This window comes from Sturnus vulgaris, chromosome 19 (assembly GCF_052056855.1).
Source record: "Sturnus vulgaris isolate bStuVul1 chromosome 19, bStuVul1.hap1, whole genome shotgun sequence".
NCBI lineage: Eukaryota > Metazoa > Chordata > Aves > Passeriformes > Sturnidae > Sturnus > Sturnus vulgaris.
In genome coordinates, this window is record NC_142261.1 from 700,047 (window position 1) to 957,910 (window position 257,864).

At 44.9% G+C, this 257,864-nt stretch overlaps 1 protein-coding gene across 1 annotated transcript; it reads left to right on the forward strand.

Annotated features, from left to right (window-relative positions):
- Window positions 1–45,340: 45,340 nt before the first annotated feature.
- Window positions 45,341–241,359, forward strand: TMEM132D (transmembrane protein 132D). The gene is made up of 9 exons (XM_014887575.2): window positions 45,341–45,722; window positions 92,161–93,055; window positions 124,071–124,214; window positions 166,925–167,108; window positions 207,624–207,767; window positions 232,499–232,704; window positions 234,053–234,326; window positions 235,694–235,885; window positions 238,673–241,359. The coding sequence occupies exons 1-9, from the start codon at window positions 45,617–45,619 to the stop codon at window positions 239,846–239,848; spliced, it is 3,321 nt and encodes a 1,106-aa protein (XP_014743061.2). The 5' UTR covers window positions 45,341–45,616; the 3' UTR covers window positions 239,849–241,359.
- The last annotated feature ends 16,505 nt before the right edge of the window (window positions 241,360–257,864 follow it).

The following is a 257,864-nucleotide window of genomic DNA, read 5'->3' on the forward strand; positions in this document are numbered from 1 at the left end:
AATCCCTGTTCCTCCTCAGTTCATGTATCAGGGAAGGAACGCCACCAAATTATCTTTTTTGGAGCTTTTTGGTCCTTTCTTGCAGTTTTATGAAGGAGCTGATGGCCATGGTGCAGCAGCAAACCTCTCACCTCTCAAAGTAGGTTAGCAGCCTGGAGAGGAGTGATTCCTCTCCAGCAATGCTACCTCCTCCCCCAGCACACACCCATTTAATTGCACATTTTCTAAAATAGTCTGAGATCAAGATCAGCAAAAGGTCTTTTTGGTGCCAGCACAGAAACAGGAATATGTCAAAATGCCCTGCACAAACTCGCATATCTCTGTGTATCACACACGGGCTGTTTCTGTGCCTGCTTTTAAACAAACCTTGTTTCCAAGCACTCTTTCATAGCATAACAAGCTGCTGAAGTTTTTACCACACTCTATTTTTTTTCTTTCTTTACTTTTTTTTGGGGGGTGAGGTTTTTTTGGGTTTTCTTTTTTTTTTGGTGTGTGTGTGTGCTTTTGCTTTTGGATTGGAGCTGCTTGGGTTTTTTTTCACTCATTAACAAAGCAAATCCTGTTTTACTTGTTTACCCTCAAGGAATTTTGCTATTACAGTGATTTTCATAATTTTAATTGTAGTGCAAATGTATGAAAAATGTCTTTCTAAAACAGAATTGTCTTACAATAGCACAGTGGTCCATGTTTGGGACCTGTTGCATTTGTTGCACTTGTGGAGCACTTGGATTGCTCCATACATAATAAACACTGCCAGATCATACAGTAAGTTTCAATTCAGAGGAGTCATCCGGCTAAATAAAACGTTAAAAAATTAAAATGAAAAAAAGCTGTCGTTGTTCTGAGTGGTTGTGGTACTGCAGGCACTGGAATGTCCTCCCAGCCTGTGATTCCCTGCTGCACAGTGGGGCTGCACTGGAGAGCTGAAGGCAGGGAACGTGGGTGAACAGCACATGAGGCTACACAGGAAAAGTTCAGCAGTTTGCCAGGCTTTCCACAGCTTGCTTGTGGAAATTTCTGACACTTTTTCAGATCACAATCGAGATACTTAAGCTTATTTTTAAAAATTATATATATATAACATATCAGTCTTACATTTTTGCTTCTGGCTATGCTGAAAATTTAAGTTGTGGAGTCATTAACTAAAGAAAGGCATATCAGTTACATCAACATACATTGTATTTTTCTTACTAGAGGGAAAAGCTTTCCCATAAAAATATAAATCTTGAAGTTTCACATGTGAAACAGAAGGCAAATTAAACTAATAATACATAGAAGATTTGCTACATGTATGAACTGAGAGGCATTAAATTAACAGTCTCTTTTGGCCCAAATCTTGTTTCAGTTAGTCAGAATGTCAACACAAACCTTTGTACTACCTCTAAAGTGACCCCCTGTAGACAGGAAGAGAAATCTAATTTGCATCGGGATAGTAAACATTAAACTAATCTTGATTTCCAGAGATCACATTTATATTTTTATTTTGATTTACTGGATATCAAGTGTCAGTGCAAAGTGAATGTCAAAGAACATTAGTTTTCCAGCTCCTGAAAAGATGAAGAAAGCCCCTAGAGCAGTGAGCAGAGCAGATCATGTTTCCTGTTCCAAGAGATTCTCGTTATAGAACTTTGATGGTAAAATAAAACTCTTTAATCTGGGGCATAATCCTGAAGATAGCATGCTAAAACTTGAAGGACACCAGCATGCAGATGTTCTGATGTTTTTAACCCTGGGCTACCTTGCTTGCCAAGAAAATTTAATCTCCTGACATGTACCTTCATGAAGAGTCTGCTGCTGATGGTGTCTGGGGGACAGCGAGGTTTCCTGCTGGCAGTCTGATCCCAGGGGTGGTGCACAACAGAGCACGGTGAATTCTCAGGGGTTTTGCAAAGATTGCAACCTGGCCTGTGGAAGTTTTCTTAAAAACCTTCACTGAAAAAGCTCCAGTCTCTTGTACGTTGAATAAACAAGGTAAGGAAATGTTTCAGGTTTGTGCACCTGACATGCAGTGAGCAGCTCTGATGGGAGTAATCGCCCTGAAACCAAGAAATGCCATTTGCCAGCTGAATGAAGCACATGGAGAAGGCTTTACAGAGCTGAAGCCTATGAACAAACCCCTCACTTTTACAAAAACCTCTTGGGCTGTGTACAATCATTCCTTTAAAACAAATAAAAAATGTGAAAATTGGCTGTTAAGTAAAAAAAGCAAGTTAGCATTGAATTAAGCAAACATGCTTTTTAGAGAGATCAGAACAAACATTTTTGTGTGTAACCTCTTGAGCTACTACAGCAGTGAAGCACACCTGGAAACCCCACAGCAGGGGTGAACTGGGGAAGGGTTCGTGCTGGCCACTGTGCTGAAGTCAGAAATAAACTGTTTGTGGTTTAAATGGGTTAAAACCCCCGAGCCCTGCTTTTGGTGAGGTGTGCTGGATCCTGCCCCGGTGGGAAGGATGGGCACTGAGGTGCCCAGCTCCATTCCTGTGAGCTCTGAACGAGGAAAGTGAAGGCAGCAGTCCCAACCACTGCACTTGTAGCAGCTCCTTTGGTTTAGATCTCGGTTAAGCAAATGCAGTTTCCAGCATAATCCATAAATCCATCTATGGAGTTGTCAAAACCCCAAGCTAGCCGAGAGAATGGAAACAAAGCCAGTAAAAAGCTCTTATTCCATTCTAAACCTCTGGGAGGTGGCCATGGGACTCGGTTTGGATCTCACCACTAGATCTGTACAGCATGTCAAACTCACCAAAGTATTTCATGTAAAAGCCCAGCTTTCAGGATTTCAGATTTTCTGGTGAGGAGGTTTCCACTGTCCGTTGGTAATTTCTTTTAAAAGGCCATATTTCAGGTTATTCCAGATGGACTTGCTATGGATTTTGGGAGGTAAATCTAACAATGATTACAGATCTCAGCTACAACAATGAAATCGGTCAGCAAGCCGACTGCCGGAGATGCTCGAATTCCTCTGTAATTAGCACATCGGTAACATCCAAATGCCAAACCCTAGCAACCTCGAGGAGCGTGCAAAGAAGCTGAGGAACACAGCAAAGATGTGACATCAACGTGACCCTGGCTTTTTACACAATACCGGGCAGCTGGAAGGCTGGTGCTCCTGGAGGGGGAGGAATGGGGCAAAGGGAGCCAGAACAGCTCAAGTTATTGCTTGGAAATTTTAGTATTTTTATAACTGGGACTTTCTCAGGATATTCGCACTTTTCATTTATTCTACACTCCAGCAAAAAAATGGGCTTAAAATGCAGCCCATCAAGCAATGTTACTCTCTTGGCTGATTTTCTGCTTATGTGTTTTTGTTCTAGGAAATTTAAAAGCAAGAACTATGTACACTGCATAAATCCCTATGGAATGCCAAATTAGAGAGGATAAGGAATACAGGAAGGATGCTGGACTTAAAGAAAAGTAACAAATCAAGTAAAGTTGGGGCAGGAATTCAGTTGGCCCGGTTCTCTCCACAGGTATTTTGGTGTGTGTGTGTGTCCCTTGCCCTTCCACAATGGCGCTGCAATAATTTAGGGTTTTATTTGGCTCTGCAGAGCACCGAGGGATGCTCAGTAAATCAAACAAGTGTGAAAGTGGGTGCAATCAGCCTAACCCTTGCTTTCCACACACAGAGGTTTTGTACAAAGAAACTGTGGCTGAAAAGAAATGTAGGTGTTTAAAATTAGATTTATTTTAGATACTGAAAGCAAAAAACCCTCAAAGGATGTGAAGTGTTTTCTACTAAGTCTAGATGTCACTGTCAGATTTCTCTGAATTAGAGGATTTCTTGAGGGATGTAGATAGTGCTGTAAGAGTGCAGAAAAGCCAAACATGTATCTGCACCATTCACAAGGCAGCTTCTGATTCCAATCAAAGCAAGCCAGGACGAACATAAATGGAAGATATATAACAAATGGAGAAATCAAAAGGTTGCAAAGCTTCTTGCTCCCTTCCCTGGCTCTGTGCAGCTAGCCACAGGCATTGTGACACCTTAATGCCATTCAGCAGCTAGAGGTAAGTGATCTTCCTTTCCTGCAGCCTTGCTGTGCACTCTGGTTCTGTAGTTTCTTCTCCATCTTTCACATATTATTGCAGTGTGGTTTTTTTTTTTCCCAAAAAAAAGCATTTGATTTCTCTTTTGGTTGATCTTGTCTTAAATGAGATTCTGACACTGTATTTTAGAAGCCCATCTATCCCAAGGTGTGTGATCAGCGCTGTGTCCTGATCCCAGCGAGGAGCTGCTGGTGTTAATACAGCAGCTGTGTCCATTGGCAGCAAGCTCTGAGCCTGTGCCAGGGAGGCTGAATTAATCCAGGACCATTTCTGGACCACGGCCTCATCAGTGCTAACTAGACACAGCTCAGTGACTTCAGTCCAGCTCTGCAAACCAGAACCAGGATGCACGTTCTGATTCATTGTACGCCTAAGTCTGCAATGATTTCCTGGTTTCAATTGTTCCGAGGTTTCTAAAAGATTTATCATTTAAATGGGAAATGTTCTTACTACAGATAAGCAGGGTGATTGTTCCCTGTGTGATATAATAGGATCTAATTCCTAAATACAGGGAAGATGGAGCTGTGTTTTATAAGGAGAGAACACTTGTTTGTGCTTGGCTGAAACTGTTATTACACATCATTAGGACTTAGTGAGGCACAGATGCTGAATGGATGTGGGAGGATATTCTTATTAAAAACACTTTCACATGCCCCAACCACAATAGCTGCAGCTCTTCCCCTGCTCTGAATTGCTGGCCCTTCTTTCAGTGGTAACACCAGCCCAGGATCCATTTCCCTGCATTCCCTGGCTGCTTTCCCTGCAGGGTTAGGGGCAGAGTGACTCTGCTTGCTCCCAAGCCGTGGGTCATCCTGCTCCACAGCAGGACAAACCAGTGAGGTTGTTTATAATATTATTATTATCTATAAATAGAATTTATAATATCAATTATAAATTACATTTATATTATCAATTATACGTATAAACATACATTACATACATTAAATGCACACACATGAAACATAAGCATACATTAAATATAAAATACCAAAAGAGAGATAACAGCAATGGACACTTCAGAGCAGGCAGTGGTGTATCTCTGCTTTCTCACAGGAGCCAGCACTGAGCACAGGCTGTGCAGGGAGCACTATCTGTGATTGCATCTGCTGACTGGAAAATACTACGGGCCCTGCTCCTTTCATCACTTCTGACAACAAAGCTGCTAAAACAGGTTTAACCTAATTATGATAATCAACCAGACAATTTAAAAGAAAAAAAGTAAGTCAGTGTGGAACAGAGAAAATGCCGGCATAGAAAGAGGTAAAAGTTCCTGGAAGAAACTTAAAAAATCTGTCTAAAAAAATCAAACCATACCAAGCTTCTGGGCTCTGCCAACATTTTCATTAATTAATTAATTTTGCCATGTCACATCTTCATGAAAGAATAAAAAACCAACTTCAACTAAAAATCACCAATAAACCTCTGTTTTCTATTTGTCTCTCTGCCTTTGTCTTTAGACTCATTAATAAGTGCAGCTGAACAAAAATAAAGTGCTATAATTTGTGGAGCCCCCTCTTCCTGCTGCTTTGCACCTACTTCTGTGGTGGAACCAAGAAAAAAATTACTCTCTCAGTATCTTTTCTTAACCAGGCAAATGGAAAATAACCTTTGATCTAAAATAATCATCACTGGAGGAACATTTGGCATATGGTCTGTATGACAACAAAACGAGCTCCATCAAAGGAAGGACAGGAAAAGGAACGTGGGAGAAGGGCAGGGAGCGTCATTATAAATACAATGACATTAAACTCCACAGTTTAGGGCAGAAGGGCTGATACAGCCATGAGAAAACTGAACATGATAAGAATTTACCTTTTTAAAAGGATCGTGCTATTAGTTTCTAAAAAAAGAATCTGTGAATTGGTTATCAACACAAAATATGGATTAAGGGCAGGTTTGGCTGGATTATTAAATATCTCATTTACACCAGCTTTATCTGAAATCGTGTCCCTGACACCCCACAGGAGAGAAGAGAATTTGCAAATTCACTGATAGGAGATGGAGCTTTCACTTTTTAACTTATGCTGTACATTTTCACTCCCTGGAGTCAGCTTGGCATTTCTATCCTTAAGTGCAGTGGCTTTGGATGCTCAGGTGCTCTCAGATGGAATTCTCTAAGGTATATTCAGCTCCTATAGACAGCAAGAAATGTTAGGGAAGGAAATATTTTATATAATTTTTTTTTTAAATCTTGTTTTTTAAATCAAGCTCGTAAAAAGCATCCGTGTGCCAGGATGCAGCACGGGAGCAATGTTGCAGCATTTGGGAATGTCGGGATGCTCACACTGCCCCTCTGAGGCCACGCTGAGGGAGGGAAATGTTTGTACCAGCCCCGGCTTCCTTCATTCCGTGCAAACCCAGCCCAGGTGATTTACAGGTGCTCAGGGCAGCTGTGAGCAGTGTAAACACTTCTTAAATGCATTCTTAAATACATGTATTTTCAAAGACATCTCAGGCCTTTTAAAAAACACTGAAACGCTGAATAGACCAAATACAGTCTCCACACAAATTACTGAAAGTAAATCCTTAATTTGGTAGCATTCATATGTACAGACAGTTGGAAGACTAAGAATATAGAGAAAATTAAGACAGAACTCCTGGGTGCAAAGATAAAGAACTTTTGGGTACCTGTGCTCACACATGTCAATCCCATCTCTTTTGCAGATAAACTGCAAGTTTGCTGATAATTCAGTATTTTTACTGGCAGTGTAGAAGCTTGTCAAACACCTCAAATTCACAAATGGCCACTGGAAGAAGTATCTGGATGATGCAGAATTGATCTGCAAATATGCAGCAAATTTCATAATATCAAGAATATTTAAAGACCTGAAAAGAATATGCACTTTTCCAGAGGGTCTCTGCTACAAGAATCTAAGGGGTTTTTTGGCAGTTTTGGAAATGCAAAGCTTTGAATGTGTAACTCCTTTTCAGCTGATTGCACAGTTTGCAGAGTGATTTTATTTACTCCCATTTCCCCAGTCGTTTCGAGGATTAATGCTTTCCAGAGAAAGATAGCCACAAGCAGATAGAAGGCTTTATTCTTCCACAGAGTTCAGTGAGCTGGGCATTTAACTTGTCTCAAAATTTACCCTTCTTAGTTGCAACTTCAAAAAAAAATAAAAAAATCTTAATCTGCAGAAGAGGAATAATAGAACTGTTCCACTTGAAAGAGACACTGGGAAGATCTCTCCTCTGGGGACACGCTCGTGCTGCCTGACAAGAGCAAAGGAATAAAAATGAACAGAGCAAAGGAGTGGAAATCCCCTGTGTTTGTGACATCCCTGACACGAGGCAGGGCCAGCAGAACATTTCCCAGGTGTTTGTTAGGGCAGCACACACAAGGTGTGCACACAGCCTGGGCTGGAGCTCGTGGCAATCACGGGGTAGGTGAGGTCAAAGGCCAGAGCTGTTCTTAGGGGAAATATTTATTCCCTTTGCAGGGTAGTTCTAGGATCTCAAAAATCTGGAGGTTTTGAGCTTTCTGTGCTTTCAGGCACAGACCCTCCCTGGAAAACACTGCTCTGGAGCTGGAACCTTGGAAAAGGCTTGGAAATGTGAATAATGAGTGAGAAATCACAAATGTGTAGTAGGTTAAAGATGAGTATTTCCACTGGGTGATGGGTTTTAAATTTGAGGTTTTTATAGCATAGTGGTGAATATGGGATTAAATAGAGAATTTTGGGTGGTGTCTTTTTCTTTGTTCATCTTCTTCTTCTTCACAGAACTTAGGTTGTGGCCTCTGCTTAGTCATCCAAATATCACTCTAAGGGTGGTGGGAATCTATTATTGGGTCAAAAGGATAAATAATGTAGGTGTTAAACTTTTATTGGTGTGTTCAGCTTTAAAAGGCCTTGAAGCAGCCTCACTGGGGCCATTTTTCCCACTTCTAGCAAGGAGCTGGAGGTGCTGTTGTACTTTCTGTAATTTTTAAATAAGATACAATAAACATCCAAACACGAGAATCACCTCAATCGTGTTTCCATGAATCCTGGTCTGAGGGAAACCAGAGAGAACTGAAGACAAAGGCCAGCACAGGTAGTGAACACCAAAAGAGCCAAAGCTGCAGGCAGGAGCTCTTCACCCTGCGCCGAGGGGAAGGGGCAGAGGAGCAGAGGGACGAGCACAGGGATGTGACCCGCCCGGAACAAATGAACGGCACAATGGGCTTCATGTGCTGCAGCTCATTTCCATTTCAATATCCCACACATATCCCCTCTGCCGATTGTGCCCAAAGGATGTGCTTTCAACTTAGGAACAATCTCTTCTATTCTGTCACAGATTCCGTTTCTATTAGTTTTTATATCTGCAGACTTCTGTGTAACTTTCAGAATCGGGGAGGATTACCACGCTGCCGGGGGGTGCTCAGCTGAAATGGAGCATATGGCTATTAATATAATTATGGATCTGTTGCTTCAGGCTACATTAGATTGCCTTTGGGGTTCTGGTTCTTAAGAAGAAAGGATTGAACTATAGTCACCCTCCTTTGGTGAGAAAGATGTGGAATAAATAATCACTTTTTCACTTTTTTTTTTAAATTATTATTTACATGCTTCATTGAGGTAACCTTCAACATAGCAAGAATTTAGACAGAATTCTGACTCATCACATTATCTGTGGCACGTTCAGCTTTAAGCAATTGTTTTTGTTTGCCTTCTTTCCGTTAAAAAAAGTTCATAATACCTCTCTAAGGCTTTGTACTTTTAATTCATTGTAATAAAATTCATATTTATCTTTAGAATTGCCTAGTTTTCTTCAGTTCAGTGTCTGGATGCATTAATGCCCTTTTGTTCCCTGTTACAGCAAAGGTGAGTTACTTTCCTGAAATAACGTATTTCAAACTATTGTGTCTTGGGTAAGAATAAACTGAAAAGCATTGCTCTGCAAAGAGAAGCTAAATTAACATTTTATAAGCTGAGTAACTTGTATTGCTGAGAGCCAATTACATCAAGCATCAGTTGAAATCAAAGCTTCAGCTTCTCTCTCCAACACACTGACTAGCTTGAATTTAAAGCATCAGATAAACGGGGCTGGAGATTTGCATGTGTGAATAAGAGCTGAATTAGAAACAAATCTGAAGGGTTCCAAAGTACTGAAGATAAGCCCCAGATTTTCACCTGACACCTCACCGAGCTGGGGAGCAGGACACAGAGTAACAAAATTGTGTCAGGGTCTGGAAAGTGTCAAAGGGTTTTTAGGGCGAATGGAAAAGTGGTATTTGGAGGGATAGATTTACACAGAATTACAGAACTGGGTTTTCTAACTTTTGTCTCCGCTGACAATCCCCCTTTCTCCTCTCAGTAACATGAGAATAAAGGAATTTTCAGGGAAAGGGGGAGAAATGAGATTGCTTAGTACTTTAAGTCCCACAGCATGGAAAAACAAACCCTCCTTTACAAGTGTGAGAGAAAAAGAGTATGAATGAAAAGATAGATTTACTAGAATAAGAGAATGTAAGCAGATACTGAAGTTCTGGAGTGGCTCTGATTTACAAGGAATTAAAAAGATCCCAAAAGAAGACGCTGTGGAGCCATTTTTAATTTAAGACTTCACGTTATGATGATTACTCGATATCTTTCCTCAAACAAGAATAACAGCCTAACGTGACTGAGCTTAATTGAGAGGCAGGAAGGGAAGGTGAGTGATGGTGGTGGAGTACGTAGTCACCTGAAAATGAACTGTCAGCAGATCCAGCTGACAAGAGAGAGATGAAAATCAAGCCTTATCTCGTACCTGGCCCTGTCCTCAGGGAGATGAGCTCCCATTTGTGGGGCTGATCTTGTTTTACCGTTTGGCAGTGCTCAGCACGGACTGAAACAACTGTGATATTATATAAACAACCCATTGAGCTCACACAGGGCTGAACATCCCAGGCAATAATACCCACTGCAAATACAGAAGTCATCAGCTAATTGCAAACTGCAGAGCTGCGTGTCTGAGCAGGCCCTGCACAGGGCTAATATTAATCTGCAAGTACAGGTAATCATTCTGCACAATGAGCTGTGCTGTCTCCTAAGGCAAGGTGTACATTTTGCAGGTACCAGTTTGCAAACTGAGAATGCAGGCACTACTGTTTATAAATATCTCAGGTGTAACCTCGTTGCAGGAGACCTGCAGAGCACCTTGAGTAGTTTATGGCACGTCTTGCACGATATTTCACAAAGATCACGCACATTTCTGAGTTCTCCTTCAAACTGCCACAGCCTGAGCGCCTTGCCCCACATACAGCAGATTTTCAAAGAAATTCAAACCCATGATTTCCCTCCCTCTCCCTCCCGAAACCAGAGAGGCACATTTTCATTTTCCCTGGAAGCGACACTTTCTCATAAGATTTTATTTTGATATGTCTTTTTGTCCTGCGATGTTTCACCACCCAGCAGCACTCTGCTCATCTGCACTTCAATGGCAGAATTCACCAGAGGTACAGGTTTAAATAGCACATCTCGAGATGGGAACAATGAAGGGGGGGAATGGCTCTGCAATAAATAAAGAAATAAATAAAATCCTATCACACACTTAAAGCCAAATGCCTGCCGGGACTTAGGTTCAAAAGCACATTTGGAAACTGATCCCTTGAGAAGATATGTTTGTTACGGTGTTTGGCCTCAGGATTTAAAAGGATTTGCTTTTAAGCTGTTACTTTACTGCAAGTATGTGACTGGAGGCCTCAGGTGTGAAAGTCCTTTGATAAAGGGGACCCGTGTGTGCCAGAGAGAGCGAGTGAAAAGCATTAACGGGAAGGGGAAAGCAGGGCGAGGATGGGACAAACTACATCAAGTTTAAGGCAAGCAAATGCTTGGAATGCAAGCGGGATGAGAAACCACAAAAGGCCTTGAACTTCTTGCTTTGCATACGAAAGCGATTATGGAACAAACTCTCAAGGAATTGAACACCAAAGTAGCAAGAACGGTCATTTCCAGTTAATGGGGTGAAGCCCATCTGGAACCTGAGCACAAAATCCTCCGTAAAATATTCTGGCTGCAAGGAACCCCAGGGTTCCTTTGCTCCAGTGCGAGATCAGCTCTGCTTAGGTCACTGAGACAGACAAATGTTTATCTACCTGCACTTACAGACCTTTAGACATTGCAGCTGCCCCGCAGGAAATGTATTCCAGTGCTTATTCTATTTCCATCAGAAAGTGTTTCTAAACGTCTGACTTGGCTGCTTTGTGCTGCTGCTGCTCCTGCTGTCTGTAGGGGATAAAGAGAAGAGCCGAATCCCTTTCTCTTTGCCAATCTTTCAGGTATTTGATGATCCTTTGGTGTCTGTCGGTCCCATCACGCTGCACTCCTCACACTGCTCTGGTTCCACGAGCAAAACTGCATCTGCTCTTATCAGAGAATCTCTGCAGCATTTGCATTTTAGAAATCAGGTGCACCATTTTCCCCTAACCTCAAGATAATTCTACATCGTTTCCTCAACCACTCCCATATGACAGAAACCTTTCTTGCATCCCAAAATCTGCTCTGAGAAAAGCTACAGTAAGCACAGAAATGTGCAGAACTCCCACAGCCAGCTTGGCAGTGGAATTGAGCACTGTTTATTCAGTGCATTTGCAGTGCTCTAAAATGGTTACAGCTGCCAAACCTGTGGGCTGCACTTCCAGTCTGCCAGACACTGGACAGATTCACGGTGATTCAGTATCAAAAGTTTATGCTGGATAGTACAGTAAATATATTCATTGGTTTGTTTCCACTTGAAAATCCTAAAGAACATCTGAAGCTAGAAGCAGGCACATGAAGAAAAAAAAAAAAGACAATTCCTGTAACATCTAAATTTGACCTAATCTGGAGTAAGTACATGCAGTCCTAGAACAGAACTCTTGTTAACCTTCATTCCTCTACTGAAATAGCAAAAATTAACAGCACTGCAACTTCGGAACTACTTCAGGTCATTCAACCACATATCTTTTGTCAGGACCCATCAATTTCAAAGTAACAAAGAATTCTCAGTTATCACGACTACTATTGTCTGTGGGTGCAACCACAAATAAGTTACAGCTCTCCCAAGCTGTCAGTGTTCCGGGTCTGGGATGAATTTGGGATCTCTCTGTTCCAGGTGAATTTGGGATCTCTCAGTTCCAGGTTCCAGGTAAATTTAGGATCTCTCCGCTCTAGGTGAATTTGGGATCTCTCCGTTCCAGGTGAATTTAGGATCTCTGTGTTCCAGGTTCCAGGTAAATTTGGGATCTCTCCGTTCCAGGTGAATTTGGGATCTCTCAGTTCCAGGTTCCAGGTGAATTTAGGATCTCTCCGTTCCAGGTGAATTTGGGATCTCTCAGTTCCAGGTTCCAGGTGAATTTGGCATCTCTCCGTTCCAGGTGAATTTGGGATCTCTCAGTTCCAGGTTCCAGGTGAATTTGGCATCTCTCCGTTCCAGGTGAATTTGGGATCTCTCAGTTCCAGGTTCCAGGTGAATTTGGGATCTCTCCGTTCCAGGTGAATTTGGGATCTCTCCGTTCCAGGTTCCAGGTGAATTTGGGATCTCTCAGCTCCAGACCGCTCCAATCGTTGTGTGCAGCGCCGCCCCGTGGCCGCAGTCGCGCACTGCAGCGCGTTGGAAAAATCCCCAAATCCGCGCAATCGCTCGGGGGCTGCTCTGACCATTGAGAGGAGACAGCTGCGCTTAGTTCTCAATTACTCCAAAAATACGGGCCTGCTTTTTAGCTCTACCTCACTGCCTCATCTCACAGTCACTGCCAAACCCCAATTCCTTATTTCAGTATCAAGTTATTCCATTTAGGACAGGGAATAGGAGCACATACACACGAGCTCACTGCTCAGAAACTTTCTCTCTGTTACATTGCCATTAGGGTCTCAGACGATTTACTGGTGTCTGTGGTGTCTGGATATGGACTGTGCTGCACTTCACAGGAGAATATAACAGGAACTTTCTTTTCAGTTCGAGAGAAAGCTCTCACATCTGACCATGGTCTGGGTCTGACTGTAATTGTGTAAAGCAGCTGCAGATCTTAATTGTTAGACAATTTAAATTCAGTGTTTGAGAACTGAAATAACATTGAGCAACAGAGAATATAGAGCTCATTTAGAAAACTTTTATGTATGCTGAAAATCCTGAACAACAAATTTTTCAGACCATCCTATTCCAACAATACAACATCACAGAGTATTTTGCAATTTCCATACCCAGATTATTCACTATAACCAGTTTCAGATAAAAACGCAGTTCAGTTGCAGCTGGGATCCAAGCTAGAAAAACTGAAGTGATCCATGTAACAATACCAACAGAAACCATGACTCATTTTGCTTGAAGACAAGAGAGCAAACACTGCTCGAAGCTGGCAAACACAGGACTGCTGTAAGAGATGTGTCCCTGCTCTGAAATAGGGCATGGCAGAGCAGATTAAGTTCTTTAAACATCAAGCAGTACAGGTGGCTGACATCCCTTCTGATAGAGCAGCAACAGATCTAAAACCAACTAAAATCATATGATGAAAACAGAGGTAGAGGTGAGGTGCCTGATTTTTGGCACCTTTTGAACCTAAAACATTGCAGTATTTAATATTGAGAAAAGCAAGTGGTGTTTTCAGTTTTAGCTAGCTGAGATCCTGCACACAACAACATTAAATGCTAAAGGGGGCATCTTGACATTCTCTGTATTTCATTTTCTCATTGATCTCTTTCCAAAGAAAGAAATTAAACAGACATAATACAAGTGATAGAATACAGATGAAGAAAATGCTTAATCACATCAGACACAATTTTGAAATCAGCAGCCCATGCATGCCAGGAAACATGGATTTATGTGGCATTTCAAATGCAATACAATCTTTAGCCTTTCTCTATATTGAGACACTTTTAAAATTTGTATTCATTAGATGGAAATGCAAAGTACATCTCTAAAATGTGATTCAAATCAGCTCACTAATAGCAACAAAATGGGCAAAGATAGTTGTGATATTTAGTTAAGGGTGTTACAACATAGAAAAACTAAACGTTATTCCCTTAACCCTAAAGAATGATTAACTAGGTCACACCAGAGGTGAGTAGCCCTGTGTGGTCACAGCCCCACAAAAACACGAGGACAAGGCACAGAGATGGTGATGCTCCTCAGTCATCGCCAGCTTCCAAACATTTCTGATTCGGGATCTTTGAAACCACCAAACACACTTGAACTGAACAGTTCCTGGCAGTTGTTTCCTGCCTGATTTTGTCCAGTCACTTTTAAAGTATTAGCAGTATTGACTGATAAAATACCAAATTCGTACAGTGCCAGGATTGCTTTTGGAAAGACGAGAGACATTCTTAGCATCCTTCTCTGAACTGGATTTCAAGTTTTTGCTTCAGTATCTGGAAACAATGATCCAGCAATCGGTCAGGGCTGAAAGCTTTTAACGTGGTCTCTACAGCAGCATTCAGACTCTGCATGAAACGATTTAATGACCGTTGAAAGGCTTTTCTACTGCACTCAGTTTAGATGGACAGCACATTAACGCGCCGAGCTGACACGAAGGTGAAAGTATTTCCTTTTGCTGAGTGTTTAGACTAAGATACAAAGAGAGTTGAGTTACAAAGAGAAATATGAGAATTATTGCACACTACAGAGCTGCTGCAAGAGAGGAGTGGGGACGGAAGGAGCTGCAGTTTTTAAAGCCAGGCTTATTCTGCAGCTGCGGCGCTGAAATCCTGGTTCTCCCCGGCCAGCACTGCTGGAGGAGAGCGCAGTGCCCAGTGCCGGTAGATGTCAGCAGCCGGCTATCCCATCCCTGTCCCGGCTATCCCATCCCTGTCCCGGCTCTCCCATCCCTGTCCCTGCTATCCCATCCCTGTCCCGGCTATCCCATCCCTGTCCCGGCTATCCCATCCTTGTCCCAGCTATCCCATCCCTGTCCCGGCTATCCCATCCCTGTCCCAGCTATCCCATCCCTGTCCCGGCTATCCCATCCCTGTCCCTGCTATCCCATCCCTGTCCCGGCTATCCCATCCTTGTCCCTGCTATCCCATCCCTGTCCCGGCTATCCCATCCCTGTCCCGGCTATCCCATCCCTGTCCCGGCTATCCCATCCCTGTCCCGGCTATCCCATCCTTGTCCCTGCTATCCCATCCCTGTCCCGGCTATCCCATCCTTGTCCCTGCTATCCCATCCCTGTCCCTGCTATCCCATCCCTGTCCCGGCTATCCCATCCTTGTCCCGGCTATCCCATCCCTGTCCCGGCTATCCCATCCCTGTCCTGGCTATCCCATCCCTGTCCCTGCTCTCCCATCCCTGTCCCGGCTATCCCATCCCTGTCCCTGCTATCCCATCCCTGTCCCTGCTATCCCATCCCTGTCCCGGCTATCCCATCCCTGTCCCTGCTATCCCATCCCTGTCCCGGCTATCCCATCCTTGTCCCGGCTATCCCATCCCTGTCCCGGCTATCCCATCCCTGTCCTGGCTATCCCATCCCTGTCCCTGCTCTCCCATCCCTGTCCCGGCTATCCCATCCCTGTCCTGGCTATCCCATCCCTGTCCCTGCTATCCCATCCTTGTCCCGGCTATCCCATCCTTGTCCCGGCTATCACATCCCTGTCCCTGCTCTCCCATCCCTGTCCCGGCTATCCCATCCTTGTCCCGGCTATCCCATCCCTGTCCCGGCTATCCCATCCCTGTCCCGGCTATCCCATGCCCTCTCCTGGCTCCAATTTTTTAGGAGCAAGACTGTATTCTTCCACAAAGTCACTTGGGAGCCCTCCAACCCCTCATTGCTCTCCAGGACTCATGGCAGCTTCAGGCTTCAGACAAACTCAGCTCAGCCAATGCCAAAGGTGAAATTATCTCTGCAATTTGCATGAAACGTGCTCCAGCCAGATATACCCCTTCCTGTTATGTTGTTCTGTGTGGTATTTCAGAAATCATATTCATAGATCAATGAATTTACTTTAATTCTCTGAATTCTACACTGAGGCTGAACCCAACATAAAATAGATTGGCAGATCGAGGCAAAAAGAATTCCTATCTTCTACAAGCTGTGAACATTATATCACATCACTTCAGCATCAAGGGGCTGATTAATGATCCTGGCATTTCTGAACTTAGCAATTCTTCCTTGTTCAGATATGAGGCATTGCAGAAGCTGTGACAAGTGTCCAAAGTTCTGTCCATTTAATCTCACTAAATTATGGCCCACTCATTTCTCTTTCAGCTGTGTTATTTAAGAAAGGCTGCATTTTCAGGCAGGCACCTGAGCAATGACATCTTGGCAGCCTGGTGGGACATGCCTGAGTTATGAGCTCTTCCTCCCACGGTGAATGCAAGGTAACCTTGCAGAAGGTACCATCGCTTTTCTTGGTGCCACAGCTCTGCCAGGGTTGGTTCTCGTTGTCCCCAAGGTCACAAAAGGGGTCTGGGAGGAATTGCAGGCCTTGTTCACACGGGATTTCCTGTTCCCATCCTGCTCTCCATGAGCAGAGCACTCCTGCAGCTCAGCCAGAGGCACTCCTGGATTACACAGACCACTGGCACTTCACAGAAAGTTTTTGAATTTGGGCCATCTGCCATGTCCCATTAACTTCCACAAAGCCTAACTCCACCACGAGGCTTTGAAAACCCAAATCCTAACACTTGTTTCTTCTTGACCTCTTTTGATCTTTTCTCTCCTGCCATTAGCTGTGAGTTCAGAACCACAGCCAGAACAATCATAGTTAAAATGACTGCAGTACTTCCTGAAAATGTAACAAAAAAGGGGTAACCATGGAAAGTTCATTTGGCTGGCTTGAGTACAGTGCAAACCTTCTGATACCCGGGCATTTGAGCATTAGGATCTGCACCTACATCCAGAATAAACAAATCTTATCAGAAATCCTGGGACAAAAAATTAAACTGGAAATTAAGCAATTCTTCTGCTGAACAAGTACAATTTGCTCAGACAGGAAAGAAAAGCAGGATATAAAATTCTGTCTGGTCTTTTGCACTCTATAAAATAAAAAAAAATATTTTGTGTATATTGCTTTACAGGAAGATATTTAGAAAAATTTATTCTTTACATGCATTGCCCCATCGTAGCTTTTTGCTTCCATTTTGCTCATCCTTGTGACTTTTTTTCCATAGGAAAACCCTCACTGATTTTTATCAGTGCAATACAGGTTTCCTCATGGCCAAGGCTGCAGTGATTCAAAAGGAATTACTCAGACACCAGAACAGCATGGTCTATAACACTGCCACCAGCCTGTAACATTTCAATATATTCTGGCCACAGAAACAATGATCTACAGCTCCTTTTTACTTTGTTTTCTCCCCAGTTCACTGGTTTATTTGTTTCTACATCCCATAATCTTTTCACTCTTCTTTGGCATGTCCAATTTAGAGAAACCATCACTCTTCCTCTTCTCATTAAATATGCTCAGAACACTTTGTATAAAATAAATAAAAATACTGACTGGAGGTTTAAAGCCAAGGCACTAATTAGGCAGCACAGATGCAGGAAGTTAGATTTTGATGATGTGATCAGATGTAAAAGAAGATAATACACAGTCAAAGAGGGGAAAATGATGCATTATACCCTCAAGAAAAGGATTTGATTTGTTTGGCTTTTAAAGTCAAGTGCTGAAGCCGAATGAGCTGAAACCCAATTTTGATGCGTGGAGAGAGACATCTGCGATGGGGATGGTCCAGAATATGAACATATGGAAGGATCAGACAAAAGCCCATCTCAGCTTCAGCGGGAAAAGCTCCCGAGCGAGCGCAGCTCCTCCAGAAGGTGCCGTGCAAAGGGAGGGTCAGCGGAGCTTTCGCATGGCAGCAGCACACCTGGGCAACATCTGGAATGCCGGCCGGGCGCTGGGCTGGAGCTGCTCCTTTCCCTCGCAGCAGCAAAAGGGAAAAGCGGCCTCGTTTCCTCCGAGGAGCCGGGAAGAGAAAGACAAAAGTCTCCCGGACACAGCGAGTGACCCCGAACAATGCAGGCGTTTGCTGCCCAGGCTGTGTCCGCCGCCCCACAAAGCTCCTCGGAGCCCCCAAAGGCAGGAGCCGGCCCTGGGGGTCACACCCTGCTCTGCACACCCACAGGCACCTCTCACTCCTCTCACCTGCCCTTTGCACCTTTCTTCCAGCAATCGATCTACTGAACGCTACTCAGCGCCCTTCCACAGTCACTTGGTTTTCAGCAAATATTCACCACAATCGTTCTGTCATTCCAGATTCTGTTAGGACTGAGAGGCAGGCAAAAAGCAAATATCTACTTCAGCCTTTTTTTTCCTTTGCCTCCTGTGCTGCTGGACTTTGAAATCGTGAATTTCAGTGACAGCAGAAGTTTGCTAGACTCCATTGCTATATAAACTGATAAAATGAAAAGCAAATTCATTTTTAACAATGATTTAGGGCGCTGCCAAAGCTTTGTGCTTCCCAGCAAAATGAGTGACAAATGTTGCATGTATAGTTCTTTCCTGATAATACAGTGTTCAAGCTTTTATCATGAATAGAAAAGAAAGCAGATATTTATTAGAAATCAAGAAGACTTTGAAGATAATTAAATTTGTTTACTCAACCACCCAGCTGGTTTGGTAGAAAAAAATAAATATTTCTTGGAATTTCCAAAATATTGTTTACCATTAAGAAGTTACTTCTGAAAACACCATTAAGAGGATTTTTACAAGGAGAAATATTGATAGGCAACATGACAGAGCCCAGATTTTTTCTTCTCTTTCCCAGAAGACCTTCTTAGGCTGAAGGTCAGAAATGTCAGAGGTTCTGCATTGGTTTTAGGCAAAGAGTTGGCAATCCAAATTCTGCTTTCTTGCATGTGGTATTTTAGCATGTGAAAAACATAAGATCATCTCTAAAAACTGTTCAATAAATATGTAAAGAGCCTCTTGGTAAAAGCAACTCTTACCTTTTCACAGAAGTTTGAAAACATTTTTCCTTCACTTTCTTTGTACTTCTACAAGTGGTTCTATAAGAGAAAGAAGTTAAATATTAATACCTTCTTATGTTTCTAAGGTGATATTCAAGTACATTTAATTGTCAGATCAGAGAAAGTAAATCTCCCATCATTCTTTTTTTTTTCCATGATTTTTGAGGGACAGTTCTTTGGTTTCAGAAGAAAAGCCAGGGAAGTATCCCAACTGCATATCTAGGTGATATTAAAAAAAAATCTTTCAAAACCTTGAATAAAACCCTTGCAAGGCAGGCCAGTATCATTACATCGGTTTTCCAGGTGTGGACTGACCAACCCAAACTCCTGCTATTTTTACCAAGTGTATCTGTATATTTAGAATATTTAATCATTGCCCCTCACGTGTCCTGCTCAAGGCTGCCCAGAGTCAGACACAAATTGAGCCTGGTTATTCTGATTTCCCAATTTGTGATTAGGATTTCCCCTTGGCAATAACACACTAATATTGCTATTTACTCCCTTATGCTGTTTGGATACCGAAGTGACAGACATTTCATTTAGTGAATAGCTCCCATTGGTTAATAATTGGTTAATAAAAACTCTTGGGATTAGGTGGCAGAGGCATCTTAGCCAGGCTAGAGGAGCAGAGGGGAGGCTGACACTCAGTATTTACAGCTGCCATTTGCCACCACCAAGTGTGGAATGTGCTTTGGAGCTCCCCTGCATTCCTGCCTTTCCTCAGCCTCCTTTGATGCCGTCTGGTTCATGAACACACGACTGTAAATGTGTGTGGATCACACGGGGCTCTGCAAGGAGCAGCACCAATGCAGGCAGCTCTCCTCCCTCCCAATGGCACAGCACCACTTAAGGCAGCTCTCACACGAAATATGCTTTTAAAACTCTCAGTATAGAGCCAGGCAAAGCTGGAGTGGATAATCAGATCCCTGCACGTTAAAAAACCTAAATAATTGCACCAGAAATAAAAGCAGACTCAGAAGGGCTATTAAGGAAAACAGAAAAGAAGCTTTCTTTTAATTACTGGAGTGAGATATCCAAATTAATACAAGACTACATCTGTATAATTGAAAACTCTACCACATAATATAACGTGTGCTAAAATAAAAGGCAATAAAGCATTAAAGTTCATGTGACACTTTAATCAGAAAGCCAAATAAATGCATTAGTAAACAGCATTGACTTAGGCAATTATTTTAGGTTTTAAAAATTAATTTGTTTACCATTACTTCATCCTTGAACTTGTACCATTAGTATCAAACACTGTTTTCCAGCATGTCCATGAGAATATTCTCAGGGTATTTGAAAGCAGCTGAGAGGTAAGTGCTTACGAGATGCATGTTTATGAGAAATAGCAATTGAAATGTGCACACCCAGTAAACGGGAGGAGCATCCCAAGGTCTGTTCCTCTGAATTGCAGCTGGTGGAGCCCCAAAGAACCATCCCAGCCCTGACCTCTCGGGGGGACGGGGGGACAGGGGGACAGGGGACAGGGGGACAGGGGGACAGGGGGACAGGGGGAGGCTCCAGCTCCTGCTCTTTGTGCCCTGATGTTTGGGCTTGGGAAGCAGGAGGGACAGGGAACAGAAATGTCTGACTGACCCCTGTGCTGAGCTGTCACTTGCTGGGCACAGCTGTTTTACCCCCCAGACCTTCACTTTTGGGTGACATTAGCTTAAAAGAGCAGTTGGTATTTGGTTCTGACATCTCAAACATTGGAGCCTGGCAGGAATTGGACAGAGCTTCTCCAAAGGGAAATCCAGGGTGTAACTTCCTCTAAGTCCCCTAAGCCCTCAGCTTTCCATACTCAGGAAATCAACTTAAGCTTTTAATTTACCAGAGCTTTGCACTTTGGTGTGACTACTTATACCCACATAAATCCAATATAATGGGAGCTTTTGCCCCCAGATTGTACAGTTCTGATTTCTACAAAGCTTTACTGCTACTGTGAGAAGACTCGAGTCTTTACCTGAGAGGGGTTTATTAAAAATGAAAACATACATGTACACAAAAAGCAGAAGGATGGATCACAAGTTTTATAGATCCTTCTCTGCAGGATGCAGCCAATAGTGAAAAATGTCATTATTTCCTGGTAATGAAAAGTTGCATGTAGGTATTTATCATTTTTGTGCCAACTATTTGTTTTCATCTGCCTATTTGCAAGTTGGGACATACAAAAATCTGGTTCCTGACAAACTGAGACTTAATTGAAAAAAGTTGCTTAAATTTTACTAACTACAAAAAAGTCATGGTCCCTCTTGTGTGCTATGCAGGAGGCTATTACTGCTCATATTTTATAGCTCAGCTGATAACCTCATATCTGAATTCAGCTTCCTTCTGTGCCTTGCACTGGTCAGTGACCACAGGGCAGCCCCAGCACTGTTTCCATTCATGTCCAAACAAAGCAAACTAAGATTGTATTTATTACTTTCTGTGTCCCTCTTCCACTGGTCACTACTAATAGCTAATCAAGCAGTGTGCATCAAATTGCTTACTGAAAAAAATGAGAAAACCTGCTGGAAACATCTCTTCCCACACCAAATCCATGAACTGCTCATACATAATTTATTCATTCAATTTGAAATACACTGTTAAGATAGTCGAGACTTAACTAACTTGGAGCAAGTACCTAAAAGAAAGAGCAAAGCTATTTTAGGGCTTATTTTAGAACCAAACATTTACTGTTCCTGTATTTTTTCCCCCTGAGTCTCTTGTATGTCAAAATATATTTCTTCAGACAAAATAAAGCATTATTCTTAGAAGACATCCCTAGGAAAAGAAAAACTCGTGTTCTCAGACTTGGAGCTGAACTCCAAAAAGCCAGAATAAGATTGAAATATCTGGTTTCATTATTTATTTAGGGGAAATTAGATCTCTAAATACACCTACAGCCTGTCTTAGAAGTGCAGAGTAGGCAAGGTAAGAATAGTTCATTTTCCCCTTTAGGATGATGTTAATCCTACTCCATGCTCATCTAACAGGACTAAGCATAAGGGAAGAACAAGAGGAGATAAATGCTTCATGTGTCCTACCCTAGAACAGCAAAATACTTCAGAACAGAGAGGTCAGGGAAGGAACAGACCCATTCAGTCTTGAAACGGCTTTAAACCCAAGATTTACCATGACAATCAGCTTTCAAAACCTCATTGACAAAAAATGAAATCTCTGAAGCCAGGTCTATTTCTCAAAACCTTTGGTCAATAAGAAAAAAATCACCTTTTGCTTTGATCCAACAGAACCTGTGCTACAGCTGTTGTTTATCAGCTCAAGCACACTTTTATGACCCGAAATGCAATATCAAAGTGTTTCACGTGCTTTAGAGAACAAGGCATTATTGACATTTCCATGTATTAGAAGCTGAGGGAAAATTGCATATTGATGATAGCAGAGTTGTTCTAGAAAAGAAGGACTAAGAAACCATTTAAGATTTTATTAGATATGTTCTGGATGTTGGATTAGCCAGCTTCAACACGGGCATAAGGAAAGCATTTCCTAGCTTTGGTATTTTCTGCCTTCCATTTACTGCAGATGCACATTTTACCAGGCAAGGTGGTTTGGCTGCTTTTACAGATGGTCAGCCACTTCCAAAAACTCTCCTGATGAAAGCTTAAGCCCAAACAGATGAACAGCAAGTCATATCTCAATTCCAATACAGATAGATCTAATTTTTGTTAACATACTAGTCCTTTACTACCAAGCAGATATATAAAAATCCATGAAGTAAACAAATCATCCTAGAATTATAGAGCTGTTTGTGTTGGAAGGGTTAAAGCCCATCCAGTGCCACCCCTGCCATGGCAGGGACCCCTCCCACTGTCCCAGGTGCTCCAACCCCAATGTCCAACCTGGCCTTGGGCACTGCCAGGGATCCAGGGGCAGCCACAGCTGCTCTGGGCACCCTGTGCCAGCCCTGCCCACCCTCATGGTAAAAGAATTTCTTCATAATATCTAATCTAAACCTACTCTCTTTCATGTTCTGTGTGATTTATTTCTCCAAAAGATAACTTTGCATTAACAAAATTAAAGCTGCTTTCCAATCGCTACTGCTTCTTTTAAAAATCAGGATTAAATGGCAATTACTTAGGAAGAAGCACTATGCTTAATTTGCTCATTTGCAGTGCTGCCAAGCAGCACACTAACTAGATAGTTATCAGCTGTAAAAACTTTATTGAGCAGAAGTAGGAATTAATTAAGGTTACAACTCTAGAATCAGAGGGTCAGCATCCTGAGGCTGCCTGAGGATTTCTGTTTGTCCTGGAGGTGATTGCACTCTGGATGCTCTCAGGAAGTTCTCTCAGTGGGGAAGGTTTTATTTATCACTTACAGACACCATATGACTCAACAGCATGATTGGGAATCAGGTTAAAATTGCTTATTTATTAGAAGACCTTAAGTTTTGAGTCCAGACTTTCCTGTTGTGTATTGCATAAAACCAGTCTGTGATGCCATTGGCCTAAAAACAAACACTAGGGCTGCTGGAGCTTTTTATTTCTGTTGTAATTGCACCAAGCCATATTGGTAAGGGCTGTCTGTTAAAAGATCTCCTAGAGTAGTAGCTACACATTTGAAGAGAAAAGCTTTGAAGTTTAACACCATTTTGACATCATCCACTCAAGCACAGCCCTCTCTTCTGGGATGCTTATACTGTATCTTATTAAAAATATATCTCAGAACTAATCACCCAACTACTCAAGAAGAAAGCCTTGGCACGCCAGTAAGAAATGGTTGTATCAGTAAGAACTGCTCTCTCAATAGAAGGAAAACCACAGAAATCATTATTTAATTCCCATTTCAATGGAAATCTACTTTAGCAAAGAAGAAGCAGAACCAGTACCATCAAATGTGACCTTACCAACAGGCTAAAAGGACGTTTTAAAGACAAATGAAGCCCATTTGAATGAACCCATGAGGGAAGCAGGAGCTGATTGCAATGTTTGCAGGGCACAGCCACTCCATTGCCCACCAACGGGCGCCATGCCGGCCTCGCCACAGCGGCTTCCCCACACGAGGGGCACACGGCCAGCCCCGTCACTGCTGCTCACCTGGCACCTGGGAACATGGCAGAACACACTCCCTCCTGCTGCCCACCCAGCCCAGCAGAGTTAGCATTACCTGGTGAAGGAAAACTGGAGGGGTCGTCCCTCTGTCCGGGGGTGCCTCGGCTCTGAGCCCTCACGCCCGTCAGCGCCTGGCTGGGCGCGGCCTCTGGGCCTGCCCCTCATGGCCCGTCATGGCCCCTCATGGCCCGTCATGGCCCCTCATGGCCCCTCATGGCCCCTCATGGCCCGTCATGGCCCCTCATGGCCCCTCATGGCCCCTCATGGCCCCTCATGGCTCCTCATGGCCCCTCATGGCCCCTCGTGGCTCCTCATGGCCCGTCATGGCCCGTCATGGCTCCTCATGGCCCCTCATGGCCCCTCATGGCCCCTCATGGCTCCTCATGGCTCCTCATGGCTCCTCATGGCCCCTCATGGCCCGTCATGGCCCCTCATGGCCCGTCATGGCCCCTCATGGCTCCTCATGGCTCCTCATGGCCCCTCATGGCCCCTCATGGCCCGTCATGGCCCGTCATGGCTCCTCATGGCCCCTCATGGCCCCTCATGGCCCCTCATGGCCCCTCATGGCTCCTCATGGCCCGTCATGGCCCCTCATGGCCCGTCATGGCCCCTCATGGCTCCTCATGGCTCCTCATGGCCCCTCATGGCCCCTCATGGCCCCTCATGGCTCCTCATGGCCCCTCATGGCTCCTCATGGCCCCTCATGGCCCGTCATGGCCCCTCATGGCCCCTCATGGCTCCTCATGGCTCCTCATGGCTCCTCATGGCCCCTCATGGCCCCTCATGGCCCCTCATGGCCCGTCATGGCCCGTCATGGCCCCTCATGGCTCCTCATGGCTCCTCATGGCTCCTCATGGCCCCTCATGGCTCCTCATGGCCCCTCATGGCTCCTCATGGCTCCTCATGGCCCCTCATGGCCCCTCATGGCCCCTCATGGCTCCTCATGGCCCCTCATTGCCCCTCATGGCCCCTCATGGCCCCTCATGGCTCCTCATGGCCCCTCATGGCCGGCGGGCAACCATGGGCAGTGCCAGGGCTTGAGGAAACAGGGACACAAGGACACAGGACTCAGGACACAGTGCCAGGCAGTGAGTTGAGCTCCATGGTGCTCACCTGGATCACCTGGACTGCGCCACAGATCCACGAGGGACATGGCGGGCTGGGCACAGACCTGGGCACAGGCGTGAGGTGAGCTGGGATCTCCATTGGGACTGGGCTGGAGCTGTGAACACCCCATTGCCTTGGGAGAGGGGACAGGTGGGGGCTGCCCTCACACCTGTAACCACCCCATTGCCTTGGGAAAGGGGACAGGTGGGGCTGCCCTCACACCTGTAACCATCCCACTGCCTTGGGAAAGGGAGCAGGTGGGGCTGCCCTCACACCTGTAACCACCCCATTGCCTTGGGAAAGGGGACAGGTGTGGCTGCCCTCACACCTGTAACCACCCCATTGCCTTGGGAAAGGGGACAGGTGGGGCTGCCCTCACACCTGTAACCATCCCATTGCCTTGGGAAAGGGAGCAGGTGGGGCTGCCCTCACACCTGTAACCGTCCCACTGCCTTGGGAAAGGGAGCAGGTGGGACTGCCCTCATATCTGTGTGGGAGGAGGGAGGAGGTCCTGGGGGTGCCCGTGGGGTACCTGTGAGTACCTGCCCACCTTGGCATTGGCATTTCCACGTATTAGAAACTGGGTGAAAATTGCATATGGATGATAGCAGAGTTGTTCCAGAAAAGAAGGAGTAAGAAACCATTTAAGATTTTACTGGATATGTTCTGGATGCTGAACTACCCAATTTTAACAATGGCATAAGGAAAGCATTTCCCAGCTCTGGTGTTTTCTGCCTGGCAGAAGGTGCTGGCAAGAAGAGGCTGCCAAGGTGAGTGACCTGTGGGGCTGGGCAAGGAGCAGAGTTCAGAACAGGCTTTGTAGAGAAAACTACACCAGGCTGCCAGAAATAGCTGCTCTTAATGCTGAGAAAATGCCTGCACTCCTGCACAGGTATGGCTGTGCTTGCACTGGGGTTTGCACCAACAGTGGATTTTGTTTGAGGCATATCCCTCAAAACAACCAGCATTATACTGAATATCAGATTTATCCCAATTCTGATTTCGTAGAGCTGTTTCTATTTGCTGTTGGATTGTGTGCTGAAGAGTAGCCATAGCACAACCTAAATGTACATTTCACTTACCTGTTTAACAGACCATGAAATAAGACAGGCCACACCACATAAGAATTTTGTTCATATTAGGCTAGACATTCTGTTTTCTCGTTGTATACAGAGATAGATATATCTATGGTGTAATGAAAATTGTAATTTATTGTACGTTTGTGAGGAGGATTACAACAAATCTGACAAACAGATGGAGCTGATGCCTTGGCTGAGGCTGGAAGGTACGAGTGCACAGCAGCACTGCTGCTTTGTACACAGAGATCAGGAATGTCACACCTGTGTCACATCTGTGGCACTGCTGGCCTCCCAAAGAAACCCTGCAAAGGTTAAAGGAAGGGGAGACAGCTGGCCACAAGCATTTGTTTCTTTTTGGCCTTCTCTTCTGTTAATTTGCTTTTTAACAGAGTACTGTGTCCCATGCCTGGATTTTTTTGTCTGCCTTCCTCCTTTTCATTTTAGTGGTTTTACTGGAGTTAGCATTCACTTCAAATATCACACATGTAGCTGACATTGGTTTCTAACCAGCAGTTCAGTAACTTCTAAATGAAGGTGAAAGAGCCTTGACTGGGAAGAGAAACCACATTTATCATAAATGCATAGAATGGTTTGGGTGGGAAGGGACCTCAAATCCCACCCTGCCATGGCAGGCACACCTTCCCCTGTGCCAGGCTGCTCCAAACCCATCCAGCCTGGCCTTGGACATTCCAGGGATCCAGGGGCAGCCACAGCTGCTCTGGGCACCCTGTGCCAGCCCTGCCCACCCTCCCAGGGAGGAATTTCTTCTTAATATCTGATCTAAATCTACTCTCTTCTAGTTTAAAACCATTATGCCTCACTCTGTCACTACCCTCATTTTCTGAAAGACAGATTGCCTCCTCTTCTCAGCCACAGTGGTGCTGATCCCTAGAAATCCATGATGTATTCTGCTGACAGAAGGAATTAGATTTATCTGATCTCTGCTACAAAAACATATGGGAAATCGGTTTTCTTTCAGCAAGGTATTTTAGCACTGTAGCTGTTGACTGAGGCAGATCTTGCATCATAAAGAAAAAGATAAGAATTTAACTTCTTGCAAAGTAACAGACTTTTTTCTCAAACTAAACTATTTTACTATTAAAATGAACTGTTTTGCTAATAATTTTTCTTCCAAAAATTCCAAGCACACACATTCAAAAAGGAGCAAATCCTCCACAGTACATCAACTGTTGATCCTGCCTTTGTATTGGGGGATAGATTTGGAATATTTTTTCTCCAGAAATTCATTGTGCTGGAATAGACTTCTGAGACATAATTAAAGGTAATAAGTTCAAAAGCACTGAAACTCCTGAGCGTTTGCTGCACCCTCTCAGTTATCCATAATTGAATACTCAGTTAAGATTTTAGTCAATTTGTATGGAAGTATTTCAGTTCGTTGGCTTTACAAAATCTCCTGGGCTCATCAGGAACTGCTGCACACCTCCCCTCATCCCTTTCATTTTCTGCTTAATGCTCCAGACTATTTCCATGCAAAGGGCTGCTGCTTGAGACAGGAACAAAGTGCTCTTGGTTTACTTGCATACATTTACATCCCAATGAAAACTATCACGTTGAAAACATCTGAGTTAATTTTAGGCACTAAATTCAGCAGGAATATTCATATGAGTAAATATTTTCACAATTGCTTCTGTCCCAGAGGATAGACACGAAATAAAATTTGAAGCCTAATATACTACTTTTTTCTGTGAATATAAATTTCATAGGAGAACATTGGTATTTTCACTCTTTGCTTTTAAAAGAATAGGTCCAATTATCAGATTTATTAAAGAGACTATCAAGGCTTAATTTAGGGATTGATGAGGTAACAATATAAAAAAATCAAATCCTTGCTTCTTTTGTGTTGTTAATCTGTGGTTTTCTGAAAGACTAAAGTTGACCCCGTGTAAAATAGAGTTTTGCATTTGGAAATTTTTTTTTCTTCTAATGAGCTAGAAAATGTAGCCATGTGGTTTTTATTGCTATTCTTTCTTACATGCCTCTGTTTTTTTTCCTCTAGCTCATAAGAGGTTTCTTGCATGTTTTAGGCTGAATGAATGTGTAGGTTCTTCAAGTGAAAAAATATTGCATATTGGAGTATGCATGTGGAGCAATAAAGGTATTTGTGATGATGCCCACTGTCTGTATTTTTAAAAAATGAAAATAATATTAAAAGAGGGAAAGACTAATTGTTCATATACTGCTTACACAAATCCATTCCTTCAGTTCACTTTTATTTCCATATGGATTGGAACTGAGATTGTTATTCTCAGTGTCCACGCAGAGATGTAGGTTTGTGACTCAGTTAAAGGCTGTGGAACTCAAAACTTTTTTTCTTTTTTTAAGTCCACATGATTGATGTAGATTATACTGTAATTTGTACAGGAGGTGCAGATGCAAAATCACATGGAATTTATTAGATGACAGTTAAATCAGCCTCAGTGTGCCCTTCTGCCTTGCAGCCCAGCCTCCTTCCCAGGCTTTTGTTACCTTGCCATCATGAAGGGGAGTCATCTGCTTTCTGCAGCTTTTTGGTTGAAGCAATCTTTTCATGTTAAATCAAATGAAAAGTATTCAACACTTAACTGTTGTTGCTGTTTTGTTACCTGAAGCATTTACCTGACAAAAAAATTATCACTGCAATATCCCATAAGGCTTCCTCCATTATTAGATTGACAGCAGTGTGCTGTTTTGATTTAGATTAGTGGCTCATGATGGCTGCTGTTAAAACTTTTGCTTTCCCTAAAATCTCTACTTCAATTAACTTTTTTTTTGTGAGAAGGTGAAGGAGCTGGTCCTTCAGAGAAGTTATTTAATAATTTTGCAGTGAAGAACTCCTGTGTTTCAAAGACAGAATAATCCAAGTGAGCTGAATAAACCTCGCAAAATTAGGATGTATTTATTGACCAAAGAGGTTTCCTTCACTTGGCACCAAGCAACCCAAGTGAAAATCTGGTTGTGAGCCCCTGTGCCCTTCTGTGGCTGCAGGGAGCTGCCCAAGGCCTGCAGCAGTGTCCCCCAGAGCCAGCACTGCTCCTGCCTGCCCTCCCTTCAGCCTTCCCTGCACACATCCCACCTGCTGCTCCTCTCCTGGCAGCACCACACCTTCCTGGGCTTCACTGGGGTGGGCAGGAACAGCAGCCCAAGCAACCGGGCAGGGCAGAGCTAAGCAGAAATGGGAATTATAATCTGCTTTTAGAGCTGAAAGGAACAGATATGTTCCCTGTTTCTGCTGTGCTACTTGGAATTGTTTCATGCAATTAACAAAGCTGTTCAGGAATTCACTGCGTGCTGATATCCGGGCTGGAGTTTTGGTAAATGAGGGCCCAGAGGGTGATTGACAACAAAGGAAATGCTTGGGGAAGGATGCTCAGGTGTTAAATGGCAGCAGGAGGACAAGGAATTCCATCCAGTTACCTTGACAGATCCTGGGATATGAGAACCTCAACCAGGCTCTAAAGATTACTTAATATGAATAAAATATTTAGTTTTTCCTTGTATAATGGATGAGCTACCTTAAAATAGTGCCATGTGAATAAAGCCCTCTAGCTCAACAGCAAAATGCTCAAGTTGTCATCACGTGTCTGCCTATGAGACATGACTGAATCAGTTCTGCTTCATTCAACCATAAAAACAAATTCATGAGAGCTGGGCACTTCAGTTACCCCCAGGAAGGGCACCCCAGCTTTGTGCAGAGCTGTTCTCTGTGCAGGACACTCCACCTTAGGCCTGGGTTATCACAGAGGGGCATTTGGGCTGCTGCCCTCAAAGACAATCCTGAAATACTTTTCTGCAGGATGTCTGCATTATGTGAATAAATGAGCAGGACATTGAGCTGTATATTAACACCTGGCAGTGGAACTGAGGAGCACCAAGTCTAGACCCAGTATTAATGCAAATAGTAATCAAAAACATGGCCTGAGCAATATTTCTAGTTACTCTTTTCACTGAATATGTTGACACCAAGATTAGAGAGGAAATTACTTCTTTTTAACTGTTCTGCAAGCACAGACTGAACAACTGAACCAAGAAGCAATAAATTGTTATCAGCAACTCCAGCTTAAAAAGATTTAGGCTTGAGATCTGATTTGGTAATTCTGAGGCCAAGGCCATCTCCTAATTCTTTCTTTCAATAAGCATTTCTAGTCAGGTTTTAGTCATCAAGAGCTCAGTTCAGTTTAAGTTTATACCTCTCTTGCTTCCACAGTTTCCTTGACTTCTACTCAACTTGTAGGAATTTTGATTTAGAGACCAGCCCAAGAACTAAATATCAACAGTTGATGGGAAAATGCTTCTCTGTGCACTGCATAAAGGCATCATAACTTACACCCCCTCATTCTTCATTAATATGCACTTATACAATTTATATACCACTTTAGTCATTAGCATATAAATTGCCACCAATATACTGCATTCCCAGAGCAAAAATAAACCAATGTGAGGAAAGGAAAAGCTACCCCAGAATGCCTGGTATTTTTATATCTATAGCTGCTTCAGTGAGTAATAACCCCAGAGAGTCAAACTGCTACACTTGGCTTCATTATGTAGAAATGTTGCTGTGATCACTTCCTCACCACTCTCAATGCCTTACCATTTAAAATATCAAAATATTTTCCTGTCTGGAAAGCAAGCAAGTATTTTTTAGAATATTCTAAATAAAAATCGAAAATCAGGTTGGTATTGTTTTACAATGTCACTCAAGCTCTAGACTGGAGAGCATTTTTTCCCCACTGTTTCTGTGATGTGGATTCACAGTGGAAGATGATATTGGCAATTCATGAAACTCAGATGGAGAAGAGAAAGCCATCACAAAAAAAAAAAAAAAACAACCCCAAAACAAACTGTAAAAAATCCACTTAGTGAATGTGCCTAACTTTATAAATGACACTTGATTTGAATTGCAATTAAAAACACCAGCTTGCTTCCTTTTCTGGTTTGGAGATGCATTATTAGCTTCTCAAGATCACAGGTTCAGGTAGTGCAATTGTTCCTCATGAACACTTTTTGTTTTACAAGAACAAAGCTTTTTGGCTGTCTTGTTCAAGAAATAATTAGAACAATTAAGTCATTTTAGGTTAACTTCAGCAGCAAAGAACCCCATAGACTTTAATAGGAGGAGGACTGGCTTTGAACTAAGCTTAGGCATGATTTTTTCTTATGCCTTTGAAGACACAAATAAAATAATCTCTCTCACATGGCTGGATTTGCTGGTTAATTATCCACAGCATCTGCAGCACAGAATCCAGTCTTGGGCCATTTAAGGTTTGGCAAGACAAACACATGGCTCTGCAGTCAGAAAACTGCATCCTTGCTAAAAGCACTGACAGCTGGAATTTAAAAAGCCAGGGCCTGGTGGAGCTGGTGGCTTTCCATGTAGGTAAAATGTATTGCAAGGTGACAATGTGACTGCACATCCATCACCAGTCGTGGCTGGGCTTCCCATTGAATTATGCTTTTGAAAATATCCAAAGTCTTTTATTTCTTGCTAGAGGTGGCATCCAATATCGTGAGAAAATGTGGAGGTTTTCCTGCAATAAAATAACAAAAGTTCTTGTGCTTTTTATGGAGTGTGAATGGCAAAGTTCTCATTTGGAACTGTAACTCACCACAGTTCTAGGAGTGCTCAGAAATCAGATCAGTCTGTCCTGCAAGAGAGGCTGTCACAACACAGACAGTGCCAAATGCAAATGTTTGTAACTGTGCTGTTATTTCCCTCTCTATGGACAGATATTTTTCACAATTCCCTATGAATATACAGAAAAGTGACAGGAACTTCTCCCTTCTGGTCATCTCTGAGAGCTGGAAGAACCTTCTGAACATCCCAAAGAATGTCCCAGCCATGGTTTCCTTATGAAAGGGCTGCAACGAGCAATGCTTCTCTCTGATAACATTTCTGTGCCATTTCTAGTATAAATATTGTTAATGATGATTTGCCAGTCTCTAAATACTCTGTGTAATTTTTCCCCTGAAACTTGACTTTGTGATTCCTTGATATCATTCCACACTGGTGCAGTGCTGCTGTGGCTGGGAATGCTGGAAGTGCAACAGGTCCCACTTTGTCAGAGTTCTCTCTACACTCCTGCTATTGGGATGGAGGATACTTGGAAAAGGAGAATATTTCTCACCATTTTGGGAAGTGTTACTGATCCCTGAGGAAATGCAAACATCCCACACTCAGTTACTTTATTCAAGTGTAATTTAAAACTGGCTCTCCAGCATAATGGGATGTTACAGCCAATATTTATTTTTCTTTCATTAGATAAATAGTATTAAATTGCAATCCTTGAGAAAATTGTACAGACTGTATCACATTTGAATGTGTTTGAGCTTGAGTCTCACTCGGGCAAATTCTCATCATATTCAAATAACCATCATTATGCAAATAAGAACATCCTCATTGCCAAGCAAGTTTAGGATGGATGGTTGTTTTTTATCATGATGGATTATCTTATCTTCCTCCTGGTAGAGCTACAGGCAGCTCAGAAGAGCTCTGGTTATTCTGCAGATTTCTATTGCCAGTTGCAAGCTGTGTTTTTTGCCAGCAAGGATGGACTTTGATTGCTCCTCTTCCCATGTATGCTGCTTGAAAAACAGCAGAACCAAGCTTTTCTTATCACCAGGGGCTTTGGCTTCTTGATTGTACTGAATCTTCATGTAACAAATAAGGTTTTTCTGTGGGAGCCATTTTATTATATCAGTACTGCCTCAAGCTAAAAATTAATTATAATTCTGAAAAAACCTGTAAATATAAGTCATCTTCATGTTTTCTCTCTGATGCACATGTTGTGCAAAGGGAACAGTAGATGCAATAAATTAGAGCATTTAGCACAAACGTAGGATCTCTACTATCAAAATCATTTAAATGCTTAAACAGAAATGGATTGTTATGGAGATGACAGTGTCACAACGATCTCTTACTCGATTTCTTAGACTGTTACAGATTCTTCTACAACCTGTGCAGAAAATGGCTCATTTTCAGTCCAATTACAGATCCTGCAGATGAAATGCACTGCATCAGTTATTTATGACAGGGGAGCACAGTGAAACAGCACTCTACAACTAACATCTGTTGCAGGACAGTTTCTGCAGATGATGCTCCATTTAACTCAAGAAACACGAGTTCTATGAAATCAAAGAAATAAATTCATTAGAGCCCCAACTTTGTCACATGATACAGGATTCACTACAAATTTACCAGTGCCATCTATAACTAAACCTATAAACTTTAAATTCTTCACTCAAAGAAAATGTCTACAATCTACCACGTTAAATAATTTTTCATTTTTGCTTCTATAATATTTAGAAGACAAAAGGTGTGGAGCAGAAATAATTCTTTCTGTCTCAACTTTACAAAGTTTGATTAATGCAATGAACAATAAATAAGAAAACCAATCCCCCTCATATTTGGATTAACTGCAACCTTCCAGGCCCTTTCTGTTCTGTTCTCTTGGGGTTTTTTTGCCAAGCATACTGAGGATTAAGAATTCAAAATAAATAGCTGGAGAAGAAATGCTTCATTCTCTGCAGAGCCACGAGAGAATGTGCAAGTGAGTTACAGGCCAGGCAAGCTTGTTATGATAACAACATTGCTCTTATTTCTATTTACAGTTAATATTATAGCTTCTGTAAATTAAAAATGCCACTAAACTACTTGAAAAGGAATTAGAATCTATAAATAGCTGTTTCCTCTTCTGTTAAGCAAATACTTTTTCATCCTCTAGACCAGCAGCTCACCCTAAGCAGTTATGTCTGCATGCAAGTATGTGCTACAGGCCAAAATCTGCTTCCATTTATACTTTTCTTTTTAAGATCACTATCTTAAAGAAGTGCAACAGGATATTTTCTATGACCAGATTCTATCCCTGGCCATTTGTGTGTAATCCTGAAATAACAATCAGTTCCTAAGCATGGTTGATCAGAAGCAGTTGTCAGTGTGGGTTATTTAATAAAAGACTGATTTTTGTGCATTCTCTCATGTACATTTCAATTTCTTTGAAGAACTTCAGTAAAGTTAAATGTCCCTCAGATTTCTAAATGAATGGAAGGTTTGTTTTAGAGTAGGTCTTCCCAGACACATGAAATCATGAGATTTAAACTACTTTGTGAAGTGCTAGGGGATAAGGGGTGCTGTTGACATTTTAGGCTTTTTATCTTTAATAAAATGGAACAAAACATCTGTGATAGGAGGATTCTTGTAGATACCCAATGCCAGAGGGGAAGGCCTTGGCAAGGAATATCCCATTTGTTGTAGCCTTTCCCAACAGCATTGACTCTGAGCTCTTGCTCCCATCAGCCATGGAGCAGATAATCAAATTTGTACTTTTAATCTTAACTCACAGCTAAATCCTGGAGTGCTGAAAGTTGCTCTGTTGGGGAAGGATCAAAGACGTGCCCAAGCCTCGTGTGCCCTTTGATTCGATGGGGAAAGAGGTGATCAGCTTTTACAGCCCTCCAGGGGTCACTGGATGGAGTTAATGAAGAAACAAAAGGTGCAATAAGGCAGAGCTCTGAGCCCAGAGGGGACAACTCTGCGAGGAGCAGCTGAAGGGGGAGGAGAACACCCCCAGCCTGCCCCAACCCTCTCTGGACGTGCAAACCACACTGAAAAGCAGTCCAGTTTGCTTCCCACAGCTGATTCTATCGGGGTATTGGTGGTGTTGAGGGAAAAGAAACAATTATTTTAGAAAATGTGTCATTGTAGAGTTGAATTCAGCTTGGAAAATTCTGTGTATTTTCCTTCTTTTAGTAGTGTGTTGTATTTCACCACATAACTCTTTACAAAACAGGAATTGAGACTCCTCTCACGCCATTATCTTTACCTCTAAAACAACTTTCTTGCACGGCCTGGGATTAAAATTATTTTTCCTTTAGCTAATATGAAGGCTGTCGATTCCTATAATGCAAGTGTTTATCTAACACAGGCAAATAATTTACTTATTAACAGCACATTTAATTGAATAGCTTTGCTGTTTAATGTGTGCAGAGTGTGTTGTTTGTGTCCTTCATAAGTGGCAATAATTTCTTCACTGTCCTCGTTTTCCCTGGCTGGAATGGATGTGTTTATTAACTGTTCCTGCTGTTTGCTTTGCTTCATTTTTGGATTGGCCAATAACCCTCTTTGCTGAGAAGTGCATGGTTTTCTTTTGTCTCATTAACTATAAGGACATAAGAGAGAAATCACGTTTTTTTCCCCCTGATCAGACCATTTGCAAAGTTTAGCATAATCTGAGCTACTGTGCTGTGCTCTGAAATGGAATCCAGTGATGTTTCCCCCAGGGCTGGTCTCCCAGGCTGCAATTTTGGCTGAGCACAGTGACTCTTCCTGTCCTGCAGCAGCAGAGTTACTGCAGCACCACAGCAAATTCTTCAGCTCCAATGTTGTGCCAAGCTCACAGAGAGAGAGAGAGAGAGAGAGCACAACAAATAAATGAAAATGAAATCAGCTGCTCTTAAATAAAACAAGAATTGCAGAAGGATGCAGCTTACCTTGTGAGCTCCATTTCATAATGACAGCTGGTTTATTACACCTTTTACAGACCATGTGTTTAATCAATATAAAACTCTAATAATGTAACAAGATCCCCCAATGTTTTCTGACAAGTACTTGTAAATTTTTCTGGAATACTTCTTGTTAAACAAAGATTAAATGTGGCTATTAAAAGCGGGCAATAATGTTCCAGGAAGAGAGCTTTATTTCTCCACATGAAATGGGTAGTGGGAAAGGATTGTTAGGCTCTGTAAACTTAAAAAAATGAGGTAGTGACAGAATTGCTATTACTTTATATAAATAGTCCAATAAGCAAAGCTGCTCTTGCCTTGGACTACACAACTGTGAGATTCTGAGCAGTGTAGAAAGCAAACAAAAATTGTGTTCATTCCTGTATATCAGCACTGCAGGTAATAATTCACTCAGGTGAATGTCTTAACCACTAGGTCCAAATGTGACTATGGTGTCATACTCCTGACAGAGACACCTGACAGAAAAATGAGATTTTACATTGCCATTGAAGATCATTCCAGACCTGCTCAGGCGAGATCTTGATGTTTACTGCACGTTGCCAGTTATGTAATTCAGTGTTAAATCTAGATTTATGTGATTTTGGGATAAAGATTGCATTTGTTCTAATCCTGGGATAATCCTTGCTGATTTTTGGAGATCCTTGAAAGCAAACTCTGTGACAAGATCTAGCCATAGGTATTCTGAAAAACTTAAGATGATCAATTAACAGCAACTCTCTTTTCTGGCAATTCTCCTGGCCAAATAAAGCCTTTTGATGCTCATCCAAAGATGTAAAACATTTCATTTTCTCCTTGTGCAAATCACAAGCCAGACTTTTGAAGTTAATCATGGCTTAATGATATCCACCAATATGAGTTAGATGAGAATTAGGTGAAGTGTTTAAAACCAAGTAATGAAAGAATTCTGTCATAAAAACCGACCAAGTAATTAATTCCTTGTTCTCCCTGTGCATTCTCTCTAAGGCCTCTCCTTACAAACACCAAAGTGTTTCCAGTCAGATATCCATGGATTGATGTTTAATTGATTACTTGGAAACTTCTTAGTGCTTATCTAGGAAAAATTGTCTCTGGGAAAGACCTTGGTCCTGTGTGGTTTGTTGTCCTGGGGAGAGATGCAAGCAGAGTCTTCTGGAGCACAGAGGGGAAGCTCCTTCACTGGTGCAAGGTGTGACATTAATGTATGTTCTGGTGGCTGCAAAGGTGTGACATTAGTGTGAGTTCTGGTGGCTGCAAAGGTGCAAGGTGTGACTGTGCTGAGGGGTGACATTAGGGTGACATTAGGGTGACATTAGGGTGACATTAGGGTGACATTAGGGTGACATTAGGGTGAGTTCTGGTGGCTGCAGAGGTGAGCTGTGACTGCTCTGTCCCCGTGCACAGCTGTGACTCTGCAGGACTCACTCCTGTGCCACACTGCTGCACTCAGAGCTCTGCATTTAAACATTTACATTTCCATTTTCCCGGGAGAAACCCAAAGAGAAATCCAAACTTTCATTTCCTCCGTGTGTTTTAGCGGGCTCTTGGGTTTGCTGGGTAGTTTTAGTCACAAAAAGAATGTAAGAGCCAACAAACTTGTGCCTCTTCTGTGGCTTGGGGACAGATAATCAATCACAACAGCAGCGCTGTGGGACCAAACAACAGCTCCCCTCAGTGCAGTGTTAAGCATCATAGGTAGCTCCTGGCAAACCTGGTTTAAAATTAATCCATAAAAAGAAAAAAAAAAACAACAATCTTCTTCTTAAACTCCCAAACCATCTTATTCTCTCCCTTTATTTTTTCTTCCAGTTTTGCTACTGTACATTCATTGCAGGTTCTAATCCCTCAGCTTTCCAATTTTACATGCAAATTTGTTTCTTTTTCGCAGGACTTTGTTCTCAGAGTTTGGGGGGGGGGGGGTTCTGTCACACATTCAAGGAGCTAGTGGAATTTTCCCCCTCCCCAATTTCTTCTCCAGCAGCTCCAACTGCAAGGACAGCCAATGTTTATAGTGAGAAGGTTAAAATATTCTGGATATCTTCCGTTGCTTCCTCCCGTTTACTGACGCTGCAGTTTCAATATGAAATCTACTATAGTGTGGAAGCTGTTTGCAATGTAGTGTAAGGGCTTCCTACCATATGCTCTCCCATCTGTGATAAGAATGAGGGCTTTGGAAAAAAAAAGGCAACAATTTCACTGTGACTGGAGAGACTGCCTGCAATTTCTGCCTGCTTTGAGGAAATCTTGAAAAGTAAATATATGCATTATACATGTCTTGAATTCTTCTGCCTCCTGTTCATTCCCCATTGCTGATCAAGCATTTTCTGTGTAAAAAACAGTGACAAAGACCCCTGGAGAATGAGTGGGACTGAATCCAGCTCAGGAGCTTTGTTCAGTAATCAGTTTGCAGACCCTTCAGTTGCTTTCAGTGGCTTTTAGCCCTTCAGTGCTGAGTGACACCTTGGAGAGGGCAGGTATAGCTTTGCTGTACAGATGTTAAAATTACACACAAGTGTTCCTGTAACTCCTTTAAGACCTTCCTGCCTGCCCTGGTTACCTCTGGTATTTCCAGTGTAAGTGAGGCCAGGAGGGAAGAGGTCTATGGGCTATTCTAGACACGTTAAACACCCCCAAACAACAAAAAAAAAACCCACAGAAGAAGGCACAAAGATGAGCTGTTTAATTTAAAATGTCTTTATGGAAATTACTTTTAAATCTTACAAGTTTTTGTATTGCAAAGATCTTTCCTCCTGATGTGTCTGATAGCTCATCACTCTGCAGTGGAGTTAGAAACCTGGATTTGGAGGTAAAAGGTTCCCTGTCTTCTACAGCAGGTTTGAATTTGGCTCTGTGTAACTACTCATTTTGCTACACTGGATCTTCCATTCATAAATACTTTATAAGGAGTCAACAAATTATTAACCTCTAATAGCATTACAACATGGATATTATAGTAAAAAAATGTAATAATCATGTTACTGTTGGGTATTACCTACAAGCAAATAACAGACATCATTAGACATAACAATCATTTATCCTCCCTTAAAAATCTGCTAGACTTACACTTTATAGACCTACCCTAAATACATGGTGTGATCTAATACACACAGAATTTGGTATGAGACAAAATATTGCAGAAAAACAAAGCCAATATTTTGGGCAACAACAATTCTTCAGTAGCTAACAGAGATCCAAGCAGGGAACCAGACAAATATTTTCTGTATGATTCACTAATTGAAGTAATGCTATTCTTTCTGAAACCGTATTAAGCAAGACAATCAGTCAGTGTGCTTTAAGGGACTCAGCTATTCTTTGATTTCCAGAAATGCAAAACTTTACAAACTAGAAGTTTTGCTTTTTCTTTTAATGCCCTTGGTTTACTGTTCCCTCATGTCGTTTATTTCACTATATTTTATACATTTATGATACACATTTAGCTCAGATGCCCATTCTTGTGTCATTTTGAGGGGAAATGCGTGGTGCTTTGGTGTGAGGGTGATGTGTGGAGCCTCAGTGAGTAAGCACAGCACTAGGGGTCACTGGCACTCCATCACTCGCAGCACTTTGGTGACAAATTCACTTCTGCCTGTGAATTTCAGCAATTTTGCTGCTGCCAAGGTCCTGCTTTAAGGTCTAACGTGTGCACACAAGCCGGCCCCGTATGTGTTTGTTCCCTGCGTCTTTGGGTTTCTCGTTCCTCCCAAATCCTTGGGCTGTTTCTTTGTGTGAGCTGTAACCTGCTCCAGGCGCCTTCCACGGGGCTGGGAAACACCAAACCACCCAGCAATCAGCCTGGGGCACTGAACTGCACTGAAATGTTCTCCCTGCGAGGTCTCTGCACCACTGGGCTCCTTCTTTCCAACAGATGTTGAGCACAGAACATCAACTGGTCCTCAGAAAAAAAAAAAAATTCTAATCCCCAAAGATCGGACCTCTACTCACAATATTGTGTTACAAATGATAATTAGTGTATTTAATGACCCTTCTACCAAAAAAAGTCAGTTGATTAAGCATAAAAGTTGCATTTTTAATCCCGTTAATAACATTGCTCTATTTTCAGTATTTTTTCATATTGAAATTGGAGGTCTAAATGAGGAATTAAGGAATTTCTGTCTTGGTTTTCTAGAAAAGGAAGCTGGCAGTACATGCTGGCAAACGTTTTTATATCTCCAGAGTAATTTTAATTGGCTTTGCCTTGCTTGCTTGCATCACATCAACTTGTGTTCAGTTACATCTCAGGTCAGGCAAGGTAACATCTTCTGTTCTGCCGTTCCACATCATCTGCTCCTACAAACCAGGCAGTTCCCAGCTGCCCCACTGGGAATGTTATCAGATTTCCAGTTACATTCCAGCCACTTGGATCACTCTGCCCGTGGTAACTTGGCAGCTATTGGTGCTTTTGTACCTGCTCATTTTCTCACAATATATAGATATTTCTTCTCATACTGACTTTTCCCTGAGGTGCACACATATTGGTTTGTTTATTTATTGAGTTTTCTCTGAGCTGGCCTCTGCATCTGGTGTGATTTGGTCCTTATAAATCACTGCACTTTCTTGTGATGTGAGTACAGTAACTTGCAGCCACAGCAGCTTTTAAAATCCTACTGTCAGATGGAGCAGGTTAATATATTAGTTCATTAATTCAAATCTTAGATACACCTTTGCCTATTAGAGTGCTGCTGATTTGGCTGATAAGAGCCTAGCTGTGTTGTGATAAGGTCCTTTGTCACTTCTAGAATGACAAAGGCAATCACTTGGAAATGAGATATTTCTGAGTTTTCATTGGAAACAGGTAAAGGAGAGTGGAAATTCTGCCATCATCTCCTTTTCCAGCGGTTGGGAACTGACAGCAAGGCCAGCAGCACGAAGCAGAGCTGCAGGAATGCTGGTCCCCACCGAGGCTGGAGTTTGATCAATAAGGAGCTGGCACCCAAGGGGCACTGCCACAGCACAAAAAACACAAAGCACAAACAGATCTTGCTTTCAGCCTCCCCAAGACTTTTCAGTGACTTCACTTTTCTCATAAAACAGAAGCATTATAAGGAAATCAAGTGATTTCTTATTTTATTTTCCTATGTGGTTTGATGAAAATTAGTTTTAAACAAACTAACAAAGATTTAATGTTTCATCCCGCTGTCACTGAAACAAAAATCTAAGTGCTGGTTAATGTCCAAAAACATAAAATGCAGAAATTAAGAGGAAACTGAAGCGTGTGACTCAGTGTGGTCTTTGTGGCGTCTCCCATTGAGCTGTTGTGATTCTCGGTGTTTCTGTGGGAGCATCACAAAGAGGCTCAGCCGTGACTGTGGCACAGCTGGCCAAGGTGTGGGGTACACGAGTACCCCAAGGAAATCCCTGCCCCAAAGACTCTGCACTACACAAACAGAGAAAAGACCACAGACAGATGTGATGAGGAAATCAGAGACAGAAACACAAAATAACAATGGAACAACTGTGCATTCTAAATGGCAGTCACAGCACACCTGCTGCCTCATGGCTGCTGAATGTTTTGAAGACAACACATGAAATTGTATAAAATTGCTGGGAGGTCAAGCTGATCATGCTGATACCTTTTCATCTTCTGAATCTCTGACTCTAATTGCTCCTCTCTTTCAATGTTGTGCAGTTGCAAACCCAGATAATCCATTTCAATGCCCTCTGTGCAATCCCAAGCAAAGGAGAAAAAAAATGGGAGTAAAAATCTGTCTCTGTAAAAATCAATGGCAAGGCATGCACTGGCTTCAGCAGCACCAGGATTTTTCCCTCAGAGTTTAATTGAAAGTGAAAAATATTTTTTGAGAAAAATGTATAACTGCTCAGGTTAAAAGACCCAATAACATGCTAGCTCTTCCAGGTCTGTGGGCACTGAGACACGATTTTTAAATGGCTTTTGGAATGAATTGTTTGCTTTCAGATCACTAGGCATATTCTGTATTTCCATGTCTTTTTATCAATCTCTAAAGATTTACTTATTGAGATATCTGTATCTATATCTATCTCTCTATCTATCTAGATGTGAAATACTGGGCAGAGGAACATTTTTGCTCGTGTACCTGGCTCCAGTTTTCCCTTGTCTGCAGTTCTTTGCCTTATCAGTGGGGTTTCCCCCAGCCCTGTGCTTTTAGCCTGTCACAGAGGAGACATTACTGCTTAAAAAACCCCAACCTCAAACAAAAATGGGAGGTGATCAATTGATCAGAACAATTAACAATTTTAATGACATAAAGCTGATGTATCACACTGCAGATGAACCAAGCAGTCTCAGGGTGAGGATGGGTCTTTTCATTACCTTGTTGGGTATGGATTAATCAGTTTTCTACCTTTTCCATTAGGTTGTGGGTATTCAGGTCTCCCCAGTCCTGTTTTCCTAATGCCAGCTCTTCCTTCACAATTAGTTGTGTTAATCAGCCAGAAAAGACGAGGCATTCTTGCCAAAATAACATATTGCAAATGAAACAGGAAGATGTTTTCTCATGATGAGTTGTATGAATTGCTGGGATTTCCACGAGCAGTGCACAGGAAAGGTTTCCATCCCAGCACCATTGGCCAGGACAGACTTTGCACAGTTGATGTGCTGTCACTGCACTCGTGGGCACAGACTGGAAGTGGGACACCCACTCTGCAGGGGGACATTTGAGTGGCCTGACCTTCAGCTGGTACTTCAGTAAAATGCCCACCTAACCAAAAGTAACATTATTTCTGGGCAGGGCAAGAAATGGGTGCACTTGCTCATCTCTGAAGGGACTGAAGACAACAGTCTAATCACTTGGATTTGAGAGAGACTCGAGACCCAAATCTGGTTTGTGGGAACAGCAGGATAGTGGAAGATGAGGAGGAAGATGTTGACAAAATATTAAGTGTCCATTACTACCTACTAAAAGTAAAAGGTCTGCAGAGTGCTCTGGAGGGAAAGGGTATTGATGCATAAAATCTATTAATTAGTTAGTGACCTTTCAGAATCACTTTAAAAAACAGTAAGGAAAATATACATCTTAGATTTTTTTTTTTCTTCTCACAAGATCAAATGAAAAAATTAATCTGTTCAGTGAGTAGCAGCATCCTAGATGAAGGATCCTAGGTTCCACAGTTTCCATATTTGGGCTGAAAAATCAAATAAGTGCTTCCAAGTCTCTTGTTTCAACAACGATGTTGAAAAATATGAAGAGAAGGGAAAGAAGCTAATTTTGCAAACATAATTTGGCTGGCATTAAAACTCTCTGTCACTCTGCATTTCTGTAACAACTTCTGCCCTTCTTTCATTCCAGTTACCCTGACTGACTGCAAGGCCTTAAAAGCCTATGCACAAAATATCTCTAAATAGTGCACAAAATAACTGCATGCAAAAGCATAGAGGCAGAAACTGTAGAAGTAAAAGGAGAAGAGAATCTTGGTTTGGCTTTCTTATTATTCTGGTATCTTTTTTCCTTGAATTACTTTGGTGACTAAAGTGCCCATACCTCCATGTGGAGAGAAAGCTCTTCCTTTGCACTTTTCATACTTTGCAGAGACTTCTTTTTGAAGCTCCTTCACCAGAACACAGATTACCTGGAATGTTATCCTGGCACATTTCACCCTGCCACTGACTGAAGTTGGACACTGACTTCCTCCTCCAGACTGCTGTGTCTGGGATGGAGTGCTGTTTAATAATAAATCTGCTGTGTTGTACAACACTTGTACAACAAGCAAGGCCTGGCCACGACATCTGTCAGTAACAGGGATTTATCCTCTCTCAGGTAGGGGATATTCTGAGCTGGTGCATTCCTGTTTGTGCAATGCCAGTTCCAGAGATGCTTCATTTCAGCTCTGGGGAGACTCTCAGGAACTGGGAATCCTTCCAAAGCTGACATGAACTTCTAAAATGAATTCATGCCACCACACAAAACGCAGCCTTTTCTCACTGCATGGGTAATCATGTACTTCTCAGTGTTGGCAAACAGAAAGTGTGCAAAGTTTATTTTGATAGACTATTTACAGCTTCAGTGTTGTGGATGTTGATATACAGACGAATGTTTTTATTGCTCCCAAACATGTACTCCATGAAGGAAGAAAATGACTATATATTCTTCTAGCTACTTCTTGTTTTGTTTTGTTTTGTTTTGGCTGTGGTAAATTGCATTTTGCTGCAATTCTATCTGCCAAGGATAATATAAATCTCATTATTAAGCTTAACCAAATGTTTGGGTTAGTATTGATACCTCTGTAATGGAAAACCTGAGGTCAGTTATTTTCCCCCAGCACTTTTGGACACTATTTTAGACCTAATGTCGGCATTTTTGCTGCTGTTTTTGCAACATGTACGAAGTATTCCATTACACACGCCTTACATTATTCCCCTATTCCGCCTGCACCGCACTTGATTTGGCTCACGACGGTTGCAGAGGCTTGGGGAGAGTTGAAAACAGGACAAACTGGGATGAGGGAAGGAGCCAAAGCCCCGCCACGTGCAGCAGCACGCTCATGCCAGCGCGTCCCTCCGGGCAGCTGCAGGGACGCGGTGTAAGGATGTGTGTCCGTCCGGGCGGGGATGGAGCTGGAGCGGCCCGGGGATGGAGCTGGAGCGGCTCGGGGATGGGGCTGGACCGGCTCGGGGATGGGGCTGGAGCGATTCGGGGATGGGGCTGGACCCGTTCGGGGATGGAGCTGGAGCGGCTCGGGGATGGAGCTGGAGCGGCTCGGGGATGGAGCTGGAGCGGTTCGGGGATGGAGCTGGAGCGGTTCGGGGATGGAGCTGGAGCGGCTCGGGGATGGAGCTGGAGCGGCTCGGGGATGGAGCTGGAGCGGTTCGGGGATGGAGCTGGAGCGGCTCGGGGATGGAGCTGGAGCGGCTCGGGGATGCTCTGCCTGCCCGTGCTCCCAGAGCCGCCTCTGCCCAGCCCTGTGCCGTGCCCTGTGCCCAGCTCTGTGCCCTGCCCTGCCCGCCGAGGATCAGCCGGGTTCCATCCCGGGGATCAGCGCCGCTGCCGCCTCTCGCCGCACCCGGGGGACCGGGCAGGAGCTGGGCAGCGGGGCCGGGCAGGGGCCGGGAAAGAGCTGGGCAAGGGCTGGGAAGGAACTGGGCAGGAGATGGACAGGGTCTGGGCAGGGTCTGGGCAGGAGGTGGGCAGGAATTGGGCAGGAATTGGGCAGGATCTGATCAGGAGCTGGGCAGCGGGGCCGCTCCGCGCATCCCGCTCCTCCCCGCTCCGCCCCGCTCCGCGCCCCGCTGCCCGGGGATTGGGGCTGCCGGGCGGCCGGGGCTGAGGCGGGGCTTGGCTCGGCGTTCTGTATTTATTTGTTTGGCGGTGCCGTGTTGCTGCTGCTGTCGGCGGCGGCGGCGGCTCGGGCCGGTTCCGGAGCGGGATGCGGCGGGGCCGGCGCGGGCGGGCGGGCCGGGCCGCGGGGGCGGGAGGTGCGCGCCGGCCGCCGCCGCCGGCCCCGGCAGCGCTGAGCGCCTCGCCCGCCGCCACCTTCGCCCTGTGAGCTCCCTCCCGTGCAGAAAGTCACACTGGTCAATGAGGAAATCGAGAACTTGAAAGAAAAAAAAAAAAAAGGGAAAGGAGAAAAAAAAAAAAAAAAAAAAAAAAGAGCGCGCAACAGCGAGCCGTGCGTGTGCGGATGATTTCGGGGCTGATCAGCATCACCGACGGGAAAACTTTGGTGCCGCCCGGGCAGCGGCCGCGCCGTTCCGCCGGGATGCGGGCGCCGGCCCCGTGAAGCGCATCCCGGCGGCGGCGGGAGGGCAGCGCTGCCCCGAGCCCGGCACGGACACCGCGCCGAGCTCCAGGCTAAACTGACTCCGCTCCTTGGCATTTACTGCGGACACAGAGCGCTGCTTTTTCACGGCATCGCCTGTTTTGAAGAAAGGAGGGAGGAAGGAGGAGGGTTAACACTAAAGGACTAAGTCTTGTCTGCGAAGGAAATCCCTTGTGCGCTTTCCAGATGACCTTTTCTGAAAATGTAGCCTCTCCAGCTGACCGGCTTTGATTTTGACTACCAAGTGAGTGAAACTGATGCCTAAGTGCTGCACAAACCGTAGGATGTGTGCTTCCGGGATTAGCAATATGGGGCATCTGTTGTCGCCTCTCCTCTTGAGCCTGGCAGCAGTTTTTTCCAAAGGTAAGTCTCAATCTCTTCTGTTTCGCCGCATCTTGTGTGTTATTTTGCACAGCCAGCCTCTGTCCCCTGTCCCTCTAATGCCTTCAGTGGCGATAACCCACGATTCAAAAGGGAAAGACTCGCGAGGAGCCGTGTGCTGGCCAAAAACCACAGAGGATGTGATGGCAAAGCGTGTGTGGAAGGATCTTCCCTTGGCTGACCACGACAGTCTGGCAGTTTCCCGAGGCATTTGTCACCTCCTCGCTGTCCTTTTGATCGGGTAGAAGATGCTGCTGCTGAGTTTAGCTGGAAGCTAAGGGTTTGTGATATGGAAATCTGAAATCCCCAGAGGTACAAGCTGTTGGAGTTGCCTGCCCCACCGTCACCTTCTATGCCGTTTTTCAGGTTAAAAATCGCGTGTGTCAGACTGACTGGCAGTGCTTTACTGGACCAGAGAAACAGGCACTTAGTGGAACATGCAAACGCTTTGATGAGATGCTGTAGCAGTATCTGATACCCTGCACGTTGAACAGAGTTGGGGTGTCCTGGTGGCATCACTTCAGACAACTCCGTGATTCCTTTAGGAGCCCTCCAGCTTGTTTACAGTTCCAGTCAGAAAAGCAGCACACAGACAGTGCTTGTATTTCTGTGTGCATTTAAAGCTTCCTCGGAACTTAAAAGTTTTCATCGGTGGCCTCAGCCAAAAAGTGAATGCACTTTTAATGCACTTAATTTAGATGATTCTGAGCATTCCTGTGAAATATAAATTAGAAGAAGTATACATTTCTACCGAGCAGATACTGTGCGTCAGCAGTTATATTTTGGCAGGAAAACAAAGTTTTCACGTGGTTTAGTCTTCAGAGGGGAATAAGAGCAAATGCATTTAACTGTGATTTTGCAAAAATACTGATAAAGAGTCCTGCTTATAAATAGCCCTGTTAAAAAAAGGTATTAGTTATTCCCAATACCCTTTTACACTTCCAGAGATCAGCACTTTTCTTTTTCATTAAGTGAGTTATTTTTACTAATTAGTTTGTAGCCAGAACTGAACTTAATGGCAGAAGGTAGAATATATAGGTATGTATTTCTGGGGTGGTTCCCTGTATCAAATTCCATTCTCCTCCTTTTTTCCTTAGAACAGGTAAAGAAAGAAAGGAACAAAATTGTAAGTCTTCTCAAATGCTCCCTAAATGCAGTGCCTACATAAATTCGTTCTAAAGTTGCAATTGGAAATGCATTAGCAGCAGGGATTAGAAGTCAGAGTCTTTTCAAGAGATTGCTTCATTCACATTGCACACCAGTAGCTTGTGATTGCCCAGCTAGGCTGTAAATGATGTATTTTATTATAAGCAATATCATCAGTGCTTTGGATGGGCTCACAGTGCAGTAAGAGTATGAACTTCTTCATTCCCTGGCTTTCACCATGTTTCAGTTTGCTGCCCTAACACTGCATTCCCATAGTGTTGGACTGAGATTGCAGTTTATTCCAGGACTGGAAGAAATGGCATTTCATTTTTAAAGAACATGAACATTAGCAGCATTTCTTTTATTGCCAACTCAGCAATTACAGCGTTCATATGTGATTTCATTCTGAAATGTTACTTAGATCTCTTCTGAAAGATGTACCAGGAGAAATTGCTTCACCAAAGGGGTTGTGAAGCCGTGGCACAGCTGCCCAGGGCAGTGGAGTCCCCATCCCTGGAGGGATGGAAGAGGCTCTAGGTGTGGTGCTGTAGGTGTGATGCTGTAGGTGTGGTGCTGTAGGTGTGGTGCTGTAGGGGTGGTGCTCTAGGTGTGATGCTGTAGGGGTGGTGCTGTAGGGGTGCTGTAGGTGTGCTGTAGGGGTGGTGCTCTAGATGTGGTGCTCTAGGTGTGATGCTGTAGGGGTGGTGCTGTAGGTGTGATGCTCTAGGTGTGATGCTCTAGGTGTGGTGCTGTAGGTGTGGTGCTCTAGGTAGGTGGTGCTGTAGGTGCCCAGGGATGTGTCAGGGGTGAACGGGCAGTGCTGGGTTAGCAGTGCCATTCAGTGGTCTCAGGGTCTTTCCAGCCTAAGGAATTCTGTGATTCCACGACATCAGACACACGAGATCCCAGCAGCATCACTGGTATTAGCTGTGCTATTGATCTTGCACTCATCCAAGACACTGCTGCTGTGTGAGTGCCAGGCCTTTGCTCTTCAGTAATACAGGTATTTATGTTTAATGCAATTGTTTATTTTTTCTTTGGTAACAGACCCCATCTGCAGTGCTATGCCTTGCACTGGAAAGAGCAGAGTGTTCCAGAGATTTATAGTACAAACTTCACAGTGTAAAAGCTTGATTCCCACTCCCCTCCACATAGTAAGATGAACAGACAGAAAATAAATCAGGCATGATTACTACTACAGGGCATGTTTCTTTCATGCTTTTCTGTTGCTAATAGAAAAACTCTCTCATTTATGACACGATGACAAAGTTTTCCTAAAGAGATACAAAAGCTTTTAACATGCAACAGCAATCAGCTGTCTATTGTGCATAGGGCTGCTGCTTATTACTCACAACCATGGCAACACACCTTGTACTGCACGGTTTCCAAATCTTTCAGGTAATAATGTTGAAGACTTGAGAATACTATTGCGATTTGTATCTTGTAAAATGCAGAGCTCCAGCCTGAGAAATGAAATGCTGTTTTCAAGAATGAGCTGAAGATCCTAGCAGGCCAGCTTGCCAGTGATGGTATAATGCCTGTGTGTTAATGCACTGTCAGTGTAATAACACGTGGATGTGGCAGGGCAGAGGTGCTGTGCTCTGTAACTCTTCTTCTGGGGCAGCTCCATTTCACAGCTGAGTTTTCTTCAGTCAGTGCTAGGAGGCCAATGCTTGCCCTCTGTCAGTTCAGCATTTTGCTGTTCCTTATCAAAGGTGAGAAGTTCTTGGGAAATTTTCAGTCGAAAAAGAGCCAGGTCCAGCTGAGGTTAATGAAAACAGACTATATACAACAGGGACAATAATGTAGGCATTTTGTTCTCTTATTTAAATGGAAAGTCGTCAGCTCCACTGGAGTACAATAAAAACTTCAAGACTTTATTTGAACTCCAGGTTCCATGCCTGGCTCAAGTCTAGAATGAAAACAGCATCTCCCATAAGATGCCAAACACTTTTGAGATGTATATTGTGAGATTAAAGATTGAGGGGCCTTTTTCATTATGAATGTCTCCAAATAAAAGCAGATTTCATTGATTTCAAATTTCAAGTTTGACAGTAAAACCCCAAGTGAATATTTTAGTGACTTGTTCTGCTTGTGTTCTGCTGAGCATTTTGTGTCATCCTGGGCAGAAATCTTCCTGCAAGTTGCTCACTAATGATATCTCAGGCCATAGAGCTGCTGGTTTGATTTTCTTTTTCTCTCAATTTTTTTGAAATGGAGGCTTGGCAAGTTATTAGGCAGGATTTCCTTGTATCCCCTCAGGGTGTTCCCCATTGCTAGAGATGTGCAGAGCACATGTGCAGTGATGCAAATCTCTTCTTACAGCAAAGTGAGCGTGGGGAAAGGAGGAAACCACTCCCCCAAATGTCTAGTTTGGGTTCATTTCTCTAGTATATTAGTAATGGGATATAATTTTGTACATGGGAATAAAATCAAAGATTGTTTGATTTGATTTGTGAGATGCATTTTTTCCCACTCCTTCTTTGTGGTGGCTAGACAGGAGTTCAGGGTTGAATTACAGTTCATGTTGACAGACTGTGATTGTGATGGTGAGGGACACATTCTTTTTTCTCAAAGTAACAGTGCTGGTGTTGTTGTGGACAGAGCACCCCCAGCATCTGTAGCTCCAGCTGTGCAGTTGGTGTGGATGGGAAAATGGAGCTTGCAGAAAGTACAGGTGTGGTCAGCAGGAGCTTCTCCTGTGAGCTCTGCCTACAGGCAAAAACCCCCAAAATAAAGTCAATCTTTCCAGCTTTAAGTTCAAGCAGTTTCCTTAAACCCCACGTTGTTGTGCTTTGTCCCAGCTGCATTGAACTTGAAGTTGTTTGAGACATTATAAAAGGGAAGGGGAACATAATTTTCACTTTTTCACTCTTGCTGTGCTTCTTGCCACAGAGTACTTGTGGGAAAAGCCCCATTCTGATTCCTTTTCTTTCAATAAAAATAATAAATTCAGGCTAAACAAAAAAATTGCACAGCTAGACCCATGTTTTATTTGTCAGCTGGAATACTGGCTTAATGTGATTTGGTTTCTAATATTTCCCTGTAATGTTCTCATTTTTTACTTCTGTCTTTTCTTTTATTAGTTCCTTAGGACTGGCAGGCTCTGTGACACCAACCAATGTTTTAGATATTAATAAAAGCAGCTTTATTCAATAAAGATCAGTTTTATTTAATAAAGGAGAGAATCGAAAGATAATCTGATTTTTCATGCTGCATTCACATTAAATCAAGCTCTGAGGTGGTTGTGGATGCCAAGTCTAGTGGCAGTCTGTCACGGGTCCTGGGATACATAAACATGACTGCAGACAGATTGATTGCAGGGAAGCTGAGATTCATCACAAGTTTGGTTTATAAAGTGGTACATTAAATTACTTGATTCTCACCAGTCTTTGTAGTATTGCCTGCTGCATTATTAATGGCGGCTCCAAATGAAGTGGATTTTAAGTAGTTCTGAGACATGTAGATAACACTAATTATCATGAGCACTTTAAAGTACATATTTGAGGATGTTAGGCTACTTCAGCCTGGGGTTGAAATGTGGGCACAGTTAACTGGAGGATGAGGATTGGCCTCTTCATGTCCCTGATTTCTTCTTTTTTTGAACAGACTCAATTCGGTGTAAGGTGTTGGTCTGATGGCCCCACAAAGCCAAGGCTTTGAAACTCTTCATCTTCCAAAGCACACTGATTGATTTGTGTGGTATCAGTGCAAACTTTAACTTTAGTGGACCCAGAGGAGGGTGTAACCCCCAGCCCTGCCATGGGAGTTACACCCAGCTCTTGATCCTGAGCCCACTGCAGCCACGACAGGGGATTTCAGTGCCTTCAGCAGCCTGGAATTCAGAGCAGACAGAGTTTTCTGGAGTGGTGTTTTTCAGCCTGTAGCCCACACACCAGTGGTGATTCATAGAACATCTGAGCAGTGTTGTGAAACCAGAGCCAGAAACCTTCTGTGAGCAAGCGAGAAAAAACCGAGGGGAGGAAGTGGAAGTAACAAGGCTGCATTCAGCCTGCATCCCAGTTTGTGTCTGCTTGTAAACAAAGCCCTTTGTGACAATACCAGGGCACTGTGGAAGATGCTCTGCATTTCTTTCAGGAGGTTAGGTGGCTCTTTTCCTTACAGGGCTGAGAAAATCCCATGTAGTGAGACGAAGTGTGGTAGTTGGAGGTGTTGCTGTGAGCTGTTGGGTGTCACCTCGGTGCTCCAGCCACAGGCACTGCTGCTGTGAGTGTTTGTGATCCTCTGCAGCAGAGGTTGGCTTCAATGTGCCCTGAGCAGTGGCTCAGTGGAGCAGAGGAGAACCCTGCCACTCACTTCTGGCATCTGCACTCTGGGGTCAATGAACTGCCTCAGAGCTTCTGCTCTGCACACAGAGGATGCTGCTTTGTTCTCACACCCTCACTGCTGGGATTTTTTAATCAAGGTTTCCAGAAAAGTTCCTTGGGGGAGTTTTCTGTGCTGCAGACAATTGTCTCCCTGGAAGTGGCTCAGCAAAATGCACTTTGGCTTCTTGTACAAGCAGTGGATAAAAGGTTGGTAGAGGACTCATTGATGTTGCCACATTTCCCCGGATTTACAAAACAGAAGGCTTCTTTCCTCCTCCTGTAGTCACTTCACCTTCTCACAGGCCCATCTGGCTCTGTTTTTAAAGTTACTTTGAATTGATTTGGTCTGTTTAGTTTTTTGGGGTTTTATTTGCAAATAAAGACTTTTGGCTAAAGCATTTCAGAAATTTACTGTGGTAATGGTTTGTAAGCAAAAAGACCCACATCTGAAAAGGACCATGTAGATTCTGAACTGTCAGAAGGGGAAGGATATTGAATAATGTAGCTCTTACAAAAACAAGAGAAGAAATCAGTTAGCTGGGCATGTATAAAAAATACAGCAGGGCTAATAATAACAAGTGCCACAAGCAGAGGTATAGGAAGATGTCAACACACTCTTTACCCTTGGGGACACAGCTTGGGGATGGAGTGAGGAACACCAGGAGCTGCTCTCCAGCTGAACCACGATGCTCCACATCTTGTCTTTTGATGTGTTTGCTTTCAAGAGAGGCAGACTGTGGAGCAGACAGTCTGCAGATCTCTTGCTGAGGAGCGAGGCAGATGTCCAGATAATCACACAGATGAGTCTGCATGTCCTGCATGCTAAAAAAAATCCTCCAAGTCACAGAGTGTAGTCTCATCTAATGCTGAATGGTCTCAAAATCTTGAATTCTGTGGGCCCTCAACATCACTTGCATTTCATTTATATTTTTAAAAGTGTAGTTTTATGTCTTCAGTTTACATTATGCAAATTCATTGTGCAAGAGGAGGAACCCAAAGCTGGCAGAGGTAACTAGTCAGTGGTGTCTCTAAATATTGATCTAATCCACAGTACAGAGAAGGAAAAATCCCAATTAATCTTCAATCCACTCACCAAAGATTCTGGATTAGCACATAATTGTATCCTCCATTTTCTGCTGAGCCATGGTGACTCACTCTACTTCATGAAAGCAATGGTGATTTGCATCTACTTACATTTGAAATATCTGTATTTATCCTTTAGTGTTGCATCTCTGTCCTAATGCAATCAGCCTTGCTTGGTTAATTTTGATTTGCTGGTACACATGGGGTTGTTATCTTTCTTGTCTGTGTGTGTCAGATTCCTCCTTTTAACTTGCTGCTTTGCTGCTAGCAGTGGGGCATTGTCAGGTTTTCCTGCTCTGAAGGAGGGCTTGATGTTCTTTCTGTAGATTGTGTTTTGAGCTACTGTTGAAAGAACTACTCAGACCTGCAAAACTTTGCAGTGTGATAAACCTGTAAATACACCATGTACCTGCAGTCACACTCCTGTCATCCTTATCTTGTTCTCAGAAGCGAAGATAGGCTGTGTTTTGCCCGGGGTCACACGTTTGTGGCTGTAGAGATGAAGAAGGATCTCTTCATGTGTCCACAGGACTTGGGGCAGGGCTGAGCTCTGACTGTGCCCAGCAGAGGAGAAGCTGAGCACACGCTGCAAGTTCATTTCCACACGTGGTGCAGAGTCCAGGGAATAGCTGGACACTCATTTTCCCTGCGTTGGTTGTGTTTAGGATGTGTCTAACCCAGAGGCAGGGGCTCTGTGAGGTGCTGTGCTCACGCACGGGATCAGAAGATGTTCTGGGGTGTCACAGCAAGGCCATTCCCAGATGGCACTGATGAGTTCCTCTGTCCCCACTCGCAGAATTCTGCTGAAATGCCAACTGCCCAGCAGCCCTGCGAGTCAGGGTGTGAAAGATGGGGGTTTAAAATGTAGTGGACGCTTCTCAAAATCTTACTTGAGTTGTGCTGTCCCTCTGCATGACCGGGATGGTTCCCCCTCAGTGAATAAAAGCAGTGTGCTGTTTGTAAAGCCCACTGTGCTGTGCACATCTCACTGGGGTTCCCCACTTCGTGCTCCCTTTGTGTTCCACGTCCTTTTCCATATTTTGGGCTTGGGAGCTAGCCTGGCTTTGCTGTGCTCGGCTGTGTCCCCTGCAGCACTGTCTGACAGGAGATGATTTCTTGCATACTGAACACTTGTGCACAGTGGGATCCTGTTCTGTGCTCCTGACTCTTTGACACCATCTGCCCAGCAAAGTGCTTTTAATGGGTTTCCACTGAGCCAGGCTGTACTACAGCCCTGGCAGCATGCTCGGCATTTTTTAAAAATAAACAAAATCTCTTCAGACAAGCCACACGTGAACATTGGCATCTCCAACAAAATTGAGGATTTCATACTGTTTGATATTTTGTGGAGCAGAAATGTCTCTGTTTGATAGGCTCTAAAGTGGGAAAATGATAGCTTGGAATGGCCCTCTAATAGCACTGGTTTATTTTTTAAAACGACCTTATAAAGCATTATTTTCCATCCCATTTTTTAAAGTCAGGTATTATTATCCTTTTACAAAAATGCAATCGTTTTACCTTGTTAGAGTTCTGTTCTTTATGAGAGCAGGGGAATGTAGTGGTTCATGATGGTGATTTAGGAGTGAGGGTACCCGTTGGCTTTCTGTAACCTTTGAAAAATCACTCCAGGTCCCTGCTTTCCCTTTTTTTAAACTGTCTTGTCTGCTCAGAATACAAGGTGTTCAGAGCAGGATCTGGTTTAATTGCAGCTGTACAGCATCTGCTGTACATTTTACCACATGAAAATGAATTTCTAGCATCTGTTTTAAAAATTAGAATGTGACATTCTGATTGCTGGACAACATGAACTGCTCAGAGGCCTGTAAGAATAGAAGAGTGGGGTAAGGAAAAAAATAAAAATATCATGAAAGCATCTGTGTGGTTAAAATATTCTAAGAGATTGAGTAGATGCCATTCCCTGATGTTACAATTAATATGCTACCTAAGCCTTTGCAAACAGCAGCATGAGAAAGGGAACATAAAAAGCTTTTTATAAGAAGATGTCATAAAGATGTTTTTGTATTTATTTCTGTTGTAATCCATGTTAATAAACTACTAAGGAAAATATTTTCAATGTCTGTATTAACAATGCAACAAACCCCTTATGAAAAAATAGGTCTTTTGACAGATGGTGCAGATCTTAGAAATACTTCATTCCTTCTTTGCCCCTTCCAGTCTTTGGGGTTTATTTTAAGCTCCTTCAGTTGGGTAAGTTGTGAACATAGTGGGCAGTGGTGGTAATGAGATGGTGAAAGAAACTGTTGGCTGGTCCCTGTGTTCCTGATGGGACATGGAAATTGAAAGAGTCAAAATAAATGGATTCTTCTGAGCTGCCTTGTATGAGCACACAGAGAATCAGACACAATCCTGTTCGTTAGCATTTAGGGTTTTTTTCTAAATTACGTGAAGTCTGACCTGGATCCAATTTCAGGTTAGAAAGAATATAAAGAAAATATCACTGAATTCCCTTGACAAAGAGGTGGCATTTCCCCATTGCTGTCCAACAGGATGATGTTTTGAGTGCTATCTCAGTGCTGCTTTGTTGTTGTTAATTATTCATTTGTGTAAAGCTAACTAAGGTGAATACTTAAGAGCTGTGATGTTCCACAGGAGTTTGCTGCTGCTGTTACCTTTTTTTCCCCATTTGTCCTGTCATAACTTTGGATATTGCTGAAGATGTTCCCTGCTGTTTCAGCTGCAGCAGTTTCCAATACAAATATCAGCACAACTGGGTCTTTGCTTGCCTTTTTATTTAGCCTCTTTATCTGAGCAGCAGTGGATCAGAGTAATGGTACAATAATCACTGGTGAAGCATGTATTTGTTTGTTTTCATTCTATTTCTATGCAGTCATGTGCTCCTTCCATCCTTTCATCTGTTCCTATCAGAATTAGGAGTTTGGTTTGGATCAGACACTGAAGAAAGACAAATGCTTGTGAGTGGAGAATACTAAATATAGCAGGCCTTTGTTCCTGTATTTATAGTTTGGTGCTTAGAATGTCTGCGTGTGCATTATAGGTTCTCATCAAATAATCAAATTGCATCAATAATAAAAAATGAGGGTTCATGAAGAGATTCTCTTCAGCTGCTCTCCTTTCAGCAGCTCCAGAAAAGAAGGATGACTTTGGCAGCATATCTGCAGTGCTGCCAGCTCTGGCCTTTGGCAGCCCAAGTGAGGAGCAGTGAATTCACATTTAGGTGCAGAGGGGAGCATTCCCAGACCTGCCAGGATTTGAGCTGTTGCAGAAGGTCAGATGATAATTCCTCAGATAGTTAACTCTCCTAACCCTCAGTTCTTTATGGTCTACAAGTTGTTGGGAGACAGTGAAGATCCAGGGGTGAAGAAGAGTCCCTCCCAAATGCTGAAATAACCCTGCATGGTGCTGTTTGGTGTAAGAGGGCTTTCCCAGTGTCTCAGTTCATCCTGTGAGTGCTGAAATCATCCTTTTTTTCATTACAAGTACATTCTCATTTGTTTTCTGCCTGAGAAGAGCAGCCCTGTAACCCTCCCATCTGTGGTGACTCTGCACTGTTCCCTCAGCCCCTTTTGGGCTCTCTTTGACTCGTTGCAGATCAGTTTGTCACAAGAACTACACATTCTCCCACTTGTTCTGTCTTCTCCCTACAAACAGGCACTATCAAAGTCTCCCCTGCAGCCTGTGGAATTGCTGTGGCATTTTTCTTCTGACATCTGTCTTGGGAAGAGCTGATCTTTGTATTCCTTCGAGTCTAAATCTGACCAAGCCTCAGCAATTGGTACTTCAGTGCCTCGTCATTTTCTTCTCCAATTTCTGAATAAATGTTTCTCTCAGACACTCAGCAACTGAATCCCTCCATAACTCCTGCACTTTCTCTTGCCCCCTTATTTATAGGTCAGTGCTGCCACTGTTCTCCTTCCAATACCAAGTCTTGTTTTCAGCAGTGGGATAAAAGAAGGAATCACAGAGGAAAACAGACCATATATAATCTTAGATTTAGGATGACATTGAACTTTAGTACTGACCTATACGAGTTATCAGAAAATAATTGAAACTCTAGGCTGGGAGCCCAGAAAATTAAGATTGAGGGCAAACAAGAAGAGATTTATGGAAGTTGGAAGACAAGAAGAAGAAATAAAGATGGAACTCTGTGTTGTGCTACTACTCTGCAGAGTAAGAGCTGATAGTGAAGGTGGGATGGTGAAAGGTGCACCATAAAGAACTTCAGAGTAGCTGTGCTCTGTGGGCTTCTCAAAAAAAAACCAATTTAAATTAAGAAGACACAATCCCTTCTTTACACTTCAGTGTCAGGCTAAGACAATATTAAACTACCATAAATTTTCATGGAATAAATAAATCTTAATTCTGCTTATGCTGAATGCAAGCTGCAGCAGCCAAGACAGAGTTTTGCTTATTTTCTCAATAATCTCATGTGAAATGGTTTATTTCACCCACCTGAAAAGAAAATCTGAACAACTGATGCTCAATTACTCCTTTGCATTGTAGTTGGAAATAACCCCTTTTGTTTTTGCAGTAAAATATTCTCCCATGCATGCAAGCTTCATCATTCTCACATCTTTTACAGTAGTGAAAAGTCTCTCTGCACATTCCAGCCTTTGCATAATGGAAGCTCTCACACTTTGCAAATACTCTCAGTGTCTTCCCTTGACCTGCTGGCCAGGGGTGATGCTGGCAAGGTTTTTGTTTGGTTCTCAGCTCTCCAGCAGAACTTGCCTTTTGCCCTGCACGAGGAGGCATCAGCTGGGAGCAGGGAAATGCTGCATTGTGTGCTCCTGGAGATGCCACACAGCTCCAGAGAAGGAAATAATGAAAGCTCACAGCATTGCTGCGAGAACTGGGCTAAGTGCTGTGAAAACACAGCTGGGAACAGTGAGCCTTCACGAGTCAAGGTCTAACTTCACGGGAACAACGCTGATGATTTTTGTAATTTGGCTGTAGAAAATGCATCTGACAGACCTTTCCTGGAAATTAAAAAACTCTACAGGGAGAGTGCAGGTGCAGTAGTTGACCATTGGTGCTTTGCTGGATTTTGTGTGCTGGATTTTGTTCACTTTAATCTAGACTGTAAGCTGTAAACAGAAAAAAAAAAAAAATCAGAATGATTCTTTCCTGGGCTGATTTTGATGTGCAAAGGAGCAGGGATGGCAGAGCTGCTCAGTGGCAGAGGCAGCCTCAGCTGGGGCTGCTGCAGTCTCTTTCCTTGTGCCATTGGCATTTCTGCAGTTGAGTAATGAGCCATGCAGAGAGCTCACAGAGACAGCTGAAAACTAATATTTTTTCCTCATTTATAGAGGTTGGGGTTTTTGTTTGCAGGCACCAGCTCCAGTAATGCTGCAGTTGCCTACTGAGGTGGTCGAGCTCCTTGATCTGATGGAAAACTAACGGACCAAAAAGAAAAGCTTTCCAACAGAGATGGGACTGTGAATAATCTCACCCCGAGGCCTCACACTCACCAGATCTCACATGAAAAAGGGCTGAGTGCCTTCATAGGCTGCAATTAATGCTTGCTTTTTGTAGCATCAGACTGTACATCCAGTGATCTGTTCCCATTCTCATTTCCTTGCAGAAAATATCATGATTATAGAACCAGGTCATGTTCAACCTGAGCTGTTGTTCAAGCACAGAAACCAGGCAAAATGGAAAGGAGCTTGACAGTGATCACTTGGTATATTTATAATTATATTTATAATTGCCATTTGCAGCTGCTAGGCCTCAGCAAACTAAAATCTCACTGCAGCTATGAAACAGAGACACTTCTAAACAATAGAATGGTAAGAATTTTAATTATAAGATAAGCCATGAAAGTTAGGTAATTCTATATAACAAACAGGATCAGTGCCTTCTTCCTCATTAATTGCTTTTCATGGTATAGTTGAAATTTTTGATGGGGAGGGAAAGCCTCTCTCTGTTGTTGATAGTGTGGTGGTCACTGCACTTTATAGTTCTTGGATGCAGCTTCAGGATTCCAACCCTAAGTGGGACCTACTTAGGGTAAGCTGAGCATTTTGATGGGTGAGTTGAAAGATCTTGGACATGATCTTTGTATTCTTAATCCAGGCAAACTAATTCAGAGGAGCTGAATTGTGTAGCACTGGTGACACAGGATGTTAATAAAGATGGGAAGCACAGGAGTTTCCTCCAGGTTCTGTGTCCTTGCCCCAGTCACAGAGCTGTGGTCACTTCCTGCCATCACCCAGGGCTGATGTTGTAACCATTTCCACAAAGCTGAGCATCCCTGTTAATGGGGTTTATGATTGCCTAGCCATGGATTCCACTCTGCCCTCTTTAGGATTCCATGATGGTGGATGTGGGCTGGGCTGGGGTGCTCCCCTTGGCTCCCAGAGCTGTGTTAGCATGGCAGCCTGCAGGTGGATGGATGGGATGTCTCACACCTGCCTGTCACACACACACACACACACGTCCCAGCCCCTCATCACCTCGTTCTTTCCTTCCCCACGAGCTGTGACTGAACTGGTGAAGTCCTAATGCTCATCACACCTGGTGTGAGCTTCCTGCTTCTGTCCCACCTCCAGCATCCCTGAGGAGCAGAGAAATTCCATGAGTAATCTGTCACGGGTGCCACTGCTATCCCGTGTGTGTGCAGCAAGGTGCGAGGACTCCTCCAAACGCTCTCTGATCCGCAGCAGAGTTACCTTTTCTGTCCATCTGGATTCCTGAGGCATTCAGCCTGCAGGTCAAACTGTGAGCTCACAGGAGGCTTTTATTCCATTACAGCAGAATGGTGAGACCAGCATGAGGGCAAGAGGCTGTTTGAGTCATGGCCCAATTCCTAATTACACCTGTGTGCTTCCTTAATGGAATTCAAACAAACGATGTTGTTGTGTGAAAGCAGTGATACTGTATTTATTTCTGAATTCATTCGAAGATGTCAGCGTGTAGCCCCGAGGATGTGAAAGAAGGGCAGAGCTTGTCAGCCTCCCTGGCTGCTCTGAATTACTCTGAACCTATTGGAAATGAAAGGTTCAGAGAGCACAGATGGAATAGATTGAAGCTTTGAGTGAATTGAAAGGGCAAGTTTGCTGGCTAATCATGATCTCTGTGGAGAGAGGGATAGCTAATAGATTGGAATTGTCAGACATTGTGAAGTCCTCCAAAGAACTGCTTAAGGCATTTCACTTTCCTGGTCTAGCTTGTGTAGCTGCCTTCTCTTTAATTAGAATAGCTTTTGTTTCCACAAAAATAAAAACGTGGAAACACGTAATATTGTGATATGTGATGTAGGAATGTCCTTATCTTGGCTGATTATTTTTCTGCTTTTAAGATAACATTGCATTGATGTATCTGTTCAGCAGCACGTTTCTTCCCTCTGTAGATGAAGGCTAGACTTTTAGAAGCGTCTGGTTTTACATTAAAGAGCCAAAATGCTCCCAGCTCAGGGGATAGAATCTTGTCTGGAGTTCAGGGGTGCTGATGTGGTGTTGAGAACTGTTACTATTACAACAGAAATGGATGAAATGGATGAATTCAGAATTTCTGTTCCCCTGTATATATTCAATTTCCCTGTGTTATCTTCTGATGGCGGAACTTCTTGGTCTTGAAATTCAAAGTCACTTTCAGATCAGTCACGAATATCTGAAAGTTCATCATTCACCCCAAACCCATGTCCACGATGTAGAATTTAAGATTGCTTTACAAGTACCTTGAAACAGTTTTACAGATATCAGGTTCATTCACCTCTTTGTGTGTTAGAGCCAAGCCTGAATTTGCTGAAAGAGCAAAGAAACCCCATAAAATCCTGGGAATTACGGTGGCAGTCCTGTGTGCAGCAGAAGTTGGAAGATTCGAACTAGTTAACTAGTTAGTCTTTGCCTTTGTCAGAAGGCAAAAATCGGATTAGAGCCTCAGGAATTTCGGGGGTTTGTGGAGGAGCAGCCAAATCAGCCCAGCCTGAGGCAAATGAACATCAGCACGTCCTGATGTCCTTCCCAAAGAGATTCACATTTTTGGAGTGGTGATAAGAGTTTCACTGATCACAGCACTGAGCTGCATTCTCCCTTTTCAGGACTGCACAAAGGAGGGCTGCCTTGCAAGTCAGGTTCTTATCATTCCCAAATAAAGCTTTCGTGCTTCCTGTATACATGGAACAATCCATATCTGCCTTCTGAAATTAAATTCCTCTTACATTGTTTCAGAGCTGGATCAGGATATTCACTCTCCACAGCTGGTGGCCCCAGAAGATGATACTCAGGGCATTCTGTTAAATCAGACATATTCCAAGCAGAACAAAATTCCAATTTTTAGAAAACAAGCCCTTTTCACACGTTAAGAATTTTATATACAGCTGATTTTTTCATGTGCTCTTACAGGCTTCAGGCAGGTGAGCTGATTGTGTATAGTGTTAGAGACACTGGCTACTGAGATTTGAGTTAAATCACTGGAATAATTCAATATTTATTTATTTATGGAGCTGGGTGTGGCTTTGCTGGTTCCTGCCTTTATTTCCCTGTCCTGGACACACACAGGGAGGTGACACTGTTGTCCAGAGTTCAGGTCTTAAAGCCACTAACCCAATTTACTGTTTTTACAGCCTCTAAGGCCCTCTAGTCTCTCCATTTATAACATCAAACCTGCAATTAGACCTTTATTCATTGTCTCACCTTTGTACTGACTCTGGTACTGCACATTTAAAGAGGAGCATTCTCCTTATTTTGATCACCTTTAAAAGGGCAAAGCTTGCTCCTGTTGATTGTCACCTCGGTAATTAAAAGCTGTTGCTTTCCAGTTGGAATTTTCTGGAACTGAAATTCCTGTTTTACCTTGATAAGGGTCCCTCCGTGTTTTTAGACTAAGGGCATTTTTAGTGCTCAGCATTGGGGCCTGTTTAATGCACCAAAAGCAGCTCCTGGCAGCCCTTCTGTGACACTGCAAAAAGAACTTTTTAACTTTCTGCAGCCCAGTGCCTCTTGTGGCCAGAGGCAGCTCTAATGGAAACTGCTGTAACATTGGTAGCATTCCAATCAAAGATAAAAATCAGATTTCAAGCCCTGTCTTTGGGGTTATGCAGCCACAACCAAAGCCATAACTCGGCCCTGAATTTGAGGGAGCAGTGAATGTGTGTTTTTGTGTGGTTCCTGGGATCCTTTGGGATGGCATCACACCCATCCCGAGGGCACAGCATCCTCCTGCTGCTCTGAACGTCTGGCAGGGACAGATCAGAGAGGTCTTGGCATCAAGGAGAACATCCCAAGGATCAGAAATTAAGTGCTCTAATAAAAGACACTGGGATACTATTAGATTTTTGTTATTATTAATTCAAGGAGGGTAAAAATACTGTAAAAATTACCACAACCTCAGCTGAAGTTTATGGCTTTTGCCTCAGAGGAATAGTAGGACTCAGGCTTGATTAAACTGGGATTTCAGAAATTCTCTGCACTGAGCAAAATAAAAAGGCATTCAATCTAATTAGATAGAATTGTGGAGGGAGAGGAGGAAGAGAGGTATTCCTGACCTGTTGGCTTTTTAAATAACCTTTCATCCATGGGATGTGTTGGTAGCTATTTTGGTAGATTTGTTTTTCTTCTCAAGGGAATTTGGCCTCGATTACCTTTTGATAACTTTGCTTAGGAAAATCTGAGGACAAAACCTTCTCATGGTCCTGTTAATATTTACAGACTTTCAGGAGGCCTGGTGTGTATTTTTTCCTGATGAAGGTTCATATTTTGGCCAGATCCTGTGCCTCTGTTCCATTTCTGTTGGGTTAAATGGCTTTTCTGCAATTTTGATTTCTGGAATATGCATCTGGTTTAAGGACTGGTCATCTTTATCTACTTTTGAGGAGCTAATTGGTACTCATTTTGCAGTTGCCTATTAAGGCATGAGTATAAAAAGATGTAGAGATATGTTTAGAGATAGCTAACATAATGCTTTTTAAAATACATTATAGGCACAGTTTTAGAAATGCCAGATAATATTTTTGGAAAATCTCTACAACATTGTGAATGTCCTCAAGAAACAGAAGAGGGTTGTAATTATGTGCTTTGAAATGAAATTAATCCATGACCCTTTGGAGAAGCAAAGTGCTGTTTGTGCTTAGAGACTGACACAGATTAATTTTGATCATTTACCAGTCATCCCAGTCTTTCCATCTTCTCATTTATTTCAAGTTATCAGGCTTCACAATTGCCCCTGAACTCTGTGATAAACAGTCCTGGGCCAGGGAAATACAGTTCCCAGGGAGAGGGTTTAGGAGTGACCCAGTGACATTGCAGAAGTTCCCAGTGCTGGTGTTCTTTGCATTTTGCTGTAAATCTGTGTTCATGTGATCCCTGAAAGGCTGAGAAACTAAAGATGTGCTTTCACTACCAAATTTCAGTTTGTGTGGACAGCTTGGCCATCAGGGACAATACCAGCTAAGGTGCTGTGCACATTTGAGCTAAAGCCTGCAGGGAAAGAATTCTATAAAACATTCTTAGCAAGGAATTCCTGGTGCCATGGTGTGTCACGATGTTAAACAAGTGTGAGTTATGTTTCCTCTTCACAGCATTTTATTGCTAATATTCTTGAATTAGGATGATTTGAGATGTGCAGCCTGTGAGGAAGGTTCAGAACAGAGTTTGATTTATGATGAGTGCAGCTTGTGTTGAAGCTCATTTGTTGGTCTCATGTTTGTTGTTGTTCCATTAATGTTGTTCCATTAATGTTATTGTTCCATTAATGTTGTTCCATTAATGTTGTTGTTCCATTAATGCTGTTGTTCCATTAATGTTGTTGTTCCATTAATGCTGTTGTTCCATTAATGCTGTGGTTCCATTAATGCTGTTGTTCCATTAATGCTGTGGTTCCATTAATGCTGTTGTTCCATTAATGTGTTCCATTAATGCTGTGGTTCCATTAATGCTGTTCCATTAATGTTGTTGTTTCATTAATGCTGTTGTTCCATTAATGTTGTTGTTCCATTAATGCTGTTCCATTAATGTTGTTGTTCCATTAATGCTGTTGTTCCATTAATGCTGTTCCATTAATGTTGTTCCATTAATGCTGTTGTTCCATTAATGCTGTTGTTCCATTAATGTTGTTGTTCCATTAATGCTGGTGTTCCATTGCTGCTCATGCTGAGCTGTTGGAGAGCACAGCATCTCTTTGTCCTTCATGAGTTTGGTGTCTGGGGGAATTTGGAAGGAGGAGAAGGGAGCTCATGCAGAGACTCGTGCTCCAGGTGATGTTCTGGATTTTCACTGCAGCACTGGGGGCAGGATTTGCCTCTCTCCGAGGAATTTCACCATTTTTTCTGCTCCTGAGGAGCCTGACTAAACCCATCCAGTATGGATTGTTTATTTCCAAAGTGGTGAAGGTTTACTTGAAAATAAAAGGTCATGGTTGGGACTGCTTCCTGCTTTATTTGTGATGGTTTGTATGTACTAAGGATGGATAACAATTAAAACAGTGAAATAATTGTTATAGTGTTCAAAAGCCTTGTGATTAATATGGAAACGTGATTTGATGTTTTCCAGTATGTAAAGCTGCCAGTTGTGTGTTTGTTTTACAATATTTGATTCTGTTATGTCTAAATATTGATTTATATCTATGTAACCAGTGACAGAAACCACAGCAGAACGTTTTAAAATCACTATATTGTATTAGTAAAAGAAGCTTCTGTATCCCTGCATTAAGAACAGCCCACACAGAATATCTTCACAATTCAGTCCCTGCAGTGGCTTAGGTTGAGGGTTTGGCTGTAGCAGTGTGTGTAATGGAGACAACACCTGCTACTGAGTAGTGCTGAATGGCTGGAATTTATTGGTTCATAACGAAACTTGGAGGTTAATATCTGTGTTTTGTGAAACAGATGTTTAATTCTGAGCCTGGGCAATTGGCTCTTCTGTGGATGAAGAGGGAGAACCATGGATGTGCTGGATTACTGCAGACTCTGTAATCGAGTGTGACAGATGTATTAAATTATCCTTTCCCAAAGCTTTTGGTGTTTGCCTCTCTGAACTGTAAATTTTACTTGACTTTCTCCCTGCAGGTGGCCTGGGAACATTCAGAGCATGTTTCATGTTTCTCTGTTAGAACAAAATATTCCAGGTTTGCTGTAAAATCACAGCTCCTTCTATGTGGGCAAAAGACAAATTCTCTGGGATTTCTGTAACCTGAGAGGATGGAAGGGAAGAGCCCTTAAAAACAAATCCTGCACATGCTTTTGGTTTTCCCAAATGCAGAAACAGAAGAGTGTCCAGTTTAATGTCCCAGTGTGTGGCACAGCCCCTGGGAGCAGTAAGGCACTCTGGGGGTGTTTAATGAACCTGACACTTGGAAAGGTTCATTAACAATCCCCTGCCTTCATCTCAGCCCATCACCATCCTCTGCTGATTCAAGCATGAACCTGTTCTACAAATGGGTGTAGGTACCACTTGCAGGGCTTAATTTAATCTGATTCTCAAGAACCCTGACTAAATTCAGCTCCTTGTTACCTTGATACAATGGTGGAGCAGGTTCTGGGGGGATTACTCTGGATTTACTTTGCTTTGACAGGAAACAGAATTTATCTCTTTAGATTTCAGCAGGAGGAGAAACTTTCTAATTAGAGTCATTTCTGCTTTCCCAGCTCATATATTTGATACATGTGCTTTCCCTGATCTTATTCCCTAGCATGGCAAGCCTTTATGGGATCTTTACAAATTGACATCTGTTTTGTTTTAAAAATTACCTTAAGGAAAATTTGCATTTGAGCTCCATGTTTTATGGTTTACCTTTCTGGTGTATCAAAAAAGAGAAAGAATTTGAAATTCATATTTGAGGGGAAATAGCTTTGTAGAGATAATGTGATGACTCATTAAAAAAAGCAAATACTTGAAAAATTGATTTTCAGCATATATATATATATATGAAGTAAATAAGTGTGCCAGGTAACAAGCAGGTTAACTTGTACAGCTAGCTTGTAACAAGAAAATTCATTTTCTGCTGTTCACTCAGCTGCCCTGCAAGCTGGCACAATGTTCAAAGCAGAATTTTCTTTGGTATGATCTTACTCTTTAGAAAAGTTGAAATCAATTTGTATGCGTTTATTAATGGTTCCTTTAATTAGTTAGTTAATGGCTCTATTGACAAGACTGGCTGCTTAAGTCCTATTACCTGCTGATTAGAGTATAATACTTATTGATCTCTCTGCACTGTACTGGGAAAATACATTCAGGTTGCCTGCTAACAACACGAGATAACTGATGGTGCTTTTGGAAGGTGTTTATTCCTGATGAGTTATTGGTGCTAATGGCGTGGCAGGTACAGCAGGAGGCAGGATGAGGTGTCAGCCTGCACAGCAGGGGCTGGGCTGGGAAATCCTCCCTGGCTGTGCCATGGGGAGTGAGGTCCTTCACTGGGACAGGCTGGCTGTGGGTAAAATCATCCTCGTGTCCTTCAGGGACTGAGAGAGACACAGCAGGGACTCAGTGGGGATGGAAATTCTGCCCTTGCCTTCCTGTGAGCTGGGCCAGGGCTGGAGGCTCTCCGTGCGAGGTGACAGCAAGGACTGGGTGTGTAAGGGCACGAAATCCCTGCTGAGAGTGTCTGACTCCCTCTTACTGAGTTTTCTGTGGTCTGTGGGGCTCAGTGACCCAGCAGAGCTGTGTGTGACCTGGGATAGTTTCCAGAGAGCTTCAGTGTGAGTGTGTGAGCTGCTCTGATGATGCAGGTTGTATTCCAGTGACAGCCTCACACAGGGAAATGGTCACTTCCACAACACCTTCCATTGGTTTCTTACATTGTGAATTACCTAGAACATGATTTTAGAATAAAGTCTTTTTTTTTCCATATAGACTGGAGCCAGCAGCTGCAAATTACTCCTGGCAAGTATTTCGAACTCAGTTCCAGCAGAAGTTTCAGTGTTCCTTTTTTTTTTTTTTGTCCCCCATGTATTGAAATGAGCTTTACAGGTGGCTGGGATGTCTCCCTAAGTTTTATGAATTCTCTGTGTCTCAGCACACGCACAGCCCTGAGACCATTACTGAGTCCCAGCTGGCTGTGGGATGCTGGCTGTCCTTTGATGAGGTGTTTTAAATCAGTGTGCCTGGCATTGCTGGCAGCAGCCTGTGGCACCTGAGCACAGGGCAGCGCCCTCGGGGGCAGAAACAGCGTTCACAGACCATGGGGGAGGAGAGGCTCTGGGCTGTGTGTTCCTGTCAGGCAGCACGGAAATAACTCTGGAATTCTGAAAACACAGGTTGTGGTAGACAGGATAAAGGGAATATCTATCTTTGTTTATAGGAATGACATCCAACTGCTCTTCGGGAGATGAAGAAAAAACCTTCCCCAAAGACATTTGATTAATCCCTTGTGGTTTTATGAGTCCGTGATACTCTGGAGAGAGTGGAGGTGGCAGTTTGTGTGCTCTGAGCCTTCTGACAAAGCAGCATTTCCTAAATCCTGGTGAATAATGCTCCTTTTAACTTTCTGATATGAGGAACCTTCCTTAGCTGCATTTCCTTCACAGGGACAAGATAAATGTGAATTCCTCCTAGAGCCCCTCTGTACTTGTAGCAAGTGAGTGTTGCTGTATTGATCACTTAGTCCAAGAACAATGAGAAATTGAGCTCATGACTTTGATTAATACACAACACGTCTTTTCTCTTCTCTAGATTAGCATAATCATTACAGGCTGGGAGTGTATTTGCACTCAAAGTATCCTTGGGTAGCGGTCAAGGAATTAATTACACAGAGAATTCTTTGCTAAGAATTTCCTAAGTTTGATGTTAAAGGAGCTCTCTCCTGCTGAGTCTTCACTAAAGCCTGGTCAAGTGGCAGGAGTGAATTTACGGATCAGTGATCTAAGCCCTGAAGAATGGTAGATTAGGATCTTTCCCATTGAGATGTGGATTTCAGCTGTTTGAGGTGAAGGGATACAAGAAGTGCAGCAGGGAACAGCCAGGCTCAGTCCTGGGTTCTGAACGTCTGTGCCTGTGCAGATCTGCTTCTCCTTCCAAAGCACGTTACAGCAACATCAGGACATGAGGGAACAGCCTCGTGTTGTGCCAGGGGAGGTTTAGGTTGGATATTAGGGAAATTTTCATCACCAAAATGTTGTCAAGCTCAGAACAGGCTGCCCAGGGAGAGGCAAGAGCTCTGCTTGCACGGTGACATCCGTGTCTCAGCAGTGACAAATATTCCCTGAACACAGAACACAGTATCAGCATTAGAGGGGGGAAGCCAGGGATGTACAAGATGCTCTCATGTTTGAGTTCCTGGCTCTGGGAGGTGAGAACACACTGCTCATGGTCACTCACCCTCCTGTGGACACCTCATCACCAGCTGCCAGCCCACAGGATTGACCTGCACTGTGCAAAGCCTTGGGGTACAAAGCTCTCAGAAATCATGCCATGTTTGCTAAGAAAGGGAGGAATAACTGTCTGGTTTGCATTTCTAGGCTTCAGCCACTGGGAAGTGTCAGATTTTAGGGCTTGAGCAGCACTGAGGTCCCCTGTGATCCTCTGTGTCCCTGCTGCAGTCAGTGCCCACCATCACCCACTGCCTGCTCCCAGCCTGCCTGGCACCAGGCTTTGCTCTGCATCCTGCTGACAGCAGGCTGGCACACATTTATCAGCACTTCCCACTTACTGACATTTCCATCAACAAATACTTCACTTCTCCACGAGGATTGCCTTTGAGGCACGCAGGGATGTGGCAAACACTTTGCACACGTTTGTCTTTGTGTTCTGTTTCCGTGTGTGTGTGTTTGTGAGTGGGGAGAAAATTCACCTGCCATTCTCCTCTGGTAACTCCAGATCAGCTGCGAGGAGGATTATCAGGCAAAACCCACAGCATTTCTTCCCCTTCTACCAAAGGCTGTCATGAATGCCCCCCTCCCAAAGCCTGGAAGTTTCTGTGCATCAGTAGCAGCAGGTGAGGCTCCATGGATGGTTCTGCTCTGTGTTGGAAAGGTTGCTGTGGGACATTAATCACTCCCATGGCATTTGGTGCTTTTGAGAAGTTGTGAGGATTTTGCTGTAAACCTCTCATTTATTACAAAAACTTCACATTTCTGTGGTTTTGGAGGAAATCTTGAACATATTTGAGTCTTTAAGGTTTATGTCTAAAGACAAATAAAAAGAAATCCATAAAATGTCTCTGCAAGTTACTGCAATTACTTCTTTCAGAGACACCAGAAAAACAGACTGAGACTACAGTTATGAGAAGTATTAACTCTTAATCCTGTAAGTGCAGGCTGAAAGATTAGACCTGCAATTGGTTTGTATGTTGTTTTTTTCTTTGGTGATTTGAGTGGAAGGAGAAATTCAAGCAGGGCAATGAAAATCTGTGTTGTTTGTTTAAATCCTTCTTATTTATATTTTTGCAAAGTTCATTGGAATGATAATATTTATTATAATGCCTTCAGCATCCTTAAATAAGGGTGTTACAAGAATGCAAAGCCAGGTTATATTGGTTAGTTACTGACCATTTCTAGTCTGTGTGGACAAGAAAACAGGTGAAATATAACTGCAAAGTTGAAATTACAGACATGTATGCATTTCCATCTCAGGCTCAACTAATAAAGCTTCCCAGTATTTTTAGAATGCTCTGCTGCTGGTAAAGTCAACAAAATCTCTGGAGTCATGCTGGGGACTTGACCCTAATATCTTCCCTTCTGCTGCTTCCCTGAATTGGGGCTTTAGCTGCTTTTGGATCATTCTTCCATCTCAGCTGCAGATCAGAATAAAGCTGTGTGACTCCAAGTGAGCTGGGGAGAATCCAGACCCGTAGATGATGTATTTCATATAGGCCTTGCATAAATATGGATCTCTCCTTCCTCCACAAAGGCTTCTGTCTCTGAAAAGCAGGCAATGGAATACTCGAATCCCATTGTATAAATGGATTTTCCACACAGTGGAAGTGCAGTGGGTTGCAGTTGGTTCAGTTACACTCCCTGAAGTTTTCACTTCAGGCTCATTTCTTAATTCCAGTGGTATTTGTTAGCCTTTCTAACAACGCAAAAGCATTTTATGGCAGAATGGAGAAAATTTATTCTCTTGCTGCAGTTTCTTCCAAGGTTGTGAAAAAATGATAAAACTGTTGTTTTCTTCTAACTCCAGCTCCAATTTTTCCCTCCTAAGAAAAGAACTCGTGCACCAGGGCTGATGGATGGATGGCTGGATGAGCTGTAGAGCATTTTTGCAATGACCATATTTTGCTTTTGAGTAACTTTGTCTGGGAAATGTTTATCCACAGCAAGGCCTGGCTGGAGGAGTGATCTGTGAGTGATTGTGTGCAGAGCTGGGAGCAGCAGCAGAAAGTCAGGGGAGAAAATTTGGAGAAAAATGAGGAAATTTCAGGGGTGCAGAAGAGCAATGGTGCTGCTGAGTGTCAAACAGAAACAGGGGATGTGCTCTCCTTGAGCTGATTGCTCAGTGTTTAATTTCAGCCTGTGCTAATGGTCCACTGGGGTTTGGGAAGAACACTTCAGAGATTTGGGTTTTGCTGTTCCAGCCTGTGTGAGTACATGTGAAACTTCAGTGTCATTTTGCAGCTTCCTGGAGGCTGTACCTTGGCTTTCCAGAATTTTTTCATTCAATTGATTACTAAGCCAGTTGTGACTTCAGCTCTTTAAGTGCTTTATAAATAAATGCAAAAATATCATCCCTTGTGGAGGGAGAGAATAAAAGGTTCTTTTCATTTACATGCTTATTTTTCATTCATTTTTTGATATGTCTCTGTTCTCTGGGTTTCTGGAGCACAGTGATTACGTATGTCTGTACTGAGGCTGAAATTACTGATTTCTTTTACAGCTTCTCTGCAGTAGGTCCTGCAGACAGTTGAAGCTGATTTGATTGTGTCTTGCTGAGGACCCTGTCCAACAGCAGACTGAAATGTAAAAGGCATGAATGTCATCTGTATTAGGGGTGTAAAACATCCAGCTGGGAATGGGGAATGGGAAAGCTGTTCTGGAACAGATACACTGAAGATTTTCAAAATGTAATCTCTGGCCAGGAAGTGACAGCTGACACAGAATCCCTCCTCCAGACACCTCCGTGGAAAACTTCTCCATGGTCCAGGCTTTCCTCCAGGGCAGATGGATTGATGGGCACAGAAAACCCTCCTTGGAAAAGCCTCACATCATGGAAGTCAAGTAAGGTTTGACCTTTGCATTAGGCAGAGATCTGCTCTGAGCCCCAGGAATTACCACACTCTATACCTGGTTTATAGCACAGGTGCCTCCTTTGCCTCCTGGTCTTAGAACTGGGTCTAACACTTGGTGGTTTCAGAGGAAACTGCTCCTGCCACAGCTTTGCAAATGCTTGATGTAATTCTGCAGAGTAACACTGGTGTACCAGGTCATTTCTATGTTCTGTACTCCATCTGCTTCCTGAAGGCACGGAGTTTTCTTGTTAATAATCCTGGTCAGGTGAAATATGGAAGAAATGCTGGATGTGACCCTTAATACTCAGTTCTCCAACGTTTTTATTGGCAAACTGAATTTCTAAAGGCTTGGAGCTACAATATTTTTGATACTTGAAGCAGCAATTTCCCTTCTATTGTATATTAACAGCCACATAGTAACATTTTTATTCTGTGCTAGGGGATAAAATGACTTGGACATTTTAATAACATCTGGCAAATAATTTTCATTTTCCCTCATATGATTAATAATGTTCTAGATAGATATGTAGATATTCTCTTTACTTACTGTGTGGGTTCATGCATATATAATGTAATATGGAGATGGGATGGATATAGAAAATAAGCAACAGTGTAATGGGTTATAGTCAGAAACTCTAATGTGGGCAGTTAAAAAACTTTGAATGAAATATTCTGGGATTGGAATGTGAGCTAATTCTGAATGTTACAGTTTCAGTTCATCACACCACCAGCACCTCATGAGCTCCCAGTGCTGTGTCCAGGGCTGTCCTGAGCACCCCAGGAATGGGAACTCCAGTCCTTGACAGCTCTTCCACTGGGAATTCCTCCTGACATCCACCCTGAAGGAGTGTGAGCCTTCAGAGACACAGGCTGGGGCTCACACTGGGTCACTGAATACTTGATTGTCCACAGGGAGCTGATGTTTGTGCTCAGTCAGGTCTCTCGTGGAAATTTATATCCATCATATAAATCCCCATCAGCAGAGCTGTAAAGCTGTGGTTATTCAAGTTTGTGTAGCATTCAATATTTCTGTACAGAATGCAGCCTGGTTTATGATGCTGCTGATTTGTCTTGAAAATCTCCTCCAACAGAATTGCCTTACAGCATGGGATGGTTTTCAGTGGTAATAACAGAATTATTGCAGATTTGTACATCTGCATTTGGACCTTTTGATTCATTCCTGCTCCCACCCTTGCTCCTGTTTCTCCTAATGGCAGCAGAACCTGTTTCACTTAATAGGATTTTTCTTAGTGCCTGATTGCATGTCTTGAACCTGCTTGTGCAGTAGTGGCTGCTGGTTTGTCCCTGGACTGGAGCAGTTCAGTCACAGGTTTTCAGATGCTCTCTGTCCCACTGTCCCCTGATGTTTGCATCTCATTTTCCTCTCTTTCTTCGTGCTAGCTTTTTTCATAGTTCTTTGTCAAACAGCACCATTGTGATGAAATGGGGATCTCTGCTTCCATATGGGCAGCAAGAGCAGCTCCCAAAATGCTCCCCCCTCGCCTGTGAAGGATTGTTTTCAGTGCCAGTCTGCAGGCACAGCATTACAAATGTACCCTGAGTCTCTGTTCATCACAGCTCTGCCAAATCCAAGATTTCAAATCAACTTGGTAAATATCAGTGCTTTGTTTTTGTTCCTGACTGTGTTCCAAAGGCCAGCTGAGGAGTTCAAGCTGCCTGCCTTCACAGCCAGCCCTTCTCCAGTATTTATTTAGTGAGAGCTGCAGCCTGTACAGAGTAATCCCAGTGCAATATCAACTCGCAAACAATTTTCTAAAGCATCTTTAATGTACAGTGTTACTGTACCCAGAGGTGCAGGGGAGCAGTATTAATGCAGGCATGATAGTTCTGAGTGTTCATATGAGTCCTCCAGGAATAATAAACAGCTTGAAATAACAACCAACAAATTCTCCAGATGCTTTTTATCCATGTGTTGGCAACTGTGTTGATTCCAGATCAATGCAGGGTATTAAGACATTTATATGATTGAGCTAAAAAGCTGCCAGGTTGTACAAGCATCGGGCTCATAAAAACCAGGAGAGCTGAGTAAAGGCAGGGGTGTTGTGTTCATAAAGTGCAGGAATGGAACTTGCTGGTAACAGAACAGATAGGGGCACTGAGAAGTTTGGGGTTTCATTTAGCAGCTGTGCTGGGAAACTCGGGGTGTGTGTAAATCACTGGATTACCTGATCCCAATAGTTGAATATTTTGCCTTTATAAAATGAGGCTCCTGGTAGTAAGGCCCAAGTCATTCCTTAGACAGAGCCACACAAAGCTTTTATTTCAGATGGAATCCCAGCAGAGCTCAGAGCTGGGTTTGCCTCTCTGGTTCCTGGACCAGCAGAGCTTTGGAATTTGGATGGATCCCACAGCTGGCCACCATGGAACATCTGTGGAAAGCAGAGAATACCCAGAGAATGCCTAGAGAATATCCAGAGAATATCCAGAGAACACCCAGAGAACACCCAGAGAATATCCAGAGAATATTCAGAGAATACCCAGAGAATACCCAGAGAATACCCAGAGAATATCCAGAGAATATTCAGAGAATACCCAGAGAATACCCAGAGAATATTGAGAGAATATTCAGAGAATATCCAGAGAATATTGAGAGAATATTCAGAGAATATCCAGAGCCCTCCTGGGGCAGTCAGGTGGTGCCTGGGCTGGGGTCATGGCCCAAAATCTGGACAAATAATCTGATCTGAAGATGATGAAGGCCTTTGGAGCCCTGTGTAATTGGCTGTGTGGAGATTTGGATCAGACTGTATTTTTTTTTGATTGCCTGTGTCAAAACAACATATGGTTGGATAAAATGAAGTTACACCCAGTTTTTCTTTGAAATCATTTGATAATATGAAATTCCCAGGGCAGTGTAAACCCAGATAAGATATTAATGCAAATGCCTGTGAAGTGAAATGGGTTCTGTTCAGGTCTTGTACCAACCTTTTAATGCAAGAAACATTAGACAGAAAGCTCAAAGCTTTTGAATGTTTTTGAAATGTTTCAGATATTCCTGCAGATGTGTCTGTAGCTATGGCGGTTTAGAAGCTGAAAATCTTGGCTTCAGACCATTTGTTTTGGAAAATGGCTTTATGTACTTCTTGGGCAAAACATCATGAAAAACGGGAGGGTTTTTGTTTCTTTCTATTTGTATTCAATCTTGCATGTATTTCAGAATATTCTGGAAACTCACATAAGTGCTCTCAGCTGTTTGAATTTCCTGTGTTTTGCTTCAAGGACTGTTCTGTGTGAAAGCATGTTATTTGTTAGTTGTCATCTATTCCACTTTTTAAAAAGTTTGTCAGCAATTTAAGAGATCTGAAAGTATTTCTTTGATTTTATTGACCTAATTTCATTTTTAATTGCTTTTTCAGTTGATATCCAAACGAGGTAATATTCATCAAATAAAGAGACAAAACAAGCAAAAGAATAGAGACTTTACTTCGTGGCTTTTATGTTCGAATAGTGATCAATATAAAATATTTTTTAAAGTGGATATTAACTTCTTCAGAACTCCCAGGCTTTCATGTCACGTCAAACCATTTCTTCACAGGAATGCATTGCACAGTTTTAGCTGGATGCTGCACAAAGAAAAGCTTTCTAAACATCATCACCTTTATGTCCCAGGGCTCATTTCTGCAGCCTTATTCCTGTGACAGATTTACTCACATGAGTAATCTCATTGGCTTAAATGGAGTCCTGTCGGGAGTAACAACTGTGTGAGTAAACTTGTGGTTATTTTTGTCCCTTCTTTTGAAAACTGTATTAGAATTCTCCCCTCTTAAATATCTTCCCAGTGTCTCTTGCATCATTCAAGTTACACAGCAGTACATAAAATTCATTACAACTCAATTATAAGGCTCATTAGGTAGGTAGTGGCATTTTGGCTATCTTACCAAGTTGTGAAACATATTCATTTATTATCCATGGTATTGTTAGAATCAGAATGGAACAATGAAACCAAACATAACATAGGAAAGATGGTTCAGAACATAAAACTGTGGATCTTTGCCAGGAGAGGGTTTTATGTAACCTGCTTTGAATATCCCCCTGTGCTCCGTTCATGGCTGGAGCAGGGAGAGGTGTCCTTTGGAGGTGATAATGAACTCAGAGCACCTTTGACAGAGTGCCACTGCATGCTGCCTTCTGCTGGGTTTTCTCCTTTTCATCTCCTCAATGTATCCAGCAGCTAGAAAGTATATTTATCTACCTATACATCTTTAAATATGATCCAGCTCTTGCTTTCTGTGTTAATTAGGCCTGGTTTCCACGGCAGAGTGCTAGCAACAGCACAATCCGTGACAGGGACTCAAACTTCCTAAGCTCTGCACACAGCCACCAGAGTCATTTGTTCTGTTCCAAGCAGGCAGGGACAGTGTCCCCAGCCAGGCTGGCATTTCCCAGCATCCAGGAGCTGCTCTTCTTAGTGGCTCGTTAGCATCAGTGATTTTCAGCACTGAATCCACTGCTGCAAGGATGCTTCCAGGGGTGAGCTGTAACAGGCAGCCTAGCTCTGGATTTGTGTTCCTGTCTAGAGCCTGCATTTCTCTTGGGGCAGTGGCTGCACTGGGAAATGTTCTGTGTGCTACCACTGTGAGCAGATTTGTGCAGCTGGCAGGGACCATGGCTGACCCTGAGGTGCCCATGGCATTGTGGTGTCACAGAATCATGTAATGGTTTGGGTTGGAAGGGAACTTAGAGATCATCCAGTTCCCAGCAGGGAACCTTCCACTAGCCCAGGTAGCTCAGAGCCCCATCCAGCCTGGCCTTGGTATCCCTTTGTTAGCAGAAGAAACCTCGGTTAAAGCTTTTTCCTTATCCTGTTGTTTCTTGAGTCAGCTTGGCCTGAATCCCACCTTTTAATCCAATAAAATTCAGTGATCTTATACCTTGCTGTTATTTACTGAGTCCCAACATCATGAAGTTGGAACTTCTTTAGGCTGTACCTAAATTTCACCAAATTGTGATACATTTGCCTCCTTTAGCTGTTCTCATTTCAGTGTCACTGGCAGACAGAAAGGTGTGCCAGTGCCTCACTGTGCCAGGTGAGCACTGTGGGGTTTGTGTGGGCTGTGTGTGACCTCTGCACTGGCTCAGCCCTCACACAGGACACAGCTTTACTTAAACCTGACCTCACCATGGAACCATGAGCTCCTTGAGCTGCTCTGTAAAGACTGGAAATCGTTGGTACTCGAGGCAATGACGTGAACTGAGCTGTATTTTGGTCAACAGACTCTATCCATGAGACAAAGTCCTTATGGTTTATACTTGGATTTGGTTCTTGGTCTTCAGATATTGTTTTCTTTTGTTTCACTGGCTTCGTATGAATTCAAAGTACTAATGCCAAAAGTAGGATTGGCTTTTCCTGAGCTGGGATCACACACCATTGAGTGGAAACGTGGCACAGTGGGAACAGTGGGCACTGTGGAGGGGCCTGGGCACACCAAGGGCTACAAGTGCCCAAGGCCAGGGGCTGCTCCATGCAAAATGTGGCCCTTGGTGACACTTGGTGATGTGGAACACCGTGGTGTCCCGAGACCTTTGTGACATCAGAGAGCCCCACTGTGGCTGAGGGGTGTGTAAGGGGTGCAGAGCCCTGGGGTGCCCAGTCCCATGAGAGCCACTCTCACACAAAGGAGCAGCTCCCGGGACCTGTCCAGGCTAGAAGCTCCTCAGAGATGGGGTTGGGCTTCTCCTCCTCCAAATCCTCCTGGGCACCCAGGCCCCTGCCCAGCTGTGTGCAAGACCAGGCCCTCAGTGGGCCCTTGGTGGGGGCAGCGGGTGCCTCAGTCTGGCCACAGCCAGACACTGAGGAGAAGGAGGGGCCCTTTGTCATCGTGGCAGAGGACAAGAAAGCTGATGAGGATGTGCAGCCTTCCTCATGGAGAGAAGTTCAGGCCCCAGAGCTTCTCCTGTGGGAAAGGGCGGCACACCGTGAATTCCACGTATTGGCACAGGTAACACCGGTGTCCCCATGCAGAGTGGGGCATTTGTACCAACATCCATCCAAAAAACCATACCAACAAACTTCTGCTGTCCTACCAGTGGCGACAGAAGGGAAAAGTGCACGAGCTGTCCCAACACAAGAAGGTGACGAGTGCCCCAGAGCTGTCCCAGAAGAAGCAGGCACATTCTCCTGTGTCCAGTGAGGAGGTGCCATCAGCAGGGACACAGAGCCCAGGCCCTGCCCTCCGCAGCCACAGCTGCCCCCCCAGGATCTCCGTCAGCCCACTGAGAATCCCAACAGATCCCAGCAGTTACGACACCTACGTGTGGTCCAGTGAAGACTGGGAATGCCACATCCAGGCAGAGCTGCCCCAAGGAGAGGCCAGCAGCAGTGACAGCCTCTCTGACACCCTGTCTGACCTCACTGACTGGGACGACAGCTTCGAGCCAGAGCTGTGCTGGAAAGAAGTCTTGAGCTGCGACTCCACCAGCCAAGATCTGCAGGTTTCCTCGGAGGAAGAGAGCAGCCAAGACTTCACAGACGTCACCTGTGACTCAGAGATGAGCACCTCCAGCTTGGGGCCCTCTCCATTGCCACAGGAGGAGGGTGACTGGGACCAGCTCAGCATCCTGCAGCAGGATGAAGAAGGCAGCAGGGCCCAAAGCACGGCAGCAGTTGTGGCAGACAGGGTGAAAGTTCCTGTCCCTTGGGGGGCCTGGATGGAGGCACAGGAGGCCAATGGAGTCAATCCATGCCTCGCTTCCCTCCCTGCAGGACCAAAGCTCCATGGGCCAGCAGGGGACCAAGGCAGGGCCGGCTGTCCCCAGCAAACGGGCAGCATGGGCACGGCGGGCACTGTGGCACTGCGGGGACTGTGCTGCTGTCCCTGCCTGACACCACAGACACAGGAGTAGTGTCTGTGCCAGCGCCAGCCTGGCCTGCAGATGGTGCCAGCCCAGGGCAGCCATGGCCTGGACGTGGCAGCTGCATCTCCCCAACACCCAAAGTCGCCGCTGTGGCCAGCCCCAAACAGCAGCCGTGGGGCACCCTTGGTGCCAAGGGGCTCAGCAGTGAATCCCATGCAATGGGATTCATGTGGAAGTTGAGTTTAAGAAGTAGTAGTAGTAGTAAGATTAATTAGAAGACCAGAAGAAGACAACCAGAAGAAGACGACTAGACAAGAAGCAGATGACTAGACTAGAAGGAGACTAGAAGAATTAGAAGAGTAGAAGAATTAGAAGAGTCGAAAAATTAGAAGAGTAGAAGAATATGATAAAGAAGAAGAAATAATAGTAATAAATAAGAAAAAAAATTCAATAGGAATAAGAAGAATAAGAGTAAGAGAAAGAAGAATAGTAGTAGCAATTAAGAAGAAGTGAGGAGGAGGAGAAGAAGAAAGGAAAGAAGACTTAGATGAAGAAGTAGTAAATATTTCTATGTCCCTAGCTCCCATTTCTTGTTTAATAAAATCCATGTCCAATAAAAGCTGTTTGTTGTCCTCCTGTGGTCTCAGTGCACCTTCACTGAGGCAGACACGCCTCTCCCTCCTGGCATCCTAACCCTGCATGGAAGCACGGGCAGGCTTCCAGCCACAAGCACTCCAGGATTCTGTCAGGAACTCCCTTCCCTACTTCCCTGTGCTTCCAGCTGGAGAATATGCAGTAAAGCCACCTTTGCTGGATGCTCTGGGAGCCCACCCAGCTCCTGGAGTTTGACCCTGCCCCTGCACAGCTCCCTTGGCAGGCACAGCAGGAGCAGCACCCTGGCAGCCTCCAGAATTGCCCTCTGAGATCCATGGCACACACTGCAATGGGCTGCAATTCCAGCTTCCAGCAAGGAAAAGATGCTCCTGCTGTTCAAGGCAAAGCTCTGAAGGGGCCAAGACCTGAGTGCAGAAAGATCTGACAGTGACTTTTCACTGCCAGCCTCCATAACTTCATCCAGGGATGTGTTTTAACTCTGGAATTGTGAAAAAAAATCAGAGGAGGGTCTTTGGCTGGGAGCTGACCTGAGTAAAGAGAGACATTGGTAGGGAAAAAGAGCAGACAAAGGAAGGCAGGAGAGAAAGCAGGACACAAATGGCATCCAGCTGAGAAGGTGACACTCTAAAACCAAACCAGAACTTATGGAAAAGGAATGGGACAGAAATTAAGAATTCTGAAATTTTATTTACTGTGCTTCTCTGGGCAACCTGTGCTAGGACCTCACCAACCTCACAGGGAAGAAGTATTTTTGCTATCAAACCTGAATTTACTCCCTTTCAGTCTGAGCCCAATGAACTCATTTGTGATAATTCTCATCAACTGCTCAGCTCTTTGTTCCAGTGCACCCAGCAATCAGGACAGTTCCAGCAGCATGGGAACCCAGCTCACAGCTGAGGGACTCAGAAAATCTAAACACCAGCAGAACACCAATAACACACATTTATCGTTTCTGCTGCAATAGACAGCACTGAAAATCATAGGTAATGACAGGCTCCTAATCACCCCAATCCCTTCTCAATTTTAAACTTTCTCTGAAATAACCAAAATAGCTCTTAAAGTTCCTTTCCTTTCCATGCTAATTGGCAACACATTTGAAACACTCCCTAATTACAGCTGCAGAAATTTTCAGAGATCAACCTTTCTGCAATTTTTCCTTCAATCAAAATAATAGAAAGCAATAAACCCCCTGCAGCTCTTAACTCTTCCCTGATAGTACTTCCAGAAAAACTTGATCAGGTGTGTCCTGGACTCTGTGGCTGCTCGGGGCTGCTGCAGGTGTGTGAGGAGCTGGATGTTCCCAGGGAATTTCCTCACAGGTGATTTCCATGTGTGACTCTGGGCACTGCAGGGCTCCCGAGCTGGAGGAGGCTCTCCCAAATGGATTTAACTCAGAGCAGCTGTGGGGTTTTGCTGAGTCCTGCAATCAGCCAAACCATCCCCAGGTGTAGCTCTCATTAAATACAGAATTCATCCCTCCCTTCCCTCATTTACAGAGCAGCTCCTGCTCGCTGCTCACCTCCCTGTGTTGGCACAGCTCTGAAAGGACAGCGTGTTACACAAAACCTGCAGCTCCTGTTTTTAAACGAAGTAAGTGGTTTGAGGTTTTGGGTTTTTTTGGTGTTTTAGTGGAGGAGAATTCCGTCTGTCCAAATTGAGACATTATTAAAAGCTAATGATGTATCACTTGCCTTTACAGAAAAAGGCTGAGCTGCTTTGGTCTATAAACGAGGTTGAATTCATTTTTAGTTTGAATTTTTGACCTAAGTTGGGGAAAAAGGTGTATGTTCTCTTTTAGTTCGGTGTTTCCTGTGGGTTGTTGGTTTTATGCATCACCCCTTTGTATCCTGTGTTATGTCTACTGAGCTGCTGTACCTTTTTCTCAGTCCTGAGCAGCTCCCAGACCCAGTCTGCTCACAGAGGAGCAATTTGTACCTTGAGCCTGTGGCTGAAGGGAGCACAGGGCTGGATAGAGGAGCAGACAATGACTTTAACACTGAAATGTCAGCTGTGAGCTGCACACAGCCTGAAGGAGCCCTGGCACAAACCCTGCAGGGCTTGTGGTGCCCGAGCAGAGGGGGTTTGGGTCTGTGAGAGTGGGGCTGGCTCCATCACTGCCTTTGGATGGATCTCCAGTTCCTCAGCACAGAGCCACGGTGCTCCACCGAGCAAATGCTGCATCCTGTAATGGAGTGGGACCACAGCAGCCCTGTGTTAGCACAAAATCTGTGCAGGTGAACGGCTCTGAGATCCCTCTCTCCCCTGCAACAGCCCAGAGATGCCCACAGGAGCAGGAGGAGGCAGTGCTGGAAGGCACAGGGCAGCTCTGCTCCAGGATGGAGCCGTGGTCCCAGTGTGCTAGGCACCAGGTGGGAGCCTGTTGGGAAAGATGGAAAGCTTTACACAAGGTTCCATAGGAATGCAAGCAAGTTTTGATATAGAAGAATTACTGAGCTAGTCTTAGTGGATAACTAAAAGGCAAAGGGCGAGTGAGTTGGAAGGGGCTTTTATGGCTTAGAGCAAAGGATAAATCCACCTCAAACAGAAGATGTTTTTACCAAACAAAAGGATTTTCACAGGCAAAGGAGGAAGCCAGTATTGCAAGTAGAGGAAAAATCTCAAAATTTTCCACTGTAAGAAAACTGAAAAACAACTTCTAGCTTAAACTGTAACACACTAACCTTCTGTGATTGGAAAACAGTAACATGAGTATGGTAATGTTAATAGTTAGGTTATCTGTAAATGGTGTTGTGTATGATGTTGATTGGTAATTGTGTATTAAGATGCTCTGTAATGAACAGTATAGAATGCATTGTAACATGAATAGAACTGGGCTTCAGGACACACAGCTTGTCAAAGCCAGCAGTTCTGGGCTCACCCACGACCCTCAACTGCTGTGACCTCGTCTGTGCAATAAACAGAATTTTAAGAGCTGGCTGAAGCCTCCATCTCTCCATCAGGCTCTTCCAGGAGCCGATGCTCAGGGGAGCAGGAAAATGCTGATAAAAGCACAGCAACACTGCAGGTATCAAACACTGACTCTCCTGTGTTGGGTTGAGGAGACAGAGTGGAGTCAGTGCTGGCAAGGGGCTGTGCAGCACTGAGCCCTCATCCTCTGCATGTGAGCCAGCAACAAGGCCAATTCTCTGGGCCCTGTGTGCACTTCATCTGCTCGACCTTCTCATGGAATTGCTCCAATTTCTGCATATTACCATGAGGCTTCACCCACTGCAGTGTTTCCTCCCCAGCTGCTGCCAGTGAATCTGCTCTGTCTTCCTTCTTCAAAATTCCTCCTGTGAGTGGAGTTCCTCCCTTTCAGTGACTGTGGGATCAGTGATGCTCCTTGCTATTTGTACAATTTAAAGCGCTCAAGTCTTAAATTTTATATGTGGCACCTCTGTGAACCATGTGTAATTTGGCAGAACACTTTTAATATGTCATTTTAATGCTTTTGCTTTCCTTCACTTTCAGTGGTTTGTCTTGGTTGATTTATTCCTGGATATTTCCTAAAGTGCCAGGCAGTTAATGTCTGTACATTCTGTGATTTGTTCCATCGAGTCAAACCATTTTTCAGGGGAAAGGGGTCTGAAGTACTTGCAGGCTGCGTGCATGGATATGTAAAGAAGCTTATCTGAATTTGTAAAACAAGTGATAATAATGTAAATTAGATTAAGTAATCAGTATTTTTGTGTTTGGTCTTAATTATATATTTGTTGTCTTCCAAGTACAGGTTTAATCCTTCTGTTTGTTATGTAATAAAACAGCAGTTGGTAGTGATTTGTGGATTATGATAACTAGGCATAGAAATATTTGCTCAACTGTTTATTCCATTTATCCAGTGATTTGGTTTTTATCCAGCTAGGACAATGAGAGGTGTATGTTCATAAACAGCCATTCACAGAGAAGCAATGTCAGGCTTTAAAGGAACTGCCTTTATTATGAATGTAGTAAATTTAAAAAGTAAAAATTTCCAGTAGTTTGTACACATGCCAGTGCAGTAGAAAGACTGTGGATTAAAATGGAGATGCAGAATAGCTTTCTTGAGAAAGTAAGATGGAACTTGAGAAGAAAGGTTGGAGGCTTCACATGTTTTCTTTGAATTTTTATAAGAGCACCATTATCTTTTCCTATGGTTGTATTAGAGATTTTTCCTTCCCTTTTACAGTGCTGGGGTGCTGAAAGGTACTTCAGGATTGACCTGAGAGAATTGTTTTTAGGTTTTGATTGGTTTAGCTTGGCAGCTGAACATACAGACTTAGAATAGAATAGATGAGAGTGCAGCTGCAGGTCTGCAAACGAACCCTGCAGAACAAAATGCAGTGGCCAGTGCAGGTTCCAAGCAGGGCTGGAGTGGGGTGATGCCTTTTCTGCTGGGCTGCTCTTGCACACAAATCCCACCATCTGTCCTGCTCCACCTGGCACACACTGCTCTTTATTCTGGAGACATTCAATTAGGCAACTTCAGCTTTTAATCTGTTATTTACAAGCAGTGATGTGAAGCATCACTCAATTACACAACAGTGGAATCAATTTGGTGCAGATTTAATGTGTACAACTTAATATGTTTGCTTGCAGCAGGATTTGCACTCAGCTGCACACAAACAGTGACAGGAAATGTGAATTGAACTATTTCAGATGTGCACATGGGCTCACAAATGCAAACACGGAGACAGTGGTGAGGAATAATTGGTTGGCATGTGCAGAGAACTGGCTGTGGCAGAGACTCCTGTAAGTGTGACAACCTGCTTGGCACAAAGTGTGTCTGTAATTTGTTTTAAATGTACCCTAATTGTTTCTGAGCTTTCCACTGTGTGTTTTTCACCACTGCTTCTGCAATCTCCTGTTCAAGGCTGCTCAGTGGGATTAGAATGCCAAACTATTCATGTCCGAGGAGCAGGGATTTTTAAGCATCCGAGTTAATTGCAGGATAGGGGAAAAATAACCATGGGCTCCCGCAGCTCCCCTGCAGTCCCTGAATATCAAACATCCTCCACACTCCCCAGGAGGAGCTGTCCTGCAGTGAAATCACCAGAGCAGGCAGCTCCATGCAGTGGCATCCTCCTGGGGGGGTTCTGGCACACCCAGCTGAACACTGCAGTTTCTGGTCAGCCTTCACAAAAATAAGGTGTTTAGCTGAGGTGTTTTCATGTGAGCTTTAGGATCTGGGAGGAGATGAGAAACTGGCTCAAAAATGACAGAACCAACTCCCAGAGAAGAGATGAGGAAAATTTTGGAGCCTTTTTCAGGCAGAATTTCTTTTTTTTTGGTGTTTATGGGGTGTTGAATGTTGCAGTAAATCAGTCAGTACCAGCTCATCTCATCTAGAGAGCATTTTTAAATAGCTCAGAGAGAGAATGAAGGTGATTTGAAAAGGTACAATAATTTTCTGAATGAGGTTTTGCAGACTTGCACGAGCAAAGAACTTTCCCTGGATTGGGTTAAGTGAATACTGGATAAGTTTGGGGGTTCGTGGCCTTTGGAGTTTGCTGGGACAGTAAAACAAAATGTTATGGGACTATAAAATGACAATGTCAGTCCTCTTGAGTCTCCTTTCTATTACACTTCTGAGACCTTTGAGAGAACAACAAGCTGGTTTATTCCAGAGCAAGAAGAGATTTTAAAGGTAGAGGAACATGGCAGAATAAGACAGAGAAACTGCCTGATTAATTATTCTAGTGTTTGGGTGCCTTTTTTTTTCCAGACAAGTTCCATTTCTGAGAGACCTGAGCTCCCCCCTTTGCTGACAAGAAGATGAAAAGGCTGAGGAATGTGTCAGGGTACAGCAAAGGAAAAGTGCTGGGAAATGGGAAGGATGGAGAGAGAGCAGTGATTGAGGAGCTCCTAAGAAGGCTCTTGCTCATCTCCATTAATGGGTGTAGCCTTTGTGCCTGGGGAGGCTGCTGACACATTTGGAACTGCACGTGTTATTTCAGGGCAGGAATTAAAGCTTTGTTTCCTGAATCCTTGGAGCAGGAGGACCCCGGGGATTGAAGCTCCCACGTGTGCAGAGTGTCTGTCCCAGAAAAAGACAAATACCCAGATGTTCATGGGCTCTGCCTCTGTCCCCTGCTGCCCAAATCAGATTTACCTTGTACCTGTTTGGGTGTGTGTATTTATCTTCTCTGGGGCCCTCCAGTTTCCAGAAAGGTCCCTGAACAGGTACACATTTCTATCTTCAGTTCTTTCTGAGAACACACTCAAGTATTTTTAAGCTGCACTTTCTTTATTGAATGTAAAATAGGTTCTAATAATGCATTTAGTGAAATATTGCTGGGTTTATTGAAGTCCTTGGAAATTTACTGCATATACCAGCACTATGGTGTTATTTAAATAAAATTTAAAAAGATTTTCTTAATTTTTTTTAACTTGTTAGTGAATGTAGCCATTGAAGATCAATATTGTAATTGTTGGTTGTACAAATTCAGTGTTAGGCACAGTGCCTGCAGCAAGATGTCGAGTCATGATATGGATTAATAAAATTGAAATGAATTTTTAAAAGCCCCATCCTCTGGAGGGGAAGGATGCTCAGCCAGCAGCCACAAACACTCAGTGCTGCAGTTCCCAGAGCAGTGGGGTTTGGTTAGGGTGCACAGACGTGGGTGTCTCAGCAAAGGTCAGCTCAGGAGCTGCTCCCTTCCCTTTGCTGGCTCAGGTGTTCAGTTAATGCTTACAATTCTTTTTCCCCCCTCTCATCAATAATGGCCTGGTGGCAGAACTGCAGCCTCTGCACAGCCCTGGAAAATGAAGAGGGAATTTTGCAGACACGTGAGGCAGAATCTGAGCAGGCAGTGACTGTGTGAAGGGGCTGGTAGCAGTGGGGGGCTGTCCCTGCCAGTCCTGCATTGCTGTCTCTGTCACGAGCAGCTGCACGGTGATGTTGGACTCGTGTCACTCTCCATTCCCCTGTTGTTACTCCTCAGCCTTTTGTGTCTGTTCTCAAACATGAGCACGTGAAGAAACTGTGTTCCAGTCAACATATTCCTGGCAAGTACTGCAACTTCCTAATTCTGTGGGCTTTTATTTGTTTGTGTATTTGACTTTGTTTTGTTCTTTACATCTTTGAGATCTTCATTTATTGCTTTCTCTGCAAGCAGAGCTGTGAGGCAGGGCAGAAATGGGGACACACAGAGTGTTTCTGTTGAAAGCCTCAGGTATTTCAGTCTGTTGGACACTCAGTCCTTGTGCTGTTAGAGTTCTTGAGGCTGAATGCATCTCCTGTCGTGGCTCAGTAAATGACTGTGCCACGAGGGTGAGCAGAGCTCTGTGCTGGCTGCACAGGGACACACAGGAGTGCTGATCTCACCTGGTACCTTCACCCCAAAAATCACCTGTACCTGATGGACTGGGGCAGCCCCCTGTGCCTGCACCCTCAGAATCGTCTCCCCTGTCCCCCAGTAGTTAGTGTGGCTCTGAGTTTGGTTTATTTTTTGTTTGTTTGTTCTTTTCTTTTTCTGATTTTTCTCACTGTAAACTTTGAGGTGCCATCACTGCTTTGCCCTTTCATGTTCATTTTGTGAAACAGTGTCATATCCTTTTATCTAAATACTTTTCTCTGTAATTATTACTTTGCTGCCTTTTCAGGTGGGAGCCTGCCTTTGTTATATGATCTTTCTCTGATCATTTTTATATCACTTGATGATATAAAGGTGTGTGTGTGTTCCTCTGAGGCCCTTTTATTTAAACGATTTCTATCTGTCAATGTGAATAATAAAACAACTTCAGGATTGTTCCTCTCTCTCCTAATGAAGGATCAGGTGTCATCTGTTCTAATATCAATGGTTAATTTACATGAGTTTCTTCGAACTTTAGTAAAATGGGATATGCAAAGAAAATATTGTGTCATCAGAGCTCAGTGCTGCTGTCAAAAGGACTTTGATCTTTTATCTATTGCTCAGGCACAGGGAGGCAGCAGCTCCTGGGCTGGTGCTGGAGCTCAGCCTGTACCTGTGCCAGGTGAGCCCTGCACATCCCAGCCCAGCAGTGGGAGGTGCAGGAGGAGTGGGTGACCCTCAGGATCAGCTGCCTGCTCTCACTGCAGGCACAGAAATCCTTTGGTGCTGAGATTAAACCTCCAGAATTAGAGTCAGGGCGGCCCACAAGGAGCTCCTGATGGCCAGGCTTGGGAAAATGATAAATTTGTGTTGGTTTTGGTTTCTTGCCCTGCTTTGGAAGCATCAGGGAGTGGCTCATGCTGAGACAGGGTTGTTTCTGTGCTGCTGGCTCCTCTCAGGTGGAGCAAAGTTCCCTTTGCAGAAAGCTCCTGAATGTTTGTGGCACTGGCTCAGGTGTGCTTTGCAGGCTGTGATGTTTCCCCTTGCAAAGGCCTCTGTTTAAACACATCAATAACTGACTTGTCTTTCTCATCAGGCACATCCTCATGAAGTTTAAGCATCTTGGCTCAGAGCATTTCCTTCTTTGTCTGCCTCAACACTTACAAATTCTTGGTTTCTCACTGCAGTAGAGATGCTTGATAGTTTTCACAAAAAAGAATGGTTTGTAAATATGCAGGTTTTAGACATGATGGTACAGGTGATTTGTCTGCACCTTTTTGAAGTTTAATTTGCTTTATTCAGTATCTGCTACTGTTAACTGTATGTTGCACTTTTCAAATACTCCAGCTTGTTGAAAATTCTCTTACAAGAAGTGAGGAGTCCCCTTTTCACCAAGCAGCTTTTCAGTGTGGTCTGCAGCCCTGATGTCCAAATCATCTTTCCCTGACTTTCTGACCATGTCTGCAGAGATGCAGAGCTGGGATGAGCTGCAGTAACTGGGGGAAGAGGAGGAGTTGGCAGGATGGGAACAGCATTGCTCTTGGAGAGGAATGACAATTTCCCAAGGATGAAACATTCACAGGGAATGTTATAAAGGGAGGCAGGCAGAGCAGTCTGAAATGCTAATAAGGAGAGGACTTAAAAAGAAATTGGTGATTTTGGGCCTCGAAGCCATTTTTCTTCTTAATTTGTTACAGATAAATGCATGACTCTTGGGTTGCAGGGTTCTATTTTTGCTTTCCTCTTTGTGACACATCGATTTGGCCTTATCACTGCTCTCTGGGTGCTTGCCCTTTACAATGCTGTTGGCTTCCAAAAGCAGGAGGCTTTTCTGGAAACTGTTCTTTCATGGTGTGACAGCACAGGGAGGGAACATTTGGGTTCTTGCTGCAGATAGCCTGGGTTCCTTAACTTCTGATTCAACTGATTTTCCTCTTCCAAGCAAGCAGGTGAAGAATAATGGGAAATCAGTGCTCCAGTGTGAATAGTGATAATTAATTGATAGTGATCAATTGCTGTTTCAGCCTTGTGTAGGGAATGCTGTGATCACTGGAGACTTTCAAATACAATGATGCATTCATAAGGGAATGCTCTTTTGGGAGAAGTTCACCTGCAGGGTACAAACACCCTTGGACTGTTCCTGTGAGCTGGGCTCACCATCACCCACGGTCTGTGCTGGCCGTGGGGTGGCTCAGCTCCCTCTCATCTCTTTGCTCAACAGGAGGGTGTGGTGCTTTGGGGTTGGTTGGATTTTATTTCTTGTAGGTTTGGGTTATTTTTTTTAATTTTATATGGCTAAGTAGTGGAAGTCTACAAGAAAATCTGACTGGTTTAGTCCTCACCCTCCCTTTACATCCTGCCACAGTGTCATAGAGCTGCTGGCAATAAAGCAAGCCTTAATCCCGAGTTGAAAAGTGCAGTGCCCGTGGTTCTGAGGGCACAAGGCTGGCAGGAGGAGAACACAGGGAACATCCTTGGCGAGCTCCAGTTTGCTTTATTCATGTTTGAGGGCTGTGGAGGATGCTGGAAGCTGAGGAAGGAACAGGACAAGCAGCCTACAAACCCTTCAGGGTGGGAATGATCCTGCTCAGGTCTTCATGCAGCACAGTCTGAGTCCTCTGTGTCTCCTGTAGGTGACTCAAAGTGGCAGAGCAGATCCTCCCTGTGTTTAAAAACTGCCTGAGCTGCACCTGGGGAAGGGACTCGCTGTTCACAGCTTGGCTTTGAAATGCCTCCCTTTTGAGCATTAGCAGATTCAGCCACTTAACTAGGTTAAAGCTGAAATATCTTAATTTTTCAGAAGTGAACGTGAAATTTCATTGGAACAGACATCTCCCGTGATGTTACTTTCCAGAGCTGAAAATGTATCACACTAGCAGATTTTTTTTTTGGTAGATATTTTTGCTGAAATGATTTCAATTCATAGCAAACCTAGAAGAGCAGAAGTGTTCAGAAGATTCAAGGAGAGCAGCTGAAATGAACTAAAAAGGTAAAATTTCTGGCCTTACTGAAAAGAACCACTTATCTCAATCCCCAAGATACAGCAACAAATTCCATCTATTGCATTTCAGCCTGAGCCTGCAGCTGGGAAGGCAATTTCCCTAAGAAGTTGTTCTCTTCAATCTACAAGAAAAAGACAATTTACTTTTTTTTTTTTAATAGTAGCATTATATAATTGATTGGAAGAGTTTTATATTTCATGAATGCTGGATGATTGTGGATTGAAGTGTTTCAAAAATAAAGCAACTGTGAGGGCTGAAATCCCAAGGACTGGCAGTACAGAATGGAGTTAGTGGTCTGGCAGATTGCTCTCATTTTCTGAAGCCATGGTCAATGGCTCTGCAGTGAAACTGAGCCACGAGCAGTGGTTTTGTCACTGACTGAAAGCTGCTGTTCCATGATGCTCCAGAAATCAAGCTGGGCCGTGTTTATCCAGGGTGCAGAACAAAGTGAGTGTTAGTGAGGAGGGCACAGTGACCCCAGGGTGAGCACAGCTCCTCCTGAGGGGTTCATGCACAGATTTGGGCTGTGCAGGACAAACTGAGTGTGCTGCTTTTGTCTCACGTCTTTAAATTCACTGACCTACAAATGCTGTGCTTTTCCCATCCATGGCAAGTATTTCTTAAACAGCATCAGCCAGAGGAAGGTTTCTGAGGAGAGAGGAAAGAAAACCATCCTGAGACATCTCAGGTGGGCAGGGATTGAAATCCTCACCAGAATTCACAGCACAAAGGCTCAGCTCAGGAATTGTGCACTGAGAAATAACAGCTCCTGGCACGAGCATGGCATCAGAACCAGCTTTTGTGGTTTCCTTGATGATGAATGGGGATCATCATCATCATCATCAGGAGGTGCTGGGGATCCTCTCCTGAAAGCAGAGTGCTGGTGCTTCTGCTGCCAAGGTCTCATTAGAGAAGTTTTCAGACTCTGTGGCACAGTAAATTGCAGTTCTTGAATTTATTTTTTTGTCTTGATGCTGTTTCCTTAAGAGAACTTCAGTTCCTCATCCTTTGTTTTGTTTGACATAAAGTGAGAGAGTCACACTGTGTCATTCTTGTCTTAATCTTTCAGGTGGGTTATTCCAGTGGAGCTTTGATTATGATGGTATAGGTAGAATGTAATATTTAGGATCGATTATATAATTGAAATCTTTAAAACACCACTTTTCTGCTGAGTCTCACTCAATAACACACAAAATGGTAATCTTCTGCAATTCTGCCCTTGTAAAAACATGCATAATTTGTGCAAAAATAGTCATGGTTGTAATTAAGGACGCTGATAGTTGTTTTTGTTTTTAATTTCCTATCCTTCAAAATCCTTAATAAACTTTCACGGTCAAAATCCAGATGGTACAGCAGAGCTCAGTGGGTTTTTTGAGACTTTTTTTGTTGTTGTTGTTTGTGCTGATTATAACTCTCCCCAGATAAAAGTTGAAAATTGTTTGGATTTTTGGCCTTTGGCTGTTTGGAAAGCTGCTGCCAGCTTCCAGCACAAACCAGTTCAGATTGAGTGCACGTTCACAGGGGCTGCTGGGGGAGGACACCAGTGAGGGACCAGTTTGCCACTGCCCAGAAATGTAAAACCAGTGAACTTGATTCCATTCTGAGGTTGTTTCCTATTTTCATAGGCACTTCACCTTCTCTTCTTTTATTTTTTTCCTCGTTTGTGTTTTTCTCCTGTTCTGAAGAGTCATTGATTTACAAAATCTGAGGAATATTGTCCTGTGGAGATGAGGAATGCAGAGAGAAGGTTTTTAGTCCCTCAGATAATTAAGCACTAAAATAAATGATTAAAAAATTGAGTGAAACACTGTTAATTTTAATATAAAAATAATGTACTTTTCCCTGTGGAACACAAGAGAGAGAGCTGCAATCAAAATAAGGGGAATAAAAAATTGAATACTCAAGAGTTTTCTTCTTCTCTCCAGGTTGCTGCTTTGATGCCTTGCTGTGCTTTGCCCAAAGTGTTGAAGGAGAATGAAATGAGTGTGGAATTGATAAATGGGGCAGGAAATGGGGAAAGGATGCTGTGGGCAGAGCAGGGCTCCAGCCCTGCAGTCACCACCTGCAAAGCCTGGCAGGAATCTTTGCTGCAGCATTATCCAGATAAAGGTCTTGAAAAACTTCATTTGCTCTCAGTTTCTAGAGGAAGGTGGGTTTTTGTGTAAGAAAGCTCTGCAGTTTATTTTTTTTATTTAAAATTATCTTTAAAGGAGATCTCAGATGAATTTGTCACCTCTGGGGGATCACAGGATTTCAGGCTTGAGTGCTCTTGCTTTTTGTATTCTCAGATGTTGATGTGTGCTGGGGCCATTTTCCTGATCCTTCAGACTTTATTTCCAATTCTTTGGGGTTTGAGTGGATGCTAATTAAACTTTGTAATGTAGGGTTTTATTGCAGTTGTTGATTGGAAGAGGAATTCCTCTTTTTCAAGATGTAGGGAAGGATTTTGTGAGACTCTGGAACTCTTGTGTGATCTTTTCTTCCTGGTCCCTTTCATTCTGAGGTTGGTTCCTTCTGAATGATGCCCACCCTTATCTAGGGTTAGTTTGTTTGGGTTTGTTGCTGGTTTTTAGGTGATTTTGTGGATTATCTTCTTTGAAGAAGCCAGATAGTTTTGCTTTTACGTCTAGGAAGTATTTACTCCTTTTTTTTAAAATTTCACTTTATTGTTTTGCATTGTATTAGGGCCTGGAGACCCTAACCCAGATCCCAGCTTTGGGATTTCAGGTGCTGCTCCTACATAAATAGTAAGATAAGTCTTATGTTTGTAGCCTACAGACAAAGGGTAAGGGGAAAGAAACATTAATACCCTTTATTTTTTTGGACATAGACCAGCAGCACAGGAAAAGTGGCTTGTCTGAGGTTGGACAGAGTGGATTGCAGCACCTGAATGGAAGATTCGTGGATAGGAGTAACTGGCATCAGTTTAGGCCACCACAGTACTCTGGAGCAAATAAATATTTAGGTCAGATGCTAAACAGAAACATAAAGACTACTAAAGCATTTGTGAATTGGAGCTTGAGAAACTGGGTTGTCTTTGAATGCCATCTGTGGTAAGCCTTTGTCCCCTTTCTGAATGAGGGGAAGGATTTGAATTTACTGTGGGGGAAAAAAGAGGCAATTTGTTTCATAATTAGGGTAGAAGATGTGAGCACAAAGGTCAGCTGTTCAAACAGGAAAGGTGATGCTGTATTTGCACGTGTATTTTTCAAGTTTCTGTATTTGTTGTGTGCCAGTTCCTAGAAGGGATGCAGAGCTGGTTCTTTGGCACCATAGCCTGCCTCAGGTCAGTGCTGGCTGGCACAGTTCAAGCAGGTGCCCTGCAGGGGGAGGAGAGGCTCAGTGCCATTGGAAATGTTCTTTGTGTGCAGTGATCTACAGCCTCCAGATAGTGCAGCTGGGTCAGGGGACACTGCAGAGCTGGGCAGCACCAAATCCTGATGTGATTTACAGAAACAGCCCTCAATCCATGGATAAAGTGAAATAGAAGGGGCTGTAAAGTGGATGCAAATGCAGCTCCTTTTGAAATCCTCACAGAGTGATGTAAAGGAGCTCTTGTGTAAATGGCTGTTGTGCTAAATGTTCTTAAAATTAAATTCAGCCTTGTGCAGGAAACAGTTTAGAGACCATGTATTGCTTGAGAGTGCTGAGAAGGTGGCAGTGAACTCTGGGCAGTCCATTTGGTGTAAAATCATTGCATTGGATTCCTGCAAGGTGGAGCTTGCTGGAATGATCACATTTTTCACATGTGCCTGTGCAGTGATCTGGGCTTGCAGGTGCTGACTGGGTCATTTTGTCTCCGGTGATAAATGTTTATTGGGAGTGGAGATGTGACCTTTGGTGGGTGGAAACCTGCACAAGCTACTTCTTTTCATCTGGCTGTCATGCAGAATGTGTCATAAACCATTGTTTTCCAGGCTGATGAGATAAATCATCATCTGCCTAGGCCACCTCTGCACAGACTGATGAGGTTTATTACCATTAATCCCAGCTGCAGCACTGTCCAGCCCCTCAGTAAAGGTTATCTCGGTGTGGGTGAAGGTCTGATCTTTTGTAATCTTTCCTTTCCTTCCAACAGTGGCTGAGAGTCGCGGGATCCTGGAGAGCATTCAGAGATTTTCTTTGCTGCCCACGTACCTGCCTGTGACCTATCGAATCCACAACGCAGACGTTTCCTTCTTCCTCAAGGAAGCCAACCAGGACATCATGAGGAACTCCAGCCTGCAGTCCCGGGTGGAATCCTTCCTCATCTACAAATCCAAGAGACCTCCCGTGCTAAACGCCAGCTACGGCCCCTTCTCGGTGGAGCAGGCGGTGCCCCAGGACTTGATGCTGCCATCCAACCCCTTCGGATCCGCCAACAAATTCCCCTACAACTGGAAGCTGCGGGCCTACATCCTGAGCAGCAAGATCTACCTGAGCAAGCCCCGTGTGCAGGTGCTGTTCCACGTGGTGGGCAGGGACTGGGACGAGCAGAGCCCTGCGGAGCGGCTGCCCTGCCTGCGCGTGTTCGCCTTCCGCGAGACGCGCGAGGTGCGCGGCAGCTGCCGCCTGCGCGGCCACCTGGGGCTCTGCGTGGCACAGCTGGAGCTGCTGCCCGCCTGGTTCAGCCCCCCCAGCGTGCTCAGCGGCCGCAAGAAACAGCTGGAGCAGCTGGAAGGGAGCCCCGTGGAGCTTTACTACTCCATCCAGGCAGGGCGTGATGATGGTGATGATGGGAGAGGGGAGTGCGCCAAGGAGGGCGGAAGGAAAAGTAACGGGGGGCGCAACGATGTCGATGAGTCGGGACCTCCCCTGCAGAGGATTGGGAGCGTTTTCCTTTACCAGACACACGCTGCCCCTTCGTTAACTGAAATGAGGCTGGATAGTAATATTGTCATCCGGTATGCACCGAAGGCTGTCAAGCAAGGAGACATTCTGACTTTCCTTGTGTCCGTTGCTAAAAACTCGACAGAAGATCAGTTCACACTGAGGTAAGGCTGCTTTGTTTCTTTGCTACCTTACTTTTTGTTGCTCTGCTCTTGGAAGTCGCTTTCTCTGGGTAAATTGCCTAACAGTCCATCAGTTGCTGCTCTCCAAAAATTCTATTGCTTGGTTGACTCTCTCCATTTCTGGCGTTGTTCAGTCTGATGTTGTATGAATTGTCTGAGATGTCATCTCTTGGAGTCAGACAGGTCTTTACCTGAAGTTATCCTTTGAGGAACGCTTACAAAAATTGAAATGGTAGAGCCGGGATATATCTGTGTACTAAGAGGAGATAACATCTGAATTCTTGAGAGCTGGAGTTTGCAGTTCTCCTAATCTCTCACTGGACTCATGTTGAGATTAATGAAGCTGAAATCCACAGAGTTATTTACAGGAAGTGAGCAAGAATTGGACATTTAAGTGGGATTCACGTTTCAGCATCTCTTCCCCAGCTGTTTGTGAGCCTGGTTCTGCATTACAGCATGTCTGTGGTTCCTAAGTGTTATTGATCTTCCAAAACCATTTCTGAGTGTGAGCAGCTGCCCAAGGGGGTGGTGGTTGGTGTTCGAATGTGGCATCAGGTGCCACGTGGATCCACCTCAGTGTGTGAGCACTGAGGAGTTCCAGGGCAGCTTCCCATGACCTCCAGTCCAGTCTAAGCCATGACTTCCAGTCCAGACCAGTAAGGGCTGGGCACAGAGCAGGTGTGCTGCCTGTCCAGCTGTCCTTCCTTTCCCAGCTTGTCCCTGTTTCCAGCACTGGTTGTGTGGCTGAGCTGTGGGAAATCCTTATCTGCACAGATTATTCCATTTTTTTTTTTTTTTTTTAATCCCTTGCCAGTGACTCGTGCCACCTTTCCTGAGCTAAATGTCACCCCCTGGCTTCTGGGGGTGACACTGATTGGTCTCAGGTGCTTGTCCTAGAAATGGTTGGTGTTGCCCAAGCTCCCAAAAGTTCCCCTAAAAGAGCAGGGGCATTGTAGGGGGCAGCACAGGCTGGAGCTGTACCTGAGAAATCCCTCCCTGGAGATGAAATTCCCTTCTCTGGGGGCTCCACATCTCCCATTCCAGGCCTGAACACGGGGCCAGGGTGTAAATTCATGACCTCACATGTCTGCCTTGCCTGGAGTAAGGAGTAACTCACATCTGGCACCGCTGGCCTCAGGAGGGAGAGCTCAACCCTCTACGTTTGTTTTGTTTTTTGTTTGTTTTTTTTTCCCCCTCCCCTTCCTCCAGGGAGATTTGTGGGGGAAATGATTTGCTCTAAAATCAGGAGATTTTTCCCTTTGCAGGTGTAGGATGTATAAACTGAAGAACCACAGCACTTGGTTGCTGACTCAAGGGCAATGATTTTTTTTTTTTTTTTCATCCTCTCCTCACCATATCAGTTTTTCATCTTGTGAGTCAATCTAAGATTTAAATTGTTTCCTGAGTGCTGATTTCAAGCCAGACAATCATAGCAAGTGTTCAGGGATGTCTTTATCTTTATTCTCTGTACTATGCCTTAAAAGGGATCACATCAGCAGACATGGGAACTTCTGCTATGTTTCAAGATAGGTTTAAATAGAAACATTAAAAATAATTAAGGTAAAAGAAATATTTATTGTTTGTACTCTGTAAATGCAGAGTCTTGGAAATCTCACTTCAAAGCATCTCTGTTTCCATGAGCTGTAATCCATTAAAAGTGGAGTTGGTTACAACCATGGTAATTGTTACATATAGGTTTACAAAATTTTCAAAAACCTTGCTTTGTTTAAATTAGGATGAAAACTCAGCACCTGAGCTTGTAAAGGAATGCTTCTAAAATGAATTTTCTGGAACAAAAAAGGAAAAGATGTGTTTGAATTGTAGCTTTTTATTCTGAGATCTAAGGTATCATAAAACAAAACATAAGCTAAAAATAGGGAGCGAATATCAGTTCAAAATGAAAAGTGTGGCATTCTTGTCTTACAAACAGCACTTTGGTGTTACCTTTTAAAAATCAAACTTTTTGTAACAACTTGCTGATGCTTTCTTGAGTTTTGATTTCTCTTGACCTGCTTTTCTGAGAGCACCTGGCTTGCAGACTGTGCCCTGCTGCAGTGCCAGGGTAATAATTATAATAATAGTTATAATAATAATTATAATAATAATAGTTATAATATTGAACTGTGCTCCTAGGGAGCCATTCCTCAGGTTGCTTACAGCATCTCTGAGGGGTTCTGGGTGGGATTTTTTTGGTCAGAGGTGTGGTTTCTGTGTTCATCCCTCCATGACATGTTCTCCATCTCATTCTGATCTCTCTGACAGAACAGAAGGGTCTCTTTCTCCCCCTCTCCCCATGTAACTCTTTCATGAGGAACATTGTATTAATTTTTATTTTGAGCCAGTCCATTATTTTTCAAAGTTCTGCCGTGAGTGGCAGCAAGATTTGGAGCTGTATTCATGAAGTGAGGCCAAGGGCTGCTGGCAAAATGCTTTTACCCTTGCTTTTGCTCCAGTGGACTGGAAACTATGGCTTGAACAGATGGAAAATATAGGATATACAGGTCAAAAATGAAGAAACAGACATGCAAAACAGCCAAAAGTAAAAAAAAAAAAAAAACACTCATCCCTACTGGGTATTTTCTGTTTCAGAACTATTGTGCTTAGAGTGAACCCTGTCCCCTTTCTATGGGAAATTGTCTTCGAGGGGAGCCTTCTAGAAACTTCTGAATACTAAAAGATGTAGGGAAAGGTACCTTTGGTTTTTTGTCTTGTGCTGTTGTGCACAAGGGAGGATTTAGAGGTGTGAATGTGGAACTGATGGACTGTTTTTAATTTTGGGGAAGGGTTGAACCATAAGAGCCAAAGCCTAAGTTTTGTTTTTTAATGAGCTAGGGAAATTAAAAATATTTGTCTTGACTCTGTATGAGTGTGAGAGATGGAGGAAAGGCAGGAGATAAAATATAGATGGTGGGTAAATATGGAATATTTAAAATAAATATGGAATATTGCTGGAGCTTGAGAGCTTCAACTGGGCCTTAGGAAACTGAGGGATTCATTCAGCACTTGCATCCCTTTTTTTCACCTTTTTATGTGCTGAGGGCTCTTCTTCCTTCCCATCATCCCTGCTGAAAGTTTCCTGATGTTCACAGAAAATATTCCAGCCTGTCTTGTGCTGTTACAGACATTGCCATCAATGTGTGCAGGGATGCCAGAGTTTCCCCAAAGTCAGGAACACGACTTTGCTGAGTCCACACTGTACATACAGTTCTTTCTTTATTAGCTTTATTTTTGTTTTGCTGGGCCTAATGAACGTAACCTTTGTTTTGTTTTAAAGTCAACAGGATGGAGGCTTTCTGCTTGCAACCTTTTTAAATTTGTTTTCCTATTTCTGGAGATGAATCAGCAAAGAAATTAGAGAGCTAGAATTGCCTTAAGCTACTGAGTGTCAGGCCTGCATACATTCATGAGTGGAAAAAAAAGCAGCAGCTTTTCTTTTAACAGTTATTCAATTTCTAATTATGCTTAGTGAATCCTGTGGAAGGGTTGTAATAGAAACTTGTAAACCTTCAATATTGGGAGAAAAATAAGGTTTTTTTATTAACTATCAATGTTATTTCTGCATTTGTAAACCCAAGCTGGAGGTAGGACATGTGCAGGTACCAGTTTTATAAACTATTGAAAGGCTTTGTGGTTTCCCTCTGATATTTTTAATGATGATAATTGTGGGAATGCAGGGGCTGGTGTGAAATTGTGGTGTGGTGAATAAGCAGTGCTTATTGATAATTGGGAAGATTTTTGCCCAAAAGGCCAGAAGAGTTTGTTACATGAGCTTCTGCTAGTCTCTGTTTTATCTAACAATCAATCAATAATAATAATCCAGCAAACATGAAAAGGGCTGCAAAAATACATGAGGGGAGCAGAGTCGAGATCATTAGCACTCAATTTATACAGCAAGAAAATTGGAACAAGACTGGCATTTTATCAAATTGCTTGTGTGTTCTTCTAGTGCTGGGCTAAATCAAATCTTATTCTTTGTGCTGAACTGAATCATATTTAAATAGCAGAAACAAGTGGTGATCAGAAGGTTACCAGGCACATAAAACTCTGATATCAGAGATGGGCTTTTCCCTGGGCCTTGGATTATGTGGTTATTTCATGGTACCTCAGCCCTGAATTTGTACCTCCTCTGCCAGACTGAAAAGAATCTTATTGAATATTTTTTTTACTCCTCCTTCCATAGCTCTGTTTGTCAGTTAAAACATCCCCTTCCACATTCTGGTTTAAATAACTTCTAAAATTTTCTCATAACTGAATTTTCCCCTCTCTTCTAACTATGAGAAAAAAGGAATTGAAAAAAAAAAACAAACCAAAAAACAACCCAAAACCTTAAATTCTCTTCTTTGAAATGCAGAGGTTGTATTTCAAGCTTTTCCAGTGCTCAGTCCTGATGTAAAGATGAGGTTGAGGTTGGCAGGGGTCAGACACTGTGACTGAGGAAATGGAGAGTCCTGTGTTTGTCATTCCAGGGCAATCCCAGTTCTTTCCCAAAAGCAGCTGGGTGGGATCTCCCCTTGCTGGGGACAGGTTTCCTTTCCCCCGCAGGCTCCTGGGCTTTTCTGCTGTGTTCAGCACGCTGTGCAAATAGGAATTAACTTTTCATAGCCTGTTTATGAGCTAGTCAAGCAAATATAATTTTCTCCATCTTCCGGATGGCAAAATAGCTCTCCTGCCCTGCTAAGTGACTTGCTAATGGCCCAGAATTGTCAGTGGCACTGTGGAGACAAGTGCTTAGGAACTGTTGACTTCCAGGGCACTCTGTTACCTCCTGTTGCACTCGCAGATTGTATTAAGAAGAAAATAGTTCCTTCTGTTAAAATTATTCCAGTTAACATCCTCTGCCTCGAGAATCAACTCCCATTGCCTGAGCAGGTGTCAGAAAACGGAGAGACAGATCCAGCAAACCATTTCCCACATGAGTGGCCTTTGCAGGCGTCTGTTATTTCAGGTTTATTGCACTCCAAGGGCAGCTCTCCTGCTCTCAAACCCATCCCAGAGCCTGGCTCCAGCCTGAGGCTGTGGGAGCAGGGTGTGGGTGCTCTGCCAGCACACCCTGGGCTGGCTGGGGTCCCTGTCCCAGGCACACTGCACAGCTTTGTTTTGTCCTGCTGAAGGAATCTGTTTGTGCCACTGGAGCTGCACTCTTTGGGATTGCACTCCTGAATTCTGCTGTGTTCTGGAGACACTGGGAGATCTGGCTAGGGAAAAGTAGTTTTCCAATAGAACTCATTAATTTAGGGAGCTGAAGAAGATTAGCAGAAACCAAGCTAACTTGATTATAGCTGGGAAATAGAGGTTTGGGTTGTTTCTGTTGGTGGTTTGTTTAGAAGAGGGGGGTTTGGGGGCCCTACAAATGCCCCAGTTTGTGGAATGGATGTCAGGAGTGTTGCTTGCTTCCCCCAGAGCTGTTTAGCTGTCAGTGAGAACACGAGCAGCTCCTTTGCAGCCAGCAATGAGGCAGTGTGAAGGTGCTGTCAGGGCTGTGCTGCTAAGGCAAGACAGATGGGGAGGGAGCTGGGCACTGACAGGTGAGAGCTGCTGCTGGGCAGGTGCTGCTCCTGCCATCCATCACACTTTGGGAGGTGTCACAGCATGTGCTCAAACCCTGCCTAGGAGAGGGACACGGGGGCTCAATCAAGGGCAGTGCTGGGGGTGTGAGAGCACAGGTAGCAGGCTCCAAACCCTGGCATAACACCCAGGGCTCTGCTGGGCACACACTGCCCTGCTGCTGCCTGAGCCATGCACGGATTCCTCCTTGTTCCCAGGGCATCAGGAACGTGTCCATTCCAGCTCCTTGCACTTCCCTACTTACTGCTGGCAAGTGTAAGAGCTCTCTTTTTATCGATATTCTGGTGCCTGAATATGTAGAACATTCCTGTTAAACTCTGGGTCAAAGAACTCTTCCTCTAATATTCTAGTAAAACATGAAATCTCATCCAGGTCAAGATTTTTTCATCTTTTCAATTATGTAAAAATAAAGGCTAAGTACATTGAGGAATAAGATATTTCATGGGAGGGAAGGCAGTCTTTGATTGGAAATTATTGGAATAGTTTGACTTTTCAGTGTTGCTTTTGCATTTTTTAAGGGTAACATTTATCCAGGTTGAGCACACTCATATGAAATGCATCAGGCAATCTCAAAGTGCATTTTTGATCACAAAAAAAAAAAATGGGAACATTAGTTTCCTACTTCTAATGGCAAATCTCAGCCCTTTTAGATTTGTAAGGTTATTGCTGAAGCAGATGTGACAGATCCTTGTAGCATCAGTGTAAAGCCATGGTGATGGATTGTGTTGTCACTTTATCAGATGTCAGTGCACAGCATCAGTCACTCTGCAGGAGTTTGCTCTCTGTCCTGCCTGCTGCAGCCCTGAGCTGTGTCCCCAGGCCTGCCACCAGCCCTGATCACCTGTGTCCCCTGGCCCTGCTCTGTGGAGGGAGCAGAAAACACAGAAGAAAGTTTCCCTGCATGCTCAGAACAAGCTCCTTGGAAAATCATAGCTCAGAGATAAGAAATGGATTGTGAAATGAAAAAAAGGAATTTAGCTTCCCCCCCTTATCTATCTTCAATATTAGTGGTTCATTCTCTTTTAGTATCCATGGGCCAGCTTTGAATGTAAAATCCCTCAGGGATTGGTTAGAAAGTAGAATTCCTTTGGTAATTGGTGCAAACTGTAAAACCCTCAAAGATAAAACCCCTGTAAAACAACAGCCGTGGGTATATGCAGACAGGATGCCTGCATAGAATAAACCCTGGATTTGTGCCTCTCTGCATGTGCTGCTCTGAGAGCTCCCCATGAGCCACAATTCCATCTGGGCAAGGCTGGGGAATTTGCTCAGTCACTGAGGGCTGCAGGAACAGCCTCAGGGATCCCAAAGGGACCCCAAAAACCCCACCAGTGCCACTGCTCCCTCTGTCCTGGCTGTGTTTCACTGGCACTCCCAGCTCACTGCTCTGCAGTGTCTTTTTCAGGCTGGAATTCCAGTGGGAAGGGAGGGAAGGGAGCTGCTGTTACAGAATCAATGCTTTGTGCTGGTTCATCTCTTCAACCCCATCACAAAATACCAGTAGGAATAGCCTGGGGCAGATAGTTCATGGCACAAAATAATTGATCTCTAGTATAGCAGATAAAATCTGATCTAAATCCATAACAACCTAAAATGGTGACACTAAACCCTGGCTGTCAGTACAGAAGTTTTGCCTTTGGGATATTAGAGCTGCATTAGAGCCTGGGATGTTGAGATTGGCCAAACTGAGGGGGACCCTTGGACAATTTAATACAGCTGGGGATGTCCTCAGGAGCTCCATTTCTGCAGCACAGGATTTGTGACACATTGGTGTGTGATATTTTTATTAATAGCACTGAGTGCAGGGTAGAGCTTGTGTCCAGGGTTTGGTAGGAGGTGACACATGTGGAGCCTGTGTCCAAACCTGAGCACTCTTTTGTTTGCATTAATTATGTCTGAGTGGTCTTTGGGTGAAGATGTTTCCACTCTCCTGTTCTCCAGGAAGAAAAGGACAATTCTGAGGAGGCAGAGCTGTGGGTTTGGTGCTGTGGAATCAAATCCAGCTCTCAAAAGCTGCTGTGGCTCTCTGAGCATTTGGCTGATGTAAGATGTAACAAACATCTGCTCTGAAATAATGCAGGGACACTTCATTTTCCATTTTTAATTTTAAATTTTTAATTGTGGTGTACTCGTTCCTTCCTCAGCTGTGCCTCTGACCTCAGGTACACTGTGCTTTGTAAAGATTTATCAACAAAAAAAACAAATAAATGTTCATGAATGTTGAGATCTAGTGCCTAAAAGCTCTGAAGGGTTTGGGTTTAAGGATTGCCATCTTTCTGAGGAATTGCCTGTTGTATTCATTACTCAAGTTAACAGACTGAAAATGACTTTAAATCACCTGCTGGGTCTTCCTTGCTTGTTTGCTTAGTTTATTATTTTATTTCAGGGATAGCATTTCTTGCATATAGGTCCTGAACTTTTAGACTTCATCCATGACGGCTTTTTTCTCCCTGCAGCTAGAAATGCTAATTGACTTTAATTTATTTTTATTTGATAAATCAATTCTGTGTTGAGAGGCCCTTTCTAAACCATGTCTGTGCCCCAGATTTAGCAGAGGCAGGAATTGCTTTGCCAGTCTGCCCATTGGAGCAATGTATGAACTGTGAAAGAAAAATGTTCATCACCAGCTGAAGCCATTGTTTGTGGACAGATTTTGGCAATTTTGGATGTTCCCACTGGAGTTCAGAGAGGTTTAAATAGGGAGGGTCTGAAGGGGCTGAGCTGCAGCACAAGGCTGAACCTGTGTGAGTTCTGGCATTTATTTTTGATTAATTTTCAAAATGTTCAAAAAGTTTTCAAAAACCAACTTCTTTGTGATCTACAGATGTTCAGCCCTCAGTGAAGCTTGGTAAAGAAACCAAGTTCTAGGACTTGACATTTCTGCAGTGACTGAGACCTTGCTTTGGGATGTGCAGGGTCCTGCCCAGGTTGGCAAGTTCCAGGAATTTACTGCAAGTTTCCCAATATCCCTAAAGAATGAAGGAACAGTGGGAATTTGCTTTGTTGTATTATTTTAGCTTCTTGACCCTTTTGTTAGAGGGGAATATATTATTAGTTAAAAATTCCCAAAGTGAGATACCTGCAGCTCTATGCATGGCTTTGAGACCTTGTGATAATTAGGTGGATAAAACAATTTGGAATGCCTGAAAAATCTCATGATTTAGCTAAGAGATGTTCAGGCTTCCTTCACCACCCAGAGCTGCTGATGCTTTTCAGCTGTGAGGGAAGATAGGAAGTGCTTGGCTGTGCACTTTTTGGAAAATAGACTTCAAATCTCAGTTTGGAAAAGTTTTAAAATAGTAAGCTGCTCACCACGGGCTGGCAAATGACTGAACTAGAACCTAACTGAATAAATAAGGTGGCTGCAAGAGAAGAACTGAAAGAGAAAAAGGAGGAGGGAAGAAAGAAGGGCATTCCCCAAGATAAATTAACATCTGTGAAATAAGACACTTTAAATGTATGCTAATGGGCTGAATGTTTCCATATCCAATTAAGTAATAAGTCCCGAGTTGGCAGTATCATCCCAAAACATTCATTTACCAGGAGAAGGCTCCTCTGGGACAGCAGAGGCCCCAGAATGAACTGGTGTGGGCAGTAAGACATGATAATGCCTGCTCCGGGGGGAATTGCCACTTTCATAATGTAATTTACAGCAAGAATTTACTTGTTAGAAGAGTTTTTCCCCCTCTTCTTTATGACAGTGTAATTGTGACTGCAGTGGCTCAGAATAATTCTGAGAGCAGTGAGTTATCAAAGCTTTGTACTGAGTGTTCTCAGGCATTGGAATACAGGACCAAGAGCTGGTCTCTGATAAATAATAATCACATTGATTATTAATTAATATTAATGGAGGACAGCAGCCTGCTTGCAGCCCATCTCCTCCTCCTTCACTGTTCCCCCTACAACGGACTTACCGTGGTTTTCTTTCTTGCTGTGTATTATTATTTATCAGTTGGATTTTTAAAAATCGGCCCAGTTCAACACTAGCAAGCTCTGATAGAACCCTGACAGATGTGGATTGACAGATGTTGGTGCCCCTGCAGGGAGCAGCCGGTGTCACCTGGGTACCTGGCCCAGGTGTGCAGCCCTGTGTGTGCCTGGAGCTGCTGCTCTGGGTGCAGGGGTACTGGCCACTGGCAGCAGGCTGGATTTTTCTACAGCCACTTCTTCAGAACAAGGGGCTCAAGCCCTCTGGAATTTCTTTCAGAGCTACATGGAGATGTAGTGAAGGATTCTTCCAGTGCCTCCTCAAAGGCACAAGCAATTTATTAAGTCATTGTCTAGCTGACAGTCTTTCACTTCAGCCTCTGAACTTGGACGAGTGCATTTGAGCATGGAAATAATCCTTGGTGTTCTGTGCCCCCTCTGGTTGCGTTCAGGTTTTTTTTTGTCTGTGCTTTCAGACCGTCGGAATAACTGCTGTGAATAGACTCAATGTTTGTTTGCTTTTCCTGCTGCATTGTCTTAGGGAAGGCTGGGGAGGATGGCACTTGGCAGAGATTGCTCTGGCCTTGTCAGACCAAGTGATGGCTGTCATGTGCTCCCCTCATTTTTCTGAGAGGCACCGGGAGATTGACTGACTGCACGTTTGTTACTTTAGACAGTATTGGCAAAATCTTTTTCAATTATGGCAGGCTTCTCATCTTCACAGTGTGGCAGATGTGGAATTTTTCCAGGAGCTGAGCTGGGTGTGCTGGAGGCTGGAAAGGTGAAGCAAAGCTCTGTGCTCTGCTCAGGTATTTAGTCCCAGGCTGCAATAGCCCCAGTGGCAGGTGAATCCTTCCCTCTGTGCATCACTGGCACAGCCTGGGGGTGCCTGGCACCTCCCTGGACAGGATTCAGGAAACCTTTCAGATCACAGCTGCTCGCTGTGGCTGTTTGCTTCCATGGGTGGCTGCAGTTCCACACCAAAATCAGGGACCAGTAACTCTGAAAATCTGCCAGGGCCATCTCCCCATGGCTCTGCCTGTCACTTGGAAAAAAAAACCCAAACCAAACAAACTGCACGTATGGAGAAGTGTAGACTTCATTCATAGAGGTGCTGACAAGAAATTTCAGTAGTCAAAAACGTTCTTCGGAGGACTGTGTGAATAAGCTGCCAAATGTGCCAGAAAGCTTGGGAAAAACTAGAAATTACTAGTATGTGGTTATCTGATATTTGTACTCCTTAAAACTGAGTAAGTGCTAAGGCAGAAAAAATAGATAAAAAGGACTTTTGCACTAATAAGATTGATTTTTATCTTTAGGTTTTCTTAGTCTTTGACAAGAAATCTCTGGCTGCATTTTGCAGTCAAGTGAGGCAGAATTCCCAGTGTCCAGGAGAGTTGATCATTTCCCTTCAGTGGTAGCAGGATGCCTCACAGCCTTGTTTGCTGTATCAAACAACTGCCAGCTTGTGAAGATGGGTCACACAATACAGGGGAACAGCAAGGAATTTTTTCTCCCGTTGTGGTTTAATAGACTCTTCTGCTCTGTTTGCCCTCTAAGGGAGCTGATAGATTTAATATCCAATTTCTCTCATCTGCTATCAGAATGCAAATGTGATGGCAGATGAATATACTTTCAAGAATACTTAACCTAATGGGCATGTAAAGCCTGGTAATTAGCAGTTGTTTGTCTCCTCGTTTATAATGGGTTTCAGTAATAGGCACGTACCACACACTGAGATCTTGGTGTGGGCCAGGGACAGATTCCAGTGCAGCTTCTGCTCTTACAGTGAAAACAAACAAAAAAGCAACACACCCATTGCACCGGCTCCATTTTCAGTGCCCTGTGAGTACCAGCTGGAATAGCAGGTTACTAATCAAAATTCAGCATTTAATCCACCTTTGATCCACCATGTATAGCAACAGAGTCAGACTTCTTACATTGCATGTGCCACACAGGCAGGGCTTTGTGGCTGACAAAGAAAGGGTTAAACCTGCAGCCTCTTAACCCCCCCCCAAAACCCCATCTTGTATGGAAAAGAAGCAAACAAGAAAAATAACTCAAGGTTCATTACTCTCAAATTTGACAACAACGATGAAAGATAAAACAAGATAATGGAAGAGCAGCAAATAAAGCAGAAGTTGAGCCCTTTGCTCCTGAACTGCAGCAGGTTAAAGCCATTGGGGACAATAAACTGCAGTGGCCTGAGCTGGACTGGCAATAAACACAGCAGTTTGTGTTCTAGCTCATAATGCATGTTTCCATTAGGGCTGCCACTATTGTGCCAGCATTTTCTGAGATTTTGTTTCTCTTATGTAGCCTGAAATATTTCAGCAGGGCTCGGATGTGGATTGATAAGCTGCTCTTATCACTCTGTGTGTTCTTCCAAAGGGAGTGTGAATAATGAACTGCTTTCCCCTGGGCTGAGGTCCCAAGAGCAGGGATGGGGTGAGGATGGGCAGAGAGGGAATCAGAGATGCCGGGACAGGGACAGGATGGGCAGAGAGGGACTCTCAGATGCTGGGGCAGGGCAGGCTCCTTCCAGGGGCTGCAGGACACCTTTGGGGCTCACTCCGGGCAGGGCTGGCTCACGGGGATGTCACCTGTGGTCACTCCTGCTCAGGTACACTCCTGGGGCTCACCTCCAGTCTGAGTGGCAGCTCTGCCTGCCCAGGCTCCCCGGGACAGCTCAAACAGCAAAGCTGAGCCTTTCCAGTCAGGGTTCCTCCCCTTTGAAGCTCCAGCCATGAGAAGAGGCTGCGTTTTGTTTTTATAGACATTTCTGGGGACTGCAGCGTTCTACCTGGGGCTGAGTGACAGCCTGAGAGCTGTGAAATTCCTCCCCTGGCTTTGAAAATACAAAAGGGAAGTCAGAGCCATCAGTTCAACTGAAGCCTTGGCACTGAAGGGATGTCCCACAGAGCCTGTAAAAAAAACAAACCAAAAAAAACAAACCAGCCCGGTTCAGCTCTAACAAGCTCCGATAGAGGCTTACAGATGTTGATTTACAGATGTTGCAGGGGTGTCAGCCGGGGCAGGGAATGGCTCTGGCTGTGCAGAGAAACCTGCGAGCTGCCTGGGGCTGCTTGGCAATGCACCAGGGACTCATTCTGCCTAAAAGGAGCTACAAAGTCTAATTGAGCCCATAAATGTAACTCCCCCGTCACTCTCTTAAAAGTTAGGTGCAGTAATCATGGATTTTTCAACTGAGCAATGTAAAGTTGAAAATGAGCTGCAAAATGTGTTTTAAAAGCTCTATTTTCTAAGTGATTAGCTCTCACTAAATCTGTGTGGCAGCATGTGATCCGAAACAAGCCCAGCTCTATTAGAATACTCTTATTTATGACTGACCAATATAGACTCAGCTGTCATCATTTCACTCTTACAATCTGTTTTCTAAATAAAATCACAACTTAACCATATGCTTGACAGAATTATGTAGCAGCTTTAGTGTGTTTATTTTTCACTCTGCTGTATAGATCAGTCCACACTCTGTTCTTTATTGCTGTTGTAAACTCAGCTGGGCCATTCAAGCCCGGTGGGGATTCAGAGAACAGGCATTCAGAGGCAAATTTGTCCAAAGATGCTGCAGAGGAGGCAGCATTCAAAATCCTTGAGAGGTGCATTGCCCTTCCTTCACAACAATTATAGTTTAAAGGGTTGAGATTTAGAGAAAATTGTTTGATGTACCAGTCTCTTTTTTTTCCCCCTCTTATTGGCAATCAATATTTCTTAGAGGATGAAACCAGGAGCAAGTTGTTCAGATGTTGGGCTTCTCTTTGGTTTGGCCAGCACAAAAACAGAGGCTGGGTCCCTGTGCCACAATCATTTAATCTATGGAGAATATTATCAGCTGATTGGGGGAATTAAAACCTGGCCAGCTGCCCTACAGTGCTCAGCAAGCAGCCACTAAATCTTCGTGGTTCCTGGGGAAAAGCTGGCTTGAAGCCAAAAGCAGGCACAGACAGAGAGAGAAGACAAATGTATGTATTTCAATGCCAATAAATTGGACTCAGTACATGTCAGAACTGCTCTGTATTCCTTTGGAGCTGAAAACTGACGCTGTTAAGCCAAAAGAAGAAATCCTAATCTAGCCTGGGGACAGAGAGGAGGATGGTGCTGCAGGCAGGTAGGAAATGAGAGCTGGATGTGTGCCAGGCACCCACACACACCTTGATGGGGGCTGGCAGCTCGGTGCTGTCTGCTGGGGATTGTTTTTTTTTTTTTTTCCTTTCTAATTCGTGGCTGGTGCAGTCAGGGTGTTCTCCAGCACCTGCTGCCTCTGCAGCCACAGCCTGCTGTTCATGGAGCTGCATCCTCCAGGTGTTGGGGAATCCTGACACTGTCTTCAGTTCTCTCTGGTTTCCCTCAGACCAGGATTCATGGAAACACGACTGAGGTGATTCTCGTGTTTGGGCTTGGATGTTTATTGTATCTTATTAAAAAATTACAGAAAGTACAACAGCACCTCCAGCTCCTTGCTAGAAGTGGGGAAAATGGCCCCAGTGAGGCTGCTTCAAGGCCTTTTAAAGCCAAACACACCAATAAAAGTTTAACACTTACATTATTTATCCTTTTGACCCAATAATAGATTCTCATGACTCTTAGAGTGACATTGACTGACCAACCAGAGGTTACTACTTGAGTTCTGTAAAGAAGAAGGAAGAGAAGAAGATGAACAAAGAAAAAGACACCACCCAAAATTCTTTATCTTGTCCCATATCCACCACTGTACTGTAAAAACCTCAAATTTAAACCCCATCACCCAGTGCAAACACACACATCTGACCCACTGCACCTTGGTGATTTCTAACTCATTATTCAGATTTCCTAACTCATTATTTTATATTTCCAAGCCTTCTCCAAGGTTCCAGCTCCAGAGCAGTGTTTTCCAGGGGAGTCTGTGCCTGGGAGCACAGAAAGCTCCAAAACTCCAGATTTCTGAGATCCAGCAGGAAAGGAGCACGAGCTGATTGCTCTGCCTGGCAGAGCCAGTGCTTGTAGGAAGTGAGGAGCTGGATCCCAGGCTTTGCTTTTCAGTATGTCAGTGCAGCTTTTTAAAATGAGGAGTCTTTTCAAATATTTCAGAATAGTTTAGAAAAATGTATGGATGTGCACCCTACTGTTTGACAGAAACAACTTGGAAAACGTTATCAGCTATAGCACTCATCAAAATTACAAATATAAATATCTGCAATATGAACCTCAACAACAAATCAGGGCCTGAATTGATCAAATACATCACAGTGTTATATCAGTACAATTAACTACCATACCAGAGATCCTTGGAACCCCCAAAAGCTTCTACTTGCATGTCAGGATTAAATTAGCCACTGTTGTTTGTGTTCTGATATTAATAAATGGTGTCTCTGAAGCACAACTCAAGTCTAGAGTTCTTCTACTTCGTGATAGGGAATTTATAAATAGGTTTTTTTTTATAAAGGGAAAGATGAATTTGGTGAAGTGACAAATTCAGAATCACAGAATGCTTATCCCTGAGTCTGTGTTGCTGTGTGCACACCCTGCTCTTTATCTGCTGTAAATGACACCTTGCACTGTCAGAAATTGTACTTATCTTTACCGAGTGCTAATTAGTGACTACACGGCCCAGTCGTGTTTTTAATGATCTGCTAACGATGCAGGCAGGGTTGGACAGGTCCTGTTCTCTGCTGTGCCAGCTGCAGGCAGCCCAGGGAACCTTGATTTTCTTCAGAGAATTTTAGGGAGCTCAAGAAAACTCACAGATGTGGTGCCTCTCAGGGTTTAAAAATAAAGAGTGCCTCCTGTTTCCATGGGAAATTTGTAAGATCAATTCTATTGATCAATTCTATAATATTACAATTATTATATAATTGTATATATAGAAGTTATGTATTATATATCAATTATATATACATTATATATTCTATATATCAATTATATATATCAATTCTGTATCTATATCAATTCTATACCTCTGGTTTCGAGAAGGTTTATTAAATTGTTCAGAGGTTTTATGAAAACAAAGCATGTTCTGAAATGATATGACTTATTTTGAGCTCTTTTATGGATACTAAAAGTGTTCCCGACCTTGAATAAATAATTTCACATGTTTTTTAACTACCTGGCTAGGAATCCTGAACTGAGAAAGAGACATAATAAATAATTTATTGTGCAGACCAGGAGCAAATATGTATATTACACCCCTTGATTTCCAAACACACCTCGCTGAGCAAAGCCACGTGGTTTAAAATGGTTTTACAATATTCCCCAGTGCCTCAAAATCCATTTCTGTGTGAGGAACCTGAGCTGTCCTGAGTTGAATGCAGGGCCAGCTTTGCAGTCCGGGGCTCTCCCGTTCTGTTCTTCCACTCCTGGAGCTGATTTTGGGAGGTGCTGCTTTCACATTTGTGTCAATGGCAACTGCCAACATTGCTGCTAGGAATTCTGTGTAAGCCAGGAGGAAATTAATGGACTGAGAAGCTCCTCGATTATAAATAAAAATGAATGCTAAGAGGAAACGACCAGGAAGGAGAGAAATGATGGACAAGGACTGGAGACAGAACTGGGAGCTCTTCAGGGATAGAAATGAAAATGAGAAATGCAAACTCCTGGGCAGGGAAGAACATGCCAAAGTGGGAGTTTTCTGTGTTTAGGGAAATGAGATTTGGATAGTCCCTGGAAAACTGGGGAGGAATTCCTTACAGAGCTCAGGGATTGGTATAAAACTGAATAAAGCCCGTGGGAGCAGGGATTCCATCTGACCATGGCTGCTGTGTGCCAGGACAGGAGCCCTGGGGGTTAATCTCGGTTTTTGGGCATGGCCTCACCCAGACCTTTTTGGCATTGCTTTTCCAGGATGGTACAGATCATTTCTTCTTTCTGTAAAGATTTATTTTCAGGAAGCAGCACAGAAGTGCCCTTTTCCTCAGAGCCTTGCTGGCACCCTGCTTTACACCCCTGTCACTTGCCTGTTTTGACATGGGACAATGTTTTGCCTCCCAAAAGTGAGTGATGGTGTTGTGACAGGAACGTGGAATATTTGGGATAGCAGAGCTCATTTTCCTGCTCCTTCTGCTCCAGCTGAGGGGAAGGGGATCGTTCTCTGCTCTGATGGCATAAAAAAAACAAACCCAACAGCATCAGGAGAGCAGGGTGAGGGTTCCAGGCAGAGGCAGGGTGTGAGTGCAGGAATTCCAGCAGCTCCCAAATCCCCTCCCCAGGCTCTCCCTGGGACTGTCACTGACACCTCATCTGTGACCTTGGCAAGTCCGGGATCCTGATGGGACTTGCAGCCCCTTTGCTTTCAAAGTGACTTCACAGAACATGAAACTTGTGAGAAGAACATTGAAATTATCTTGCTGGAATTAATTCTGAGCTGACTTATACCCAATTTCATTCAAATCAGACAGTGCAGATGAGAGCTGGCAATTTGCATAGACACAGTAATTTGGAGAGGGCGTGCAGAAGAGCTTTTTAAAATCCACATGGAGTTCGTGTCCTCGGTCTCTGAGCATGGGTAAAATCCAGGAAATTCTGAATTCTAACTCCTTTTCTTTTTTCCCCCCCTCTGACTCTCTTGTTTGCTCAAGTCCAATTATTCAGAACCAAAATATCCTATTATATCATGGGCTAAATAGGCACACTTTGCAGCTGTGTTGGAGATGAATGAACATTTGAAAATGTGACTCCCATATTGCTGTATTATCATTAGTTTGGGTATGTGCTGCAAATAACGTTTTGAAGACCAGGTTTCCTTTTGACTTTGAGTGAGACACAGGAATTATTGAAACACAAAGAGCTAAAGTCTTTTTTTGAATTGCATTCTGTTTCTTTAAATGATATTCTGCTATAAATTTCATTTTTGTCTAATGTTGCATTTAGCCATCTTTGCTTTTCAGCAGGCAATATTCTTTTCCTTCATCACCACTATCAGCAGCAGCTTCAGTTTTAATTAATTCCCTGTTCTGAGGCCAGCACATCTCAAGGCAGTGCCGTGGCACTGATCAGTCAGTGCTAACCAAATATGATCATAAAACTCTGATCAGAGTGTCACACCCAGTGCCCCACTTTGCACATCTCAGTCTGACTTTGCTCTGCTTCAAGGACAAACTTAATGAACATTTGACATCAGGTAATTCATTCCAGCTGCACCAGGTAGGATTTCCTGACAGCCCCTGCCCAGTGCTGGATTCTCCAGTGCTGTCCTGGCTTCTCCTCCCTTCAGAGTGGATTTCCCAGGCAGGTGGAATGAAAATTAATTAGTGCAGGCCCTGTGCTGTGCAGAACATACCCATGTACAGGGATGGCTCTGTCAGAAACTCAGCTTCCTACAGGGAAGGGCTTCAAATTAGCCTTCAGGAGGGCCTGTCACATTTATTTTTTTCTACTTTTCTCTTTCAGTGTGCACCATTTTAGTAAATCTCCTCTAGCACTCACTCCCAGACTACCAGGCGGATATTTTTGGAAGAGGAAGAATTTCTTTATTTAGCAGAAAACCTTGGGGCTGATTTATTGCCCTTTGTGCTGTTGCAGACAACCCTCCATGGCTCTGCCCTGTGCAGGGGATGGTGCTGGTGTGGCTCAGGTGTGTGCCTGGCTCTGGCACAGGTGTGTGCCCATTACTCTGGCACAGGTGTGCCCATTTCTCTGGCACAGGTGTGTCCATTTCTCTGGCACAGGTGTGCCCATTTCTCTGGCACAGGTGTGCCCCTGGCTCTGGCACAGGTGTGCCCATTTCTCTGGCACAGGTGTGTCCATTTCTCTGGCACAGGTGTGTCCATTTCTCTGGCACAGGTGTGCCCATTACTCTGGCACAGGTGTGCCCATTACTCTGGCACAGGTGTGTCCATTTCTCTGGCACAGGTGTGTCCATTTCTCTGGCACAGGTGTGTCCATTTCTCTGGCACAGGTGTGCCCATTTCTCTGGCACAGGTGTGTCCATTTCTCTGGCACAGGTGTGTCCCTGGCTCTGGCACAGGTGTGCCCCTGGCAGCTGTTGTTCCAGCCAGCACCAGCTCTGCTGCCAAGCCCAGAGCTCCCCAATGCAGGAGGTGTCAGGGGAAGCCTGGCTAGAGGAAGCTGCTCCCACACTCCCCATGCACAGAACCGAGGAGGAGGAGGAGGAGGCTTCAGTGCCTGCTGGGTTTAAGGTGGTTTTCCCCAAATTAGCCCTGTTAGAACAAGTAGCTTTCAAAAACGTTTTCAATATTGGCAAATAGGAATTCCTAAAACACATTAGGAGGTTTTTGTCACTGAGATACGGCTGAATTACAAGCTTTGCTGTGGATTTTATAAAATCCTAATGGACTGTAATCCTTGTAATACGACAGGTTTGTGCCTGAGATGACTAAAACATTTATCCCTGGCATCTTTCCTTTTCAATACATTTGTTTTCTCTCTCTTAAGTGAAAGCAATACATTGACAGCAAACCAGAGCTATTTCATCAGTCTCTTATCAGCAGCCAGCACTGAAGCCAACAAGAAGGGTTGAGGGTTTTGAATAACATTTATTACACCGTGTTTTCTGTATTTCCTGACAAAGAGAACCTTTGCAGCCACACAGAGGAGAATGAAGCTTCTTTTTCCAATTTAGAACAGCCTGTGTTTAAACACCTTTGTTCCCCCAGCCCCACAATGACCTTCTGCAACTCTGCATTGTCACCTCGGGGTCCCCATGCTCGGGGCTCTTTGTGCCCACCCCAGCAGCTGATGAAGAACAGATTTAAATCCAGATTTAAGCACTCCAGTGAGCGTTCAGTCCCTCCCAGGGCTGCTTGTTTTTTGTGGCTGGTTTTGCTCTTTGCTGGAGCACGTGTGTCGTGTCACCAGCAGTTTTTTGGGGCTGATGGCAGGGGCTGCTGATTAATTAGTGTCTCTCTAATGAGCCTGGAGCTGGGGCTGCTGTTCAAAGGGCTCGTGATGCTCACAGAGCCCCCTTTGGTGTGGGCTTGGAACGGGGCTTCAAAGGGATCTCCCGTGGAAAGAACCAGTGTGGAAACCACTCCACAGTGCTCAATTCACTGGGAACTCTGGGCTGACTCCCTCGCTGCCCTGCTTGTTGGTTGATCCCTTGCCTCTGTGCAATTTGGGAATAAAACAGTGATTTTCAGCGAGACAGCACCGAGTGCACGTGTTTTGTGCAGGAGAAATCCCAGCTACAGCTGGGAAAATGTTCTGTGTGAAGCAGACATCTGCCTTCCCCCTGTCTAAAACTCATTAAAAACTCCAGGCCCACTCACACACTCTAAAGGTGGGAGTGCTGGTGGTAGCCACATCAGGGTGGTGTTAGACAGCTCAGCTCAGTTCTGTGGGTTTTGCAGTGTTCCTGTGAGTTTTAGGGCGGGGATCAGAATCCCCCGGGTTCGTGGGGTGGCACAGGGCTGGGGGGCTGCAGTGGCTGATGAGAGCAGGACACTCTGAGTGTCCCAGAGCTGTGCAGACAAACCAGAGCAGGGCTCAGAGAAAGGAGGGTCCAGATGCTCACAGGGGCCACTGGCGTCTCCCTGGGAAAATTGGGGTTTAAGGGGTCCTGCCTGAAACTGTGGCTCACGTTCCTTGGAGTTTAAAGAACCGGGGGGAAAGTCAGTGTTTGATAAACTCACGATTGAAATGATTTTCTGGGCTCCTTTTCTGCAGTTTTTCTCTCCCCATTGTGGTTTCTTCAGCCTCGTGTTTCATCACTCTCATCACTTCATCGTCCAGCTGTTGTGGTGATGTTTCAATTGCCTGCTAAAACAGCTTTTATTCTCTAGTGGATTTTGTCCTACCAGCTGGCAGCCAGTGATACAACCTTTTTCCTTCCAAAACCAACTGTCTGGTGGTCACTTCTTCCTAGACAATTTTAAAATGTAGCAAATGATTTAGAGTGTTAATGTTTTTGGCTGATTGCTACTGGGCTTTTGCTGCAGAAGCAGAAAATGTCAGTCCTTGCCACAAGTCACATTCCTGCATGTCTGCTCATTAAAACTTTTAAACCTCTCTATTTTCAGTGGAGCAAACTGATGCCTAAAATTTTGATGCATTAAATCTGGTGTCCAAGGCTACAAGGTTTTAATACAGAAGAGAAGAAAAATTCATGTGCACTTGAATTCTTCAGTTTTGAGTTGCCATGTTCTGTTTGATGGTGTTTAACTTTGAGCACTGATAAAGGACATTGGGGGTTCTCACCCATTTGAATCCCACAGGAGAGTCCTTAGAACAATTGTGTGCTGGGACAAGCAGCCTCTCACTCCTTCTCATCTTTCTTACATTGCAATGCACGAATAGAATAAAGCAGTCCAAGGATATGCAGGACGTTTGAGGCAGAGAGGAGTTGTAGTCATTGTTTTTTCAGGATTTATGTGTGGAGAGGATTAGCAGCTGCCTTTGTGCTCCTGCACAGTAGCTCTGTCTTGGAGAGCAATCAACAGAGGGAGGGTTTTGTGTTGTGTGTGAAATGATCTCCTGTGCTTGTTTGGATCAGCCAAGCCTTCTGCTGTGGCTCTTCCAAGATGAAATCATGACCAGAAGTGCTCTGGCATGCACTGCAGTCACTGCTGCAGCTGCATGCTGACAGCACTGCCCGTACCCTACATTAAGGGCACAGGATCCTTCTGAGCAGTGTCATTTTTATATTAATTGAACTCCCTTCTGCCTCAGTGGCTTCACTGAGCTGTTAGGCTTTGCCTGCAGCAGAACTCCTTGCTGCTATTTAACAAATGTTGCTTTGGTGGCCACTCGTGCAGATGACAGAAAGGTGGTTAAATGTGGCACTACAGAGCTACAGTGTTCAGCCTGGGTTTTCTGTATAGACAAAAATTCCTATTTGAATTGCTCAGTGAAAATCTATTTTATGCCAACAGCAACTCTTTGGAGCAATGCAGGCTTTTGTGTCCATTGAGGAATCTGCACCCTTTATTTATACACTTCTTTCCATTCTCTTTTCTGCAGCCCTGGTGCTGTAAACCTTAAGTAATGTCATCAGGAATCAGTGGAGCTGCTCCCAGGAGGGAGCAAGTGCCTTTGCAGAAAAGGCTGTGCAGGCTCAGGGTGTTTGTTTGTTCCGTGGATTTGTGTGTCTCAGACGCTGCTGTTTGAACATCTGCCGTGCATGTCATTGGGTGAAGGGCAGGCACAGCCCACACAGATCCAGGGGTTTCACATCTGGCCAAGGCTGATGCAAATGTCCAAGTGCTGTCACTGCTGTGTCACCTCCTGCAAGGAGTGCACCCAGCAGTGCATGAGAGAATTCCTGTGAAAGAGAACTAAGTGTTCACAATTTCTGTGATGTCCAGAAGATGATTTTATCTGCAGCTGTGGGAAGTTGCTAGGGAACAGAGCTAACTGGTTTTTGCTGATGGCTCCTCGTTAGTGCTGTGGAGCAATGTTGCCTCTGCTCTCGGTGTGCCTCATTCTGCATGAGGATGTGACTTGGAAATACCTCAGAGCTGTCCTGCTGCTGGAGTCTGAGATGAACTTTTTAGGAAAGAACATTTTTCAGGTCATCTCCAGCAGCAGCAGCCAATTCCCCAGGAGTTCTGGGAGTTCCCAGGTGGGAATGTTTGGAAGGGCAGGTTCAGGATGGGGTCCTGGGGGAACCATTGGGCTCACACAGCATTTGTTGGGTTCAGCCCCTCCAGCAGAGGACAGGAACACCTTTGGAGGTTCTGGATGTTGTCTGTGCTTGCTGATACATTTTAGGCTTAGCACTGAAGATTCACACTCCTTGTCACTGAGCATCAGGCAGCTGGGGGAGTTGGGCTGGTGGCTCCTTGAGGAGTCAAAATTCCTGTAGTTTTGATTGCTAGCAACATCCCTCCATTCAAGTCTTGTGAAAAGGTCATTGCTGAGGGAGTACCTGCATCTCTCAAAAAATGGCCTTGTTGTGTTGTCCTCAAAACAAGAGGATCTGTACCAGGCACTGCTTTTCAGATAAAACCAAAGAATTGGTTTGACCAACCCCATTGCTTCTTGGTCTGTATAGAGCATATCAAGGTCTACTCCTATTTCTGCAACTTTTTGGAAGACTCATGGTGCACAGTTCACCAGGTTTTTTTTCCTTTTTCTGTGCTCAATGTTCTCATCCACTTCAAGTGAACCATAAGAATTCCCCTACTTTGCTCTCCCACTGAGCAGAGATGTAGATATGCTCACACAAACACAGAGAAGTGTCCTACAGCTCTTTGGAACTGCTCTGTTATTCTGTTCTCTTTCCCTGTCCGTCTGCAGCAGAGTGATGGGATAAATCCATCAGTGCCCTCATCCCTGGCTGCAGGGCTCTCTGCTCCATCCCTTGCTGCTTGTGCTGTGCTGGCTGCTTCAGGATGTGTTTGTCACCTGTGAAATGGGGCAGATGGCACTTTGTTTTCACTGCACACAGTGCCCAGTACTGTGCTTTGTTTTTCCTGTCTTTCCTTAAATCTAAGTCTAATTTTAAAAAATTGCTGGTTGCACAAGCTGTGCTGTTAGCAGCTTTGCTGCTGTTTGGCCAGGAATAAAAGGGATGTGCTGCATTGTTTGCTTTCTTACAAGCAATTTAGAAAGATTTCAGACCCTACATAATATTTTTTGCATTTATTTTGGAAACAGTGCTTTGAAGCAGTCCACGGGGCTCCCAACCACTTTAAATCAGCAGGCAGCACTATTTATCTTTGCCTTTCATTTTTGTAAGCAAACACCTTCCTGCACAGCCCTGAATACAGAAATGATTTGCTGTGCTCTGGCTGCTCAGTGGTGCCCAGAGCTCTGTCCTGCAGGGGAAGGTGCTGGGGAGGGGATCTCCTTCCTCCTCCTCCTCCTCCTCCTCCTGCCTGCAGCATCCTGAGCAGCCCAGGGATGCAGGAGCCAGGTTTGTGAAAATCCCGTTCTGACCTTTCTGTCACGTTGGGAGTCCCAGGGTGACTCGTGCAGGGACACACAGGGCTATTCTTAGCTTTAATGTCTCTGCAGGTCAGCTTCCTCAGCTTCATATAATTCAGGGTCTTTCTGAAAAAAAAGATCTAATTCTGCTTCCCAGTGAGGATGTGGCCCTTGCTGCCTTGTTTGGTGAGTAAATAGAGGTCAGAGCTGCAGACTCTCTATTTGTTTCTGCTTTAAATCGATTTGTATGCATCCTTCCTTTTGGCTCTCCAGAGACTTGTGTGTTTTACATCTTGCAAAACATGTTTTTAACAAGGACTTTGTTTGAAAGGCACGGGAATAAAATCTGAACGTGTGTCATGTGTGCATGTGTGCAGATACCTGCACCTTGGTGCATGCACACAAACTTCAACCACAACAGGCAGTTTTTGGCAGCCCATGAGATACACATTACAGACAAATTATTTTGTTTAACTCCTGGTATGCACAGTTCAATTTCTGAAGCCTAAATAGGCCTTGTGCCCTTTCACTAATTAGATTTCATTATAAGTCCACCTGGGCTATGTTTCTGTAATATCTCCATTGAATGACAGTGGCTTGGTGTCTGTGTGGAATGGGTTTTCCTCCTGAAATGTTAATTAGGTGGAGAATGTGTTATGCTTTGGAAAAGCTGCATTGCAAACCCATAGATAAACAGATTGATTTAATTTTAATCTGCTTTCATGGTGATGCATAATGATAACTGGTTTCTGTCTCACAGGGCTGAAAACCACAGACCTTAATAAGAGTTTGTGGGTATATCATACAGCTTTAAATAGCTTCTGTTGTGCTAGACCGCTCTCCATAAATTATTCTAACTCCATCAGCATCTCAGGGACTCCCCATTCTCTTCTGCTGTGGATTTTCAATCAGTGGAACTATTAGTGTAATCTGAAGAAACTTCGAGGTATCTTCTCTGCAAACAACTGACAACACTGGTTTGTACATCAGGTATTCAGTGGGGAGAGCAGAACCAAAAAAAGCCTTGCAGCAGCCAGCTCTGCAGATTAAATCCTGGCATCCAAATCCTACCTGTTATAAGCCATGCCAAAATTAATTATGGAATTAAAGCCAGGCATTCAGATGGTTGGTATGGGGGTGTCTTACCACATGAGCTATTTTTTGTGACCTGCCTTTCCTGCTGGAGTGAGAAAAGTGCAACTCACTCCAGCCAGTTCTGGAACAGTTGGTTTAAATGGGCCCTTCTCAAATACAGTTTCTTCCACTGCAAGAGTTTCAACTTTAAAGGTTTCTTCCTGATGGGGAAATAATTTTTTGGGTTTAATGGTCTAAATTTCCTCAGGGGTTCATGGTAGATACAGATCCAGAAAGCTTTTGTACACTTGGTTTTCATGTGCTCAAATATGAGCACATGAATATATGCCTAAAGTCTGACAGAAAGGGGCTGAGTTGTGCCTGTTTTCTCAATGACAGACACGTTTTATTTTTCACTGATGTTCAAAGAGCCTCTTTCAGGCTCAAATTCTGCCCTATATTAGCTTCAGCCATAAAAAGCAATGAAACTGCAGAGGGAGGCAAAAGAAGAGTATGACCTTAAAGTGCATAAATTTAGCATCACCCTGATGCTGTACATAAAACTGGAAATGGAAATGCTGGGAACACAAATTCCAGCCAGCCCTCCTTGTGCTGTGCAATGGTTGTTTTGGTCTAATCTACTGAGGGACTCTCAAATAGGAATGGATTTTGGCCCAAGGATGGTTTTTCAGGATGGAAAGACAAAGGGCTGGCTGTGCCCTGGATTACCTCCGGGTTTTGTTTTCTCCGGGAATCTTGGCTTCACCCTCTCGCTGCTGTTAAGTGTGATGAGCTCTCTGGCATCCCTCATTCCCATTCCAGTGCTGTTCATCAGCTTCCCTGGCATCCTCAAACCTGCTATCCCACATTGCCTTCACTTCTGGTACTCCAGAATTTAAAAGAAACTCTGTCCTGAAGTAAAGCCAGGACATTTGTTGCTGCTTTCCATTGTTTTGTGGCGTTTTCGTGCATTTGAATGCGATTCTTTGAGCCCAGAGGCCTCAGGGAGGGGAGGAGGTTGTGTGCAGGCAGTGAAACATCAGATGTAAATGTCACAGCGAAGTGTTCTGCTATCAAAACGACCTCATTTAAGCAACACAGAGCTCCAGAATGACCTGAGATCCTGCGGAGATGTCTGCATTTAATGTACTCGCAGCGTTAACAGGGATCATTCTGCACTTACATGCCAGCAAGAGACAGCTCCCAGGGAATTCTGTGAGCACATCCACAGCTTAGTCATGCCACAGTTGCTGTCTGCATTTGAGATCCCACGGTAGCATCTGGCCCCACACCACCTGATTTTCAAGCATGACATTTAATTCTGGTCTTCAGAAGGACCCTGAGGGGCTCTGCCAGCTCCTGCTTGGTGTCTGGAGGGTGCCTGGCTCTGTCCTTCAGCCCCTTCCAGGCTCGGGGAGTACAGACAAGATGTTTGCAGCTCCAAGAGCTGCAGTTTGTTCTTGCATCGGGAGGGGATGTCACTGGAAGGAGCCTGTGTGAGGAACAACCCATGGCATTGTCCTCAGCCAAAATGGGCTCAGAGCAATGAGGGATGAGCAAAAGTGGGCTCAGGGAAAGGAGAGATGAACAAAAATGGGCTCAGGGCAATGAGATGAGCAAAAATGGGCTCAGGGAAAGGAGAGATGAGCAAAAATGGGCTCAGGGAAATGAGATGAGCAAAAATGGGCTCAGGGCAATGAGAGGTGTTGGGCATTTCCAGGCTGGGGCTGGGAACACCTGCAGGGTTTGTGCAGGGAGTGCTCTGCTGCTGCCTTACACCAGTGTGACTTGGCAGTGAGCAAAACTCGAGCTGATTTCTTTGTTTCACGCCATGAGAAGCCGTGCTCAGGTCCATTCACGCTCAGGTGTTGCTCGTCCTTGCTCTGAGCTGGGGTTCTGGGGGGGAAGGCTCTCCCCAAGGTGGGCACTGGCAGTGGAGGGCTCTGCCATCCTGCCCTGCCCTGCTCTGCTCTCTCCACAGTGCTGGGTTAAGGTCAGGCTCTGGGCAGCAAGAAACACTGAAGATGAACAGAAATAGAAGCCCCTTCCAGCTATTTCTGAAACGCTTTGGGGAGATGCAGTGACAAGGCAAGCTCAGAGGCCACTGTGATGTCTGGTGGGTGCCCAGGAGCTCTCAGAAATGCCCCCTCTGCACACGATTTATCTGCCACCTTCTCCTGCCACCGGTGACAGGATGACAGGCAGCAGGAGCAGGGTGTTAACAGCCTCCCTTTTCTTTCTCTCCTTTGATGTTGAAAGCAGCTCTGTTTCTCACAAGGACCATGAAAGGTTCCCACAGATCTTTGCCCCGAGCACTTACAGTAATGAAAAACGAGCTGCAGTGTCACGGGTCTGAAGCATCTTTATTTAGAGCTGTTCAGGGTCGGATTGCTGTTTATTTGTGCTCGGGGTTGGAAAGGGGGGGGCTGTGATACTGGGGTGACATTTGTGTGATATTTGTGTGATACTGGGGTGATACCTGTGTGATATTGGTGTGATATTCGTGTGACACTGGTGTGACACTGGTGTGATATTTGTGTGATATTCGTGTGACACTGGTGTGATATTGGTGTGATATTGGTGTGACACTGGTGTGACACTGGTGTGACACTGGTGTGATATTTGTGTGATATTCGTGTGACACTGGTGTGATATTGGTGTGACACTGGTGTGACACTGGTGTGACACTGGTGTGCTGCATGCAGGGCACTGGCAGAGGGAAATGTGGAGGGAGCCCAACCTGGGCAGGGTGTCCAGCCTGGGGCAGGGTGTCTGTGTCCTGTGTGTGACCTGTCCCCAGGGCTGTGTGTGTGACCTGTGTCTGTCCCCAGGGCTGTGTGTGTGACCTCTGTCTGTCCCCAGGGCTGTGTGTGACTTGTCCCTGTCCCCGGGGCTGTGTGTGACCTGTGTCTGTCCCTGTCCCCTGGGTCCCCAGAGCACACCCTCGGTGTCACTGTGCCCTGGCTCTCAGCAGCTCTCTGTGGAGCCAGGGTTTCTCCCCACTGTCCCCCTTTGCCCAGTTTCGGTGGCGATTTCTCAGCCATTCCCAGCCCCAGCAGGGACCAGCCGAGTGCCCACTGGTTCTAAACTGCAGGGACTGGGACAGGCTCAACCAGACACTCTGATAAATGACACAGGACGTGTCCTGCATTTTAATTGGAGTTGCAGCCTCTTCCATCACTGGAGTAAACACAGCATTTAGTGGGTCATGGGCTAGAATTGGGAATCACTATCTTTATGCACTTAGGTAATGCATTTCCTTGATTTCAGTTGTGATGTATTGATTCTGGGAGTTCCTTCTGTGGTTTTGCTTTGCTTCTCCCTTGCCTCGATTTGTAGGCTGTCAGCAGTGACGAGTTTTCAGGGATGTGGGCTCCCAAGGGCTCTGTTTGCTGTGATTGATTTGGGGCGAGGGCTGAGCTGCTCAGGAGCCTCCCTCAGTGCTGTGTGAGCTGAGATCCGCAGGTAAACAACAGCCAGGAAAGTGTTTGCCTGGATGTTTGAAAAGAAACAACCCCAGAGCAGCCACGAGCCAAACGTTGATGGCTTTCCCTTCCTCCTCTGCACAAAACAGAGCCTGCCCAAAGGGGAGTGATGGGCACAAAACTCTGCAGGGACTCCACCTGCTGCAGCCCAGCCTCGGTGTTCTGAGCAGACTTACAACGGGTTGTAGTCAGATTGTAAACTGAGAGCAAACCGATGGGAAAGGTGAGGAATCTCAGGCTGGACAGAGCAGCAGAGGGGACAAAGCCTGGAGTGCCCTGGGACAGCCAGGACATTGCAGGCAGCTCAGAAAGTCCCTGAGCTCCAGCTCAGGTGTGCTCAGCTGTACCTGCTGACAGAAAACACACCTTCAGTTCTTGCTCACCCTGCTCGTCCTTCGGGCATTGCAAAGCGCTGCTGCCACTGGAAATGCAGTGAATAAAATTCTGCAATTGCCCAGCCGTGGAGAACGCAGCACCGGAGGAAAAGAACATTTCCTGGGATTGAGGAATTGACGTTTCTGTGCTGATTTTAGAAACATTTTAATTTGACTCCTCGAAATGAGTTCCTAACCTCTAATTCTGTAGAAAACAGCAAACTCGTGTTACTGTTTTCAGTAAAATCAGGGGATTGGAGCAGTTCACAGACGATTCAATGAGACTTTACCTCTTCTGAGAAACCCTGATCCATAGGCTGCATTTACCCCAAGGATCTGCATTTGTTCTGAGGCATTAGAAATCAGTACAGGGTGGCAGTTTGTCGTTGGATAAAGTGAATGTCAAGGATAAACAAACTCAGCTTGTCCTGCTGGTTTTGTGCCCATTTTTCTGGCTTACCTGGCATTTAAAGGAACCCAGATAGAAAATAAGAGGATGGTGTCAGCTGTGTGTCTGTGCTTGTACACTTATTTTTTCTATAGTTTTTAAAGCTTTTTACAACACAAGTGATAATTTTCTTCAATTTTCGGTGTGTATCTGCTTGCTGAGCAGTCCTGAGACCCTGCACAGCTTTTCAATTACAGCACAGCTACTGCAGGTATGCCAGCTGAGCAAGGCAGCCCCTGCTCTGCTCTGAGGCTCTTTGTCTTGATTCCATGGCAGTTCTGTTAATCAAAGGTGTAAAAGCATAGCTGAACACAATCCACTGGCACAGAGCTGAGGGGCCAGGCTGGCAGCAGGAGCTCCAGGCTGTGTGAAATGACAGCAGCCCCTCACTCTGAGCTGGCAGTGCTGGAGATCAGCTCAGTTTTAGCCAGGCTGGGACTTTTCAAGCTCAGCTCAGTCACACAAAGCCCGCAGTGGCTGTGTCAGGGAGCTCCAGGGTGGGCATGAGTGCCTTAATCCCAAATTAACTGCCAGGACCTGAGCCCCCCACCCTCCCTGCAGAGCATGGATCATTTCTGTGTCCTGCTCTGAGTTTTTGGGGTTTTTTTTTCAGCAGTTTTCCTGCCCTGAGCTGGAGCAGGAAGGCAGGAGCAGGTGCCAGTCCCTAGGAATGGCTCCAGACACTGCTGAGAAATGTCTCACCCAGATTGTGTGGCCTCTCTGTACCTCCCTCTCTGAGACATCAGGAATGGAGCTCCATTTCAATTTCCACTCTCCTTTGACCACTGATCTCTTGTCCTGAGGGATGTCTGCTCTGGCAGCAGTCACTGCTCCTGCTTAAAATTAATTTTGGGAAATTAGCATAGCAGAACTTGCACAAGATTGGCAGCCTCCACATATTTATTCTCCAGGTGTGCTGAGGAAATTGCAGCCACTGCTATTGAGTTAGTGCTGGAAGAAAGGAGACATAATCCTTTTTGTTTGAGACAGTTGAAAGAAGCCTTTGGGTTTGATTCTGAAAACATCTGTGTGGATCTTGTCCTTCAAAGATTTCCTGAGCAATTTCATGCGGGGGCAGAGCTGACAGGGCTGTTTCAGTGCAGTTTGCATCTCTGCATGGCAGCAGCTGCTCAGACAAAAAAAAAAACCTCACGTTCCTTTTGGGGTTTCTGCCCAGACCTGAGCACTTGCCATGGCACCGAATGGATTTTGTGCATGAGGTTTTAAGGAAATATAATTAAACTGTCGTTCCCTGACACCTCACAGGTGGGGATTGACCACAGTGGATTTCTTGTAAACACATTCAGGAACCAGAAGTTAACACCACCAGGGACTCCTAATTCAACAATTTGGCCAACATTATATTTAAAGCTGTGGGGCAATTCAGTAGAGCCCTGAGGTTTATTTATTTACTAAAGAGAGAGACAGAATTAAAAAATGCCACACCTCATGAGAGGAATTGAAACAGATATTTCAAAATGCATCTCTCTCCACATAAAGTTCCTCTTCTCCACCTGTGGTTAATAAATTCTAGTTTTTATTCTGATTATTTTTTGAACATGCAACTCCAGAAGTATTATTCTAGCATGTGAGAATAGAAAGTGCCTCTCAGTAGGAGCCAGTCCAGTTTGCCATTTTGGCTTTTCTGTTGTTTAACCTCTCATAGATGGAAACGGAGCTCCAGAGAAATTTGTTGCTTTAGGAAAAATAAGAATTTTTAAAAATAACTATTTTTAAGTTCAGAGCTGACAGGACAATTAAACCCAACATTATTAAAAGAAAATGTTGTGCACTGAAAAAGATGAAGAAGATAAGGGCAAAGACAAGGATTGTTTTCTTTGAGTAATCCAGGGAGGGAGCAGAGAAGGGGCAGATTTTCCTTGTAACGAGGTCTAGCAATGGCTCTTCACTCCAGCACCCAACTCCTTTCTTTTTACACCAAAAATGAGACTTTCTGCTCCAATCCAACAGCTTGTAGCCAGGAGAGAGCCTTGACATGGGCAGTGGTGGCCACAGAGTGGGCAGAGCAGGGGTGAGGAGCCTGCCCCAGAGCACCCCTGCCCTTCAGGCTGGCCATGACTGAACCTGTCATTGATTACTTCAGTCAGATTTCTGTCCTGACATAACTTCTTCCAAATATGAAATTAATTTTAATTCTCTCATCCCTTTTCCTTGTCCTGCTGTTGAACTCCTGCTGAGTGGTGGCATTTTCTGTGGGGCAGTGATGGGAGCACTGGGGTGGAACAGGGGCTGTGTGGAGCTGCCCTTTGCTGTGCCATTGGTGAAATCTCTTCTTGCTCTCCTAGGGCCAAGGTGAAGAGAGGGGTGAACGTTTTCAGCGTGAGAGCCAGCAGCCCCTACGTGTGGGACATCAGGGAGAGTGTGGGTTCCCCTGGGAAATACACACCAGCTGTGGTGCTGTGCCAGAGGAAATCTGCTGCTGACAGCAGGTAGGTCATGCCCAGCAGCCTGCCCTTCATGGCTGTTTGTCCTTTCAAAACGTTTTAAATGAGTTTAATTTCGTGATTTTAACCCATTTTCCTATGGGGCACTGTAGCTGTGGAATGGGGTTTTAACCCTTTAAGGGCAGCAGAAATAAGGTGCACAGCTCCATGGGCGTCTGTCATGACAGGAAGGAAGAGCCAAGTTTATTCACAAACACACTTGGTTTTATAGCAGGACTGCAACTCCCAGAGCAGAGAAAAGGAGATTGGTTCAGAGAGAAGACACCCCATGGCCAGGGCCTGGGCACACACCACAACAGGGCTTCTATCTTGGGATTAATTCCTTTTTATTGTGACCAAATGATCACCCTGGGAGAAATTCTCCCTGGCCTTGAGCTGGAGCAGCTCATGGGCTGGGAACAGAGCTGAGAAGCTCCAGCCTGGAATATTTTTCAGGCTGTGATTTTCTTCCTTTCTCAATCTGTGTCCCACAGTGCACAAGGAAATGCTTCTTTGTTTTGTACTGCATTGCTCAATCCACCACACAAATGTTGCTCAGTCCCAGTGCTAGCACTAGGAAAGGAAATTGTGCTGTCACAAATTATTTAGAAGAGCTTGTTTCGTATCTTTGAATTTGATTGTGGCTACCTTAATTTTTTTCAAATTATTTGATGCCAGATACTATAGAAGGGGGTCTTTATATGGCTGTTTGTGGTGGATTTTTTTGGTTTGGTTTATTAATTTTACTTGGGGTTTTCTTGGTGGGTTGGGTCCTTTTCCTTTGTTTGTTGGGTTTTTTCTTTGGTTTTGTTTTGGTCATTTGAGACTTGATGATGTTGATGGTGAGATTGATATGAATTTTTCATCTGCAGAAGGAAATAGATTTTCTGTTTTCCATTCCCATTCTGCAACATTGACCTGTCTTAAAATGCCTTCATCTGGCAGGTGGATGTTCCTTTTTAATCACAATTCTTTGCTTTAATGAATACATTTTTATATAAGGTGCTGCTTCTTGCTCATTGCTTCTGGAAATGCAAGTCAGGAGCACATTTATAAGGACCTGAGTACATTTGCTTTGTGGTTGGCATTGCTGTTAGAAAACTTCCCACAGTTATTCACGTGTGATTCATGTGTGAAATGGTGCAAAATCTAAAGGGTTTGGGCATTTATTACATGGTCTATGATATTTATGTAAATACCTTCTGAACCTAATAATTAGGAAGCTTCATCTCCTTGCAATCTGCATGTGAGGAAAAGAAAGAAGAAAGGAAGAACTTTCCTTTTGGAATCATGGCAGGAATCACTTTCTCCTTATAATAACTCAGATTCTACACAATTCCTTTGCTATTGTACACTGTGTTTTCCTCATCTAAAGCATATATTGTCATTGGAAAAAGCAGAAATGTGTGTGTGTGCCAAGGGGGAAGCTTCCTGTGCTGAGCACAATCTGACAGATTCCTTAAAATCCCCATTCAGAGCGACTGGAGGAAAGTATGAATATTTTCATTGAGTGAAATGGGCATTGGATCAAAATCAGAGATTGCTGCAGCAGTGGATTTTCCATCACACTTTATCTCGTTGGGACCATAGAGTGCATTTGCCTGATTCCTCTTCCTCAGCAGGAAAATACAAAGCAGCCTCATGGGGGAATTGAATCTTGGCAACTTAACTTCACTATTCATCATCCAGTGGCAATCCTTTAAAATGACCCCTGGTACACAAAAAGGAAATGATTATGTCACCTTTAATGCAGTGGTTGTGGGTTCTGTGTGCTTGCACATGCTGGGTATAAACATTGCTGGGTGTTTATTCAAAGAAACCTGAGCTCATACACAGATTTTACTGGCTAGAAAATCCAGGGAGGACCAGGTATGTGTGTGCCTGTCCTGTAACTCCTGGTTTCATTTGTTCCCTCGAGTTCCCAGCTGAGATTTTCTGGTTTTCTCACTTTTGAGAACTTCTTCCTCCCTCTTTGTAAACAAGTGCTAAATATTTGCAATGCATTACCAGTGTATTGTTTTCCTCATTAAATTTAGTCGGATCTGTTCAGCTCTGTGTTTTCAGAAGCAAGATCAAGCATTACACGGGGAAAGACAGTGGAGTGTGCTCTGCAGTTTTTGGGAAATCATTTTATCTGTATCTTGCCATGGTTGATGTCACCAAATAGGCACGAAGGGCAACAGTTCAATATTGATGTGCCTTAGCAAATTTTGTGCCCCATAGTTCATTTAGAAATGACACAAGCTCCGTTTGCATATTGTTGAATTTCTCCTAAAAAGCAGAGGTCTGATCGCACGGGTGCAAAGGTGGCAATGCTAATTAACTGCAGATTCAGTACCTTTGTGTGCCTGATAGTTTTACATGGATCAGAAAATAGTGCTAATAAAGCTAACTCAGTGTGACAAGTGTAATTTCACGGCTTAAGGAGGAGGCACTTGTGCAAGTGACAAACCAGAGCAGAATGCCAGAGCGTCTCCTTCTCGGGGTTGAAATATATCCGTCATTTGTTTGGAGAGGTTCTGGCACCAGCAGCTTCTCCTAACAGGATTAACATATAAATATTATCACAGCCAGCAGGGTGTTTTCAGATGAATATTAACAGCAAATATTATGATTCTGTCGGAGAATAACTAATTAAGCCCATCTGTCAAATCTGATTTGAAGTTCTCGTGCCTGGCTTATTACGGGCTGGCGACAGTGTTCCAGATTAATGGGGAAGCAATTAGAAAGTTCTCCCCCGTTCTTCTGGTCTCATTCTCTGGCAGGAATAATTTCCTAACGCTCCAAATCCTGGCCCAGGAGATCACTAGATGGGTTTAGTGCTTGCAGCACCTGCACAGCACTGATGTTGTTCCCCTTGAAGCATCGATCTTCCCTCTGCTGTGGAGCAGGTGACCAAAGCAGCACAGAGAACGTGGGAATGGAACAGAGGGAAAGTGGGAATGAAACAGAGGCCAGAAATGGGACTGGGGAAACCTTTCAAACCCTGCCTGAGTCAGGGAGGTGCATGCTACCCTGTGCCATCCTTCACTTCTGTGCTTTGGAAGCTGGCTGATTTTATTTTTAATTCCTCGTGTAGAGAGGTGGGTGGAGCAGGGAGGTGAGATTAAGGAGTGCTGCATTTCCTGGGTATTTTCTTGGGTTCTTCTGTTTCTCATACACCTGAGCTGGGGCATCTCTGCAGTGCCAGGGATGACTGAGAGGAGGAACAGCCAGAATTAAAGATCTGGATTGCTGGCTGCTCTCCCCCTGCTGCCAGTGGATGGGCATGGGGAATCCTTGGGGTGGCTGCAGATGAAGATTTGTTGGGTTTTCCTCATCTGCAGAACACGACTGACAGCACTTCCCTCCATCCACAGCTGCTGTGGAGACACCAGGCCAGATGTTCTGATGTGATACTAATGGGTGTCACGATCCTCTCACAGCATTCTAGCCAGGTTTATGGTTTTGGGTATAAATGTTTGTTATTCCCATTACTGTCCTCTGTGCCTGTGGCAGGAATGAAGCCACTGATTCAATCAAATACAAAATAATTTTAGACAAAGCTTGGCCATCTCTGAGTAGAGCCTTAATGACCATTTCCTGCCTTATCACCAACAGTATTTCAATTATTTAATGGATCAGCTTTGCTCAGCAATTTCCTTTCCCCTTTTCTGGAAATGTAGCAAGGACAGAATTTGTTTTGATGCTTTTCCTCCTCAGTTCTGTAGCACTGAAGGAGTTGCTGGTTTGTGCTGCCTGAAACCAGATGCTGCTGTCAGAGAAACTGATTTTCAGTTTGAACTGAAGTGACTAAATCAGTTTGTGAGGACGTGGACACAGTGAGAGACAGGAACAGGATTTTCTGGGCTGTATCCTCATTTATTGCTGCAGGTCTCATTTGTTCGTGGCGCTGTATTTCAGTGCTTAATTTTCTTAACACTTTTATAACTGAAGAAATTAACTTGCTATTAAATAATAACAGGGGACAGGAAAATTGCCTTTGATTTTCCTACAGAATATTTTCTTTCTATTGCATTTATGCCATCGTCCTCAGTGCCCTGTTTCTCTCATTTTCACGTGCAGTTATTAAACATTTCCATGTTGTAAATGCACTGAGCTATTGCCTCTCTCTCTTACTTGTTGCACATGCCAGTATTTGATGGACTCCCAAGAGTGCTGTAGTCCTAAAGCACTTCTGAAGCCAACAAGAGCAACAAATTTAACATAAATAACAGCCTAATGGCCACAATAATTACACTCTGTCTCTTGCTGGTGTTCATCAAAATGCTTCATAAAAGTAGTTTAATGTTTTAGATCACCATTAATTTTTTTCCTTGCTCCCATGTGCTCACATGACTTTGTCACCTATAAATGAGTTATTGCTTGGAAAGAGAAATTTCTACTCTAAAATGAGAGAAAAGGACGTGTGATGTAGTAAAAAAATCCCCTTGTATTTTGTCACATCACATCCTGTGGGAATCACGTGAACTTCACTTTGTCACAATGAAATCAAAGCAAGAAGGGGGTTGCAGAAATCTGACTTTCAGGATGGAATATACTCCAGAGATGCTTTCAGAGCTGGGCAGGCCCTGTGGGTGATGGGCTGGGCTAGGCTGGATTTTTGGGGATTTTGGTGGCAACCTAATGAATTATTTGTTGACGTGCATTCCAAGCAAAAAAAAAAAAGATTTCTCCTATTCATTGTTTAATCCTGGTTTTATTATTGAGGGAAACAGGAGGGGAGGGAGAAAGGTGACACTTTTATGTGGTTCTAAAATTGCTTTCTGAGAATAATTATTCAGCCCTAAAACATGGTCTGTTCACTCAGCATTGCTGGTGCTGGTGTATCCATGAGATATCCCTTGTGGGGCAGGCAGAATATGTTCATTTAATTCAGGCACAGCACAGTTCAACTCCATTTCTGCTTCTGACACACGTGGGTAATGATCAGCTGTAAGCATATTTACCCTGAGTATTTTAGAGTTTCATGCTGTGTACACTTTGGGTTCTTCTGTTCCCTTCCTGTGTTATTAGAAACCTCCAGGCTTCCAAGAGTTTGTCTCTTGTGATAATGTGAAAGTCCTGAGCATCTCAGAAGTCGTGTTTGCATTCCTCTGTTTGAAGGCAATTAGTCACAAACCTCTATTTCTCATTTTAAAATGTGCCCTCAGAGAGAGAACCCCTTGAGATGTTGAGGCAAAATAAATTTGTCTGAACCAAGCCTCAGTGCATTATTATTTTACATTCTGACCCACTTTCTCCATTTTTTTAAAAAAAGAAAACTATTTTATTTAGCAAGAAATGCAGGATCTTTCTTGAAATCACTCCACTCAGTGGTAATACACTAGAAAAATGTTTATGGTTATCATCTTAAATCCAATCAAAAGGAAAGAGATGAAACAACAAGGAATTATTAAATAATTGTTAGCCAACTTTGTCACCTGTTGGTTTGAGACTCAGTTAAGAACAAAAGTTGCAGAAAGCACTGCAAAGGCTTTTGGGGATGGACTTTGGCATCCTCTAACTTTAGGGCCTTAATCCCCTTTCATTGAGACTTCTTGGCATGAAGAATTGGGGATCACATAAATTGAGGGGAGCAGTCTGAGGTGAGGTAATTTGCTGCCAGAGGTCAGTGAGAGAAAAGGCAGGGAATTCATGGCTGTGCTGGGAATTCTGCCCTCTCCTCCTGGGGATGTCCTGGGGTGTTTCTGTCACCTCCTCACAGAGCAGAGACCCTCCTTTCTGTCTGCTGCTGAAACAGCCAAAGGATATTTCCAATACTCTGCATAACCTCATTCATATTTAGTGTCTGTATTTTTACCCTGGTGTTACCCAGTGTAATAAATATAATTTTAAACTCGAGAAAGAATTATTTCCCTTAAGAACCTTCAGGATTCATCATCATTATGCTTGCTCTGTGTTTGTGGTGCTTAGCACTGTAGTTCTTAAACCTTTGGTAGCCCAGAGGCTGAAAATAACAATTCCAGTGGGACAAAACCAGTTTGCTTTCTATTGCAAGAGACACCAAGTGAGTAATCTCCTGTCTGTTAAAAATCTAATAGTAAATGCAAAAGTGTGTCTTATGAAAATATCTCTAATGGTGCTGTTGATTTTTTTTTATCCCTTGGAGGAAATCCTGTAAGAAGCAATACTAATTACTGAGAGAGTTGGAAAGTTGAGTGGATGACTTAAAATATGAGCTGAGGCTAGAGGTGGCTGTTGTTCTTGAGACATGGGAATTCCCTTGTTTTGGATGAAGAAAATCAATCTGTCACATCCAAATCAGCACACGACAAAGTGGGAGCCAGAAGGTTAAAGGAATTATATAACACACTCTGGTATCCTTCTAAATCTCAAAACCAATCCTAAATAAATTCCAACTGCTAGTACAAGGCTGAGTTCCCTGGACATTGGCATAATTTTGTGGCTCCAGCTCTCATTGTGCAGCTCCATCCCTGGCTCAGTTCTCTGAATTTTCCTGGTGGGTCTTAGATCTCTTTTTGGAGTTTCTGGTGGCTTCCATGCCAGTGAAAGAGTTTGGGTGTTGAGGATGCCTTGTGTTTGTGGGTGTCCCTGTCTGACAGAGATGTGTCTGTGTGAGAACTGGGAACAGGACAGGAGTCTGAGCTGTGGGATTCCATGCAGAGCTGTCTGTGTGTTCCTGGATATTCTGGGTTCCATAGGAGTGTGTGATGTGATTCATTCCTCCCCCAGTGGGAATCTGCACCTCTCCCAGCACTCCCCAGCTCTGCAAACTGAGCCCAGGGCACAGTGCAATGGTGGAGTGCAATTGTGGAGTACAATTGTGGAGTTTCCCAGAGCTGCTGGCATGTGCAGCACACCTGGCATTTGCTCATTGTGGAAATTGTGAATCGTGCTGTGTGTAGTGAGTGTGACACCAGCTCTGAGCACAGGAAGGCACAGAACAAACCTTACATAAGAACTTGGACAAAAGTACATTTTAGGGTGTGTGGGAGTGGGGATTCAGCTGCAGCATCTATGGCAAACAAGTGAGCCAGGCAGGGAGGAGTGGCTTGTTGCATGATTCCCTGGAAAAGTGCAGGAGTTACTACAGCTTGTGTTCCCTTTGAAACTCAGCAACCCTCGGAGTTCTTCGTGTCAGGAGTGGAAATGTGGGTTTGTGTTGGGTGTAACTGGAAATGGGAATGTTTGCTAGCTCTGCTGCTCTGCCTGTGATGGGGGTTAGGTTAGACACAGAAAAGAATTCTTCACTGGAAGAGTGACTGGGCAATGGAACCTGCACAGGGAGGTGGTGGAGTCTCCATCCCTGCAGGGTTTGACAAAGCCTGGATGTGGCACTCAGGTTTAGTTGATAGGCTGCTCTTAGGTCATGGGTTGGACTGGAAGATCTCCAAGGTCTTTTCTGACCTGGTTAATTCTGTGATTCCCAGTCCGTGGGCATGGGGTGCCTGCCCTGCTGTCCCCATTCCCAGGAGGATCCAAAGCAGATCCTGGCTGTGCCTGGCATTCCCTGTCAGGGTGGCAGTGAGGGATCACCTGCACTTCTGCAAACGTGCTCGTGTTATTCTTACTTCCAGGCTTACCTGGAGCTGATATTCAAATGTGCAATTAGCTGAATGGATGGCTGCTATCCATTCTATCAGTGACTCCTGAGATAAATCTTCCCTGCAGGAATGCCTGCCTGCCTTTTTGTCAGCTTTAGCTGAAATACTTGAAAATACCTTCAATGTTGACAAGGTCCTCTCTTTTCTAGAAGACCCAGAGCCACACACTCCTTCAGCAAGTCCTTGCTCACAGGATGAGCAGAATCCTTGAGATTAGGACTGGAGCAGAACCTTCCACTGTGAGCTCGTGAAGTGCTGAGTGGAACTTCTTCATTTTTGGTTTATTGGACTCTTCCATTTAATCTCATACTAGAGGGAAAATAATTAGCTTGAGTAATTTTCAATCCAATTAATCTATTCCTGAGTGGCAAATATTGTACCTGGAAACAGATCGATTATGAAGTGTTTCCTCTGAGATGCATTTTCCTGTTAATTGTTGAAGCAATTAATTTTCTTACAGACACATGCAGGTCTTTGTGTGAAGTAGTGAAGGCAAGGAAAACAACAGGCCTGGAAGAGAACAAAAAGATGCCTCTAAAAAATGAGCCCAGAATGAATAAATGTAATGTACATGGAGTGCATTATGTGTGTTGTCCATCCACGATGCACTTGTCAGCATCCATAGCAGAGGAGCTTTCAGAAGCTTTTTTTTTTTCAGAAACCAGGACGTGCTGAGAGAATCTTTGCTGCATATTCATGAGGAGCAGTCTCACATGAACACATGGTGCTTGTTCCACAGGAGCAGAGCAGCTTGGCAGACAAGCTCTGACAAGTCTGGATGTGACACATGGTTCACAGGAACCTCTCCCTCCTGTCCTGAGATCCAGTTTGGGAAAATTGGGGTGGGTTTCTACAGGGAAAACAAAGTTCAAAATCCAAAATTTATCCAAATTGTGTCCCTTGCCAGTCTTGGAGTCCTTTCTTGGAAGCATAAGAAACTTCATAATGTTCTTCTATTTTTGAGTGTTGATTTGCAATTCTAAACATATTCTAATATAAACAGACAATGCTGTTCTCCTAAATTCTACTGCACATGGCAAAATGGCCACAGTTTAACTTGGCTTTCCCCAAAGCCACATACACCTCTGACATGGAAATTCATATCTTCATTTTATAGCTTCATTTCTTTGCCAAGTTGTCAACTCCTGAACGGAGGATAGTGCAACAAATAATTTTGAATTGTCTTAATTATTTTTGTAGCTTTCAAACCCACGTGTTAAATTCCCATGATCTCACCAATATCTTTGTTTTATGTTAGAAATGCATTTACACATTCAGTGCATACCTGTTGTCTATACTGCAATTCTTTTTAGGTTCTGAGAGATTCAATCAGGTTTGATTTTATGCACATCCAAGACCAAGAATGCTGAGGAACAGAGGGGGGTTGTGGGTTTATTGTACATTTATTTTCTATATTTGAGTAAGATAAACCTCTGACTTAGTCCTTAAGAGTCTCAAAGAGAATTACAGTGTCTTGATGAAAAATTACTATTTGTTCAAAAATCAAGACTTTGTTCTCATAAAGGACATGAAAATAAATCTTGTTTGCAGAGGCTCTGAGCAGCAGAGGATCAGGAATTCAGCTGTCTCCAGAGTTTGGGGATAAATGACAGTTTTAGAAATGCAGCCTTCCGATGAAATCTCTGAGATGCTGGGAATCAGCAGTTGTTTTCTAAAAGCTGTGTTTTCACTCTTTATGTTTGTGGTTTTGGCATTCTCATCATTCTTATGTAATTCTCTAGGAAAATATCTCTTGTTCAGTGGTTTAAGGGATTAATCTTGTTTATGAAAAGAAATGCTTCTCCTGCTTCTTGGATAAACCACAAATAAAGATTTTACTCTTCAGTTGTAATCAGGACTTGTAAACACACCCAAAAGTCCTAATGAACTGCTAATGATCACCCAGGTGCTTCCTTTAGAAACGGGAAACTGCAGAGTTTAATTGGATGGAAATGCACAATTTCTCACCAGGTGAGAAGAACTCTAAGGCACAGCCCTGTGACCACAGACCTGCTGGCCAGGTGGGGTGGAGATGATGCTCTCATCCCCCTTTCACTTCAGACAATGAATATTTCATTCTCCATTACAAAAAAAAAAAAAAGATGCAATAAATGGAACTTTCTATCGAGAAAAAGGAAGAGTCGTGCCGGGGCAGAGCAGAGAAAGCAAATATTTCCATGTAGTCTCCAGGGAAAAGCAGCATGTGTATTTATAGAGGTCCTAACAATGCAAACACGGGAAGGAGTCAATTCCAGCACTTCATTTGTACCCCTAACCTTGTTTTAATGCTGTAATGTGGGGTAAGCAGAGCTGTTCTGAACTGGCAATATGAGCATTGCTGTGTAAACATCTGGCTCTGGGGCAGCATTCCTAAATTCCATTTTTCATGGCAAGCTCGAAGGGCCCTCAGGTGCTGTGGTTTTCAGAGCAGAAATCTGTATTTAGGTCCATCAGAAGAAAAAAAAAAAAAAAAAAAAGGAGCATTCTTGGTCTGTGGCTGTGCAGAAATGTTCTAAAATTAGAAAGTCAATTTGTGTGTTAAGGCAGGGGAAGCAGCAGCTCTACATGGCCTCTGAAATTAGCACTGAAACAAGCAGCTCTGAACTCATCTGCAGCCCTGCACCTCCAGGCCAGTGGCTGCACCCAAAACACAAAATATTTCTGCAGGCTGCCACAGCTATTTGACAAGGAAAGGAGGAGGGGGAGCAGGGAACTGCTCCAGTCTGATCTCTGAGTGAAGCAAGCAGCTGAACTTTTAAAATCATCCAGAAGATTAAAGGACACTTCAAACAGTCTGGTGTGTCAATTTATTCTGCTGAATATCTCCTCCTTAATTGTCACAAAACGAAGACATTAAAGTTAACAGAGTCATGTGCTCTGTTAAAAGGGGCTGCTGCTTTACAGAAAGGTGTTAGTGGAGAAGAGAAATGCAGAGAAAGGTCTTTCATGTCGTGCAGACCTAGGGGAAAAAAGGAAATAAGGCAACAATTTGAATACATTTGATTTCTATGGATAGCACTGGAGAGGATTGAACATTATTGTGTTTATACAAGAATCTGTATTTTGTGCTCCAGTGCAGTGAGAATCCCAGCACAGGCTGCCCTGACAGGGGTTCAGCAGATGTGAGGGCACTGACCATGAACATCTTCCATCCCCACAGTCCCCTACAAAACCTGAGCCTGGAGAGGCTCAGGGGTCTGGAAAATTCCAGAAGCTTTCAAGGGAAGGACGTGATGTGGTGCAGAGAAGCTTTTCTGCTTTGCCCCCTCAAAGGCCTGGGTGGAAATAGGAAAGAAATTCATGCAGCAGCATATCAGGCCTCGAGAATGATTTCCACCACTAATAATTCCAATTAAATTACATAAATGTATGAGATATTAGGCGATTGCAATTTCAATATATTGCAGATTAAATTCACCTGGTATTTGTGCTGTGCAAGCCACATCTCAGAGGACGTGCAGAAAGATGTCAAGTCAATTTCTCAGGCTTTTTTCTCCTACAATATGAGATTTTTTTTATTTTTTTTTCTGTAGCTACATTAGCTCTTAATTTACATATTGTTTCTGCACTCTGGATATTGCTTTCTTTTTTGTTTATACGTCAACAATATTCATGCTTTCTATTTTTACCATTATAATATTCCTCCTATTTCAGAGAGGTGTCAAAGGCAAGTGGGTACATTCAAGTGCTGTAGTGTGTTGTGCAGGTCTCTCTAATAAGAGGTGTAGGATGTTTTATGCTTATTTCTGTCATAAATACAGCCAGCAGTTCTACTCATGTGCTAATTCCAGAATGCATTTGTCATTTTTAATGAAGGAAATAAAGCAACTAACTACAGCTAGGTCAATTTTTCATTAATTTCATTGAGGTTTTTTTTTTTTTCTTTGGAGAAAAAAAGGGGATTTTAGCCAGGTTTTGTGAGCAGATGAGTCTCATGCTGCCTGTGCATGTGTGCCTTAGATTTGACAGCAGCAAAGCTGACTCAGAGATGGTTATTTCTTGTCTGTGTCATGAAAATACACAGAGTAGAGGAAAAACATAATAGAGACTCTCCAGGCAGCTGAATTCTTATCAATAGGCAATTATGGAAAAATCTTAAATAAGAGCTTGTAGTTTCTTGGACACAAGAGCCAATCAAGCATGAGACAGAGCTCTGTAGGAAAGTGGCTTTTCCTTGCTCCATCCTCATGGAGCCCCTTCTTTGCCATGCTGGGGTAATTGCCAGAAAATCCTGGCTCTGGTGCTGAGTTACCAACACGTGGAGCTGGGGAAAAGCTGAAGTGCTGCTCTGGAAGGCAGGTGTGAGAGTTCCTGGGATGCAGGGAGGGCATTCCCAGTGCTCTCCCCCCTGCTCAGTGCCAGGCAGGTGAGCTTGGTCCCCCCTGGGACCCCCCATGCCAGTCCCAGGCTCCATCTACCTGTGCTGAGCACACCTGAGCAGCCACACCTGTCCATCCTGGTACCTGCCCTGTGCCCTGTGTGTGCTCTCTCCTCTTCTCCAGCAGCTGCTCTGTCACTGCAGGGCTCCTGTGGCACTCCCAGCTCTGGGAGCTGGCAGGACTCACCCCAGTTTGATGGAAAAGCCACAGCCCAGCCCAGCCCCTTCCTTCTGCACACCCTGGGCTGGGTGGGAATGGGCAGAGAGCCCTGGGTGCAGAGGGGCTTTGCAGGGTTAGGACAAGCCCACAGTCACACACAATTAATGACACAGTTACAGGTGGTAATTGCCAGTTCCCATCCTCCAGCAGGGAATCTTTGCTCTTGCCTCCATCCCCCAGGATGCAGCTGCTGAGCCCTGGGCTGGGTCTGAGCCCTGGGCTGGGTCTGAGGGCTGGGCTGGGCTGGGCTCTGCCTCCCAGACACAGCAAGGGCTTGGTGAGGCAGCAGGAGCCCCAAGAGGGGAATTTTGTGTGAACCCTGCAGTTGCAGCTGAGCTGGGATGAGCCAGCAGTGCTCACCTCGAGCAGCACACAAACATCAGCCCAGCAGGGAGGCACACCTTGCTCCCTCTGCTCGATCCCAAATCTAAAATACAAACTCTCTCCAGAGAGAATTGGCTTAGCAGGGAAAATGGAAGTCAGAATCTTCAAGGTTATAAAGTTCTGTCTAACCTTTCATGTTGTTGCTCAGAAGAATTATTTTTTGGAGTTAATAAACCACGTGCATTCACCTCATATGGCTATTTCCCTCCCCAAACAAATTGCTTTTATTGTCAAAACTACAAATTTGGGCATTGTGATCGATACCATCGTTTTATGAGCTGTCAGGAAAGGGACTTGAAGATGCAGCTTTGCTTGATTGTGTAGGAATAAAGATTGATCAGGCCTGTTGCTGCTCCTGTATAGATCCTGGGCTGATTCACAGACAGTGTACAAAGCAAAGCACTGGCCCCTCATCCCTCTTCACAATCACATAGTCAATAGCTTTTCCTCTGTGCTTCTCTGCAAGCTCCTGAAAGTACAACCCCAATTAATATCTTCAGAAGGGCACAGAGGAGGAGCATGTTTTGGTGCTGGGGGGGGTCTCTCCCTCATAGGAAAATGTTCTTTTAATTCCCAACTTTCCTCGGTTCATTTTGCAAAAGGTCCTGAGCCACGGCTGTTGGCTTTCACTCTTCCATGTTTCCTGGTTTGTAAGTGGAGGCAGGGAAGAAAGGAGTGCAAGATGAGGACAAGGGGCTGCTGGCCTGAGTCTGGGGGGCACTCAGGGACTGCAGTGTCCACTGGGAAACGTGGTCTTTGGGGTCAGAGTTTGCTGAATATCATCATTTCCAGGGGAAAAAGAGGGGGTGTTGGCTGAGGTATTTTCATTGTATTCACTTCCCATAGTAAGAGTTGCTGTATTCATAGCACAAGTGACTTCACAGGCTTGTGCATGGTGCAGGTTGTGCAGTGCCCACAACCTGAACCTTCCTTGGACCCCAGGTACCTCAGGAATCACATTCTCAGCTGCAGGTTTGCTCAGGAACAGCTGCAGGTTTGGTCAGGAATAATCTCACTCCTCAGCTGCAGGTTTGTAAGCAGCTCTGAGGTTTTTCCTATTCCCTGTGTGCCCTGAGCTGAGTGAAGGGCTGTGCCTGCTGAGAGGGGAGCACCTTCCCTTCCCTTCCCTTCCCTTCCCTTCCCTTCCCTTCCCTTCCCTTCCCTTCCCTTCCCTTCCCTTCCCTTCCCTTCCCTTCCCTTCCCTTCCCTTCCCTTCCCTTCCCTTCCCTTCCCTCCCCTTCCCGAGTCTGGCAGGGAGCTGCTGTGGACACTGAAGTGCCAGAACACGGCACTCCAGATGTTGTGTTGGCACTGAAGTGCCAGAACATGTCACTCCAGATGTTGTGTTGATATTGAAGTGCCAGAACACGGCACTCCAGATGTTGTGTGGGGTCCCCAGATGCTCCTGGACCATCCCAGGTGAGTGCCAGGGCAGGGACCAGCTGTTCAGGAGCTGCAGGAGGAGCAGAGGGCACAGCAGCCCTGGGAATCCGTGGCTCCAGCAGCAGCTTTGGGGGGAGGGATGCCACGAACCCATTCATGGTTTGGGTTTTCACATCAAGAGTGGGGGCAGAATCGTGCCTGGGTCCTCACACTGAGGGCTGATATTAAGCTTTACATGCTTGGTGTGAAAATTTGGGATAGAAGGTTTATAAAATGAAATCTAGAGATAGGGGCCATCATTCTGTGGCAAGTCCTGCACTTAGTTAATGCTGGGTTCCCCTGGATCTTCTCCTGAGATTTGTGACTTGGCTTTTAGAGTCTGGCAGGAGGGCTGGGATGGAGCTCTCCCTGCTCAAGGTTCCCTGCCCTGTAATCCCACTGAAATGGAGTGGAAAGCCCATGAAAATTTCACTGAATTTGCACTCAAGTGACATATGGCCATGGTGTTAATTTAAAAGAAAAAAAAAAAAAAAAAAGTGATGGTCCTGTAGTCTCCATGGAGACTGAGCATGCTGGAAGAGGTGGGAGTATAAAATATTTTCAATTTTAGGTTGAAAGGCAGAGATCAAAAGTTGTTCTGGTTAAAATCCTGGTGGCTGTCAACATGCCCAGTTGAATTCTAAGGAATTTTGCACAAATGCTTTGGAAAATGTTATGAAAATGAGATTTTAAAGCAGGTTTCCTGTAGTATTTTTACTGGGTTTCTGGAATAGATCTGGATGTGTACTGTCTGTGCCTTTGTCAAATTGCTACCAGAGTGCATGAGCCAGGAAGTAAAACACCCATCCTGGCAACAAAGAATCCTTGTTTTACAATCCAGCACTCAAACCCTTCTGGAGGATCATAAAAAGTAAATGAAAGAGGACCCAGCAGAAATGGAGACATTCTATGTGATTAAGATGTCTGGCTGTCAAAAAAGCCAATTAAAAAAAAAGCTTTCCCAAGGAAAGAGCAAGAAAACTGTGTAAAAGTACTCAGCAAAATGAACCAGTCAGCCTGAGCTTGTTGGTGACTGCTAAATTTGGTTCAGTTTTTGTTGATATCTGCTAAATTTGGTTCAGTGTTTGTTGGTAACTGATAAATTTGGTTCAGTGCTATTTTTCAGTCACTTGGAGAACAGGAAAATGTTGCTGGGGGGAAAATCACCTTCTTGGTTAAATGCAAAATGGCCAGCAGGGAAGGATGCATTTTGCAACTTTTTGTTCCTGGGTGATCAGAAAAATTAGCATTGCTGCCTCCCAAAGCCCAGGGTTTGTGAGCTGTGATTGAAAAATCACTAATTGGATGGTTGGCATCTTAAATAATCGTGTTCAGGGTGGGACTGACAGGTAAAGGGACAATTTACCTCTGCAAGGTGATTTCTGTGGGGAAGACACTTTAAATAAAAAGCAGAAGGGGCAATTGTGGCTATTTGCACAGAGTGCAAATGTGGCTGTTCTTGGTGCTTTTGCTGAGGAAAGTTTATTGATCCTCAGTGGCTGATAGTGGATGATGCTGGTTTATTTTAATTTTTTACATGTATGGATCTGTTGCTAAAAGCCAAGGATGTCTATAGATTTAGCAGAATAAGGAGGGGGAAAGGAGCAGCAGAATTGAGAGGGGAAGGTGGCTCAGGGTTTGAGCTTTTTGGGGCTCAGTGTGAATTTGAGGATTATGAGCTTATTATTTTATTATTTTGGGATGGAGTTTTGCCAATGATATAACCATAACAAGATTTCTTTATTAAAGTACCCTCTGAGTATTATGAAAAGAAAAAATTAAAAGAAAGAGGCCCTGCCCTCTTTGTCCCTTTAGATCAGAGCTGAACAAATACATAATTTGGGGAAGACACAAAGGAAAAAAAACCCACAAATGAAATGCAAAAATATATTCAGTGCTGTACCACTGTCTGCCTTGGAATTGGTTTCCTCTGTCAGTGAACAGCTGAAGAGATGGAAAAGGTCTGAAACAAAGGGTAAACATTTCCTAACAAAAACAAAAACGTTTGCTGCTTCTTACCTGGAGATGTGTGTGAGTGAAAGCAATCTCAGCTCAGGTGGGTGAGAGCTTGGCTTGCAGCATGAGGAAAAAAAGAGTTTTAATAATTCTGGCTGTTGAGTCCTGGTTTTGGAAATGTGATCTTGAAATGAGAGGGCATTTGATGCTAGAGGTGCTGGCACCACCAAAACCACAAAAAGTTTTCTGGGTGGGAAACTCAACCATGCCCTGCTTTGCCCTGCCTGGTACCTCTGTTCCCTGGAGTCAAACCAAGTAATTCCCTGAGTTTCTCCATTTGCAGGAACAACTTAGTAACAAGAATTTTTATCTGTCATGGATCCCATTCTGAATTTTTTTCACCCTGTAATAGACTTGACATCAAATTATGGCTTAAATTTAGGCACCAGGTTTTGCAAGCAGCACTTTGGACAGTAATTCTTAATTTCTTGGTGGCTGGAGAATTACACCTATTTTTATATAGCTTTGATTTGTTAGTATATTTATATTGAATATATTTATTCTTCCCAAACTCCCTCTAATAGAAATTAGACATGCAATTAATTTAATGATAGCACCTGGGTCAAAGGAATTACTTTATGCTACCTCTCACTTCATAGGAATGATATTTTATTCTGAAGACTATAGTGTATGCAGAAACTTTCCATTTCAAAAAGAATAATTAGCAGTATTGTTAAGTGGGTTTATCTTTGCTCAGCTTTCCATTCCAGAATGGCTGAAGGAACAAAGCAGTTGGAATGTTTTCTTTGCTCTGCAGTTCTGGCATGGCACATGTGCTGTCCTTGGCTCAGTGCTTGTGCAGTGCCTTGGATTTTTGTGCTTAGCCTAACTTGGGAATGGAAACTGCTTCTGGTGTGCACCTGGAGAAATGTGTGTGCCCAGCTCCTGGGGTGGCTTTCCTCACACAGCCAACTTTCACTGACTTCATTTCAATGTTTAGTGTTGGTGCATGTGGGGCAGATTCAAATGAAATGTACTCTTCCAGCTGAAAACCTCTGCTAGTTCAATTCTTTTTTTTTTTTTTTTTTTTTTAATTCTGATTTCAGAATAGGAAAATGTTGTCCCTCTCCCCCCAAACCCCCTTTTGTCTCTGTAGTTCAAACACAAAGCTCTTTAAAAACTCTTCACTCTGTTCTCTTGTAACATTTATCTGTTTGCCAAGGCTCTGAGTGGGTGTTTAATTTTATTTAAAGGACAGTGTGAATAGCCTCTGGGGCTTAATTTAGAATTTGTACAATTTCCCACTTCCCTTAGATAAATCCTAGTGAAGGAAACATCTTTCATATGTAAAGAAAGTTGTGATTTCCACCCCATTTAGAGTCATGTTTTATTTAGACCATTCTATTTCCCCTTCTCTTGGGGCAGTATCTGAATTCCTTGTCAGGTCATTAACTATATTAGATGCATTAGATGAAAACATTTGAACAATTTTTTTGGTCAGAGAAACAACATTAAATGAATTAATGCTGTGTACATATTCTCAGTGGGAGCTTCGTGCTCTTTGCCTGCCTGGCCAAAATTGCAGGAGCATTTGCAAAGCCTTAATGGAGCTGTGCTGCTGGAGTGGGCACTTGAGAGGGCACATCCCTGTGTGTGCAGAAACTCTTCAGGGCTTCTGAGGGCAAATTCTTCCCATTTTCCTCCTCACTGGTGGGGTTAGAGGGCTCAGCAGAGAGTGAGCTGCAGTCAAATGGCATTTTGTAGGAGGATGTGGAAGCTGGGTGTGCTGGGTGTGCTCCCATCCCAGCCCTGTTGTGCTGGTGTGCTGCTCCTATCCCAATCATCCCATCCCAATCATTCCATCCCATCCCATCCCAATCATTCCATCCCATCCCAGTCATCCCATCCCAATCATTCCATCCCATCCCAATCATTCCATCCCATCCCAGTCATCCCATCCCAGTCATCCCATCCCAATCATTCCATCCCAATCATTCCATCCCATCCCAATCATCCCATCCCAATCATTCCATCACAATCATTCCGTCCCATCCCAGTCATTCCATCCCATCCCATCCCAATCATTCCATCCCAATCATTCCATCCCATCCCATCCCAGTTTTTCCATCCTATCCCAGTTATTCCATCCCATCCCAGTCATGCTATCCCATCTCAATCATTCCATCCCATCCCAGTTATTCCATCCCATCCCATCCCATCCCAGTCATGCCATCCCATCCCCATCATCCCATCCCATCCCATCCCCATCATCCCATCCCATCCCATCCCATTATCCCATCCCATCCCATTATCCCATCCCATTATCCCATCCCATTATCCCATTATCCCATCCATTATCCCATCCCATCCCATTATCCCATTATCCCATCCCATTATCCCATCCCTTCCCTGCAGGCAGCAGCTCCCTGCCCAGGGCCTGGCAGAGCCATGGGGGGTCCAGGCTGTGCTGAGCTGTGCCCATGGGCCAGGACACCTCTTGGGCAGCACAGTGCCCTGCAGCTGGAGGGGATGAGCACACCCATCCAGCTGCTGTGACATCTGGGGCTCTCTGGGGACAGTGCAGGTGTCACTGTGGTGGTTGTTTGGAACACAGTAGGATTTTACAGGAGTTGAGATGCTGCTCTTTCAGTCCTTCTCTGTGCCCTGCAGCAGGGGCTGGTTGTGTGTAAAACCTGAGCACAAACACACACCCAGCTCTGCCCCACCTGGGCTGCAGGAATCCCCACCTGGGGGCTGCAGGAATCCCCACCTGGGGGCTCTGGGGTGCTTTAGTGGCAGCAGGGACACAAATGGAGCAGCCACAATGGTACTGGCAGCCTGGAAAATGGCAGCAGGGACCTCTTCTTGGAAATGGGCTCTCCTTCATTGCTCACTCCTGAAGGGAAATGTGAAACTTGCTTTGACTGGTTTCTTATATTCCTATTGATTTTACAGTTTTCCTTACAATTAACAGATAAGGTGCTTTTCTGCCTCCACTCAGCATGTTATTTATCCTTCCCAGACAAGGGTTATTACATGCTGTCTCTTTTTCAGGCAAAATCCAATAAATTTCCTGATCTCTGCTGTAAAACTGGGGTAAATGGATAGTGCAGAGGAGTCATCTGTCATGATTCCTCCTCAGTGTCCTGCAGGAAATGAGCAGCCAGGAAGGATCCACCGAGGCTGGGAGATGGCATTTCCTTCTGTTAGCTCAGCCTCCAGGAGCCCAGCCTCAGACAATGGAGTTTATATGAAATTCTCAACTTATTTCTCTCTACCCCTGGTTTTTTGTTTGTTTGTTTGTTTGTTTTTTTAAGAAACTGAAAGCCTCACAAGCTGTTGAAGTTGCTGTTCTTTTTTTTTGAAATGTTTATTGGATCTTTGGCTGGAAAAACGTTTCCCTTCAGTGAGCACTGGCACCATTTGTTCAGTTTTTGTTCAGTTGCACTCCATTAATATGCACATATTTATTCTGCTCTCCATTGCTCATGCTGCCCCACCAGAGCAGGGGGATCAGCCACTGCAACCAATATCCAGCTTTTGGCAGTAGATAAAACTGTGGGAAAGCTGAAAAAAAGGAGTGATTGCTCTTCACAGAGCATCCCAGACTGGTGAGGTTAGCCAAGGGGAGAGGCCCTTGGGAGGCAGCTCCTACCTGAGCTTCAGAAGTGTGGGGTTTGCATCATGCTGCAATGTTCACTTCTTGGCAGCCCAGCCCTGTAAGGTGTCCTGGAGCACGAGTTCTGTCCCTTCCCTTGCTCTTGAGTCCATGAAGTATTCCAGTTTCACCTGAAATCTTACTGGCCTCAGAGGATTTGGACATTTGAATTCCAGTAACTATATTTTCTTGAACCATTTATTGGAAATGAATTCATTGGATGGGCAGCCTTGGAGCACGGGAGTAATGTGGGCTCTTACAGTAAACATGAGAAAGATATTCTAGGGTGAGAAGAGGATTTTGGATGGATCAAATTTGAATTTTTCAAATTAAAAACCGAGCTGAGATCTGATTTTCAGAAATGCTTGAGGACTGTCGGGGTGGTGGTGAGGGGAGGAGTGTCCCCATTCAGGTGGGAACATTATTAGTTCCATTAACAATCCTGACCAAGTGGAATTGAAATTTTTTTCCCTTTTTCCACGCTTGCTTCAGTTTCTCCTTTTCCCTGCTGCTCATCAGCAGTGACACAGAGCAAAGAGAAGAACATTGTCACTGTTTCTCACCTGGTTCCAGAGTGACCCACAGCACATAAACCTGCCAAGTTTTAGGCCAGGCTTTTGTGGCAGACTTTGTCTGAGGAATTAATACTCTGGGATCAGAGTAACAAAGAGGATCAGTGCACTTCAAAGTCCTGAAGTGACAGAGGTGGCAGCTTGGCAGGGCACCCACAGCTGGGCTGGGATTAGGGACACAGCAGCTTTAAATGTGGCAGCACAGAAGGGCAGAAGAGAAAACCCTGCCCAAATCACTTCAAACTGGAGCAAAAGGAGAGTTTGAATGGGGCAGGTCACCAGCACTGGCTGAAGTCTTTGGCAGCAGTGTCTCTCCATCCCTGGGGATTAACAAAATTTCCATTCAAACTGATAGCTAGATAATGCTGTATTCACTGTTCTGGAGGTATTTGCAGTATTTTAATAGTAAGCTCAATAGAGTAGGCATTTCTTTCATAAAGAAAGTTTATGCCAGTCTGGTCTAACAGCAGAGTGAGCTGATTAAAGTTTGGCAGACCCTATTGACATTTCTAATAAAGAAATCACTAGCACAGCATTTTTCTCTACTTAAAGCAACAAGAGCAAGAACGGTGAAGAAATAAAACCTTTAGAGAGAACGAGGCTGTTGACAGCACCTTTTAACTTCCTCCATTTAATCACAAGTGCTCAGCTTCTGCCACCACTAGGACACATAAAACAGTAATACTGCAATATATTTATTACTCCTCATCCTCTGGAGTGCCTGGGAATTAGGAGTGGGCAGGGGCTGATTCTCAGTGGGGAGACAAGAACATGGAGAGGCTGTGGAGAGGCCATGCCACAACAAAATGAATAAAATAAAGTCACAATAAAATAATCCTGTGGCACATTTATTTTAGAGCTGCTCCCGAGCTCCTTGACTTGGGTCTGCCACTTCTGTTCACGTTGCAGATTTCCCAGGGAGAGCTCCATAGTTTGGGCCCTTGGTGTGTTAGTCCCTCTATAAACCTGAGCTCAACCTAATCTAGGCTGGCTCCCAAAATCAGTCCCTGCCTGAGCTGGGAACAGCCAGAGTCCATCAAGGGGAAATGGAAAGGCAAGCTGTGAGATCTGCAGCTGATTCTCAGAGCCCACAAACTAAAGGATATTTTATGTCCATACCTTCAGGCAAATTATACCCTGGGGACTCTTTAGTTAATCCTTATCATATTACAGTGCAAACGAGATTATTAATTACACAACAACAGTAATGGGGTAATAATGGTGAGAGCTAACTGAGAGTTTGAGAAGCCATTCCTGTGTCTGCCCCTGTGTGCTGTGGGATAGCATTGCTGTGTTTATTTGGTAATGAGGACATCTCACTCTGACCACTTGCATATTTGGGAGCTGCTTATTTGGGTTTTCTCTTAGATTATTCTTCAGATTTTGAACAAATCACACAAAGTCATGCCTTCAAGCCTCATTTTAAACTCTCCAGGCTCCCCAGTAGCTGCTGTGACTCGTGTGTGTGCCCAGAGCTGTTTCCCTGCCCTTATCCCCCTGAACATCTGGGTGAAGATGTGAAACCCCCCCTGCCCAGGGGTTTTGCAGCCACACTGGGACTCTGGGCTCAGGAGCCACCTCTTGGGCTGTGTTTGCCACCAGCCCCTGCTGCTCTCAGGTGCCTGAGCCCTGTTCTGCTTGAGCTGTGCTGCAAACAGCAATAATGAATGGCTGATGTGCAGCAGGGCAGTGAGGGAACTCTGGCACCTGGGCATTTCCTGGGAGCCTGTGCTGGTGAGAAAATGCTCTGAGCACTGTTCAGCACCTGCCACTGCTTCTCACTGGCAGTGTTTGCTTTAAATTTAGCTCTGGTTTTAGCATCTCTATCTCTCACTCCATCATATTTATCCATCACTTGCCAGGCCACTGCTCACCCTAAAATAAATAACGTGGAAAAAAGGACAAAGGAGGGTAGGAAATGAGAGCAGTATTTTCCATCCATTGTGTCCATCTTCCCTTTTCCTCTGAAGGAGCCAAGGAAATGTGGAAAATAGCTGTGAATTCTCCAAAAATCTCACTTTCATTTTCCAGGCAAGCCCTTGGCTGCCACTGCTGCTGCATATTTTTGATCAAAGAGTGCTTCAATCATTTCTAGATAACTTGAGAACGCTCTTGTCTTGTCCAAATACTCTGTCCTGCACACAGATTGATTTGCCTCACGAGTGTGCTGCAGACAGAGGAAACCTTCAAAACCTCACCATTCAAATACGAACCTTTTGGCAAATACCTGTATGAGTAAACCTCAAAGAACTGACAAATCTTTTCTTGAAGTTATCTTTGCAGCCCCAAGGAGATGTTTTCTGTGCTGTTGTCATGTTCCTTCACAGGAATTTCTGCACGTGCTGTGACAGTTGACATGGGCAGGGCATCCTCGATGTGCGTGGTTTAACAGCCTCCAACACGTTCCTGACATGGAAATTCAGTGTGTACAAAAGATGCAAAAATCACATCTAAAAATACATCCGAGTGTCAGACTAAATTAAAATTGATGCTTCATTAAGTGGGTAGAGTACAACTGAAAGAAGTCTTGGTAGAACAAAACTGTTCAGCTTTTTAGCCAGCTGGGGCTAAATCTCCTCAGAAATGTCCATGGTGTTGAGTTAATGTATTCCTACTTTGCCAGAACACCTGATTCTGCTTTTCCAGCAGTTGTTATGGCACATCTTCAAACTGAATTTAGGCTTTGCACATTGCCTTTGTGTTTGATCAGCCATCTTCTTGCTGTGAATTAAAACACAAGGCAGATGCTGCAGCACACCTGTGATTTACAAACTGTTCCTGCTATGTGAAATAGAAAATATCCCTTTGGTCACCCAGAGTGGGTGCTGTGTGAGCAAACACAGCCTGTGGAGCTGCTGTGGCTGCAAGGATGCTGTGGAAATACAGAGCCTTGAAAAAAAAAATTAAAAATTAAAAAAAAAAAGTTAAAAAATGTATATATATATATATATATATATATATGGGCTGATTTTTTCCTAGCCTTTCATGTTCAGCATTCAGCCTTGCTTTAAAGGGGGATTTCAGGAGCAGCTTTTCTGTGTGAAATGCTGAGAGCTCTGCAGGCTGGGACTCTTTGCCATGGTCCCAACAGGTTCCTGAGCCCTGGAGCAGAAGTGCTGCAGTGAACGTTCCATGTTGTGCATTTTGTGCTGTTTCAGCAGTGCAGGTAGCAGGAGATCTGAGCACATATCTGAGACAGAGCCGTGGCTCCTTTCAAGGTATGAAATCCAGCAGAGTGCTCTTTGAAATAGGCGAGTTGACTTTTGACACACAAGCATCGATTTCCTCCCTCTCCTTTGAGTTCACGTTTTTTACATTCCTTTGACTTTCGACAACTTTGCAGATTTTTGCAAATGAACGTGATGATAGACAGGAATAAAAGTTAATTGTGAGAGTCGCAGATGACCCAGAGAGGAATGCAGAGCAGGTCAGCAGAGGGGAAGGTGAGTTGTCAGTGACATTGGGGACATTGCTCCAGAAGAATTGCTGTGAAATGTGAAAAAGGCAGGGTGTCCTGAGTGTGCCAGAAAACCTTCCCCAGGGCACAGGAGGAGGTCTGTGGGGAGCACAAGGCTGAGGGCTGGGGAGCTTTGCTGTGTAAGAACAGCTCTGACTCTTTATTTTTTTATTTTATTGCCTTGCTGAATCCCAGTCTGCATTGCCACCGTGCTCTCTGAAATATTGCAGCTCTCCGAGGCCAGGGCAAGTTTTCCATGGGAAATGATAATGTTCTCCTTCCTTTATTTTAATTAGCATTTCAGTGGAAGTGAGGAATTTGCTGATTTATGTAATGCTTTAAAAGAGGGCAGGGCAGCAAACTTCAGAGTCATTTATTTTTTGACATATATATTGCAGTGGTCTCGAAGACTTTTTGCAGCAGTTTGCAATCCTTTTCTGCAGAGCAAAATATTCACCTCAGACAGTGGAATTTCACTAAGTCATCACTGATTCGTGCAGTTCATGGTTATTTGCTATTTTTGCAGCCTCATCTGTGTATTTTTACTCTGTGGCATCCTGCAGGCATGTTCATTTCTATCTGCTGTGCTGAAGTATTTATGCAGATTGTTTTAAGAATATGTTTTCAATCAGGTCAAAAAAACCAAACTCTTTTCTTTTAAATAATTGCAGTTACCAATTAATTTTTTTTTTTCTGTATGTGCAAATACTTAATGAACAAAAAAAAGATACAACTTGGCTTTTGGCAACCAAATATGAATCTCATTTGGCTGATGAGATAACCATTTCTAGAAGTTATTGGTATTTTCCCTCTCTCCAGTGTTTATTCCCAGCCTGCAGTTGTGGTCCTCTCGTTTTTCCTCTGAAGAGTCACAGGAGTTCTGAGAAAAGAGCTGCTGTAATATTCAGTGTTTCCAGGACATTCAGGTTTAACTCTCAGCTGTTGCAGCAGCTCAAAGGAGATGAAAAAGCCTCCAAGAGTTTTGCAGCATCTCATGAGAAGCTGAGAGCACACAAAACTCAACCAAAACAAAATAACATTTCTTATACCTGAATGGGTTGAGAATTGGTGTCATTTCCAAGGAATAAATAGAACAGCAAAGGCAGGAATGTTAATAAATGCCACAGAACTCCTTAGCATTGAATGATATCAACAAGTGAAGTCAAGGATGTGTGTGTTCACATGGGAATGTTTGTTAAGCCACAATTTATTTAAACTTCAGTGTGCCACTGCTGCTTTCAGGAGCTGGGTAATGAGATGCTCACATTTCACCTTAAGGTCATAATTTGCAATAAATTCCAGATATTATGACTTATTTCTTGAGGTACCTGTAATATCTCAGGTAATTTAAAAACATTCCATAAGAATGTCCCAGATTGAGATTCAGACAACTTGAAGAGTGGGAAAGGACAGGCTTGCTCCAGAGTTTTTGTACAAAAAACTGGGATGAGCTTGCCCTGTGGTTTGGCTGCACCAGCCCCTGCAGCAGAAATGGCTTGGAGATGGTTTTAGTTCTGTCAAGATGAATATGAGAGGTGGGCAGGGGACAAGGAGATTTAATAAAGCTGCATCCCAGCTTTGTCCACATCTCCTTGCTCTCAGTGCCACTGGAAATCTGTGCTGTCCCTGAGCAGCTTTGCCATCACAGTCACCCTGTGCTGCTGCACTCAGAGCCTGGCCAGGGAACCTGAACTGGGGCCAGGGAACCTGAACTGGGGCAAGAAACCTGAACTGGGGGCAGGGAAACTGAACTGGGGCCAGGGAACCTGAACTGGGGCCAGGGAGACTGAACTGGGGGCAGGGAAACTGAACTGGGGCCAGGGAATCACCTGAGTGCTGTCCTGGGGCTAAAGAATCACCTGAGTGCTGTCCTGGGGCCACCTGAGTGCTGTCCTGGGGCCACCTGAGTGCTGTCCTGGCCACTTCTGGAACGGGAAATGTGTCCTGGGTCCTCCATCAGACTGCACTGCTCGGGTCAGCTCCACTCCTCACACATGAGGACCGTCACAGTTCTGATGTATAATTTATCCTTCTTTTTACATCCATTTCTTTTCCATCCACACCTCTGAATGTGCTTTTCCTTTTGACATCTCAGGCTAGGGCCAACCTCTTACCCTTGCAGAAGGATCCAGGGTGTTTTTAGGCTTCTGAGCAATGGTTTGCTAGTTTATGTAAGATGAGCAAAGACAGAAAACTCAGCAATGCTGCTCTAGGTTAGCTCTGAGGAAGGGTCACCAGGAGGGCTTGGGACAGGAGAGCCCCTGGTGAACAGGGGCTGAAAACATGGCCAGGGCTCATCTTCAAAAAAAAAAAAAAATCAAAACACAGATTGCAGGTTGAAAATACTGTGAAAAGAATGCTGAGCCTTACAATATTTCACCCAAACATTTAGGAACAGTCTCGTGCTCTAAACGTTTGGATCGCTGACACTGTTTTATTTTCTCTTTTCACACACAGATAAGTGATCGTTACCTGACACTTGTTTAACGCTTTCTCGCTGTACTAGACTCAAATTGAAGCGAGTTGCTCTTTAGAATTGGAAGTGTGAAAGGTGGTGAATTGCCCTCAGGAGGTCAGGCAGCTCAGGTTGTGGATCTTAACCTCCTTTTCCTGTGCTGAGCCCTGCTGGAGCTGCTGGATGATGGGCTTTTTCTTCATCCCCGTGTTCCTTTTTTCCTTCTTTTAATCATCCACTCTGTCAACATACCAAAGCAATGTTTATTGACCTGGTAATTTATTTACGTTCATTTAAAATCAACATTATCCAGTGCTGACTGGATTTACCAGAGGTTGGGAGCTCCAAGGAGGTTTCAGGTTATCCATTCTTGGAGAAGAACTTGCTGCATAATCTTAGAAATCTTTCTGATAGAAAAAACACCTGGAAAGGATAATATTAGGCATAAGTCACCTCAGTTTTATTCAACTTTCTGCTGAATCTCTCTGCTCATCTCTGTGGGCCCCTCCTGATTTCAGACACACAGGCAAACTGCACAAATGCATTTGCCCGAAGTGCAGTGTGCTTTTTGCAAATTCATATATATATATATATATATATATATATATATATATATATATATATATATATATATATATATATATATATATAGTTAAGAGGATAAGGGGACGGGACAAAGAGGGGAATAATTGAAATGGTGGTGCTGTGTTTTGTGTCTGGGAATGGCCCAGGAGCCTTGGGTTGGAATGAGAAGAGCTGGGGTGGCCCCAGTGCTCTCTGAACTCAGCCCTGCCCGTGGGTGCTCCCACTTTGGAATGGTGAAATTCCTGCCACTGCACCTCCAGAAAGGCTCTGGGGTCTCTGCAGGGAGGAGAGACCTCAGTGTCAGGGTTGTTATTACAACTATCCAAATGTGTTCTCAGAGAAATAATTCTGATTATTTCCATGCTGTGCCAAGGTCTCCAGACGTGTGGGCAGAATCTCAATTGTCTGCTTCATGGCTAGCTTGGCTTTTCCCTCTTTCTCTCTCCTCCTTTCAGTGTTTGCAATCAGAGCTGCCTCTGCAGCATGCAGGGATGAGGCTGCAGCTGGCATGTGTGAAGATCTGCTCTGCTCCCACACTGGGCTGGATAATTGACAGTAATGGCTGTAAAATCCAGAGCTCAGGGGCTGTTGTTCTTATTTTTTTCCTCCCAAGCCATCCCTCTGGAAAAGAGTTTGATCAATGGCTGAGCACTTCACACTGGTATTAATAAATGCAGAATGTTAAAGAGCCACTTTAGGAATAAATAATCTAATTCCGTTTATAATCCTAACCGTTGTTTAAAAAGAAATAAGAGTAATAATGAAAACAAATTACCCTTTATTTAAATATTAATCTTCGATGGTAATTGTGCCTGAATAAATATTTCAGTTGCAGAGAGTGGGTTGTATTGTCAGCCACTGGAAGCTGTGCTGAACGCAGTGTCCCGTGTTGGTGCCTGCTGGAGAAGCTGTGCTGCTCTGAGAGCTTTCTGCTGCTCTGGCTGTCACTGTGCATCACCAGCATCCCTGAGTGATGGAGCCTTGCTGAACGGGGGCAAGGACAGCAAATTGGCACAGCCTCCTCGCTGGGCTTGCTGCAGTCACAGCAAAATGATGGATAGGTATATAGATATATAGAAATATAGATATATATTCATAGAAACCAGCAGCATTCACAGCACTGGGCTTTGTGTTGTCCAGGAGTGCAGAGCACAGCTCAGAATTGCCTCTGTTGTAGTTTTCAGGGGCAGCTGGTGCTGCTGATGCTCTCAGCTCCTGCTTCTCACCTCATCTGGTTGCAGCAGATGCACCCTGAGCTCTTCTTATTTAAGCAGGACTTGGATCTCTGCTCCTATAAAAAAACTGCATTAGCAGCTGCTGCTTTAATTTTTCTTCATTTCTCTTTCCCTGTGAACCTTGTGGAATGCCAGTGCTCTGGTGCAGCCCAGAATTACCAGCCAGAGCTGAAGGGCTTCAAAACAAACTAATGGAGGATTTAGTACCTGTATTTTAAAGACTGTCAAGAAGGCAAACGTTGCAGTGGCCTAGTGCAGATTTAAATGCAGTGGGGTGGAATAATCTAGCTAGAAAAAACCTCAGCTCCTGAAATCTGACTTTGGTCATGGACTGGCATGGGCATTGCAGCTGATGGGGATCAGGAAGGTGTGACACAGGTACCTGACCTGACCTGACCACTCCTCCTCCATCCCATGATGGATGTGCTGCAGACCAGTCTGATCCTTCCCTGTGACAGGAGGAGCTTCTGCTCCTGCAGGATCCCAAGGATCAGGATCTGTTCCTTTGAAAACCCGAATTTAGCCCTGAACTCTTTATTCGGGCTTTCAGTGACAAACGTGTGAGCCCTGGGGCACAGGCAGGGCGTGAGGAATGAGCAGTGCTGGGGGGGAAGGGGCTGGCACAGGGTCACCCAGCAGGACAGGGACAGGGACAGGGACAGGGACAGGGACAGGGACAGGGACAGGGACAGGGACAGGGACAATCTCCTGTGCTCCCAGCTCAGCTTTTCATGTCCACAGCAATCTCCCACGGCTCTGGGGCTGCTCCTGTTGTATTCCTGCCTGGAAATGCACCCAGTGCCATGGAACCCCTGAGCTGAGCCCAGTTCTGACCCTGGGTTCACCTGCACTGGTGCAGAATTGGTGGAAGTTCTCTTTGTGTGGTTGTATTTTCTGAGATGGATGAGAAGAGCAAAAGATCATCATGTTTGCAACACGGGACCTTCTGCAAGTGGGAGCACACTGTAATTAATGATTTACACTCATCAATACTGATGGAGATGTCCCTTTATTGAAATGTCTGCTCTGGAGCCACTCCCTGCTTCAGTGCTCCTCATTTCTCTCTCTTACACAAACAGCTTCCAAGTTGTTTCTTGTTACTTCATCTTTTCTCCACATAATTCATCTGCCCACTTCTCACATTCGTGTAAAAACTTTGGCACCAATCTTTGGCTGCTTCATGTTTTAGATTATTTTGCTCCTAAGCATTGGAAAAGTCTGCACCAGTAATTCAGATCCGATTTTGTTGCTTCTTGTTTTACATCTCCACGAATTCTGCAGAACACAATGTTTCTTTTATGAACAAAGAGTGAGAGTTCTAAATTATTAAACAGAGAAATAAGAGAGAGAGACATATTTTGTAGCAATTGTCAAAGAAAAGTTTGATTCATTCATGTTATTGCATGTTTCTACCATGAAAAAAGAATTATTTCTTTATCTTCCTTCAGTTTTGGAGTTACTGCTGTTCATTGTGTGTGCTGGGATGCTCGGATGTAGAAAATAATCATATTGCATTTTAAATTTGTGCTGAGATGTTTTACAGTGAGAGGATTGTTCCTGATCCCACTGTGAGCTTGGCTTTGCTGCTTCCCTCGAGCAGCCAGGATGTCTGGGACTCATTGCTCTGCATTTTGGGGGGGGGACCTGGTTCAGGTGCTGGGGTCACTTCCCTGAACGAGGGGCAGGAGTCATTCTCTGCACAGGTAAATGTGAATTTACTGAGCTGAGCTGCAGATTTTACTGATAAATGAGAGCCCAGCTCAGGCTGTTGAGCTTTATTCCCGTTTAGCAGGAATAGAAATAAATAGGAATAGGAATAAATAGGAATAGGAATAAATAGGAATAGAAATAAATAGGAATAGGAATAAATTCCACCTGTGCTCAGGTGAGGACCTGAGCTGCAGTGGCTCTGAGAGGGGTCAGCCCTGGGACTGGCACTGAGGGAAGGTCAGGGAGCCCTGGAATGTTGTGAGGATGTTCAGCCTGGATCCCCTGGAATGGGGGCACGCAGGGATTCTCAGGGAGTGCTCTGTTCCCACACAGGCATCACTCCTTCCCTTCTGCTTCCAAAAATTTAATAATTCTTAGCCTCCAGCCTTCTCTCTAATTTCTCTTGAAATTGGTCTAATATACTGGAGAGAATGACAGACACTCAGATGGACTGATTGCAGAATTCTCTCTTTATTAAGGAGCTTGGAAAAAGAAAAACAACACTGAAATCAGCTTGTTACAGCCATCTATGCCACTGCAAAAATGATTTCTTTCCATTTACTTTAGGTCTTTTAGACCTTCCCAGATATTGTGTTCTCCATTTCTTTCTGAGACTCTTCCACTGTCCTTTTGCTTTGAATTTGCTCTATATTTCCTGTTGTTTCTAATTATACTCTCCTGCCTACCTGCTCTAGCAATTTTCTCTCCTTGACACTTAAATCCTTGAAATATTTGTGGGAAGTTAGCACTTTCTGGTTCTTCTGCCTTTTAAGCTTCACCTACTGATTTTTTTTTTTTTTTTTTCCCATAAAATCACCAACCTACCTTCTGCTCCACTTGATGCTCCTTCAAGTGCTGCACATTCAGGCCCTCTGGAAATCTGGCAGATTGTTTCTTCCACCGTTTTTCTAAAAAAACCCCTGCCCATTTCCTGCAGTCCTTGTGGCTGTTGTCTGTACCTTATCCTGCTGTGCAGTGACAGCAGAACTAAAAGTCAAGCAGCTCGAGCAGAGCAAATGGAGAACCGTGCCTAAAAACCCGTTTATTTTCACAGACTGTAGTGGTAATTCTGGCAGTGCTGTGTTTTAATTCTTCACGTCGTTTGGTTGCTTTTAATACCCACAGCAGCTGCCCGTTGGATTTCTCCACACATATTCCAAGAACTGTGCTAGTTATGAGGTTTGGAGTAAGTTCCCCATCTAAATTTTCCGTTTTGCTTGCTGAGAGCAGATATTTTAAGCCCACATTTTCGGTGATTTCGTGTCCCAGCTCGTACCCCCTGGAGGATTTTCATTGCAGTGAAAGAAGAGCAGTGTCTATATTTGCAAAGCTTCCATGTTAGCCTTGCAAAGAAAGGGAGTTTACATTCAATTAAGTCATTAAAGACTCATAATTGGACTAAGACACTCTGGGGCAGTAGCAGTGAGAGTGTAAACCAGATAAGAGTGAGTAGCTCAAGCAGTCCAGTGTTCAGGTGTGAGCTGTGAAATGTCACTGGAGCAGAAATTGATCTCCCCTGGCTGCTTCTCCCCCTTCCCTCAATGATTTATGAACCATTAGTGATTGCTCACATTACTGAATTCATAATTATAACAGTTAGGGTGTCTCTTGCCCTGCCTCCAGCTCAATAAAATCCAAGTGTGTTTTGCAAGGGCTGGGTGTGCATCTTTCCCCTGTCAGGGCAGAGATTGCTGAGCTGAGCCCAGCACTGATGCTCGTTCCTCACTCAATGTGCACTCGAGGTCCAAAATCAGGACCTGAAACTGAGCTCTGGAAGTGCCTTTAAAGCCCGGATCCCATCAGCTGGGAGTCTGGCACACAGGGAAGGTTTGTGCTGTGCTCTGTGCCTCCCCCAGCTCCTTGCTCTGTGATATTTCCCTTTCCCAGGGGAACATTTCCTGAGCAGTTCATGCAGCATTTCATGCCCTGTCTGTTTTTCTGTCTCCTCCACTCTTCCAGTTATTAGTCTGATCATGTTACTATTTTTACTGAAAGAGTAATTTCCTTTTGGAAATGGCAAACAACTGCAGCCCCGTTCTGACAGAGTGTGTTGAGATAAGGTGCTGAGCAGCCCCCATTCCTCGGGCTGCCTCCTTAGATCACTGAATATTCCAAGTCCATTTCAATTTATCTGCAGTAATGGTTTTGTTTACAGCTGTTCTGGGGTAGGGAAGCTGTTTGGCTGGAGGTGCTTTGAGGACACAGAAACTTGGCAGGAAGAATTGTGGATGAGGGAGCTGTTAGAGCCATTCCGTGGTGCCAGAAGCTCTGCAGAGTTAGTTCTGTTTTCCTGAGAGCCCTGGCAGGAGGAGGGGCTGCATTTGGCCACCGGGCTGGGCTGGGCTGGGCTGGGCTGGGCTCTGAGCAGAGGCTCAGCCACGGGGCCACCTCTGCCTGCTTTGGCCATCACCAGCATCAGCTGCTGGAAAACTCCTCAGGAACAGCCTTTGAAATCCCTAAGTGCTTGTAGAGTGGAGCTTGGAGAGTTTATGATGTGGTGGCCCTGGCAGGGACCCAGCTGTGCCCCAGCTGTGCCCCAGCTGTGCTCCTGTGCAGCCCAGCACGGTGTCACTGTTATCAGTGAGACTGGGCTGGCACCAAGGGGGCCGAGAGCAGCCAGGGGCACAGAGCAGAGCACGTTGTGCTCATTCCTGCTCTGCTCCCTGCCCTGGGGGCTTCCCTGGCTCTGGGCACCTCCCACGGGGTAATTCCCTGCAGGGTAACTGCAGACACAACCTGCCATTATTATTATTATTATTATTATTATTATTATTATTATTATTATTATTATTATTGCAGGGTAACTGCAGTCATAACCTGCCTATTACTATTCTTCTTCTTCTTCTTCTTCTTCTTCTTCTTATTATTATTATTATTATTATTATTATTATTATTATTATTATTATTATTATTATTTTTGCAGGGTAACTGCAGTCATAACCTGCTTATTATTACTTTTATTTTTATTTTTATTTTTATTTTTATTTTTATTTTTATTATTATAGGGTAACTGCAGTCATAACCTGCCTATTATTATTATTATTATTATTATTATTATTATTATTATTATTATTATTGTTATTACTATTATTGCAGGGTAACTACAGTCATAAACTACCACTTATTATTATTTTTAGTAGTAGTAGTTGTAGTAGTAATATTGCAGGGTAGCTACAGTCATGACCTGCCACTATTATTATTATTATTATTATTATCATCATTATCATCATCATTTATTACATATATATATATAATTATATAATTTCTATTATTGCTATTGTTACTATTTTTGTTATTTCTATCATTTTTGTCACTCCTGAGAGAGCACCCCAGGATTGCCAGGCTCAGGTGTCCCCCTTGTCCCTGCCCAGCCCTGAGCTCAGGTGCAAACCCCAAAAGATGGATTTTGCACAGAAAAACCCCAAAAGATGGATTTTACACAGAAAAACCCCAAAAGATGGATTTTACACAGAAAAACCCCAAAGATGGATTTTGCACAGCAAACCCCAAAAGATGGATTTTGCACAGAAAAACCCAAAAATGGATTTACCACGCTGGGCAAGGCAGGAGTTCTGTGAGTTTTTCAGCTCCCACAATTGGAATGCCATGAGTGCATCCAAAGCTGTGATTTGAGCTGGCAGGAGCTGGCCCTGTCCCCTCCCCTGCCCGAGGGATTTGTGTGGTCACGCCAAGGTGGGAAACATCTGCTCCAGTGGCAGCAGCACTGCTGGAGCAGGGACAGGCAACACACAGAACCATTTCCTGAGAAATGATTTACCCTGACAAAGATTTCTCTCCTAGCCACGACTGCCCTGTCATTCTGTGGTTTCAAATATAATTCAGCCCAAAGCTCTTTCAAAAAGCTGGGTTTGGAGGGAGGCAAGGTGTGTCTTCTTCTTCTTCTTCTTTATTTTTCATATTATTCCTTAAAAATAAGAAACAAGCGGGATTCTGGAAGCTTCTGTTTTAATATTAAGAAAGTTGGAAAGTATTTCGTTTTTTAATTCTGGACTTGGCAAACGCTGAACAATTGTGTGAGGAAAACTCTCTTAAAAATTTTTATTTTAATTGAAAAGAACTTTGCAGTTCTGGCAGATGCACGAGTTCAGCAGAAATAGTTGCTGAATAGTTCACAGCAGAGGAAATTCCTGCAGCTGAGGGTACAAATCTCATATATTGGATGTGCCTTGGCAGGTATCTCCAAATAAGTGACTAATTTTGAAATATATTGAGAGCTTTGAGTCTTGTGGAATGTAATGCTGCTTTTATATATAATTGCATTTGTTGAACCAGTGTGGACACTGATAAGCAAGGCATTAAAAAAAAAAAGTGTTATAGATCTCACTGTGGAGATGTGGCTGGAACTAAAGGCTGAGGTACCAGATCTTCCACTCTGGATTTAATGCCACAATTAAATTTAAAAAAAATAAAAAAAAAAAAAAAAATATATATATATATATATATATATATATATATATATATATCAGGGGGCATCATTTGAAAATCATTGTGAATTCCAGAGTCTAAGGCCACATCTGTTTATGGCCAGGTGTAAATTTGCTGGTCGTGCATGAGAGGGGATTTAGGTGGATAAATATTTGCAGGATGAGGAGTGAATTTTGCTGCAGGGTTGTGTGCTGAGCACAGCTCTTGATCTCATGGCTCGGTGTGCTGGGATCACTCAGCTGTCAATGTTTTCACTGCTGGCTCTGGAGTTGCTCAGCATGGACATCCTGCCTCTCCTTCCCTCACATCTGGGATGTTCGTGCAGCTCCTGCCATTCACAAAAATCCTTTCATTCCCAGGAGGCCGTGGTGGTGGTAACAGATTGTAATGGCAGTGAAACATCTAAAGGGTTTTTTTTTTTTTATTTTTTTTAGGAGTTCTCAGGGGTGTTAGTGATCCAAGGCTCAGGTCTGGGGGTTCTGGTGTAGATTATAGAAATTGTGTGAATTCCCAGAGCCCTGCCTGTGCTGTGACACCTTTTCACATGTGCTGAGCTGTGCTTGGACTGAAGCCTCTGCACCAGAATTTGTGATTTCTTTTCCCTTTTCCCCCCTTGTTTTTTCCCCTCCAGCACGTGTCCTGCTCCTTCTGTGCAGTGTGCTCTGAGCCCTGGCTCAGGGTGAGCTCTGCGTGCCTGCTTTCCCCCCCTGCACTTTTATCACACTTCCAGGAGACTTTTCCTGCACTTGTGGTCATTTTTGTGCCGGGGACAATAAAGCAGCAGGTGGACAAAGCTGCCCTGAGTGTATTTCAGGGTTTTATTAGGCTGTGCTCTGTCAGTAAAACCCTTTTTGTGGCCCTTCAGCTCCTGCCCAGGCTCTGCTCTGCCCCTGCCTCGTGCTGCAGCAGCACCTGGTGTTCCCTGGCTGCTGGGGATAATTGATGGAATGGTCATTAGATGGGATGTAATAAAATCAGCCGTGATTTACCCTTCCCTTGGCATAATGTGGTAAATGATCCCTGCCTTTACCACGTCAGGAGGTGCTCAGAACTCTGGTTCTGAACTGGAATTCTGGCTCTGTGGGTAATTATGTTTTAAATGTATATGGTATTAAGAGGTTTGCTAATTTTTGCTCACTTTTTAGTTGAGTTATTTGGGAAAAGTGCTATCAACAGCTGGAAAATCATATAGTGAATAATTTATTTGACAATACAAAAAAAAAAAAAATTCAAATAAATAATTCAGCAAATATTTCTGAACCAACACTACTGATGTCAAGGTCCAGAGAGATGGATCAATTTTTTAAAATAACTCTATTACATGATTAGCAGACTCATTTCTTGGTGATTTTTTCTTGCTGGTTGGTTCAGTTCATTCAGTGATTCCCATAGAAAAATGGCTTTTCAGCCTACCTAGCCTAAATTTTTAATAGTAAGATGACAATGAATAAAATTAAACTTTAATGTGCTGCTGTATGTATCACCTTCTTTTGATATCTCAATGGTGAATAATGATCTTTGCTGTAGCACAGTGCTCCAGGTTCTACAGATATTGGGTTTTAGAATGCCCTCTGTGACCTTAGGATGGGCTGAGCCCCAAATCTCACTTTCTTGTCTAAAATATTTTCGTTTTTATTGTTTGTGTGGATTTGGGTGATGTGCAGGAGATGAGCTGTCAGTGTGCTGGCAGCACTGGGGGGCAGGTGATGCACCCTGCTCCTGGGTTTGGGTTAAAAAAATTCCAGATTTGGGATAAACTCAGACATGTTCTGGTTAAAAATAATCCAGGGAGGGCTGGGGACCCTGCTGGCCTTGCCAGGGAGATCCAACATCTGGATGTGGGAGAGCAGACCTGTCCTGTGAGCTCACATCTGGATCTGGGAGATCAGACCTGTCCTAGTGAGCAAACATCTGGATCGGGGAGATCAGGGCTGCCCTGTGAGCTCACATCTGGATCGGGGAGATCAGGGCTGCCCTGTGAGCTCACATCTGGATCTGGGAGATCAGGGCTGCCCTGTGAGCTCACATCTGGATCTGGGAGATCAGGGCTCACATCTGGATCGGGGAGATCAGAGCTGTCCTGTGAGCTCACATCTGGATCTGTGAGATCAGGGCTGCCCTGTGAGCTCACATCTGGATCTGGGAGATCAGGGCTGCCCTGTGAGCTCACATCTGGATCTCTGAGATCAGGGCTGTCCTGTGAGCTCACATCTGGAGCTGAGCCAGCCCCTCAGCTGCTGCCAGGCACTGTCCTGCATGTCTGAGCTCCTGTTGAATGGCAATTCCTGCAGTATTGGATTTTTTTTTTTTTTTTTTTACCTTAAGTACCAGTCGTAGGAATAAAACAGTCCACGGAAAATCTGCAGCTGTCAGCCAGCATAAAAGCTTTCTCCAAAAAAACAAGCTGAAAAATATTCCTGGGTTGCACGCCAGCTTTGGAAAGCAGAGGGAGAAGTGAATTGGATTAATGAAAAAGAAGAAATGTCCCTGCCCGTGAGAGGGCTGGCAGGGTTTTTAGCGGTGCTGCACGGCAGGGCAGGGAGGTGATGGCTCAGAGAAGCTTCCACAGCCCCAGCGTGGCTCCTGAGCCCCGTCCCCACTCGCCCATGGCACGCACGCCCCCGGCACGGGAGGGCGGTGGCTGCATTGCCAGGAGCTGCTTGTTCAGCTGGGATGTGATCTCTGTATCCCCGGCCATGTGGGCAGGAATGAAATGTCCCTCCTGCCACGGCACTTGGACTCGCATGTGAAGGCTTCTTAAAACAACAAAAAGGCCTCAGCAGTGAAGGGATTCTCTCTGCTGAGACCAGGCTTGTGGATATTCTTTAAGAATTCAGCAAAGGCTAGACGGACAATCTTTTCTTGGTGAAGATAAACTGAAAGATTATCAGGATTCTCTCCTGACTACTTCAAATATAGGTGGATATATATATATATATAAATATATTCCTTCTGGTGCAGGAGATTTTCCAGTGATTTCTCTTAATATCTTCTAGTTTCCTCCTCCTTTTTTCCCCACCCAAAATCTGTTTAGGTGTGAAGACAGTTTGTTACTGGGCTGCATGTTCCCAGGAGCACTGCAAAAATATGGATAAAATCTACTTTAAATAAAGACTTTGGTTCTGCTGGGGATGTGCTGCTCCAGGGGAGTGTAAATGCAACGTCCATGTGCTCTGGGGGAGCTCTGGGGCTGGGGAGAGAAGGGAAGGAGGTACCAAAAAGCAAATATTCGGAAGGAAAGGCTGATTCTCTGGTGATCCTTGGATTTCCTTTCCACCTCCTCATCCTTGGTTAGGAAACAAACACTGTTCAGTGATGGTGGCAGGGAGTGATGGCTTAAAATTGCAGGAGAGAGGAGCAGAGAAGGTTTGTAAAATCCTTCTAGTGGAATTGTTTACATTCCAGAGAAGGTACCATGGGAAAAGATTTCGTTTTTCGTTTGAAACAGAATCTGGAGCAGAAATGAAATGTTTTTTTTTTTAAATACAGAGCTTTGCTACAACATGGCAACGCTTGTGCTTTTTAGGCATTTATCCTACACTGCTCTGGGTTGATGATTCCTCCCACTCAGGGAAGGAAACTTGGTGGTTTCGTCTGTGTGACAACACAGCACGTGACCTCACTTTTACCCCCAAAATTCCCTTCTTTCTGAAATGCCACCTGTCCCCACTTCGTGGTGCATGAATCATCTCATCCCCTCTTTTTATGGGAAAGTAATTTTCAGTTTCATTTTCTCTCCTGTGACACGGGACTAATGGTTTTCACAAACCCCTCCTGGGCTCAGCTGTGCTGCTGCCACCCTTCCCTCGTGCTGGAAAGGTTTCCCAGTTCTCCTGGAAACATTTCTTCCTTTCCTGAGCTCTGCTCTTCCACCTCTTGCCCCGGTCCTTGCAGCATTTCAGACCAGACTCTTGTGGTGCCTGCAGGAGATGTGCTGGGCACGTTTGTGGAGGTGGAAGAGAATGAAATTTCCTCTCCTCTCCCTTAGGCTCTTTCATTAACTTTCCTCTGACACATCCCATTTGCATATTCAAGGCTTTAGGCTGCTCCAGCCGTGGTGGAGTTTTGTACATTTTGTTAGGAGAACATTCCAGGGGTGCTCTGGGGAGCTGCAGAAGGAGTTTGGTGTTGGGAGCATCACGCAGAGGTCACAGCTGGTGGCACAGCCAGGGTGGGATCCTGAGCATCCCTGCACCACTGTCACATCCAGGGGCTGTCCCTGCACCACTGCCACATCCAGGGCTGTCCCTGCACCACTGCCACATCCAGGGGCTGTCCCTGCATCCCTGCCACATCCAGAGCTGTCCCTGCATCACTGCCACATCCAGAGCTGTCCCTGCATCACTGCCACATCCAGGGCTGTCCCTGCATCACTGCCACATCCAGGGCTGTCCCTGCATCACTGCCACATCCAGGGCTGTCCCTGCATCACTGCCCCATCCAGGGCTGTCCCTGCATCCCTGCCACATCCAGAGCTGTCCCTGCATCCCTGCCACATCCAGGGCTGTCCCTGCATCCCTGCCACATCCAGGGCTGTCCCTGCATCCCTGCCACATCCAGGGCTGTCCCTTCCCTGCATCCCTGCCACATCCAGGGGCTGTCCCTGCATCCCTGCCACATCCAGGGACTGTCCCTGTACCACTGCCACATCCAGGGCTGTCCCTCCTCCACTGCCACATCCAGGGCTGTCCCTGCACCACTGCCACATCCAGAGCTGTCCCTGCATCCCTGCCCCATCCAGGGGCTGTCCCTGCATCCCTGCCACATCCAGAGCTGTCCCTGCATCCCTGCCACATCCAGGGGCTGTCCCTGCATCACTGCCACATCCAGGGCTGTCCCTGCACCACTGCCACATCCAGAGCTGTCCCTGCATCCCTGCCACATCCAGGGGCTGTCCCTGCATCACTGCCACATCCAGGGCTGTCCCTCCTCCACTGCCACATCCAGAGCTGTCCCTCCTCCACTGCCACATCCAGGGCTGTCCCTCCTCCACTGCCACATCCAGGGCTGTCCCTGCACCACTGCCACATCCAGAGCTGTCCCTGCATCCCTGCCACATCCAGGGGCTGTCCCTGCATCCCTGCCACATCCAGGGGCTGTCCCTGCATCACTGCCACATCCAGGGGCTGTCCCTGCATCACTGCCACATCCAGGGGCTGTCCCTGCATCACTGCCACATCCAGGGCTGTCCCTGCATCCCTGCCACATCCAGGGACTGCTCCTGCATCCCTGCCCCATCCAGGGGCTGTCCCTGCATCACCAGGTCTCTCCTTCCAAGCTGTGCCTTGCAGGTTGTGACATCAGTGGCTGTGTCTCTGAAGAAATGGGATGTCACAGCAGAGGTGTCAGCACTGGCCAAGGCACAGCCCCTGTCGGAGTCAGCCAGTCCCGGGCTGAAATGGCAGGAGAGGGTTTTGGTATGAAATATTTTGTCTGTGTCAGAGCAGCAGGTGCAGGATGGCCCTGTGGAGGCAGGAAATGCTCCCCTGGAGACAGCACACAGCTCCCCATTGTTGTTCATTTTGTAAGGGCTGCATGATCTCTTGTTAGGGAATAGAAGGCAGATGAAGAAATACAGAACAAAGCTGTCTGTGCTGTCCTGGCTGGCAGAAGGAAAGACCTGACTGCTCCATTTCAGTGAATTTTGGGGTTTTTTTTTAATCATCCTTGCCTTCAGTTCAGGCTGAGATGCTGTGTGTGCCTGGCACAGAGCTCAGCAGGGCTCTGCTCATGAGGAGTTTATTGGCACCACAGTGAGCTCACAGAGCTCTCACCTGCAAACAGCAACCCCCAGGTGAGGGATCTGACTTTAAATCAGCACCAAGACCTGTTTTACTTCAGCCACTCTTCACCTCAGCCTGAATTGCTGTAGTGACCCTCTGGGTTTGTCCATCCTCCACTTCCTGCCCATGTCACCTCCCATTCTGCTCTGTCAGGGCTGCTGCAGCCTGGCCAGTGATGGGTTAATGTTAGCAGGGACAAGCTGCTGCTCTGTGTGAGCACAGAGTGGACTGGGCACTGCAGCATTCCAGGGAGCAGGGCCTGAATGAATACCCAGGAGAAATATCCTCATTTTAACATCAGGCCTGACTTGAACAGAAAAGCCATAAATATTTTAATGTGACTGAACTCCACGGGTGAATATCACTTGTGCAAATTTCTCCATTTATGTTTTTCAGCTGTATTTTCTGAAAGGTAACTTTTTGCCTTATTTCTCTTTTGAAAAACCTCAGTTGCTGCATTCAGCTTAGGGAGAGTGCAGATTTGGGATCCATGGGATGTGGGAGGACTGACATGGTTAGTGATGAGTAAAGTGATTGAACAAAGTGACCTGGTGCTGACAGCCTGGGTCTGATCATAGGTCGTGCAATACTTTCACATTTTTAAATACATCTGTAGCAGCAGGGATGAGATTCTTACTGATTTTTGTGGTGTGTTGTTATCTTCTCTCTTGGAGGAGTTGAGCATTTTTAAGAGGAACTAGTTCAAATGATTTCTGTCTATTGGTAGCTGGGAGCAAGGTGTGGGTTTTTGCTACAAGAAATTCTTCATTCCAATACCTGCTTTGAAGGAGAACCTAAAATAAATATTTCTGTGCCTTTGGGGTTCCTGTAGCTGTGCCAGTGGGAGCTGGAGTTCATCAATGTGCTCCACTTCTCTCTCCTCATCTTTTCCCTGCCTTCCACTCCTTTGTTTTACTCTGTCCCAGTCGCTGCTTTTCTCCTCATCTCCAACATACCTGGAAAAGACGCGGGGGTTTGCCTTTTTTTGAGAGTGTTTTGGTGTTTCCAAGGGCTGGCACTGTGCCCTCAGTGCCCCCTGCCCCTGTGACCCAGGCACTAATGCAGAGAGAAAAACAGAATCCCAGCCCCAGGTTGATTGTGTGAAGATTCAATGAGCTCTTCAAACACGGGAGCTGGGGTAGAACACACTGCACAAAGCAGGCTCTGTGCCAGGGGTTTACAGGCAGTGCACTGCCCGTTCCTGCTCACACAATTAAGGGAACTGAGATTATTCAATAGTCACAGCTGCATAAAGCAGCTCCTGATCCCACCTAGGTCAGCGTGAAACGAGACTGCATTCAGGGCTGGTTTAGAAACCATGCGCTTTTTTTTTTTTTTTTTTTTTTTTTTTTTTTTTTTTTTTTTTTTTTTTATGGCATGAAGAAATGAGAAATTGAACACAATGTGTTCCGTTTTGGAAACAGAAAGCTCGCTTTAAATTCTGTCCAGGAGAGAAAGAGCACAGTGCATCCACTGAAATACAAACTTTAAAGATCAGATCAGATCAGCCTCTTCAAGAAGCAGCATTGGGTCAGGTCTGAATTTAGTCAGCCCAGTGGAGATCTCTGAGGATCTTGGGAAGAGTCTCAAACTGGGGCTTTTGTCATAACTGGTCTGCATAAAAGTGTCTCCTTGGTTTTAGCACTTTTCCACATCAGCTGGAACGGGGTTTGGGTGCATTTTGGGATTCTCTAATCAGTTGCTGAAATGTTCCCTTTTTTCCTAGTTGCACTCTGCAGCAGAAATGCCTTGTGACATCCAGGGCTGTGCCAGTCTTCCTCTCCTTGAGGATTACCCCACTGAAAGCAATTCTGCTCTTTGCCTTCCCCTCCCCACAAACTCTGGGGCTGGTTCAGCATTCAGTGCCTCAGCATTCTCAGTGTCCCCTGGATTTGTGCACTGCTAAGAAATTCCACATTCCTCTGCAGCTTCACAGGACATGGAGTCATTTCTTGTCTCTCTCAATGGCCCTGGCCTGGGGAGCTCACCTTGCCAGGACACACAATGGGATTTTCATCACTTTTCCAGCAGCTGATTTAATAACAAACTTCACAGGGATTGCATCCCTTCCCTCTCCATCTTCCCTCTCTGCATTCTGCTGTTTGGAATGCTGTGACACAAATGTGGGACCCAAGGAAGGAGAGCTCCTAAAGGCTCTGGGCAGCTGCCCCAGTGCCCCCAGTGCTGCCACAATATCCCACCAGTAAAGCTTTGCCCAAGGATCCTGGCAGGGCTGGCTGATATTAAACATCCCAGTTTTGTAACTCTCTCACAAAACAAGCTCGATTATCTGTAATTCCTGGTTTGGCAAAGGACAGAAGGAGCTTCCCACTGATGCTCACAGCAAGGTAGCAGCACAGCCAAAAATTAATTCTGAGTTTTCCCATCCTCTGCTCCCTGCTGCCCTTGTTCATGGGCCCCATCCTGAGCTCTGACCTTTCTTCCATGCCTGTCTTTAATAAACAGAAAATACTTTTGAAGCAGTGGTTTCTCCTTTCAAGGAGGGATTCCCTTTACATTTGTTCATGTGCTTCCTTACCAGGCAGGGAATACAAAATGTGCTGGTTAAAGGGAGGGCCTGGGAGTCAGTTTAGGCTGTGGTTTCAGCCTCTGTTCTGCCTTTGATCTGGTTGTGTTTCTCCCCCCATGAAGTGGAGCAGTGCACAGTGATCCATGTCACAAAGTGCTGCTGAGCCACTGAAATTGGTGGGGAATACCCTGAAATCTTAAGACAAGTGCAAATGATGAATTCATTATTGAATCCATCATCCCACCAAATCCCTTCTTTGAAGGAGCCTTAATCCAAGGTTTTATTAATATAAAAGCAATTCTATTGCTGGCTTATCACTCATGTGAATGAACATTTCTCTCCCTTTCTTTGCTGCAGTGCAGAGGGTCCTTCCTCTGAAATCATGCAGATTGATTTCGAAATTGAAGACCTGGCTGACCTACCCGAGACCCAGCTCATCACCTGGCAGGTGGAATATCCTGGAGACACCACATCTGACCTGGGAATCTCCAAGATCTACGTGAGCCAGAAGGACCTGGTAGGAGTTCTCCCTTTGCCTATGGTAAGGAATTGTTTGACATTCTGCAGGTTTTTAGTGTTGCAGAACTTGACAGCTCCAGTGTGTGGCAGCTGCCAAGGATGAGCTGAGAGGGGAGGGAGGGACAGAAGGAAACCTGGAGGGGCAGATGTGACTGGTGAAAGGAGAGCAGAGCTTCCCTTGGGAGGCACACCCTGCTCTCTGCCTGCTGCACTGATTTTTGGGGGGCAGAGGCTGAGTTCTGGATTTCCCTGGCTCAGAGCTCCCTGTGGATGCAGCACGAGCTGTGCTGGCTCACTCAGGGCATCGTGTGCAGCTCTGACCTGAACCAAGAGTGCTCCCACACTGCCCTGCGTTTGAATTTGGACTCCATCTCCACCTGAGAGTGAGAAAGGAAAGGAAAGGAATGGCACGAACTCCGAGTAACTTTTAATTAGCTGGGCAGCACAAAATGCAGAATGTACCCAACCGTGTGTGCTACAGAAACTATTCAAACAGGTTGCCCCGTGGTCACAGTGAAAAAATTGGACTTGAAAATTGCCTGATCCTTTAGCCTTGTTCTTAACCTAAAAAAACCTGATACCCATATTTCAAGTACAGTCAGAAATCTGTGCATTGAAGCACACTTGTGTGAGGCCTGGCTGTGCCTCATTTCTGTTCTTAGGCAATCTATTAGACAATATTGACACATTATTATTTAGTGCTGAAAGAAAACCAAAAATCAATCTCAGAGCATTTAAAAAAAATGTAACCTGGATGTTTGCCTGGTGATAGCAAGTTAATTATGCCATTACTGGAGACTGAAGGTGTTTTCTGCACTTTCAGACTCACAGAACTGGCTGTTCTTATTTATATTTACCAACTTTTGAACTTCTTAGGTATTGTGATTCTTTATTTTACCAAAAGCACGTTTTTCTCCTGTGGTGGCTCGTGCCTTCAGTGCCAAGGTGTGTCTCAGAGCTGAAATTGGGGCAGTCTCACAAACGGGAGCTGTGTCACCCCTGTGCATGGCTGCTCCTCCTGCTGAGCACTGCAGGTCTGTGCTGCCAGGGGGAGAGGCTTTCCCACATTCCAGAATGTTCTGGGTTGGGGCTGCAGCCACAGCAGCTCTGGGCTGCTCAGGGTTAAGGCTGAAGGATCACATTTATGCAATCTGAGATGTTGGGGTTTCTGTTCTCTCCATGCATTAATTGGAAAGATAAAAGCTTTTCCTCCCCAGTGGTGGCACAAAACCACAGTTGTGCTCACGGGTGCCCAGGACTGTGATTGCTTTATTATCAAGTGATATAGTGGCAAAATATAACTCCTGAGAACAAAAATAGATTCTGCTGGCAATGGCCACAAACCAGCTCACTCTCTTAATTTCCATTAAAGATGAAGGAAAGGCCGTTCTGCAGCAGCACAGAGCTGTGTGCTCCAGGGGCACGTGCAGGCTGGCAATTCTCAGGAAATGGCATTTGCAGCTTGGGGACAATGGGACAGGGCAGGCAGAGATAAATGGCAGCAGTCCCTGCACCACTGGCACATGCAGGGAAGCAGCTCCAGGGTGTTACAAACCCCCAGATGTTTGTCATGCTTCACTTCGTGCTGAGGAAATGATCATTCAGGTGCAGCCCTTTGGAGGAGTCTAACTTTGATTAGTTTGATACTTCAGTTTTCCCTGGAGTCCATGAAAAGCTGCTGGTAATTTGCAAATTTAAAATAAAATTAAAAAATAGTTCTCCTCTTCCATTTAGGAAGAAGCACAGTGAAAATAATGTGTGATGTTATTTCTCTGGTTTTGGAGACACAGGGGTAATTTGGGATCGTTTTTTACTGGGCTTCTTAGCAGAACATGTAATTTCGTGTACAGAAGCACCAAACAGAAATGCTGTTGAGTATTTTTCCATTACAGGTTAATCTTTAAAAAGAACAATTTTAATGCTTTCACATCAGGAAGAGCTTTGTTTTTTTTTTTTTTTTAAAGACTGGCACATGCCACCTCTGCATCCCCTCGTCCTTTCTGCTCACCCTCATGGATTTGTAAATTGTAAAGCAGAAGATTGGCCAAGTCAGATGTTCCTGATTTCTTGAGTTACAAAATGCAGCAATGAAAATATTTCAATGTATACATTGGCATCAGGGGCCAGGGACAGTGCTGCTCCTGCTTCTGCTGCTGCTGCAGTTTTTGGGACACTTGCTGCACCCACCTTGCTTTTCTCCAAGGTTTTTTTCTCATTCCTGGCAGCACAGGATGAGATGCTGTGCCAGGGTTGATAAATTTATTATTAGATTAGTGAGTTAACTTCACTTTCTCCTATAATATAGGAAAAAGTGTCTGCAGAATGCTCAGCGTCCCTTCAGAAATTTCTTGAAAAGGTTGAAGGTTCACAACCTCCAGTTTTTGATAAATTGTTGTCCACCCACATCTTTTAGATTTCCAAATCAGCAAGTTAATACCAGAGTATGTGATTTATTATATTATGTGTACTAGATGGGATTTGAGACTTAATGAAAGGCCCAGTGGTGAGGTTGCAGTGTGCTTGGCAGAGACAGGAACCCCAGACAAGCTGCCATCCCTGTATTTCAGCAGGCACAGGAGGATGGAGAGCAGTGAATTACAGCTTGTTCCAGCTCCCACTGTCTCTGCTTGGGCCCGTGATTTATCCTCCAGCACTGCAGCATCAGCCTGTGAGGCACTGAGGGAGCACTGAGGATTAAATCAAAGCCTGGGAGCAGAGCCCTGCTTAGTGAGAGCCTTGGGCAGGGTCAGTGCCCAGCCCAGCCCGCCCCTGGCAGCACCCAGGCTCCAGTGGGGACACAGAATTGTCCCCCAGCCTGGGTGGCTGTCCCTGCTGGGCTCTGAAAAGCTGCTGGCACCCGGGGCAGGCTGAGCTGGCTGTCCTGCCAGGGCAAGGGGCTGCACAAAGCTGGGGAGCTGCAGGGAGGAGGGAGGGTCCCCTGGTCCTGCAGCTCCTGGGGGTCAGCAGCCTGCAGGGGAGGATGGAGGAAGGAACAGAGCCTTCCCCACCACTGTGAGCATTCCTGCACTGCCAGCACTGCAATTCCTGCAATGCCACCACTGCAATTCCTGCAACACCACCACTGCAGTTCCTGCAGTGCCACCATTGCAATTCCTGCAGTGCCACCACTGCAATTCCTGCAGTGCCACCACTGCAATTCCTGCAATGCCACCACTGCAATTCCTGCCCTGCCACCACTGCAATTCCTGCAACACCACCACTGCAATTCCTGCAACACCACCACTGCAATTCCTGCACTGCCACCACTGCAGTTCCTGCAGTGCCACCATTGCAATTCCTGCGGTGCCACCACTGCAGTTCCTGCACTGCCACCATTGCAATTCCTGCAGTGCCACCATTGCAGTGCCAGCCCAGCTGGGACTGTGTGAAGCAGGGGGAAGGTTTGTTCTGTGAGGCCAGGTTCATCAGCAGCTGTAAAGGGTGAAGGTGTTCATTTGTTGAACAGGAATCTGTTATAATGCACAGCATGTAACAAAGCTCGTGTTTTAAATGGTGTTTGGTTCAAAGCTCTGTTTTGGTACATCCCAGTCATTATCACAGCAAGGCTGACCCTGAACCCCTTCTCCTCTTGCCAAGGAACGTGCTCTGTCCTCACACCCATTAGACACATTTTGGCTTCTGAGAAATCCTGTTTCTGGCAGTCATATTAAATAAATTGTATCCAAAACCTCCAGACCAATTTAACATTATTCCTTTTAGATAATTCATTGTTTCATCCTGCTCCTGATGTTCTTTTTAAAACTTTAACGAATATGTTGGCAGGAAGTAAACTGTTCATAGCATCAGCATGAGGAGCTGGATAAGCAGAGCAGGTAAATAAATAAAATCAACTGTGGCAGTAAAGAGGCTATTTATTATAAAGGAAACTTTTTTGTATTACAATTATTTCTAATAATTACAGGGATCAGCTGTCATGGCAGTGGCTGTCCCTGGTGGGTTTTATAAATACCCCTAGAAATGCCCTTAGAAATACACGTGGCTGGCACATTTCATGGTTAAAATGTGCTGCTCATGTTCTGCTACAGGCTGGGAGTGCAGCTCAGGCTTAGCCAGGATTCCCAGTGGGCTGCTGGAATGGGATCCTGGGGCCTTGGCAGCCTCCTCTCCCCATCCACCCTCTGACCTGACCCTCAGGGTGCTTTTGGGGTGAAATCTGTGCTTTTCTGACAGGTGGCTCTCCCCCCTTGTGAGGATGTAGAGATTGATTTCAGGGGGATGTGCTTTTGGCTGGGAGCTGCCTGAGTTCTGCCTGGCAGCTGAGAAGTGCAGGATCACATCAGCCAGAACCCTCTGTCCTATTCACATTCAATGAGGGAATATTCCTAAAGACTTCCACTGACAGCTTTATGAAAAAAGAAAAAGATGTCTAGAGAGTAGATAAAAGCTTTTACCTTCCTAATTCATAGCTTTTAAATTGCAATTACAGTATTCGGCAAGTTTTCAAATATTTAATTAAAACGTTACCCAGTGCTGAAAAGGAGCCTTTTTAAATCAAAATGATTAGTGAATCACAGATGAAATCTACTCCTAAGAAAGGAGTAGAAACCTTTGGATCATTGTGATATTGCCAGCAACCATTTTCATTTCAGAAATAGATCCTGCTGCTTCCTGAAATCAGACAGGTCAAGGACTTAACATTCCACACCATAAAACAGAGTTGCCATTCTCCCAGTAATGTCTCAGCACCCACCAGTTCTGATTTTGAGGCACCTTTCATGAAAAGAGACATCCCAGATGATGTCAGCACAGCAGATAATGGCCCTTGCCATTGTTGTCCCAGTGTTTATGTCCTGGAAATGTTTTGTTCTGTGTCTCAGGGGATGAATTCCAGGGTTTGATTCTGTTTTTGGGGTTTTGTTGAGCTGGTCAGGGCTGGTTCTCTGCAGGGCTTGTCCTGGGACTCAGCTGCATCCAGACCTTTCTGCTGCTCTGCTCTTTCAGACTGGAGATCTCTTCCCTGATGGCTGAAATTCTGTCAGCCCCCAGCATTAAACGTCTCACTGTGGCTGCATTTCATTTCTTTTCTTTTTTCTGAATCCTTGGGTTTACCTGTTGCTTCTATTTAATAGTTCAAACTTCTGTATTGGCAATGCCTTCCCAGCTGATACTGGCAGCAAACTTGGGTCATTACTGAGAGCAGTAAAAACCCAGATTTTTCCTGGGTTATTTCTGGGATATTGTGTCAGCCTGATCCTGGAATATTGCTGTGGCAGCCCAGAGGAGCAGATTGCCTCACTGGCTGTGGCTCCCCCAGCTTTGCCTGGGTCCAGAACCCTCCCTGATGGAATGGTTCTCGTGCTCAGACACCTTCCACTGGAAGGATTTGTATTGCAGAGCTTGTTAATTAATCTGTGCAGTGTGGGAGTGACATTATTTTTAGATATGTTTCCTAATTTGAGGTACTCTTTGGGGGCTGGGGGCTTCAATTTTTTTTCTTTCTTTCCTTTTATTCTCTTTCTTTACTTTTTTTTTTTTTTTTTCTTTCTGGGGATTTAAGATTTTGAAATTATTTATTTACAAGCCATGAAAATCTCCCCAAAATGGATTTTAACAAGTGTGTAATTGGATAATTTGACAAGTGGTAAGCTGAAGCCCCAGAGATCAGGAATTACACTTCACCACAGAATAGTGGTTCTTCATGTAGAATTAATTAGATTTCCTCTAGATTACAAGTAGTAAGAGGAGTAGTCAATTAAGAGAATTATTCCCTGACTTTGCCATCTTTCTTCCAGCCACTTTTAAGAATTCCTTTCCCTGTGTGAAGTGTGGCAGAGGCAGGGTGGCAGTCAGAGGAGCAGGGACAGTGGGGGAGCAGTGACCAGGACTCAGAAAAGTGGCAGCCCTAGAGTGTCACCTTTGGGGGGCTGAATATCCATGGAGCTTGAGAGCTGCTGTGGCTGTGTCACCTCTGGGTGCTCAGTGTCCCCAGAGCTGCTGTGACTGTGTCACCTCTGGGTGCTCAGTGTCCCCAGAGCTGCTGTGACTGTGTCACCTGTGGGTGCTCAGTGTCCCCAGGGCTGCTGTGGCTGTGTCACCTTTGGGTGCTCAGTGTCCCCAGAGCTGCTGTGGCTGTGTCACCTTTGGGTGCCCAGTGTCCCCAGAGCTGCTGTGGCTGTGTCACCTCTGGGTGCTCAGTGTCCCCAGAGTTGCTGTGTCACCTTTGGGGTTACCTGTGCCTGTGGAGCTGCTGCAGAGCTGGGTGACAACAACAACAACAACAACAACAGCAATAATTCCTTTTTTTGGGGCCATTGTGCACCCAGCTCCCTTCCCTGGTTCCCTTCATCACCTGCCCGTGGAAAAGGAGCAGTGGCACGGTCCCAGAAAGGGTTAAAAAGGAGGAGGCAGAGCCACCTGAGGCTGAGTGGCTGTGGCAGGGACAGCCCTGGGGGCAAACACCGGCAGGATTTTTATATTTTTATTTATAAATATATAAATATATAATAAAATAGATTTTTTATATATATATATTGTCTCAAAGCTATGCAGGACAGGGCTCGGCAGGGCTGGGCTCATCTAGGCTGGGCTCAGCAGGGCTGGGCTCATCTAGGCTGGGCTCAGCTGGGCTGGGCTCAGCAAGGCACAAGCACAGCCCCTGTGGAGCAGGGTCCTGCTCACCTGGCAGAAGAGGAGCAGGGATTTGCTAAAGGGAAATGTCAGGGACCCAAACTGCCAGAGTGAACATCTCACCATTCAATGTTTCCTGAAAACAGATTTTGGAGCAGCACATCTGTCTCATTTTATTGTGACCTTCCAAGAAGGGATGAGGAAAAAGTAAAAGAGGAAATGTGTACAGCTGAGGTTTTGGAATAAACCTAATGTTGTTTTAGAACTGCTGATCTCATTTCTAATTGTGAGGAGAATACAAAAAAAAAAAAAACAACAACGTCAACATGTGGAAAGTGCTCATTTTTAAAAAGCTTGACATTTAAAGAGACTAAATTATAGGCGTACAAGAAATGTAAATGTTAAATAAAAAAAAAGTCTGGTTCTTTTTCACACCATTTACTGGTAGTTCTGTCCTAAAATAACAGAATCGCTGCCCTGGAGTGGGATTCTGCAGAATTACTCCCCTGGAGACACAGGAGTTACAGTTCAAAGTGACTTTTTCCTGCAATTCTAAACTTCTATTTCCTTAAACCCATCAGCTCCAAACAGAGGGAGGAGTATCAATATTTAAACCATTCCATACCTGGCCTGAAAATCAGTCCTGGCAATTTGAAAATAACTTGGTGGACTTTCAAATGTTCCAACTGGCTGTAAAACCAAATAATTGTTATCTAGAAATATGAAAGCTCCATATTTTCATAAAGAAAGACAATACACTACAGTGATGAGACTTTTCATTGTAATTCCGGGTAAAAATTCCAAATTCTGGTTGTAATATTTGTGAGGTAAACCAGCTTTGAATTTAAAAACAATTCTCCCTGTTTCAGTGGAGTGAAGGTGTGTTGTCTTCACATGTGTATTTTCTCTTTGATCTTAAAAAGATGCCAGAAAATGGAGTTAAGTTTCCTTGTCAGAACTGGGTACAATCTAATATATGGATATTCCTCTTTGCTGATAAGGAGATAACAGGAACCACCAAAAAAAAAAAAAAAAATGAAAAGCTTAGACATGAGGGAGAAAACAAAGCATTTCAACACTTAAAACAGAGAGGAAAAAAGCTGAACATATGTAAAAATATGTAAAAGTATACATCTAATTTTGTCCTGAACAGGAGCAGGAAGAACAGATCTGTACTGCAGCTGCACCCAGGAAAGCACAGCTCTCCTCTGGGCACTGGGCTGAGCAGATGCACTAAAATCCAGAGTTAAATTTCATAGTTTGTGGATGTGGTTTTTTTGTTCTGTGGTCTGTCAAATGAGTTATTGTAGAAAACTTGCATTTTTTAGACTTGGCTTTCTGAATTGATTCTGAGCTTTGTCTCACTCAGCTCCTAGAGTGGGAAGTCTTCAGGAGGAAGCAAAAGTCCAGTTCCAGTTTTCTTCATTTCTAATTTCCCTTGTCCCCATTAAAGTGGGAAGAATGGAAAGAATGAGGAAGTGTGGTGTTGGTGTTCAGCCAGAACAGGAGTGGATTATTCTGAGAGTTTGAAGATGATTCCTTCCCTTGCTCCAGTTTTACTTTCCTTTCCATCTGTCTCCACAGCCTTATTAAATCATCCTCATTCTGAGGAGAGGCTGCTTTAAATTTATAATTAATGTGCAGTGTCCACAGCAGCAGGGCTCTGGTTTCAGCTGCGTGGGCTGGGCTCAATACAATGCTAATATATTTTATATATATATATATATATATGTAATTATACCTGAGCAGGCTCCAGGAGTGCAGAGTGCCTGCTCAGGTGTGCAGGGAGCTTGAAGAAACAATTCAGGACACTGTGATTATGAGACCTGCTGAGGAGGATTCTGAGCAATAAACTCACACGTGGGGGGGGCAAAAAAGCCAAAACCTTCATTATTTCACAATAGTTCAGCTGTTTCTCACTGTCTGACACGGAAATGTGGGGATGTCCAGCCTGGCAGCTTTTTTGTGTTTTGTTTTTAAGAAATCCCTGTGCTCAGAGCATGCTGCTGTCCCTGCTGGGATCTCACCTCTTCCATCCCAGGAGGATCTGCCACGTTAGCTTCTTCTGGTGACATTCCTATTTCAGAGTAAGATGTGGAAAGGGAAAGGTGGAAGAAGTGATTCTTCTCCCAGGATAAACTCAGCCCAATTAATTACCTGAGGCAGTGGTTCTGCAGTGCACATCAAAATTCCCATTTCAGGCATCCCAGCAGCTGAGAATGAGGTTCAGTCTCAGGAAAAAAAAGGAAGTTTTGTTCATATTTGGGGCTGGAAATCATAAAGAACTGGGCTAATGGCTGGAAAAGATTGGGAAATTCCTGCACAAAATATTTTCCTTTCATTTCCATACATCCCAATAATCCAGATTAACACTGTAGGAGGAAGCATTGTCAGGGATCTCTTAGGGCAGATCAAGGAGGTTTTACTGCCTTGTCTTTAATGCTTTCTCATAATCCTGCCCTCTGCTGGGAAGCTCCCCCAGCCTTCCTGGATGGAGCTGAATTTGATCCCACTTCAGTCTTTGTGAGCATCACCTGTGAACCTGCTCGTGGTCACCTTTACCTGGTTTGCAGCACCCCTGAGAGAGGAAAGGATGCTCAGCCATGACCTTTCAAAAGTCACCTCTTCCAGTAGAAAAATGTGTATTTGTGAAATTCCTTTAGCGATGGCAGTTGGTGCACAGAAGGGACGTGGGGTGGTAGGGAGGGACAGGGAGGGCTGCAGTATGCTCTGTTAGCAGTGACATTTAGAAATACCTGCCCCTGAACTCTTATCTCCTCTCATTCTTTCTTTTTTTTATCTTAAATGGATTCAATCAAGACTTGGTTCACGGACAGATAGCTGGAAGAAAGCATTTAACTTATTTCCTGGTTTTAAAAGTCCTAATGCAAAGAAGAACAGTTGTGTAAGTGTTTGAGGTGCTTAGCCTTGGGTAGAGCAGGCTGGTGACACCAACGCCATGGAAGGGCTGGAGCAGCAGCTCTGCTTTGAGCTGCACTTTGATGTTCCACTGCAGGCATTTGACAAATAAATTCAAATTCAACCTATGAAAAACCCCTGTGGAAAACAAATTGTTAGTCCTGTACGTGAAGTGAGCATTTTACCTGTCACTGTGGCCCTGAAGGCAGTGACAGAAAACTCTGTAAATGGGCTCTGATTGGTTTTATTTAAGGAAAGGCTGATCTCTCCGTGGCCAAAGAGCAGCTTTTGTTTTGTTGTTTCTTTTCATGTCTGTCTGGTTCTCTTTCCACATCCGTTCTCTGCCTTCTGGAGGGAAAGGCAAATGAACCTTTCACACCTTGCCTGCAGAAATCGTGTTTGTTGGAGAAGTCCTCACCATTGGGCAAATGGAATTATTTATGGCACAAGAGGAGCACAGGATTGGGTGACCACAATTCTTTAAGGCTGCAGAAATTATTTGCAGCTGCCCTCATGCAAGCTGTTCACAAGGCATTTGACAAAAGGATTGATTTTCAGAATTCACTGGAAAGAAATGAAAATAAGCTCATTAATAAAGGTATCAGCAGAAGAGCTGTGAGTCCCAGGCCTGTTGAACTGATTTTCCTGAGCAGACTCAACATCAGCTCGTTTTTGGAGCCACCTGAGACAGAACCATTCCCATTCCACAAGTGTTCATGTGAGGAGATTGATGTCCTGCTTCTGCCCTGGCTATCCGTGGAGAAGTGGATGAAAAGATCACCAGGTGATCTTCAAAATGATTTTAAAGGATTGAAGTTGGTTGTTTTCCTTCATGTGGGAGTTTCATTTCTATTGTTTCTTGCTAGAGGCCTTCTATAGGAAAACATGAACTGAGCTTCAAAGCTGTCTCTGTATTTGCTGGTTTTTTAATTTGTTTCTGGGACTAAACCAGGAGGATTTAATATTTTTCTGAATTTTGTCTGCAAAGCACAAAACCTTTAATGCAACCTTGGCTTGTGGGAGATTTCCTTCTGAGTCACATCTAAAGGGGAAAGGGAGTGTGAGGAGGGGAAAGGGAGGGCCAAGGAAAGAAAGGCATTTGTCATCTATTAGTTTAATCCAGGTGTATTTAGAGAAAAGGGAATAAAAAGAAACTCATCCATCTCTCTGCACAGGAGTTCTGTCTTGGTGGCTCTGTGTGTAATTGCTCAGAGAGGCAGGGCTGGTGCATTGTTGGTAAAATCAGAAATTCTGTTCACCAGGGCAGGTTTGATGCACTCACAGGAGACTGAATTTTACTGCTCATGCCTCAGCAAAGAGGCAAGCTCAGTGTCTCAGCCTGTGGATATTACTATTGATTTGTAAATTATTTCTTCTCGTTTTTAAAAAAGTGTGGATTGCCATGTGTGTATTCAGTCACAAAGCAGATCCTAGTGCCTGTGTAATTGCTGTGGTCACTGATGCTGTCAGGTACTGGCAGTCTGCACTGGCAATGGATTATCTGGGATCAGAATTTTGGGGATGGGGCTCCCCCAGCACCCCCTGTGGGCTGGCATTCAAGGCTTACATTTGGCTGCAGAGATTTGGGGAGCAGGGCAGGGCTGTTGGCACTCACAGAACTGAGTGACCACAGGCTGAAGGATCCAGAGGGCATGACCTGTGACCTGGAAACATCCTGATTATATAAATATAAATATAAATATAAATATAAATATAAATATAAATATAAATATAAATATAAATATAAATATAAATATAAATATAAATATAAACCTCTCTGCATCTTATAAAGCAGAGGTGAAGGTGGGCAGTGTTTCTCTTCAGCATCACTGGGGAATAGATTGGGGCACTCAGGACATGTGAAATCCATTTTCTGGGGGATCAGGAAATGCCCTGCCCTGTCCCAGAGCCTCCATTCCTGCAGCAGAATAGGAACTGTCCCTGTGCAGTGCCTGGCTCAGGGACCCCCTGCACAAAGCTGGGTGCAAGGGGAAAGCAGAGTCCTTTGAAAATTCATCCCTTTGGACCAAATTCTGTCCTTGAACTGGATTTCCATTGTGGTTGGCAGGCTGTGCATGAATACTTTGCATAGAAGAATTTCAGCCTTAGATTTTCCTTTCTTTTCTGCAGTTTCCTGCAGGTTTTTGTTTTGCCTTGGTTTAACGAATCAAAGCGTTCCTGCATTGCTGAATTAAAAGGAGTTTTCTTGAGACCATTTACTGCTTAGTTTAAAATGATTATTCTTGAAAATCAATTAAATGAGGTGTCTACCATAATAAAATAACTTTTTTTACTCTATTCACCATGTATTTGGCAGGTGGCTGATACAATATCTTCAGAAACTGTGTAGTTCCAAGTGAATGGAACTTTCACAGAGCACAGACAAGGAGCACAGATCATCTGCCTAAAATCTTTAACAATAAGTAGGAGTTCCATATGTTAATCTGAGCATCGACCTTTTATCTTTGTTGAGCAGAGGATCTGCAAATTAAATACCAATCAGTAATGAGAAATAGTCTGGTATTAGCAAAGCCAGTCAGCTGGAGCCTGGGGAGACTAAAACAGATTGAAATTTATTTTTTTTGAAGCCACTGACTCTCAGTGGTGTGAGCAGAGCCTTCCCCAGGACGGCTGGGTGTGAAGGAGGGGCTCTGCATTAATGCTGGAATTGCTGGTGTGAGCCACCCTCACTGACATGATCATTTCTGACCCCCAGTGTCTGAGGTGCAGCATTTAAACTCAGAATTAGGACCTGCAATGCAAGGAACATTCTATCAGCAGTCCTGGCTCTCATTTCAGCGTGAGGAGAGAAGAAAGGAGATGTTTTCCATCCTGGTTTTGGCTTTATTTTAATACTTCTGTTGAAATCCCACCTTTGTCCATCCAGGCTGACTCATAGGAACAGCCTTGGCTTTGCTTTCCTCTTCTCTGCCCACTGGTAAATTTTCTTTTTGCCTCAGCTTGCCCTGCTTCTCTCCAGGTTTGTTCTTGCCAGAGCTGAGCTGAGCTCTGCTCTCAGCCTGGCAGGGCTGGAAATTCAGGGGGCACTGCCCAGGTCTGGCCTTCCCCAGTACCTGGCACTGGGTAACACAAATCTCACCTGGCACACCTGGGCTCTGCTCCTGGCATTGGCTAACACAGATCTCACCTGGCACACCTGGGCTCTGCTCCTGGCACTGGGTAACACAGATCTCACCTGGCACACCTGGGCTCTGCTCCTGGCACTGGGTAACACAGATCTCACCTGGCACACCTGGGCTCTGCTCCTGGCATTGGGTAACACAGATCTCACCTGGCACACCTGGGCTCTGCTCCTGGCACTGGGTAACACAGATCTCACCTGGCACACCTGGGCTCTGCTCTTCCCCCACACCTGAAGCCAGCTCAGAATCCTGATGTCCCTTGGTGTGGGAATTCCCATTCCATGGACTCTTCCTTCCCATTTAGGACAATGGAATTTCCTACAGGTGTCAGTGGTGCAGTGTTGGGTGTTGTGCCTGTTTTCCTTGATAATATTTTCAAAATGAATATTGATGTGTCCAGCTGCTTTCCAGTGTTCACGTTGGAATAAGCTAGCTAAATTTCAGTGGTACAATCCTGTTCCTATCAGAGCATTAAGAAAGAAGATTGTTTAAGTGTGTCAATTATGATATGTCAATTAAAAAAAAAAAAAAAAAATCCATGCTGTACAGCAAGTATGGAAATACCTCATTTGTTTGCTGAAGTCAGGTATTCAGGGGATACCAGCACTGCATTGTTGCCATCATTACAGAGCCTCAACTGGGAATAATCAGTGTCTCACTCTCCATGACAGTTTTTTGGAAAGCAGCTTGTGACAGATTATTTAATGAAGCAGAAAGTGGAGTTGGGTTTGCATTATAGAATACTGAAATGAAATCTCATTCTAAAGGAAAAAAAAAAAAAGAAAAAACCCTAACTTTCTAGCTCCTCTTCTTCAGATGTCTTCATTTAAATGCAAATAGCAGCTTCATCCACAATGAAATAAAAAAAAGCCTCTTTTTTCCCTGGGAAACAATAATGAGGGTAAATTTAAGTAATTTCATTTTTGTAATAAGATAATCCTTTTCAATGCTCATGGTAATATTATGATAAAGGCTGATTTTAAAATTATTATTTTTGAATAAGGGAAAATGCATTTTTGGCTTTTGTAGAAGCAGGAATTCTGAATTCACTGTAACTCTGCCCAGATGCTGCTCCTGGGGCCAGGAAGTTCAAGGGTCTGATCTGGATTCCATTGAGCCCAGAGGGCAGATAATCCATAATATTATCTGCAGCTAAATCTTGTTCCACCTACACTTGATTTGGCTGATGGAAATGATGGTTTGGTACTTGTGGGATTTCCTTGTGGGATTTGTGCACAAGCAGCTTTCAGGTCTGGGTGCACTTCTGGCATTTACTGAGGACAGGGGGATGACAAGCTGATTCTGAGTTTCTTGAACCACTGGTGTTTCCCATATTTCCCCTCAGATCCTGCCCACACTGTGCCAAGGACGTGCAGCTGCTGCTGGGGTGGATCAGAGAATATTGAAATATTGGCAGCTCTGCTGTGTTTGCCTGACACCAAAATCCTGTCTCTTGGGAGTGATTTGATGCCCTGATAGGCAGTGATTGGAGCCTGACAAACTGCAGGCTTGTGATAACTTCAGCCTCGTTCCTTTCATCTCACTGCACCTTGCCAAACTCTCAGCAGCTTCAAAGTTCTTCTTGTAGAAAATCCCAGGCAGAAATGTTTCATCTCAGTGCAGTGAGGTGCAGGGTGGATAACGTGCATGCAGAAAAAGGAGTTCGAGCCTGTAGGTAAGAGGAATAAGAATTTTCTATAACAGCTTAATATCCAGAACTTGGAGAAAATCTTGCTCTTTATCCATGGAAGGACCAAAGGCAATAGGATGTCATGGAATCTCCATAAACAGCAGCCCAGAGAACAAAATACACTTTTATTAACGTTATCCTGTGTTTCTCAAAACTCAAATGGTGAGTGCAGCTGCTGACAGATGTCACTTGTTGATAGAGGTGCTGGCAAAGAACGTGCTCCCTGATTTCCAGGGATTGCTCACATCTGCCCAGATGTCTGCAGTGGTCTGGGGGGATTTTCTGTCTGAGAATAAGCAAGTGTCATTTTTTTTTCAGCCATGCACAGATCTAATAGAAACGAGTGGGAAGACTTTAAAATCAGCAAGGACCATTTTGTGCAACTGTTATTTATGAGCAGTATTAGTTCTAATAGCACTATCACAATATGTACAGTGTTTTCTTGGTTAAATCAAGTCTTTCAGGCTATTTCCCGTTCATGTCAGTAATTCCTGGCTGATTCTTCAGATAATTGGGTTCTGTCACACATTTTGAAGTCTCTCCCAGCTCAGCAAGAGGGCAATAACACAGATTATGTCCAAGATGGTCATTGCAATATAATATAGATATGCATTACCTGCATTTTGGTTTTCTTTCTATTGCGAATTTTTCCATTGTTAGACTTTAATTTGCACATTAAACACATAGTTTCCCTTTATGAAGCCAGAAGGGTTTTCTTTGCAGTGAAAATGAGTGGCTCAATTACCCTCCTACTAATGGATAAAATGTAATTAACATTGTCTTGAGGCTAATTTTCATTTATGCTGCCATTCTGCGTAAGCTGAACATCATTCTCCAGAAAAAGTCAATGTGTCACTTTTATTAGCCCAGTTTGCACTTTAACACCAAGAAAATTAATTCCAGCTACATTACCACACTGAAGTTGCAATGCAGTGAAATGATGTGAGCACAGGAGGTAACTCTGACGTGTCCTTTGTGAAGTCATGCACTGGGGGTGATCGATAAATGGGCTCCTGTTTCCATGGGTGCACTTTGGAGAAAAGGGCAGAGGGCACAGAGCAGCTCCCAGCCAGGCTGCTCCTGACCTCACACATCCTTCCACACGTGAACAGCCTGAAAAGCTTTTTTTTTTTTTTTTTTATTTTTTTATTTTTTTTTTTGGGTGGGTTTTCTTCCCACCAGCTTGTCTTCAAGGGCTAAAGCTGTGCAGTTGTGGTTGAGTTTTCAGGCCTGAGAAATACTGACAGCATCCCTGCAGCACATTTTGGGGCATGTTTTAAGGAAGGAAAACCACCTCAGAAATACAGGCAGTGGGTCAGAGCCTTCAGTGATTTTTTTTTTCTGTTCTGTATGTTTTTTAATATCTGGTCCATGCTGATATGAGTGACACAGCTGGGAGCTTTGTGCTCTCCCTGGGGTTTTACAGTCAGGTTTGTTAGGAGACATTTCTCCACGTTCAGTTTGTGTTTTCCTTTGCTCACTTTAACCCTTAAAAAAAATTTTAAAAAATTAAAAAAAAGCTCCTGCTCCCCTCTGGGCTCCTCTTTTCCTGCTCTTGTTTGGGTAGGGCTGATTGCCAGCTCTGTGCTGTAAGTGCAGAGTCCATTTCTCCTCAGTCACTGTCACAGGTCCTTCCTGGCAGTGACTGTGCCATGGGCTCAGCTCACCCAGCTCTTGGACCTGCTCACACCAGAGGTGCCACAGGGAGATGCTGAGCCCCTCTCTACCCTCCCTGAGCCCTCTCCCAAACCCAGCAGATCTCTGGAATCTCCCTCTTTTCCCAAGTGGCTCCTTGGTACCTGATTTTTTTTTTTTTTTTTTTTGTTCTGGTTGCAAAAGCAGCAACCTGGCTCTTAAATGTGCGTGGAAGTCAAGTGTTCTGCTCTTGTTTTTCGGTTCTTATGCATCCCCCGTGGACAGGCATTCAGCACCTGCAAAATTGAAACAATAATAACCCCTGTGAAGAAGAGAGGCTGTGTTGTGATTATAGTTTTGCTTTGCTCTCTATTGGGAGCACCTTTTTACAGCAGTAACCTCTGTGTGGAACGCTGTAAAAATAAGTGGGATGTGATGAAGGCGTGCCAGGTGTGCAGAGGGAGATAAAACCCAAATAGTTCTGTGTGATGACAGCAGAATAGACTGTTCTTCTGGCAAAACACTCCTTTAAAAGAGGCTGGACGTTTCCAGGGTGAAAAGCTGAGCAGTTTTCTCTCAGAGGAATGCAAGGCAGTGCCCTGAGCACTCCCTGGGTCTGCACTGAGCATTCCCACCAAAGGAATCACTCCTGCCCCATGGAATAAAGGCACTGTGGGGCTTTTTAGGTACCCAAGAGCAGAGTTTGCAGCTCGATTCTGCAGAATATGGGTGGTAGCAGCATTCAGAGTGAACTTCCAGCATGTCTTTGAATTTAGGAGTAGTTCTCCATCCATCACCTGTTTCCAGGGAGAGAAAACCAATAACAATCACAAATATATCCTGACTGCAGAAAATAGCTATAGTTATTGATAAACCTCTCTTTCTCTGCCTATTTTCCAGTTTGTTTTCTAGATGCAAGACAGGGACCAGCCCCTGTGCTCTGCAAGAGCAGTGCAGTGGAGGAGATAAAACCTCCCTGGCTGCTTTCACTGCATGGAAAAAAAACTTCCTGTAGGTTCAGGAGCAGGGAAATTTCCCAGGCACTGCTGTGTCTCCATCTGCTTCCCAGGCCAGCCTTTCCAAGTGGCACCTGCACGTCCTGGTGGCTTTTTGGGGAGTTTTGAGGGGTAACCCACAGCCCTGCTGCCATCCCAGTCAGTGAGCCAGGAACTGGAACTCCTTAATTGCATTTTGGCAAGAGGCAGGGTAGCCACCAGGCCCGTGGCACAGAGTGAAGATTTAACACAGCTGCCCGATTTCAGCACATTTTTTCAGCGTTTCCAGCTCTTTAGGCTGAGCATGTGTTCTGATGGTTTAGGTCCAAGTGCATCAAATATAAGAAGAAAAAGAGCAAAAGCACTAAATCCAGAGATGAGGCATGGTTTGCACCAAAGCAACAGATTTCTTCCTCTTTTCCGGGATTTGAATGTAGTTAGAAAAAGAAATGTGTTCCCAAAGGAAATCCAGTTGCTGTGGCATGAAATATAAATATATATATATATATGTCAGTGTGTGTGTTAGTGACAGGGCTGTAAAGGCCTGGCTGACAAAGGGAACATGAAAAGACATTTTTAGTCAGTAATTCCCAGCCTGGCCCTGTGTACAGCTGATGTCGAGGAGCAGCTTCAAAGGGCAGGTTCTGCTGATGTCGGCAGGAGTGCTCAGCCCACCTGCCCATTATTGTGCTCATTAAATCGCTGTGCCCAATGCCAGGCTCTGGCAGCTTTTCCATTTCATCCCCATCTCATGGAATGCATTGCCCCCATCCTTTGTGCTGCACACGGGTTATCAGTATGCTGTGGACACTATTGTGTTTTACAATAGAGTTAAGAAGCAACAGGATTTAAAATTTGCTGGAACAGTTTTGTCTGAGGTGGTGGATTAGCATTTCAAATACTTTTTTTTTTTGGTGCTAACCTCTTGGGTAAAGCCTAATTATTTAAAAGTAAAAAGCTTTCAGAAATAGATGGCATTGCTAATTGAAACAGTCACAAATGAAAAACTAATGTAAATGCTGTAAGTTAACCCAAACAATTTGTCTGTCTATAGGGAACATTACAGCAATCAGAGGAAGATTAACTGTGGGGAGGAGCAGAGGGAAACAGGCAGTCTGCAGCAACATTTACTAACTAGGAGCCAAAACTCATTTGTTCCAAAAGCTTCATAGCCTCAGTCTTTGTTATCTGATGGTGTGAATTATTAGTGTACGTTATGGGTATCTTGCATCATTTCAGAATAGTATTTGTAGAAGATAGCATTTTATTTTCCTATTAGGAAAAAAAAAGCAACCCCCCCCCCAAAAAAAAACCTCAGGAGACAATAAGAATCAAAAGAAATGTATTACCTTTGGACACCAAAATTCTGCCTAGTACTTCCAAGAGGATTAATTATTTTGAAGCAGTCCTTCAAGCTGAAGTTTTAAATTTTTTTTTCCAGTAAACACCGAGGGTCACAGTGATTTTAGACAGCTCATTTAATCTGCAGCTTGAATACAAAACACAATTCCTGCATTACCTGGCAGCCAGGGCCGGGAGGGATCCATCTCAGCACAGTTTGAGCTGGGAGCCCAAGCTCCAATTTATTCTTTTCTTTCCCACCTTCTTCTGCTCTGCAGCCACTTGCTAACCCTGGCTGTGCCCTGGCTCTGGGAGTGTTCCAAAGGCCACAGGAGTGGAAGCAGAGCCAGTTTTTATTTACAGATTGCCTCAATTCCAAACCCCTTCCCAGCGAGCAGCAGGCCAGCACTGACACCTCTGTGTTTCAAAACTCAGGTTTACAGGGTTGGGGTTATTAAGAATTGTTCAGAGATGTGAGGAAAAAACTGTCCTGGGCTGTTCTATGAGTTCTATCCATCCATCCATCCTAATACAGTTTCAGAGCAAATCCCTCCATGTCATGTAAGCAGAGCATTAAAGGAAGCAGCACTCAAGATGATGCTGTAAAATGTGCTTTAATACCACAATCATTTATTATGCTCCTGTTGTAGCTTTCATAATAATAATAAATCTGAAAGCAAGTGTTTATGCAACATAAACCTAGCTTAAGGCAGACTTCAGAGTTCAGAAAGCTCCAAAAGCTGTTCAAAATCTCTCACAGGCTCTTAGAAAACTTAAATTCTCAGTGTGGGATTTTTTCAGTGAAAGCTCTTCCTCCTGGGGGGACAGTCTTTCCCTGAGGTGGATAAGAGAGGGATATTTTTATGTCTTGAAGCTCTGCTCTTTGATCTGTCTGAGAGCCTCAGGTTCCACCCAGAACTGGCTGTGTGTGGCCACAGCCTTCAGTGAACATCTGGGCGCTGTGGCCACAGCCTTCAGGGAACATCTGGGCGCTGTGAGTGCAGCTCTGCTGGCTCTCTCTGCAGGCTGTGTGTGCTGAAGGCTTTCACTGTGCTCTGTGCCTGCCTGGCCCCACATGGGCACAGCCAGGGAAAGGATGGTGGCAGCCTCTTCTCATCCACATTGCATCTGGCCAGGAGGAGGAAAAACAGCCCAGGAGCCTCTTGCTGTCCCTGTCACTGTCCCTGTCCTTCTCCTCCTGGTTCCTCCTTGGCCATTTGTGTTCCTGGGCTTCAGACACTGCCTTGTTGACTGCCCAAAACCATCACCTGTCCCCATCCCCTGTGACATTGGGGTGGCTTTGCTGTCGAATTCCAAGGGCAGATCCTGGGGGAGCAGCTGGATGTGTGTTTTAACCCTTTAAGTGCAGGGGAAATAAGGTGCACAGCTCCATGGGCGTCTGTCATGACAGGAAGGAAGAGCCAAGTTTATTCACAAACACACTTGGTTTTATAGCAGGACTGCAACTCCCAGAGCAGAGAAAAGGAGATTGGTTCAGAGAGAAGACACCCCATGGCCAGGGCCTGGGCACACACCACAACAGGGCTTCTATCTTGGTATTAATTCCTTTTTATTGTGACCAAATGATCACCCTGGCAGAAATTCTCCCTGGCCTTGAGCTGGAGCAGCTCATGGGCTGGGAACAGAGCTGAGAAGATCCAGCCTGGAATATTTTCCAGGCTGTGATTTTCTTCCTTTCTCAATCTGTGTCCCACAGATGTGCACTGGGCAGGAGGGGAGCTAAAGACAGAGAGAAAGGACAGCAGCACACACGGAGCTCTTTGTTTAAAAAGGCCAATTTATTGTACAGCCAGCCCGGATTTAAAGTGTGTCAGTGCAGCCAGGACAGGACAGGAGCTCATGGGACAATTGTGAAAAAAACCCTAGGTCAGCACCTCAGGATGTGTCCCACGGGAAAGACACCAGGGGTTAATGTTGGTGATGAATTCCACTCTGTTTGTCACCGTGTTGTCACCCTGGGAGACTCCTCCCTAACTGAAGCTGCAGTCAGCTTGTCAGCCTGGGAATGGAGCTGAGAGTCAGGAGAAATCCAGGCCTGGAGAGAATTCCCAAGCTGCAATTCCCCAGCTCTCTGGATGTGTGTGTCCACAGCTGAGATGCTGCTGGGGATTGGGCTGGGCTGGAATTCCAGCTCCTGCAGAATTTAAAGAGCTTCCATCCCCTTGCAGACCTGTGAGGTTTTGGACTTCTGGGTGCTTTGAGGCACCCATACTGTCGGGTTATGGTTTTGAAAAAGTTAAGGAAGTTAATAGTTACTATAAAGTTATTTATTACAGAAGTACATCAGTCTTAAAGGCAAAAACAAAGCAATGGCATAAAGTAATAGTAAAAGCAGTGGTAAAATGCAGGTGGCAAAATGTGCATGGCATAAAGCCATGGCATAGAGCCCCAGCTTTTTTAAATTCATGTTTTTATATAGAAACTTTCCAACTAGCTGAGACACAAACTCGGACCACTACTCTTTAACTTATTAGAATTCTGGTTTCTTTGCACACCAGGCTTCGTATAAATGACATTCATGGCCTATCTTGTTCTAACTGAAAAATGTCAGCAATATTCTTGCTATAACTCTATTGTATCTGAAGCTGGGTTCTTGGAGCCTCTAAGGAAACACTCCTGTGATTTTCAGCCTTCACTAGAACATGTAGTACATGTACTACTTCTCAGGCATCCAAGACCTTTTACTCACTAAAAGCACTTAAAACTTATTCCACTTACTCACTCCATCTATTCACTTACTCATTCCATCTAGTTAGTCACTCATACTAAAACCTAAACTTTCACCTCTGCCTTGTGTGTGAGAGGCTTAACATATTCAATCCATCCAAGGGCTTTAATTCAATCCCTGCACTCTGATGTCTCTCTGAAGGATTCAGAGAGTCCCCTGACCCTTGCTGACTCAACAGACCTGCTTGTGCCTTGCCACCATGCCAGGGGAGACAAGTGTCCCTGGCTGGGCTGTGTGTGATGTGGGTCTGTGTTACAGGACAGTTTTGGGATGGAGCTTTTGCTGTAGCAGCTCCTGTAGGGTGCCAGCAGCTCTTTGTCACTGCACTGACCCTCCCACACATCTAGGAAATAACTGGGAGCAAAGTTTATCCCAGGATTCATCCTCCCACTTGGAGAGGATGGGAAAATGCAGTGTACAGCCAAGCCTTTGTTGTATTCATAATGCCCTGGTCCTTGTCCTGGCCCCTGGAAACGTGCCCTGGGATCAGCACTGCAGCCTGTGGAGCTGTGAACATTAAAAAATGTTAAAGGTGCTGCTTGCAGCTCCCACCTGCCTTGCTGGTGCTTCAGCAGCGTTCCTCTGGTGCTGCAGAGAAGTGAAGGCACAGCAATTTCCTGTCACAGCCTGCTGCTGGAGGTACCTGGCTGTCCCCACAGGTGTTGGCACCCAGCAAAGCCCTGCCTCTCCCAGGGCCAGTCCTGTTCGGCTGACTGGCAATGGATTGTATTTTGTATAACGAGGCAATGATCTAGCCCCAGTATTTAGCATAATGGAAGAACAATAAATCCTTCTGGAGCTGTCAGCATAAGATTTGGATGCTTTACATGACGTCAGTAAACTCATTACAGGCAGGAGTTGGTGTGAAATCAGGAGGCAGGAATTGTATTACTTTGTTTCCAACGGGTGATAATTATTTTTAAACCACTGGAGTGAATAGGTTGTAATTCATTTGTACCTCCCTTTTGTCTGCTGCTGAAGAAGACTTGAGAAATTGCCGTGCTTGTAAGCAGTGCCGTGTGTCTGGCACTGATAAATGTATCAAACTCCAGCATGACTTTATCTGGGAAACAGATTTTGATAGCTTGCTAGGATTTAGGTCATTGGATAATTCAGTGCAAACTGCAAATCTTAATGCTATTGACAGAAGACAGAGCACAAATAGGCAGCACTTTCTATAAATCCCAGACCTGTAAGTAGCTCTCCTTTCACAGATTTATGGTAAATGTCCTTGAAAGCTGTTGAGGAAAATGAGCACGCTGGCTCTGGATTGACAGGTTGGCTTTTCAGATTCATGGCACCCAGGTTTGCCTCACAAGATTTGTTGTAAAAGATCTGCTTCACCGTGGAGCGTGGATCTGTGCAGAATACAGACTTTGGAGGAGACACAAACTTTCCAGGACACTGATCTGTTCCTCCAGTGCCCTGGAATTACTGGGGCCACGGGGCTGCCAGCCTGATTTATTTGGGGCTGGAGCAAGTTCCTGCTCCTCAGCTTTTTGAGTGTTAAAATTCTAAACTGAGAGACTGAGATACACTCAGACACTCCCAGGAGCGTGGTCAAAGAAATTTTGAACATCCAAAGGAATGGTAACATTAGGTGAAAAGATTAATGGTTCGCTGATACATTATTTGGTTTTATTTAGCTTTAATCCAAACAAACCCCCAAAACAACAACAAACTATCCTTGAAGCACAGAATAAGCCAGGTGTGCCCATCTCCTGAACAAAGACTTCTTGAGTCTTTCTCTCAGAGGCTGGTCATCTTCCCCATGCCAGGAACAAATCTGACATGATGTGTATGATTGCAAAGTTTCTTTCTTTTTTTTTTTTTTTTTTTTCAAAAATTCACATCTAGCCTAGCATGAAAGTCTCAGTGACAACAGTGAAGTGACATATGTCACACCTCCAGGAGAGTGGGGACTGTGTGACAGACACAGGCTGGGCTCAGGCTGATCTGAGTCCTGGTTCCTGACGTGCTCCACTTGACTCTGCTTTAATTCAGCTGAGCAACACAGAGGGGAAAAAAAGGAAAAAAAAAAAAGCCTTTGCCAGCCTCAGCACCTTCTCCAGCAGCTGTAAAAATCCCCAACACAGATGTGGTGAGTTTTGTCACTAAAACACATCCCTGGGGCTTTAGTGTCATTTCAGTGAATACCAGGGAAATGAATAGCACTGTTTGTTACCTCTGAGGCTCGTGGGTGTGCAAAGCTGCACTCATCAGTCCCTTACCTCAGCACAGGAGGAAGTTTGGACACATGGATTAAAACATAAAACACCCTTGGTGTGCATTAGCACAGCCCTGCTCTCTGAAGTGCTCAGGCCCAGCAGTTACACATCTGTAACCGCTGGAATTGCTGTAATATTTTGACAGATGGAGAAATCTGGGGGTGTAAGTGTTGGCATTAATCATTTTGTCAGATTTAAAATCGATTAATGCCTGTTTTCTGCTTATTCTGTGATGGTGGAAGTTTCCTGATTTGAGATGCATGTTTCAGAACTGCTCATTTCCCAGGAAAAATCAGAATAAGATTAGTAGGCGTGCAGTGTGTACATGATCTGTAATAGCTGTGCTCCCTGTGATCAAAGGCAGAACTTTTCAATATGCAGTTGCACAGTATCATGATCAAGAGCTGGCAAGAATAATCTCATCAGATCTGTGTAGGCAGGGTGATAACAAGTTGTTTATAGAAATTAATAGTGGGAGCTTAAATTTTTAAGATTTTCCCATGAGTGTGCTTGACCTTTTCTCCTTCAAACATTGTGGTTGCATTTTCTGAGATTCTTTAGTTCCTCATCACTTACTCAGAGCCTGAAGGCAGAGTTCAGGTGTCACCTCTTGGTCAGGTGTAACTATGGTAACAAGGCAAGAATCAAGGTTTGTGGTCTTCCAGTGCACATTTTGCCTGGGGTTAATAATGACCCCAATATTGGCAGCACTTAATATCCCCAAGCAATTACAGAAGGAATTGAAAGCAAATGAATGAGGATATTGATATTGCTAATTCTGGACATTAGAGACCAGCTGGGGAGGAAATGAAATTCTGTGATACATGGGGAAAGCAAAAGTGCAAATCCCACTCTGCTTTTCTGAGGATCAGAGGTGGACAGGACATGGCCTGGCCCCTTTTCCCTCCTCCAGCCCCTTAAAGCCTCCAGCTGGAGCTGCTGGGGGACAAGGACACGTGCTGGGCTGGTGGTGAGCCTTGGGAGAACACCTCAGTTCTCTGGTGACTTGTCCAGTTCTTCATTAAAAGTTTAGTGCCCCCCAGTCAGGAATCTCCATCCCAGCCTGGCTGATGGCCCAGCACTCACAGAGCCACAGCTGAGCCATTTCAGCAGAAAACGGAGCCCATCAGTGACCTTCACTCTGTGCTGGCCAGGGCTCTGCTTCCTCAGGCAGCTTCTGTTCCTCTGCCACAGCCCTGACACAAAGCTCTGATGCTGGCACAGCTTCTGCAGGAGAAAGGGACAGAGGGCTCCCCTCCATTCCCTGCCTCTCCCCTCCATCTCTCCTTTTCACTCCCCTCCATCCCTCCTTTTCTCTCCCCTCCATTCCCTGGCTCTCATTTCCATCCCTTCTTTTCTCTCCCCTCCATCCTTCCTTGGCTCTCCCCTCCATTCCTTGTCTCTCCCCTCCATTCCTTGTCTCTCCTCTCCATCCCTCCTTTTCTCTCCCCTCCATCCCTCCCGGGCTGTCATTTCTCCTTTTCCCAGCAGGGATCTCAGCTCCTGGTGTGTCACAGGTGAGGTTTAATCCCGTCCATGCTGGGGGCTGCTTTGAGCAGCTCTCCCTGAGAGGAGCTCAGGTGTGCTGCCCCCGGAGCTGATCCAGCAGGGTGTCAGCAGAGCTGGGACACTCCCAGTGTTTAATTTGGGGTAGATGGTATCAGCTGATTGCAGGTGAGCTCTGACCCTGCTGTGTTTGCTGGGGTCAGGCTGAGCACAGCCCTGCTCTGAGGCTCTGCTGTCCCCACCTGCACAAATCTCTGCTCCAGGGCTCTGCACACCTCCCACGTGTGGCCTGCTGATGAATATGGATTAAATTGTGTTTTAAGTATTACTTCTCTGATTGCAATTTCTGGTTCCTCCTCGTGAAATGGTTCCTCTGTTTTGTTTGTGTTATCAATGGGAATGCTTTGAAAATTGCTTTGGTGCTAAGGAGAGCAGGAGGAAAACATTGCTTCACAGTGAGCATTTTGAAAGAGTGTTTATACCCAGAGCATCAAATTAATTTCCCCAAAGAACAGGTTGAGCTGATCAAAACCAAAAATGATCATTGGTTTTGCACATATTTGAATACAAATAATTTAATTTCAAAAAGTCTGTTAAATGCAGCAGCTCATGGTCATTTCCATATTTCCTCAAGCACGATATAATTATTTTCTTACACTCCCATTTTCTTGGTTTTAACCATGGAATAAGCTTTTCTCTGGGATGCAGGCAGGTGTAACTCAGTGGCTGGGCAGAGTCAGGGCACAGCCTGAGCCCTGATGTTCCTGATCTCAGATCCTTGGGGTGCCAGCCAGGGGAGGTGGAGCAGCAGCACATCATTCCTGTCTTTGCATTTTTCTTGCTTCTCTGCAAAGCTTTTGATTCTCTGTTGAACTCCTCTGAGAATCCTAATAGGAAATAGCTGAAAGCTGTAAAATATCTAGAAATTCTGGCAGATCTTTGTAGGTTCTCAGAAATCTTTAGCATTTATGAGAATTGACAATCAGCAGCACTCACATTACTTGGGTTTTAATACATATATCTATATATTTATATTTTTAAATATGTGCCCCATCACAGTAGTGATTGAATTGCATTACAGTTGCCCAAAACCCTTCAGGCTGGAGGATTATGATGTTTTGTTAAGCACAGAGAAGCTTAGTCAGAGTTCAGAGCTGTTCTCAGCCCTTTCAGGGTGTGTGGCTGGAGCAGGAGTCAGTGCCAGCTCTCCCTCCTCTCTGGGTCCTTGGTTCCACATTTGGGAATTGCTGCTCTATTCCTTAAACTTCTTCTGAGCCTCATCTCTGAGAGGCCAGGGGTCACAAACAGCAAAATAGACTGAAAAATGCCAGGACGTGACTTGGATTACCAAAGTCTGAATTTGTCCTCCCCAAAACCAAAGGTATTTAATGCAAGAAGGGCAAAAAGCCCCTTCAGTGTGAGGCTGCTCCTCTGAAGGGCTTGGAATTAGGATGGAAAAGCTCCCAAATGAGGGAGAGCTGAGCCAACAAACACCAGAGATGAGGCTGCAGTTGGGTGATTTGCCTTGCACAGTTTAATTCAGCTAACAGTCAAAAACAGGAGAATGCCCAATATTCTAAAAATAACCTTTGTAAAAATGTTAGATAGTGAAAAAACAAAGCTAATTAAGCTAAGTTGATTTGATTATAAGGAGCTTTAGCAATCATTTCCATTAGGCCATAGACTACCAGGAGCTTGTGTCTCTGTCTGAGTCCAGACAGGTACCTGGAGCTGCCAGAACCTTTCAAAGACTGACACAAACCTCTCTCCAAATGTGAATCTCATTACAAGGAAGTGAAAGCAGAAACCCTGACATTTTCAAAGCAAGGACCAGGTTCTGATGTGCATGGTTCAGGAGTGACACCCAAACTCATACCCAGACTCTGAATTTCAAGGATCACTGGAATTGCTCAGCAGGCAATTCCCTGGCAGCTCACTTTTATTGAATTTTAATGGAGTAAATTCACTTAATTACATCTGTAATGAAGAATTTAGGTGAGTAAAGGCACACGAGTTTGAAAATGTGGTGCTTTGACTTTTTGTGCAAGCTGGGATAGTGGGGGGTGTCCCTGCCCATGGCAGGGGGGGTTTGAGGTCCCTTCCCACCCAAACCAGTCTGGGACTCTGTGTGAACTGGGAGGAGAGAGCAGTGCCATTGTCAGAAAGGAGTTACTTGGCAGACAGCAGTGCTCAGAGTACCAGAAACAATATTTTCTGAGATAATTATGTAGAATAAATAAGCCTCGTACAGAATCTGTTCACACAGTTGTGGAAAAGCAGATTTTAATTTCTCAGCATACAGTTTCATGTGAGCAGAATCTCTAAACAGAGAGTTGACATTGTTAACAAAGGTAATATTAGATTTGAATGAGAAACTTTGTATGGTTAATTAAAAATCAAAGGCACAGTTATAACAGAAGTAATTATCCAGGAGTATTAAATCAGTTGCAAGTCCGAGCCCATAAAAGAATTAATCAGGAATAATTTAATATTTGATATTGAGGGCTTATATTTTCCACTAATGCCAAAATCCATTCCATTAACCAGTACAACTCTTCAAGTCTGTCTGCAGGCTGGGTCCCTGAGAGCAGGACAGTAGAGGAACATTTCAGTTTAATTCTCCTTTTCCAGCAGAGTTCCAGGGAACAGAGGGGTGTTTCTGTGGAGAATCCCCGTGGCTGGGGATTGTTCTCATGCATTTCCCCAGCAGTGGAGGTGCCACAGGAATGGTGGGAGAGCAAAGGCAGCTGCATTCCAGCTGTGCAGCTCAGCATCCTTGTGATCTAGGGGTGGCATCCAGTTCTTTCTTCCATTAATTAGGTTGATTTCCCTTTAATTGCAGTGGAGGTCAATCCACAGAAACATTCCTGTTTCCTGCAGCCATGGATTTCCTGATGCAGTTGCATTATTTGGAAAATCACAGTCTGCTCTTTGTTTTGAGCTCAGCCTGCTGATCATTTTCCCTTTCCACTTGTGGTGGAAGAATCTCTGAATGAATCTCATGAATCTCTGCCCTTGGTTCACCAGACCACTGATCCTCTTGGGAATTCCTTGGGAATTCCTGTTGTAGCCTCTCTCACTCATCATTTTCTTGCCTCACCTTTTTGGCCCCCGTGGGACCTTCCCAGTTTTCCTGGACGTGCACAGGGAATAATTCAAGCAGGTTAGAAAAGGAAATCAGAAGGGATGATTTGCTTTTGGTGACGAGGGAGTTGAAACGCTGGGGGCAGTGGGGGGAATTGCTGGAGTAGAAAGCAAAAAATCCTAAAACCAGCTCTGAGTGCTGGGGAGATTGAGATCTGAGTGCTCTGAGTTCCCAGCTCAGCTCAAACTGGGTCTCACTGCAGTCAGAGCAAGCCACCACAGGTTACACATGATTTTGGAAAAGAGGTTTTTGTTGAGCAAAGCTGTCCTTTGCCAAGGTAGGTCAGGAGTTTTGGACGGATTTTGGCTGCAGGGCCTCGAGCTTGCAGTGAATTCTGAACCAACAGGAAAACCTGACCAAATAAAAGCAAAAGTCAGATTATGTAGGTCCGATGTGTCTGGCAGTGCCTTGCAGAAGGAGCATTTATTATTGTCATCTGAAGGCTTTAGGCTGCCTTTTTAACCCAATAACCAGCTTGTCACAGCACTCCCGAGCCCCTGCAGCCATTTATCCTGTATATTTATTTAGCTGGGTGAAAATCCTGTGTTTATCAGCTGGGCTGTGTCTGGGCAGGCTGGGAGCAGGGAGATAAATGGGCACACCAGCCCCATCGAGGCATTTATTGATCACATCAGGTGCTTTATCAACTCTCAGTAAAAGGCTCCTCACCTTCCCCTTCCTTCCTGGCTGGAAACTTAGCCCTGCATAACTTACCTGGGAAAAAACATTCCTCAAGCAGGTATTTCTTAACTTTCAGAATTCCCAAAAAAATCCCCCAAAAGATTTTGAAGTTCCAGCTGGGTTTGTTTCAGCTGTGGACTCCCACAGGACAGGAGGGCAGGGGAGCTCTTGGCCACCAGGTTTGCTGTCAGTGAGAGGTTGAGATCAGCAAAGCCAGGACTAGCCCTGGTCCTTGCTGGGTCTGACCTTGGGAACCTCCCCTGCAGTCCTGCAACTCCCCAAATGATTTATTTATCAGCTGAGTGGTGCAGCCTGCAACTGTCCAGGCTCACAAGTTCATCATGGAGTGAATAGTTCTGAACACAGGGCTGTACTTGTAGGGGATTTTTCCTCATATTTCAAGTGAGAAGAAGCTGGAGGAAGCAAATGAAACTTTTACTCTTGACATCAAAATAATTATTGGGTGCAGATCTCTGTGTACACCAGATTAGGAAAACACTTGGAATGTTCTGGGTACAAAAATTTGTAATTTGATGTCAAGCCCGGGTTTATTTCCTTGAGGACGTTGGGCTGATACCAGCACAAGTTCTCTACCAATCGTTTACAGGAGGATTAGACATTAAACAACACTCACAGAACACACAATAAGGTCTTAAAGGCATTGAATCTGAAGCAAGCATGTTCCCCAGGATATTATTACAAGAGTCTTCATGTCTTTTTTCTAATGGCTTTTTGGATTCCCTGCTTTCAGCCTGCCACAACCAGCTTTACAAGTGTCCAACCTCTCTTTTTCTCCGTTATTAATTTTTTTTTTCATATTGTAAAGCATTCTTCTGTCTGTCTAACTGCTTCTTAAGTTTATTGCTTTTCTGTGGTGCTGTTAGGGATTTTATTTCCCAATTGGTATTACTTTTTAACTACTCATGTAAATCTGTATCAGTTCAGATTCATGCAGAAAAAACAATTTGTCACAAATCTGTAAAGGCTAAATGATCAAAGCAGAGCTTGCAGGCTCACTGCTTTCTTTCTCAGCCTACTTCTAGACCTAAAAATGTTTTCTCTTCATTCAGATTCTGCTCCTGCCCTTTACCATAGCCTTGATCTGTGGCAGGGGAGTCAAATGCACGGGTCACTTCCTTGGCATATCTGCAAAATCAGCCGAGTTTGCACCATTTATACCCTGGCAGTTGTCACAGGCTAATAATCACAGAGAAAAAAGTTCTGTCAGCAGTGCCACCGAAATCCAGGCACAAAAACACCTCTGTGGACGTGGAATCTGTAACTAGGGAGATTGTTAGAAATAAAATTTGGTTGCTGTGTTTTATTAAAAAATTCATAATTTTCTTCCCACGACGAAATGCAAAGAGCTGAAGGTTTTTGGCTGCTCACCTGCAGGGATGGCAGTGTCAGAACCAAAGCACAGGGGTGTGGGGGTGTGTGCTGGCCTTTGCACCACTAATCAGTGGTTTGTCATCAGTTTTGTCTGTTTGTTTGGAGCCAGGATTATTAGAAAGGCAGTCGAGATGGTTTCTCGTGTTTGGGCTTAGATGTTTATTGTATCTTATCAAAATTTACAGAAAGCACAGCAGCACCTCCAGCTCCTTGCTAGAAGTGGGGAAAATGGCCCCAGTGAGGCTGCTTCAAGGACTTTTAAAGCCAAACAAACCAATACAAGTTTAACACTTACATTATTTATACTTTTGACCTAATAATAGATTCTCATGACTCTTAGAGTGACTTTTGACTGACCAATCTAAAAGTAACTACCTAAGTTTCATGAAGAAGAAGGAAGAGAAGAAGATGAACAGGAAGAAAAGACATTACCTAAAATTCTTTATCTTGTTTCCTAACTACTACTATACTGTAAAAACTTTAGATTTAAAACCCACCACTCAGTGAAAACACACACATTTAACTCACTGTACTATACTATATAACTCAGTGATTTTTAACTCATTATTGATATTTAAAGTTTTCTCCAAGGTTTCAGCTCCAGAGCAGTGTTTTCTAGGGCGTCTGTGCCTGGAAGCAGAAAAAGCTCAAAAACTCCAGATTTTTGAGATCCAGCACAGGGGGATAAATGGCTTTTGTGCCCAGAAATAGGGTGTGCATGGCCCTCTCAGCTCCAGGGAGGGTGAGTTTATCCAGGCAGGAGGGTGCAGCCAATGCAGGCAGGACCATCCTTGTCCAGCCACTGCCAGGGATTTTTTTTTTCTAAGGCTGTGCTGTGCCCCAGATTCTGTTCTGGCCACCCTGCTGTCCTCAGGAAGGTCATGGCCACATGGCTCAGAGCAGACTTTGGCCCCATTTGCCATATGGGAGCTGGAACATCATCCTTTTCCTGAATGTCCCCTTGGATTTTTTGTGTGTTTGCTCGGCTGAGGAGCTCATGACAAAGGCAGCAGAGCCCTGGCTGCAGGCTGCCCCCTGCTCTGCCCTGGGTCTGCTCATGAATGGATTGTTGGTTTGCAGGCAGCTTTCCAGGGCCCTGTGATGGTCCCAATTTAGCTCAGGCTGCTTCTTGCCTGACATTCCTAAATAAGAATGTGCTACACCAAGTGCCAGGCCAGTCTGGAAGGGAATTTTGGAACAGGCAGTTCAGTCACTTCTCCTCTGCACAGTGACCTGCAGAGCACGAGTTCTCCTTTCCTTACAACCCTTTTTCCTCTCTTTAGGAAAGTGAAAAACTGGTTTGGTCCTTGCTCTGTGGCTCTGCCAAGGGAGTTTACAGTAATTGCCACATTTGGGCAGATCTGCTGTTTTCTCGTGGTCACTGCACCGTTTTCTCCTTGTCCTGCCACCACATTGTCGATGTTGCTCTCAGCATTCTCCACGTGCAGCAGGGAATTGGGAGGGCAGAGCTGCAGGGATGGCTGCTGCCTTGGCCAGGAGAGGCTTGGGCAGCTCATAACCTCACTGCTCTTCAGCTTTCCCCTCTGGAAAGCTGCAGCAGCAACAGCAGAACTTCAGAAACGATGGGGAAAATCAAGTCAGAGTTGATAAATGTGTTGATAAATCGATTTCTTGATCTCAGAGGGCTCTTTCAACCTCGATGGTTGTGTGGGCACCTTGGTTTGCCTGCTTCACTCACGGGTCCTGCTTAACCCCTCCGAGTTAAAGCAAAGCTGTGGGAGATGGGAGGAGAGAACAAACGAGTCTGCTGGAGATCTGCAGCATCCTGTAATCACTGTGGCAGAGCTGAATTTTAAAGAGGGCTGTAAAGTACCCAGCTCTGCAGGTGTCACGGGAACAGCAAGGATGAGGTGTCTGTGAGACATCAAAAGCTGGGAAAATTGCAGGAGATAATGGAGCAGCTTGGGAGGAGCACACAGAAGGAGGGGACAGGGAGGCAGTGGCACTGTGTGCCCGGCTGGGGACACTCCCAGGGCACTGCTGTGTGAGTCTGGGGGTTCTGGGAACAGGGAACAGCCCCTGCAGTGCCCCTGCCACGGCACTGGGATCCCAGGGTCACTGCAGGGTGGGCAAACTGGGCAGGCTCTGTGAGAAACTGGGATGGAAACGAAATTAATGGCATGTTTCACAGCAGGGCTTCCAGGTACAGAGAAAGCTGTGCACAGCACTGGCAGGCAGAGCTCAGCAGATGTGTGCTCACATGTCAGAGATTCCACCAAAATTGTTTTCAGGAGAGAGTGTGTCTGATGGTAAAACAACAGGAAAATCTAAACTTACTCAGAAAATAAATCTCCTTTTGTTCCAGCTCTTCTGCTTTTCTCAGAGGGCTCTGACAGGGCCTGATTCCCACAAGTCAGAGTCTGGGGGAGCTTTTTCCAGGAAGCCTGTCCCCAGTGACACACAGCCATCACTTACACCTCTGCTGTTCTGTGATATGCAGAACGCAGCAATGCTTCTGCAAGGAAGTTCGTGCAGCTCTGTGATCACTGCCCCATTCCTGTGCTCCTGATCTACAGCATCCACAGCTCTGCTCTGTGCACACCCAGGCTCCATCCCACACGGGATTTCCTGGGAGGTGAGGATGGATATGGGTGGATATGGATGGATATGGATGGATAATGGAGTGTGGGAGCAGCAGCCTCTGTTCCCAGCACCCAGAGCAGCATTGGCTGCAGGTCCTGCATTGCTCAAACATCCCCCTGTCGAATTCCTCTGCTGGGAATTTCTGTGTGCCAAGGGCTGCTCTGAGGTGCTCCTTGTTGGATGGCCCGTGGGGAAAGGGTTCCCAGCCATGTCTGTGGGAATTATTCCCTTTATCCACAGATCCCACGGGGCCAGCACAGGGTGGGAGAGGAGAAGGATTCGTGTGCAGCTCAGGATACAGCCTGGGAATGTCAGCACCAAGCTGTGAAAGAAACAGAATTTTTAAAAACCGTATTGAGCAAGGCTACTGCTTTGTTTGGGGATTTTTAATGCTCCCCTCTGTGACAGCAGAGCTGTTTCAGGCAGTTTGACCCCCGTGATGCTGGCTCTGCTGCACATCCCACCCAATATTTACTCTGCTGAGCTGCATTGCCAGAGTCTCGTTGGCATCCTTGCTTTGAAATGATATCCCAGAGCTTTCCTTTTGTCCCTGGAAATCCTGACATCATATCCCATAGTCTGCCCCTGCAGAGCTCCAAAACCCCCTGCAGGCACCCAACCTCTGCATGAGGCTTGCCAGTGAGGGCTGAGAAGCCAGAGAGCCTTCCTGCTGACCCCGTGTGTGAAATCCTGACTGGCTTTGGCTCATTTGGCCTCCCCAGCCTGTGCACTGAGTGATCAGAGCCGGGATCTGCTGCTCCTCGGGGCAGATTCCAGCTCTGCTCCCTGCCAGGTCTCCTGTGAGGATCTGCCTGTCCCTCCTGTGATGGTGCCTGGCAGCCTGCTGGGGGAAAGCCAAGGAGAAATCCTCCCCAAATATGTTTATTTGTTTGTTTGTTTGCTTTTAAGAGCAAACTGAGTTGATTATCAGCTCAAGCAGCCTGTCTAGAGCCCGAAATCAAGGATGCATACCCAGCTTGGTGGAGTTACAGTTTGGGGGCTGTAAATTAATTAGCAATTTCTCTGAAGAACCACAGCCTGACAACTCTGAGGCTTCCTGGGTGTGACTTTGATGAGCAGGGAAGGTACATGACAGCTCCCTGGGATGCTGGGAGCCTCCTTAGCACTGCAAACCACCCAGACACCAAAGGACGGCTCCCCAGAAGGATGCTGACACAATTCCTAAATGTTACACATCAAAGGGACTTTGTCATCTTAAACCTGAGACAAATTAAATTTACATTGCCTCTACAGGGAGGGAAAAAGAGAACTGCCATGGGAGGGCTTTGCCTCCCCAGCTGTCAGGGTGTGAGCAGAGCCAGTGCAGCCTGCTGCCTGTGCTGGTCCCATCCCAGTGCTGAGCTCTGCACTGTGCCTGAGTGCTGTTTGCTACAGAAACCAGGCTAAAAATCAACTTCTGCTGGGTGAAATCATTGTTGGAGCCCTGAAATCCTGGGGTAGAAATCGAGCAGCAGAGCTGACATAAATAACATAATAACATAAATAACAGTGAGCCCCAAAAAGGAGGCAGCAGCCCTCCCCAGGACCTTGCTCCTGCATTTGTTGTGTTTGCCATGTTTTACCTGTCAGAGCTGTTACCTGTTGTTGTGTTTGCCATGTTTTACCTGTTTAACAGGGAGCTGTTATTGTATTTGCCATGTTCTACCTGCCAGGAGCTGTTGCTGTATTTGCCATGTTTTACCTGTTTCACAGGGAGCTGTTACCTGTTGTGTTTGCCATGTTTTACCTGTCAGAGCTGTTACCTGTTGTTGTATTTGCCATGTTTTACCTGTAGGGAACTGTTACCTGTTGTATTTGCCATGTTTTGCCTGTTTCACAGGGAGCTGTTACCTGTTGTGTTTGCCATGTTTTACCTGTTTCACAGGGAGCTGTTGTTGTGTTTGCCATGTTTTACCTGTAGGGAGCTGTTACCTGTTGTATTTGCCATGTTTTGCCTGTTTCACAGGGAGCTGTTACCTGTTGTTAGCTGGCTCAGCAGCCTGACCTCAGCTCTGAGCTGGGGCTGGACACTGCACACACACAAACAAATCCAAGATTTCAGTTTGGAGCCATTCCAGGTGAGCCACACGTGACAGACAAAGGCAAGGAGAAGGGACACAAGAGGCAAATGTGGTTTTCTCTCCCTGGGAGTGAGATGATTTATTTCCTGGCTCTTTTCATCACTTAAAGATGTGGAATTGCAATCACAGGCAGTGCCCACAGTTGGGATTGTCTGTGTGTCCTGCACACACCTGAGAAACAGGGAATTACCAGCCTGGGCAGCAGAGCCATGGGCAGGCACAGTGTCCCTCCTGCATTTCCCTGCTGGGATTCATTTCTTTCCTCCTTGAGCTTTTTGCTGCACATCACAGGCTGTGTAATGGGAAACCTCTCACTGCTGGTCATCCTCTAACGATCCCCCTTTTCCTTTGTACCACCTGCCTCTCCTTTTGCTCCTTCTCTCCCTATTTACTGTGCTCAGCACTGTCTTACATCTTCAGCTGCTCCTCCCCTCCTCCAGCCTCAGTGATAGATTCTGTCTACACCGAGATGAAAGTTCGTTAGGAAGAATATAAAACAGCTTAAAGCTTTGCAAAAGTTGTCTGAGATTAAATATAATTAGATATTTTTTCCTGGCTGCCTTGTGTGTGACAGTAGGAGTGGCAGACAGTCTCTGATTATCCCATGTGGTTTTTTTTTTTTTTCCCTACAGCACAATGCAGCCATTGGCTGTTCTCTGTTTTTTTTAACTGGAAAATTGTGATTGCTGGGCTCTGTGTGTACTTGGGGTTTTGTTTCACTGCTTGTCCTTGCCACGTCTGCTCCCTCCATTGATTGTGTCCCAGTGAGGAGGAGGGAGAGCGTGGCTGGAGGTGTCACCCCCATCACATGGAGGCAAAATTATTCAAGGAATCACAGGCTGAGGAAGGAAGGGTGAGAAATATATTCAAGCATTGATTCTGCCACCCACTCCTTTCTAAACAGTGGTTTGCAATCACATTTTACCATAAAAAAAAAAAAAATTCCATTTTCCCGTCTCCAGCAGCTGTGTGGAAGAATGGGAGTCAGCAGGTGGATCTGTCCAGAGAAATGTGAATTTGGGTTTCTGTGGATGCTCCTGTGTCAGCACATCTGACCCTGCAGCTCTCATGCCTGTACTGAGCAAAAAGGGAAGCTGATTAAGCAGCAAGTGCTTTAATGAAATGTGATTCATTTGCTTATATCCCCCCTCCTCTCTCCCATTCCCAAAGACTTCAGATTTCATTCTGCATGATGAAAGGTGCCCACATTAAACCAAATACTTAACCTTGAAGTTCATGTCAGTCTTTTCGCATTTGCTCAGTCAGGTTTCACCATCATTTCTCATACTTGCAGTATTTCAACCCGTACTTTCAACTCTTCTGTTTATATTAAAGGTCTCACAAATTAATTTGGGTTATTTCTGGCCACTGCTGCTTTATTCCTTTGGACACAGAAGAATTGCAGCTGATTTTTCAATAATTTTTTCCAGTGCACACTAAAGAATGTGGAAACAACAGGGGAAATAAGGAAATCAGAATGATATTTTATATATTTCAAGCTGTTTGCAAGCTGAGAACTGACAATAACGTAGTGCAGGTGAGGAAATCTGCTTTGGAGCAATTCTGGTTTCTCTCTGCAGCACCTTGTATCTTGCCCCAGCAGCTGCTCCTAAAACTTGTACTTCAGCTGCCATAATCTTATCATTAAAGGTGGATTTAGGTTTTGAGAGCTGATGAACAAACCCTTTTTTCCTTGCAGCCAGGGGCTGCAGATGACTCTGCACTTCAGGTGCAAGCTCAGCTTTACTCCAGCTCAGAATTAATCCCCAAAAATCGAGGGCTGGTGCCCCGGACCTGCAGCAGCTCCTGGGGGAGATGCAGCTCTTGGTTCTTTTGTTCAGCTGCTGCCTCCTGACTCCTCAAATCCCTTCTCTGCCACTGGTTTTGTTTCCTGCCCTTGCAGTGGTAACAGGAGGGGAAAAAAGCTGAGCTTGACCACATCCATGAGAATGTCAAGCATTTAGACTTTATTGGTTTAGAAGCTTACTAAATTTAAACAGAAGCATTAACATGGCCTTAGGCTCTCTTGACAGTTATAAACTCTTCCTTGGGGGGATTTCTGTAATGCTTTCTAATCAGCTTAAGGAGTTAATTAAACAGCTGTCACTTAGCTGCTTAATTCTGAGACTTGATGCTAAATAAGATTTGAAATTAGTTATGCATGACTGAAGCACGGATTCTGTGATATGAGCAAGATGGCTGCTGGCTGAACAGGAGGCAAATCTGGCTCTTTTTTAGCTAAATAATGACAAGATTCAAGGTGGGACCCTGGATTAATGCTCTACACGCTGATTAATGGAAAATAGATGGAAAAGAAGAAACTAGAGGATGTTAAGGAATGGCAAAGGGGAGGGATTTTCAGGAAGCTGTTCAGTCTTGTTTGTGGCACGCTCTGGATTTGAGCAGATTTCAGGGATCCATTTATTCTCTCCCTGACTGCAGTCTGTACAGAACCCAAAAGCCAAAATACTTATTGAAACCCAAGAGGAACAGTCTTGATTTTTTTTTGAAATGAGATCTTTAGCCTGCAAAGAGATATTCCACTGCTCCAATGAAGAATGTCTCTGGAGATCTGCTGTGCCCCTAGAGCAGGAATCACAGTGCCACGGGGAGCTTTTCATCTCCTTTTCCTTGTGTTTTGTGGTAGGACAAGCACTCCTCCTCCTCCTGAAGGGTGTGGTGGGAATGATGCAGGGGAGCAGCAGCAGTGCATGTTATTGGTAGTTAAGGCAGTGAGTTAAATTTAGGTGGTAAATGTGGTTTGGATTCAGGGGCTGAGGAACATTTCCAGACAGGCTCAGCCCAAGGTCCCAAGGAGCCATGAGGCTCAGAAAGGAGCCCTGGACTGACACTGGAGCTTGGGTGCAGCTGGGCCAGAGCTAAGCAGGAATCAGTCATGCATTTATTTCTTTCTAAAGTTATAACTATATCCATACACACACAAACACTGGGAAATCTGTGTGTGCACATCACTGGGGGCAGGAACAGAAATTCAGAACGATTTATAAAGATATTGTTGAAGTCCTTTTTTTTTTTCACCCTAGGAAAGGTAAGGCAAAAGATGTCTGAAGGGAAATTAAATTTCAGGGAAGCTACCTATTAAAATTGAAAAAAACTAATAGGTATTCACTTCTGCATTTCAACTTAAATTGATGCTTACTGTGTACATCTTCTGAATATGTTTCTGCTGGAGGGCTTAATATGCTCAGTTATTTAATATGAATCTCTTCAATAAGCAAAGAACTCTCACTCCACCATCTACTTTAAAGTATTACTATTTATTTACCGTGGTAGCAATTTCAGAATAAAGATTACCTGGTCTTCCATTTCTAATACATGAAGAGACATATTTTTCTCTGATTATTTCATTTTATTATTGGAGGGGCTCAGTGTAAGTGAATTTTAGAGATATGCTGTGTTAATAGTTAGAGAAAGTTCAGCATCTTTTTAATAGCTGCTGAGGGAATCAACTTCTAACAGTGACACTTTTGGCTGGAGCTTTGCAAAAGCATAACTGCTCCCATCCTGAGGTGTCCTGGCATCTTATCTCCTGTAATCTATGTTAGTTATAGATAAAGAACATAATATTTCTTCAGGAGATCCCTTTCCCACTCAAGCAGCAAAAAGCAACAGTTTCAAATTAGTGACTATTTAGATTTATAGCTTTTACATGCCCAGCTCTGAGCTGTAAATCTCAGTGTAACTAAATGAGTATCCTGTTCATTTCCTCAAAACGAATTTTCACCTGCTTTCACCAGGGGATGTTCAGCCCTTGCTGAACCATTAAACAAACACCTGAAGGAGCATTTCTCTGTGCCCTGCTCGGGGAGTTGGTGTCAGTGTGGTTCTTTCCTCTCTGCTTAGGGGTGAGGTGCAAACCAGGTACCAGAGAAATCATCCTGTGAGTGCTTGAGTCCTTCCATGGGGAGGAGCAGTGATGTGTGTGAGCAGAGCTCACAGCTCAGGGATTCCAGGGCACGACAGGGCAGTGCCAGCCCAGAGAGAGCCCAGTGCCAGCCCAGTGCCAGCCCAGTGTCACCCCAGTGTCACCCCAGTGCAATCTCTGATTTCAGCTAGAGGAAGGTGTATTTGCTCTCTTCCCCCCTGCTGCTGAGTGCTGTGTTATTTACATCCATGTTTTTATTTCCAGCTGGGGTGATTTATTTCCAGCTGGGGTGGGCACAGGGCTGCCAGGCTGCAGCCTCCCACAGGGGCTCTGGGCAGGACGTGCCCAAATTCCCAGGGATCAGATGTGCAGGAGAGCAGGCCAGGGGCAGTGGAGCAGCAGCATTCCCATCCAGAGGCAGGAACAGCTGGATTGGGATGCACTCTGTGCTCAGAATATTCAGAATAACTGGAAAACTCCGAGACTCAAATTCATGGAGCTTTTGAGAATCATTCTCAGTTACTGGCTCTTAGCAGGGGAAATTCCATTTGCCTTTGGTAAGCAGAGCTCATTAATCACATTGTTTCAAAGGCTTGCTTATTAAAGTTCCCTTTGCTTTATACAATAATTGTGAGGGTCACAGTAATGGAGCAGGGGGAGGGAGCAGCTCTTTGCAGCTCAGGATGAGCTGTGAGCAGCTTGGTTGGTGCTGTGGCCCCCAGCAATGCCAGTGAAATGAATTCCATGCCCAAGTGCTGGCAAACCCACGAACACCAGGAGCAGCCCCTGATCCTGGAATTACGGCACGGGTTCTGCACTGAGAACAAACGTGTGCTCAAGACAGACCTGGCTGTACAGGCAGGTATTGTCACCCTTGTGTGAATTATAATTTCAAAATTTCTGAAGGGCTTTTGTGCTGAAGGAGGGAGAGGATTTTCTTCTCAAGCTCTCTTCTTGTGAAATCCTCTTTCTCCCCTCCCTAAAGATCATGGAGAGGATGGGGCAACCTTAGCAAAGCAGCTGTCAAGTGACCAAGAAGGGTTTTTTTTTTTTTCTTTCTTTAAATATTGCTTTGAGTCTGAATAAAATATGTCTGTTTCTTTAAGTAAGAGGAAAAGGTCTTTTTGATGTGAATACTTTAGAGGAGAAAAATCTCAGCTTCTCACCTTTAGCTCAAGAGGCAGTAGGAGCAGTCATCATCTTCTGGAACCTTGGCTCCAATCTCCCACTTTCTTGTCTTCCAGGAGTAAAATCAGGTCAATCTCCGAGCTCATAGTGGGAGCTATTTAGATAATGAGAATTTAGCACTTGGGGGGCTTTGGGAGCCTTTATTGCACAAGACCCAGCTGAAATCAAGAGCCTCTTGTTCTACAGGATGGTCCCAGTTCTGAAAGCTCAGAGACCTTTCCAGAAATGAGCAGGATTTGCAGTTAGGGCTGGGAGGACTGGGGCAGCAATTTGTGCTCAGAGTGTCCTGGCAGAGATCAGCGATTCTGTGGTGCCAGACAGAGGTGGCACCCGGTGACAAAGAGCTTAGTCCAGTGCTCTTCAGACAATCAGAACTCAGCACCTTTCAGTAAGAAGTGGAACAGGAGGAATGTGCTCTGCAGTAGGCACTGGGTTGGTTTGAAGAGCCCAGGCCCTCTCAGCATCCCTCCTCTGTGAGAGAGAGGCTGGGCTTGCACAAACCTCTTGAAAAGGTAAAGCAGGAGCTGTGGGGAAGGGCTTGCCCACCAAGAGCCAGGAGAAATCCTGGAGAACTCCAGAAGGTCTGAGCAACAGTTCTGCTGCACTTGGAACAGCTCTTGCCATAGCCACGAGGAATTAAAGTAAAGCTGAATCTCGGTGGTACTAATGAATTAACAGCAATATATATCTCTCTCTATATATATCTATATATGTATCTATATATCTATATCTGTATGAAGTGGCCTTTTGTTTTGTTTCCTGTTAGGAAGCAGAGATCCTGAACACAGCTGTTCTCACTGGGAAAACTGTGGCTGTCCCTGTCAAGGTGGTGTCTGTGGAAGATGATGGCACTGTGACAGATCTTGTGGAGTCTGTGGAATGCAGCTCATCAGATGAAGATGTCATTAAGGTAGGATCTGCAGAACAGTGCTGCTCTCTAATGGAACCAGTTCTTTCCTTTTCCTAATGCTCTCCTGCTGGAAGATTTATTATTGCTTTTATTGCTGGTGTAGCTTTGCTTCAGTGAAGCAGCAAACCGAACACAACATCACAATTTTCCATCCTGCCCATCAAACCCTGGGGGTTTTCTGGCCCTTCCCACCTGGGGAGGATTTCCAGAGCTGACCCTGCCTTTGCAGCCCCATGGGCTGTGCAGGTGCAGGGATGTTGGTGCTGCTCTTTGCTGTGGCTCAGGGTGGAGCTGAGAGCTCCCAGCACTGCCTTTAAATTCCTTTTTGTTCCTGGCATGGGAGGGGCGGACTGGAGCCTCAAGGTGATCAGTAATACCAAATATTTATATTAGCACTGAAGTCTTGTAAGGAACCCTGCACATTTCCATCTGCTCAGCAGTGCTGGTGGTGGCAGGTAAGGAACAGAGGATTCCAGCAGGTCACACACAGCAGCTTTTATCATTTCACAAACTCCTCTGTGGCTGTCACTTCAGAAGAGGAAACAAGAGATGCAGCTATAAATATTTACCTGATTAGCCACCATATTTTCTGATTAAATGTGTCTTTCTGGCTGTATTATTAGAAACCTTTGGGGTTTTTTTCCTTCTTTTGGGTCTGGAAATCTTCCAGATAAAGTGAATTGTTGGATTTAATTTATATTTAAAAGCAGAAGGAAAATATTTGTCCTTATGTTGTGGGAGTTAATGGGCTAAGTCCTTACTAACTTACTCATCTTCTATTTAATTTTTTTTTGGTGAATTGGAAAAAAAAATATTTTGAAAGCAAATAGTATCATTTGGAAGACATGTAAAAAATCAGTTTTGCTTTCTGAACTTTCAGTCACTGCCTGTTAGTGGATATATAGCACTCAGTGCTGTGTGTTGGGTATTACTCACATCAACACAGCATTAGTGGTGGTGTTAATGACAGCCCCGTGTCACAGCAGGCTGTCCCCATCAGGGATCAGGGTGTTCTGGGCTCCTGCAGCAGCACAGAGCTTTCTGCTGAGCTCAAATGAGTCGCCAGTTTAAAGTGAGCTCTTAATTGAAAATGTGTCTGGAGTTTCCAGTTTACCTGCTCTGGTTCAGAGCAAGCCTTGTTCACAGGCATCTAATGAAGATAAAGAAATATAATTACTGGGCAGCCTTCAGCATGCAGCAGTAATTAGAGTTTCTGTTCTCTGGGCATTAGAGCAGGGAATAGAAAATGGAAGAAAAATCTGCTTAAGATACCCATTGAAAAACAAAGATTAAGATTACATTTCTTTGGGTCTCTGCTGTTGCTGTTTTTCAATGCATCTGCCAAGTAGCATCTAACAGATTGATTATGTCTTCATGGCTTAGCTTTTATTCCTGGCTTTTTGGTGTTGATTAATGATGAGGTTAAGCCCATTTTCCTTGCAGAATGAGGAGACCTCATTCTTCTTTTCGTTTCAGGGTCCACATTTATTACTCACTTCTTTCATCCGAGATTTCAAAGAACTTTAACAAGCTGGTCCAAACTCTGCACTGACTCATTTTGTGCCAAACTGCACCTACCTGAACTTGGTTGAATATGTCAGAGCAGAATTTAGTCCATTGAAACAGTATTTTTATTGACAAATGATTGTCAGAAATTATTTGATCCAGCATGACAGAATAACCACACCAAAAACTGGAGGGGTGTTATAGACTCTGTTTCACTAGTGAGGACTGTGAGACACAGGGAATTTAAAGTGTAAAGTTCAGAGTACTGTGAGGTACTGAATATTTGTAGACAGTAAAACACTTACTGAACTAATGGGGGGAAAAAAAAAGAGCTATTTTGAGCAGACTTTGTTTTTGCTGAGTTATTAGTGAGGAATAAACTCTCAAGATGAATTTAATCAAGAGTGAGGAGAGAAGAAAAATCAGCTTCTTTTAATCTTTCATTTTGAAAATACATTTCTGTTTCCAAATGGCCATTTCTTTTTCAAGTCTCAACAAAGCCTGGAAGTTTCCAAAGCAAATGTTTTGCTGCTGGCACAGGGAGTGCAAGGGGGGTTGTTGTTGGTGGTGCTGCCACCCTTTGCACAGCCTGAAACCCTGCAGGGTGCCCAGCGTGGCCTCCTGCTCAGAATTCCCATTTCACACAATCACAGAATAACAGAGTAACACAATCACACACAATCACACACAATCACAGAATAACACAATCACACACAATCACAGAATAACACAATCACAGAATAACACAATCACACACAATCACAGAATAAAACAATCACAGAATAACACAATCACACACAATCACAGAATAAAACAATCACAGAGTAACACAATCACACACAATCACAGAATAAAACAATCACACACAATCACAGAATAAAACAATCACACACAATCACAGAATAACAGAATAACACAATCACACACAATCACAGAATAACACAGTCACAGAATAACACAATCACACACAATCACAGAATAAAACAATCACAGAATAACACAATCACACACAATCACACACAATCACAGAATAACAGTCACAGAATGACACAATCACACACAATCACAGAATGACACAATCACACACAATCACAGAATAACACAGACACAGAATAACACAATCAAACACAATCACACACTAACACAATTACACACAATCACACAATAACACAATCACACAATCATTGGCTTGGAAGAGACCTCCAAGGTCATTGAGTTCGACCCAATCCAAACACGTCAATAGCCCATGGCCCAAGTGCCAAAATCACACCTGGGTACACCCAGACACACCTGGGCACACCTGGGCACACCCAGACACACTCAGGCACTGGGTCTGTGTGAGTGTCAGAGTGCTCACCCCTGCTTTCCCCATGGGATTAATCAGGGAGAAGATCTGGAGAGGGGGAAGGATCTTGCCCTGAAGAGCCAGCCCTTGTTTGAGAAGCAGTGATCTGTTACACTGGCTAACCAGGACGTGCAATATTTTATATACATTATATGGAACAGCACAGATCAATCTGTGCCTTGAGGGTTCAGTGAAGATCAAGTTCATGCCATGATTTTCCATCCTATAATGGGATTTCTCCTACCAGCTAAGCTGCCTTATTCCATCCCCCAAAAATTTTGATCTGTCTTGGAAACAATCTTGATCTAAGTCAGCAAATGTATGTTTTTATTTTCTGTGATGTCTAAACATTTCATTTTGATAGAAAATGATGAAATCATGTCCTGTCATTTCAACTCAGTTTCAGTATTCCCGACATCAGAATCCATCTGACCTTTTCACCTTAGGATGGAGCAACTTCAAAAATGAAAATGCTTTTTGTGCTCTGCTTTAGGGATCAGGATGCAGGAGAAACTCAGAGAAATGCACTGTCAAAACTGAGAGTTGTAATAATAACTGTAGAGTTCAGTTCATGGGCTGCTGGTGTTGGTTGTAAAGGGAGAAGGCACAATTTTAATTTCTGCTATGAAAAACAGACGTGGCAAAGATGAATTCTCAATGTGGAGCCAATACAACAGACTTGCATCTCCCAGGAACTGTCTGAAACTCACCTAAAGCTGTTGAAGTTCCTGGCTTTGTCTCTTTCATATTCTGCCAATTCATCATTGTGATGTGAATCCTGAGAAGTAACGAGGTTTCTGTGGTGTTATTTGCCTTTTTGTAATCATCCATCCTGAAAACCCCACTGGGGCTGCCACACTCACTGCTGCCTGCACTTCCTTTATGTTTTTGAAAGGCTATAAGCTTATAAGATAAAAAACTTCTGTGTAACTGAAAAAAAAAATCCGAATAATTTCTGAATTGAGGCTTCTTCCAAATTCTACAGAAGATACCAAGGAATCTGGGGGTTTTTGTGCTTCATGGGAATAAAAAATATGTGTTCTTGTAGAGCCAGGGATAATAATCTCTTCCTGTGGGTATTTCTCTTCCTTTATAGGGAGGAATATATCTATATCCATAAAAAGAATGAGGCAAAATCTAAGGAATATCGGAACAGTAATGGCAAGGGGGATCCCAGGGAGCAAATGCAATCATTTGCTGACCCCAGAAGGGGCTGAGGAATGTCCCCAGTGTGCTGCAGCGCTGCTGAGCTGCACTTCTGAGACTGTTCAAAGCTCACACATCCCTGCCTCTGCTGCCCAGGAGTGCAGCTGAGTCAAAATGAGTGAAATCCTTTTTTTTTCGGTTTGTTTTTTTTTTTTTTTGGTGGATGAGCTGTGTGCCTGCTCAGCTCCCTGCTCTCTGACTGGGCTCGTTTGGGATGCTCCAAATGAGTGACTGGAGCAGGAATCAGCAGCAGGGCTGAGTGTGGCCAGGAATTTCTCATTGTTTGTGTTGGTCCGAATGACACCAAGGCTTTGCACGGGCATTCCCTTGCTGCCACATCATTTTCCTGACCCCGTTCCCATCCCTGGCAAAGGCTGGTGCCATCCCTGTGCCCGTGCATCCCCTCAGGAAGGAGGGTGGAGGTTTTCCAGCTATTTCTGAGTGTCACATCTGTGCAGTGGGACACTCCCTGTGGCAATGTCCAGATCCCCTGGACTTGCCAAGGCCGTGCAGGGGTTTTTAGCTGTGCTCCAGCCCCAGCTCTTTGCACGTTGAGCCCTGGCTGTGGGAAGTGCTCCATCATGTCTGTGAGAGGAGATTTTTGGTTGATCTCTGCAGAAAGGGAGGAAGGAGCAGAGCATGCAGAGGGAAATGAGTTCCCTGCTCCCTGGGCTGAGGCAGCAGAGCAGCACTGGCAGCAGGGATGTGACCCTGCTAGAAACCAGAGCTAAACTGGGCTCAGATCGTTCCCTAAAACCCGTCTCCAGAACAGGAGCTGGTGTTAAGGATTATAAATTGCCATTCTCCCTCTTCAGAAGTCTCAGTGTGTTCAGCAGTTCCAGTGCCACTCTTCCTGGTATTTATTGATGGCTCCTGGTGCCAGCTCTGAGCCATCCTCCAGCCCCTGGCACAGAGCCCTGTGCTGCTTTGTCACCACCCAGTAAAAAGTCACACAGTGCCATTTAATGACTGTCTGCTCAGCCCAATTCAGGACTTTTCACAGCCACTAAATTACTGAGATATCATTTGCAGGACTATTAGGTGTGGAAGGGGTTGGTCTTGCTAAAATAAAATTACACGTGGCAAGGTATTTTCAGCTGATTTAAATGTGCTCAAATGCAAGGGCTGTGTCAGGATTTGCTGAGGGGGAGGCTCATGCTCTGGAGTTGATAGAGGGATGCTGCTCAGAGCTGAAGTGTCCTGAACATCACCTGTGGAACACTTGCAGGGTTCCTGGAGCTCTCAGAGGCACTGGGATGAACAGGGGGTGGTTCTGGACATCATTTATGCAGGGACACGAGAGGCTGCATGAGCTGGGAGGGCTGGGCTTGAAAGGACATCATGAACCTGAATTCTCAGTGCTGTCCTGCTCTGCCTTGCTCTAATGGAGGAAGGGATCATGCTCTGGTGTTAAAGCTGGGATGGGATTTTAGGCATTGCAGATTCTAAGAAGGGCTCAGCCTGCACACAGCCTGTGCCACTCGGTTTCCATTTCTCCCTTAACGAGGCTGGATAACAATTGCATTTCCCCGTGGATGGCTGCTGAGGGGCTGCACTGAGCTGTGATGGTGGCTCTGGCATGTGCTGTCAGCTGTGACATGGCTGTGCCATTGTGGGCCCTGGCACACATTTATTCGATCTGTCTCAGCAGAGTCACACACAAAAGGTGCATAATGGTGCTGAATTGCCTTGGCAGATAAAGAGCATTAATGCTAAATCCCTGAAGAATGCTTTGAGACATAAAATGCAATGTATAAGCATCGTCATTAGGGCTGTTAATAACATACATAACCCTAGCTAGGACAGAGCACAGACTCTCCAGAAATCTCTCCTGTTAAATTTCACTTAATCACAGCCCATCCAAAATTCTGTCATGATAAAACATCAGTAGCTGAGTAGGAAGGATTTAAAAATATTTTCAGATTCCTTATATAACAGAGTCCGTGCAGGTCAGTTGACTGAAGAAGATTTCTTCTCTTTTGTTCACTGTCTGCACCATTTTGCATTCCTTTTAGGATGGCGACTTTTGGCTACCCATGTACTTTTTCTCTTTGCAGTTATAAAAAAATAATTGTGCAGTACTTAAAGATTTCAACCAGTCAAACTCATGTGAAAAGTGCTCGAGGTGCCAGAATACCAGGAGTGCAGCTGATGACCAGAAATGATTATCTGTGATGATATTAATTAACAATTCTGGTGTTTTACACGTGTCACAGGCTCTGGTCTCCTGCCTTTTCTGACACTGGCTGCTGGATTTCTTTGCAGGACACACCAGTGCCTTTGGTTTTCCCCATCAGCTGCCCACAGAAATGCTGAGCAATTCCCCTGGTTCAGCCTTGGTTTGCAGCACTGTCCTGTTTAACTGGTTATTGGATGATAAGCCTGATTTCTGAATCAATTTAGGCATTCAAATCCAATTAATTTAATTGCAAATTAGAAACCTAAGCACCTACAAAAAGTGGCTTTAATGGCTCTTCAATTTTAACTAAAAGTGTAACTGTGTATTTAGAGCAGGTGGGTATTATACAAAGCTGATATTTTCTCCCAGCTTAAATAATCTGTTCCGTATAATAACTATTAAAAAATAATGTGATTATTTGCAAGCAGGTAATTATTTTGCAGCTGTAAAGGGGTTTTGTTTGAGTAAATTTAGGGCATCTCCTTTACACTTGGGGATTTGAGTGCCCTCAGCAATTTCTTTGAGCTTTTGTGGGCATGTGAAAAGCTGTTGTAGCGTTTGAGGTTTTGTGCAGACCTGGAGCTGATACCAGAATGAAATCTATGAATATGACGTTCCATTACATGCTCCATTTCATCCCAGTAAAAGGCAGAGAGGGAGAAGTGAAAGTTCTGTAATGAAGGGAAGTATCCTTTGCCCTGCTGAGGAGGCTTCTAAAGGCACAGTGGATGGTACTAAAGTGTATTTTATGCATTGTCTGCGAGCATTATATTAATTGCACTTGGCTGTCACTAAAAGAAAAAGTCAGTCTCACTTGCACCCACACATACAAGTTCTGTTAATGGCTGCATCTCATTTCTGCCTCTGAAAATCCAAATGTAACCCAGTGTAGTTAATGGGATTGCTGTGCACTTGATGGGATGAGGAGAAGAGGGAGCAGTTCCTGGCTGGGATGTGTTTGTGTCTGAGCTCAGCTCTGGCTGTCACGGGCTGGGTCTGTCTGGCATCAGCTCCACTCCCAAAGCAAACATCAGCCACAGCCAATTGTGTTGTTCCAGTGCCACAGCCATGAGCCAGCCCCTGCTTCCTTGAGGGTTCTTCACACATTCTGACGATGCTGAGCTGAGTTTCGAGCTTGTAACAAATCTTGAAAGGCAGAGTTTCCCCGGGGCTCAGAATCCCACGGTGAGGATTTCACAGGGCCCTGCAGATGGAGGAGCCCCTCTGGCAGCAGTGTGTGCTCTGTGCTAATTTTGGGAGACACCTTGACAAGCAGATTTCCAAATGGTGCCCTTTGTTCCCAGGTTAGACAATGTGTGTGTCTAATCTCATCTGGAGCTCTCTCCTCCCTGAGCACATCCAGCTGGACAGCATTCACTGATACTCATTTCTTTGAGGCTGTCTGGGTGTGATTAACCTCATCCTGCATCTTTGGTACCAGAGCTGACAGTGATCATCTGATCTCCAGCAAGGCTAATTACTGACAAGAGCTTCCTTCACAGCCTGCTTGGTTGTTTTGTTGCTGTTGAGTGGATAAAATGAGACACTGAGCATCATAAAGTGTGCTCAGCTCAGGAAAACTGCAGAAAAGGAATTACTGGGGGAGAGGAAGGAGTAGGATGGTCCCAGAATCTCATTTTCTGAGGGAGGACTTCCTTCCCTGAACAGCACAAGAAGCAGTGAGGGGAGAGCTGGGGCAGTGCTGGTGGAGCCCAGAGTGTTCTGGAGCCAGTCCCAGTTTGGCCAGTGTGTGCTGGCCTGGGTTTTAATGAGTTAATCACAGAAGCACGGTGAGGCCATCCCTCAGCCAGGCTTTTCTGGAGATTTTCTGGGTGTTTTCCTGAGCCCAGCCTGGCCCTTCAGTCAGGAGCTGCCCCTGCAGAGCCCAGTGCAGTTCCCTGGAACAGCCTGGTGTGGTTCCTGTGTCCTTCACAGCAGGACAGGGACAGGGACAGGGACAGGACCAGAGTGTCCCTGAGATGGAACTCTGAAATATTCCATGCTCCCTAAAGAGAGGAAATAAGGAAAAACCTTGCTGAAAACAACCTGATTGTGTCTGCATGGGTATCATGGCAAAACAGAGGCAAACTGCTGAGCTCGGTTTTATATTTTTTTATATAAAATGAATGCCAGCTTCCCATGGAATGGACCCAGCACCAGGATCTCCCAATGTCTCATTGTCTGCTCCACTAAAACTGACCTAGCCCAGGGCTCTTGGGGGCTTACATCAAGTCTTTCATTTGTTAGGGGCATATTTTATCCTTTCACGTGAAATGCAGCCTGAAATACAGAAAAGAGCAGTTCCTAATTAAACTCCTGCCTAAATCCATTATGGCTTCTGAAGCCATTGAGACAGGGAGATGAAAAGAACTTTAATGATCCCAATATGTAAATAGAGATGTAAAAGTTTGTTTGGAGGAATGAAGGTTAGAGGCCAGATAGGAAACCAAACATAAAGCCTCTTGGTAGAAATTGAATCACTGCATTAGTTATCATGGATTTTCATAAAAATAAAGTAATAATGCACATTCAAGTTTCAGTTCGTAAATACAAAGTGACAGCCTCTGAGTAACTCACTGAAATTATATTGTAGACCTAAAAAAGAATAATAGAGGAAATTGAGAAAGCATAAGAAAGAGTTGTAATAGAATTGGGCATTGGTATAAATACAAATCATGAAAGGGAGATTGATTTAGTGAATGATATGAAACTCAGAAACTGGAGGTGTTAAAAAGATCATCTGCTCATCTGATACAGAATGCCTAAGGCTGCACAACTTTTAGCTGAAACAGCCAGATCTGCTTAAGGTAGATAAACTTGAAAATTGTGTGAGGAGTTATGTATTGCAAGGGAGCTTGCTTCTGCAGGACACAGTTGCTGTATTAAGAAAATTACCTTTTCTCATAAATGAAGTCCCAAGTTTTACAAGGAGCTGTGGGAATAAGGAATTGCTGGAACCCAAAAAGCCTGAACAGTGCCATGCCATGCCAGGCAGCAGTGGGCATTTGGAAAAAAGCTTTCCTGGGGAAAGGAGTTGTCCAGGCCATTCTCTGGATGGATTTTTGTCCACAGCAGGAGGTGGGGCAGCCTCAGATTCCGTGTGAGTGGTGTCTCCATCACACTTGGACCATTAGGTGTCCAGAATTTGCCTAAGCTTTAAGTAGGAGTTTTCTGGAAAAGATCCAGCCACTGAGTGCACAGACCCACACCTGCTCACTCCTGCAGCTTCCACACCCTGGTGTCCTCACATGAAATCCAGCTTCATATGAAATCCAACTTCATGTGAAATCCAGCTTCACATGAAATCCAGCCTCACATGAAATCCAGCTTCACATGAAATCCAGCCTTACATCAAATTCAGCTTCACATGAAATTCAGCTTCACATGAAATCCAGCCTCACATGAAATCCAACTTCATGTGAAATCCAGCTTTACATCAAATCCAGCCTTACATCAAATTCAGCTTCACATGAAATCCAGCCTCACATGAAATCCAGCCTCACATGAAATCCAGCCTCACATGAAATCCAGCCTTACATCAAATTCAGCTTCACATCAAATCCAGCCTCACATGAAACCCAGCTTCACGTGAAATCCACCTTGACATCCAATCCAGCTTCACTGGGGCTCCTCGATGAGCCATGAGATTTTGTTATTGGCATCATCAGTTCCTGAGCACAGAACCTGCAGGATGTGTCGATACAACAGGGTGGGTTGTGTTCAGATGGAGCCTCTTTATAGCCTGGTATTCTTTTCTCTTGGTTGTTTGGAGATAGTTCAGATATCAAGTTTCAGGACTCACCTCAATTTCCCAGTAAATAGATCTGTGCTATGAGTGCTTGTCAGGATGGAAGGAGTGTGAAAGCGTTTGGAAGATCAAAGCAGCACAGCTCCCATCAGAGTCAATAGGGAACAAGCAGCTAAAATCTTACAAAATGCTTTCAAATTATCCTCCACCTTCCATTCCCTATCCCTGCTGAAACCAGCTCCTGAAATGCTTTATTGAATGTGTCCCTGCTGTCATTTCTGTGAGAGGAAAAGGCAGCTTGGAGGAGCTGTGGGCTCAGGTTGGCAGCAGCATCCTCTGCTCTGCCCTGGCTGCCCTGCTGTGGGGGCACAGCTGGCCTTTGTCATTTGGTTATGGGGACAAAAGCTGATGTTTCTCTGCTCTACATTGACCTTGGGCATGTTCTGAGAGCTCTCTGTGCTCTGGGGCTGTCAGACCCAATCCCCCAGAGCCCCAGTGCTGTGTCTGGGCTGTTCTGCACAGGCAGGGCTTGGCTCTGTCTCTTTGAGCACATTTTTATGGGGACAGCACCTGCAGCACCTCCCAGCAGCACTGAGCTCAGTGCCCATCAGAGCCCGTGCTCTGACACGAGCAGCCATGAATAAAACATTAATAAACAGAGCACAGAAAACACCTTTCATGAGGTCAGATGGCAGAGATGAAATAGAAACTGCATCTCTTCAGTCCTCACCTGGACTTCTTCTCATTCCACAAGTGTGGGCTTGTTTAATAATTTTTTTCTCGACTGTGTGAGAGGAAATGTTTGTGGCCTGCCTTTCCTATTTATGCTAAATGTAGCTATTTTCATGGCTTGGCTGATTATTCTCCAACGTCACAGTAATGAGACTTCATTTCTCATCCCACATAGCATTTGCAGATAACATTCCCCAGCATTTTGTGGCCATGGGAAAGCTTTGTAAACAGTTAATTCCTTCCCTCCCACAATGAGGATAATGATATCTGTACTATAGAAATAGGTATTGGTATGAAAAGGTGCACACAGAGACACACATTCATGTCATGAGCACTGAGCCCTCACCATGATGTGCTTTACAAAGTGTTGTCAGGAGGTTTTTGGGTTTTTTTTTGCAAAATGCTGAAATGCTGTTAGATAATGGGAATAGTTCAAATATAAAATGTTCATCAGCAGCACCATTGTTGTTATAATTTTACTTGACTGTGTGATGACAGAGACACAGAAGTGAAGCAGTATTGATCCACAGTGATTGCACTGCTCCTAAACCAGGCTTTTGTTTAGCTGTCTGAGGAAAACAGGGTGCCTTTTCTTCCATCTCTTCAATGTGTTTTTTTCCCTTGAATCTTGTTGATTTAATGAAATGTGATCAATTTTTCAGGCAGTGGTTTGTCTTGCACGTCAGAATGCTTCACAGCTAATGCTATAAATACGGGTGAGAATAATATCTTTAGCATTTTCTAAAAAGGAAAGAAGGAAGTTGGGAGCAATATTTACTTTGAGCACTGCAAACTTATCTAACTGCACACCAGCAGCAGGAATTGCTTTCCTTCAGGTGATCAGGAAGGGGCTGAGCAGAATGTGCTGTGTCCTGTCTGCCAGCTCACAGGAGCTGTGAGGGGAGGATTTCACAGGGCTCTGTTCTGCCTCTCTTACTGTGCAAAACGTTTCCCAGTACAACAGGAGCTGCTTTTGCTTTTGTGATCAATATTGAATCTGAGGGACAAAGATGAAATACTTGTGTCCTTTTTTTACCCAGAAAACCTGCATTTCTTGTAGATGGCATGCATGGAGTACACACAGGGAAAGTTGTGCATCCCACATCTCACTATATGCACAGTATATATATTCACTATATAGCATATATCTTATCTATCTCACTATGAGGTGTAAAAAGCTCTGGAATTTCCCAGCTGAGATGAAAGGAAGAACGTTTCCAGCTATGGAAAACATTCTTAAGAGTCATTTGTCTAAGCAGATGTTAAATGTTCCTGCAGTTGTTAATTATCATCTTCCAGTCCCCAGTGGTCCCTGGAGTTGGAGTTTCTGCTCAGATCCTCTCTACATCAAATCTTTTTCTCCACTGATGTCACCAGGCCAATCTTCCCCATCCTGCACTTAATTGTTTCTATCCAGCTTTATCCTTTGCCCTTACCTCTCTTCAATCTCATCTATTTATCTCAGATAGTTTTCTACACTATGGAGATCATTTTGAATTCTGAGCTTGTTCTCCAGAGAACTTCTAACCCCTCCCAGCTTGGCATCATCTGCAAATTTAATGAAATTAATTAAATGAAAATTAAATGAAAGGCTCGCATTGACTTCAAGGGGCATTGGAGTGAACCCAAACTGTCTTACATCTTTCAGAAGTGGTTCAAGTGAAATACACTTATTGCTTCACAGGCCATTTTTGTAAGGGAAAAAGACAGATGCATGTTGAATAATTCAGGGTGCTCGTTGCTGACTGAGAGAGATTTAACTAATTTGTCAAAATAACGACCTCTGTTCACAGCGGGGAGCAAGTGGGTTTGGATGATTGCTGTCCCTGGGGAGCTGCTGGAGGAGCCTGGGCTCAGCTCAGCCCCTCCCGGGGGGCTTTGTTTGGGGGGTAGAGGTGAGCAGAGGGCTCAGCACAGGTGGAGGTGTGCTGGGATGGTGATGAGAGCTCCCTCATCCTGCTGGGAGCACAGCAGCTCCCAGGGCAGCCAGGCTGGCAGAGGGCTGGGGGACACACAGGGCTGCTCATGTCCCCAGAACCAAAGCTCAGGTGTGCTGGCACTGCCAGCCAGGGCCACTGGGATCTGGTCACAGCCCAGTGCCAGCCAGGGCCACTGGGATCTGGTCACAGCCCAGTGCCAGCCATGCCCAGCTCCCACGGGAGCCCCACACACGAGCTGAGGGAGGGCAGGTTGTGCTGCTGGGACAGGAGAGCACAGAAATCAGAAATCCCCTCGGTGCCCAGCTCACCCCCAGCTCTGGGTTCTGTCTCCATCCCAGTGCAAGCTCTGGGGTCACTTGTACCCAGGTGAGCTTTGGAAAAGTTTCCCTGGCTCTCCGTGCTGGCTGATGGCAGCTTGCAGCTGGCACTTGTGTGTTGTGGCTGCTGCTCTGCTCTTGGAGCACAGTCCTGCTTATTTATGCTTCTCTGCAAGTGATTCTTGGCTTAAAAAGGCACAGGACTCTCTCAGAAATTTTTCATGCTTTGCTGTTGCATTACTTTTCCCCTGTCACTTCAAAGTGTTGGCCAACTTTCCAGAGCCTGCTGTGCATGCATGAGCATATGTATATTGCAACAGATCTTTCCTTTTGCTCCCTAAGTTGTGATGTTGGATACCTGAGCACTTGCCAGAGGAGTAGAGCTTGACTTTTCCTGGACAAACTCTGTGTCAGAAAGAGGACTGGATCCTTCAAACTCTTTGAAGTCCTCCTGTTACCAAGATGGAAATCTCTTTGTCCTTGTATTTCTGAAGCCTGCCATGGCTGAGCATGTTTCATCTCCTTTTGGCTGTGTTGAAGGCACTGAAGCACAGTGCCCTTGCTGGGGTGGAGTCTGAGTTGCACAAGTGATTTCAGAAGCTTTTTTGGTCATTGTTCTGCTGAGAAATGGCTCAGCTCAGGTTGGTGCCTGCAGGTCTGGGCTTGTGGGACACTGAAGTCTGAGTGCTCTGAGGAGCTCCAACTCCTCTCCTTTCATCCTGGCATTCTCTTCTCACTGTGGGGGCTTTTCAGTCTCCTCTCCTGTGCAGCTCTCATCTCCTGTAAGCCTGTGCAGGTCTGGTCTCGTGCTTGGCTTGGGTCACATCAGTCCCCACTGGTGTCCCTAATTAAAATTTCTGTATAACCCATCACTGTTTGGACAGCAATTAAAACACAGGATGTTTTCCCTGCTTGAGGGAGGACATGGGGCTGTTTGGGGTGGGATCAGAGCTTAGCAAAGGGACATCACCCCTGAGGGATGGATGGAGCCTGGCTCTCCTTGGGCATGCAGTCGAGTTTGGGGTGCAGGGCTGGAGCTGTGCCCTGCCCCACAGAGATGCCCAGGCTGCTGAGTGTGCCCAGCTGGGGTGTCTGGAGGCAGATGTGGAGCTGAATTCTGTGGGCACAGCTCCACACACCCCCTCACTCTGAGCTTTTGGTGCCCAGCTGGCTCCGTGTGCTGTGAACCTCCCCAGCCTGGGCATCCCTGTGCCCACAGCCAGCCCAGGTGGCCCTGGCAGGTGTTTGGGAGGCCTTGGCAGAGGGGCCACCATCACCAGCTCCTGCTGTGCCACGTCCTGCCTTCACCTCCTGCCAGGACCCGGGCCAGCCTCTGTCATCCCTTCCCAAAAGGTGAAATGGTGTTCCTGAGCCCTTGGAGCCACCTGTTGCTGCAGCACGAGCTGCATAATTAGAAGTGACAATCCCTGTCTAGAGATTTCTTGGAAGCTGGAAAAATGAGAATGTTGTCAGAAAAATAGCAATGCTTCTAGTCTGCAATGCAGTGATGGAGATGAAAGATGAGTGAGTCCAAGCAGGCAGAGAATATATCAGCCCAGTGCTTTTTTCTAACTCATTTAGAAGTCCAGAATGGTCTGGAAGAATTTACATTTCTCTTGCAGCCTTAAATAAAAAGCATTTTAAACCAGCTTCTCTTTTTCTTTACAAAGAAAACCAACAGCTGTTGGTTTGTTGGACCAAAGTTTAATAGCAGTCATGTGTAAAACTACAGTAAGGGTGGTAATTCCTTTTTTCATCAGTTGATGCAAAAGAGTTTTTATATTTTATTCGGTTTGAAGCAATTTTCTATAAAGTCATGAAAACCCTTTAAAGGATGATCTTTTTTTTTTAATAAGAGAGAGAAAATAAATTTCCCTGGGAATGAGCCCGGGGTGTGTGGAGGAGCTGCAGTCCGTGGGGATGTGCTCAGCATCTCCTGGTGGCCTCATCCCACCCCACCCACCCACCCCCTGTGTGTGAGAGCACCTGGATTCCTGGTGAGGCACCGTGTGTCAGGAGTGGTGAGGAGAGCCGAGCAGTGGCTGGGAGCGAGGCTCAGGGCAGGGAAGAGAAAAGCAGGAGCTGTTTACAGAGAGAGGCTTGTTAACATAATCGTGTTATGTGTGCTGGCAGACATTCCAGGCAAGGGGGGGGGGATGCTGTGCTGTGCAGATGTGGCAGAGATCCAGAGCTCCTCACACCTGCCCCTGGCCACACTGGCAAAAAAAGAAAAAGGTCCCGAAGCTCCTGGAGCTGTGAGAGTGGCAGCAGTGTGAGTGTGGCCATCCCACGGCTCGTGGGGCCAGGAGAGCTCTGCTCTGGCGTTTTGGGGCTGTCCTGTGCAGGGCCAGGAGCTGTGCTGGATGATCCCTGTGGGTGCCTGGCACTTCAGGATATTCTGGGGTTCTGTTACAGCAGGGTCTGCTGTCTGTCTGGCAGGAGAGCCCTGGGGTTTGGGGTTTTGCTCCTTGGCTGGCTCACAGGTGCCCTGTGCAGCCTCAGGTGAGTGGTTTGGTCAGTGTGGGTCTGAATTCCCTGCTGGGACAGCCAGGCTGCCCTGGCACTGCTCTGCCTTTGGGGACAGGCAGCAATTCCTGATTCCTTCAGCTGCCCTGGGAGAGGCCAGGAATTCCAGGGAATTGCACGGGAACTGCAGGGAGCACTTTGCTCTGCTCAGACTGGCACATCCAGGGCAGGGGGTGAGAGCCCCTGGAGCCAGCTATTCCAGGCTGTGTGAATGAAATACCTTCGTGTGCCCACTGCTGCTTCACTGAGTGCACCTGAGCGATCTGGGACTCGGACTGTCCCCCTTTGCAGCCTGGTTTTAGCGTTCAGTCCATTGGCTTTGTCACATTGTTCATCAGCTCTGCTTCCCCTGGACATCAGGGATTTATTACCCAGACACAGCCTCCCCTTCAGGGTGAATTAAAGCTGTTCTGCTGTCATTCCTCCTCTGAGCTTTCCTGGAAGGAGGGGAGAAATGCCATCCCCAGTCCAGTGATGAGAAGCTTGGGCTGTGTTTATCATTCTCCTGCTCTGCTGGGGCTGAGACAGAAAGAGGGAGATGTGACTCAATTAACAGGAGTGAGGAAGTGTTGTCACGTTGATTACAAACATTTGTGGCTCCTAAAATCTGAAGCAGGAGGTGGGCTGGGCACAGCAGCTTTCTGGCAGCCCCCAGGCAGTGCCAGGCTCTGCTGCCACCCCTGTCCCTGATTCCCAGAACTGATGCCAGCCTGTGCTCCCCGAGCATCCCCAGCAGCAGGTGGGCAGGGAGGGACTCACTGCTCCTTTTCCAGCAGGAAAGCAGGAAATCAGCCCAGCCAGCAGCAAACGAGGGGGGGCTGTGGCAGCAGGAGGAGTGGGGAACAGCAGGAGTGAATGAGGCTCTTTATTATAGAATTGTTATAGAATTATTGTTGTATTATTATAGAATTATTATAGAATTATTGTGGAATTTTTCTAGAATTATTATAGAATTATTATAGGATTATTGTGGAATTTTTACAGAATTATTACAGAATTACTGTAGAATAATTCTAGAATATTATAGAATTATTATAGAATTATTACAGAATTATTATAGAATTATTATAGAATTATTGTGGAATTTTTATAGAATTGTTATAGAATAATTATAGAATATTATAGAATTATTATAGAATGATTACAGAATTATTATAGAATTATTGTAGAATTATTGTAGAATTTTTACAGAATTATTATAGAATTCTCTGGGTGTGCCCTGGACAGATCTGCACCCCCAGAGCTGCCCCTGCCCTCACCTGCTGCAGGTGAGCAGGTGAAGGGCTGGCTCCAAGAACTGCCCAAAAATTTTCATTTCAGCACAAAGATGCACTTGGGTAACTCCAGCACCTGAGCTCTTGTTTTTTACAGATCAGGCTTTACAAAATCCCTGTAAAAGAAGGGGCCAGGGTCCTCGTTGTACAAATACATCAAAGGGAGATTCAAGGCTGGATTCACCAAAGTGCCCTGGAGTTCAGTGGGAGTTTAACACTTGAGAGTGTTGATGTCCATAAATCACAGGCAGGCAGGCACTGAGGGAGCTGGGAATGATCCCAGGCTTGGGGAAAGGTTCTGTCCCTTCCTGCCCGTGGGAATGGCACCGTTTATTTTGCCAAAGGTACCCCGGATTCATTCCATGGGATTGCATTGGAATTGAGCAGAGTTTCACCCGGATGGTTTTGTTTTGATTTGGTTGATTAAGGCTTATTGGGGAAAATTTGGCAGGCTTTGTTCAGTCAGAATTTGTAGTCCTGTAAAGCAGCTTCGTGAAATAATGCTAATTTCCTTGGAATTTCATCTCTGACAGAAGAAAAAAAAGAAGAAAAGGACGCTACCAGGTTCTTGTTGTGTCAAGGAAACAACTTGTTTTGACATTTCCAAAATGAAATGTTTTGATTTTTTTTTTTCCCACTTTAAAATAACTTTTTCCTTGATGTTGTGGTATTTTTACATAATTTTAATCATTTGAAATTGAAATGAAACTGAATTTCGTGACCCAAAAATGAAAGCAAATGTAGGTGTCTCGAAAGCCCTGCTGAAATGCAGCGTTCATCCTCCAGCAGCTCGAGTGCCAGTGCCATGGCAGAGGGGACAGCCAGCACAGGGACACTTCAGTGGCCCCTGGCTGGTCTGGGCTCAGTGGACAAACTCTTAAAAGGCAGCCCCTGGTCAGGAATAAATCCCAGGTGAGGACAGAGGGTGCAGACACTTCAAAATGTGCTCACAAAAAGGCTGGGCAGAAGCTGCTCTTCTCTCACTACAGCCCCAGAAAAATGAATAAAATCTGTGCAAATGCACTGCTCAAAGAGCAGCTGCTCTTAGGAGTGGAAAGAGGGGCAAAAGAAACACGGAAAGGAAAAAAAAAAACACTGAAGGTTTATCCAGCAAGTCTTGATTTTAAAAAGCAAAAGGTGATTCCTGAGGAGAGACTGTTAATGAGGGGATTTTTCAGTCGCTCCCAGCACACACAGCGGACGTTGTGTCAGATCACAAAGGAACTATTAAACTTGCAGCTACAATTGGATGTTTGCCCGGAATTAAAGTCCTTTTAAAACGTCCCATTGCGTGCCTCACTCGGGTATATTCGGGATATTGATGTTTGCCACAAAGCTGCAGAACAAACCAAAATATTTCTTCGAAATTAATTGGTATCAGAGTTCCCTAAATCAATATGCTCTATGAGATGCTTCAGCTGGATTAGTGCAGTAAAAACCATTTTTCGTGTGCACAGGTCTCTGCTGATATCTATTTATAGCAGTGCTGGGTGGGCTTGCATCGTGTCACTGTGGAAAGCCTGGCAGCAAACAAGCCCCTAAAAAACCAGGGGAGGTGTTTGGGCAGAACAAGTAGATGCAGCTGTGGATGCAGTCGTTTTTGGTAGTTTTTGGTAGGTTTTGGTAGTTTTTGGCAATAGGAAAACCTCTGCAGAACAGTGTTGATGTTTGAAGGTGTGGAATTCCCAAATTCAGAGCATCTCTGGTTTTTCTGGACCTGCAGATTGGGATGTGTCACTTGACACCTCCTCCAAAAATCGAGATCCTTCTGCACAGAGCAGAGAAGCAGCTGGGAGGGGATGGTGGGACCATGGAGTGGTTTGGGTTGGGAGGGACCCCAAATCCCCCCCAGAGCCAGCCCTGCCATGGCAGGGACCCCTCCCACTGTCCCCAATGTCCAACCTGGCCTTGGGCACTGCCAGGGATCCAGGGGCAGCCACAGCAAATCTGGGAATTCCATCCCCACCCTGCCAGGGAACAATTCCTGCCCAATATTTAATATCATGCCCCCTTTCAGTTTAAAACTTTCCCCCTTGTTCTGTCATCTATCACCTTTGAAAGGGTATTTTCAGATTTTGGCAGATCCTTCAACACTCACAGTTAAAATTCAAAATACTTAAAATTAAGAAGACTTTATTTGGTGTAAATCCCACCAGATGGGGAAAGTTTTGGTGCAGGTGATGCTGGGTTTATTCCACCCTAATTCCAGCAGCATCTGGGGTGGATTTACAGATCCAAATTTGGGGATTTACAGATCCACAATTGGGGATTTACAGATCCACATTTGGGGATTTACAGATCCACATTTGGGGATTTACAGATCCACATTTGAGGATTTACAGATCCCCATTTGGGGATTTACAGATCCATGTTTGGGGGTTTACAGATCCCCATTTGGGGATTTACAGATCCACAGTTTGGGGTTTACAGATCCACATTTGGGGATTTACAGATCCAGGTTTGGGAATTTACAGATCCCCATTTGAGGATTTACAGATCCACATTTGAGGATTTACAGATCCTCATTTGGGGGTTTACAGATCCAGGTTTGGGGGTTTACAGATCCAGGTTTGGGGGTTTACAGACCTGCATTTGTGGATGGTGATTTCTGACCCTCAGGTGCTCAGGAAGCCCAGGTTGGACAGGTCCCCCCTGGAGAGGTGTCATGAGCTGAGCCCTGTTCTGTTCCTGATCCTTGGCTCATTTTGGGCCGGGCTCAGTTATCCCAGAGCTCCCCAGAGTCATTTGTAAGTGACTTACAGATCTAATAATGGCCTCATCCTTTTGTACCTTGGTACACAGCTTGTGTTCTCAAGTCTTTTATAGCTCAAACGAGCTGCTTTTGCTTATTTATTTCCTTCCTCATTCATTTTTAATGGTTGGCAGAGACTCCCCCATTCTTCTTGTGACAGCAGTGATTTAGGCAGGGCTCATTATCATAACTTAGCTTACCAAATATCCCCGTTTCTGCTGGTAGACCAAGGAAAATGTGTGCAGTGCTAAATCAGGAGAGATCCCATGAGCTCACCACGGTGGCAGGGCTGTGTTTGAAGTGTGTATTTTATACAGAGAGCACTTGTAGGGGGAAGGATCATTTCCAGGAACATGGATGGGGACAGAGTCACTGAGTGATCCCAAAATACAGATTTTTATGTGGGAATATCAGAGCCTTACCTTCCCAGCTGGCCACCCTTGAGATGTATAGCCCTAAACTGCTTATTTTCAAATAAACTGCTTATTCCCAAATCTTATTTTCAAAGACTTATTAGCTGTGACTTCCTAAGAGTTCCAACAGAATTACTGTGGCAGAAAAGGAGTTTCCTGTGAGGGCTTTACTGTTATCCCATGGGAATTTAATAATGATAATGAGGTGGGGAAAGACTTACAGTTATTTCTGAGAGCCAGCAGTCAGGCTGTGGGTGCCTTTTGGGGTTAGGATGTACATTCATTCCCCTTTCCCTCCCTCCCATTAGGTCTTGGGATTCTGTTCAGCCCAAAGCTGAATCTGATCCCACAGAGTTTATGGAACCAAAGGAATATCAGCCACAAATTCAGATCTCCCCAGACAGCCTGCACACAGGGGGAGTGGGAAAAGCAGTCAAATCCTTTTGGGAGAAGCAGAAAAATCCCTTTAGTTAAGGGATGGGAACTGTTCACAGGAGAATGGGATGCAGGAGGTCGGTGTGACAGGGACTGGGAGGGATTTGTGAGGGACATTATTGCTGCTTCTTCCACGTTTTCCCCAGGCTGGCTGAAGTCCTGCTGCAAGGCTTCCAGGAGTTCAGTGTCTTCTTCTACAGATAATGTGGAATAAAATAAGATAAATTAATAAAAGCTCATTTCTCTGGTTTGTGATCACACCCCAGGAGTGTACAGAAGGTGAGGAGTTTTAGGGGACAGAGATGAGCCCTTTTCAAACAACACAAACAGGATTCTCAAGCAGATGTAAAAAAGAAGTGCCTTGGAGCAGCAGTGCCCCTCGCTGTGTCTGTCAGTGCTGGGGTGGCTCAGAGCATCCCCCAGGGCTGAGAGCTGAGCTCTGGGCTCACTCTGGGGGTACCCAAAGCACAGAGGGGTACCAGGGGCCAGGCACTGTGTGTTTGCAGCAAAGACTTGCAGCAGGAGCAGCAGTGCCTTGTAGGACTGGGGGTTTGAATTCAGGGCAGGGCTGAGCACAGGTATCTGAAATATCCCACCCTGCACACTTTGCAGTGCTGATGGCTGAAGTGGCCATGCAGCTCACCAGGAGCTGCGTGTTTGCTGTGGACGTGGTGCACTTGGAAAGGAAATTCCTGCTTGGAAAGGAAAATCCTGCTTGGAAGGGAAATTCCTGCCCCTGTGCTGTGCTGGCAGTGTGGCAGGGCCAGACCTCTGTCCCCGGTGCCAGCTCTCAGGATCAGATGTGTGTGTGTGACGCAGAGGAGCTGTCTTAGCTCTTCACTGATGGAACCTGCAGGAGCCAAAAGAAACCCAAAGCACTTTTATAACCTAGCAAGTTCATGGCCAAAAAAGCCATTCAGAGCTCAGCCCCTCAAGAGATGAAAGCCCCCTGTACTGAGAGAATTTCTGGAGCATCTTGTGAACGCTAAGTACAGTCTCCCTTAATTAATGGAAGTCAGCTCGGTGCAGTTGTGTGAAAAGCTCCAGTGATACAAAGCCTAGAAAAGCTTCAGCAAGGGAGCACAGCACCAGAAGGGTTTAATGGCATTAAAATGTCCCTGAATTACAGTGGCCACAACACAGAGACATATTCCAGCAGTACATTAGCACTAAAAGAAAATCTACTCTTTCTCTCTTGAGCCCTCGTCACCTTCACTGCAAAGTGGAGTTGCCATCCCTGAGATACCACAACTCAAAGGCAGGAGGAGGGGGAAATGAGAGGTGGGAAGGAGTCCCTGGATTTTGGGAAGAGCACAGATTGGTTTTCCCCACACATCACCCACCTCTCCCCAGCCCCTCTGTAGCTCCTGTTGCATTTCAGAAGTGCTGATGGCTTTGTGGAGTGGCTGCTGCAGCCCCATCACTGATGTGCTGACAGGAGCTGTGCAGGCTCAGGGCAGAGCTCCTGGGCACTGCTGGCACCCAGGGCACGGCCAGGGCTCCCCTGGTGCCTGTGCTGCCCAGGTTTGGGGCTCTGGGAGCACATCCCAATTCCTGGGACAGCCCTTCCTCCTGGCCATGGGTGTCCTGGCAGCAAACTCACTGCACAAACACCCCCTGTTTCCCGGTTAACAGCTTCCAAACAATCTCAGAAGAGGCAGAGCAGCTCGGTTTTCCTGCTCCCCCTCCATGTCTTTGCCCTTCTCTTGTGCTGGAAGATGAATGGCTCGGATGTGGCTGCAGGAGCAGGGCATGGCTCACCTGCCTGCCCATTGATGACCCCTTCCTGAATGTGCTGGCCTGATTTATGAAAATGTGCTCTACTCTGCCCCGTGTTTTGATGTTGCTGTGTTAGGACTGCATGCAAACTGCAGCAGAACAGTGATGCTTATTCATTCCAACAGTGAAGGGCTGGCTGGGAGCTCAGTGAGCTCATAGCTGCTGCTGACTGCACTGACAGCAGGGAGGCAGGCACAGGAGGGTATCCCAAGCAGAGTCATTTGTTTTCCTGACCATCAGTTTGTTCTATAAATCATCATCGTGAAGGCACAAGGTCATGGTATTTATTTAATCATTCATACAGCAGTCTTTCAGGGATGGATTCTTTTTTTAACTCTCTCTGTGCAGTAAACCCTGATAAAGTTGGACTCGAGGTCTGTTTGCCTGCCAAATTTTCTTTCTCTTGTCATTGCTTGAGCATTAATGAATTTAAAATCTGAGAGTGTGATTCCCATCTCTGACCAGCACAATTCAGAGTGATCTCTGTGGCCCGGGAGAGTCTGTGTTGAGTTCCAGCAAGGAGGTCACACAGAGCTGTTACCCATGTGCTACCCAGGGAAATCCAGGTGTTCAGAGCCTGCAGAGCTCAGGGGCGAGTGCAGGACCCCAGGGCCAGCAGCTCCCGGGCTCCAGGTGACCTTGGGGCCACCCTGTCTTCAGCTCTAGCTCTTTCCTCCCCTGTGTAAGTCAGCCCTTCGGGGCTCTGCCCAATTTCCCTTCCCCTGGTGTCCCAGGATGTTCCTGTGATTCCCCCACAGCCATTCCCCATTCCTTCTGCTCCCAGGGATGTTCCTGTGATTCCCCACAGCCATTCCCCATTCCTGCTGCTCCCAGAGATGTCCCTGTGATTCCCCCACAGCCATTCCCCATTCCTGCTGCTCCCGGGGATGTTCCTGTGATTCCCCCACAGCCATTCCCCATTCCTGCTGCTCCCAGGGATGTTCCTGTGATTCCCCACAGCCATTCCCCATTCCTGCTGCTCCCAGAGATGTCCCTGTGATTCCCCCACAGCCATTCCCCATTCCTGCTGCTCCCAGGGATGTCCCTGTGATTCCCCCACAGCCATTCCCCATTCCTGCTGCTCACATCGAGCTTTTCCTGCAGCTTTGCCCAGCTCAGCTGGGATCAGCACTGGGAGGAGTGGATGGAATATCAGTGCCCTGATGTGTCTGTGCTCAGCTGCCTGCTCTGAGCTCCTCCCTTCATGTTTTCAGGGGTTTTTGACAGCAGCTGGATTTTCTTGCTGTGCAGCACATTGAGACTGGATCCTGACAGGAGCTGGTGGAAAACAAGCTTACATGAGGCAATCCCAAAACCCATAAATCTGCCTGTAAATAAACTCCTTCTTTCCTGCTGAAACCAACAGCGACTCAAGTTTGACCTTAAAACAGACATGGCTTGGAAGGGAGGCATTGCAAGAGCCATGATAACGTTTTTTTGGTGTGTCACCTAGGCTCAGACAAACCAGGATGGAAATGCATTTGCTATGGATCTGTCTGTGAGGGGGTTGTTGTTGTTGTTTAAAGATAATAATATTAGGAATGCCAATTATCCTACAAAAGCTAGTGATATTTAAATGTGATTTAAATTCATTCAGCATTTAAACAGAAAAGTAGAAAATGGCATTAAATCCAGACAAGGATGAGACTGTACATTCCAGAGTGAGAAATATTAAATACATTGATGGAATGGAATAGAAGGTCTGGCTGGTAATGGATTGTGAAAAGAGTTCAGGGTTCTAATAGATCATTCCTTCAGATCATCAGCACGGTAAAGTGGTAGTTAATAAATTATTTGACGTGTACATTTACTCATATATTTTAACTAACTGTAATGAACAGGTCCTGTCAGCTCACCTAGATCCTTGCAGCAACTGCTAAATTGCTTGAGTGAGATTTACTAACTCTCTGCAATATTGATGTCCAGAGCTGCAGGTGATAAATAAAGTGACATCAGGAGTGGCTTGAGCTCCTGTTCCAGGGCTGTGGGAGGGCTCTGATGGGCTGGCAGCAGGGCTGGGGACAGCCCTGGCCATCACTGAGCTCTCCTGGCATGAGTTTTGGTGGGGACCACCCCATTCTCTGGTACCTGAAGAGCTCTGTCCCACTCTGGGGTTGATTAGGGACATCTGTCCCTCCTCAGTTCTCACCTGTCCCTCCTCAGTTCTCACCTGTCCCTCCCCAGCTGAGGGGGTTCCTTGGGCTGCACACAGGAGACAGCTGGGCAGTCTGAGCTGTGGGGAGAGGAGAGGAACCTTCTCTCCCTGCCATTATCCCAGGTCTGTCCTCCTGTTGGAGTGGGAATTAAGGACCAAAAAAAGCTGTTCCCTTATCTTAGGTTGTGCTGGAGCTGTTGATAGCAGGAAGAACCAGCCTGTTGAAACGATGCTGAATTACACAGGCTATTAAGGGCACACCAGGCACCTTCCTTGTTATTCCTAGCTGTCCTCTGAACCTGGAGCTGGGTTAAACCTGGATCCTTTCTCTTCCTCCCACTCACTTACCCAGCATGTGGTGAACTTTATAATTAGTGAAGAGACTCATTAATTTTTTTTTTCCTTCTCTTTTTTTTATTTGCAGGTTTCTGACAGATGTGACTATGTCTTTGTCAACGGGAAGGAAATGAAAGGCAAAGTGAATGTCATAGTTAATTTCACTTACCAGCATCTGAGTGCCCCTTTAGAAATGACAGTCTGGATTCCTCGTCTCCCGCTGCAGATAGAGGTCTCTGACACAGAACTAAATCAGATCAAGGGGTGGAGAGTCCCCATCATCTCTAATAAGAGGTAGGTTTCATTAGAGGATGTTCATTCTGGGCTGTGCACTTGCCAGGGACCTGTCAGGGCCAGTGGATCTGAACATGCTCATTTGGCCTTAATGCAATTCTGCTGTAAATTTGAAGGTCAGCAGACATTTATTCAATAGGCTCCTGCAATGGACTTGTAAGGGAAATGGAAGCTGCAGGTTGCATGAACCTGGATTGGAAATCAATTTCCTTTTGTAGCACTAATGGCTGAGATGGGAAGAGCCAATTGGTCAAGTTAGGCAGGATGAGCCACGAGGCAGCAAGGAGACATCAGCAAGAACAGGGCTGGTCAGCCTCCAGCCTGCCCACAGCTCCTGGCAGCTCATGGATCCATTGTCAGTGGCCACAGTTAGCACAATCCCTGCTTCACATCCTGTAGGGTCCAGTGGCACTGATCAGGGGCCCAGAGTCAGGACACAGAGCTCTGAGACTGTCAGTGTCACTGTCAGTGCCCACGGGACAGAGGATGGATGAAGCAGGTCAGAACTGTCTGCAGCTGTTGTCAGTGTTATTAAGAACAAGATTGATAAAGGAGGTACTTGGTATTCCCACCTGCAAATGAAGACATTTATTACAGGTTTCTGTTAGCATCAGAGCAAAGACGTTTTGGTGGAGATGTGATTTCAAACTGTGCTGTACAGAGAGGGATGTGTGTGTAGGTGCAGAGATTTCCATGGCAACACAAAGATGTTTATGGGAAGATCCAGAAAGAAAAGAAGTGTAAAGGTCCTGAAAGCAAGGACTTGGCATGGAAAACAAAGGGAGACACTCGGGGAGGACAGTGTGGCAGCAAGGCTGGGAGGCAGTTGGTGATCCCAAGGGCTGGTTTGGAGTTATGAACACGGGATACAGAATCAAAGTGGGAGAAATGAAGGAAGCAGCGTGGCCCCCCAGCCAGGCAGACTGGGGCAGCAGTGCAGAGGCAGCAGTGCAGACTGGGGCAGCCGTTGGTGTCTGTGGATGCTGCTGAGTCAGGGAATTTTGTCTGATTTTCCCAAGCTACTCAAAGGAAAACAGAAGGGAAAGAATTAATAACAAAGTTTAGCACCTGGTGTTGTGGACAGGATGAATGTGTGAGGAACGTGATGTTTTGATAAGAGCACCTTTACAAGAGGTGTTGCCTTCCTTGGACCAATGAGCTTATTCTATCTTTGGTTCAGCGAATTAACAAAAAAAAAAAAAAAAAAGTGTCGACTCCTGCAATAAATGACTTTTTCTGCTCTCTGGAAGGGGTGTGTGTTGCTGTACCTTTTCAGCCCTGGCCCTGCAGCAGCAGGTGTGCTGTTGAGCTGCCAGCACAGCTGAGCTGTGGCTGTTGTTGCCCCCAGGCCGGCCAGGGACAGCGATGACGAGGACGAGGACGAGCGCAGGGGCAGGGGCTGCACCCTGCAGTACCAGCACGCCATGGTCAGGGTGCTCACACAGTTTGTGGCCGAGCCCCCGCAGCCTGGGGCTGCCCTCGCTTACCTGCTGGGGTCGGACTGGCAGCTGGACATCACCGACCTGGTCAGGGACTTCATGCAGGTGGAGGAGCCCAGGATTGCCAGGCTGCAGGATGGGCAGGTCCTGGTTGGGCTGGAGCTCGGGATGACCACGATTCAGGTAGGGAAACCACGGCTGTGCTCCTGCTCCTTCCCTGTCTCCCCTCCCTGGGAATGGGTGGTCCAGCATTAGCAGCAAAAACTGCAGCCATCCACTTTGGAATGGGACAGAACTGAAGCAAGAGCTAAAAGACACGGAAGAGATGGTTTTCTCTCCTTGCCTGGTGCCCCAAAGTGTAGTAGATGACAGTTTTATTTAATTTAATCCTGTATATTGGGAGGCTTTGTCTGATTATTTTTGTCTAAGGCCGTTTTTGAGCTTTGATTTGGGTTATCACAGGGCATGCAGCTGCTGGAACAGCTCAGTCTTCTCCCAGCCTGCACTGACTGAGCTAAGGGTAAAGTGAAAATTCACCAGTGCTGGTTAAGGAAGTGAGACTGGAATATTAATCCAAATATTAATTAAAAGGAAAGGGAGATGGGGAGAGAGATTATTTCAGTGATACTGAAGTAGAAGACATGTTAACAAACACTAGAACAGGGATAAAATCTCTCTCCAAACGTGCTGATCATCCCAAACTGTCAAAGCAGAAAACAACCAGCACTCCTGTCGATAATGAGGCTGTCAAGGCTGGAGAAATGGGATTTGAGATTTTTGACTTTCTGCAAAATCTGCAAAGATTTTCTGAATGCCTTTCTAAAGCTCTGGAACTTACAATGCTCCAACCAATGCACATAAAACTGTGGAAAGAAAAATCCAAGGGTAAAAAGCTGAGAGCAAGTTATATTTAAAGAAGACCTCTTATAAGCTGCTTCCAAAATGCTCTGTACCCTGTATGGATCATTAAATTCAACTTGCTTGCTAATGAGCATCTTGGATGTCATGTATCACTGCTCTGACCTCTGTGTGTATTTTCTTAACCAAAACAAATTCTCTCTGTCAATTTTGCATTCAGCACCATGAGAGGTTATTGTAGCAATACATTGCCCTTCCTTTCCACAGCATAGAAATAAATACCATTTATTCCGTGGATTTTATATAAATCTACAGACTGCATTCTATTTATGCTACCTCAAAACATGAGAATTAATCAAATACTTACATTTCACATGAAGATTACATTAACAGCTGGTTACTACACCTGAGGCAGATGTGGTTATTATATTTACAGACAGATGTGCTCGGCACATTGCAGAGAGGGGAATGGCACAGCTGATTACAGGTAAAAGGTGTCACAAGGCCCCTGTTCCTGCAGAAGAGGCACAAAATGTGTGTAGCCCTATTTAATCATGTTTTAATGGTGCCTGCCGTGAGAAATCCTTCCCATTACCACAAACATCCCTTATCTGTGTGACATTAATTCTGTGTGGTTATTTTTCGTGGTGCTGTACAAAGTGGCTGTTGCTAACTTCAGTTTTTCTTTCCAGATACTGTCCCCCCTTTCTGATGCCATCTTGGCTGAGAAGACAGTGACAGTCCTGGACGAGAAGGTGACAATAACTGACCTGGGGGTGCAGCTGGTGACAGGACTGTCCCTGTCCCTGCAGCTCAGCCCAGGCAGCAACAGGGCAATCTTTGCTACTGCAGTGGCACAGGAGCTGCTCCAGTCCCCAAAGCAGGTACTGGTGCCCAGCTGGGCTGTGTGGCAGGAGCTGCTCTGAGCCACTGCCTCTGGCATTTCCAGCTGCTGGAATTGAGCAGATTTTTATGACTAATGTGTTAATGAAACATTCTGTTTGTGGAATTTTCCTGAAGGCCACCAAAGGTCTTAAACAGGAAAACAAAGATCTCCCAAAAAGGGCACTGTGTTTTAGCAGCCCCAGGCACCAAACACCTTCCTGTCGTGGCTGATCCCATAAATAAGAGGCAGTGATGTGTCACACACACACACACAGACTCACTCGTGCCTTTTCTGTCCATCCAGCACTCTCTCCATCCCAACACATCCTGCCATGTTCAGCCTCCCACCACAGGCATCCAAACCAACCCTTTAATTCCACCTTTTCATGAGAAAGTGCCTCGTGTTGTGCCAAACTCTTCTTCCTTTAGTCACTTCCCGTGAGCACTTTAAGAAGTCAGGGAACATGCCTTTCATTCTGATTCATTACTGGAATATGAATCAGCATCACTGACTCATTTCCTGATTCATGATTTCATAAACCATTTTTCCCCCTTATTAGCCTTAGTTCCTCTATTAGGGAACCAACAGTTACCAAGGGCTTTTGGACTTTGCCATGTCCTCATCAGTCCCTGCCTGGTATTTGTCCTTGTGCCTCTGTACACATTTGAAATTTAAACTTTTATTCCAAACCAAATCCATCAGTCTGGGACTTTCATCAAGGATGCACTGGACTCTTAACACTTAGGCATGTTCTGAGCTTTAAAGGTAAATGATCATGGCATGCACATTTGAAGTCTGGCCAATTGCTGAGGTGCTTTAATTCATCATGGGGTCTTATCCTTGGGATGCAGGATGAGAAATAATGCAGAGCTGCTGTCTTTATAGGGTGATAAAAAATCAGGCTCCCAGAGTGTTCCAGGAGTCGAGAAATCGATGCCAGGCAGGTTGAGGGAAGGCCAGTGAGCTAATCCATGGCATGGGGAGTTTAACAAAGTGCCCTGAGACCAGCCCAGGAGCAGGGGGTGATGCCAGCCAGTCCCACTGTGCTGCCAGCCCTGGCATTGCCATTCCCAGAAATGGAGTCTGGACAGGTCCTTCTCTGGGTGCAGGGCAGCACTGGACCCACACTAGACCAGAGAGGAAATTGTGTGCCAATTCCCCAGTGTGAGTGTGGTCTGAAAGGCAGCAGAGTCCCTCCATTGCTCAGGACAGGATCTGCAGAGCACAGTCCCTGTAAGCAGAGCAATGCAAAATTATTAAATGATTATGCAGGTTTAAGCAACACAGTGGGAGGATGAGAGCTGATGACATAAATTCTATGCAGTCTTCAAGAAACATCCCAAGATTAATAAACACAAAGCTGGGATTTATGACAGTGTCAGCAAAGTCTTAGGGCTCTGTCCTGAAATAGAGACAGAAGCAAATCTCCCATTGAAGCAGGGGGAGCTTTGTGGCTCTGAGGATTTCAGAATCAGGCCAGTCGATTCTGCACCATACAATCCCAAAAGACTGGGAGCTTATTCTCCGTGCTCTGAACAGGTGAACGACTTTGTGCTATGAACAATTTAAAGGATTTAAAGGATGTTTATTCTCTGTACATACGTGGAGTTAGAATGTAAATACAGTCTGTATGAAAAGCTGCTGATTTAAAGAAGCAGGACTTTTATATTCACGGTTTTTACAGGTGAGTTTGTTGGCTGGGTGTCTGTCTGTCTGTCTGGCAGACTCAGAGCAGGGTGATCCCAACTCTGACCAGACAAAGGCTCATTTCAGACAGCAGAGAATCCACTGATGGAGCCAGGTCTGGGGATTCTCCAGTGCAAATATCCCAGCCAGGGCAAGTCAGACCATCAGGAGCAGGAACGAGATTCCAGGAGAACAACCTGAATTTCGTCTGTAAATGATGGATGTATGAATACAAAGATTTTTTTTCAGGTGGCACAGCAACTTTCAAAAGCCATTTGAGAGTCCTTAGAGACTGATTTTCAGAAATGGGTGAGCACATGTTTCTTGAAATTTAAAAATACTTAGAAATGTTTCAAGTTAGAAGCCAAAAGTCAAGGATCCCAGGAAAGCTGCAGCATTAGGCACATTCTGTTATGGAATTAGTTCCCAGGTCAGATTCATTTGCATTCAGTGAAAGCCTCCACACACACACTGGAGTACACAATCTGCATTGCTGTGACACAAGATTAAACTTTATTATTGTCTTGCTTTTAATTGCTAACAAGCATAAAAATTACCCTGGCCATTTCCTAAAGAAGCAACTGATTGGTTTCCTCTGCTTCTACAATCTGCTAATTTAATTTGAGAGACAGAAATCAAGGAGTGAAGGTATGGAGTCGTGTGGACCTGTTTGCTGTATTAGCTATCTTTTAACATGTGCTTTGTGTAATAAGAGGAGACTTTGTGTTTTAAGCAGTTTAGAAATAATGTTGGGGTTTTTTTTATTTAAATATACAACAGTAAATGATCTCAGTCACTGGTAATGCTTCCTGACATGCAATTTATTATGGTGCTGAAGTAGATTCTGCAGAGCCCAAGGGACACAGCTCCTTTAAGCACCTGTGTGGAAACAAATCTTATCCTCAACGAGTGCTTTCGATTATTTCTGTTCACATCTTGGCAAGATACTAATTTCACTGCTCTCCCTGTGTATTTGTGTTCTGATCACTAATGGTGTGTGGATCTTGTGAGGAGGAAGGAATAGACCAGAACAGAGCACATTTCCCTCCACCATCACTCCGAGTGTGTGCATATTTATTTTTTATTTTCTATATTACAGGAAGCAGCCATCAGCTGCTGGATCCAGTTCAGTGACGGATCTGTCATGCCCCTGGATATTTATGACTCCAAAGACTTCTCCTTGTCAGCCACCTCTCTGGATGAGAAGGTGGTGTCCATCCACCACGACCCCAGGTTCAGGTGGCCTGTGATTGCTGCTGAGACCGAGGGCCAGGGCACCCTGGTGAAGGTGGAGATGGTGATCAGTGAATCGTGCCAGAAATCCAAGAGGAAGAGCATCCTGGCTGTTGGGAGTGGCAGCATTAAAGTCAAGTTTGGGCAGAGCGATGCCAACCCCAACATCAGCGAGAGCAAGCACAGGGGGGCTGGTGGCCACCTGGACAACCACGGCGGCGACCGGCGCCAAAAAAACACCTGGCAGGAGAGAGGGGGAGGGGACGGGCACTACTACAGCTCCTCCATGGGCCACGAGCAGGGCAGGGGCACCACCACCCACAGGGCTGTGCTGAGCAGGAAGGAGGACAGGGACAGCCTCCTGGATGATGACAGCCAGAACCTGCCCCTGGACTTCACCAGCTTCCCTGCACAGGTGGATCTGCCGAGGGACAGCGGGGAGCCGGGGGACAGCGACCTGGTGCAGTCCCCCAGGGGTCTCAGTGACCTGGAGATCGGCATGTATGCTCTCCTGGGCGTCTTCTGCCTGGCCATCCTGGTGTTCCTGATCAACTGCGTCACCTTTGCTCTCAAGTACAGGAACAAACAAGTTCCCTTCGAGGAGCAGGAGGGCGTGAGCCACTCCCATGACTGGGTTGGGCTGAGCAACAGGACAGAGCTGCTGGAGAACCACATCAACTTCTCGTCCCAGCAGGATGAGCAGATCACAGCCATTGACAGGGGAGTGGACTATGAGGAGAGCAAGTATCTCCTCAGCACAACTGCCACCAAAAACATCAATGGACAATCTTTCAGGTCTCCCGAGTCCTCATTCAGTGAAGGGAAAGAACAGAAAAGTGAACCAACCACTTCTCCTACCTCTAAGAGGAAACGGGTTAAATTCACCACCTTCACCACCATCTCCTCTGATGATGGGTGTCCCACTGTCAACTCCATCCTGATGAGCAATGAGGATGACATTAAATGGGTCTGCCAGGATATGGACCTGGGGGAGTGCAAAGAACTTAAAAACTACATGGAGAGATTACACGAAAACGCGTAATGAGACACAAAAGACTTTTTTTGGTTTGCTTTGTTCCTTTGTTTGTTTTTCACTCACCTTCTGCCTTTAATTTTGGGTAGTGGGGCAACATGTTGTATTCTAACAAGAATCAGCTGGTGGATAATTACTCCATGGAGCCCCAAGAAGCCACCCAAAAGCAGCTGGGAGAGCAGAGATCCTGGACAGCTCTTAAAATTCAAGTCTTCTCTGTGCTCAGAGATGGAAGTGAGAGATGTGTGTGGTTTTTTGATACACGGTAACATGAAAAAAAAAAAAAAACTTAGAAAAATAATACGGTCTCACTCTCTGTGCTTTCCCAGGAAATCAATAAATATAACAAACTCCAGTGCAGTTTGGATATTACAAAGCTCACACAGCTCTACTGTTCAATATTGCAAGCTTTGGTTAAAAGCAAAAGATTGGTCTCAGAATAAATAGATCCATGAAAAGATCATGTCGTTGGAGGCACGTGCAGAGAATATCCACCCAGGAACATTCATTTAAAGCTGACAAAAATCAACAGTGTGAAGGAAACAGCTCCCAGAGCTGAGGAGTCAGGAGTTTCCAAAGAGTCTGGAGGGGATAAAGGTGTAACTGGGCTGTTTACAAACCAGCATGTTTGCCTCCCAGGCACTGACAGTGGATACACAGATTCAGTTCAAACTGAAATTCTTCTTTTTAAGTAGATGCCAAGGTAATAAACTTTGCCAGCCAATTTTCGGTATTTCTTAATTTGTAAAATAGGAGAAGATATAATCTGTACTCAGAATATCACTCATATAAAGGAAGGTCTGTTTTGGAAAGTTTGAGAGAATGAGCTATTTTTAAAAGCCCACTTTATCTGATTGTCCTGTTTGGAATTTGTATTCCCAGCCCTTTCTCTGGAGCTCCCCATCTGGTATCCTGAGGGCACTTCCCACATCAGTAAGCCTTGGAAGCTGTGGTCCCTTCCCCTTCCTCTTCCCCTCCTCTTCCTCCATCCCCTCCCCTGGGGGAGGTTGGGGTTCAGTTCCCTGTGCTCCCCCCTTAGCCCAGCAGGTTTGGAGGGCACAGGGGAGAGCTGCACAGTGAGCACTGAGCCCTGCACAGACACCATTTGTTTCTGCCAGGGTGATGATCATCTTGTTTTTTTCTGGTAAGGATGTACATACATAAGATTTCAGTGATCACCCTTCCAACCCAACGTGCCCTCAAACCATTCCCTGTGAGCTCCAACAGGAGCCTCCAATGGCCCGTGGCAAAGTGCCAAAGCACTAACTAAAATCCGGGTAATGGATTTTATATATAAAAGTATTTCAAGTTCCCCTTTCTTTTCTGGAGTAAGTCTTTGCCCCCTTTTTGTTGTCTTCCATCATTGAATCCGGGTTGCTCAGTTTAATACACACCCACCCTCCCACAAACACTTAGATTGAATCCCTCTATATTTAGAATGTACTGTAGATTGTAAGAATGTAATATATATATTTATAAACATGCCAACTGTGAATAAAATTTGCATTTTAGTGGCTTCATCTTTTTTTCCTACTCTGAACGCCTCTTTCCTTTCACTGTCAGAACGTTTACCCTGAGAGAGCCTGGCAGCAATACAGGGATGTGTCCTTTGATGGATCCTGGAAGGCTCCTGGCACAATCCACTCACAGAATTTTACATTGTGCAGTGCTGGGGGAGAACATGCAGCACCACCAACATGTTATGCCACAAATGTATGTGCACCGAGCCACCCTTTCAGGATTTGAAACTACTTGCAAATAAATCCACATGCTTTTATTTCTAGCCTGAAATAAATGTGCATTTTTGGGGTTGGGTTCTGCTTTTCTCCTCTTGGGAAGATCCACATTTGGCTAAACACATTTTAGGGAGATTTTAAGAGAAAAGCTGAGGAAATAAAGCAAATGTGCCCAATAGTTCGGAGATAAGATGGTCTTTGCTTTCTTTCAGCTCAAGATGAGGATGACACAGTGCAGGACGAGGACAGCAGTGAGGACAGGACAAGGAGAGCAGTGAGGACAGGACAGTGCAGCAGTGAGGACAGGACAGTGCAGGGTCCAGAGCAGCCCTGGCCGAGCTCTCAGGTGAGGGAAGCAGCCTTGGTGCTGCAGCCAAGCGTGGCAGGTCCAGCCGTGCTCAGCCCAGCCTCGCCTGCAGCCCTGGGGCTGTTCTGGGTGCTTTTTGCACATCACCGTGTGCAGTGAGGCAGGCTCAGAGTGCCCAGGTGTGTCTGGAGCCCAGCAGAGCAGAGGGGTGAGTGCAGGGTTGCCTTTGCAGTGGGACAATCCCTGCTGGGAGCAGCCTGTCACCGCTGCTCTGCCCGGAACACAAACTGCTGGCAGCTGAACCAACAGCAAGATTGTGCTAGCACAAAGCACAGAAATGTTCCCTGAGGACAAACAGCCTCCAGCTGCAGCACTGAGACTCCTGACAAGCAGATCTGTGCCTGTCTGCTTGCTCAGAGCTCCCTGTGTGTCCAGCAGCAGGAGCTGGCTGTTATCCACAGGGCAGTGCTATAAATAATTAATTGTGCTCACAGTGCTCTGAGCAAGGTGTGTTCCTCACTGACGTGGGGAGTCCCAGGGTGAGGTGATGTGCCCAATCACTGCAAATCTGTGGCCAGACCCCACAGTGCAGGATCCTGAGAGTGAACTGGGGCCACCTGTATGCAGGCAAACACTAATTAATCTGCTAATAGCAGAATAAATTAACTTCCTAGGGAGATTTTTGCATGTATCTATCTCTTGGGAGGGGATGTTTGTGTACATTCCATTCTTGTGCTGCACAGGGACAAACTTTAAGCACCTTGGAGCATCCCAGGTGAGGATTCTCTTGTTGCAGGCAATCAGTTCCCAACTGGCAAACGTGGGGCCCAAATCCCATCCCCAGCATGAAAGCAGTGATGGGGTTTAGATGTTTTGCAGCTGTGGCTCTCATTGGCAATCTCTTGAACCTGATAAAGAGCCCTGCTGACAGCAAGCACTCTCCTGTGAGGGTTATTAATTACCTTTTTGTTTTCTTCTTTGCAGTTGCCTCTTATTTTCATGTTTGAGTCTCTCTTCCTGTGAGTAGACTGATTGAGGCATGTTTAGCAAAAAAAAAAAAAAAAAAAAGAAAATTTATCTGATACAGTTTGGTTCTTTTTAGAGACTTCTTTATGCATGAATACAATCAGGAGTAGAAACTCGATGGTCCTATAAATCAGGTAAGCTGGTTCTTTACTCTGTTCTTTCATTTTGAAAGCTTCCCCTTCAGCATTCTTAAATATATGGTGGTTTAGACCCAGCTGCATGAATACAGCAGTGTATTCAAAGTCTGAGAAATGCAGCTAAATAATTGGCTTGAAACAAGACTTCTCTGGAGGTAAGCGACTTGGAAAAGCAGAGTAGGTATTAAATCCACGTGCAGCCTGCACCAAGGAGCTCTGGAAACTACTTTCACACCTCGTTTCTGTAATGAATGGGATGTAAATGAAATGAGCACCCTGGGAACGCTTTAGTTCAGCTCTGTGTGTGCTCAGTTTCTCCAAGACTGCCAGCTCTGAGTCTCCTGTGGCCCCAGGGGCTGTTCTGCTGTGGAAGATCCTTAGTGAGAGCTACAGGACTGTGTAGGACAGCTTGGAAGAGCCTTTCACATGTGTCACTGAGGAGAGAGAGCTGGCTGCACTCACGGTGGTATTGATCAAAGTCCAGCAAGCATCACTGAGGAATTAGCTCGGGGAAGGAGCTATCACTGCCAAATGGTGCGTTTAGAAAATGCCTCAAGCATTTAAAAAAAACTCCCAGAGATGAATTTATTTAGTCCTGAAAGCCCAAGAGCTCTGTCACATATTTCTACATGTTCATTGTGGTGCCAGAGCCCATCCCTGCACACCCTGGAGCTCTGCAGCCACACATCCTGCAGTCCAATGGCACCAAAAATCAGCTGTCCTGCTGCCAGCCCTCAGCAGGGACACAGGTGAGGGACCTGGAGCAGGGAGGTGTGTCCTGCAGTGACACAGGTGAGATACCTCACATGAAGGTGTGTCCTGCAGGCCAGGTGCCAGCCCGAGCTCCCCCCACACTGCACCAACCATTCCTGGCTGCAGCTTGGGCTGTCCCCTGAGGACAGGAGAGCTCTAGACCAAGCTGGGGTATCACCTGCAAAGTGCTGAGGAGACAGAATTTGCATTCTGCTTCCAGTTCGTTTGTGTTTGAGAATTCCCAGGTGGGAGTTCACTCTGTTTATGCTCCTGCCCAGCCAGATGATGGAACACCTTTCTGAAGGGCATCACCTTCCTCATGCATCAATAATGCTCCTACCCTGTGAAATCACTGATGTGCTGTTTGGTTCTTGGTGAAAGCTTAAACGGGTCAAGTTCACAACTGGCAGCACTAATGGCCTGAGAAGAGCAGAGCACCTGGGCCCAGCTCATCCCCAGGAGCATCACAAGGGCCAAGGTTATTCGAGTCAAGCAAGTGTGCCTGGAACAGGATCATCTCCTACCTTCTTGCTGATGTGATCTGAAGACCTCTGTCAACAAATCCTTCATTATGCAGGCTCCCTGCTCCAGCTCTGTGAGGAACAGCAAATTAAGCAGCCCACGAATGTAATATTAATGGCTGGAGAAGCAGCAGTGCTGCTCTGTTTGTGTGCACTGCCAATGCTCGTTAGGAAATGCCCAGCACACTGCCAGGGTGGCTGCTGGATTGCACACGACAGGTTCTGCCACATCTCCTGCAAGCAGCCCAGGGAGCCTGCAGGGACACAAATGCCCTGAGTCACGTTGGTTTTGCACCAGCCCTGAGCCTGCTGGCTCCCTGCTGCCCTGGGTGCACACTGGGGCTCCTGTCCTGCTCCCTTCTGCAGCCACAGACCCTGCTCTGGTCCATTCTGGGCTGTTCTGGCTGGGCACCAGCTCTGTGTGTCTGAATTCCTCCAGCTCTGGTCCATTCTGGGCTGTTCTGGCTGGGCACCATCTCTGTGTGCCTGAATTCCTCCAGCTCTGGTCCATTCTGGGCTGTTGTGGCTGGGCACCAGCTCTCTCTGTGACACCTGGCAGAGCCCAGGTGGGTGTCCCCAGCCCCAGAACGCTGCAGCTTTGAAGTGTAACAGGCACTGTGCTTATTCATGTTCAGGCCTGTGTTCCTGGTAATTAAATTAGAGCTTTCTACAGTCAGTTAATGCACTAATGACATAAAAACCAATCCAAGGAGCTTCACTTCTCAGCCCTGACAACAGGGAGACTGCAGAGATGACCGAGTCCCACTTGCAGCCTTTTCCTGAGCTCAGGAAGTGCAGGTGGGCAGAGTGGAGCAGAAATAAGGACAGGAGAAAGGGGGCTGTCCTTCCACTGCCCCTGAGCACTGCCTAGGTCAGCACACTCTGGCTGTGTCCAGCCCAGGATGCTCTGTATCCTTGAGGAGCTCACCCACCTGCACAGCTCTATCTCATGCCTCCCTATTTCTTCATCAAATCCTTTGCCTGATGACTATGGACACACATTTTCCATCCTGTTGTCATCAAGCCAAACCCTTAAATCACTGTGCTCCTCTTGGCCATTAATAACTTTTTACAGCTTTCTTCCATCAGTGCCCTCTCTCAGGCCTAATCAATAGCTTTGCTCTCAGCATTTGGCATTCCCTCCTGCTCTCCCCGTTAGGACACCAAGGTCAAATCAGTCCCTCTCGTGTTCCTCCCTTAAATAAGTGCTATCAGCCTGCAAAGGGTTTTGCAATAGTGAAAAATCCCGTGTATTGATCAGGTCTTGCTCTGTACCAAGCTCCCCACACAGCCTTGACTTTAATGCACACTCAGTAATTGTCTTTTGCAAGAGCAATTCATGCAGCTGGAGAAGCATTTTTGGCAGGCTGCAAGTGCAAGCTCAGAAGGATTTGTTTTCATTGCACTGCACAGTCCTTGCACACTCACCCCAGCCCCTGGAGAGCCACAGGATTTTAATCATCTCTTTTAATTGTTTTGTCCCCTCGTCTTCTGCAGAGCTGGGCTACCCCACTCTGACTGCACCCATTAAATTAAAGCCTCAGGAGGGGCTTTGATTGCAGGGGGTGTTCTTTGAGCCCAACTGTGATGTGATTTGTGGGGCTGCTGGAGATGATTGCTGCAAAGGAGAGGGAGGACAGACAGACAAGCTGAGCATCATCACTCAAACCAGACCTTAAACCAGGGCAATTTCCAGGTTTCAGAGCAGCACTACCAGGCCAGACTACTGAAAAATTTGCAAACAGCTAAATTTTGCCACTCTGATTCTCTTGAAGAAAATAACATCATCTCCTCCTTCGGAGTCACACCCTTACATCTTGAAAGCCTGGTTCAGCTTCTCACCCTCCCCTGCAGTGGCCTGGGCTATAAACAGCCTCTCCTCCCTTTGGGAGCTCTGAAGGGGCTGTAAAAAGGGAAGGCAGCAGAGAGGGGGAGAAAGGAGTAAAAGGGGACGGGGATGGCTGAGCTGGGACTCGGGGACATTTTGTAGCCTGCCCTGTTGGGAAGGGAACAGCAGGACATGCACAAATCTCTGGGATTTGAGGTGCACTGGTGCTACCTCCAGCAGGATTTGTGGTGAGCCCAGTGTCCCCAGCTCAGCCTGGACTGTGCCCTCCCTGTCTCCCACCCCCAGAGTCCAAATCCTGGATTAAGCAGGAGCTCCCAACCTGCTGCCCAGGGGAGCTCTGGGTGGAATGCAAAGCACAAATCTCCAAGGGAAATGCCTCTCACACTCATTAGTGTTATCAGCTGCTGTGGCTTTGGATGGAGGCAAAGGGTGGGAGATGATGATTTTCTATTCCAAGGCAGCAAGAGGCCTTCAACAATTCATATTCATGTATTTCTGTGGATGTATGTACATATATGAGTGCCTTAGGTGTATCCAGAGTCACCTGGCCTCGTTTCTGGCTCTTACTACACCCCCCCCCCCATTTTAATATTTTCACTTACTGTACTTTAAAGAGCCAGAAATAGCTTGTCAGATTGAGACAGCTCTTGAGAAGTTTAATTTTCCTAATGCTTGTTGGAAATCCCCTTTCTGAATCTGCAGGAATATTAAGGTTCTTAGCATGAGCTGTGCAGAGAGGGAATTTGCAAGTAAAGCTGTCAGAGAATTGCAGTTGTGTTAGGAGAGGCTGCTGGAGAGTGGGATGGCTGCAGGGAGGGGAGGGTGCCCTGGGGGATGGAGGGGGGGTAAGAGTCAGCCATTTGTGTTCTCTGAGCAGGACCTGGGCACCAGAGAATGGGCCAAAATTACAGCAGAGGAACCTGGGCCTGCCCGCGGCCACGTGACACCCCTGGTGTCATGTGGCCTCATTTGTCAGTCACGTGACACCCCTGGTGTCATGTGGCCTCATTTGTCAGTCACGTGACACCCCTGGTGTCATGTGGCCTCATTTGTCAGTCACGTGACCCCCGGTGTCATGTGGCCTCATTTGCCAGTCATGTGACCCCTGGGGTCATGTGGCTTCGTTTGCCAGTCACATGACTCCCTGGTGTCATGTGGCTTCGTTTGCCAGTCACATGACTCCCTGGTGTCACGTGGCTTCATTTGTTGGTCATGTGACCCTCCAGGGTCATGTGGCCCCAATTGCCAGTCATGTGACCTTGTTTACCAGTCACATAAACACACCCCCCCCCCATGTCACGTGGCCCTGTCCGCCAGTCACGTGACCCCCTCTTCCGGCATCACGTGGCTTTGTTTTCTGGCCACGTGACCCTGGCATCAAGTGGCCTCATTTTCCAGCCACGTGACCCCCCCAGCATCATATGGCTCTGCTCGCTGGTCACGTGACCCTCTCTCTCCCAGTGTCATGTGGCTTCATTTGCCAGTCATGTGACTCCCTGGTGTCATGTGGCCTCGTTTGCCAGTCACATGATCTTCCCAGCATCACATGGCCTCATTTGCTGGTCACGTGACTCCTTGGTATCACATGGCCTCATTTTTGCGGGTCACGTGACTCCCTGGCATCACGTGGTCTCATTTGCCGGTCATGTGACCCCCCCAGCATCACGTGGCCTGCCCGCCAGTCACATGACCCCCTTTCCCAGCATCACGTGGCCTCATTTGCTGGTCATGTGACCCTGGCATCACGTGGCCCCGCCCCACTGGTCACATGACCCTGTCTTCCAGTGTCACGTGTCCCCTTCACCCGCCAGTCATGTGACCAGGCCGGTGTCCGTGCCTGGGCAGCCCCAGGGTCCCCCATGGCTCCCAGGGCCTGGGCTGGGATCGGGGCCTTCTCCTCCAGCCTACACAAAGCAATCCAATCTGTGAGATCCCAAAGGCTGAGCCTCCTCCTCTTCCTCCTCCTCCTCCTCCTCCTGGCCTCACCAATGACTGCAGTGAAGTGCAGCCATGGCTGCCCATTGTCCCTGCACCTTTGTACTCCCCCAGCCATCCCATCCCCTCGGCCCTGCTGCTCACACAATGGCTGCTGGCACAGAACCGACCTGCACTGAGCTCCTGCATTATTCACTTCATTTATTTTCATACAATATTTGGAGCCACTTCATTAAATTCTCTTACAATGATCCTGTCATTTTTCCCCATCTCCTTGCCAGTGCCTGGCTCATACAGATAATGCAGCAGCAACAGTGTGGGGTGTGGGGAGGTGGGGAAATGGATTTGTTTTCTACAAAAGGGGATAGCTGAGAATTATGTGGCTTACTGATCTGAAGAGTCCCTCTCTCTTCTCCTTTTTCCCTCCAAGAAAAGGAAAAAAAAAAAGGAAAAAAAATAGAATGATCTTGAAACACATAATTTTTGGGTAATAGATACAGGCAGTAAATATTCAGGGCAATTCAGTCTTGAGTGAAGAGAAAAGCCTCCAGCTTTACAGGCAGTGTGGGGCGTGCAGAAGACAGGATATATACAGATATATATATCAGATATGTATATATATATATATATATATAAACACCTGTTTACTAGCACTGAGAAATGAGCCCCCTCACCTTCCAGTGTTTGCATAAATGCAGCAAATCAGCCTCTTGAATTTTTTTTTTTTTCTTTTTGAACGTTCTAAACTCGGTGATCTGAGGAAGCCCTCATGGAACAAGACTCTGCAGTGGCTCAGGAACTGCTCCTTTCCTGGCATTGCAGGATTTGTCTGAGTCTCCAGGGATGTCAGGAGCTTTCCTCCAGGTGTGGCTTGCAAAGTCCTGGAAGGGAAGGCTTTGGCTCAGCAGTCCAGACTCTCCAGTGAACAGGAGGGATGTTGAAGAACACAGTTTTATGCAGTGGAGTTCAGAATATCAATGCACTGCAATTCCTCCCAGGTTGGATGGGTTTTTTGGGATTTCTGCCCCTCCCCTCACACTGTGTTTGAGGTGAAGGTGCTCCCCTGCCTGCACCCCTTGGCTGCATTTGAATTTACAAAATCTCCTCCAAGTTCTCCCAAACCTTTGGGGCTGTGCTGTGCCTCCATTTCTGTGGCTGGTACAATCAGGAGGGATTTGTGTCTCCAGGTGAGGCTCCTGCTCTGCATGAGCACAGAATGAACTCACTGCAGGAACTGTGTGTGAGCTGATGCCAGCTTTCACCTGGCTGTGTGTGCATTTGTCTCTGCCTTCATCACCCAAAGCCCCAACACCTGAGGAAAGGTCAGAGCTGGCTCAGAGTGAGTGGAAAGCAAACAGTGGAGCTGGGGAAAGCTCTAGAGCTCACACCTCAGAAACCACCAGCTGTAATTTTATTGTAATTTTAGTGCTTTGTGGGAGCATTCCTGGGCAAAGACCTGCAGTGGAGGGATCAGACTCTGCACTTTTCCAGCAGTTCAGCCTGGAGGTCTCTAGCAGGACCCAGAGGTGAGGAAACCTTGGCCAGAGCAGAGGAACTGCCTTGTGCAGCTGCCAGACTCTTGGGACAGCCTCTGTAAGAGTGAGACAGAACAAGTTGTGGTGGTGGGAACAGTAAATATTTGGTTATTTATTGTTTTCTGTCGTAGCAGCATTAACAAAAGCTTCTCATTGCCATGGGTGTGTTTTTGGGGCTGCAGAGAAGCTCCTGGCCACGAGCTGGGGGTGCATGGACTCCTCCAGCCTTGAATGCAGCATCAATTTCCTTCTGGGACACACAAGAGCTGCTGGGCCAAAGCAGCCAAAATTCTTTTTTTATCCAAATTACTGCATGGCCATTCCTCCTTCAACTTCTGCCTTAGCTGAAATGTGGCACAGACCATAAATTGTGTGAGGTGAGAGTGCTGTGGTTATTTGGCTCCTGAGCAGGGTCCATCCCTGAGCCTCTCTGAGGATTCATTAATTGCAATTAGCCAGGAGCTGGGGCAGCTCCCTGGCAATGAGCTGTTAGCAGCAGCTTCCCTGGAAAGGTTACTGGGAATTATTTGATTTTTTTTTTTGGTGCTGTTGAGTGGCTTGGGGCTGCATTTTTCCACTCCTAAAGCCTTGATTTGCTGTGTGGTTTGTTTCTTGGTTTTTTTCCAAGCTTTTCTTTACAGAAATGAATATTCAGTATAGAAGAAAATGCTTTGTTATGTGGGATGTATTACGATAAATATTCTGTTTAAACTCATTTGGGAGGGTTTTGGTTTTCTTCCTTTTATATAACTTTAAGTAGAGCTGGACTCAAAAGGCTTAATTTGCAGCTGTTCAAATTAATTTTTTCTGCTGGAAATAATAGAGGTGGATGGTTAAAACTAATACTTTATGGATTTTTTTGTAAGGGAATTTATAATCCACATGTTAGTTGACTGCAATCTGGGTTACCTAGGAAAGGGCTAATAAGGAACACAGCCTGTGCTCCCAGCCTCCAAAATGCAATTTGTTATGATAATAGATTGACATTGAAATATTTGGTGTGGAAGAGAAAAAAAAAAAAGAACATTTCAGGGGCTGCAGCACAAACCAGGCCTGGAGTCATTCGTGGGCTTTATGTAGAAGTCAATGAAACATTTACTGGAAAGCAGAGGCTTGTGTGACAAAATCTGCTCCTGTGGAAATGCAGCTTCCCCTCAATGTCAGCACACAGTGATATTCCACAGGGCTGCTCCCTGTGTGACAATTATTTTAATTATTGAAGTGGCAGATGAAATCCTGTCCCCTTTCCATTACTCTGCAGCAGGTACCTGGGTTTTTAAAAGCCCTGTGAGCCCTGGTGGCACCTGAGCCTGGTCCCACACGTGAGCAGCACCTGCAGAGCCTTCCTGGGACACAGAGCAGCTCCAGGGCATGACCAGGAGCCCTGGGGACAGCGAGGGGACACAGCCAGAGCCTGCCCAGGGCTGCTGGCAGCTCCTGTGCTGATTCCTCTTCACTTGCAGCTCCTGATTCCATCTCAGGGCAGTTTTCATTTGGGGACTCTTCTGTTTTCAGTTATTACCCAAAAGGGCAGCACTGGACTCCTGCCCAGCAAACACTAGGTCATTATTAAGTCTGTCTCTTTCTTTAATTACTTTTAATTCATTTTTTTTAATGACTGCCACAATGGTTGGTCGTTTAGTCCTTTTCTCCCTTTGGAAACCCAGCTGTTATTATGGGTGTCATTCCAGGCTGACATCCACGGTGAAAATTAGCTTTTATTATCATTTTTTTCGGATAAGTTGGGGTTTAGTCTAGCTGGCATCACGTGTTTTTAGCAGAGTTCAGGTTGTCACACAGACTTAGAGGGGCTGTGATCACAGCCACGGGTGCTGAGGTGGGGACAGGAATTGGGATCTTTAATCCATGGCTGAGGCTGTACAAGGCAGAGCCACAAACAAATTCCTGCTGGTGAGGAAAGGAGTCCCCAGGGCTGCCCAGGTTTGTGGCTCCTGTTTCAGGTGTGTCTCTGCTCAGAGCTCTGCCCTGGCTGACTTTGGGCTGGATGAGCACTGGGGCTCTGTGTGGGTGTCAGAAGATCCTGGGCACAGCAGGCAGTCCATGCTGCAGCTGGGACTGGGCTCAGAGCTCACAGACACCAGTCCAGAGCCTTCAGTGTGTGTTTATTCCTCACTTTGGGGTAAATTAAAACAACTCTCCTCCCCAAACGTTTATTTTGTATTAGACCACACCAGTCTGGCAGTAGTTACTTTTCTCTGGCATTGCATTTTCTTGCTGCTCTTTGAGATTTTTCCTTTAACCTTGGGGGTTTTTTTTTGGTGGCTTCAGTTTGCTCTTAGGGCTGGAAACTCTGCTTTGCATCCTCTGCTTTTAATCCAAGTCAAGCAGTGGAGATGGAACAGCGTTTGGAATAATTTTGTTTTTTCTCAGTACAATACTGAGGCACAGCCTTAACCTTCCCTGTAGTTCATGGCAGTTGCAGCTGAGTTATTTGATTAAAATATTATTTTTACCAGCTGCTTGAAAGTGCTGCAGCAATCTGATTTCTCCTCATTGTCAGTGTGTGTTTGTTGAGGCTTTCAGACAGAATGAACTCACCATTCAATTGGCACTAATGCCAAGGGAACCATTGTATTCCAAAATAATGGAGCATAATGTGCAGCAAAACATTTTGCTTGTGCAGTTGCATATAACACACAATGGGAATTATTTGGTGGCTTAGGGTGTTAATCTGCTTCCTCTGGGAATGGGACTTGCAGGTTTTGTGTCAGCCCACAGTTATCCCCAATAATAATCCTCCCAATATCCGTGGAGGAGCTCGGTGTGTCCAAGGCCAGGGATGGACATTTTTGTTCTGGGGTTACCTGCTGAGTGTTGTCATTAAAAAAAAAAAAAAAAAAAAAAAAAAAAAAAAAAAAAAAAGACTTTTTCCTGCAAAACCTGGATTTCTCTGAATTTTCTGTTGGCCTGAAAAGACCACTGGGGAGCTGAAGAGCTGGACATTGAAATGCTCAGTTTTGAAGCAGTATTTAGAGTGGAGTGCCCAGTCCTGTGCCACCAAGGTCTGGCTTCAGGTGCAATATCCTCACCAAAGGCAGTGGGAGAGGGGAGCTGCAGTGGGGCTCAGGACAGACACACTCAGGGCTCTCTGCAGCATCTCCCTGGTGCTCTGCACTTCCCAAATCTCAGCTCAAGGTCTAAGCCAAGTCCTTCAAACACGTCTTGGGAAAGCTTTTTGAATTTTAATAATGTTTGCTTTTTCTTGCATTTCTTGACAAGATACTGCCACTTGCCATATGTTGTTGAAAAGGTCGTTTTCACCTCTTGTGTGTAGGGATACTCAGTCACACCTACACCTTATTGTAATTTAATTTTAACACTGCCATAGCAACATTTGACTTTCCTCATTTGAAGTAGAACCTCGCTTATGTCTGACTACTGGGCAGAGCAGTTCTAACCCTGGCCTGTGTTGCAGGGAGAACTGAAAATAAACACAGGGAAAAGCAGGAAAATATCAGCAGCACATCCTCATTATTGCATTTATATCTTTATATTAAGGCGGTCTCTGTTTTCCTCCCTCCCAACAGATGAAGCAGCAAGGTTTGATTTTAAATACGTTTCTCTTACTCAGTCCTTAATGGCTCAGAGTTAATGCCCTGAGGAATAATCTGACTTATTTTCTCAAATTTTCTAAAGCAGAGCTGCTGCACAAATCCTTCCCACCAGTACAGCCAGATTTCCCCAATCCTGCCCTGAAAACTGTGAGCACAATTTGCTTTTAAAGCCTCCCCAGCACACAGGAGGGTGCCCCTGATGCTGCTGCTGGGGCAGGCACCCACCTCAGCTGGAAACTCTGCTGCCCTTTCCCACAGAGGCAACTGCAGTGCTCTGGGGCACTTCTGGCCTTAGCAAAAATAAATATGTGGGAGGAGGCAGAGGTGCATTTCCAGGCACCACGAGGAAGGGGAGAAGAGCTTCTATATTATATCTATATTATGTGACAGCTTCTGAAAGAGCAGCACAGCACTGCCAGCTTCATCTCCAGACTTGCTTCCTTTCTTTTCTTTTTTTTTTTTTTTCTTTTGCTGCCCATGATTAAATTTCTGTCTTCCCAGAAATCTTCCAGTGTGAAGACACATTACTGGAGTGTGCATGCACGTCCTTTGTGTGTGTGGCAGTGGAGCAGGGCTTGTTTCCCATCAGGTGATCCCCAGTGGCACTTCAGGGAGTGCCAATAAATCATAAATCTGTTCTGACTGCCACAGCTGCAGGGCCAGGACAGCCCAGAGCTGAGCTGGGCTCTGGAGCTGCCTCCTGGCTAAATCCCAGCCTGGGAGCAGGAGGAGTCCCAGTGTGGGGTGGGGTTACCTGAGCACTGCTGGGAGCTGAGCACATCCTGATTTTATTCTGTTATTTTATTATCCTGATGTTTTATTCACACTGATGCCAGGCAGGAACAAATGTTGGGAAGGGTGGCAGGGACAGAGCAGCTCTCTCATTCAGCTCCAGCACAGGTGTGGGACACACATGGAGAAAGTCAGAAAATCACAGCCTGGAAAATATTCCAGGCTAGAGCTTCTCAGCTCTGTTCCCAGCCCATGAGCTGCTCCAGCTCAAGGCTAAGGGAGAATTTCTGCCAGGGTGATCATTTGGTCACAATAAAAAGGAATTAATACCAAGATAGAAGCCCTGTTGTGGTGTGTGCCCAGGCCCTGGCCATGGGGTGTCTTCTCTCTGAACCAATCTCCTTTTCTCTGCTCTGGGAGTTGCAGTCCTGCTATAAAACCAAGTGTGTTTGTGAATAAACTTGGCTCTTCCTTCCTGTCATGACAGACGCCCATGGAGCTGTGCATCTTATTTCTGCTGCCCTTAAAGGGTTAAAATCCCTTTGCACACACCAAAAAGGCTGGAGGATGGAGCAGGTAGGAGACACACGACTGCACATGTCCCACAGAGATTAAACAGCCAGAGATTAAACACAAAGCAGGCTGAGCCAGGGGCTCTGGGCAAGGCTTTGCAGCTGCTCACGACAGAATCCTTGCTGGGTCATCCTGAGATGAAGAGAGGGAAGTGGTGGTAAAGGTGGTGAATATTCAGAACAGGTAACACTGATGTTCTCCCGTTCCAGAAAATGGTTATTAAATTTGGCCATTGCCTTTTTGCTCTGTCACACAGAAAAAGGTGCAGCCTGTGAAATAATCCAGGGCCAAGCCAGCCTTAATTCAAAGCTTATTTCAGAGTGTGAGGCAGCCTGGAAATCCTGGGAGCTGGGTCAGGTGTGCAGTGCAAGGTGTGAACACCTGGACAAGCAGGGATTTATGTAAGTTTTTTAAGTGATTTCTGGTGAATTCTCACTTACCTAAACCTATTTTTAAAAGGGGAAAAAAAAAAATCTGGGAAGGAGATGGGAGCTGCATGGATGGCAAAAGCCACACTCAGGGATGGGAGTTGTTAAATTAAAGTTTTGGTAACTCAGTTCACTTTGTAAAGGCCACTAAAATAACAGTGAGATGTTTCAATGGCAGGGATTAATTTTTGAAGCAGTAGAGGAGCATTTAGTTTAAGTGAATGATGAAACTTGACTGAATCAGACAAATGAAATAAGTGACCTCTCTCTGGCAAGGTTATACTTGTGGCTGGACTTATTTTTTTTTTAAGCAGATTTGAAGGGCATAAAAATAGGAATTGCATGTAAGGAGCTCATTAAAATATCATCAAAGGGGTGCCAGGACTTGCTCTGGAGCAGGAAGGGTTAAAGGGGGTGAATTCTTTTTCAGGTCAGGTGTCCACAACTCTGATTCCTCAGTAACCAGATGTTCTCTGCTGGTCTAATTAAAATGTATTGTTTAATTTCAAACGAATGTTTTAAATTAGCTTAATGGCGATGCTCTAGGGGAAATTTATTTCTAGAGTCATTTTTTTCAGGCACTGGACAAAACAAATGCTGGCCTACATTTTTTGGAAAGGATGTGAGATTTCAAGTGCCCTCAGTATTTGATAGCTAAAAGAGATGTCACAGGAATGACAAGGAATAATTACTTGATGAAAACATGCTTCATTTAGAGAGAATTAAATTTCAGATGATTATCCACCCCTTTTGAAAATGTAGTTTCTTTAAAAAATGAAGAATCCTGGTTTTTATTACAGTTTGCTCTTACATTGGTGACAGTGAGATTTTCCATTTTAATAATTTTAATAAGTAGCTGCTTTCCTCCAAAATGCTCAGGGCAGCCCTGGAAGGTTTTGCTTTGTCTGTGCCAGGCAGGAGTGAAGGCACTGAGGACACTGGGACAGGTCCAGGGATTTGGGGACCTGCTCTTCCACCAGGTTCAGCTTCAAACATGAAAGGAAACTGGGCTGGGACCGAGCAGACAGGGGAGGGTGGAAGTGAAATAAATTCTGGAGTGATGAAATTACTTTGGACAACTTAATGAAAAAAAATGTTCAGATCCCACTGAGCCATTAAATGACTGAATTCCACATGGAAGCACCCATCTCCTCTGACAAGCCTTTGACAAAACTGTTTCTTTATTTTCATGGGGAGTGATTCCTGACCTAAAGATTAAAAAGACTGAGGGGAGAAAGGGACAGAACGAGTTATGAGCCCAAGACACAGGGGAAAATCCTTTGGAAATGAAGACTGAAGTGCTTGTGCATTTATTAAACCTACAGGTAGCATTTGCAGATGTTTGGCTTGGTTAATACTCAGCCTAAATCGGTGGCAAATGATTTGCAGAAGAGACACAAATACTTTTAAATCTTCCACTATCCATTTTAATGTTTTCCTTTCACAATTAAGTCCTGATATGATAATAAAAAACCTTCAAAGCACCTGCCTGTGGCCAGGCTGGAGCTCTGGGGTTCTGTAAATGGAAACCCCAATGGCCAGCACCCCAAAAAATGGGAAAACTTAGCCCAGCCTGAGCGTTCTTAGGGCAGGCTGGTTAGGAAAGTATAGAAAATAAAATTGGGAAAATTGGGATGTGTCTGCTTTAGGGCTAATGCAAATGAAATCCTGATTGAGAAAATTCCCATTTCACAGGGATGGTGCCAAGGGAGGGAACAGCAAGAGTTAACTGCAAAATAAAATGCATGTAATTGGATTAATTAGCAGTGCATTTCAAGGTCCTGGAACACAGAAGTAGCCGTGGGGTGGATGCACAATGGAGGTTTTTCTCCTGCAAACAGAACAAATGCTATTTTTGGAGCTGTAGCTGCATCTCTTCGAGGTGTGCTTTGCTTAAAAAGCTGCTTGGGTGGGAGTGGGGCTTTGAAGGGGAAGATAAATACTATAATTAGGGCTGCAGGACAACAAAAGGATTATTCTTACCTATAAAACCATTTGAGTGAAGTCGCTGCAAAGATAATTATACCCAAAACTGCTTGCATGGGTCTCATATTTTCCTTACAAGGACTTACAAGACTCATTGAATATTTATAGGCCTGGGACATAAGACTGGATGAAATTTAAAACATAAATCCAGCCGCAGTTTATGATGATGAAATTCCCTGCAGTTGTTGCCCCAACCTTTGAGCCTTGTGCTGTGATGGATGGTCCCAGAGCTGAGCCTGTGATGGATGAGCTGCTCTCAGTCCTCAGGGCTCAGCTCACCACTTTGGGGTTCTTTGCCTTGGTTTTTTTGGTTGTTTTTTTTTTTTTTTTTCCTTCATGCATCCCTTGCAGAAAAGGCTGTTTGTGCTTCATGCACATGCAAATGAACATGTTGTTTTCCCAGATGCAGATTTCGTATTTATAGATTAAATACAGCCTGAAAAATCGTATGTTAATTACATTCTGAGGGTGTAGCAGAATTTCTCACTTGAACATATTTTGTTTTGCTGGGAATAGCACAAATTCCAGATCTATGTATTTATAGTTGAAGCTTGGTAATAAATGTATCAGGCTGCAGAAAAAGCTTTCTAATCATTACTATTCTATTACTAATCACTTACCATTAGCTCAGTGCTTAGGCTTCTATCCCACATTGTGTGTTTGTTTATTTGCTTTTAAAAACCTGCTTTTCTCAGAAGACAATTATTGGAAGGGAGGGGGGGATGGCTAAGGATCAAAGCCAATCAATCAGGTTATCAGAAATAAACTGGCAGAGGAGATCTCTGAGAGGAACAGGACACCCTGAAGTTGCCTCAGTTAGAAAAGTCCTTTTTTATCCCCTATAAATGTCCCCTACCATAAATGTGATGTTGAAAAATCCACGTTGCAGGAGTTTCTCCATCAGTGTTGGGTTTGCAGTGGCCAGAAGAGGC

Bases quoted from the DNA above. Each gene is read 5' to 3' on its own strand.
- TMEM132D (XM_014887575.2), top strand. From the start codon at position 45,617: ATGCCTAAGTGCTGCACAAACCGTAGGATGTGTGCTTCCGGGATTAGC. The intron at 93,056-124,070 runs GTAAGGCTGCTT...TTGCTCTCCTAG, and splicing joins GAAGATCAGTTCACACTGAG to GGCCAAGGTGAAGAGAGGGG. The intron at 167,109-207,623 runs GTAAGGAATTGT...GTTTCCTGTTAG, and splicing joins GAGTTCTCCCTTTGCCTATG to GAAGCAGAGATCCTGAACAC.